Source organism: Papio anubis, chromosome 3 (assembly GCF_008728515.1).
Source record: "Papio anubis isolate 15944 chromosome 3, Panubis1.0, whole genome shotgun sequence".
NCBI classification, from domain to species: Eukaryota; Metazoa; Chordata; class Mammalia; order Primates; family Cercopithecidae; genus Papio; species Papio anubis.
The window spans coordinates 181,035,023-181,295,707 of NC_044978.1; the positions used below are offsets into that span (position 1 = coordinate 181,035,023).

Sequence of the window (260,685 nt, forward strand, 5' to 3'; positions counted from 1 at the left end):
TGGCTGCAGCCCTGACCCCAGCTGACCAGGGCCTGTCAGGTGAGGAAAGTGAAGGCATGTCCCCACCTGCTAACCCTTGTCCCTGGTGTGGATGCCGGGGAGGGGGCTTTGCTGGGCGGCTGGACCTTTAGGAGCCATGTGCCTCATGGATCCTTTACCAGCTATGCCAGTGCACCAGTCCCAGGCCCCGGAGCCAGCTGCCACTTAGCCCTGAGACTTAGGACAAGCCCCTTTGCCCAGAGGCTGGTGTAATGGAGACAGTACTCACAGTGGCCCAAATCATCGCTGGCACCCAGCAGGTGCTGCTTCCTGTGGGTCATCTGCTTGAAGATGCCCATTTCAACACCCCCGGGGATCTGGGGCGTCTGGTGCTCAACGCTGCCCTGTCTGCCTGGACTTGGCTGGGTCCTTCCGGAAGCACCTCTGACTGCCCTGGCCGGCCCATGGGGCTGCCCTGCAGGACAAGCTTCTAGGAGAGAAGCCAGTTCGTGTCGTCAAAAGAGCACGGACTCACTGTTCACAGGATCTTGAGCCGGTGGCCTGGCCTCCTCCAGGCTGGGAGCTCTCCACTGAGAAACAGCACCGCGCTCACCCTGGGGCTCATAAGGATGGGGTGGGGGCAGCATGGCAGCCGGGAGGAGTCCCTCAGTGGTTGGAAGCCAGCTCCGCAGCTGGACATGATGCGTGCGAGCCGGCATCCTCAGCACTTGCTGCGCAGCAGGTGCTGGCGATAAAAGTGGGTCTGACGCCTCTCCTACCCACCCCACGGCTGGACCCTTGAGAGGGGTGCTGGGGCTGTGAGAGCCTGGAGAGGGAGGGTTGTGTCAGCCTCAGTCAGGTGGAAGGACTTGGCTAAGCAGAGGAGAAGGAAGTACTAAGAGAAGGCCCAGAAAGGATGCAGGCTCCCCAGGGAGGGGCCAGTAGACTAGAGCACCCAGCACTTTAGCCCAAGACCGTGTGGATAGGAGTGAGGAGCAGTGGGGACAGAGAACAGAAAGGGCCAGCAATGCCAGGCTTAGGAGCAGAGACCACAGGCTCTGGCAGGAGCACAACCTGCTCTTGGCTACATTTCCAGGAGCTCGCTCTGCTTGGTGGAGGGTGGGTGAGAGGAGGGGCTGCTTCGCCAGGGACTAGGAAGGGTTCTGGAGGCTTGGCCGTGGATGGGTGTCCAGGTGAGGCAGGAGGAGGGTGAGGGTCAGCAAGCGCAGAGGGGATGGAGAGAGGGCTCCTGGCTCAGAACCCCTTCTGGCCCAGGTTTGCACCCTGTGTGAGCAGGAGGGAGGCTGGGGTGAACGAGATCATGGTCTCAAAAGGACAAGAAGGCAAGCTGAGTGAGAGGACTGTCACTCTGGGCTCCCATAGGGCCTCCCTCTGCCTCACCCGTCATGGAATGCTGCAGCCCTCTGACAGATGGAATCAATAAAAAACTCCTGGTCCCCCAAATAAAATAAATGAGCAGTTATGTCTTTCAAGGTGCCTGCCAGCCTCACAGCCTCCATGGCTCTCTGCTTCCCGCCCACCCATGGGAAAGCCTCCCAAGCTTGTAGCTCCACCATCAAAACAACAGGAGAAGCCTCCCTCACTCGACCGCACACAGGGCGCAGGGCCTAGCCTGGAGGTCTTGGAAGCCCAGCAAGGGATTGCATGCAAGCCCAGGCATCTAGAAAGCTCTGCTCTCCTGGTAATTGAACGGTGGCTAATGCGAGGCAGAATTCCCCCCTTTCCATGGAAATGAGACACCCTCTGAATAAGATGTTTATTGATTCACAGCATTCGTGAGACCCAGCATCATTTTGCAACACATTTAAGTGCACATGAAAAGTATCTTTCAAATTACAAAAAAAAAAAAAAAAAAGGCCCCACGCCTAAAGCAAGGGACAGCCCAGCATGGGAGCCACATGGGCTGACGGAGAAGGGCGGAGGGAATGCCTTAAGATGCCTGTTCCAGAACATCCCATGGAGCTTCCGAGGAAGGCGAAACATGACAGCAAGCAGTCCCCGTCTCTAATAAACAGCGTGCCTCCCTCTAACCGTGGTGCCTTCCAGCAGGGCAGGGTGCACGCGTTTCCTTGAGTGGCGCTAAAGCAGTGACAAAGCATTTTAGCCTGGCGGAGATGCAATAACACGGAGGGTAGGCCCCGCTGGCTGCCAGGCTCCTTGCACCTGGGGAGCTCCCAGGGACAGGAGAGGGGTCAGCCAAGGAGCTCACAGCCTGGGCTCTGGAGCTTTAGACAGCGGGGACCAACCTGCTTCTGTTGTGCGAGTGCCCTCCCTTGTAAGCACAGGGGCACCGGGGTGCAGCAGGGTCTCGAGTTCACGTGCCCTCTGCGAACCAGGGCCTGACGCCCACCTGCCCCACCTCCTGCCTGGAACCCCTGGGTTCGATTGAACTGGCCAGGTCTGTGTTTTAATGTTTTTAACTGTTTAATGGTTAGTTGCTATTATTCCAAACAATAATTTGTTTTATTTGAATTACACTTCATGATTTACAAACATTTTTAAATTTATCCTTTTGAGGAAGGCATTGGCAAGTCAGCAAATAACACCTGGTTTTGGCTGGGCGCGGTGGCTCATGCCTGTAAGCCCAGCACTTTGGGAGGCTGAGGTGGGCGGATCACTTAAGCTCAGGAATTCAAGACCAGCCTGGGCAACAAAGTGAGACCTCCATCTCTACAAAAAAAAAAAATACAAAAATTATCCAGGAATAGTGGCCCATGCCTGTGGTCCCAGCTACTCAGGAGGCTGAGGTGGGAGGATGGCTTGAGCATGGGAGGCGGAGGTTGCAGTGAGCTGAGACTGCACCACTGCACTCTAGCCTAGGCAACAGAGTCAGACCCTGTCTCAAAAAGTTGTTTTAAAGTACAATAATAACACCTGTTTTTTGGAAAAGACTCTGTGAAGCCGCCTCAGCTGGGTTCTCCACTGTTAATGCCAAAAGCAAGTGACAGCTGCATGTGTCTTGGAAGAATTCAGCCTCTGGAAGGAAATAATTTGATGTCCACGCTCTCCCTGCATTGCTGGCCTTGGGTGTAGGGTGTCACAATACAGGCTCCACGCCTGCAAGAGCCCACAGGTGAAGCCCATCAGAGACTCCCATGAGGCAGGGGCCTGAGGTCTTGCAGTCCACCCTACCTCTGCAGGGGATGGCTCTGGGCCTTGAAGAGAACAGCAGTGACAGAAGCTGAAGACAGATCGTGTCCATTCATTCACTCGCTCACTCATTTATACACACATCTCTCCACTGGGGGCCCATGTGCACTGTGTACCATTCTTTCCCTGAGCTGTGAAATAGGACAGATGTGCACAAAAGTTCTCAACACTGTCCCATGGGGACATTCAATGTCATTGATGGTGGGCGCCCCCACCGAGGAATGGCACCCTGTGATTACTAAACTGGGGGTGATGCACACGGCTACTCAGGGACACTCCACCTTCTCTTGGCTCCCCCAGCACTGCTGCTGGGGAACAAGGGCCCTACCCATCCTAAGCCACCCTCTCTGGACACCTGGGCCCTAGCTACTACTTCAATCTCTTGACCATCTCAAGTCTAGGATCCAGAGGCCCAGAGGTGGCCTTCAGGGGCAGGAAGCAGAGGTCATGTGCTCTGATGATATCATCACCAGAAAAGGCTCTGAGCACACAGACTCCACATCCTCCCCAGTCAAGATGCCAAAGCCCTGGCAAACCACAGAAAAGGAGGCAGGAGACAGGCTCCACTGCTTGCCCACACAGGCAGTCACAGAGGACAGGCCTGGAGCTGGGGACCTCTAGGCTTCCAGAGATGGGCACGTCCCAGGGACCGCCTGTGCCTGCCGGGCCCTGACCACAGACTATCAGATGTGAGCTCTGGGAGCCCCCAACCAGACTCTGTCCCAGCATTTATCTCCCAAACCTGGGCAATGCTGAGAGCAAATCAGAACAATGCTAATAACCAGGTGGGAGTAACAGGTGTCCACCGGGGCTGCAGAAGAGACTCTGAGCAAGCGTGACCACCTCACCCACATGAACAGCAGTCACTCATAGGACGCCCACGGGTACCACGTGCCACACAAGACGCTTCCCTACCCACCGTCTGCAAGCATCGCCACGATCCCAGAACAAGGGCGAGGAAGCTGCGGCTCAGAAAGTAAGAACCGCTGTCCCTGGCTGCCGAGCAGCCAGGTGGCCGAGCCTGGAGCTCTCCTCCTCTGCTCTGCTGTCCACACCCACATCTGGCCCTCTTCTCTTCCTCCTGTACTTCAGCCTCAGCTCAAAGTCAAGCCGCCGGTGTCTGGGGGTTCCCCAGTGGCGTTTCTGTGGCAGGGCCAGTGCCCTTTCCACAGGGTTTCTTAGAAGGTGGGGCGGATGAGCCCTGCCAGGCCCTCAGTGTGTCTGCTGCAGGCAGGAATCATTCTCTGCGTCCAGGGAGCTGTTGTGGGTGGACGCCGGTTGCGGGGTTCTCTTCAGCACCTGCTGCACCATGCTCGCCAGGTCCAGGGAGCTGTTGTGGGTGGACGCCGGGCGCGGGGTTCTCTTCAGCAGCCGGCGTGCCATGCGGGCCAGGACTTGGCGGAACGACCGGCGGAGCAGAGAGTACGTGAACGGGTCGACCGCCGCCTTGCTGTAGGTCAGGCACTTGCTGAGGATGCCCCAGTGGGCGTTCACGGTGACGAAAGGCACGAGCTCCGCCAGCCTGTTGGGGAAGTGGAGCAGCTGACTCAGCCACAGTGACAGCACCTGCCACACACTCATGCTCCGGGACAAGGCTTCTGACCAGCGGCAGCACAGCCTGAGGTGGGGGCCACAGAGTCAGGACAAGTACACACCGCAGCCCTGACACTCACTAGCCAGGAGGCTCTGCGCCAGCACCCTGAGCCTCGGTCTCCTCTTCCTAAAACGGGGTTACAAGGCTGGGTCCTGGGACTGCGGAGCAAGCCGACATCAGCCTGCATACAGCAGGTACTCAGTTGGCAGCACCGCCACCGTCACCCAGGCCTTCTCCCACCATCCTCACTCTCAGCTCAGTCTACCCACCTGCGTGCACACCTGCCGCGGACGCCTGCACACAGAACCAGCTACCGAGGGAGCCATTACCACTACCATGCTGCAGACTGAGACACCCCAAATGTGAGCACTGGGAGCCCCCAACCAGACTCCCCTCTGGCATTCATCTCCCAAACCTGGGCAATGTTGAGAACAAATCGGAACAACACTAATAACCAGGCTGGAGTAACAGGTGTCAACCTGGGCTGCAGAACAGACCCTGAGCAAGCGTGACCACCTCACCCACATGAATCGCAGTCACTCACGGGATGTCCTCGGGCACCATGCACCACACAGGGTGCTTCCCTACCCACCCTCTCGAAGCATCACTCAGAGAGGCTTGATGGCGTCTCTAGGACCATCAGGCATACAACTCCCAGAGGAAAGGCTCAGTCCCACATTCTGAGTCTGAGCCCAGTGCTTTTCTGAAATCAGACTAGAATTCAGAGTGGAAAGGACTGGGCTCTGCGTGGGGGAAAGCAGCAGGGGGCTGGGCCTCTGGGGACTTGGATGGACCCCTTCGCTCTCAGTACAGCCTGGGCTAGGGGCCACGGGGTCAGGACAAGGCTTCTGACCAGCGGCAGCACAGCCTGAGGCGGGGGCCACAGAGTCAGGACGAGGCTTCTGACAGCTGTCACAAGTGCATGTGCTGACCAGTGGCAGCCGTTCCGCTTCCCAGGTCCTGGCTTTGAACTAGGGCCCCCAAAAGCCAGGGCTTTCCCCATCAGCCTGATGACCCCCCAGGTGGTGAATTTCTGTCCCAGAATGTCCCACCCCCCACTCAGAAGGACTGCAGCCCTGTGATTTACAAGTTTGGTTGGGTCACTCATTAGTTTGGAGACCACCTGCTAACCACCCACAAACACAGCAGCTGCTGGGGTGCAGCAAGGATCAGACTGACTCCCTCCCTCCAGGGTACCCAGTCCAACGGGGTGGGGATGAGGAGGCGGGCAAGCAGGCAGGCAGCCACCTCAAGCTGAGAAGCAGGGCCACAATGTGAGGACAGGGAGAGCTGAGGGGTGTGGCCAGAGGAGAGGCATCCAGAATCCAAAAATCAGAGCAGGGACACAGATCCAAGGCAGTCATGGCCCTAATCACCTACCCCAGGCTGAGGTGAGAATCCAGTTACAGTAAGCGACAGTCCGCAAAGGACTTTGCCACTGGCCAGCATATGCACATCAGGTACACTGTCACCCCCACGTCCACGAAGCCCACCATCAGGCATGGACTGGAGACTGGTTACAGCCAACCATCAGGCAAGTGGGAAGGAGGGACCTATCGAAGGATCTGAGAAGCATGGCATTTCTTTCAGTCACTAGGGGACTGAGCTGCAGGTGAGTAAGAAAGCCACACATGGCAGAGTGTCTATCCCCTAGTTAAGCCACGGTGCAGGTGGAAGTCATGGAAACACCCAGCTGAGGCTGTATCTGGAGTCACACTGGGACCAGAAGTCGTGTGTCAACCACCAGCATTCCAACCAGCCACGACCCTGGGGAGAAGGGGGCTCGCTCACGTGTCCACTGATGCTCAGCACCTGGTGACCGTATCCATCTGCCCTCCCCGCACCCCCACAGTAGACCACAGACTCCACAAGGGAGGCTCTGTATCCCCAGCCTCCTGGTCTCACTGCTGCACACCCCAGGGACTTCATCTGCACCATGGATTAAGTCAGTAAAACTCAAGAGTGACAACCAAGAAACAAAAGAAAAATCCTATATTCTGCATCTCCTTTACCTACTTTATCCACATGAACTGGCTCAAGGTGACTTTGAGTTATTTCTAAGCAGATTAAATTCACCTTCAAGATGTCCACAGAAGAGTCTAACAATGCATCCCAGTTCTGAAAACAATTCCCAGGAGAAGAGCTCTGAAATATTTTTAGCAATTGCAGAACAATTGGAACGAGTGCACTACCTTCTAAGGGGCAGCAGGGACAACATGCTCCTGGATCTCTCACTTCCTGTGGGTTAAGCCAACTGCATTAGAACCTCGTCCACACACTGGGTGGAAGCTCCGGCTGGAGCCTCAGGGCAATAACGGAGTGAGGTTCTGATTCGGTTCATTCCTATGATGTGAGAGGCGCCTGTCAGGCAAACCCTCCAAACTCTGATCCAGCTGTGCTGCTCCCAGGCTCCATCCCCCAAGGCCCCTCCCCCACTGAAACACCTGCCTGGTCTTGCTGACCTGCATCTTCCGCCATCAGAACCAAGAGGAGCCTGTGTTCCATTTGATTTTGTAACTGCAGGACCAGGCACAAAGCCCAGCGCAGAGTAGGTGCTCATTAAATGTTTAGCGAGTGCGTGAAGAAATATGTATCCTCATTAATGCTATATTGTACCCACGTTTTTCACGGAGAAGAAAGCCTGAGCTGCCCAGATCCCAGAGTTGGTAACAGCATTGTGGAAACAATGCTGCAAAGGCAGGCTTCATGACTTTGTTTGGGATTCTTCCTTTTAACACTTGAGTGCACGCTCATCACTATGCATGCTTACACACACGGTCAGGGCCTTGTACACATGTGGGAAAATAATGGTTACACCCATTAATCAACATAATATCATGGCTGAGTGAGCCAGTCTCACTCATCATTCATTTAAAATTTCAAAACGAAATGCTGGAGCTCCGGAAATGTTAGCACTCACCTTCTACATGTATGTGCATACATGTGCATGTATGAATACACACATGAAACCTCCCAACATACACCTGCATGCATGAGCAGGCACATGGGCACACATACACACAAGCACAATAATCAGATAAATAGCTAGTTCCCAAGAGAAGGACGCCACAGTTTCTCCATCCACACTTGTGTCCATGAAGTTTCCTAAGAACCAGAGGCCTTTGCCAGGTTTTATGTGAGCAAGAAGGGTGCCTGTGATCCACAAGAAACCTGGCTCTCTGTCCCTAAGCCAGATGGGATCGATGGCCAAGAGCTCCTGTCCCAAGTGCTGATTCCAAAGAGCTCAGAGGGAGCCTAGTAGGCAGAACAGAGCTGGTGCCACTCATCATGGGCACTCTGGGACCTCCCAGGTTCCTGGGACACAATTGTTGCCCCCCCCACACACAACATACCTAAGCACCCCAGTGACCTGGAAAGACAGGCGGGCATCCTGGACAGACCGGCAGACCTTGTGAGGCATTAGATAGCAACCCCGGGAGGACCCTACACAAACAGAGCCAGAATCCTGGTACCATACTCTCTGCTGGCTCCCTCCCCTGGGGTGGGGACCTGGGCCCCTTGAGGATGAGGGCCACGGACCCCTCCCGGGAGCTTCTTCCTTCAGGGTAGCCTCCTGCGGTGGCTCAACACATAGGGTGGAGACCTCCCAGCCAGCCTGAGTGCTGCAGAGGCCTGGCCAAAAATTTCATGGAGCTTCCAAGAAAGGCAAAACATGATAGCAAGCAGTCACCCTCTCTAATGAACAACTTGCCTCCCTCTAACCGTGTTGCCTTCCAGCAAGGCAGGGTGCACACATTTCCTTGAGTGGAGCTAAGGTAGTGACCAAGTGGCCAAGTGGGTGACCCAGGAACCCCGGAGGTAGAGACTGCAGACTCCCCTGCCCCTCAGCACAGCACTGGGACAATGGTACCAGCAGAACCTTTACCCACAATCTTTCCCAAATTACCTGTGACTCCAGGTAATTCTGACCTGACAAGCACTCAGGCCAAGGTCTCCAGGAAAGAGAGGAGCAAAGAGAACACTCACCTGGCAGCGTTATCGCCCTGAGGCTCCAGCGGGAGCTTCCACCCAGATTCCCAACTCCACACCCAGGAGATTCGGAGTCTAAGGTCTGGGTTAGTCCCAGGTCGCCTGATTTTGAAAGCTTCCTCGGTTTAAAGAGCCAGGTGCTGATTCACAGACCCCATATCTGCCTGTGCCTGGACAAGGCGAGTCTCCTCATTTATAGGACAGGATGGGGGCCAGTGCCAGCTCTCTCCAAGGGTCTTTCCCAGGAGCTGCCAGCACAGCCCCCAGCCCGTCAGGTGTGGAGGAGGGTCCTGTGGTGATGGCCACCTTCCCAATACCCAGCTGGGAGACCTCAGAGTCCTACTCAACTGAGGCCAAGCCCTCCCAGCTGTTCCCATGACAGGAGCCGGACTCGGGACCCACCTGGTCACGACATACGGGGCAAAGCAGATGAGGAAGCTCGCAATAGAGATGCCAATCTTCCTGGTGGCCCGGTGGCGGCGCCGCTTCTGCTGGATGAGGCAGCGCTGCCGCACACTGTGGGGACAAAGGACAGTGGTCAGGATGATGGCAGGGTGGGGACAGAGCCCAGGCCCAGAGCCCAGGGGCCGAAGTGAGGGCAGACAGGAGGGTTTCAGGATGTTTAGCCTGGAACCTCAAGAGGACAGAGGGATGGGGGAGAGAGAAAGAACAATGAAAAGAGGCAGGCTTGCTTTTTTGTAGGTGAAATAAAGGAAGACTGGAAAGAAGGGCCAGCTCCTCCTCTTTTCCCTCCGGCTCATCCTTCTCCACACAGAGGGAACTGAGGCAGGCCTGCTGATGGAGGGGCAAGGCTGGGGCCCTCAGGGAGGGAGAAGTCACCTGGTCTGCCCACCCTGGGAGCAGGAGAGCCTCTTGGGGGTTCTGTGGGGGGCCGAGGGCAAAAGGGGAACACCCTACGGGAGGTAATTTGGAACAATGGCAACACTAGCTAGAGATTCAGGAGACAAATCCTGCCAACTAGTGAGCAGAAAGCATGGGGGATGGACCGTGCTCAAGACGTGAAGCCCAGGGCCATGCAAGGGTACTGGGTCAGCAGCAGGCAGAAACAAGCAGATGCCTCAGACCCACAGCTACCCCATAGAAGGGGTGTGTCTGGCCGTCCACAGCAGAGCCCGCGGAACCCCTCCCGGAGACGCACACCCCACCGCTCTGCGCAAAGTTCCCTGTGCGCTGTGAGCACATATCCCAGGAGGCAGAGGCCCCCACTGTGTCTGCACCAATGAACCAACTGGAAACCCCCGCGAGCAGCATGCAGGGGCAGTGCTATGGCTGGTGAACTCTGGGCGGAGTAAAGGTGATGATGCCCACAGGCTACTCGAGCCAACTGCCCAGGGAGCACCTGAGTCCCTGGCCTGAGCCGGTCGGCATGCACTGGGCCAATACCTGGGGTGCAGGTCAGCAAGCAGCATGAGCGCCTTCATGGTAACGATGTCCATGCGCTGGCAGTGGCTGCGCGCCACCCGGTGCACCCGGAGCGAGGTGAGGCAGAGCACCGCCAGCGGCAGCGCGAAGCCCATGGCATGGAGTGTGGCGGTGAAGGCTGCGAAGCGCGGGCGCTCAGGCTCGGGTGGCAGGCGCAGCGAGCAGGACGCGAAGGCGCTGCTGTAGCCGAGCCACGAGCAACAAAGAGCAGCGACCGAGAAGACCAGCGACTGTCCCCAGGCACAGCCCAGCAGCAGGCCGGCATCGCGCGGTCGCAGGCGTCCAGCGTAGCGCAGCGGGAAGCCAACAGCCAGCCACTGGTCTGCGCTCAGCGCCGCCACGCTCAGCGCCGCGTTGGACGCCAGGAAGGTGTCCAGGAAGCCGATGGCTTGGCACGCGCCGGGCGCCGACGGTGGCCGCCCGCGCATCACACCAAGCAGCGTGAAGGGCATGTCCAGCGCGGCCAGCAGCAGGTGGCCCAGCGACAGATTCACCAGGAGGACGCCCGAGGCGCGAGTGCGGAGCTTAGAGCTGTAGGCGCAACAAAGCAGCACCAGTGCGTTGGATAGCAGCGCCACAGCCAGCACCATCACCAGCAGCCCCGCCAGCAGGGTCTCGCCGAGGCCCATGGCGCTAGCGTCTCTGCAGGCACCCTGAGGTTCTCATGGCTCTTCTTCGGGCGCGGGCCTGAGAAAGTGCGGCGATGGAGTGGCTGAGCGGCACGCCCACAGCTTCTGGGAGGTGCAGACCCGGCCGGCAAGGCCCACAGCGGCGCGAGGAAAGCTGCGGCAAGTGCGCTGTCCGGGATACCCGGGCGGAGGGCGTTGCTCTTCCGAGCGGGAGCAGCCCGGGGCCGCCCTGGAGGCAGCGCAACAGCGGTGCTGTCCAGGGTGCTGAATGCGCTCACCGTCCCGGCAGGACTGTCCTGAGGCTGAAGCGAGGCATGGGGGCGCGGGGCGTAGGGGCGAGGGAGGTCTCTTTGCTGACACTGTATCTTTCCTTCTTCCCTCCTTGTAGCGTGGCAGGATGGGACTCTGGGCTCTTCTGCTCTGGGCCAGGTCTGTCCCTGCCCTGGTCACACCTCCAGCCGAGCCTTCCAGCGCTGGTTCATGCGCAGTTGAGACGCCAGCGAGAGCCACTAGGTGGATCCTAGGCTGCACAGCCCTCACCACGCCTCTGCCCCCAGGCTCTGGCACCAAACTGGAGCGACCTGGTGGCTTATAGGGGCGGTAGGGGCGGTGGGGGCAGGAATGAAGTGGTGAGAAGCTGTGCAGGCGGGGCAGAGGGAGTGACGGGGCGGGGGCGGGAGTTGCCCTCAGGACTTCCCTCCCATCCCCCAGCCTCAGCCCAGGAATTGTGACTGCATTGACGTTTGCTGAAGCAAGAAGGGCGACAAGAAGTGGAAACAAGGTTGAGTGGAAACATGGGGGAAGGAGAGAGAGGAAGAAGAAAAAGCAAAGAGGAGAAGAGGAAGTGGGAGGAAGAGGGAAGAGCAGAGAAAAGCAACAGAGGGAGAGACAAAGAAGGGGGCCCCTTGAGAGGACCCACCCAGAACGGGGTGCCGTACAGAAATGCCTGTCCTTCGTCTGGCTCCTGGAGCCCCGCGGTGCGAGGTGCGTACCTCTCCCACCTCTGCCATCCCCTGTGATGGCTTCTGAGCCTTCTCACCCGGTGGGAGTCTTCCAGTCCATTCGTGGCCAGTTGGCAGGACAAGGATATGGTGAAGGCTCCTGGAAGCTGCTTCTTCCAGGAAGCTTTTTGACATTTTCTCCCCAGTGGCAGCCACGACATGACAGAAATGAAGGGCAGACCATTGCCCACCCCTCCCCACACCCACCCTCACCTGCAGGCTGCCAGCCCTTTCTGAGGGACAAAGGGTGGCTGTGGGGTGGGGATTCACCCGTGGGCCTCTCTTGTACCAGTGCTGCAAAGTGGCCAGGGGAAAAGCCACAAGTGTACAACTGGCCTCCTGCAGCACCCCCGGCTGTGTGCCTTGGGCACATTACTCAAACCCCTTGGGCCTCACTGTCAGATTCTCATCTGTCAGGTGGGGATATTAATAGCTAGCAATAGCATCTGCCTGTGGTGGTTGCTGTTAGGGTTAAATTGGCCAACATGCACAAAATGCTAAGAACATCCCAACAGGCAGTGAAGGATCAGAACAAAGTCAGCCTTTATTAAGGGGCCCATCTTATAGCTGTGCAAAAGAAGTTTCATTCAAGTGTCTGTGCCAAGTCCCCATAACTGCAAACCAGGAGTGCCGAGATTCATACCTCAGTCCTTCTGGCTCTAACTCCAATGTCCTTGTCATCCAGAGAGGCCATCACACCAGCTCCAAGCCATTGCCGTCCATCAAATGCAGTGGCTTTCTCTCTCCCCATTTCTCCCTGGCACCCCCACCAAACTGCTTTCAATTTTCACCAAATTAGACCTTGCCTGAAGCCAGAGCAGCCATGTCAAAGTTTTCCTGACATGGCCAGGAAGAGTGGGCCACTCTGAAGCTTCTGCAGGTCAGGCAAGGTTGCAGGGCAATAGCTTGGACAAAGTGACTGTGATGGTGGCGGCTTGACAGCAGGGGCCTCCCCCAACCCCTCCAAGGCTTCTGAGTGACTGTGTGCAGCTCTGGGGAGCAGTGGAGGTGCCAGGTGACTTCACGGGGAGACTGGTCTAGCCACTCACCGAAGCCTCTGTTATCTCTCAGCTACTCCAAAGGGAGACAATTCCACTTGCAGGGGAGCAGAGAGCATCTCTTCTGAGACATAAGTGTGGGGAAGCGCCACCAGCCTATATTATGAAAGGCAGGCCATTCGCTCATCTGCAAGGATGTACTGGGCACCGGCATGAATGAGAAAATGTGTGCGGTGAGATCTCTGGACTCTGGTGGGAGCACCTTGATAGGTCTAGGTCTGTTCTGTTTGCTGCCCTCCCCAAAGCCCCAGCACTCCTGGCCTCAGATCTTGCCAGCCTGGCTGCCCCACTTCCCTGGGTGGTAGGAGGTGGTTTTGAACCCTGTGGTCTTCTCAGTATACTATCATTTAATCTTCTTACACTCAAATCTCATTCCTGATGAAAAATTTAAATCCTCTGTAGGGTGAAATGCTGGACCTAATCCATTTATCTTCCAAAAAGAAAAAGTATATTAAAATATTAAATATTTTCACCACTTCTTTAAAACATAAGGCAGTACTCCTGACTATGCCATCCTGCCCATTCTTGCTGAGATACGCATTGCAACAATGAAGTTCAGGATTGGTTCCCAAAGGCTCCTCCCCTGCCTAGTGATAGTTAATGGTTCCCCATTGCCTATGAAATTCCTTAGTGGCCCCTCCAAGTCTACCTAAATCTGGTCTCCGCCACTCATGCTGGGCCCTTTGCTGTTGCTGTCACTCACACACACAAAGACACACACATACACACAGGCAGGCACACGCATGCGCGCACACACACGCACACAGCATTTAGCCACATCTCCATTACTCATCACCCATGCACTTAACCCACATGACCTGACTTTGTCTGTGTCGCTGACTTGGCCTGAACGCCCTCTCTGCACTTTCCTTCTCATCTACTCCTCCTCTAAGACAAAGCTCTGCTAAGCCTTCCCCTGTCAGCCAGGGAGAGCCACACCTCCTCAAAACACCTGCCGAGATTTTCATCTCAGCCCCAGTAGAAGTGCTGGGCTGAGATGAAGTGCAGAGGCTGAGATGCCTCTGCTGCTTAATGCAAATGGCTTAATTGTTACCTCATCTGAAAAACAGGGGCAGGAAGACCCATCTTCGAGGGGTGCAGTAAGAATTAAATAAGGTTACATTCAATAAAAGAAATAAGCTTAGTACTAAAATAAGTTTAAATAAAATCAAATGAGCTCAGTTAGCCATTATTCTTTTCCCTCCTTTCTCATTTTTCCTCCCCAGTTGCATGTAACAAGCTGTCGGTGTATATCTGTGGAAATGAAGTTGTCGTTAGTGACAGCACTTCAACATGATGTAATTGATACAATTCACTTGTCTCACAAAACAAGCTTGTTATTTCTCTTGGGGGGCCAGGGTGGTTGTGTTGATCAGATCTGACTTTGTCCACATCTTATCTCTGCTCAACAAAGTGAAGGAATCAAGCCTTGTGTGATCCCTACAGTCTGCTGTGTCCAGCACGTTCTCTTGTACATGCTGGGTACCCAGTACATCCTTGCAGATGAGTGAATGGCCTGCCTTTCCATAATACAGGCTGGCAAAGCTTCCCTGCGCTCATGTCTCAGAAGAGATGCTCTCTGCTCCCCTGCAAGTGGAATCGTCTCCCCGTGGAGTCATTGAGAGGTGACGGGGCTGCTGTGAGTGGCTACACTAAAGTCTCCTTCTGAAGCCACCTGACACCTCCACCACTCCCCAGACCTGCATACACATGGTCACTTAGAAGCCTTGGAGGGGCTGGGGGAGCCCACTGCTATCAAGCCCCGACCGCAGGAAAGCATCTGGAAGGAACAATCTGGCATATTAACAAAAATGATTGCTCATAGACAGGCAGAAAAGGGAAAGGAGAAAGAAAGAGAAAGAAAGAGAGAAAAGCAGATGTCCCAAGGACAAATCCCAATGTGGACTGTTTAGTGGAAACCACTGAGAACTCTGGGACCTTGACTCTGAACAAGGCGCGGAAGCACCGGAAGCTGATGCCAGGCTGCCAGTCACAGTCGACAACGGCTGATGGAGCTAGGAGTGGTTGGTTGTTTCTCTGTGTCTTTACACTTTCCTGTCACTTTTACAATTTCTGTGAGAGCATTTCGAAAAGCAGAAAATCACTCAGGAAGAAGAGCCTAGATCAAGCGCTCCATTTGGAGGCCTCTACTCATCAGTTACTCAGGATTCTGAGATTTTTGTTTTCGCTTGAACCTTGGAGGCGGATCTTGCAGTTTGCTGTAAATTATCCCAGTAGAAATTATCTTCCCAGGAGAAGGGAGGAACAGTGGAGGGGGGAAGAGCGAGAGAGAGAGAAAAGGGGGGAGGGAGGGAGGGAAGGGAGAGAGAGAGAGAGAGAGAAAGAGGGAGAGAGAGAGAGAGGGATCACGAGCATGGAATTCCTTAGAATAGCAGAGGTAGGAAAGTGTTACAGCTGGCAATATTATCCACACACTTAGAAATCACACACGCCCTCAGCAGCAACACATTCCCGCTCAATGAAACACGGAAGAGTCCCTCAGTGCCTTGGAGCCGGGACCTGTGACTCCAGGGCAAGGCAGATCTGTCCCTGTCTTCTGGGAGTTCATGGGCCGGGGGCCGAGGGCAGGTCAGAAACTGGGCATGACTCCCCCAGGTATGACTGAGGCTGGAGCAGGGGGAGGCTCCGGACTCTGGGGGACCCTCGGGTGGCACCTGACCCAGCCTAAGCAAGAGAATTTTGAAGGACAGCAGAGTTTGACAAGAAGGGATGAGTAAGAGACAATCAGATGGTAAGGAGGAGGAAGGGGTCGGTGGGAAGCAAAGTTCAAGGTTATGGACTATGGCCAGGGCAACTCCTAAAAAACCTGGAATGTCAGGCGAAGTGAGTTGGGATTCGTTCCAGAGGTTGTGGGATGTCAGCAAAGGCTTCTGGCAGGGGCTGTATCCCAATCTTTCAGTCTGGCAGCCCTGGAGGCCTTTGGGGTCTTGGTTAGTACAGCCTGAACTCCTGCTGCTAAGAAGCTCTTAGCTGGGAAGGACCAGCTCTGCACTGGCCCCGCCCTGTGCGAAGAACCTCCAGAGGAGGAAGGGGTTGGCGGGGGATGGTCCTAGAGTCTCAACTGAAGATCACCAAACAGCCTGGAGCCCTGCCTGCCTGACCACCTGCATGGGGTCCCTTTATCCTCAGAGACAACCCCGCAGCCCGGGCATCATGCTGGGCCACTCACCTGGCCTCCTCTCCTCCTGAAGCACCTGCAACTCTGGAAACTTGTTCCCGGAGGCAGCCCCAGTACAGGGAGCCAGCCAGGCCCCTCGGGCTGCTCTGACCCAGGGGTGGCCCACCCTGGCAAGCCTCCTGCAACAGGAGGCTGAGGAGGGAGGCCCCAGCCTCAGTCAGATGGAAGACATCGGGATGGAAAGAATCCGCAGCCAAGGTGAGAGCGTCTCCCGATACTTGGAAGAAAACTCTGGCACTAGGAAGGAAAAGGGTTCCGGCTGAGGAGACATTCGGGCCTGGGTTCAGATTCTACACCTTCTCTTCTGAGCAGTATGGCCTCATCCTCCCTGAGCCTCAGTTTCCTCATCTACAGCATGGGAACTCAGGAGCTTCCCCACAGGGTTGGTATGAGGATTAAAAGGGGCATGAGTTGCTAGGCACAGTGGCTCACGCCTGCAATCCCAGCACTTTGGGACGCTGAGGCGGGCGGATCACTTGAGCCCAGCAATTTGAGACCAGCCTGGGCAACATGATGAAACTCCATCTCCAGAAAAAAATATAAAACTTAGCCAGGTATGGTGGTGCACAGCTGTGGTCCCAGCTACTCAGGGGAGTAAGGTGGGAGGATCACTTGAGCCCAGGAGGTAGAGGCCGCAGTGAGCCGAGATCACACCACTGCACTCCAGCCTGTGCGACTGAGCTAGACCGTCTCTTTCATCCAGGCTGGAGTGCAGTGGCACGATCTTGGCTCACTACAACCTCCGCCTCCCGGGTTCAAGCAATTCTTCTGCCTCAGCCTCCTGAGTAGCTAGCATTACAGACATGCACCACCACGCCTGGCTAATTTTTGTATTTTTAGTAGAGACGGGGTTTTGCCATGTTGGTCAGTCTGGTCTTGAACTCCTGATCTCAGGTGATTCACCCGCCTTGGCCTCCCAAAGTGCTGGGATTACAGGCGTAAGCCACTGCACCTGGCCCCCAAAAAACATTTTTTAATAAATAAAAGAGGCATGAGTGTCACAACCGCCCCCACGGTGGTCACCCGGAAACGCCGATGCTCAGACGGTGCCACCTGTGGTGCCCTCACAGAGGGGCTGCAGCCAGGACAAAGGAGACCCGTGGGCATCACTTCACCCACTTATTCCGCCAGTGCTTTCTCCTCTTATGTGCCAGGGCTGAGCCAGGAACTGGGAGGTTGGTGGCTGCCTCTACACCCAGGGTGGAGCAGGGGCCTGGAGAGAGGGGTGCAGGTAAGGTGGAGCAGGCCACAGAGGAGAGGCCTTCAGCTCACTGGGCGGTCAGAACAGCCTAAGAGATAGGCTCTCCCCCAGGTTCAAATCCCTCCCCTCTTCCCCTCCTCCGCTGCCTCCTGGATGTGAGTGGCCTTGGGCAGGGAAGGTGACCATCTTTCTGCCATCTTCTTATCTTTAGTGTGGGAAGAACCTTCTCCTGTCTCTTATGGACCCCTAGGCACAGTAGGTGTGACATTTACCATGAGAACAGTTAGGATTCTCACTCGGTGGAAGGTAAGGGAACCCACGGTGTGTCTTTAAGTAGGAATCAAGAGACAGAGGGGCCCTCCATGGCCACAAGGGCCGACTGCTTGCTTGGGGCTGAGGCTGTGGGTCCCCGCAAGGTGTGCCTCCTCCACCCAGGACATGGCAGGCCCTGTCAGAGCAGAAACCGCCTGCATTGTGGTTCCAGGGAAGAAGCTGAACAGTGGACCTAGGTGGCACACACCTGTGGTCCCAGCTACTCTGGAAGGCGGGAGGATCACTTGAGCCCAAGAGTTCAAGGTTGCAGTGAGCTATGATTGCACCTCTGCACTCCAGCCTGGGAGACAGAGCGAGACTGTGGCTCAAAAATGAAGAAAAAAAGAAAGAAAAGAAAAGAAAATCGGTTGAAACTGTGAAGAAAGAGGTTGGGGAGAGGATGTGTGAAGCTTCCCAGAAAAACTTCAACCTGAGTTTAGTCTTCACGGGAATAAAATTTTAAATAAACAGTCCAGTTGTTCATTTGTTCATTCAGGAAATGTTGGTTGTAGGTCTGAAGACAAGACAGATAAAACCAGGGCTTGTCCTACAAGGTAGGGTCCAAATGGGCCTTGTGATATAAACCTGTGAAATGCACCTCTGAGGAGTCTGGAAGGAGGCCATCACACACCTGGTCTGGACAGGACACACAACCCGGGCACAGGCAGTGCCACCTTTGGCAACATTGTTTCCAGACATCGCAGGTAATGGTAACACAGTTATGACCTCCACCAGGAATCATTCTCATGATATTGGGAGCAGCCAACACTTATGGGGAGGTCTTCCCAGGCATCACCTCCTCCATCTTCCCAGCAACCCTGTGAGGTGTGGACTCCACCTGCCCAGTTCCTGTGAGCCGCATCTACTCACCACAGCTTACATGCAATGACCAGATGAAGATGCAAGGCAAACATTCTAAACAGCTCTTAGAGAGCACTGGACATTTCACCTGATTAACCCCATCTGATAAGCACCCAAACAATGAGGCAGGTATTTTCCCTCTCAACTGGAGAAACTTGCCCACAGAGAGACCAGGGGGCTGGTCTGGGGTCACAGAGCTGAAAGGAGCCTGAACCACCCCCACTGTTGGACTCCAAGCCCTGGACCCTGCCCTCTGGCGCCAGCTGGAATCCGGGCAGTCATTAGGTGGGCCCTGCCCACCCTCCATGCTGGTGGCCAAACTGGGAATTCCAGTTGCTGAATTGCAGTTAAGTTTCCTGGAGAGAACTCAAGGTCTCCCTGTCACTCTGCACAGCACTCATTATTTCTGCTTCAGCCACTGTTGGGCATGTCCCCCACATTTTTTCAATTCTTTGCCAGACAGATACAAGGAGACACCCCAGCCAGAAGGCCTGTCCCATGGCCTCCATAACTGGCCCAAAGAGGACACCAGGATGAGGTGGTGGATAATTAAAACCCGTATAATGACTGCATGAGTCAGGCCTAATTACACTCTGCACTGTGGCTGGTGACTCAGGGGTGCCTATGGGAGGCAGAGCACCATCTTCTCTAGCCAGCATCTGGCAAAGTGGTCCCAATCCTGGCTCAGACACTGGGTCACTGCATGACCTTGGACAAGTCACTTCATCTCTCTGCATCTCAGTTTCCTCTTCTTCAAGACAACAGGAGCCATCTGCTTAGATTGTCGGGGGTGGCAGGAGGAGATAAAACAAGTTGGAAGCAGCCCAGGCTAAGCATACAGCAAGTGCTTACTAAGTGTCCCATGCTATGGAGCTGCAGCTAAGCATACAGCAGGTGCTTACTAAGTGCCCTATGGTATGGAGCTGCAGCTAAGCATACAGGAGGTACTTACTAAGTGTCCCATGTTATGGAGCTGCAGCTAAGCATACAGCAGGTGCTTACTAAGAGTCCCATGGTTATGGAGCTGCAGCTGGGCTGCCTCAGTCACTGAAGGCCAAAGTCACCAGTGGAATTTGGAGATGTGTCACACTGTTGAGTTGGTTCACTGGATGCATAAAGCAACATACTCAGCCCCTTGGTTACTGTTATCTGTAACAGCCAAACTGGAAGTCAAATGAAATGTTGGGCCTGGGGTGGGGAGCCTTGAGGCTGGACCAAACTCAGACGTGGTCTGTCTGGACTCAGATCACCAGCCTCAAAGCTATCCACAAAAGGAAAAATTAGGCCAGGGCAGCAGAAAGTACCTCTGAGACCTGTGGGCACCAAGAAGACAGTCCATGCGGAGAAAGGGAAAAACCAACTAACTCTGAAACCCAGAGGGTGTGGTGTCAAGGAACTGTTCCATTTTACAGATTGGTGTCATCAGCTTCCTGCACAACTTTTACTAAAATGGTTGTGAGAGTAACTACTTCATGGACAGTATCTTTAATTTTAAATGCTACAGAATGAAAGGGCACGTTTGGGTTGATGCAGGACACACAGCTCACTCCTGAGCACTCCCTGATCAGTATATGTGATCCAGCTGCACAGGAGGTTATGCCTGAGGGAACGGCAGGCCTGGAAGACTGGATGAAAACCACCATAGAGTCTGTTTACCCTGAGAAGGGGACTGCCCAACTGTTGCTATAAATGCCAACTGGAGCACCCCAGATGAAGCAACTGATATGCTTCGTATGCAAGCTGCAAGCCATTTAGGACTAGCTTTATGATGACCAGGATATGCACCCATAGAATATGCCTATTACCCAGGTCATGGTAAATGCTGTGGTTAAGGGGGTCCCTCCTATGTGGGCACCCCAGGTGACATTACTCCTACAGAATCAAACAACAATTTAAGAAGTTCTCTCAAATTTGTTGTTGTAGGGCTGGGCATGGTGGATCACACCTGTTATCCCAGCACTTTGGGAGGCCAACGCAGTTGGATCATTTGAGGTCAAGAGTTCAAGACCAGCCTGGACAACATGGTGAAACCCTGTCTCCACAAAAGATAATTTTTTTAATTTGTTGCAGCTTTCTTTCATATCCTAAGAAAGCATGAGGATAATTACGTTTAAAAAAAAATGGGAAAGCCAAAAACATGCCAGGTTTTCTAGTACTCCAGCTGGTTACATATGATGGTCTGTTCTTGTGCAGATTTTAAACTGATAGGCAAATTTCATCAAGAAAAATTCAGAGCTCAAAGTTGGACCTGCAACTATAGGGTACCTAAGTTCTCTGCCTATTTCTCTATTTTATTTTCTACCTGCTTTAAGTCTGCCATTAACTTTCTACTGGTGTTGTGATAAAAACCAGTTGGCATTTGGTTTTTTTGTTGTTTTTTTTTTCGCATACTCGTGAGTTTGTATTGATATCTCACGGCTAGAGTTCTGAAGTAAAAGCTACAGGATCTTTGTATATATGTATGTGTATGCTTAAATGTGTTTACATGTGTGTACGTGTGCTATGGTCACAAGTTACCAAATTGGCTTAAAAATAAAAGTACTCATAAATTAAGTAATAAGCCCTAATGCTTTTCAAGTTAATGTGACTTAAGTAAATCTTTTATAAATAAGCTGGCTTTAAAATTATTAGTAAAATAGGCCGGGCGCGGTGGCTCAAGCCTGTAATCCCAGCACTTTGGGAGGCCGAGACGGGTGGATCACGAGGTCAGGAGATCGAGACCATCCTGGCTAACACGGTGAAACCCCGTCTCTACTAAAAAATACAAAAAATTAGCCAGGCGAGGTAGCGGGCGCCTGAAGTCCCAGCTACTCCAGAGGCTGAGGCAGGAGAATGGCGTAAACCCGGGAGGCAGAGCTTGCAGTGAGCTGAGATCTGGCCACTGCACTCCAGCCTGGGTGACAGAGCGAGACTCCGTCTCAAAAAAAAAAAAAAAAAAAAAAAAAAAATTATTAGTAAAATAAAATTAGAGATGTCTTCATAATTATCAGCATATTTTAATGTTTAAATTTATTGATCAAACAGTTTTATATTTATCTCTGCTAGATATTATAAGGTGTCAAGGTTTAGCATGAAGGCTATAAAACTATAAATCCAGCCTGAAGTCAAATGACCCTTGAATACTTGTTGATAAGTAGAGTATTTAATATTGTTTATTAAATGAAAACAGCTAAATCCTGAGTTATTGGCAAAAATCCCATTTATTTAACCTTAAGGTTCTCACTTAAGTAAACGCCTGATATTCACAGGCTATAAAAATGGTTAAAACAGGAAAATAACTTTAAATAACGACTATCCCAGTTTTCATAAGTAATCTAAGTAAACTCTTAAAAATAAAAATACGGTGGCTCACGCCTGTAATCCCAGCACTTTGGGAGGCTGAGGCAGGCATATCACGAGGTCAGGAGATCAAGACCATCCTGGTTAACATGGTGAAACTCCGTCTCTACTGAAAAACTACAAAAAAATTAGCCAGGCGTGGTGGCGGGTGCCTGCAGTCCCAGCTACTCGGGAGACTGAGGCAGAAGAATGGCGTGAACCCAGGAGGCGGAGCTTGCAGTGAGCTGAGATAATGCTACTGTACTCCAGCCTGGGTGACAGAGCGAAACTCCATCTCAAAAAAAATTTAAATATAAAAAATAATAAAATTAAAATATAAAATATAAATAAAAATAACTAATTAGGTAAATGTAATAGAATAAATACCTATAAGTAAGCTGGGTGCAGTGGCTCACGCCTATAATCCCAGCACTTTGGGAGGCCAAGGTGGGTGGATCACCTGAGAGCAGGAGTTCAAGACCAGCCTGACCAACATGGTGAAACCCCATGTCTACTAAAAATGCAAAAAATTAGACATGGTGGTGCATGCCTATAATCCAGCTACTTGGGAGACTGAGGCAGGAGAATCACTTGAACCAGGGAGGAAGAGGTTGCAGTGAGCCAAGAATGTGCCACTGCACTCCAGCCTGGGCAACAGGGTGAGACTGGGTCTCAAAAACTTTATAAATAAATCTCATTATACTATGAATCTAAAGTTATATTACATATTCATTAGTTTAAAAAATATATTACAAAAAACATTTTTCTTTTTTTTTTTTGAGACGGAGTCTTGGTTTGCCGCTTCCCAGGCTGGAGTGCAATGGCCGGATCTCAGGCCTCACGGGCTCCATTCCCGGTTCACGCTTCTATCTCCTCCTGCCTCAGCCTCCCCAAGTAGCTGGGACTACAGGCACCTGGCCACTCACGCCTCGCTAGTTTTTTGTATTTTTAGTAGAGACTGGTTTCACTGTGCTAGCCAGGATGGTCCTTGACCTCCTGATCTCTGCGTGATCCACCTGCCTCGGCCTCCCAAAGTGCTGGGATTACAGGTTTTGAGCCACTGCTACTGCCAAAACATTTTTCAAAAAAATGTGTTATTAAAAAGGCCACCTCTTGTCTAATCTTAAAGGTTATTTATGAAATGAAGTAAAAAGAACCAGTAAATAAGAGAGATGTAAAGAAGGTTATACATACAAGGAGGCATTTTTGGCAAGAAAAAGAAAAATAATTTTATATGAGAAAAAAATCTTGTATGATACATTTTTGTCCTGAACTAAAATGATTGTTTTTTAAGAAAAAGAATGTTTAGGACAAAGCAGGAAGTTCAAGCATATCATAAATGGTTTGTGCGAGTCCTAATAAGGTTTATAAAAAGAGAATTTATATATATGTGTGTGTGTGTGTGTGTGTGTATGTGTACATATATACATAAACTTTATGTGATTAAATTGCCTATAATTAAAAGGAGATTATGTATAATAATCTTTCTACAGATTGGGCCTTGATATTAAAAATGCACTAATGCAGCCTGGCCAATGTGGTGAAACCCCATCTCTACTAAAAATACAAAAATTAGCCAAGTGTGGTGGCAGGCGCCTGTAATCCCAGCTACTCAGGAGGCTGAGGCAGAAGAACTGCTTGAACCTGGGAGGCGGAGGTTACAGTGAGCTGAGATCGCACCACCGCACTCCAGCCTGGATGCCAAGAGCAAAACCCTGTCTCAAAAAGTAAAAGAATGCACTAATACACTAAAGAACTGGTTAGAACAAATTTTTCTTAAAGTATTTACTTATTATTAATAAAATTGCAAGAGATTTTAATTTTTAACCCAAAAGTTCAGCTTTTACTGCATGTTGCTCATAAACCAAAAATAAAATTCTAAGCCTCCAGCTGATGGACCCCCGACCCCTAGTCAGTGAAGGGCATTCCAGCGAAACCTGAAAAACTAGCACAGGCCATGATGAAAAGCGTGTTGGACATGCCTCAGTATACTCTCCTCCCTTTGGAATTCAAGCACTGCTAACCAGCATTAACAGTAAAACAGAGACTTAAGAAGGACAGAACGGACTCTTTGTAGCAATAAGACACTAAATTCCAACCTGACGCCAGCCTAGCATCACATGAGAAATAGCAGGCCCTGGAAGAAACTGGAGTATTTTGCCACAAAATACATTCCTTTGACATATTTTGAAATGGCCCTACAAAGCTGTCTCTGGTGGAGAAAATCTGCAACCTGCAGAGAATCCTCTCCCTTCCCAGATCTTTTCCCTGATCCAGGAGAGAATTAGCTAAGAGTCTGGCACCTTTTTATGTCTGATCAGAGCTCTGAAGCCTGCTACCTGGAGGCTTCATCTGCACCATAAAAATACCTTGGTCTCCAAAATCCCTTAGCTTAACCCAGACATTCCTTTCTATTGATTCTAGGTCTTTAAATCATAATCCCAACTGTTTAAACCAATTGCCAATCAGAAAATCTCTGAATCCACCTAGGATCTGGAAGCCCTCACTTGCAGAGCTCCTGCCTTTCCAGACTGAGCCAATGTATACCTTCCATGTATTGACTGACATCTGCCTGTAACTTCAGTTCCCCCTGTGAAAGGAAATTAAATTTTGGGATCCCCAAGCTCATTTAGCCAAAGGGAAGAGTCAAGCTGGGAACTGGGTCATGCAAACCTGCCTCCATCATTTGGTTTCTGATAAGATGGCTACAAGATGAAAAGCTACCTGCCTCCCCTATATTTGGCCCAGAAGTAAATTCCTAGTGAGCTGTTAAAACTTCATCATGGCAATGCAAATTGATAGCTTATCTTTACAGGTATAGTCATCCTGCCCACCCCCCTGCCACTGCCAGACCAAATGCATATCTGATTGCTCCCCTACTGCTTTTGTTGGTGTTCTCTTATGTAAAATGCACATTCCCCGTGTTTTCCCTCTGACCCTTTTTTTAATGTGAAAACTGTGTGCTTCTCAATATCCCACCCTTTCTCCTTTAAATTTGGAGCCCTCAAAATCATCTTCAGAGAAAGGCATAGACGTGTCTCCCAGGCACATCCTTAAGGTCGGCAAATAAATCTCCTAAAATGATTGAGACTTGTCTCGTCATTTTCTTCGACTGACACCCTAAAATGCATAAAATCAGACTGTAAGCCAGCCACTTCAGGCAGGTGTTCTCAGTGCCTCCTGGGGCTGTGTCAAGGGTCATGATCCTCACATCTGGCTCACAATACACCTCTTTAAATATTTTACGGACTTTGACTCCTCATCGACATGCTATTTTCAGCTTTCTCTCCCATTTGAGAAGGTCTGAGATAATCTCTCCCCTTCAACTTTTTTCTCAACTCCTCTCACTTTTTTCCTCAGATTCTAACTATTGTTGTGATCTGATGCTAAAGATTTTTATCTTAAACGTCTAAAGGTAATTTTCTTTCTTTTTTTTTTTTTTTGAGACAAAGTCTCACTCTGTTGCCAGGCTGGAGTACAGTGGGGCGATCTTGGCTCACTGCAACCTCCGACTCCCTGGTTCAAGCGATTCTCCTGCCTTAGCCTCCCAAGTAGCTGTTTTGACTTGCAAGGTCATCTAACTGGATTTCCCGTAGGGGAAAAAAATCACACTGCAGAAGGTGGGGTTTTTGTTTTGGTTTTGGTTTCTGGTAACCAGCATAACAAACATATTTTATGTTTTGGGGTTTGTTTCTCTGTTACCTAGGCTGGAGTACAGTGCTGCAATCATGACTCACTGCAACCTCCACCTCCTTGGTTCAAATGATCCTCCCACCTCAGCCTCCCAAGTAGATGGCATGACAGGCACATGCCACAATACCCAGCTAATTTTTGTACTCTTTGTAGATACGGGGTTTTGACATGTTGGCCAGGCTGGCCTCAAACTCCTGGGCTCAAGTGGTCTGCCAGCCTTGACTTCCCAAAGTGCTGGGATTATAGGCATGAGCCACTGCTCCTGGCCATATTTTATGTTTTGTTGAAATAATTCCTATGTCATCATTATTAAGTTTTTTATTTGCTTACTAAAACTGAGATTTTAAAAAATGATTATATCCATGTAACTTTCTGTATTGCTTATTTATTTATTTTGAGACAGAGTTTTGCTCTTGTTGCCCAGGCTGGAGTGCAATGGCACAATCTCAGCTCACTGCAACTTCCACCTTCCCGGTTCAAGCAATTCTGCTGCCTCAGCCTCGCAAGTAACTGGGATTACAGGCGTGTGCCACCACGCCTGGCTAATTTTGTATTTTTAGTAGAGATGGGGTTTCACTATGCTGATCAGGCTGGTCTCGAACTGCTGACCTCAGGTGATCCACCCAAATGCTGGGATTATAGCGTGAGCTTCCCAAAATGCTGGGATTACAGGCGTGAGCCACCGCGCCCGGCCTTATATTGCTTCTAAAGTCCTTGTGCTGTTAAGTTATAAGGATTTGATGGCTGGGTCCAAAAGGACACCAAGACCTGCTAAATCTTAAACACTGACAGCAGTTAAAGTCTCGTCTTCAGACCCAAGAGAAGATGATAATCAAAATAAGCTGCATTTTTGAGACACAGGGCCAGAAATTAAAACCGTTCAACCTCTCAAGGCCAAGGGACTATCATGGAAGAGGTGGGTGCATGAGATTGTAAAGACAAATTTTGAAAGACAAAATTTAGTTCAGTTTCTCTACAAATATAAACATGAACATCAAAAGCACACTGATATAAGACCAGTATCTGGGCCTCCGTGTCAGATTAACAAGGTTTCTGGGAGCATTAGCCCACTCGTCAATAATAATAATAATTGTATAAATACTGGGGATTCATTTTTTTAATAAATTGTAAAAGTAAAAAAAAAATTATAAAAGATTATAAAAAGGCTTATAGAAAGTATATCTTAATGGTCAAGATAAATAAAAGATTTGTTTATTTGATTAAATTTGGCAGGATAAATGACATATTCATGTAGAGGTAAAATTTGTTTTTCTGTCTTTTGAACCAGATTTGTGTGTAACTGTCCTTTGAGAAAACAGCAGCACCAAAAAAAAAGAAAAAAGAAAAAAAAAAAAGGAGGGGGGTCCAGGAGAGAAAGAGAGAGACAAATTTAATTGACCTCATGCTGTCTTCATTAGGTCTTATTGTTTGGGAAAGTAAGCCTCCTCTCAAAGAGTAAAAGTTTTTGCCTTTAAAAAAAAAATATTCGAGGGCCGGGCGCAGTGGCTCAAGCCTGTAATCCCAGCACTTTGGGGGGCCGAGACAGGTGGATCACGAGGTCAGGAGATCGAGACCATCCTGGCTAACACGGTGAAACCCTGTCTCTACTGAAAAATACAAAAAAAAACTAGCCAGGCGAGGTGGTGGGCATCTGTAGTCCCAGCTACTCGGGAGGCTGAGGCAGGAGAATGGCGTGAACCTGGGAGGCGGAGCTTGTAGTGAGCTGAGATCCAGCCACTGCACTCCAGCCTGGGCGACAGAGCGAGACTCCGTCTCAAAAAATAAAAAAAATAAAAAATAAAATAAAATAAAATAAAATAAAATAAAATAAATACTTGAGTCAGCACTTTGTCTAAATAAATGAATGATACAATGACCTGTGACCCTGTTTTGTGATATCAAGAGTTTTAAACCTTTCCTGTTTGACAAGCTTTCCAGAATTAAATTATTAATTCAGTCTTTTTGACCTCATTCATTATTTTGATATTAGGTCCCTGAAGTTCAAACGAGACATATTCAACTTATTTGGTATGTTAAAATCATACAGGAAGCATTGTTGAATATGAAATGGTTTTAACTTTCTTTGGATTATATATCTATATAAATGTATTATTAGTATGTGTTCCAAAATTGTACCAGATTCCTGTGATTCTGGTATATCTTTTTTTTTTTTTTTTTTGAGACGGAGTCTCACTCAGTCACCCAGGCTGGAGTGCAGTGGTGCGATCTCGGCTCACTGCAAGCTCAGCCTCCTGGGTTCATGCCATTCTCCTGCCTCAGCCTCCCGAGTAGCTGGGACTACAGGTGCCCGTCACCATGCCCGGTTAATTTTTTGTATTTTTAGTAGAGACGGGGTTTCCTCGTGTTAACCAGGATGGTCTCAATCTCCTGACCTCGTGATCCACCCGTCTCAGCCTCCCAAAGTGCTGGGATTACAGGTATGAGCCACTGCGCCCGGCCTCTGGTATATCTTAATATATGTTATCAGTAGCAATTATGATTATGTTAAATTGTTGTATGCCATAGAAATAACCAAATTTCCTTGTCAATCGTGTCTTTAACTATGGCCGTTCTAACACTTCTGACATCCACAATTATTTTACTTTAATCCTTTCATAGCGTGGTTTATAATCGGCTATAGAATTCCGAGAAGTACTCTGATAACTTTAAAGATTGTGCCATTGGAATAGAGATAAAAACTTCCGGCCGGGCGCGGTGGCTCAAGCCTGTAATCCCTGCACTTTGGGAGGCCGAGACGGGCGGATCACAAGGTCAGGAGATCGAGACCATCCTGGCTAACCCGGTGAAACCCCGTCTCTACTAAAAAAATACAAAAAACTAGCCGGGCGAGGTGGCGGGCGCCTGTAGTCCCAGCTACTCTGGAGGCTGAGGCAGGAGAATGGCGGGAACCCGGGAGGCGGAGCTTGCAGTGAGCTGAGATCCGGCCACTGCACTCCAGCCTGGGTGACAGAGCGAGACTCCGTCTAAAAAAAAAAAAAAAAAAACAAAAACAAAAACAAAACTTCCAGGGTTCTCATGGACAGCTGATGTATTCATAAAGTTTGCTGACCCAGTATCGAGCAGAACAGGAGTTAATTCCATGGACTGAACTAACAGCAGATTGAAATAATCTTTTTTTCTTTTTTGAGATGGAGTCTCACTCTGTTGCCCAGGCTGGAGTGCAGTGGTGCAGTCTTGCCTCACTGCAAGCTCCACCTCCCAGGTTCAAGTAGTTCTCCTGCCTCAGCCTCCCAAGTAGCTGGGATTACAGGCGTGTGCCACCACACCCATCTAATTTTTGTATTTTTAGTAGAGGCAGGGTTTCACTATGTTGGCCAGGCTGGTCTTTTTTTTTTTTGAGACGGAGTCTCGCTCTGTCGCCCAGGCTGGAGTGCAGTGGCCGGATCTCAGCTCACTGCAAGCTCCGCCTCCCAGGTTCACGCCATTCTCCTGCCTCAGCCTCCCGAGTAGCTGGGACTACAGGCGCCCACCACCTCACCTGGCTAGTTTTTTGCATTTTTTAGTAGAGACAGGGTTTCACCGTGTTAGCCAGGATGGTCTCGATCTCCTGACCTCGTGATCCACCCGTCTCGGCCTCCCAAAGTGCTGGGATTACAGGCTTGAGCCACCGCACCCGGCCGCCAGGCTGGTCTTGAACTCCTGACCTCATGATCTGCCCGCCTCAGCCTCCCAAAGTGCTGGAATTACAGGCATGAGCCACCATGCCTGGCCTGAAATAATCTTTTATTTACTTACTTTTTACACAGAGTCTCGCTCTGTCACCCAGGCGGGAGTTCAGTGGCACAATAGCTCACTGCAACCTCCTGCGTTCAAGTGATTCTTCTGCCTCAGTCTCCCAAGTAGCTGGGATTAAAGCACCCACCACCACACCCAGCTTTTTTTGTTGTTGTTGTTGTATTCTTTGTAGAGATGGGGTTTCACCATGTTGGTCAGGCTATTCTGGAACTCTCAACCTCAGGTGATCCGCCTGCTTCAGCCTCTCAAAGTGCTTGGATTACAGATGTGAGCCACTGTGCCTGGCCTGATATAATCTTTTACAACTCTTTGTTTAAAACATTCGTTGATTATTTTTATTTTGTTTTTCTTCTTTTAAGCTATTGACACCTTTCAACAATTGAGTAAGGTAAACTTTTATGAGCAAAATTTAAAACATAATTCCTTTCTCTCTACTTAATTTCTCCGAAATTTGAAAACTATCTGTCAGCATTCTTAATCTATGGCAATATAGTTATTTGCATAGGGTTCAATCAGAATTTGTTTTATCTTATCGCAGGACATAATTGGAGACACTGGTTATTTTACCAAGGCTTTGCTTAGAATGACATCTTCAGATTGCCTTGAGAAAATGAAGCGGACCTGTAGAACCAATAAAAGCCTGTTGGAAAAACTGGCCTCATAACATCCTTTACAGGGTCCTGACCTGTGCTGAGTAAGAATGTCACTTTCTGACAGGCCCAGGATCCCCAAGTTTTCTTGGGACCTTGAAAAGAGAAGTCACCCAATTCATACAGCTATCTGCAGGCACAGATAAACCCCTGGCTGGGCTCGAGCCTTTTGGAAAGGTCTAATCTTAGATTCCTTATGAAAAAGCTTCCAGCCAAGCAAACATTTTTTAAAGCCTATACGGCAGATAATTCTTGCTGCACTTTATGCAAATAATCAAGCGAACTATCATAAAACTAAAATGTAATTTTACAAATAAATTGGTCCTACTATGATTTTGTCTTTAACAACATTGGAGAATTGGAAAGAGAAAAATTATGTTTCAAGAAAAACTATAGTAGACTTGTTATTGGATTGTAGCCTTGTCCAGGATTTTTCAATTTTTATTATTTTTCTACAATTTGGTCTGAATCCTAAAATTTTTCCTGACTACAAGTCTCCAAAATAATATTTTCAATTTTTTTATTTCTTTTCATTGTTTTCCTTTCCATTTTCTCCTGATTTAGAATCACAAAAAATTAAAGCTGTGCCTTTCTTTAAGCCCTGCGAACTGAAGCTAGACAAACTTTGGAAGAAAATAACAGCGATTTATATATCAATACATAAGCTACTTTCATCCCTGCACACTGACTGATGTATGGACTTCAGAGGGATAGGGCCTATGTCAGTTTTCCAGAATTGTTTTCCTTTTTTTCTTTGGTTATTCCTCCCTTTTTTTTTTTTTTTTTTTTTTTTTTTTGAGGCCGAGTCTCGCTCTGTCACCCAGGCTGGAGTGCAGTGGCCGGATCTCAGCTCACTGCAAGCTCCGCCTCCCGGGTTCCCACCATTCTCCTGCCTCAGCCTCCCGAGTAGCTGGGACTACAGGCGCCCGCCACCTCGCACGGCTAGTTTTTTGTATTTTTTAGTAGAGACAGGGTTTCATTGTGTTAGCCAGGATGGTCTCGATCTCCTGACCTCGTGATCCGCCCGTCTCGGCCTCCCAAAGTGCCGGGATTACAGGCTTGAGCCACCGCGCCCGGCCCTCCCATTTTTTTTTTTCTCTTTTCCTCCCCTATTTTTCTTTGTGAGACTCAAGACTATACAACCTACTAAAAGTGAGCTTCCTTAACCACCTGGGACCTAAGCCATCTCAGAATAAACCATTCTAGCCACGAGAGAGATCAGACAAAACCCAAGACCAGAGACTCACTTTTCTTCTAAGATGCTTTCTTTGAAAGGTTTGTTTTCAATGGGGGTGGGAGGAGAAAAGTGAAAGGAAAGTAAAATCTTGGGAGCATAATTCACTATGTCAACAGGAAGAACATTAGGCTGAAAGCCATGCAAGAAGCTGCCTTTCCTCTTGTTCCTAAGCAGACAGAGCTACAGATAAAAAGTTATTTACACAGACAGCAACTCTATGAGCACAAGACGAATACCTAATTGGCTATTTCCATACCTGCTGCTTTTCTCTTGCAACACAAGGATTCACTAATGCAACCACACCCTCCCCTTTTCCCCTCCAGCCTGCTGAAGCCCTTAAATACTGAAGCCCTCAAAATCATTTTTGGAGAATGGCGCAGGCCACAGACTGTTTTTGTGAATCTGTGTTCTTTTCTTCTGAGCATGTCCTTAACCCTGGCAAAATAAACTTCTAAATTGATCGAGACTTGCCTCAGATACTTCTTGGTTTACAAGGACGATAGCAACGATGATGCAGGTGGCAGTGCTGACATGGTGGTGGTGGTGGTAGTGCTGATGGTGGTCATGACGGTGCTGCTGGTGCTGCTGGTGATGATGATATGCAATAATAACGAGGGTGATATGCACATTTAATCGTCCTCACCGTGTCCCAGCCCCATGCTAGGTGTTTTTTTGTTTTGTTGTTTTGTTTTGTTTTGTTTTCAGACGGAGTCTCGCTCTGTTGCCCAGGCTGGAGTGCAGTGGTGCAATCTCAGCTCACTGCAAGCTCCGCCTCCCGGGTTCAAGAAATTCTCCTGCCTCGGCCTCCCAAGTAGCTAGGATTACAGGTGCCTGCCCCCATGCCTGGCTAATTTTTCTATTTTTAGGAGAGACAGGGTTTTGTCATGTTGGTCAGGCTGGTCTCGAACTCCTGACCTTATGATCCGCCCGCTTCGGCCTCCCAAAGTGTTGGGATTACAGGCGTGAGCCACCGCATCCAGCCTAGGCGCTTTCATATGTTACCCCATGAAGTCATCTCACCAAGCCTATGCGGCAGATATTGTTACTGCCTCTATTTTTAAAAAGAGGAGACTAATGGCGAGGGAGGATGAACACCTAACCCAAGGCCCTGCCTGTGGTCAGTGGTGGAACTGAGACACACGGCTGTTTACCTCCACGGGCTGTTGCAAGAACGCCTGAGGTTAGGTGGGCAAGAGGCTGTGTGAAATGCCAAGCCCAGAGGCCTTCCCTGAGGACATTCCCAGAGAAGGGGAGGAGGGTGAGAGCAGGAGGCCCCAGGAGGTGTTCAGATGCTTCCAGCAAACAGAGCAGAAAAGCTGGTTCTTTGACACCAAACAGACTGACTCAGAGGTCAGAGCAAGATGTGAGTCAATGTCTTCACATCCATCATGCATCACTCAACAAACATTTGCTAAGAGTTCTGCACAGAGTGGTGACTCTTAGGGAAATCTTCCCGGCTGTGCCAGCGAGCCAGGCTGGCTGCACGGTCCTGGGCTCAGTGGGCCCCTCTTTGCCCCAGACAGCTCCTCCCGCGGCAGCTCAGCCCCTTCCCAGGGGGAGCTCACTCACCTCCAGCCTCAAGCCTGAGAGAAGCCCGGCCTGGTGGAGAAGCTATTGACTTACCTCTCTCCAGCTCCACACGCAGTACCCCGCGTTGGTAACTGGATATGGGCTGCGGTGGAAGTATTCACATTGTGGAAGTGACAAACATTTTAAACCAAGGCTTCTGTCCTGCAGGGCTGGTTGTTCCACATTTACCAGCACAACACTGTCCAGGCCCCAACCCTCCCCCCAGCTGTGGCCTCTGCAAGGCCAAGTCTGGGGACCCTGAGGCATGGAGGAGGGGTATACAAATGGCCTGTCTTGAGCTGCTGACGGTGTTGAGGCCCCACACGGCCCTACAGCCAGTAGGCCAGTAGGAAAGACAAGACCCTAAATCAGATCCGTTTCCAGAGGTAATCCTTTGCCGTTTATTGTCCTCCATCTGATGCCACAAAGTCAAACCCAGGCCAGGATGGACGCTTGTCCATGGGAGTGAGGGAGGGAGGCTGCCTCTCAGCCCCTAGCACAGACAGAAACTAAGCATCTACAAGCACGGCTCAGGTGCCATCTATTCAGATGGTGGGGAGGGGTGCTGAGGCTCAGAGACAGTGAAAGGGTGAAAGGGTTTGCGGAGGGCCTGCCTGAATAACTCCAGCCTGTCTGACACCTGTGCCCTCAGAGAGCCTCCCTAGATAAGGCTAGAGACGACCTCACCTCTTCAAATACAGTGCAATGGCACCTGATCCACCCTTGACCTCTGGGATTGTTTGATCATGAGCCTCCCCGTTTGGAGGCAAGGATAAAGATTTGAACTGTATGGTCTCTGCTAGACTCTGAGCCCTTCCAGAGACTGCACATAGTAGGTGCTCAACAAATAATCGTGGAATGAAAGAATCGTTGAAGAAGCCTAGTTCTCCCGGCTGGATTAAGACAATAGTATCAGTCAGGGTTCAACCAGAGGAGCAGAGCCAGTAGGAGGTTTATCATAGGGGATTTATCGCAGGGAATTGGCTTAGCGGATCATGGAGCCAGTTAGGTGAGTCCAAAGTCTGTGGGGGCCTGTCATCAGCAGGGCTGGCTGGAAATTCAGATGGGCTGCAGCTGCTACCCCCAGGATTGATTCCACTCTTAGGCCTTTCAGCTGGCTGGATCAGGCCCACCCGGGTGATCTAGGACAATTTCCTTTAAAGGCAGCTGATTATGGACTTTAATCACATCCACAAATACCTTCAGAGCAACACCTGGATTCATGTTCGACTGGCTACCTGGGCTCGTCACCTAACCAAGCTGACAGCTAAGACCGACCCTCTCAATGCCCATTAGAGTCAGCTGAAGGCACAGCTCGTCAGGATCACCACTGCCCCTCACTGGGTGCCTGTTTGCCTGCCTGTCTCCCCTTGCGCTTCTTGAGGCCGGGGTCTGTGCCTCGGTCTTCCCTCGATCCCAGGAAGTGAGCAGGTGCCTGGGAATGCTGCTGCCCCGAAACATGCAGGATGGTGACCGCCTCACCCAGGGCCCTGCTGCGGGAACCTACAGCTGGGGAGAGACAGAGCAGTGCGGGTCTCTAATTTGGGTGATCCCGTGGTTGGTTGGCACCCCTTCCTGCTGAGGCTGAACCGGCATTTCTGGGGGCCCTGCCATCCACGGCACCAGAGATATCCCTGAACTACATCAGTTTCTCCTTCCTCTCTTTCCACCCAAACTCACCTGTCCGGGAGCTCATCCCTGAGGCTTGGTTCTCTGCGGGTCGACGAGGGGTGCAATGTACACCTTCATGGAGAGCTTCAAGGCCTGTCCCACGGCATGAAGGTGTGCAGTGTGCTCCCGACTTGGAGCCAGAAGACCCAGCTTTGGGCAGGGTCTGCAACCCGGGTGAGTCCTCACCCTCACTGAGCCTCAGCATCCCTGTCTGCAAAATGGGGGAAGCAGCACAACCCCCCGGCACAGCCCGACTCTGGAACCAACAAACCTATGCCAAGATGCCAAGGATTCTCACCCGCCCTGTGGCTCGGTGCTGGCCAGGGAAATGGGGGCCGAGCTGTGGCCAGTGAGGGCTGGGCCTGGCTCCACACTCAGGATGATTGAATTCTGCATGGTGGCTCTGGTCGGACGTCCCAGACAGGCCTGGGTGAGTCAGGGACAAGGTAGGCCTGGGTGGGGCTGGGGGAGGAAGGGCAAGAGTGTACGGCAGCTGCCACTATGGCCATTCTAACAGTGCATCCCCAGCATGGCGCCCCTGCCTCTCTACTGCACCCAGATCCCAACTCCCACCCTGGAAACGTGGAACACTGGGAAACTTCACCCCCTTCCTGGGAGCACAGCTGAGGCTGAGGCAGAGAAGGTGACCCGTGGCTCTGTGGAAGGCCAGGAAGCAGAGGGCCCAGCTGACCCTCACTGCCCTTCCATGAGCCCCAGCACTGTCCCCGGGCCATTCTTCATCACTGCCGCCTCTCGGTGGGAAAGCCAGCCAAATTCTGTGCCAAGCCAGGAAGCCAGTCCCGGCGACAGGGTGGGTGAGCTGATGGCCAGGTGGCACTGTCCATAACCTGCTTAATCAGTGACCCCCAATCACACCTGAGCCAGCTCGCAGGGTCTCGGGCAGGTGGTGGGTCACAGCAGTGATCAAGGAGGGGTGGCCTCCAGGGTGCACAGAGAGACAGACCCGGGCACAGGGAGGTGAGGGTTCGGGAGGGGCAGATGGGAGGCCCCCAGCCCAGCCTGGAGCATCAGGGTGAGCTCTCAGTGGGAGGGGCCTGTACCAAGAGCTCTGGGCTGGGGTGGGAGCTGGGAGCAGGCTGGAGGAGTGACCCTGGCAGAGGGAGCGGCATGGGTGCCAAACACTGCCGTGGTGGGCTGGGGGCGGCTCGAAGCCTCTTGTTGGAGCTGGATTCCCAAAGCAGCGGGCCGGCGGGGGCAGATGCTTTAAAGGGTCCTCTGCTGAGCAGAAGGTGGGTGGGAGGGGCACAGGGGGCCCAGAGCTGAGGAAGGGCTGCCCCACTTGTCCCGAGGAGAGGATGCCAAGGACCCGAGCCCGAATGTGGCAGGGAAGCAGGCTCACAGCACCCACTTCACAGATGAGAAAATTGAGGCTGCCAATGGCCCCTGCCCATTTTGGCTGCCTTGTGATGGTGTTGGCTTTCGGGTAAGTAACCTCTCTTTCCACATGCCATGAAGGGTTGGCAATCAGAGAACCTTCTTCCTTTCACTAAAAATTCCCTCCCAGAACCCACTTTCCACTTCTTCACAGGACCTGCTGGCCAGGCCTCCCACCACAGTGAGGAACCCGAGGACGCCCTCATTGGATGCTCAGGTCACACTGCCCTCGGACTTTCTGCACAAAACGCTCACGCCCCTCCCCCGCTCCAGGCCTCGGGACCAGTCACACAAGAAGAACTCTCCAGGTTTGTTTGTTTGTTTGTTTTTATAAGAGGAAAAAAATACCCAACAGAAAACTGACAAAGTAAATGAACAGGAAATTCACCAGCAACAACAAAACAAAAACACGTAAATACTGTACACAGATGGGCCACAGCGAAACTGTGTGAAAGGTGGTCCCGGACAGGTGCAGTGGCTCACATCTGTCATCCCAGCACTTTGGGAGGCCGAGGCGGGCGGATCACCTGAGGTCAGGAGTTTGAGACCAGCCTGACCACCGTGGTGAAACCCCATCTCTACTAAAAACACAGAATTAGCCAGGCGTGGTGGTGGGTGCCTGTAATCCCAGCTCCTCAGGAGGCTGAGGCAGGAGAATAGCCTGAACCCAGGAGGCAGAGGTTGCAGTGAGATGAGATCATGCCACTGCACTCCAGCCTGGGCAACAAAAGTAAAACTGTCTCAAAAAAAAACAAAAAGTGGGGGGGTCCCCATGTCCTAGTCCTCAAAGATAGGGAAAGAAGAGACAGAGCCCTTCACCATGAGGTCGGTAAAATTGTCTCCCAACGGTGATGGGAAAAATGGACACAGGATTTTCACTCGCCTTGCTGGCAGGGAGGGGCCGTCTGGGCATCGATGTTAAAAACAGGCTTATCCTTAGGCACAGACAATTCTAAATCCATTCCGCAATCATTTATTGAGTGCCTATAAAGTCTGACAGCTGTTCGTCCAGACATTTAACGCCGAGGAGCCTAGCATAGGAGTCCAATGCTTTGCATGCGCAGAGGTTGGCAGTGTTTATGTAACACACACCTGGAGAGTGGATTCCCTGCACAAGGAAACACCAGGAGCTGTGAGATCCACGAGCCACCTCCACATTCATGGGCACAAGAATCTGCCTAGGCTTATGGAGGTGATTTAAAAAATAACACAGGAGATTATACATGACATATCATATGATCTCACTATGCGTCCACATCTGGGCACAGGAGGGTTTGTAGTGTGGAGGTGTGTGTGTGTGTGGAGGGGGGTGACCTCCATGTGCCCAGAGAAGACCCTGAAATGATCATCAAAAGATCAGCGTCCATCTCTCTGGTCATGGGCCCCCATTGATCTTTTTTTTTCCTCTAACTTTCTGTATATTTATTTTTACTTCTTTGATATCCCTTCTTTATGACATCCCTATGCCATGTTTTAAAAATGCTGTTTTCAAAACAATTTTCTGTTTAGTTACCCCCGGAGAACTCGTGGAAAAATACATATCAGCCCTCTTAGGTATTTTCAGTCTTAAAAACAGCTTGAAATGATTTCCTCTGCAGGCTGGTGGCAGGGCTGGAGCGCCCAAGGCAGGCCCTGCCAGTCCCCCCTTGCCAAGAGACACTGGAGAGGAGGGAGACAGTCCCAGGTGGCCAGTCCCAGCAGCCTCCCTCCTGGGTGCAGGCCTGCCCCAGGGGAACCCAGGGCCTCCAAGCACCAGAGCAATCCTTAGGAATTATAGTTGGCCCTTGAATAATGTGGGGTTAGGAGCACCAACCTCCTGGGCAGCCAAAAATCTGTGTATGACTTTTGACTCCCTCAAAACTTTGTGTGTGTATGTGTGTTTTTGTTTTGTTTTTGTTTTTGTTTTTGAGACAGAGTCTCACTCTGTTGCCCAGGTTGGAGTGCAGTGGCCCGATCTCGGCTCACTGCAACCTCAGCCTCCCGGGTTCAAGTGATTCTCCTGCCTCAGCCTCCCAAGTAGCTGGGAGTACAGGTGCGCACAACCACGCCCAGCGAATTTTTGGATTTTTTAGTAGAGACAGGATTTTGCCATGTTGGTCAGGCTGGTCTTGAACTCCTGACCTTAAGTGATCCATCCGCCTTGGCCTCCCAAAGTGATGGGATTACAGGTGTGAGCCACCGTGCCCGGCTGACACCCCCAAAACTTAACTAAGAGCCTACTGTAGGCCAGAAGCCTTACTGATAACATCAACAGTCACTGAACACAAATATATACTGTGTTCTAACAATGAAGGAAGAATCTGACAATCTACCTTTAGCGAAAACATTAAGAAAATCGTAAGGAAGAAGAGATGTATTCACTGTGGACGCCGGCCACCATGAAGGTCTTCATCCTCATCGTCTTCACCGTGAGCAGGCTGAGGAGGAAGAGGAAGACGGCTGATCTTGCTGGCTCAGGGGTGGCGGAGGTGGGTGAAAATCCATGTATAAGTGGACCCACACTGTTCAAATCCATGTTGTTCAAGGGGCAATTGTAGTTTAAAATCCATTCATTCAACACACACTGTGGAGGAGGAGGACCCTTCAAGGCAGAACCCGTGCTGGAGTCAGGCTGGCCCAGGAATCGGCAGTGCCCTGGGGGTCGCTGGGGTCAGGGAAGGCTCCTCCAGGCCTGGTTGAACACAGCCTGGCAGGATGCATGGGGCTTTATGGGTGGGCACCAGGAGCAGGAGAAGGCCGCGCACAAGAGCAGATAGCACCAGAGAGAAGGGACGGGGCACCACCGAGGACGTGGAAGGCCAGAGGAAGGAGTCAGAGGCCACCCCTTTTCCTTAGGTGTTAGTTTCCCATGCTGTGTAAGGAATGATCCGCTTCACCCCACATCCATGTATTCATTTCTGCAGGGCAAAAGTCCGGGCAGGGCTCAGCTAGGTCCTCAGCAACTCACAAGGCTGCAGTGATGGTGTCCGCTGGGTTGTGATCTTATCTGAAACGCGGGGGCTTCCTCCAAGCTCTCAGGTTCGGTGGAATTTGGTCTCCCAGGGCTGCTGGCAGGGCTTGCTCTCGGCAGCTAGAATTCCCGCCCAGGTCCCTGCCAGGTGGAGCCCCATCTTCAGAGCAGCAAGAACAGTCCCTCCTGTAAAGCCCCTCCCTCCTGGAGGAGCCCGGTCGGTTTGAAGGCTCCGAAGATTAGCCAGGCCCACCCAGGATAATCCCCCTTTCTTAAAGTCCACAGTACCAGGAGATAACCTAGTCACAGCCGCAAAATCCCTGCAGATTCACGGTGGGCCCACATCCCCTGGATTATACTGGATGGTACACTAGGGCGCAGGATCTTGGGGCCACCTCGGAATTCCTCCTGCCATAGTCATGGCTCACTCTTGCGGCCCTCGCTCCCTGCCAGGTGGTGTCCTGAGCATTGCCATCCTAATGGTACTTTGAGCACTTGCCCAAGCTTTTAGTCCTCTAGTCATTATTTGTAGAACTAGTCAGAACTGCCAGCCGGGCCCAGTGGTTCATACTTGTAATCGCAGTACTTATGGAGGCTGAGGCAGGTGGATCACCTGAGATCAGGAGTTTGAGACCAGCCTGGCAAACGTGGGGAAACCCATCTCTGCTAAAAATAGAAAAATTAGCCAGGCATGGTGGTGGGCACCTATAATCTTGGCTACTCAGGAAGCTGAGGCAGGGTAATCGCTTGAACCCGGGAGGCAAAGGTTAGTGAGCTGAGATGGCACCACTACAGTCCAGCCTGGGCAACAGAGTGAGATTCCATCAAAAAAAAAAAAAAAAAAAACTCTCAGTATTTCTCTCCGGCTGCCCCTCCCCTTCACAGCCACATCAGGAACAGGAAAAGCTGCTGCTGATGCCGTTGGCCTAGCCAGCCTGCCAGAGCTCCAGGGCCAGGAGCCAGGATCAGAGGGGATGCAGTTCCAGGGAACCTGGCCCCTGGGATCTGCTGATGAAGACGCTATCCTGCACCCTCCCTTCCAGGCACCTGCAGCCCCAAGACCACGCTGGCTGCCTGGCAAGGTCCCCAGAGCTCTCTTCCCACCTTTCAAGAGCTGGAGACCTCCCAGGCAGGGTGGCTGATGCAGGAAACAGCTGGTCTGTGCTGGGCACCAATGCTGAGGTGGCAGCTCTGGCTGCAGGGGCAGCCTAGCCTGGGGCTCTGGCCTTTGGGGCTTATCCTTGGCCCTGCAGCTCCAGAATCTAGGTCAGGCTCAGCCCTACAATTCTTGATGCTATAGCTCATGTGCACTTGGAGATGGCAGATGCCGTCGCTCATTTTACCAATGGGGAAACTGAGGCCCCCCAGACTATTTTCTCATTTAGGACTCACAACCACCCTGGGAGATGGCACATGCCCCTTTTACATGTGGGAAGCAGAGTCCATGCTGGAAGAGAACTATGGAGGCCACAGATGAGTTATTAGGACAAGGACCGGGGTCACCCTTGCATTCACTCAACAGATGTGTACTCAGCATCAGCTCTGGGCTGGCACCTGCTGGGCCTGGGGACATAGAAGCAGATGCAGTGCAGTCGCCAGCCTCAGGTTACCCACAGCAGTGATGCTGGCATGTGTGAGGCAATAGAGGCTGGGCAAGCTCCTCAACCAGTAGCCTAGAAGCACCTGCCAAAACTCCAACTATCATCTGGGGTCCCTGCATACCTGGCACCAGGCAGGAGGGTGAGAAGTCCCCTCCTTGGGTCATTTAAAGGCACCATGCCCAGACAGACCTTATTGCCCACAGGCCTGAGGCTGTCAGGACCCAGGGGGAGCACGTGCCCCAGATTGAGGAAGGGTCTGCAATGGTTCCCTAGAGGTGAGGCCTGGTGGAGAGTCAGAGGCAGTGGAGAGCAGAGGCTGGGGTGGAGTTGGGAGAGCGCTCCAGCTGAGGGAACGGAATGCGCAAAGACCTGAGGTTAAGAGGAAGAAATTTAAGGCTATTAGAATGAAGGAATGAATTACTTTACCAGTAAGTGAGTTTCCCATTCCTGGAGGTATCTAAGCAAAGGCTGATGTCCAAGAAGAGGGACAGGACCTGCAGCTGGACTGAGAAGCAAGAGGACGGAGCAAGAGAAGCGACAGATGCCTCTGAGGGTTTGAGTTGGATAGTCGGGAGGATGGGGATGTCCTTGGCAGGGAGAAAACTCCAGGAGAGTTGTGGGCATGAGAGGGACTTAAGTCATGGGCGGCTGAGATAAAGCAGTGAAGACGCGGGGGGCAGGCTGGGAAGCATCTGGAAAGAAGTGCAGCCGATTAAAGCCATACCCCCAGGAAATGGGCCCTGCGGTCCAGCCAGCTGAGGGTGTGAGTAGGAGTAAACCCACAGCCTTCACTGTCCCTTCTCCTACTGCATTGCAATCACCCACTCATGTGGGCCACCACACTGAACTCGGGACCAGGGGCTGTCTTAGCACCACCATGCCCCATTCCAGGCCTGAGCTGCTTCCTTGGAAACCCCAACATTAATTCACAATAATTAACGTGAGCCCAGAAGCCACACCAAAAGTCTCATTCTTCATTCCCAATCAGGAGATAGCTTCCCAGGATGCACACTCCCACTCCCTTCCAAGGGCAACTGGCATTCTTAAGTCAGGTCCTAGGCCATGGTTGGCCACCCATGGTGCAATCCTTCCAACAAACAGACTGAATAGACATTTCTTTCCCCCATCTTATGCAGGGGGTACTTGCATGTCAGTCCTGTAAGGTAACAGCTAAAATCAACACACCAATCAGGATTTGGCTCTGCTGCATATGAAGAGAAAACCCAAATAAGATAGAGGTTTTGTCTCTTGCATGTGGGAGTCCAGAGGGAAGAAATCCAGGACCAGTTGGCAGCTCCATGGTCATCAGAGACTCAGGCTCCATCCTTCTCTTCCACTGTCCTTAAAGAATAGCTTACATCTTCAAGATCACCTCCTGCCACAATACGGCTGCTGGAGCTCCAGCCATCACATTCCAAGTTCCAGGCAGAAAGCAGAAGGAAAGGGAAGGCAGAGGGAAAGGATACATACAAATAGCCTGTCAATGGCTGGGCACAGTGGCTCATAATTCCAGTGGCTTCTAATCCCAGCCCTTTGGGAGGCCAAGGCAGGCAGACCAACTGAGGCCAGGAGTTTGGGACCAGCCTAGCCAACATAGCCAAACCCCATCTCTACTAAAAATACAAAAATTAACTGGGCGTGGTGGTGCATGCCTGTAATCCCAGCTACTTGGGAGGCAGAGGCACGAGAATCACTTGAACCCAGGAGGTGGAGGTTGCAGTGAGCCAAGATCATGCCACTGCACTCCAGCCTGGGCAACAGAGTGAGACTCAGTCTCAAACAAACAAACAGAAACAAACAGCCTGTGATCCTTTGAAGATTTCCCAGTAGCCATATTCAGTGACTCCCATTACATCTCTTTGACCATCCTGGGTGACAAGGGAAGATGAGGACACTGTCTCTTAAGCGAGCGCATCACCACTGGGCTGGTCACTCGCTGCTTTGCTCTCAGCCTCATTCCTGCCATAAATGATCAGAATCTGCACTCCTCAGCCTCCCAGGCCAGCTGCCTCCAGTTAGGGTCCTGCAGTAGGAGATGTGGACGGGGAAGGAGGAGACAGGGGAACCCTCCTGCTGTTTCAAGTTCTTCACGATGTCTCTAGATGCCTACAATGGCAGCAGCAATGTCCCTGATAGTGGCTGCAGCTGGCCAAGGCAGCAGCTTTTCAGTGACCCCTGAACTGGGCTTGACATCATCTCCACCAGCAACCCCAGACTCGGGGTCAGCCCCGCTGCCTCAGCAGCCTCTGATGTTGGAGCATTCCTTGTGTTTCCTCTCGCTCCTGCAGCCCTTCCAAATGCTCTGACCACTGCGCTGGACTAAATCCCACCTGCTTGAAATCCCTGAATGGGTTTCTGCTTTCCAGGCTGACAGTGGGGCAGCATAAAATCAGGATTCTGTCAGAAAGAAAGAAGGGGGGCCAGGCAACGAAGGAGCAGCTCCCAGTCTCTGCCAGTCCAGCTCAAAATACAACTCACTCTATGAAAATGGAAGATCCAGGCCCACAGCCCACAGTTCTCACCGACTCCCTTGCTTATTAGGAATGACAGGCCGTACCTTGAAAGGAGGTTAACCCAATTTACGGACAAAACTTAAGGCATGAAATTTCCCTACTGTAGAAATCTCTGGAACGTGCCTTCACAGAATGTCAGGGTTCTTCCCCTTGCCATGAAAAACAGGAATAGAAAAAGAAATGTTTTTCCCATGCCAGTCAACAGGGAAGGTGACATTAGACTTGGGAACATGTCATTCCTCCAAATAAATCGGGCAATAATGGGGAAGTAAATTTCTTCAAACAGGCTTGCTGTCTTCATCCACTTTCTGCAGCTATAGCAGAATAAATACTGCAGCCTGAATGACTTATAAAGAGCAGAAGTTTATTTGGTTCCAGAGGTTGCGAAGTCTAAGAGCATGGCACTGGCGTCTGGTGAATGGTCATCCCATGGCAGAAGGCAGAAGGTGGAAGGGAATGCAAGAGACAGAGCAGGAAATGGGGCCAAACTCATGCTACCTCCCAGAAAGCTCAGGCCAAAAGGCTGAAACCGCCAACCAGGGTCCCCAGTGAAGACAGCTGGCAGGGAAAGAAATGTGCAGTGGGATGGGAGGGGGTGTCCAGCCAGGCTCAGCCCCAGGAACAGGGCAGACAGAGCCCACTCCTAGACCCTGGGCCTCAACTTCTGGCCTCAGCCTCCCTGCAGGTTGTCCCAACTTGGCAGCCTTTGTCACTGTCACAGCAAAGTGTTGGCAGCAGGTGGGGCAGGGACAAGCGAGGCCAAGGAGGAGGCCACAGCAGGGAGGCTGCAGAGCCCCTGGCTCACTGCTCACGGAAGCTAAGGTCACTGTCAGGTTCCGGGGCAGCCACTGACAAGGGCTGGGCTGTGATCTGAAAACTCCATGCACCCCCCTGACCCCAGCCTCCCACCCCCACACACAGAGGTGGCCGAGGGCTTCCTGCCTCACAAGGCAAAGCATCCCAGAGCAAGACCGCTGCTGCCGACGGGCCCAGAATCCTGCCACCTTCTGGGTGGTGCCGATTCCGGAACCAGGAGCTCTTCAGTGAGAGGCCGTGTCCTCCAGGTTCCAGGAAACAGTGTCTGGGGACACTTCCTGGAAGGCAGCAGGCCCAGAAGCAAAGAAGCTTAGGCAGGGAGGGCCTGCAAGGTGCTTTCATTCAGCCCTGCGTGTTTTCCCACTCAACAAACACTGTGTTTGGGCTCTGGGGGCAGGACAGAGAGCCAGTAGGTCATGGGTTCTGCCTTCTCTGTCCAGCCCTGATGCCTGCCAGCTGTGGGGTTCAGGCAGCCACCCTTTGGCATGGTCCTGGGAAAAAGGAGGTACAAGCTGCTCATGAATTAGCAGAAGCTGCCAAGCCCCCCAACACACCGGAGACTCGGGAGATGCGACCACTCCCTGGGCCCGCCAGTCAGCAGTGCGCAAGATGCATCCGCTGGATGGCACACATCAGAAAAGAGCAGGTGTAATGCGGGGTTCTGAGAGGGGAAGCCTGGGGCCCTATGTGAAAAGAGCAGTTTCTCTTGGGAGGAAAAGAAGGTGCTGGGCACAGGTGAGTCACCTGCATTTCCTCCTGTGCAGGAGGGGCTGGTAAGGAAAGGAACTGTGAAAGGCCCTGCTATAACTCCTGCCAATTTTCATGGTGTAAACACTCTCATCTTGGTCGACTCCAAGCTTCCAACCAGGACACAGCTGCCTCCCCAGAGGTCTGAGTCAGGGTTCTCCAGAGAAACGGAACCAATACGACAGAGAGAGAGGGGAAAGGGGAGAGAGGATGGAGAGAGATTTTTACGGGAATTGGTTCCCACAGTTACAGAGACCAAGAAGCCCTGCAATCTGCCGTCTGCACCCTGGAGACCCAGGAAAGCGGGTTGTATGACTCAATCAATCCCGCAACCTGAGAACTGGGAGCACCAGGTGCCAAGGACCACGGGCAGGAGGTGTGCACGTCTCAGCTCCGGGAGGCAGAGAACCAGTGCCTCCCTCCTCCGCTGCCTTGCTCCATCTGGACCCACAGTAGATGGGATGATGCCGCCCTCACTGGGGAGGGCCGTCTTCTTTCCTCAGTTTCCTCATTCTAAGGCTAATCCCTTCCAGAAACACCTCTCAGGCACCCAGAAATAATGTCGCACCAGCAGCTCCCTGGACCCCCCCGAGCCCCAGTGAGTTGGCGCATAGCATCACCCCGCACAAGACGTTCCCGAGTGTGGAACAATCTGCTCTGGAGGAGGCAGCGGCCGACCCCAGCAACCACTGCCTGTGGGAGACAGAGGATAAACACCGAGCCTTGCTGGGCCCACCCCAGACAGCCCCAGGGTATGTGTCCAGATGCGCCCTCCACCCTCATTTCCATGTGTGGGGCTTACCCTGTCTGCAGCACCCGGCATGCAGCTGCCTCCAGGGAGCCTGTCTAAACCATGGCATGTCCAGACACCTCCCGGGGCCGTGCAGCCAGAGGACAAGGAAGCTCACACGGCAGGTCCCGCTGCCTCCAGAGGCAGTCCCTGCTTTTCCTTGTCCTCCTCCTGATCTCGTGGGAATGAGACTTTCCTGCTCTGAGAGCCTGCAGGCTCTGCTAGGCCCTGAGCCAGACACTGGCCTCAATGCCACCTCATTGGCCGTCTCAGCCCAAGAAAAGGCACAAGCCCATTTCACAGGCGAGGAAGGTAGAGGCTTTCAGTGTAACCGCCCAAGGGGTTCACCTTGCCTACTGCCTAGACAGAGCTGATTCATCAAGTCAGGGGAATTACAAGAGAAAGCGTATTTCATGTAGGGCCGGCTGTGCGGGAGACCGGAGTTGTATTACTCAGATCAGTCTCCCTGAGCATTCAGGGAGCAGTTTTTAAGGATAACTTGGTGAGGGGGAAGCCAGTGAACCAGGAGCGCTGACTGCTCAGGGGTGAAATCATCGGGAGCGGAAGCTGTCTTGTTGTGCTGAGTCAGTTCCTGGGTGGGGACCACAAGATCAGAGGAGCCAGTTTATTGATCTGGGTGGTGCCGGCTGATCCATCAAGTGCAGGGTCTGCAAAATCTCTCAAGCGCTGATCTCAGGAGCAGTTCAGGGAGGGTACAATGAGGCACATTCGACCCCCACTTCCTGTCATGGCCTAAAGCAGTCTTTCAGGTTAAACTTTAGATCCCCTGGCCGAGGAGGAAGTCCATTCAGATTGTTGGGGGAACCTTTGAATTTTAGTTTGGTTTACAGCAGGCTACCAAATCCTCAAAACAGCCAGAGAGGGCGCCATTCACCCATTTTACAGGTAAGGAACGTGCGATGCGGTGAACCTGAGGTCAAAGGACCTGTCTATGGAGTCGCAACCTCCATGTTGTCGTGGAAGCTCTGAGGTCCCCTCTCTGGGCCCTTTCCGGGCTCTTCGCCTGGCCTCGTCTTCCACACCCTGGGTTCCCAAGCAGCTCACCCCAAGAGGGGGTGTGAGAGATAGTTAAAAACACCATCCTCTCACAGCTCAGGAAGCCAGGAGTCAGAAATCAAGGTATGGCAGGGCTGGCTCCTTCCCGCCTCTCCCGGCTCCTGGTAGTCCCAGACGTCTCTTGGCTGTGGCCATGCAGCTCCACTCCCTGCATCCGTCTCCGTGTGTGGCCTCCTCCTCCCCCTGTGTTGGTGCCTTCTCTTCTGTCTCTCATGAGAACACTTGCCATAGGATTTAGGGTTCACCAGATCATCCCAAAAATCTGAGGCAGGTCTCAGTTACTTTAGAAAGTTTACTTTGCCAAGGTTAAGGATGCACACCCATGACACAGCTTCAGGAGGTCCTGACGATATGTGCCCAAGGTGGTCAGAGCGCAGTTTGGTTTTATATATTTTAGGGAAACACAAGACATCAATGAACATCTGCAAGATGAACATTGGTTCAGTCTGGAAAGGCGGGAAGACTCCAAATGGGGAGGAGGCTTCCAGGTTGTAGGTGGCTAGGAGACAAATGACTGCATTCTTTTGAGTTTCTGATCAGCCTCTCCAAAGGAGGAATCAGATCTGCATTTATCTCAGTCAGCAGAGAGGTGACTTTGAACAGAATGGGAGGCAGGTTGGCCCCAAGCAGTTCCCAGCTGGACTTCTCCCTTTAACTTAGTAATGTTGGGGCCCGAAATCACAGTCTCATCTCAAGATACACAATCACATCTGCAAAGGTCCTTTTCCAAATGAGGTCACGGCCACAGGTCCTGGGATGTGGACGTATCTTGAGGAGGCCGCCGTTCAGCCTATCGATTGCAAGCATATCTTCCCCCGTACAGAAGAAGGACAAGGTCAGAAGTCACCTCCCTGCCTGTCCCCAGCCAGATGCACGGCTGACTGTCCCCTCTCCCCCTTCTCTTTACTCGTTCACCTTATCTTACATCAAATGTACATTTACTCAGTCTCACAAGAGTGTCAGCATCTGCCTCACTGTCTACCCCTCCCGCCTTCCCTCTCCTTAAGTGCTCCCTTCCCCTTAAATACTGAGTTCCCAAACCTTTGGAAAGTGCAGGTCACAGATGCCCCTGGGACATGTGTGTGTGTTTTCCCTGGGCATGTCCTCACACTTTGGCTTGTGAGCCTCTGCTGATTGAGACACCTGCCCCCACCACTTTTTGGCTAAAGAAGACTCCGCTTCAACACATGGGGAGGGGAGGAAAGTGGCTTTCCTGGTGCCTTGGCAGGGCAGGGGCAGGGAAGTGCGTGGTTTGGATGTGGAGGGGGTGGGAGGAGTCCACGCAGGTGTATTATCCCATTAGCCACAGAGTCCTGCTCTTACCCCACCCCTGGAAGGGAAGATTAGGCTGGAAAAGTAAATATTCCTGGAAGGAAAGGCATGAGGGGCAGGCCAAAAGGAAGGTGGGAACACAAGGGGAGGACGGAATACGTTCCAGAAGGGGTGGCTGTGTGTGTGTCAGGAATGCCCAGCAAGTCCTGGCAGCCTGGGGACAAGGTGGAGTTCCCGTGGGGAGGGTGGGGCAGCTGCCGTCCTCAAGGAAGCAGGTAGAGTGAGTAGGGGGGTGTTCTAAAAGGGAGGTCTGGGACGGCTTTGCTGAGAAGGTGACGTTGAACAGAGAATAGAGAGACAGCACGGGGGTGTCCGGGGAGAAGAAGGACCCTCGATGGGGACACCCTGGGGTGGTCGTGTGCCCGGCTAGGGTGAGGAACAGCAAGTGGCCATGGCGGGCAGGCCAAGGAGGGGGTGCCCCAGGAAGCGAGGTCATGGAGTTTAAGTTCTTCCTCCAGAGATGCGAAGCCTCGAGGGGCTTTAACAGAGCAGGGGAGGCTCAGAGGACCTCAGGAGGCTGTTGCCTTAGTCCTGGGAGACGCAGGAGACGTGGGTGCAGTCAAGGCCCTGGTGGAGTCCGGATGTGGCCAATCCTGCAAGCAGCTGGGAAAAGTCCTAAGGGAGCCGCGATCACAGGAAACCGCTGGGCCACGGTTTGCTCTCTAGACGTTCGAGGAATCTCCAGCAGCCCTTCGGGAAGCTGTTATTGCTCTTTGCTGCCGACCTGGGGTTGCAAGGACCAATTCCAGCCCCGCGTCCTGCAGACCCTGGTGCCCCCACTGCCGGGGACACGCTCAGCTCCACCCCCAAGTAAATAGGACAGGAAGTGCAAGCCAACTGCCCTGGGGAAAACAACACTGGGGACAGTCATGCAGAGCAGCGTCATCACCAGGCAGCCAGGCCAAGGCGGTGCTGACCAGGATCTGGGAGCGAGGAGTCCCCCGGCCCCCACCATGACTGCGCACCTCCACCCGCCTAGGCACCCAGAGTCCAACCTGGAGAATAGCCCTGAACGCTCCCTCCCCAGTGCCTCCAAGCAGCACCAGGCCTTTCCTTTGTTAAATGCCTCAGGTCCCATTTCCCCCCACGCCTCCCAGGAATTTCTTTGGATATGCACCCGGCCCCACTCCTTCTACTCCTAAATCCCATCAAGGATTCTCTGTGACTTCTATAAGCTCGAAACCCCACCACAGGGCTTATGAGGCTCCATCTGACCAGGCCCTGTTCTCCTCTCTGCCTCCACCCCCATTCCTAGAATCTGCCACAGCCCCCCCAACCACAGGACCTTTGCACTTGCTGTCCCCATCATGAGCCTACTAACTGCTCCCTGCCTGGCTATGCTGGGTCTCCTTCCAGGCCTCAGGTGACACCTCACTTCCTGACCCTCCAGGTCTGTTGGAGCCCCAGCACAGGCTCTCCAGAGACATTCTCCTTCCCCCACTCCAGCACATGGCCTGTGTGGTGTGGGCTGTCGGCAGGACAATTCACAACGGCGGGACAATTCACAACGGCGGGTTAACTCGCCTCTTCACTGCCAGACTCCAGGAGGGCAGGGACCACACCTGCTCTCCCAGGTCAGGAATGGAGCCTGAGATATGTTAAGGCAGAGACTGTCTATTTTAAACTGTGCAAGCAGCAGCTGCTTCTGTGCAGAAAGGGACAGAAAGTCACCTTGAAGCTTTGCCCTCTCAAGTCACCTGAGCAGGCTTCCTGGGTCATGCAGAGGTGGGTGGCATTTAGCTCCTGCCCTATGGGAAGGGTACAACAGAACATTTTAGGTCCCCGTATTAGTACGTTTTCATGCTGCTATAAAGAACTGTCCGAGACTGCGTAATTTATAAAGAAAGAGGTTTAATTGACTCACAGTTCACCATGGGTTGGGAGGGCCTCAGGAAACTTACAGTAATGGCGGAAGGTGAAGGAGAATAAAGGCAACTTCTTCATAAGGCAGCAGGAGGAGGTGCTGAGCAAAGGGGGGAAGAGCCCCTTATAAAACCATCAGATCTCACGAGAACTCACTCAATATCACGAGAACAGCATGGGGGGAACCACCCCCATGATCCAACCTCTTCCACCTGGTCTCTCCCGTGACATGTGGGGATTATACAAATTATGGGGATTACAATTCAAGATGAGATTTGGGTGGGAACAAAAAGCCTAACCCTATCAGTCCCCCAAGGTGGACCCCGATACTATCCCTTGCCAGGCTGGGGGCTTGCGAAAGGGGAGCAATGTGCATAAGAAACCCAAAGCCTTCCAGAGAAAGGGGCTGCACCCTAGGGTGTGAACAGGGTCATCGAGGGGAAGAACCGGAATGACAGGTGGACATCCATGTTAACAGGAGCCGGGTGCTAGACAGGAATGCCAGTGCTTCTGCCCTGGGCTTCTCCGCAGGCCGGGGTCAGGGCAGTAGGGACAGCCATGAGGTCGCAGAAGCCTGTTGCCTCATGCTTTAATCAGTGACACTTCCCCAAGGGACCCACAGCCCAGGGGGGGAGGAAAGTGGCTCTCCTGGTGCCTTGGCAGGGCAGGGGCAGGGAAGTGGGTGGTTTGGATGTGGAGGCACTTCCCCACGCCTCCTGTGGTTCATGGCCTATGTGCCCTGCCCGTACCAGCTCTAGGGGCCTGGGGGTGAACCCCAGTGTAGTGTCCATCACAGACTCACTCTTCTGGGCTGGGACTCACCACACTGGCCACTCCATGTCTAGGGCTGTCAACCCATGCAGGCAGGGTCCATGTTTTGTCCCTTTGTCCCCACAGCCTTGCACACCATCAACTTGACTCAGTGCTAAATGCATGAAGGAACTCATGACCTCAGAGCCCAAGGAAGTGCCTGGGTTAGACCTCCTGGTGCTCTGAGAAGCTCAGCTATACAGACACCACTCTAAACGCCAGGGGACTTTGAATCAATGGGGGTCCAAATGTCACCACCTTTGGAAAAAGCTCTTAGCACAATTAATTTAAGGATCTTGAGATGAGATCGTGCTGAATTGTCCAAGTGAGCCCTAAATCCAGTGGCCAGTGTCCCTGAGTCCAGGGCCCACCTGGGGAAGATGCTCAGAGAAGAGGAGCAGGCCCGCACGGGGGAGGCCCAGGGAACCCACAGGTGGAGTGCAGGGATGTGGCCACAAGCTGGGCAACGCCTGGGGCCGCCAGAGGCTGGGAGAGGCATGAAATGGATTTTCTCGAAGGCCTCCGCAATGAACCAACCCACCTGGCAGCTGGATCCCAGACTTCCGGCCCCCAGAACATACGTCTGTTTGAAGCTACTCTGGTGGTGTTTTGTTCGGCAGCCTAGAAACATGGCACAGGTGCTATCAAGTGTGAACTTCTGGGCTTCTGTACCTTAGAAAGGGACAGACGGGCCACATGGGGAGGTGACACACATGGTGCCCACAGGCCCAGGCCCCGCCCCTGCGCCACCGGAACCTCTCTGTGCCTCAGTTTCCTCCCCTGTAAGGCGGGGATAATAGCCACCATCTCTCCCAGGGCTGCTGAGGGGATTGCACGAGAAGGCGCGGGACTCTGAGAACTTCCGGCACTCTGTAACCGGCCGTGACTGTGGTGTTTTTCTTGTCTAGGGGCAGAGGGATGGATGTGCTGACTCTGAAACCAAATAAAAACACAGAGGCAGAGGCCTTCACCGCAGGCGAGGAGTGTGAGGGCATGTTCAGGATCCAACGTTGAGTTAAAGGGAAGCAAGAAGCGAGACAGCCGCCCAGGCCACCCCGGCTTCCTGGGCCTGTGTGTGCACGAGCTGAGCTCGTGGGAGCCTATGTATCTGTATGCGTCTGCACACCCAGAGACAGGGCAGGAAATTTCTTTCTCTTTGAAAGACAATTCGTACTCTCCTCATGGTGTGTTTCTGTAGTTTCCAAATATCTAACAGTAAACGGGCATTTTTTTGAAAACAGGAAAAGCCCCCTCAATCAAACATTGTCAGTGAGCCTGTTCTTGTAAGAGCAGAGGGAATTTTCCGTGTGGCAGCAAATCTCACTGGGAAATCCCCAGCATCTCAAGGCGGATGTGGTAAGCCCTGGACACTCTTGAGACTGGCAGAGTGATGTGCACTGGGCTAGTGAGTCTGCTCTGCAGAACCCTCAAGGGCAGGTGATGCCCCGAGAACCCAGACTCATGGGACCCCAAAGCCTTCTCCTTACTCCCTTTTCCTCTTGTGAGAGAAAGACCGAGGTGCCGAGCAGGTGTTGGCTCCTGTGCAATCCTATGCCCACTCCTTTGGTGCAAACAGGACTGGGGGCAGCTGGAAACCCCAGGCACTAGGGAATCCCACATCAGGCTTAAGGCAGCTCAGTCACTCCCCTCTGTGTGCACAGAGGAGGTTGGCACTGGAGCTTGCCAGGGCTCTTCTGCAGTGGGACATTCACTGCATCATCTTCATCCGTCATCCAGCTGGCATTGGTGATGCTGGGTCCCTTGCTGGGTGCTGGTGGCACAAAGTGACCACAGGTGATCTCTGAGCTCGAGGGGCTCCCATTGAGTAGGAGGGACAGATGGGAGGCCCCTCAAGATAGCAAGGACACCATGGTGCTGACGTGATGCTGGGGATGGCAGATGAGTGTGTGTCAGGCCATAGACACTGTGTGGCACAGCTACTGGTGGTCTGGGAGCCAGGACAGGTTGGAGCCGAATTTCAGCGAAGCTGCCAGGAATTGAATTCAGTGCTCATGACTTCACTCTGGAGCTACTTCCAGTTCCTCTGGCTTCCTGTGGCGGGGACCCAAAAGGAACTCACACCTATCGGGCCTGACTGCATGCCAGGCACGACATACGTCATCCTTTCTGATGCTCACGATGGCCGTTTACAGTTACCATGCCCCTCAGGGTTGTTAGAGAGAGGATCAAAGAGGTTCTGCAACCTGTGTGAAGTCCCACACCACCAGAGCAAGTGGCCATGCTGGGGTTGGAACCCGTCTACACCACTGCAGAGCCCACGGTCATGCCCCGGAGCCATTCTTCCTTCTGTCCGGTCCCACCTGCTCTCAGTACCTTACACATCCCCAAAAGTTTTGTTTTCATCAAACTGTCCTCAACTCATCCCACAACCCACTGGCAGAGGAAGACAGAGGCCTGAGTCACTAGTGAGCTGGCCACTTGGCACCGTTTGGCCACTGACTCACCTGTGTCCTTGAGCAAACCACTTCCCTTTCTGGGGTGAGGATGAGGACTGGAGTGAGCACTCCCCATTCTGCCTGCCCCACATCCTAACCACATTTGCTGGGACCACAGACATCTCCTTGGGGACTCATCCCTTATGATCACCCACAGTCTTGATGAAATATCAGTGAGCCTTCCCTGGCCTGGCTGGGAGGGGCACACAAAACTCCCCTTGGTCCCTGGGTGCTCCCTCCCCGGAGCACAATCTGGAGGCAGAGAACACAGAACGCAGCAGTCACACTCCGGCCCTCATGCCTCCCGGGGGCCCTGCTCTCGCTCTGCTCTCTTCAGACCCTGGTCCTGCAGCATCTCCCTCACCCCTGCAAGGGCTCCAAGTGCTCTCAGTACCTTCTTTGTTGGCTCGAGTCAGCCAGGGTCAACTTCCGTTACTTTTTTTTTTTTTTTTTGAGGCGGGGGCCCCCTTTGTCGCCCCGGGTGGAGTGCAGGGGCACCATCTTGGCTCACTACCAGCTCCGCCTCCCGGGTTCACGCCATTCTCCTGCCTCAGCCTCCCGAGTAGCTGGGACTACAGGCGCCCGCCACTTCACCCGTCTAGATTTTTATATTTTTTGGTAGAGACGGGGTTTCATCGTGTTAGTCAGGATGGTCTCGATCTCCTGACCTCGTGATCCACCCGTCTCGGCCTCCCAAAGTGCTGGGATTACAGGCTTGAGCCACCGCGCCTGACCTTAACTTCCGTTACTTGTAAGTGAAGAACTCTGATGGGCCCAAGGGGACTAAGGTCGTTTCTGGATCTCAAGTTCCAGGTAACTTCCTCGCTCAAAAACTTCAGGTGGCTTCCCACTGCCCTTGGATCAGACCCAACCTGTCCTGTCCTCAGATTCCCCACCTCTGTCTCCACTGCTGCTCAAGCTGCATCGTCACCCCACGCCTGACTGCAGACCTGCCCTGCATGCTCCCCGGACGCCGCCCTCTGTGCTCACCACCATGTCTTCTCTTCTCTCCCTGGGCCTCCCAAATCTAGTCCATCCCAGGAGGCCAGGGCTGTAAACCCAGGGTTTTGTCTTCCCCATTTCCATCCCACAAGGCCTTGGGGAAAGGTTTGCCCTGAGGTTTGCCAGATTAAAGGCAATAAAGAGCCAGTCTCAGCAAGACGAGGCCTTTTGTGGGGATCTCTGGAACGTTCCTCCTGGTATCCAGAAACACGTGGCTAATGGTACAGACAACCAGGCAGGGCGTGGCCCTGGGCAATTGGGCCGGGGTCTGCTCCTCGATGACCTCCAGCTTAGGGCACATGTCACCTGAGAATTTGCCCTTCCTACAAGCCAAGACCCCACCTCACCCCATCTGCCCAGGTTCCTCCCAGCTCCCCTGACTGCCTCCTTTTATCAGGAAAAGACAGGTCTTCAGGCCCTAGGAGGGTCTCAGCTCCCAGCCCCCCTGGCCGCCTTCTCCTATCAGGAAAAGACAGGTCTTCAGGCCTAGGAGGGTCTCAGCTCCCAGCCCCTGGCCGCCTTCTCCTATCAGGAAAGACAGGTCTTCCAGGCCCTAGGAGACCTCAGCTCAGCCCCTGGCGCCTTCTCCTATCAGGAAAAGACAGGTCTTCAGGAGCTAGGAGGGTCTCAGCTCCCAGATCCCATGCCAGACTGACAGCAGTAGCGACGGATCATGCGGAGTGACTAAAGGCCTGCGGATGGACAGACAGAATGAATGGAGAGTGTGGAAGCAGGCGGCCTGGTTCCTGGTCCAGGAGTCTCCATGGTATCTTTGCCAAGGATCTCCCCGCTCTGCCACTTTCACTTTTCGGTTGAGTCATTCCGTAGTTTGAACGTGTGCCAGACTTCAGCAGTCACGGGAAGCATGACAGCTCTTCTTGGCCCCAGATCTCCCTTTGTCCTCTGCAACCAATTACATTGCACCCGGCTCGGCTAAACCCACTGAGCAAGCTTGGGAAGGGCGGGTGGATGGTCAATGTTCTGGAAGGATCTCCCAAGAGTCAGCAGAGCTGAGCTAAGGCCCCAGCTCCACCAGCACAAGCAGATCTCCCGAGAAGCTGCGCTGCCTCTGTGTCCCAGGAACACCCGTGCTTTCCTGCCTCTCTGCCTTTGCTGAGGCCGGCCTTCCGCCAGACTGCCCTTCCCGTCTCCATCACTGGACCTTTCCTAGCTATGAAAGGGGTCCTGGCCAGAGGTGACGGCCCCTCCTCCCCTCTGTCCCCCAGTACTTGTGTGTGCCAGAAAGACCTGGATGGAGGAGGGGACTTGATCTTATAACATGGGGCCAGACAACTGATACCCTTTCCTTGATCCGACAGCAAATCTGGGGCAAAAATTCTATTACCCTCATTAATTAGAAAAGTGAGGCTCAGAGCATTTGCCCCCTGTGGCTCAGCAGGTGCCTGGCTGAGGCAGGAAAGGATGGTCGCTGAGCCTGTCTGTCCCCCGCCCCGTCTGCTTTCCCCCAGTCAGTACCAGCCCTCAGTTTAGCTCCTGCTACTTCTTTATCCCACACACGTTCAGTGGGAGCTGGTTCCTGGGGACCGTGCTGGATGTGGGGCACCCAGAGTGAGATGAGGCTGGCCTTGCTCCTGTGCCTCCTGTGGGATGGTGTTGGAGGTGGGGAGGCCCACATGTGAACAGGCACAGGTGCGCTGCCAATGCAAGGACAAACCCCAGCCACAGTGGACACTTTTGTTAGTTTCTAAAATCACCCCCTTCTCCCATGGTGGCGGTGGTGACCTTGTCCTTGGCCCTGGTGCCATTTATCTTGGCTCTGATTAGCTACTCTTTCCATGTCTCCACGCAGCCATTCCAGGCACAACTACCGCATGTGCTGGGTTTGCAGGGGACACAGAAATGGCTCCTTTCCTCTGTAGACTTTACTCCCTCACAGGAAACCGGAGGATTTGGGGGGCTACTTTCAGCTTGATGCCTACCATCCCCATAAGCACAGGGCCTATTTCCCTGGCTTACAGCTCTACCCTCAACAAGCCAAGCACAGGGCTTGCCCCAAAGAAGCTGCTTAACACACACTTGCAGAACAAATGACTAAGAGTTGTGGTCTTTGGTCTCCAAGAGTGCACAGTCTTGAGGGATGACAAAATACAGACACATCACCAGGAGAAGGAGCCGAGCTGGCTGGCATCACCTGCCAGAGCCTGCCAGGGCTGCTGCTGAATTGCTGGGACCTTGGTTCTGGCCAGGTGTGTCCCTCTGACTGGGGTCTGCAGTGGGGAGCTCAGTCAAGGGAGGAGAGAAAACCCAGGGGGCTTCCTGTAGGCAGCTCTTCCGGGGGCCTCCCTGTAGGCCCAGGATCCTGGGCAAAATGAAAACGCACAGCTGTTCAACAAGCAGGAGGAAACCTTTATCCTCCCTTCAGAGCTCTCTCTCTGTCTCTCTCTAAAGTCGTCATGGTGTTTTAATTTGCTATTTGATATCACTCTCCCTTGGACGTGGATGCTTACAGGGTGAGGGCAGACACAGGCAGGAACTCAGGACCCTGCTGTGCAATTCAACATGCCAGGCGCCTGATCACAACTCTGACTTCCCTGCCCCTGAACCTAGGCCCCAGGGCAGAGGGCAGCAGTGATTGTCAGGTGAGGGCAGGAGGCATGGGACAAGTATCAACCTATATCAGAGGCTTGGCAATAAAAAAGAGTCAAACTCTGTAAACTACGTGAAAGGATTTATTCTGAACCAACTATGAGTGACCATGGCCAAAGGCACAGTCGCAGGAGGTCCTGAGAACAGGTGCCCACGACGGTTGGGTTACAACTTGATTTTACATATTTTAGAGGGAGAGAAATCACAGGCAGAGACAAAAATCAATATATGTAAGGTGTACATTGGTTCAGCCTAGAAAGGTGGGACATCTTGAAGTAGGTGCTTCTAGCTTGATATGGTTTGGCTCTGTGTCCCACTCAAATCTCATCTTGAATTGTAATCCTCATAATTAATCCCCATATGTCTAAGGAGGGACCAGGTGGGAGGTGATTGGATCATGGGGATGGTTTTCCCCATGCTGTTCTCATGATAGTGAGGGAGTTCTCATAAGATCTGATGGTTTTATAAGTGTTTGACAGTTCCTCCTTCACACACCCTTCTCTCTCCTGCCACCATGTGAAGAAGGCCCTTGCTTCCCCTTTGCCTTCCACCATGATAGTAAGTTTCCTGAGGCTTCCCCAGTCACGTGGAGCTGTGCGTCAATTAAACCTCCTTCCTTTATAAATTACCCAGTCTTGGATATTTCTTTATAGCTGTGTGAAAACAGACAAATACACAGGTCATAGGTGGATTTAGAGATTTCCTGATGGCAAGTGGCTGACAGGGTTAAGCTCTGCCTGAAGAGCTGAAGTCAACAGAAGGAAATGTTTGTTAAGAGAAGTGGGGATGTGGAAGCCAAGGTTCCTGTTATGTAGATGAAGCCCCCAGGTGGCAGGTTTCAGAGAAGAGATGGTCAGTCAGTGTCTCTTATCAGGCCCTGAAAGGTGTCAGACTCTTCTTAGTTAACTCTCTCCTGGATCAGGAAAAGAGTTGGAAAGGGACAAGGATTCTCTACAGAGTGTAGGTTTTCCCAGTAAGAGACAAATTTGCAGGGCCATTTCAAAATATGTATTTTGGGGGGGGGGTAAAATGCTTCGATCTCTTTCAGGACCTGCTATCTGTCACGTGATGCTACACTAGAGTCAGGTTGGAATTTGGTATCTTACTGCTGCAAGGAGTCTGTTTTATCAGCCTGAGGATCTCTGTTTCCATGTTAATGCTGGTCGGTTATGTCTAAACTCCAAAGGGAGGGGATATAATGAGGTATGTCCAACCCACTTCTATCTTAGCCTGAACTAGTTTTTCAGGTTTACATTGGAATTCCCCTAGCCAAGAGGAGGGTCCATTCAGTCAGTTTGGGGGCTTAGAATTTTAATTTTGGTTTACAGGCTCCAAGCCCCCAGCACATGCTCCACTCTCCCTTAGACTTTACACACAAGACACAGATTCAAAGATAAAGTACCAACTCCAGGGCACTAAACCCCAAGCCTAGGGGCCTGTTTGTCTATGGCCGAGCCAGCCCTGCCCCCTTCCACCCCTGCCTGAGGCCACTAGCTGGCTAGGGACCACGCAAACCCATCCTGCTGTGGTCATGGGCTTTGGCCTCCCAGAGGACACTTGGACTCCATGGCCCTGGGTCCCGGTGTGGCTCCAGTGACTGTACATAAAAGGAGCTGTTGCCTTCATGAAGAGGGTGCGAGCTTTTTCTTTTTTTGGTGTAGAAGCAATCTATTTCACCTTTAGTTCAGGTCTTCCACCCCTGCTGCTGTTGGTGTTCCTTTCTTATTTCCCTTTACCCTGGATCTTTCATTTAATTCTTTGAAAATATGCTATTGGCGGGGCATGGTGGTGTACACCTGTAATTCCAGCACTTTGGGAAGCCGAGGCAAGTGGATCACTTGAACCCAGGAGTTTGAGACCAGCCTGGGAAACATAGTGAAATCCTGTCCCTACAAAACATACAAAAATTAGCCAAGCATAGTGGTGCGCACGTGTAGTCCCAGCTACTCAGGAGGACAACGCAGGAGGATCACTTGAGCCCAGGATGTCAAGGCTGCAGTGAGCCAAGATTGCACCACTGCACTCCAGCCTGGGTGACAGAGCAAAATCCTGTCTCAAAAAAAAAAAAAAAAAAAAAGAAAAGAAAAGAAAAAAAAAAAAGAGAGAAGAGAAGAAAATCTGTTATTGGTGGTTTTTCTGTTGTTCAGACACTGGTTTATGCTCAATGCTTCCAGGAATGACCCGCCTGCCCATCTCGCCTACATGTCTGCACCTGCCCTCCACTTATTTAAGGTTCTGCCTCTGGATTTTCACTTTTTATTCTTGTTCTTGCTCTCTCATGCTTTTTACATTCATGGAATCATTGATTTTCACCCAAAATTTTGTGTGGTTATCTCCTTTTTTCAGTTTCTCACTTTGATATGTGAATTTCAAATTTATTTCAGCACATTGAGCTGATTTAACATTAACACAACATTTCCCTTACTTTATCCTAACAGCTTTTTTTTTTTTTTTTTTTTTTTTTTTTTAAGTTTATTCATTTCTCCGACTGGAGCACAGTGGTGTGACTTTGGCTCACTGCAACCTCCACCTCCCAGGTTCAAGCAGTTCTCCTGCCTCAGCCTCCTAAACAGCTGGGATGATAGGCATGTGCCACCACGCCCAGCTAATTTTTGTGTTTTTAGTAGAGACAGGGTTTTGCCATGTTCCCCAGGCTGGTCTCGAACTCCTGACCTCAGGTGATCCACCCTCCTCAGCCCCCAAAGTGCTGGGATTTCAGATGTGCGCCCCTGCGCCGGGCCACTAAAATCTTTGTTTCAATGTCTATTCCTAACAGATATAACAAAAAAAAAAAAAAAAAAAAATGCCCCAAACTTCAGCAGCTTCATGTGATGAACATTTATCTCTCTCCTCCCCTTGCCCCCACCCCAATACTGATGTTCCTGGTGGTGGGGACAGGGTGCTCTGCTCCACTCAGTCATTTAGGGATTCAGGATGTGGGGACTCTGCCGTCTTGTTGTGCAGCCCTAAGTCACACTGGATGATGTAAACTAAAAATTAAATTTTAAGCCCCTCAACCAACTGAATGGGCCTCTCCTCTCAGCCAAGAGAGGACAGGGCATTCCAAATTAACCTGAAAAACCAGTTCAGGCCATGATGGGAAGTGGGGGTCAGACACGCCTCATTTTACCCTCCCCCCTTTGGAATTCAGGCTCAGCTGACCAGCATTAACATTAAAACAGAGGAGACCTTCAGACGTTTTGTAGCAGCAAGGCATCAAATTCCAGCCTGACTCCAGTACAGCATCACATGACAGGTAGCAGGCCCTGAAAGAAAGTGAAGCGTTTTACCCCAAAATATATTTATTTGAAGTATTTTGAAATAGGCCGGCAAAGCTGTCTCTTGTGGGGGAAAATCTACATTCTGTAGAGAATCCTTTCCCTTTCCAGGTCTTTTCCTGACCCAGGAGAGATTTAACTAAGTCGGGCACCTTTTTTTTTTTTTTTTTGAGATGGAATCTCACTCTGTCGCCCAGGCTGGAGCGCAGTGGTGCAATCTCGGCTCACTGCAACCTCTGCCTTCTGGGTTCAAGCAATTCTCCTGCCTCAGCCTCCCAAGTAGCTGGGATTACAGGTGCCCACCACAACTCTCAGCTAATTTTTTTTTTTTTTTTTTTTTAGTAGAGATGAGTTTTCACCATGTCGGCTGGGCTGGTCTCGAACACCTGACCTCAAGTGATCCACTGGCCTTGGCCTCCCAAAGTGCTGGGATTACAGCTGTGAGCCACCATATCCAGCTACCCTTTTAAGTCTGATAAAAAACATTTACCGTCTATTCTCTCTGAAGCCAGCTACCCGGAGGTTTCATCTGCCTAACAAGAACCTTGGTCTCCCCAACCCCTTATGTTAACCCAAACACTTCCTTCTATGGATTCCCAGTTTTTAGATAAACTCTTTTAACCTATCGGAAAATCTTTGAATCCACCCACCGCCTGGAACCCCAACCCCCCCATTTTCTTCTAATTGGCTGACTTTCTAGACCAAACCAGTGTACATCTCACAGGTATTGACTGATGTCTTACGTCTTCCTAAAACATACGAAATCGAGCTGTAGCCCAGCCACCTTGGGCGCGTGTTCTCAGAACCTCATGGATCTGTGTCATGCCATGTCCTTAACCCTGGCGAAATAAACTTCTAAACTGACTGAGACCTGTCTCAGATGCTTTTTGGTTTACAATGTCAGCATTCAGGTGGTGGAATGGGAGGGAAGGGCTAAAACACAGCCCTTCCCACCTGCCCAGGCCCCGAGGTGAACCATCGTTCCGGCTCCCAAGGGGGAGAACTCATCATGTGGCCCTACCCTCGTGGCAAGCTGAGTGGTTCAGGGGTCTAGTTAGTGTGGGTGTTGCTGCTGTTTATTTATCAGAGACTCTCAGGGCCCAGAGCAGAGCACACCCTCAAGATTCTGTGAGCCCGGACCTCACAACCCCACAGAGACACAAGGCCGTGCAGGAAGGGGGCTGGGGTAGGGCTATGCGGTGACTGAGAGCAGGAACCACCACGACCGGCAAGGCCTAATTACCTTGATGAGGCGCCTCTGCTAGCAGTAAGCTTTCATTTTCCTGTCTCACTTTTCCCTGAGGGAGGAATTAATGTGCATTCTTGGAAGGCAGAACAATTACTAACCCTCTCCTCCTCCTCAGCTGAGGGAATTAAAATAATAACTTCAGTTGAGGAAAATTGGATTAAACTCCGCCCCCGTGGGATTCTTCTGTGGGTAATCTTCTTCCTGATCCAGGAGAGAATTAACTAAGAGTCTGGCACCTTTGTTGTTTTTTTTGTTTGTTTGTTTTGTTTTGTTTTGTTTTGTTTTGTTTTTGAGACAAAGTCTGGCTCTATCACCCAGGATGGAGTGCAGTGGTGCCATCTCGGCTCATTGCAACCTCCGCCTTCTGGGCTCAAGTCATCCCACCACCTTTGGCCTCCTGAGCAGCTGAGACTACAGGCATGCGCCAACACACCTGGTTAATTTTTGTTCTTTTTGTTGTTGTTGTTGTTGTTTAGAGATGGCGTTTCACCATGTTGTCCAGACTGGTCTCCAACTCGTGAGCTCAAGCAATCTGCCCACCACGGCCTCCCAAAGTGCTGGGATTACCAACATAAGCCACCACGCCCAGCCGAGAGTCTGGCCCATTTTAAAGTCTGGTAAGAAACATTTACAATCTATTCTCTCTGAAGTCATGTACGTGGAAGCTTCATCTGCGTAATAAGAACCTTGGTCTCCACAACCTCCTACCTCAACCCAGATGCTCCTTTCTATGTGTTCCAGGTTTTTAGATAACCTCCTTCAACCAATTGCCAATCAGAAAATCTTTGAATCTTCTGGGTGTGGTGACTCATGCCTGGAATCCCAGTACTTTGGGAGGTCAAGGCCGGTGGATCTCTTGAGGTCAGGAGTTCGAGACCAGCCAGACCAACATGATGAAACCCCATCTCTACTAAAAATACAAAAATTAGCCGGGTGTGGTGTCGGGTGCCTGTAATCCCAGCTGCTTGGGAGACTGAGGCAGAAGAATTTCTTGAACCTGGGAGGGGGAGGTTGCAGTGAGCCAAGAGTGTGCCACTGCACTCCAGCCTGGGCAACAAATCGAGACACTGTCTCAAAAAAAAAAAAAGTATTTGAATCCACCTACAACCTAGAAGCCCCTCCTACTTCCTTCGAGTTGGCCCACCTTTTGGTCCAGAAAGAACCAAACCAATGTGCAACAAAGCCCAACAGCCAAACAGTCTTTAAAAAAGAACAACATTGGGGCCACATGTAGTGGCTCACGCCTCTAATCCCAGCACTTTGGGAGGCCAAGGCAGGTGGATTGCTTGAGCTCAGGAGTTTCAGACCAGCCTGGGCAACATGGTGAAACCCTGTCTCTACAAAAAATATAAAAATTAGCCAACATGGTGACGCACCACTGTATTCCCAGCTACTCGGGAGGCTGAGGCAGGAGAATCGCTTGAACACGGGAGGTAGAGGTTGTGAGCTGAGATCACGCCACTTCACTCTAGCCTGGGTGACAGAGCAAGACTGTCTCAAAACAAAACAAAACAAAACAAAATAGCTGGGTGTGGTGGTGCACACCTGTAGTTCCAGCTCCTCAGGAGGCTGAGGTGAGACTGCTTGTGCCTGGGAGGTTGAGCCACTGCACTCCAGACTGGGCAACAAAATTGACAGTCCAGAAAGAAACCCATACAGCTATGGCCAAGTAATTTTGACAAGGGTAACACAATCATTTCATAAGAAAAAAATATTTTTTTAACAAGTGGTGATGGAACGAGAGAATATTCTCATGCAAAGAAGAATGAATGGGGACCCCTACCTCATATCACATACAAAGATGAACTCAAAACTCTCAAGTCCTAAATGTAACAGCTAAAACTATAAAACTCTTAGAAAGAAATATAGGAGTAAATATTTGCGACCTTAGATTGGGCAAGTTTCTCGGATATTAAACCAAAAGCAACAAAAGAAAAATTTAAATTGAACTTTATCAAAATGTAAAACTTTTGCTGCAAAAGACATTCTCAAGTAAGTGAAACAAGAACACACAGAATGGGATAAAATGTTTATAAATCATATATCTTATAAGGGTCTAGTGTCCAGAATATATAAAGAGCTTTCACAAGTAAATAAAAAAGGACAAATAATCCAATTAAAACATAAGGAAAGGATCTGAGTAGATATTTCCCTAAAGAAGATCTGCAAATGGCCAGTCAGCACACACTACAGCCTGAATGTTGAGGTCCCTGCCAAATTCAAATGTGGGAACTTAACCTCCAAGATGGTGGTCTTAAGAGATGGGCTCTTTGGAGGCCCTCTGTTCTCATGGATGGGATTAATTTCCTTATAAAAAGGGTTTGAGTGGTAGGTTTGTTCCATCCACCTCTTCTGCCATGTGAGGACACAGCAAGAAGTTACCATCTTCGATGCAGACAGTGGGCCCTCACCAGACACCAACTCTCCCGGTGCTCTGATCTTATATTCCTCATTTTCCAGAACTGTGAGAAACACATTTCTATTTTTTGTAAATTACCCAGTCTTAGGTATTCTGTTGTAGCCATAGGAACAGAATAAGACAGCACAGGAAAGATGCTCGTGATCATGAGTCATCAGGGAAACACAAATCAAGAGCACAGTAAGATACCACTTCACATCTATTAGGACAGCCATAACCAAAACCAGAAAACAAGTGTTGTCAAGGATATGGAGAGGTTGGAACTCTCATTTGCTGGTGGGAATTTAAAATAACGCACCTAGTATGGAAAACAGACTGGTAGTTCCTCAAAAACTTAAACATACAGTCGTGTGATGTCCTAGCAATTCTACTCCTAGGTATATGACTCAGTTCAAGAGAATCAAAAACATGTTTACATAAAAGCTTGTGTACAAATGTTCGTAGTCAAAATAGCCAAACAAACGGAAACAAATATCCACCAACTAATGAACAGATAAAGAAGTGTTGTATGTGGCTGGGCGTGGTGGCCCATGCCTGTAATCCCAGCACTTTGGAAGGCTGAGGTGAGCACATTGCTTGAGGTCAGGAGCTCGAGACCAGCCTGGGCAACAAGGTAAGAACCTGTCTCCACAAAAATACAAAAATTAGCCAGGTGTGGTGGTGCATGCCTACGGTCCCAGCGCTTTGGGAGGCTGAGGTGGGCAGATCACTTGAGTCCAGGTGTTCAAGACCAGCCTGACCAACATGGCAAACTTCATCTCTACTAAAAATACAAAAAGTAGCTGGGTGTGGTGGTATGTGCCTGTAGTCCCAGCTACTCGAGAGGCTGAGGTAGGAAGATCCTGGGAGCCCAGGAAGCGGAGGCTGCATGAGCTATGATCATGTCACTGCACTCCAGCCTAGGTGACAAAGCAAGACCCTGTCTCAATAAAGTAAAATAAAAATAAAAATTATGACATGTTCATATTCACACAATGGAACATTATTCAGCCATAAAAAGAAAGAAGTACTGATACATTTCACAGCACGGATGAATATGTGTGAAAGCTTGTTAAGTGACAGAAGCCGGACACAAAAGACCACATCTATGATTCCATTTCTATGAAATGTCCAGAATAAGCAAATCCACAGAGATGGAAATAGTTGAGTGGTTGCTGGGGGTGGGGTGGGGGAGGAAGGCCTGGGGAGGGACCGACGATTGGCACAGCCTTTCCCTTCGGGGTGGTGGAGCTGCCCCGGAATGGCGGAGTGATGATGGCTGCACAACACTGAGAATTTACCAAAACCCACGGACACTTTAAAATGGACAAAAGAGTAACTTTGATGTTAGGAGAACTACATCTCAATTAAAAATACAATTAAAAAATAAACAAAGACCTATGGGGTCACAATAAAACATCTAAAGTTTGTGCTCATCAGATTCTCAGAAGCTGAAGAGGAAGTGGGTGTGCAGAAAAAAAGATATTGAAAGAAATAATGGCTGAAAATGTCCCATATGTGGCAAAAGACATAAACGGGAAACAAACCAAACAGGTGGGTAAACAAAGTAGGCAACACCTACAGCCCACAGAGACACTGCTCAGCTCTGAAAAGGAAGGGCCCTTGGCATGGGCAGCAATGCCAAGGGCACAGCCCGGCTACCTGGAGCACTCGTATAAAGCTGCTCTAAAGTCTCTGTCAGAGGATTTCCATGTATGCAGCATTCTCTTGTTCTTTTTTGTTTTCACTGAGACAGGGTCTCACTATGTTGCCCAGGCTGATCTCAAACTCCTGGGCCTAAGGGATCCACCTGCTTCGGCCTCCCAAGGTGCTGGGACTACAGGTGTGAGCCTCCCCGCCCAGCCACATGGCATTCTCAACAAGGCAAAGCTGAAGTGACAGACAGCAGGTCATTGGTTGCTGGATGATGAGGGGTGGCATGGGGAGTTTCTTTGGGATGACTCAGTGGTTCTGCGTCCTCACTGCGCTGGGGGGTCACACAAATCCATACACCTGTTAAAATTCATAACACTGTGCACCGAAAAAGATACGTTGACGGCATAATAATCTAAAAGGTAAAATATACAAATTAAAAAAAAAATTTTTCAACCTAGGCTCAAGAAAAGACATCCCGGGGACCCCAGATTGAGAGAAGGTGGAAGATCATCACGGCTGGGATCCTGTGTTCACACACTCCACACTCGGAAGACTTTGCCTCTCACAAAGCCCAGTTCCACCATTTCCCAGCGCGTCCTTCACATCCGCTGGGTGAATAGGTGGGCAGAACTCTGCTCCCTGGTGAGGGCAGAGGGACCCCTGGAAGCGCGAAGAGGAGAGTGCCCAACACGTGACCACTTGTGGCCATCCGTGGCAGGGCAGGTTCTCTGCCTCCCACACTCGGCTTTTCCTGCACACACTTCATCTGCCTGGACAACCTCACTTTACCCATGAGGCCTGGGCTGCAGGAGGGCCTTGCCTGAGCTAAATAAGGAGGTCGGAGGGAGCACAGGTTCCTTTCCCGAGGGCACCACCAGAGAGCTGGGTTCCCAAGGGAGACCTAGTTTCTCCAAACACCACCCTGGATCCATGATGTGTGGGCACCACGCTGGGGCCCAGGAAGGAGCTCAAACCCAAGCATTTCCTCCTCAAGCTGGGTGACCTACAGCAGCCATAGGCTCTCTCCGTGCCTCAGTTTCCTTAGCTATAAAAGTAGAAACAAGACATGAAGATACAGAAATAAGGAGACGTAAAGATCCCAGCTCATCGACTGACTCTCCCACTTCCCGTCTCTGAGATGGGCTGCACCCGGCACCCTCACACTTGAGCCTGTCGTCGGCCGGCAGGTCCCATGCACTGTTGGCAACACAGGAGGAATGGTTCGTTGCCGTTTACAATGTCCTCAGATTGTGAGCTGGTGCCAGAAGGAAAAGCGCCACACATGCTTTACTTGGCAGCAGTTTTTCCTCTTAGTGATGTGGAGAGGGTGCCGCCACGTCTTGCAATGGGTAGTGTCCAGGAGTGAAGGGCATGTGGTATGTATTTATTCTTGCAGCCTCCTACAAGCCACCCACTGTGCCGGCCTGCGGTGTAAAGAAGAAAGGCCACCCCCAGCCAGCTAGGAGATCGCAGCCCAGCAGGGTGGCCACACACGGATGATGCAATTCTGCCCAAGCAGCGGGGAGGGGGAGCGAGGCCCGTGGAGCCTGTCCCAAATGCTTCCCATCTTGAGGCTCAGCTCGAGCTTCCACACCACTGGGGGCCTGGTTCTGCCGCAGCCCCCTTCATCCCCCGACACCGGCCCACGTGCTCCCCAGAAGCGCCCAGGCTCACCACCTCACTGCAGAGCTGCCCCTCTGGAGCCGGCAGTTTCGCCCCTAAAACAAGAGCCTGGGCAAGTTGATCTCCACAGGCCTCCTCGGCCCTCGTGGCCCAGGAACATAAATGTTCATTTCTTGTAAACTTGGAATATTTGGAATTCCACAAGTTGCCCCATTGAACTTTTCCAGAAATATTTCCCAAGCAGCAAATTCTTGGGCCTCCTTTGAAATGCGTCCTGCTTCAATCCTGCTTCTCTACGCCCTTGGCCTCCCCTGAGGCCCAGAAACTCCTGAGCTTCACTAGGAGGTCTTTTGAGTGGGTCTCCCTGAGGGGTCTCCATGAGAAGCTGTGAGCTTTCAACCCCCATGCCAGGGCGACCAGGGGGATGGGGCTCCATGGAGGTGGAATCTGAAGCTCATGGCACCCTGGAAACACCTCCTCCAGGAAGGCCTCCTGGCCACCACCGCTTTTCCCAGCAGGGTTACTTGGGCCAGCACATGTCCAGCCGTCTGTGGGAAGAACTAACCTACCCTAGGCCATCTGCAGCCCTTCTGAGTGTGACTAGCATGTGGCTCTAAGCCCATGAGACTCAGCGTGTGAACAGGTGTGTGCACACGCTCCAGCCAGGTGAGCCATCTCCCAAGGATGCGCCTGGGTGATACCGCAAGGCCAGGCCACAAGAAAGTCTCCAAACGCTCCGAGTTTTGTACTCGTTGTGGGCCTGGAACGCACATTTTGCAGACAGATCCCAGTCTGTCAACTGTGCTGTGTCACCCTGTAGGGGCCCCTTAGCTCTGTGGCCAAAGGGCCCACTCCAGCAAGGTCACCACATCCCATTCAACCCCCCATGCCCGGCACCCCAGGACAGGGTGTCCTGGTAAGGAAACGGCAGGAGGAATCAATGCCTGAGAGCGTGAGCCAGGAATAAGTACACGGAGGGGCGAACAGTGGGATGGAGCCGTCTTTTCCTCGCTGATCTCTGCAAGTGGGGTGTGGGTTTGGATGCCAGTCCTCCGGTTCCTGTGTGGTGTGTGGGAAGCATTCTCCCTTCTGTGGTTTGTCTTTGCACCTTCCTTGTGGCACGATTCTGCAGGCAGAGCATATACAATCCTTTATGGCTTGAAGTCTTCATGTCCCAGTTGAGAAATCATTCTCTTCTCTTCTTTTTTTGTGGAGATTGAGTCTCGCTCTGTGCTCTGTCACCATCCACAGCACAGGCTGGAGTGCAGTGGCACAATCTTGGCTCACTGCAGCCTCCACCTGCCGGGTTCAAGCGATTCTCCTATCTCAGCCTCCCGAGTAGCTGGGACTACAGGTGTGTGCCACCACACCTGGCTAACTTTGTATTTTTAGTAGAGACAGGGTTTCACCATGTTGGACAGGCTGGTCTCGAACTCCTGGGCTCAAGTGACCTGTCTTGGCCTCCCAAATGTTAGGATCACAGGCGTGAGCCACCGCACCCAACCCTTCTTAACATTTTTTAGTTTTGCTTTTCACATTTAGATCCCTGATCCCCCTCAAGTTTGTTTTTGTGCATGGCGTAAAATAGAGCTGAAACGTTTTCATTGTCCATACAGACAGGCAGTGACTCCAGCCCCTTTCCACACCAAATGACGTGGAAAAGCCACGGCCACTGTCTGGCGAGGAACCTGGCATGCTCTCCCCCACCTCCTCCGCTGGCCAACTCCTGTTCGTTCCTCAGTACCCAGTGGTGTGCTTAGGCCTCCAGGAATGCCCGAGTTTGGTGCCTCCTGTGGGCTGCCACTAGCTCTCTGTTCCCATCGGTCAACAGCAGAAAATAAGTGGACAAGCAGTCCAAGCCCCTGGGATCAGCCGTCAGAGGCTGGAGCTGCTTCTCTTATAGCTGTGTGACTTTGGACACATTCCTTGACGCCTCCAAGCTCGGTTTCCTTGTCTACAAAGACAAAACAAAGATTTTAATGTGTGTCACAAAGTTCGTGGCAAATATTAAGTAAGATCATCTTTATAAACTTTCTGGCCTATCAGGAGGTCTTCAGAAATTATTGCTATTATGGCTCCAGTGCCACTTGCAGATGTGAGCGCCACCTCTTTCCTTGGCTGCTTCCCCACAAGACCGAGCACTACCTGGGCATAGGAGCTGGGGCTGCCCCCAGGCCTGCCCGTGGGGACTTTGGTTTGCTGAACTGGGTGTACACAGCCCTGGACAAAGGCGGGAAGAAGGGAGGGTGCCATTACGGCCATCAATGGGGAGAGGAACATCGAGAAGACAGAGCAGCCTCGGGCTTGGCAGGAAAAGGGAGTTCCAGTCCACGTGGCCACCTCGTCCCTTCCAGGCATTCCTTTCACAGTGGAAAATCAGCCCTGGCACCCTCCTGACTGGAGGCACAAGGCCCTGGCAAGTTCGGTGAGGACTTCTCCAGATGGCCCAGGAAGGCCTTGGTGGCATTCTGGCTAAACGCTCTCCAGCCACCCTCAGCAGCCCTGAACCGGGCACAGAGTGGGGAGCGGCTCGGCGCAGTTGCTGAGTCCTCCCCTTGGCACCACCCTGACCTCCCCCTAATCCCCACCTCCCTGTTGTCCCACCAGGGACACAGCCGAGCAGGCTCAGCATTGACATCTCAGCCTTCAATGTCCTCTCTCCAACTAAAAGTCAAAACAGGAAGCTTGAAGTGTTTAAAACCCATCCGTTTTCTCAACAAGGCTTCCCTGGGCCATCTCAGTGTCCAGCCCTGTGATAAAAGCAGGAGGTGAGAGAGGATGGAGACCCCACGTTGCCCTCCCCTCGGGGCCAGTGACCCAAGTCCTGGTTCCTCCTCTCTTTCTCCTTCAACATATTTGGTATGTGGTGCCCGTTTTCAAAGTGACAATCTGGCTGCCAGAGCTCCAACACCATCCCTAATCCCTCCCTTTGCCCCTTGTAGAACCCCACAGCCAAAGAAGCCCGGGCACCTTCCCTAACTAAGCCCCAGAGGATGGTTTTCATTCCTCTGTTCTATAGATGGGGAAACTGAGGCCCTGAGAAATGGTGTTTGGCCCAAGGTCACTCACAAATTTGGTGACCAAGCAGGGCAACCATGCCAGCCACTCTTCCCAACCAGAACTCCTGCCGTTGCATTATTTTTGGTTCTTTGAAGATGATGTTCAGGGAGATTGACCAGGTGGACCCGGACCACCCAGTAGGTGGCTGAATGAGTCATCTCAGGGTAAGGGTGCCAGGTGCCACTGAACCCCCTAGAACATGGCTGGGCGTGGTCTTACTTATCATGAGTGATCTCTCATTCGCCCCACAGGTTTGCTCCACCCTGACCCAGACCAGAGCAGAGTTGCAGGTGGGGCACCCCGAGAAGGTTCCTTTTGTCTTCCTAGAGCACGGCTTCAGTACCTGACACTGCCGACTCACGCTCCCATCTCCCAGAGTGAGGGCTCTCACACACGCACGCACGTGCACGCACAAACACAGACACGCGTGCACACTCTGGAAGAAGCAGGGCTGTGGGATTTTGCGTGGAGGCATCTTGCACCTGGGAACGAAAGACGCTAATTCCACAGGTGCTCACTGAGTGCCTCCTGGGCTCAGACCCCTGGGCCCTTGGGAGCATGAGTGTTGGGCACAGGGCTGCCCCAATGGCACCGCTGACCAGGAGGGGGTTGACAGCCCCTGGGATGGCAGCCAGCTTGCCCTTCTCAACTGAGATAATGCTGGGACAGAAAAGATTTCGAGGCAAATGACACCCCATGCATGGCACATCCCACCCCACCTTCAGATGATCAGAGTCGGAGAGAATGGGAGAAAATATTAGATGAAGCTGCATGCAGCTGTCTCCCTGTCTCCCTGCACCCCTGCCCATTTGACAGGGGCAGCCCAGGAGTCCCAGTCACACCTCTGCTAGGCTGGTGCAGCTGGAAGAGGAGAGGCAGCTCCCAGAGAGACTGTGAGCAGAGAAGGGCCTGCACCGAAGGCCATTCTTTCTTTTTCTTTCTTTTTTCTTTTTTTTAAGATGCAGTCTCACTCTGTTGCCCAGGCTGGAGTGCATTGGCTTGATCTTGGCTCACTGCAAGCTCCGCCTCCTGAGTTCACGCTATTCTCCTGCCTCAGCCTCCCGAGCTGCTGGGATTACAGGCGCCCGCCACCATGCTCAGCTAATTTTTTGTATTTTTAGTAGAGATGGAGTTTCACCTTGTCAGCCAGGATGGTCTTGATCTCCTGACCTCGTGATCCACCCACCTCAGCCTTCCAAAGTGCTGGGATTACAGGTGTGAGCCACCATGCCCGGCCCAAAGGCCATTCTTTACCCAAGATGTGGGGACACCCTCTGACATTTCCCAGCCACCCTGCACGGCGAGGGCTCCTTTCTCATTTTGCAGAGCGTGGCTTAAGTTAAATTGCCTGAAATTAGCTGGGGGCACATGAGACCTGGTACCCAATTGTCCAGGCCAGAGCCCACACTCCCCAAATCCCAGCATCTTCCCTGGGCTTCTCTCTGCGGCAAGGAGAAGCTCAGCAGCTTTCCACCCTCCCTTCTGCCCTAATGCCCAGCTGCAGCCTGGATGGACAGAATCGCTTTCTTCTAGGAGTGCCGGCGCAGAGAAAGGTCACTTTCAAAATAGACAGATTCTAGAATGAGCCTCCGTTCTTGGGAGTCACAGTTTCCTTCTCAGCCAAAAGAGCAAAAGCAGTTCCCCAGGCACCCGCCCTCTCTTGTCCATGCCAGAAGCTTGTGCCTCGTGCAAACTCGAGAGAAATGGACGCCTCCCAGCCATGGCCCACTGCTGACGTGGCCTCAAATCTGAGCCACCACAGGGAGAACTGGGACCTTCCAGAGAACTCTGGACCTTCCAGAGCTTGTGCAAGAAGAAGCTGGTCATGCCAAAGTGTCAGGCCCTGCCCTGGCCAGAGGGACTAGGCTCCAGCAGGCGTGCCTTTGGGGGCTCTCTGAGTGAGGGGCTGGAGGTGGAGCAGGAGAGGCCCTTGGCTGGGGCTGGCCCTCTCATGCTGTCACTCAGCTCCAGGGGTACACAGACCCCACAGGGCCCCACCCAAAGCTATCCCACTGGCCCCGCCCCACCCTCACTCCCTGAAAGCCAGGGGGTGCCATCCCAGCACCCACGCTGTGCAGGCAGGGACAGGAAGGGCCTAGCGCAGGGTACTCAGGTGCACGGGCAAGGCCAGGTACCAAGCCAGGTGTGTCTGACCCCAGAGCTGCTGCCTTCTCTCCTGCATGCCCTACCGTCCCCCAACCACAGCCTCATAGGGCCAAAGACAGACTCCTTGAAAGGGCATAACACCCAGCCAGTTATCAAGGTCAGAGGACTCAGGACAACTAAGCTGGAAGGACCCTAGAGCCACGTGGCCTGTGTGCAGGTCTCAGATGAGGACCAGAGGCCCAGAGAGGACAGGACTCCCCCAGCCTCACATGGCAGGTTGAGGAACTGAGTCTGGACATGCCTGCTGACCGCTTCTGAACCCTGCAGACCTCGCGCTCCCTATCAGACGGCTGCTGTTTCCTCTGCCCCGCCTCCCTCTTTGACTTCCTTGCCTGAAGGCGGGACAGGAACCTCAGCAGGGCCCTGTCTTGACATGCCATGATCACCACTAGATACAAATGAATTTTTCAAATAAATTTCTGGGTGAATCATTGTACCAGGAAACCTCGAAAACTGCCTGTGTCTCCTGGAGGCTTCTGTCCTCTATCTGGTCCAACAGCTGCCTGCAGTCTCCTTTCTTAAAAACTTGTAAATAATTCATTTGGCTGACGGGGCTGTCGACGACTATGCCAGTGCCTGCTGCAGCCCCAGCAGCTGGAACCCCAAGCCCAGCGAAGGCCTCTGGCTGTTAAAATCAGCGCTGAGTCCTTAGCTCCTCCTTCAAGTCCATTCTCTCCCCAGACACTCATGAACTGGGCAATAGAGCATGGCCCTCATGAGGCTCCATCTGCACACCAATCCTTCATTCGGGGTTTCAAATCAGCCAGAAGAGATGCAAGAAGCTTGTTCAGGTTAAGCTGTTACAAGGTAACACTGTTACAACCGTACATCATTGCCAAGGCTACGATGCTCATGAGAAGATGGGAGGGACTCTAACAACCCTCTCTGATGAGTTCTGGGCTGCTGGTGGTGTTGTTTTTGTTGTTTTGTTTTTTGTTTTTTGAGACAGGGTCTTGCTCTGTTAACAGCCCAGGTTGGAGTGCAATGGTGTGATTTTGGCTCACTGCAGCCTCAATCTCTTGGACTCAGGCTCTTCTGCCTCAGCCTCCTGAATAGCTGGGACCACAAACACCCACCAGCATGCCCAGATAATTTTCTTTATTCTTGGTAGAAATGGGTTCTCACTATGTTGCCCAGGCTGGTCTTGAACTCCTGGCCTCAAGCCATCCTCCCACCTTGACCTCCCAAAGTGCTGAGATGACAGGCATGAGCTACTGCACCTGCCCTGGGCTGGGGTGAGGTTTTTAAGGGAAGGGTGAAGTGTGAGGGGCTGGGGAATTGGGCTTGTTGATTGGTCAGGTCAGGGAAGGGAGATGAAGTCATTAGTATCTGGGACTGCGTTCTTGGGTGAGTCAGCTCCTCCGGGGTCCTCAGGCCAGCTGGCGTCAGGAGTGTCCTTGGCACACAGGGTCTGAAGGGTGGCTCAGGGGAAAACACGTTCCCAGTGCTCAGGCTGTCGTCTGCAGAGCAGTCGAGGGGACGATGGTCTTGTGGCCGGGCCTGCGTGACTCTGGGGCCATAGCAGCAGATGGGCACGAGGTGGTGGGTGGGAGCGTGGCCACCCAGGGACGAGCACAGAGGGCGCCGCGCTGAGTTCATGTCTGTTTCCCCCCGCATTCTTCCCTGGTTAATTTTATGAAGTGTATAGGGATGGTTTCAGACCCCCAGCATACAGCTGGGCAGAACTTCCATCTTGTCCTGGGGGAGCCACCACGGACAGCCATCTCACACCCAGGAATGCGGGCACTCAAAGGACGGTGTCACAGAGAGGCACGGAGAGCCTGGCGAGCTCGTCCAATATTCTCAGGCACTTCCCACTTCTTACTGGACTATAACAGACATGAAGAAGTACAGGTGTCATCAGAGGGCAGCTTGATGGACTTTCACCAAGTGGGCAGAGATCTGAACCAGCCCCCTGTCACCCGCCACTGGGGAGGGGACGTTTGAGCGGAGGCTGAGGGCATTGGGAGTGAGCCATGTTAGTGTCTGGGGAAAGAATATTTGGGCAGAGGGACCAGCCTGCTCCTCGGCCAGGAGCACCCCAACCCCTGGCCCAGCCCCCGCTCCCTGCCCCGCCTCCTGCATGGCCCTCAGCCCATCCCGGGGGTCACATCCCCCTGAAAGCCTTTCCTGACTCACCTGATTCAGGTTGGATAAGGCACTCCTCTGGGCTCCCACAGCCCTGGTCCTGCCCCTGGTGGCACTTGCTGTCCCCCTGTCTCTGTTAAGCTGGGAGCAGCTTGGGAGTAGGGACAGTGTCTGCTCAGGTAATGCTGTGGATGCCAACTGCTCTCATCATTCTGTGGGCCTGCTGCAGGGGAGAAGCCAGGACAGGCCTTCACCGCTGCCCTTTGCTGGACCGTGAGTTCCCAGTGGTCAGCCTGAATCTTCCATGACCATTTCCTCCAAGCCTAGAACAGGACCCAGAACAAACTGGGTGGTAAATAAATAAGTGAAGCAAGGGGCATTGGCTCACATCTGTAATCCCAGCACTTCAGGAGGCCAAGGCGGGAGGATTGCTTGAGCTCAGGAGTTCGAGACCAGCCTGGGCAGCATGGTGAATTCTTGTCTCTACAAAAAAATACAAAAATTAGCTGGATGTGGTGGCAGACGCCTGTAGTCCCAGATCCTTGGAAGGCTGAGTTGGTAGGATCACTTGAGCCCGGGAGGTGGAGGTTACAGTAAGCTGAGATCATGCCACTGCACACCAGTCTGGGTGACAGAGTGAGACTTTGTCTCAAGATAATAATAATAATAAGTAAATGAATTGAATGGTGCCCCGCCAAGTGTCCAGTGCATGTGGGACAGGCATCACGCTGCGGCTTCACACCCTGTCTCCTCCCAACATACCTGCCATGCAGTGCTCCCCCCATGACCAGGTCCCAGATCAGAAACTGTAGAACATGACCCCACTCTGAGGTCCCCTGCTATCGCCTCAAAGGATGAGGGTAGCCACCGTTTCACCCTCCATCCCCACAGATGCTCCCGCCTGGCTGGAGGGTTGAGTAAAAGGTAGTGCCTGCAGTGGCTCACGTCTGTCATCCCAGAACATTGGGAGGCCAAGGCGGGTGGATCGCCTGAGGTCAGAAATCCAAGACCAGCCTGACCAACGTGGTGAAACCCCATCTCTACTAAAAAAAAATACAAAAATTAGCCGGGTATGTTGGCGGGCACCTGTAATCCCAGCTACTCAGGAGGCTGAGGTTGCAGTGAGCCAAGATAGCACCACTGCACTCCAGCCTGAGCAAAAGAATGAGACTTTGTCTCAAAAAAAAAAAAAAAAAAAGTTAGAGCCCAGGCCTGGTCCCATGGGTGCAGCATCTACTTGGCTTCTTGGCAGTGATATGTGCCAGGTGCCCTGTGTGAAGCTGGCTCATCCTTGCTCACCTAAGCCTCTGTTATATGTGTGGACCACATGTAGTGCCTCCACTCCATGTGGATGGGTGCATGGTGGCTTCCAGTGGGCTGGACCTGTGCTTCAGTGCACATATGTGTGTGTTTCAGTTGGGGGTTTCACCAGGAGTGGGAATGTGCAGGCACAGCATGGCTGATGCTGCTAGATGGTTTGGGTTCAAACCAAGTGGTTCAAAGCATTGAATCAATCCTTTCCCACCAGCCCTACCCAAGAGTTCTGGCAGCTCCACACAGCACTTGCAGGCATCTGCCTGGAGGGTTTCAGGCACCCTGGTGGGTGTGTAGTGACCTGGCATGGTCGGTTCAATCCTCATTTCCCTGATGGCTGATCAAGATGAGACACCTTTCCATGTTTATTAATGATCTGAATATGCTCTTTTGTGATGTGTCTTTTTAAAAGCCCTTTATCCATTTTTATGTTTGATCTGCCGTTTTCTTATTGATTTGTAGTGATTCTTGATATATTCTAGGTTCCAATTCTTTGTCAGGTCTATGTACTGTTAAGATCCTCTCCTGCTCTTTGACATCTGTTCCTTCTCCATGGTGGCTTTTGATGAGCTGACATTTTTCATTCTATTATGGTCTGACTTATCCATTTTCACCTTTATGATTAGACTTTATGTTTCCTGGTTGATATGGTTTGGCTGTGTCCCCACCCAAATCTCATCTGGATTTGTAACTCCCGCATTTCCCATGTGTCGTGGGAGGAGCCCAGTGGGAGGTGATTGAATTATGGGGGCCAGTCTTTCCTGTGCTGTTCTTGTGATAGTGAATGAGTTCATGAGACCTGATGGTTCTAAAAAATGGGAGTTTCCCCGCACAAGCTCTCTTTTTGCCTGCTGCCATCCATGTAAGATGTGACTCGCTCCTCCTTGCCTTCCGCCATGATTGTGAGGTCTCCATAGCCATGTGGAACTGTAAGTCCAATAAACCTCTTTCTTTTGCAAATTGCCCAGTCTCAGGTATTTCTTTATCCTGAGGTCAGGAGTTCGAGACCAGCCTGACCAACATGCTAAAATCCTGTCTCTAAAATGCAAAAATTAGCTAGGCGTGGTGGTGGGCACCTGTAATCCCAGCTACTGAGATTACAGTCTGAGACAGAAGAATTGGTTGAACCCAGGAGACGGAGGTTGCAGTGAGCCGAGATTGTGGCACTGCATTCCAGCCTGGGCGACAGAGTCACACTCTGTCTCAAATAAAATACATTTATTTACATTTTTAGAGGAGATTTATTCGAGAAACATAAAAACGAAATGGAACACCTCACTGGCTACTTTACACAATAAAATAGGCAGTACTAACAGACATATTTTTGCAAGCACAGATACTCGGTGATGAGCAGACAAACCGTATTCATGAAGAAATTCCTGAGATAACAGCAGTCATTTGAAAACTCATGATGGACACCCCACGTCTTGTGATGAGATCAATCAGAAACTGATGGGTCAGCGCTGCACACGCAGCTGCCCAAAGGGCCAAGATCTCGAGAAATTTACCTTTCATAAATGCAGGCATACAAAAAGGACATCTCTTCATTTATTGAGGAAGTTTCAACCATTTTATGTACACACACAATGCTTACACATAAATGTGATAATGCATTTTCGTGGAGTCAAATTTGTAAAAAATGCATACAAAAAATTAGAACTCTCAAAGTCTTTACACAATTTATGCCCCCCATAGTGGAAATTATGCAAAGATGAAATACATAGCATAGCAAATTGTAAAACATAATGTTGACAATTAAAAACAATGGGACCAGGCGCGGTGGCTCACGCCTGTAATCCCAACACTTTGGGAGGCCGAGGTGGGCGGATCACTTGAGGTCAGGAGTTCAAGACCAGTGTGGTCAATATGGTGAAACCCTGTCTCTACTAAAAATACAAAAATTAGCTAGGCATAATAGCGGGTGCCTGTAGCCCCAGCTACTCGGGAGGCTGAGGCAGGAGAAGCGCTTGAACCTGGGAGGCAGAGGGTGCAGTGAACCGAGATCTGCACTCCATCCTGGGTGACAGAGTGATACTCTGTCTCCAAAATAATAATAATAATAATAATAGGAAAACAACAACAACAACATGAAAACTAAAAACTAAAAAGAGAATTCAACATATGACCAAGTGTATTAAAGGGATCCATTGCAGGGATAGATTAGGGCAACTGCACAGAGATGGTCCAGAAGAGCTGGCCAACTTTCATGATCACTGATTATTTTTGAAGTCTCTCATCTCAATGAATAGTTGCTTCTCATCCTTTAGGACAGGACTCCGCTAGAATTTCATCAGTTGGAAGAAATGCTAGTGCAGGCAAATGATGCAGTTTTAAACCAAAGTTTTTGTCACTACCGTATGCCTGGCCAATCCACTCATCTGGATTTTTTTTTTTGCCAAATGCATTGGGCTGAATGGAAAAAAACAAACGTTATTGCTAACACCTTGAAATGCGCTTTTAGAAGCCTTGATTGAACCTAATTCCAAATGTGTCATTATGGTTTAGGGATTCAATCAGATGTTAGGGATTTTAGACTTTAGGGATTTTGATCTTTCAGGATTTTGGCATTCCGGAACCTGGCTTTTGGGATTGTGTTTTCGGGGATAATGACCAGCACCAAGCCAGGATAACCTCCCCATCTCAAGATCCAAAATCACTTCTGCAAAGTCGCCGTTCCATGTAAGGTCATAGGTACCGGTTTTAGAGACTAAAAGGTGGGCATTTTGCGGAGGGTGGGGGGCGGGCGGCATCATCCTGACTCCCAGTCAGTGAAATTGCAAGTGCAGACCACCACAGAGAAGGGAGGCATCCCCAAAACCAACCCCCAGGATTGAAGTGCTCTTAACGTTTTCAGGCCTGTCCCTCTGGAAGTTTTTCAGACTGCGTGTGTTTTCAGAATGGGCCCGCACACTTCTGTAAGTCGCTGTTATTAAAGCTCAGGGCACTCTGGACGTCTGCCACATCGCTAAGCATAGACCCTCCCCCCATGCTGCCACAAGGCTGCCTGGGGTTCTGCTGGACCCGATTGGAGTAACCGGTTTCCCACGGGGCCGCCAAGCCGTTCCTGACCTTCTGTGCCACACACAATAGCAGGGAGCATGCTCCTGGCCCATCTCCACGCTTGCCCTTCACCAGTGGGACCCCGGTGCCAGCTCATTCCCCAGGACGTCTCAGGACAGCCTCAGCTTCTCTCCATCCTCATTGGATGATGATGGTCACTGCTGGTCACTGCTGTGGATGTTCAGGCACGGGAGGAGGGGTGTGGAGCAGTGATGGCCTTGAGGCAGACCCAGGACCTTGGGGAGCCCTGTGCCCCCTCCACTCTACGACTCCCTCCTTGGCCTCCAAGTGCTAGAGCCTCAGGGCAGCCCCTCAGCTTCCCCCACCAGCTCCACCCTGCTGTCCCATGGGCACCTCACACCCAACACATCTAAACCAAATGCTTTCTCCTTCCCGGGCCCTCTTCCCCTAACACCCCCTGAGGTCCACGCTTCTCTCTCCGACCACATCCTGGTGGTCTCTTCCCCTCCCACCACTCCAGTTGCCATCGGGGTCAGCAGAATAATTCCCCTCACCCAAGATATCCCAGTACAAACCTCCAGGACCTGTGACTATGTCAGGTTGCGTGGACGAGGGTTGGAGACACCATGCAGGCATGAAGGCAGTTCATCGGCTGACCTTGGAGGGAGGCCACCTGGATTGGCGGGTGAGCCATGTGATCACGGGGGCCTTCAGTGTGGAGGGAGGGCCGGAAGCAGAACCCCATCGAAGGGGAACATGGCTGTGGAAGGTCAGAGGACACACCGTGGCCCGCTCTGAGAGGGAGGAAGGGCCCCTAGCCCAGGAACGCGAGAGGCTTCTGGGAGCTGGAAAAGGCAGGGAACGGATTCTCCTCTGGAGCCTCCAGGAGGACCCAGCCCTGCCGACACCTTGACTTCAGCCCACAGGATCCGGATAACCAAGTCCAGTGAGAACCGGTCACGCGTCTGGGCACTCCCACCGCTGAGTTCCTGGTGATTTGTTACAGCTGCAAACAGAAGCAGGCCACCTCCACCGCGTGGCTCCCCGTGTCTATGTCCAGCCCGGATCTCACTCTGGAGCTGCAGACACAGGTACCCACTCTCCCTAACATCTCCACGGGGATGCCAAATCACTCAAACTCACACTCCACCCCACCTGGCCACCCCCTTGGGTGCCACACCCAGGGACTCAAAACCCTGAGGCCTGGCTCAGAGCCCCGTGTGGGGCGGAAGCCAGTGAGCGTCTCTGATATCCAGACGGCAACACCACTGCTCTCGCTTCCCTGTGAGGCCTCGCTCGTGGCTCACACCCGGCTGTGTTCTCCTGCCTGCAGCATGGAGATGGGGTCGCTGGACGCAGCAAACGAGGGCCTCCTCCTGGTGAGAACGGCGACGTGGTGCAGGACTCCAGCACCACCCCTTCTGGGTATGGTGTGGGGCCTGGGCAAGGTCCTGGGTCTCTCCAAGCCTCAGTTTCTTCATCTGTGAAATGGGAACAAACATCACCGCAGAGAAAACTGCTGGTCCTGACCAGGCCCCTTCAGGGCCACTGCCCCTCCCCGGCAGCTGGCAGTGCCCCCTGCAGGGGAAAGTTGCCCCCAGTCAGTGCTGCCCTGGCTCGGAGTTGGGGCAGAGAGCAACTTCTTAGGCAGCACCCCCAATCACATGATCAGGAATCCCCATCTCAGCTCTGCTTCTAGGGAACCTGGCCCAAGGCTGCCTGCTTTGCACATGGCTGCCTGTGTGGCCCTGCCCGGGCACCTTCCACGGCTGCTCACTTGCCACTGCCACTCTGGGGCAGCCGCCATCTTACACATGAGGCCCCAGGGAGGCCCAGGGGGATCAGTGCCACTTTCTGCAGTGGCCTCCTTCCCTCCCTCCTCCCTTCCCCCTCTCTCCCTCCTCCCTCCCACTTCCCTCCCTCCGTCTTCAGGGCTGCGAAGGAAGGGAACTCTGTAAAGCCTCAGCGTTGCATTTGCAATGAATGTCCTGGTGTTTTTTGGTTACCAGAGAAGAGGTGCATCTACAAAATCTCAGATGCATCTGTGTTCTATTTTCCAGTTTCCATAGTAACTCCCAGTGTTATCTGTCATCTGCTCAAGAGAGGGGTGACGGCTGGGCCCTCTCCGGGTCCTGCTAGCTGCTGGCCCTCCAGGGCAGCTGCCAGCATGGTACTTGAGGCTGGGCTGGTCGGTGGCATGGCTAAGAAGAGCAAGGGGCCCCAAAGTAGGTGGCGGGAGGAGGAGGAGGAAGGCAGCCAAGGACACAGAAGAGACACTTGCTCGGACAGGGGCATTCTCTCACTTCACAGGTGAGCATCTGTAAAGGAAGGGAAGGGTCTCACCCCAAACCCGACAGACCAAAGCCTTGGGATCTATCAGCGAACATGGGGTTGTGTTTGTGGGCTCAGGGGAGGTGCAGGCAGTACCTCACACTCGCGGGGGCCTGCAGCCACAGTCTGTCGGCCAGACCCTGGCCATGAAGGCTGAGGCTGGGGCCCCTTCCATCCAGTCCCATGGACACTTCCGAATGTCTGCACCACTCAGAGGTGACTCCGAGAAGACATCAGGTTCAAGTCTGCAGCCCAGCAGCAGGGGCAAGGTGGCCAGGCCTGGCTGGGGGTCACTGGGGAAGGAGCTTGGAGACTCCTGTTGCTCCCCAGGCCCAAGCACTAACCCACACAACAGACACAACCCATGGCACCCAGACCCACCTGCAGGGCCCCAGCAGATCAAGCTCCAGCTGCAGCCCCTGCTAATAACAAGGTCAGTCCTTAAAGTCCCTCCTTAACCCTGCACAAGAAATTGCCCAGGGGCTGCCTCGGGACCCCACACAGACACCTGAGCTGCAAAACCTGTCAGATGTGAGGCCGGGTATGGTGTCTCATGCACTCTGGGAGGCCGAGATGGGCAGATTACCTGAGGTCAGGTGTTCAAGACCAGTATGGGCAACGTGGTGAAACCCCACCTCTACTACAAATACAAAAATTAGCCGGGCATGGTGGTGGACACCTGTAATCCCAGCTACTCAGGAGGCTGAGGCAGGAGAATCACTTGAACCCAGGAGCCGGAGGTTGCAGTGAGCCGAGATTGCACCATTGCACTCCAGCCTGGGCAACAAGAGTGAAACTCCATCTCAAAAAAAAAAAAACTGCCAGATATGAGGCCACACCTAAACTTCCCAGGGGGCCTGGGCTTTCTGGGCTCCAGGCTCTGCCTGCCACCGGATCCGTCACTGGGGGACAGGGCAGGGGTGAAGGAGCCGGGGCCGGAACACACTGTGGCTCCTCAGGCTTTTCCTGGACTCCTGTCTGTACATGGAGCGACAGCCCTGCCTCCAGGTGACCAGGGGCAGGACCCAGGATCCCAGCAAGCTTGCTTGTTTGAACCCTTTTTGGATGCAAGTAATAGAAATGAATTCTGACTTCAGCCAGGAAAGAAGAAAACAGAAGGAGAAAGAGGAGAAAGGAAAGGAGGGGAAAGAAAGAGGAGGGAGATGGCAGGATGTTCCCAGAACCCACAGACAAGGATGCACGCTGAGCTCGGGAACGCCCAGAGCAGGCGCTGGGGGAGGATGGGAGTGCTTCCGGCACGCAGCCTCCCCTCCCGGGGTTTTCAGCAACGTCCCTCCTGGTACAGTGTTACTCCGCAGAATAATTCACTGCCAAGCGATTCAGGGCTTCTAAACTATCAGCCAGCCCCTCAAACAGACTTATCCTTCTTCATTCATTTCCCCAGTGGGGACATGGCCTGGCCCCGCCTGGTAAGGGGCCCCCATGGTGTGAGCACGTCCTCTGCTGGGCCCACGTAGGCCAGGCCTGAGGTGGACGGAAAGAGCCCCCAGTGCCTGCTCGGTGCTGGCCACGCTTCTGCAGGGAACACAGCTCCATCCAGCTGTGGGGACTCAGAGCTGGGAAGCCCCGAGAGGTGCTTGCTGGCCTCCAGGCCCAGGCCAGGTGGGAACCTGCTGTGGTCACAGGCCTCCTCGTCCCACCAGGTGGCAGCTGACTCCCTGTGCGCAGCCAGCTTCATTCCAGTGGGGAAGCTCCATCCCAGGCGGGTCTGATGACAATTCCACCCGCGCTGCCTCCAGGAAGCTCTGCTGATGAGGTTCCCGTGGCCCTGCCTGTTGCTGACTGAGGGCCGGCGGCCTGGCCAGCCCAGCTCACCAAGCAGCATTTCTTACTTGGAGCACGGGAGAGCTGGAGTTGTGTTTTATATTTGTGCCAAGAAATGGCTCCAAGCACTGCAGACGTGGGCTCTGGCGGAGGCTCCAACAGGGCAGGCCACGCGGGGCCAGCAGCCTCCTTCCGCCCAGGGGCTGGCCCAGGAGGTGAGAATTCCACAGAGGAAGTGTACACGTAGCGCTTGGCCCACTCTCCCTGGGGCAGAGCCATGCCTCCTGGCCCGAGAGGACCCCAGGCTGAGGGGGAAAGGGTCTGCCCAGGTCACACACGGACCCTGGGATGCAGCAAAGCCCAGCACCAAAGGTTAAGTCAGGCCAAATCAGCACTGAGCGTGGAGTGGTGCCCGGGCTGGAAGGACAGTCACTACCTCCCACCCCAGCAGTCGGCTGAGGGCTTCTTTGTTTTTGGTGGAGTCAGGATCTGGCTAAACAGACTGTTAAAGAAATGCGGAATTTCAGTCCATGCCGTTTTCTCGGTACTGGAGGGTTTAGGAGAAATCCCTTCTGCTCCACTTCTGTTGAAAATATTTCTGCACTCCAAGCACCCTCAGCAGTGTTAGCAGGGCACAGCCCCTCAGGAGCTTGTGACGCCCATGTGCCCTGGTCTCAAGGAGGTCCCCGGACGTTGCACTGAGCACCAGGTCTCCTTGTGAACGTCCCTGTGAGAGCAGGGAGAGCCCCTTCTCTAGCTGGTGTCCCGTGTCCTCATCAGGAGCACATACTCAGGACCACACAGCCCTCGTCCCCAACTATGGTGCTGCGATTTGCTGTATTTGTCCATTTTCACATTGCTATAAAGAAATGCCCAAGGCTGGATAATTTATAAAGGAAAGAGGTTTAATTGACTCACAGTTCTGCATGGGTGGGGAGGCCTCAGGAAACTTACAATCAATGGTGAAAGGGGAAGCAGGCACATCTCACATGATGGCAGGAGAGAGAAGTGCGAGAAGGAGGAAGAGCACCTTCCAAACCCATCAAACCTCATGAGAACTCCCTCACTCTCACCAGAACAGCATGGGGGAAACCGCCCCTGTGATCCAATCACCTCCCACCAGGTCCTTCCCTCAACACCTGCAGATTACAATTCAAGATGAGATTTGGGTGGAGACACAGAGCCCAACCATATCAGTGGCCTTGGGCAAGTGTCTCAACCTCTCTGTCTCTGCTTCCTCATCTGAATGAGAGGGTGACAGTGAGGACTCCCATCTCCTAGGGCTGTGTGGGCATGAAACAGTGCAGCTAGTGCCGCTGAGGGCAGGCACATTTGCTGCTCCTCTCTCCCCACAGGGTGTGAATCGTGTCCCCACACTGGCTGCCTGTCCAGGTCCACAGAGGAACTCTGGGGATCTCCATCCACCCCACCACATCTTGCAGACGAAGATGCCCAGGCTGCAGAAGTGCTGGGAGGTCAAGGTGGCAGAGCGGGGCTGAGTGCTGGCCTCCCAGGGCAGGAGGCTCCTCCTATGCCCTTGAGCCTGAAGCACCCTCCCTGCATCTGGCCTCAGTGCATCTGACTTCCCATGGGCAGAGATGCCACCGCCTCAAGGGCTGCAGGCTCCTGTTGACAGATGGAAGATGCGGCTCTGAGGGGTGAGGAGTCACAGCCAGAGCAGCACCCGGTCAGAAGCCTGCTCCAGCCACAGTTTCTGCCATCTCTGTCCTATCTCTCCTTCAAAAGGGGACAGGGACCTAGAGAGGTTGCCAGGGCCCTCAGTGTAGCCCTGCCTCTGCCTGAGAGGTCACGCGGCCAGGAGGAAGGACAGATCAGTTATGGTTGGTGGAGGGAGTGAGACATGGAGGGGGCGTTCCTCTGCAGCTGGGGGCAGCACACAGGGGAGGGCGGGTTGAGCAGAAAGTGAGTAATGACCAGAATCAGCAGGACCCAGACCAGGAGGCTGGGGGAAGCGGTGGATGCAGGAACAGGTACCCTGCGGGGGCCTATTTAGAATCCAGAGAAGTGGCGTCCAGCCCCAGGGAGCTCGAGGACTGGGGTGGTGAGGCAGAGGGGGCTGGCACCAGCAGGGCAGGGCTGCCACCTCAGAGTGCAGTTTGCAGGTGCGGCCAGGGTGCCTGGAGTGTGACAGGGGTGAGAGCAAGGGTTTGGAGCAGACCCTTGAGACCCCAGGAAGAGCTCTGCCAAGCATCAGTGCCCTCTTCCCCACAGGGAGGACGATGGGACCTTCCTCCCGGGTGGAAGAGATGAGCTACTGCAGGTGGATACAGACCCGGCACAGGTCCACACCCAAGGACTGGCAGGAGCTCTGTACACACTGTGGGTCAGCATGGAGCCCAGGTCTGGGCACGACGAGCAGGGCGGGGCAGGAGCTGCTGGCTGAAAGGCTGGAGCTGGCACAGCTCCAGGGAAGGAGGGCAGCAGCCCAGGCCCAGGAGGAAGAGGGAAGGCAGTAAAGCTGGCACAAGGACCTGGTGGGAAAAGGAGCAGGCACAGGCAGAATGGACTCACTGCCTCAGTGAAGGTGGCCATTGCTCAGTCCTGCGGGAGCTGCAGGAGACTCAGGTGGGCCATGGGGAAAGCCTAGGAGGTGGGGGCATGAGCAGCATGGAAAGGGCGCTGAATGTCAGGCTGAGGGGCTTACACCACGCCATGTCCATTTCATGCAGTGCAGACCCTGCCCCACCCTGAGACCCGCCCAGCAGCCACCACCAAGATGCCCACCAACCTTAGAGGCTCAGTGGCTCAGAGGCTGGAGGGGGAGCAAGAGAGAGCAGGTGTGGACGGGTGCAGGGACTGCAGAGGGCACCGCGGGCTTGGGAGCCTCTGGGGAGATGCCCTGTCCCGTAGCTTGGGAGCAAAGCCAGGACAGGCTGAGGTTTGTAAGCCTTGGCACAGAGGTGCATGTGAGGGCTTGCTGGAGATGAAGCTAGTCAGGAGGATAAGAAAAAGAGGGGCTCAGAGCCTCCCGGAACTCCAACATTTAGGAGGGTGGAGGAGAAGCAACCAGGGCACTGAAGAACAGCCAGAAACGCGGGGACACAGGAGGCAACTGGGAGCCGGGGCCCAGGCCAAAGAGAGAGGAGAGGAAGCTTCTGGAAGCCTCAGGAGGCCCGAGGGGCCCCTAGCAAGCACTGCGGAAGTTGACAAAGGTGAGGCCTGGGAAGCGGCCCTTGAATTTAAAACAGGGAGGAGGCCCCTGGGTTTGGATCTTGGGCTTGGGAATTACATGGGCAGAGAACTCCTGGGAACCAGGGGCAGCTGGGCTGGCAGGCCCCACAGAACTGGGCGCTCCCGGCCTGCACATTGCTCAACCCCGTAGTGATATGGCCAGACGGAAGACAGGGGCCTTGCCCCGTGTCCAACTTGATCGATCGCCAGAGCCTCTGTGCCGGGTCTAGCCACTGTCTAGCAGTGCTGGAGCAACTGGGACCCCAGCGGGCCAAAGCATCCCAGGCTATAACAACCGTCTTCATAAGAGGCCGCCGCTTTGACAGTTCCCCTTCTGCCACACCGGCGCCACAGACAGCAGTAGCGGGTTCTGCCTCTTATGAACAACCATCCTCACCATCATCTCTCCTGTCGTAGGCATGCAAATACAGAAATCCACCTCTAACTGGGGACGTATTCAGCTCCTAATCATGAAACGAGTTTGCTGTTACAAAGTACCACAAATGAAACAGGCTCAAGCCACAGAAATGTACTGTCCCAGTCCTGGAGGCCAGAAGTCCAAAGCCCAGCTGCCAGGGGGTCCCACTGCTGAGGAAGGTCCTGGGGAGCGTCCTCCTGCCTCTTCCAGCGCCCAGGAACTGCTGGCCAGCCTTGGCGTTTCTCAGCTTGTGACCACAGCCCAATCTCTGCCTCCATCTTCACCGCCTCTTCCTGTGTGTGGGTGTGTCCACTCCTCATAATGCCACTGTCATTTGATTTAGGGCCACCCTAACCCAACATAACATCATCTTACCTTGATTGCATCTACAGAGACCCTGTTCCAAATCTGGTCACATTTTGAAGTTCTGGTGAACACAGATTTGAGGGGACAAAGTTCAGCCCATGACAGGCGTGAAGCAGATTCTTCCTGGGGAGGAATTCTGTTCCCAAGGGAACCCTGTGTCCACCTGACCCCCGTTGGTGGCAGGACCCTTGTGTGGGCATCGGGGTGGAAAGTTCCCTGCGTCTTACTGGGCGCCGGCTCTGTGCTGTGTCCTCTGAGGTGTGTGGCCCAGGAGCTCCACCCAACCCTCCATCTGGGAGGCCACCTGAGATCATTCTGCAGGCCGGGGCCGTGACAGAGGCCGCCTCTGGGACCGAGTGCTGTGTCCCTTGCTGGTGGGTGCATGGCCCTGTGCACACTGTCAGCCCAGTGTCCTCCACACCTGGGTCAGGATTCCCATGTGGGTGATTCTCTTGCTTTAGGCTGCTTCCCAGGGGCAGATGCTCAAGCCAGTCTGACTGCTGCAGCCACAGCTTAGGGTCTGCTGGGATAGAGCACCGCCCTTCCTGGGGCTGTAGGGGGCAGGTTGCCTTGCAAGGTGAATGGAGTGGACCCTCAAGTGTGTGTGTGCCGAGGGATCGTGTGGGAGAACACCCCTAAATGCGGTGCCTGCAGCCTGGGGAAGGGGACGGGCTTCTTTGGCTGAGAATTGTCCAGGAACCCCTGCCAAGTCCGAGTCCCCCCTCTACAGATAAGGAAGCAGAGATCCAGTGGGAGGGCAGCCCAGGGTCACAGCTAGAAAACAAACCTTGGCCTCTGCCTCTCATGTGGAAGGTGAGGGGTGAAGAATGCCCCCTCATTCCATGACATTACCTCATCCTGATGGTATTCAAGCCTGTGCTGTGTCTGTGTGTGCCTGTGTGTGTTGTGTGTTCAAGGGTGAAAAAGAAGTGGTCTTGGGCCAATGCACAGAGTGGCAGACAGACCCTGTGGTGGCCCATGTTCCCCGCCTCCTGGTGCTGACACCTTTGATTAATCTCTGCTGAGTGCAAGCGGGACCTGGGACCTGCGTCTCACCAACAGCATCCACCAAGGCAATGGCACTGCTTCCTTGACAACCTTGCATAAGATGGTAACCGGTTGTGCTGCCGTGTGTGAGCTGACCCTGGGAGCGGGCACTGTGGCCAGGAAAAATCAACCCCACTTTGCCAAGGAGGAAACTGAGGCACAAGAAGTCTCTGGCCAATAGCCAGCAAGGAATCAAATACTGCAAACATCCTGGTGAGTGTGGATGCAGAGCCTGCCCCAGCTGAGCCTCGGCTGAGACCACCGCCCTGGCTGGCACCGTGACTGCAGCCTGATGTGACCCTGAGCGGCGAACCCTGCTAAACTGCCCTCATACTTCAGACCCACCACACTGTGAGATAAATATGTGTCCTTGAAATCACTAAGTTCATTGTAGATTTTTAAGCAGCTGAAGATTAGAAATATTCAGAAGCTTCCTCTCCCTCCACCTTACCCCCTGCTCCATCAGAGGCTTGCAGATGTGGTCAACAAACACCAACAGGAAGCAGGCAGGGCAGGATGTCTATTTCACGGCAGCTGCCTGTCCCGAGGACCATCCCCATGGATGCACTCAGGGCAGTTTCTGGAGCCAGTCCCAGAAAAGTGTTCTGAAAACATACCCATTAACCTTCAGGAGCCCTCGTTTTATGGGTCAGAACCGTTTTGGAGAATGTCATGTTACGACTCACAAAACCAAATTTGTTCTCCCTCTTTGAACAAAACAATCAATAGCCCTTCTGTAAAATTCAGCTGCTGCTCAGAGGACCAATCATTGTCTCCTCCTGGGAGAGGGGTGACTTCCCCAGGGACCCAGGGAGAGGCGGGAAGCCAGCTGTCCCCAGAGTGGAACCAGTCTCCTCAACAGATAGACGTGGGCAGGGGTCCGGGCCAAGAGCAACTTCTGGAACCTTCCAGGCAGCCTTCTGGTTTTTGGATGAAGAGGCTGGGGCCCAGAAAGGGCAGGGGCTGCTGAGCTCACAGCTGATGGCAGCAGAGCCTGAGACTCTAGGTGCTGAGGGCCCCAACTAAGCACCTCCCAGCTAGCTTCCCATAAGAAGGAAAAAGGGAAGAAGAGGAAAGGAAAAGGGAAAGGGGCAAGGAGGGAGAGGAAGAGTCCAAAAACATCTTAAATAGCAAAGGAATGTCCCAACTTCCGGAGCCTGGTGTGAAGGCCCTTGTGTGAAATCGCTAACCCTCACAGAGTTCTCACAGTGGCCAAGCGCCCGCTAAAGCTGTTAGATTACAAATGTACTCAACCTTTTCAACAATCCTTTACCAAGATTATCCTCATCCCTGCTTTTCCCAGGAGGAAACTGAGGCACAGGAAGTTGAGTGACTTCCCCAAAGTTGCAGGTTCTTAAGAGGCAGAGCAGGAATTTGAACCCAGGACATCCGGTCCCAGAGCTCACACTGCTATTAATAGCAGCACCCTACACATCATCTCTCAGACTTCTAACTGCAGGGGCCAGTTGGGGGGGCGGGGTCTCTCCTGCCCCACACCCCTGGATGGACCAGGTGTCCCCCCAGGCCCCCTGTCAGCCCCACCACAGGCCACCTCCCGCCCTGTGCATGCACAAGCCATCACCTCTGCTGTCACTCTATCCCCAACACATGGAATTGCTGGCCACGTAGTAGGCAGTCAATCAGATCCACTGAGTGGTGGCACGGCTGCCTGCCCCTCAGCTAGGGGCCTGGCAGGGCTGCATCCAGGTTTCTGGCCCAGGGCAGTGCCTCCTCATACAGCGCTTCCCAAGCCGTTCTCACCCCCACACCGGAGAAGTCGTTCAATCTATGGGTGCTACGGCACAGGGAGGGGGTCCCAGCATCACAGGAAATACACCTGTCTTCCCAGCACTTTGGGAGGCTGAGGTGGGCAGATCCCTTGAGCCCAGGAGTTCAAAAACAGCTTGGTCAACATGGTGAAAACCCCATCTCTACTAAAAATACAAAATAATTTAGCTGGGATTGTTGGTGCATGCCTGTAATCCCAGCTACTCGGGAGGCTGAGGCACAAGAATTGCTTGAACCCAGGAGGCGGAGGTTGTAGTGAGTCAAGGTCAACGCCACTGCACTCCAGGCTGGGCAACAGAGTGAGACTCTGCCTCAAAAAAAAAAAAAAAAAAGAAAAAGAAAAAAAAAGTAAAACAGTGCCTGCCAGACACTTGTGAAAAGTGGCAAGACTGGCTTCATTCAGACCCCTGGACTGGGGAAGAGATTCCAGGACAGACTGAGCTCAGCCCCAACTAAGACTAAGGAGACTAGGGCTTTTATTTTATTTTATTTTATTTTTATTTTTTTCAAGAGGCAGTCTCACTCTGTTGCCCAGGCTGGAGTGCAGTGGCATTATATTGGCTCACTGCAACCTCTGCCTCCCAGGTTGAACCGATTCTGTCTTGTGCCTCGGCCTCCCGAGTAGCTGGGATTACAGGTGCATGGCACTAAGCCCAGCTAATTTTTGCATTTTTAGTAGAGACAGGGTTTCACAATGTTGGCCAGGCTTGTCTTGAACTCCTGACCTCAGGTGATCCACCTGCCTCGGCCTCCTAAAGTGCTGGGATTACAGGCATGAGCCACCGCACCTGGCCGTTTTTAATTTTTTAGACACAGAATCTCAGTTGCCCAGGCTGGAACTCCTGGGCTCAAGCAATCTTCCCTGCCTCAGCCTCCGGAGTAGCTAGGACTACAGGCACATGCCACCACTCCCAGCTAATTTTTAATTTTTTCATAGAAACAGGGTCTTGCTATGTTGCCCGGGCTGGATTTGAACTTCTGGACTCAAGCAATCCTCCTGCCTTGGCCTCCTGAAGTGATGGGATTACAGGCATGAGCCACTGTGCCCATTGGCTGAGAGCTCTCTCTATTTTAGCTTTTATTTCTTGCTCAAGTGTACATGTGCAGGTTTGTTATATAGTAAACTCCTGACTCAGGGATTCAGGCTGCAGATTGTTTCATCACCTGGGTACTCAGCCTAGTACCCAACAGTTTTGTGTTTTCTTCTGAACCTGTCCCTCCTCCCAATCTCCTCCCTCAAGCAGGTCGCCATGTCTATGGTCCTCCTCTTTCTGCCCACGTGTTCTCATTATTTAGTTCCCACTTACAGATGAGAACACGCGGTATTTACTTTATTGTTGGTTTCATCTTTGGTGGTGCTGGTGAAAGAGGCATCACCCTCAACTGACCCTCAGGACACTCCCCTCCCTCCCCACCCCACAATCTCCCACACACACACCCTCACCCCTGCCCCAGCCTACTCAATTCTAAAGGGAGAATAGAGAGGAAACCAAAATTGGAGGGTTGAAGAAGAGGGAAGGCAAAGGCCTGGGGCTCCGTGGATGGAGAATGTATGGAAGGTACAGGAGGAGAATTCCTGGAAAGGGTTTGGCCGGGCAGGCTGCTGTTTGGCAGCATTGCATTTTCTTGTGCAACACCTCAGCTCAGGGGCTGGGGTCACCTTGACAGACACAGCCCAGGGCAGGCGGCCCAGGCAGAAGATGGGGCAAGTCTCTCAGCACAGTGTTGGGGCAAGTCCCCTGTGCCGGATGGCAGTTCACAGCTCACCCCAGAGCCCCAGGCCCCTGGAACCCGGAGCCACATCTCAGGAGGCCACCTCTAACCCAGGCCTCCTCGACGGCCACACTCTGAAGCTTCTGGGGAACTGAATCTCCAGCCCCTCCTCCTGGGCTGAAGGCCACTGCTGCAGCTGCCCCTGCTGCACCTGGAGCCACAGAACCACAGAGAGGGGAAAAGACAAACTCACCTCCCACGAGGGACCCCCTTATCTCTCAAGCTCCAGCTCAAGGGTGCCTCCTCTAGGCAACTGGACCACACAGGGTCCACCATCCCCCGACAGATATAGAGGGCCCCATGGCTCTCACTGTAAAGGTGGGGTTCACTCCCATGCCCCCTGCCCCTGCATCTGCTGACTCCCCACCCAGAACACGTGGCCCCTGGCATCTCCGCACAAGGCACGGGGGCATCATTTCTACTCACAGACCATCAGCCAGACCCGTAGCCCAGGCTAACGCAGGCAGCTGGGAATGAGGGAAGGCGTGGATGTTGGGCGGGTCTCAACATGGGACCCTCCTTCAGCACCCTGGCAGGGGTAGACACTGCATTTTATCAAACCTAAGTAAACAGCAGGAGGCATCATCCTTTCCATAACATTGAGAAAGAAAATCGCGGCCTCTTCTGTCTTCCTCCTGCACTGGCCATATGGAAACATGCCTGCTTCCCCTTTGCCTTCTGCCATGACTGTAAGTCTCCTGAGGCCTCCCCAGAAGCTGAGCAGATGCCAGCATCATGCTCCCTAGGCAGCCTGCAGAACCATGAGCCAATTCAACCTCTTTTCTTTGTAAATAGCACAGTCTTGGCTATTTTTTTATAGCAATTTGAGAACAGATGAATACAGGAGTCCACCCCTACAAGAAGGGAGGTGCATGAGGTAGAATCTACATTTACCCGGCTTTCTGGAAGAAACTGCCAGACCACGCAGTGCACAGGCTACCAGTCAAGAAAAGTGTCATCATCTTCACTCCCTGAGGAATCAGGGGATGGAGTTCACAGCTGCCCAAACTACTGCAAATTGAGGAGAAAACCCCAGAGAAGGGGGACCCACAAAGGGAGGATCTCCAAAACCTGCATGTCCACTCTCCTGATGTCTTCCACTGAGTTCTGATTTGCACTGGAGTGGGTGGGAGTCCATAGAGCCTGGGGAGGGACCGTGAGAAGCACAGCTGAGCAACGCCGTGCTCTCAGCCCAGCAGAGGGCACAGCTCCTGCTCCCTGCCCCTGGGATTTTCCCAGCCCTGCCATGACAGCCCCAGTGGCACAGCTCCCATCCACCATGCTATGAAGGTAGCTCAGGTGGGCAAAGGGAAGAACCCTGAGGGGAAAATCCTCACTGCCTCTCACCTGAGTGGCATCTAAAATGTTGTGGGAAATAGAGGACTAGAGAGATGACTGACATGGAGAACAGGAGGATTGTTTATTTTAAGGTACACACCGGCTCAGTGGACTCACATCTAAAAAGCTGAGCCCTGAACAAAGACAGAGCCAGGATTTTATAAGCCGGCTTACAAAAGCAAAACAAAAGCAGTTAATCATATAGTGCTTAGCTTGTGGACCCTGCATAGCCAGTGGCCTTGTAGCTGCATCGAAAGAAAAACAAGAACTGGCTAAATACAGACATTTGTAAAACATAATCATGCTTAAGAGACTAAGGAAAGGAATAACAGTAAAGGAATTTGTCTTTTTTTTTTTTTTTTTTCCGTCAACCTTGCTGTGGAGAAGGAAAAAGTGTCTAAAGCCCATTCCTTTAGCCTTGGCTTTTCAGACAGTGTTATCTTATAACTCCTTGAAGTGAGCTGCTAAATAGAACTTGTTCTTTTCTTTTCAGTCCTTGCCTTGCCACATTCTAGGCCTTAGCTTTTACTTTTCTTAGACTGAATAAACACAGTATTTATTTTTCTTTAATTTCTGCTTCAGAATAAGTGAGAGGGAAGCCCAGGGCACCATCATAAAGACCTCTGATGGTCTCCTTTCATTAAAAATCACTAAACTCCTTTTAAAAATTAATTTAAACAAATTTTAACCCCATTTGGTGCTTAAAAAAAAAAAAAAGAAAAAAAAATCACGGAATTCCTAATTACCATAGAGGTGAAAATTTACTGGCCGCCCCTGAGACTCAGTCCTCTCTCCCTGAGGGAGTCACAGTGACCGCCTGCATCTGCAGGATAGATTAATTTGTGTTTCTAATTAATGACACAGCTCTGTGACGCTGAGCAATTCACTTTCCTTCTTGGGGACCTCTGCATCTCATTTAGAGGAGCTGCCTCTGGTTCACTGCCCAGAGGTCTTTCTACTGTCGAGTGCCCTGCAGCAACCGACAGTCCCAACTACATGGCTGAGCTCCTGCGTGGGGTGGGCCTGAGACGTAAACACCCACTCCTGCCTTCCATTTCAACTGCAGCCTGGCCAGCAGGTGTCCCACCACCGTCTAAGAGATGAGGAGACCAAGGTGCTGCTGCAGCCCAGGCCGGGATGAGAGCAAGGAAGTCAGAGACTACTGTTACTGAGTGAGGGCAGTTGTCCAGGTTCTTGGTGTTTTGAACAAAGAATTGGACACAATGCACAAAGGAAGGAAGTAAAAGCAGAGATTTATTTTAAACAAAAGTACACTCCACAGAGGGAGTGGAGTTGAGCAAGTGGCTCAAGAGCATCTGTCACAGAATTTTCTGGGGTATAAATATCCTCTAGAGGTTTCCCACTGCTTCACTCTATGCAAATGAAGTCTTCCCATTGGTTCACTCTATGCAAATGAAGGTTTCCCATTGGTTCACTATATGGAAATGAAGGTTTTCCACTGCTTCACTCTATACAAATGAAGGTTTCTCATTGGTTCACTCTATGCAAATGAAGTAGTGGCTTGTGACCAGTCTGATTGGCTGCAGGGGCGGAACAATCAGAATGAAGAATAGGCCTTGGCCCACAACCAGTCTGATTGTCTGTGGGAGGGAACCAATCAGAGGTACTTTCATGTTTCAACTGCCACCAAAAAACGGAGGGGTCGAAAAGGAAGTTGCCTTCAGTGTCCAGTCAGCACGAACTGGCCTTAGGTTCCCTGCCTCGAGACCCGATTCTCCTGCCTCACTGTCAGGCGCAAGACAGTGACAGGGTGTGCGCTGAGATGCGGGTGCTGCCTGCTCCTGATTCTGGAAGGAGACATGAGGCAGTGGTTTCCAAGCTTGCATAATTTGAGGGTTGCCTTTGTGATATCGTCCCTCTCCATGCACCAAAAAAACTGTCACCTAGTTAATATTTTTTATTTAGTTGACCCACTTTTTTTACTGAAATGGATTCATTTTGAAAGCTCCACTTCACCACCAATGAGAAACCACCATCCACCATGACTGGAGGGTAAAAAACAAATGCATGCCCACCCCCAGATTAAACCCCGAGTGTCCCTCTGGTCAAGGGCCTCACAGGGAAGAGCCCTGCCAGGAGGCTGCAGCCCAGCGTGGAAATCCTGACTCTGGCAATTGCTGTGTGACTCTGGGCAAGTCACTTAACCTCTCTGAGCCTCAGTTTTCTCCTCTGTAGCACCAGGTCACTGACACCCCATGGGGGTTTACCTATGACAATGGATGCAGACTGCCAAGTGCAGCAGGGTTGTGAGGAACAGACAGGGGCATAGCTGCCTCCTGTTCCAGGTGTGAACAGTCTCCCTACCCTAACCTAGGGTCTCCAAATGTTGTCTTCTCCTGAATGAGGACTCTCATGGTGGACAAGTCAGGTTGTTCCAAACAGCCATGGCAGCCATTTCCTGGATGAAAGCCAGTGTTGGGAAAGAGCAGCTGGGAGCTGATGAAAGCCCACTGTTCACCCGTGTTTAATGCTTACACATGCGCTGCATCGCGATGTTTCAGTCCACCACAGAACACACCGACGATGGTGCTCCCAGAAGACAATCACCAAGCCACGGGGAAGAGTCAAGCTGGGAACTGCATCAGGCAACCTGCCTCCCATTTTATCCCTAAATAAGACAGCTGCAAAGACTGAAAAAAAAAAAAAAAAAAGCTTCATACCTCCCTTAGGTATTTGAACCCAAAATATCTGAGACAGGTCTCAACCAATTTAGAAAGTTTACTTTGCCAAGGTTAAGGAGATGCCCATAACACAGCCTCAGGAGGTCCTGATGACATGCGCCCAAGGTAGCCAGAGCACAGTTTGGTTTTATACATTTTAGGGAGACATGAGACATCAATCAACATATGTAAGATGAACACTGGTTTGGTTTGGAAAGGTGGGACCACTGGAAGCAGGGGCTTCCAGGTCACAGGTAGACAAGAGACAAACAGTTGTGTTCTTTTGAGTCTTCGATCAGTCTTTCACTGAATACACAATTTAGTCTGGCTCGGTGAACCTGCATTTCTACTAGGATAGAACAAACGTAGGACACAGGAAGCCATCAGGTATGCATTTGTCTCAGGTGAGCAGAGGGCTGACTTTGAGCTCTGTCCTTTGTCCTGCACCTGTGAAGATGAGTTATCCATTTACATTGTGAGGGTGAAAGTTAACACAACTGTTTTAGGGTAAAGATCTTGGGGCCCACAAGGAATTTCCCAGGGGACAAACTGTGAGGGAGGTATGTAGCTTTTTAAAATCTATGTAGCCATCTTATTTAGGAATAGAATGGGAGGCTTGCCTAGCATAGTTCCCGGCTTGACTCTTCTCTTCGGCTGAGTGATTTGGGAGTCCCGAGATTGATTTTCCTTTCACACTTTGTGCGTTCCATCACCCCACAGCTGCCTCACACACCTGGTGTTTTCTGCATCTCTCAATTGCACACTTTTCTCTTGTGCCTGATCTCGTGTGGTTTGTTCATCATGGTCCCTAAGCATACGAGATCCACAGCTACTGTTGCTGGTAAGAGACCAGTAAGAGTCATTATTGCCAGTGACTGACCTGCAAATGGAATGACAAGCGACTAAGGACCATGAAGGTGGAAAATCAGAGGTGGTTATGCTTGCCAGGCAGGCAGGTCCCGTTCCACCAGAGCTACGGCCCTGATGAGCAAGGACAAAGTGACAGCTGCTCAAAGAGCCCACCTCCGTGAAAGCAAGGCGACCACTGTAAAGTGGATGCCGAAAGGATCCGCTTCGCTGAAAGCAAGGCGACTAACAGAAAGTCGAGAGGTGCCTGGATCCGACATGGACTGAAGACCAGACACGGCAGCGAATCCCTCTCCGCACCATAACCGCCCAGTGGGTTCTCCCTGCCCACTGCCTAGACAGAGCCGATGTATCAAGACAGGCAAATTGCAATCAAGAGCTTCATTCACGCAGAGTTGGCCGTGTGGGAGACGGGAGTTTTATTATTATTCAAATCAGTCTCTCGAAAACTCGGGGATTGAGGTTTTTAAGGATAACCTGGTGAGTAGAGGGCCAGTGGCTTGGGAGTGCTGATTGGTCGGGTCCAAGATAAAATCTTAGGGAGCTGAAGTTGTCCTCATGAGCTGAGTCCATTCCTGGGTGGGGGGCCACAAGACCAGATGTGCCAATTTATCTATTTGGGTGGTGCCAGCGGATCCACTGCATACAGGGTCTGCAAACTATGTTATGCACTGATCTTAGGTTATCACAGGAGCAGTTTAAGGAGGTTCAGAATCCCACCACCTGCAACTGCATTACTCCTAAACCATAATTTCTAATCTCATGGCAAATTTGTTAGTCCTACAAAGGTAGTCTGATCCTTAGGCAGGAAGGGACTTTGTTTGGGAAAAGAGTTGTTATTGTCTTTGTTTCAAAGTTAAAGCATTGTGAACCCCAAATATCTGAGACAGGTCTCAGTCAATTTTAGGAAGTTTATTTTGCCAAAGTTAAGGATGTGTGCCCGTGACACAGCCTCAGGAGGTCCTGAAGACATGTGCCCAAGGTGGTCGGGCACAGCTTGGTTTTATACATTTTAGGGAGATATGAGACATCGATCAATATATGTAAGGTGTACATTGGTTCCATCCAGAAAAGTGGGACAACTCGAAGCAGGGAGGAGACTTCCGGGTCACAGGTCGATAAGAGACAAACAGTGGCATTCTTCTGAGTTTCTGATTGGCCTTTCCAAAAGAGGCAGTCAGAGATGCATCTATCTCAGTGACCAGAGGGGTGGCTTCGGGTTCTGTCATTTGTCCACAAGGAATGTCCTTGTGAGGGAGGTATGTAGCTTTTTAATCTTAGTAGTTATCTTTTTTTAGGAATAGAACGGGAGGCAGGTTTGCCCTAAGCAGTTCCCAGCTTGTCTTTCCCCTTTGGCTTAGTGATTTTGGGGCCCCAAGATTTATTTTCCTTTCACACCACAAACTAAGTTCCTCCCAAAGTCGGTTGAGCCTACGCCTGGGAATGAACAAGGTTAGAAGCAAGATGGAGTCGGTTAGGTTAGTTGTCTCTTTCACTGTTATAATTTTGTTATAATTTTTGCAGAGGCGGTTTCAGCACCATGGCGATCATGGCCAGAGCAAAAAGTAAGTTTTCAATGTTGAAAGGAAAGGCTGGACCCAACTTTGGTGTCGGATTTACTGCTAGTTCTGGGTGGTTTACATGGTTCGAGGATCGTTACGCATTACATAATGTTCATGTGAGTGCTGGGTCTGTGGGTGCTGACGTGAAGGCAGCTGAAGAGTTTTGCAAGTTCGATTATGGAGGAAATTTACCTGCCACAGCAAATCTTCAATATGGAGGAAACCTCCCTATTCTGGAAACAGATGCCTGAAAGGACTTTTGTATCCGCCCAAGGGATTTTTCCTGTCCACTGCACAAAAACAGACACAAGGCTGGCCACGCCATGTGGGAGACTGAGTCACTACTCAAATCATTTTCATCCAAAGCTTGTAGGTTAGGGGTTTTTCAAAGGCAGTTTCAGGGAAGGCGTGGGGGTGGCCAGGTAAAAAGTTCCTGCTGCTGATTGGTTGGGGCAGAGATGAAATCAGAGGATCAAAGCTGTCCTCCTGCGGGAGCAGAGGTTGATGGGTCCAAGTGGAGCCATGGGTGTCAGACATGCAGAAAACCGGAAAAGATACCTCAAAAGGCCAATCTTGGGTTCTACAATAGTGATGCTATTTGCAGGAGTAATTGGGGAAGCTGCATGTCTTATACTCTCCGATATAATGGCTGGCAATCACTCATGTCTGTGCCTTAGCAGGACTCCTCTCCTCCCCCAGTCTGATGCCTTCCATTAGCTTTACAAAAGCAGTTGAGTTTGGGGCAAGGCCTACTGTAATTTAAACTACAGCCTAGGCTGGGTGCGGTGGCTCACGCCTGTAATTCCAGCACTTTGGAGGGCCGAGGCAGGCTGATCACCTGAGGTCAGGAGTTTGACACCAGCCTGGCCAATATGGTGAAATCCCATCTCTACTAAAAATACAAAAATTAGCCGGGCATGGTGGCGGGCACCTGTAATCCCAGCTACTCGGGAGGCTGAGGCAGGAGAATCACTTGAACCCAGGAGGCAGAGGTTGCAGTGAGCCAAGATTGCGCCACTGAGCTCCAGCCTGGGCGACAGAGTGAGACTCTGTCTCAAAAACAGGAACAACAACAAAAAAACTACAGCCTGTCTTCCAAAGTTAGCCCAGCACTATTAATTCAGGGAAAGGTAAGATGTGGGGTGGGTTAGCTCAGATCTTTCACCGTCATTATTTTCTCACTGATAGAATTTTTGCATAGGTGTTTCACTTTCATCCATAAGGAGGCCAAGTCAATGCCAGGCTTCCAGGCTTCCAGGCTTTTAAGGTGGCCTTGCCTGGTGGCCATGTTGCAGGCTATGAATGTGATCCCGCACAATGAGAGCCCCAGGCCCTTCAAGACAGTGAACACACAGGGCCAGGGCAGCGCGGGAACAAGGGAGTTAGGAATGGCCCACTCCTCTTCCAACAGGCCCTCCTGAGTTGCCGGATGACAGTTCCTTTCAAGGTCTTGCTTGTTGGTGGTGCTGCACCCGCACTTCCTCCTCTTACTGCTGATTTTCACCCCTATGTCACAGTGGCTCCCCCTCCAAACACCACTCTTTTGATCCGATGGACCCAGCACTCACAGCAGCTTTTAAGGCCTCCTGGCTGAGGAGGTCCTTTGCCCGGGCTATAGCTTCAGCTGAAGAGTCTGCCGAGAAGGCCCTGATGCAACTGTGGAAGGATGGCAACTAGGGCTGCGCCAGGAACCTTGTTTGAGCTTGAGGTGATGACCCAGGCGTGCTTGCCAAGGTGTGCGTGAGTGGCATCCAGAGGAGGACACGCAAGAGTTCACCCAGGACTTCAAGGGTTTTGCCCAGGATGAGGAGGCTGCAAAACTCAACACGGCCGTGGCTGGGATGGCAAACAACTCCAGCCTGGACTGGAGGAGGACGGCGGTGGGAGCGCCTCCAGGTGGTTCCTGAAGAACTGACCAATGAGGAGCTGTTGGAACTGGAAGACGGACGCAGAGCTGAAGAAGGGGCAAGAGAAAAGGCAAATGGCAAAAAACAAGATGAGCCCCAAGAAAATTTACAAAGAAGGGTTTAGCAAAAGCTTTGCAGACCTCAACAGACACCTTAAGTCTGAAGCATAGACCTCAACACGGAAGGCTTTCTTTCGTAAAGAGGAACGTTCATAGTGCCTTATCTGCTTCCAAGCAAATCTATGATGAAAAAAGGAAACAAAGCACATCACCATGATCATGTTTCTTTAAAGAGTGACGCTTCCTCAAGAAGAACCTCAGGCAGGCCTTTCAGGACGGATTCAGAAGGCAGCCGTTATCATAGGCGGTGACAGCCCTAGGTGTGCTAGTCCCCTAAAGACCTGATGGGACAAGATGAGGAGGCGGGAGACAGTGATATTGACGATCCTGACCCTGTGTAGGCCTAGCCTAGGCTAATGTGTTTCTGCTTTCATTTTTAACAAAAAAGTTTAAAAGTACAAATAAAAAGAAAAACTGATATAATATAAAGAATATTGGCCTGTAACCCCAGCACTTTGGGAGGCTGAGGCGGGAGTAACACAGTAGGCTGGTAGGCGGGCAGCAGCGGGACAGGAAAGGGCTACCCCAACCCACCAGGAATGTCAGGTGAGTGAGTATCAGGTTGACAACGAAGAGAGTAAAACTCTATAAAGTATTTGTTTTCTGTAAAATATTTGAAGAGATTTATTCTGAGCCAAATATGACTGACCATGGCCGGTGACACAGTCCTCAGGAGGTCCTGGGAACATATGACCAAGGTGGTTGGGGTACAGCCTGGTTTTATACATTTTAGAGAGGCATGAGACATCAATCAAATACATTTAAGAAATACATTGGTTTGGCCGGGCGCGGTGGCTCACGCCTATAATCCCAGCACTTTAAGAGGTCGAGGCAGGCAGATCATGAGGTCAGGAGATAGAGACCATCCTAACACGGTGAAACCCCGTCTCTTCTAAAATACAAAAAATTAGCCACGTGTGGTGGCAGGCGCCTGTAGTCCCAGCTACTTGGTAGGCTGAGGCAGGAGAATGGCGTGAACCCAGGAGGCAGAGCTTGCAGTGAGCCGAGATTGCGCCACTGCACTCCAGCCTGGGTGACAGAGCGAGACTCCATCTCAGAAAAAAAAAAAAAGAAAGAAATACGCTGGTTTCATCCCGAAAGGCAGGACAACTCAAACGTTGGAGCAGGGGAGGGAAGCTTCCAGGCTATTGGTGAATTTAAACATTTTCTGGTTGACAAATGGTTGAGTTTGTCTGAAGACCTGATTGATAGAAAGGGAGTGTTCAGGTTAAGACAAAGATTGTGGAGACCAAAGTTCTTTGAAGTCTTATAGTCGCTGCCCTTAGAGACAATAGATGACAAATGTTTCCTATTCAGCCCTTTCAAAGGGTGCTAGACTTTTAATCTCTTTAGGATTGGGAGGGCCTGGAAGAAAAAGATCTAGCTATGTTAACAGAGATTCTTTACAGATGCAAATTCCGCCCCCCAACACACACACAGAACAGCTTTGTAGGGCCATTTCAAAATATGGCAAAGAAACACATTTTGAGGTAAACTACTTTGATTTTTCTTCCTTGACTTGTAATGTTATGCCAGAGTCAGGTTGGAAAGTAGGTCATAATATACAGGGTTAAATAAAACCCATCTGATGAGAATCTATGATTTGCAGGGCAGGACTCCCCAGATCCCTTAGACAGGAATTTGGGCGAGATAAACAATCAGTTTAGTCCTCAAGGTGATGGTCCTGCAGTTGTCAGTCTGCCTCTCTAAAAATGATCATTGGTCGCACGCACCAGAGAGAGGCAATTTCCCAACAGATAAAGTTACTTGAAATTGGTCACCAGCGGCTTCCAGTAAAGTCTCAGGAATTGGGCGAGTGGGCTAGAGCATGCGCATTACGAGACAAAATGGCAAGAGCATGACCTTCTGGGGGCATCCTACCGGAAAAGGGAAGCAGCCTCAGGTGAACATACATACAACTTTTCAAACACACTGCGAATGCTCACGTCCCAAGTGCAAGGAGGGCACCGTGCATGCAGGTAGCCCACCCTAAGGTAAGCATCACAGGAAAACGGACACAAGACCCCAGAAGTATGCCAACATATAAAACCTCAAGTCAAAAGGTCAAATGCTGCACTTGACCTCCAAAGTGCATGCTTGGGTCTCTTCCAAGTGTACTTTCTTTTCTTTCCTGCTCTGAAGCTTTTTAATACACTTCCACTTCCACTCGGAAACTTGCCTCAGTCTCCTTTTTCTGCCTTATGCCCTTCAGATGAATTCTTTCTTCCAAGGAGGCAAGAGCTGAGGCAGCTGCAGACTCATTAAATTCGCCACTGATAGCTGGGATATTCGCCACCCCTAACAGGAGGATCGCTTAAGTCTGGAAGTTCAAGACCAGTCTGGGCAACATGGTGGTGCGTGCCTGTGGTCCCAGCTACTTGGGCTGAGGCAGGAGATCAGTTAAGCCCAGGAGGCTGAGGCTTACTGTAGTGAGCTGAGATGGCGCCACTACACTCTAACCTGGGCAACACAACAAGACCCCGTCTCAAAAAAAAGAAAAAGGAAAAACATTTTTATACAGCTGTACAATGTGTGTTTTAAGCTAAGTGTTATTACAAAAGAGTAAAAAATGTTTTTAAAGTTCATAAAATTAAAAAGTTAGAAATAGGCTCAGGTGAATGTGTTATTGAAGGGATTTTTTAGTATAAACTGAGTGTGGCCTAAGCGTGCTGTTCATCCAGCCTGCAGCAGGGCCTCAGAGGCACCCCCCTCCCTCACGGACACCCACAGCCTTGTCCACAGGCCCCAATCAGGGTGAGTGTCCTCCACAGCTGAAGCATGTTTTCTCTTTTACATCATATTTTCACTGTACCTTTTCTACGTTTAGCTGCACAGACACTTATCATCGCGTTACAACTGTACAGCATTCGGCACAGTCAATGAGCCATGTAGGCGTGTGTTCCGAGAGCGAGAGGCCGTCCCCCATAGCCTGGGTGTGGGGCAGCCTGTCTCATCTGGGAGCGTGGGGCACACTCTCATGTGGCAGGATGATGAAATCACCTAACAACGCATTTCTCAGAATGCATCTGCACTGGTAAGTGACACATGACTGTGCTTTCTCATGAACCACCTTTTCCCAGAACGATGAGGTCCACCATACAGTTTTCTGAGCAAAACCAGCAACAAGGAAGGGTCAGGCAGAAATGAGCTGGGGCAAGTCGGCAGAGGGCTCGGCCTCTTCCCTGGGACTCTCACCCACACAAGGCTCTTCTGCACGAGGCCCGGGTTCCTCGTTCTATGAACAGTTGTGGCCCTGGAGAGTAGCCCCAGCGGACGGCAGGATGAGATGGAAAATACGCGCCTTAGCCCCTCCTCCAGGAAGCTTGCCCTGCCAACCCCAAGCTCTGGGACAGACCCCAGAGCTTGGCCATGCCATGAGCCAAGGCCTGTGCGACCTGGTGTCTGAATCCCCAGCACCAGTCCAAGGGGCTGCGGTCACCATGGTAACTCCACTAGGACGCCTGCAGGCCCCAAGACCACAATGCTCACCACAGGTGGGTCTCCTCTGCAGCAGATGGGGCAAGTTCGGGCGCCGGGGGACAGAGGCTGCCTCTCAGCCAGTGAGACCTAGGGCCTGCCTGGCACTAGTCTGGAAAGCAGTGTAGACGCACTGTACTCCTGGCAAGATTCCCCCTCCTGCCCACCTTTGTGGCATTCCCTCAATCCCACCTGTCCAGGGGAGACCCACTCAGGCTCTGAGAAGTCACTGGGAAGCCCTTGGGGCTGGCCACAGCCAGGCTGCCATGATCAGTGCCCCACACCATCCCCCGCCAAACCTCTATCTGCCCACCTTCATCCACAGATGCATCGTTCATTGCCGCAAGGTAACCATGCCGGACCCCCGGTCACATGACGTGTGGACAGGGGCACAGTGGTGCTGGGGGGTAGTAACAAACGGTACCTAGAACCTGGAGGTCAGGTCAGGTGATGTGGTCACCAAGGGCCGTTTCTACCAGCTGATTATGCCAGGTGACACAGAGGGGCCTATGGCCATGGTGGGCCCTAGTTAGCACAGCTCTTGGCCTGGCAGGACCCCATCTGGGAGAGCCAGGGCCACCCCACATGCCCCCAGCCCCATCTGATGCTCCTTTGAGACGGTGTCCTTGCAGCTCATGACTGGAAACTGCTGTGCCAAGTGTTGGGGGAGCTCGTCTTCCCCAGGGCCACCACCCTTGCCAGGACTGCAGCGCTGGAGCCAGGTTTGGAGTCCAGCCGCACCGAGCGCAGAACCAGGCTCTGTGGCCACTCTCCTGTCTCCCCACACTGGAAAATTAAAGCAGGGGCTCTGGGCTTGGGAAAGACCTGGGAAGGGGAGAGAAGACAGGGGCCCAGCAACCTTGGAGCTATCCTGGACCTGGCAGAGGCGGTGCACTCTGGCCTGGGGCACACCTTGGGAGGCCCCGAGGCTTGGGTGGCGTCCTGGGCTTAGCTCAGGAGGTGTGCCCCTTCCAGGAGGCGGTGGCAGGGCTGCTCCTCTGGGCCGGGCTCCCTGCCCTCCCCGCTCTGCCATCCCTTGATGTCGCCCTAAGCCCCTCTGTGGTTGGGCTCAGCCCTTCCTGCTGCAGGGAGAGCTCCAGCGAGACTGCAGGGCTGGGAGGCCGAGGGGCATCAGGTCACTTGTCCTGAAGTACGTGACCCTGGATATGCTGAGCAACAAAACCCGCAAACCCTGGTGCAGCTTGGCAGGAAGATGCCTCAGGGCCTAACAGCGGCTGAGGGAGGGCGCGGCTCTGTGGCTCATCTTTGGGAAGAGAGTTCTTTCCATCCTCCTGCTCCACCACCATCGGTGCTAGGCTCCTGGTTGCTACCTCGGGGCTTCTACATTAGGTGTCCCCTGCAGGGAGAACTTCCCAGTGTGGAGACCCCAGAGGCCCCAGCAGAGCTCTCTTGTGCCTCACTAGCCAGAGCTTCAGGGGCTCGACCAACTGGGGCCTGCCCCAAGGGGCCACGGAGCACCAGTCTCCCAGTAAGATGAAGGGTGGACGCTTCCAGGGCCAGGTACCTGCTGGCACATCCTCAGCCTGGGCTCTGGGCTCTGGGACTGACTCGGAACTCAGAGGGCAGGGTCTGGGTCCGTGGCAGCACCGCCCTGGGGTGCTGCAGAGCTGAGGTGCCTTCAGAGTGGATGCCCATTTATTCTCACTGCTCAGGAGTGACGAGTGCGGCGCTGCCATGGAATGCCCCACGGCGGCCGCGAATAACCAGGTGGATACACCCAGTGGAGAGGCACCAGGGTACGCTGCAGAAAGTCAACGGCAGAACAGTGTGGACTGCATGTGACCTTTTGTATAAAACCACAGAAATAACTTTAAATAGAAACATCGGGGCCAGATGCCATGGCTCGTGGCTGTCATGCCAGCACTTTGGGAGGCTGAGGTGGGAGGACTGCTTGAGCCCAGGAGTTCAAGGCCAGCCTGGACAACATAGCAAGACCCCCGCCTCTAACATTTTAAAAGTTGGCCAGGCATGGTGGCGTGCATCTACAGTCCCAGCCACTTGACAGGCTGAGGCAGAAGGATGGCTGGAGCCCGGGAGTTCAAAGCTGCAGTGGGCTATGATCATGCCACTGCACTCCAGCCTGGGCGAGAGATCAAGACCCCATCTCTCAATAAAATAAAAGAGAAACAAATCAGGATTTTTTTTTCTAGAAAGACTAAAAAGAACTGCTGCAGTATTTCTGGGGAGAGGGTCTCGTGGAGGAGGGAGGAAGGTGTAGGTCTTACCTTTCTGTCGTCTGAGATATTTACAGTTTTAAAGCCCTGTCAACAATTCACCTATGATTTTTTTTTTCATGCCACTTGAGTGGCCCATGTGAGGAAATTATGGGTGTTTTGTTTTATTCTCTGTAACTGTAAAAACAACCTCAACAGAGCAAGCCTTGTACCTTTTTTAAAAATACCAGTCTGGTGGATCCCTGCTCCAGAGCGGCTGCTCTCCAGTGTGGTGAGAAACGCTGGCAGATACGGTCTTGCTTCCTGGGGAGCCCCATCCTCTTCACAGAGCTGGACATCGTGGGGCAGGCGTCGGACAGCGCCCTGGGAGGGGCCTGTGCAAGGCATCTCCGGCTGCTCTCCCCCAGGAGACACTGTAAGGATCCATGCACGATCTTTGTGATACGAAGATGCTGTGCACGTTTCAAGTGGCTGCATCTGAAACAAGCCAGGCACCCAGCTGGGGGCTTCTGAGTAACTGTGGCTTCTCTGGCGGGTGATGTTTATGAAACATGGTTCATCGGCGTGAGGATCCAGAGAAAGCTGGGAGGAGGTGGGCTGAAACACAGCCGGAGCAGAGACCGCAGCACTGAGGATTGCTGGGGAAGCTCTCCTTGGTTTGGCCCCCACTGACCAGGACTTGGCTGGCAAGGACACAGCTCATGGAATCTTCTTCCTCGGGGTGGTCCGGGGTGGCCGCAGCTCCGCAGGCCCATGGGCAAATGGGCAGCAGTCCGCGGACAGAGCACAGCCGTCAGGGTGATGCGTGAAGAACCAGCAGAGGCGGGTTTTGCAGGCTTCGGAGAGCACTCTCTGTTTCGCTTCCGGTTGCTTTGTTTCCCACAGCGTCTCCTCTCTCCAGTCGCGGATGTGAACTCTCCCATTCACAACTGTGGTTTGGAACAGAGAAAAGACACACTGAGAAGTAAACCTGAAAGTTCCTTAATTCACCAGCCTCTGCTTAGCTCCCACGCCATGGGAGGTGCCAATCCAGGGTCAGGGATACAACCGTGACACAGCCCAGAGTTCCTGCTGGTCACAGAGAGCCTGCCTCCAGTGGGAGTGACCGAGGTACGGGATGGGTCTTCAGGCAAGGATGGGGAAGGTGAGCCCTGTGGGAGGCGAGCGGCAGCCCCACGCAGGCCCAGGAAGAGCATTTTAGGCAGAGAAGCAGCAAACCCAAGTGTCCCAGGACAGACTGCACCAGGACAGGCCGCGTTTCAGGGACAGCCAGAGGGGAGGGCAGAGGACAGAGCTGGGTCCCAAGTGGCCTCATCGTTGAGGCCCCGACCTTCCCTCTGGCTGAGTGGCAGGTCCTGCAGAGCCACCATTTCAGAAGGATCACTTGAGTGGAGGAAGGATGGAACACAGTGTGAGAGCCAGAATGCGAGAAAACATCTGTACTGCAGCCCTAACCTCTGAGGACTGTCTCAGCATCACAGGCAGAAAGAGGGGCAAGGCGCAGGTCCCTCCACATAGTCTAAGGACAGGGCTGCTGCAGGGTGGCCTCTGCTCCTTGGTGCCATCCTGGTGCACTGGGTTTACATACACCTCCCAATCGGAGCCCCTCCAGGTGCAAGTGTGGAGTAAGGGAGGCCAAGGGGCTCTGGAAAGGAACAGGAAGGGGTACCCGCCTCTGCACAGTGGTTTAGATACCCACTCTGGAAGTGCCACTGGGACTCAATGGCCAGGGCTGACCTCCAAACTGGGGAGCTGAAGGGACATCAGAGTGGGGTGGGGCCAGGAGAGGGCTGCTGTGGGCCCGCTCATCACCTGGGTGCCAGGCCTCGCGGGCCTCCTCCAGGCTGCCTCCTGACCCTGCCCCCAAATTGGGCCAAGATACCCCCTACACTCCCATTTGGCCGTTTCCTTGCGGGAAGCCAACAACTCCCTGCGACATGTGGCCAAAGCAGCCACCGCCTCCCTGGCTCTCCCTGGAAGCTGGGCAAGCGCTCGCGGCAGAAGGCTGGGGGAATAAAGGAGCCTCAGTGAGGAAGTCTGGCGCACCGACTTCCAAGGAGAACTTGAAAGTGTAGGAATTAAAGCTTGAATTCTGCCTTCAAATCACCTTGTGTGTGGCAATAACAAGCCTGTGTGCTTTTGACAGACTGATACTTTAAAAATAGTTTCCCCCTGAAACCAGAGAAATGAGCCCAGAGAGCGGCGCCTCGCTGCGTCCAGGGACACAGTTGGGGGCTCACTCTCACAGCCTGGCTGGAAGCATCGCCAAGGCCAGGCCTGACCCCATTTGCCCTCCCACGGCCGCCTCTCTGTCTCGCCTTCCAACATGGGAGCTGAGGTTGCTTAACCTGAAGGCTACGGTTAAGGCAGTCTCACGATGCTCTGCCGACGTCCTCACAGCAGCACCTCCTGGCGCAGCACAGAAGGGCACATCCCGGCCACTGAGGGATCTGGAACCCTCTGAAGGGTGCTCAGGAGGAGCCCCAGGGGCCAGAGCTTCCCCCCCACTCCCCATGGGGCACATGACCCCAAACACTGAGGGGCCTCTGGCCTGACGCCCTGACCTGTCAAGAGAAGGGGGTGAGGATCACTGAGGCCAAAGGCTGAGCGCAGATTCCCACCCTCAGAGCCAGCCTAGGCACCCCCCTGCTGCAACGTGACAGGCCAGCTGGCAGCAGGCCCTCCCAGGTGGCTCTGGAGTTAAGGGCACACCCAGCCATGTTTTGGAAGCAGGACCTGCAGGGTGTCTAAGGACTGAGGAGCGGGCGCTCATGATAGAGATGAGGCTCCCAGGATGGCACAGGCAGGCTCCAGGCTGGCCCAGCCTCGCTGACCCACTCCCCGTGTCTACAACCCTGGACATGGCAGGTAGCTCCCAGCGCCCCCACAACACCTGAGCCCCTATGTGGCCAGGTGCCAGAAGGGGCGGCCTTCCAGGGGCACTCGCTCCAGCCAGCTAGAAAGACAACCAACAGCTAGAAAGACTCTCCTCCTCTGGAAATGCGCTCCTCATTTTGAAATGGAACCACAGGGCCACAGTCTGCTCGACCCAAGTTCCTGCCACCTCCTCCCTCTCTACTGTGCGCGTCCCCTGGGACTCTCACTCCGCACAGGAACTGCCACCTCCGCCACTGCTTCTGACAGCAGACACTCCCTCTCACCAAGCTGCTCTGAGGAACGGGCTGAGGATTAGATGCCCTGGATGATGCCGCAGGCTCAGGGGTGCCAGTGCTGGGTCAGACCTGGCCTGGACTGTGGCACGGCCTCTCCACTCGCTGGGAGACTTCGGGCTGGCGCGCGGACCTCTCTGAGCCGTGTCTGCGGGGGTTCAAGGAGGAAAGGCCTGCTCTGCCCCGAGTGCAGGATACGATGAGGCCCCGCGTGTACCCAGCAGCACGGTGCCAGGTTCCATACCAGCCAGCATGGAGCCACCCCTCGGTGGCCTCAGGAAGGGGCGGGGACAGAGGCAGGGCTGGCCCTCGTGGCCCTCACAGGTCATGCTCAGGCTGGCTGACCTGAAGCCATCTGGAAACATTTCCAATTCCTCACTCTCGTAAACATTTTCCGAGACTAGCCACGTTAGCTTAAAACCAAACCTAAACCTCATACAGAGATAAGACCCAGCTTCAGAGCATAGTTTTCTCATGACTGGGGAAGAATGTTTATTTGGAACCCAACCCCCAGGCCTCCTACTCAGAAGTGTTTCCAAAAACAAGTCTGTCCCCCAGGGTGACCTGCACAGAAAAACACTGACACACAGGCAGACTCACCCACGTGGGTGAAAGGACAGTCTTTCAGGAAATCAACAAAAACAAGCGTTGGGAAAGACAGAAAGAGGCCCCGTGGAGGCGGGAAATATTCTAACTGCCGGAAGCTCTGTGCAAGGAAGAACAGACTCCAGCAGCAGGCCCAGCCCAGTCACCACTGCAGGCCCAGTGTCTACTCTGGAGGCAGCCTCAGGGACATGCTTCTGCACCTGTCCCGGGAAACAGAGGCTCCAACCATGCTCACGGGCCCCCCACCCAATAGCAACTGTCACCTAAAGAAGCCAGTTCAGCTGAAAGCCAAGTTCAGCTCTCCAAGAGCAGGCGGGCACCCAAAGGCAGTGTGTGTGTGCACAAACCCACACGCTTGCACTGTGTACACAATAGGCATGGCGCGTGCACCTGTGCTCTCTCACACATGCACAGAGCCAGATACTGCACTGCACCTGACCCCCATGGCAGCCTCATGGGCAGGGGACCCAGAAGCTAGGGTGTGAGCCGGGCCACTCCTTCCCATTGTGACTTCGGTGTCATCCCTACCCATCCGTCAGAGGCCCAGTCCTTCTCTTGGTCATGGCAGCTATAGCCCCACCAGCTCCCACTCTTGTTCCTCCCAACCCTGGCTCTTCGCAAATGCTGTTCGCTCTGCCTAAAAGCTGTTCTCTGTTCCTGACTCCTCTTTTCCTTCCAGGCCCAGCTCAAGTGTCATTTCCTAAGTAAAGCCCTCCTGAGCCCACTCTGGGCCAGGTCAGTTCTCCCTGCACATCGCGACTCACAGAAATGTGTGCTTAGGGCATGGTGGTGACACAAGACACCTAGTATTTTTAAAGATGCATGTGGAAGTACTTAGGGGTGAAATAGGGTGCTAGCTGGTATTCACTTTAAAATACTTACAGAAAGAGGGGAAAAAAAGCTCCACGAAGCAAGTTATGGCAAACGCCCCAGCCGCCGGCGCTGGTAAACTGTGGCTCCCCCCGTCCCTGCCCCCTCTGTGCACACCTGGAAGCTGCAGATGATGGAACTGTGTACACCGCCGGCCCCTGGGGGAACACCTGCTACATCTCCCTCTCCCTCACTGCACCGCCAGCTGCAGCAGGCCAGGGATGTGTCTGCCCTGCTTTGTGGGCTGAGTGAATGGACAAGCGGGTGGCGGGCCCTCCTGCCTCCCCCTGCCCTGGCAGTCCTGGAGTCACAGGGCATTGCCCAGCAGTGGAGCTGGGTACCAGGACCTCCCCATGCCCTGGCAGTCCTGGAGTCACAGGGCATTGCCCAGCAGTGGAGCTGGGACCTCCCCATGCCCTGGCAGTCTCTGGAGTCACAGGGGCGCTTGCCCAGCAGTGGGAGCTGGGTACTTGAGGACTCTCCCCATGCCCTGGCAGTCCTGAGTCACAGGGCGCTGCCCAGCAGGTGAGTTGGGTACCAGGACCTCCCTGCCCAGCCCGCTGTGGTTGCAGCCACAGGAGTCCAGGCCTCCCAGAGGGTTCACTTTCCCACTCCCCAGCCTGGCTCTGTGGCTCTGGATGCTTCCAGTTTGCAGTAGCTAAAGACGAAGCCAAACAAGGACCCCCAGCCAAGAGGGGCCCGGCCAGCGGCTGCCCGACTTGCTCTGTCCTGTGTGGAGCAAGTGGAGCTGAGGTGTCAGCAAGTACAGCATAGGGGGAGGGAGACCGGCCTGGGGACATCGCATGGGACAAGGTTCAGAGGAGCCAGGAGGAAATGGGGTGACCCACGTCCCACCCCGAGGTCAAATGCTACCCACGTCAGAGCTGGGTGGAGCACCGTAGAACTTGGTGCTTCTGCCAGATTCTTCTGTGAGAGTCTAAACCACTCTAAAATAAAACGTTATTTAACAGAAAAAAGCGGGAAAGGGAAGGAAAGAGAAAAGCGGTGAAGGGGCAGACCCCATACCTCGGAACACCTGGTGGCTGTTCCGGAGCAGCGTTTGCAGGCCCCCACACTCCCGCTTCAGCCTCCGCAGGGTCTCCGTGTCCAGCTCACTGGCTACTTCTGCCAGAGATAGGCTCTCTGTGGAAAAATGGTTTGTTTTTTTTTTCCCTAAAACCACAACAAAATATTACAAACCTGTCACACAGGCAGAAACGGTCCATTTCAGTTCCGTACACTCACGCCTTGTGCACTCCAGCACGAAGGACCACGATTCCATCTCAACTAACCCACACCACACCGCGGCCAAACCGTGAGGGCCGCGGTGTCCCCACCCAGCTGAGGTGGCGCAGCCTGACGAGGCGCAGCCCCACACATGCCTCCTGCCTGCACAGGGCCAGGCGTCAGGTGATGCTGCCTGCTCTGGGTGGTCACCTCAAGCTCTTCTCGCTGGTGACCCATGAAGGGGGTGGCTGTTTGGAGCCAGGGTTTCTCAGACTAAAGAAGGAAGGCCAAGCTGGCAGGCCTGGGGCCTGAGCCTCCCCAGTGGCTGCTCCAACCATGCGGCAGCAGGCCTGGCGCTACTGGCTCCAGGGTGGCCAGCAAGGCCACACTATGTGTTTAAAAAAAAGCAACAGCATAGACACCACAGTGATGGTTTCTTTCTCATTCGAATTTCTGCTTTGAGAGCCTGCATGTATTTCAAAATGCTCTAATCAGAAAACCTGGTGACAATAAAGTCATTTATTATCAAAACATCAAATTGGATATGAATGAAAGCTGGTTTTCCTATGTGTATTTGCCAGGAACTTCCTATCTGCCAGGTGCTGCACTTCACGTCTTATCTGCACCCTCCAAGCTGCAGGAGAGTGGAGGAGACGGTGCCTGCCTGCGTGCAGCTGAGCCTGTGGGACCCCCACAGATCAGGGCACCACAATGCTGACCCAGGACCCCGGTGCAGGCAGCCGCTGTTGCAGCTGCTGCGAGAGTCCTTCCTATCCCAGCCCGGCCAGTCTTCTGAGTCAACCTCTCGTCTGTCTCAAATCCATTCTGAGAGGAGTGGGAGTGTTTTAAAAAAGATGACATATCGTCCCAGTCAGCCTTCCCTGTGCCCCTGCCTCTGGCCCGGCACGGACTCCATAACGCGGAATCTCACACTTGCAGCCGTGGGTGCCTCTGGGCCTGGCACATCCAGCCTCTTGGTTACTCATCCTTTGACGTGTGCGGCCTTGACTCCTAGCAACGTAGGACTTGGAGCCTCTTGAGGGTAGGGCCCCTTCCCACCCTGTTTCTCAGCAATGTCCCACAGGGGCAGACGCAGAGCTAGGATGGGTGAGGTCCTGGAGCCAGAGCCACACATGGCCCACAGGCACAGAAACACAGAGGGGCCTGTCTGAGGACACGCTGGGTGGGGGTGAGACCAAAGGCCCTGAAGGCTGCCTGTGGGCAGGAGGGAGGCGGAAGGCTGAGAGGCCAAGGGCACAGCTCCTTCCTTCTCACAAGCCCCAGACCCACGGACACCAATCTGGAGGGGATGGGGGTACGGGGCTTGTTAGGCGCCCTGGTTCCCAGGTTCCAAGGGGCAGGCAGGACTGAGCCCACCACTCAGCCACCCCCGCTCTCCATCTCCAGGTCTGTTCCTCCTTCCTCCTCACCCACCAAAAGCTGTCCATCCCAGGCACAGCTGACATCTGTGCACCCGTCATCTCCTGGGAATTTAAAGGTCAAATTGCACTCAAGAACTGTCACTGCTTACTGCACATGGGAACTTTCAGACCACACTGATGTCCCTGGGGCTCTGGGGCCCAGCTGCCTGTGCTGGGATCATGCTCTGCCAGCCTCAGCCTTCCTCCTCTGTGCTCCGGCCCCACCACAGCAGGGTGCCTTTAGTCAGAGGCGCCAACCCAGAGACCCCACGGTGCCTGGTGATTTGCAAGCAGCTAGTCGGCCCCATCAGCCACTGAGCCAGGGCCACTCTCGCCAGATGGCTAGAGGCTCTGCTGACCAGCTACCATCAGGTTCGAATGATTTCTGGAGGGGCCGTCTGTGCTCAATGGCCCGGCCCCATTCCATGTACACATGGTGCGAGAGGACAAAGGATGAAGAAGGAAACAGGCATGATTTTGTCCCAACATTCACAGGTGAGGAAAGCAAGGCCTGGAGAGGAAGGATTTCCCTCAAACAGGCAGCCAGGCAGGAGTCACTGACGGAGGGGCCAGGAGGGGATGGGGCTCCATGCTCTTCTCCAGTTCCCAAAACCGAGAAGCCAGGCTCTGGCTGCAGCTCCACACCACCCTCTGGCGGCCAAGCAGCATTCCTGCCTGGAAGGAGGCGAGGTCCTTACAGCCCCGGCTGGCTCTCTGAATGCCATTAATTTCAACGCACCACTCACCCCATGAGAACAATCGATGTCATTTTCTCCTTTTGCCATGGCTGATTTTTGTGTTTTGGGGATTTCAAAGAGAATTAAATTATCGAATCACAACAGCTCCAAATCTTACTGCATACTCAAGGGGACAGTGCCTTTTTCTGGCCTCAGTAACCTGTTTTCTCTTTGGATAATTTCTGGATGGAAAATGAGTAGTTCTAGCCCCTAAACCTGTTTTGTAAAAGTTAATTAAGGGTCCAAACTCTGTCACTTCCTGGCCTGGCCTCGGCCTTCCTCTCTGGAAATACCAAAGTCCTTTATGTTTATAGGAACTATTGGGAAAATTTTAAAGAATTTGCTTGAAGAGAGCCTGTTCACCCACCATCAATGGCTTTTTCAGTGTGTGTAGTCACAGGGCCACACCATTGTATGCTGGTTATGAACACGTGAATTCCTGCCCTCAAGCCTGGGAGCGCGCTAGCCCGAGGTGGTGGACAGCTTACCTCCCCGATTCCAGGTCTTCAAACTCCCACTTCGAGAACTTCCTGTGTTTAATCGCTTTCCGCCTAACAGTAAATTCGCCACTTGCAAAACCACTTGGTCGACAAAGCCTCGCGGCAGGGCGGCACAGTTCCTCACGCGCTCAGCCTTTTCTCTGGGATGAAATCCAGGTAGCCAGGCTCCTTCGGCCTGGGGCCCTGCTCCACGCTCAGCGGCCCGGGCCCCGGCTACACACCTGACCCTGGCGCCCAGAGCCTGGTGACCGTCACAGTGGCCAGCACTGCCAGCAGCAACCCGGAGTGGAGAAGGGCAAAGCTCCCGTCCAGGTGGGCTTACAGGGCAGCCCCGCCTGCTCTTAATGTACTGAGTCCTCTTTTCATCCACGGAAGCTTCTCTGGAGGGAGGGTATGTTCTGGATTTCCCAATGAGACAGACCTGCGTTTGAAAAGAGCAAAGCAAGTATTTTAGCTGGCTTGTCTATTTCAACATTCTCCATAGAATTCTCTCATCCTGGAGTACAAATCACAAGTTTTAAACGTCTATCATGAAAAAATCCTGATTTTAAAAACTGACACCAGTCGGGTACGGTGGCTCACACCGGTAATCCCAGCACTTTGGGAGCCCAAGGTGGGCAGATCACCTGAAGTCAGGAGTTTGAGACCAGCCTGGCCAACATGGCGAAATCCTGTCTCTACTACAAATACAAAAATTAGCTGGGCGTGGTGGCGCACACCTGTATTCCCAGCTACTCAGGAGGCTGAGGCAGGAGAATCACTTGAACCCGGGAGGCAGAGGCAGTGAGCCAAGATTGTGCCAATGCGCTCCAGCCCGGGTGACAAGAGCAAAAACTCCATCTCAAAATAAATGAATATAAATAAAAAATAAAAATTGACACCAAATATAAGTTACTTAAAAATTAAAAACAAACAAACAAACAAAAAACAGTAAGAGCCCATGGCTCCCTCTCATCACTTGGAGCTTCACAAGACCTAACAAAGGCGCCTAAACTCAGAATCCACACTCCTGGGCCTGGCAGCCGCACCGTCCTAAAGCTTTCCTGCTGCCGCCCCTCAGTCCACCCCTTGGCCACCTGGGCGGGGGCACATGCTGATGGTAACACTGCAGAGTGCCCCAGGGGCTGGGAAGGGAGGCAGCTTTGTCCCCATCTTGCCAGAGCCAGCAAGTGCACACGGGGGCTGAGCAGAGGGCCTGGAGCCACAGAGGCGCTCCACGCATGCTCGCCTTCCTTCCGGCACACCCCGATGGAGGATGCCCTTCAGAGTCCCCTCCGGACAAGCAGGCCCAGCCAACCATGGCACGGGCACCTTATTTCTGGGCTTCCTCTCCAGGCATCAACTACAAGGCCAGGCGCAGGTGATAAGGAAGCCGACCTCCTCACTACGTGACAGCCACACCTCTGCTCCCCAGCTCTTCCAGGAGGATTTTAAATTCTCAGTGCCTGTCACACACCCAGGCCCCACCAGACATGTGCTGTGTGTGAACTGCTTTAAAAATGACAAAGCACGTTCACATCCACTCTCACAATCCATCCCCAAACCTGCCAGTGATAAGAAAACTGAAGCTCAGAGAGATGAAGCGACAGTCCATGGTCTCTACCAATTAGTAATGGGACAGCAAGTGCAAAAATCAAAGCCACAGGCTCCTCGGACCTGCCTAGAGGACCTAAACCTTAGCAGTTTCCCCAAATCAGTTCTGACTTCAGAAGACCAAGACCTGCCAAAATGGAGGACACTGAGAGGATGACAGGACGGTTCAGCAGCAAGTCCTAAGGTAACTTCCCATGGTAGCAGGGCAGTGACAGTGCCAGCAGCCCTGAGGCCTGTGCCACCAGCCAACGCTGCTCCTGGCGCATGGCTATGACTGCAGCCGGCCAGCGAGTGCCCACGACATGCCCTCCCCGCCGTGGCTCTGAAGACATCATCCTGTTAAGCCTCCACAAAGCACCAGGCAGCCTCCTGGTCTCACAGAAGCGGACAGGCTTGTGGAGCTCTGCGATCAGTCGGAGTGAACCACGAGCAGCAGAGCTGAGGCTTCGCTCAGATCAGCCGGGCCCTTTCTTGCTAAGGCAGCCGTCAAACTCTGTGGCCTGGACACGACGGGGTTATTTTTTAAAAGCACACTGTCTGCCAGCCACAGACTGTTGTCAAAGTCACCAGAGACTGAGGTGAGCGGCTGTAAACACTTCCATGGTTCTTTAGAAAGGTCAAGCCCTTGGCGCGGCAAGAGGGCCTAAGTCTGCCCTGTCCATACAAGGTTCAGAGGCACGGTCACGCTGCTCACAGAAAGTCCCCGGGCCACCTTCTGCCCAAATGACATTTCTGGTGAATCTGAATGAACCAGGCCTTTAATGAGAAAATGGGAAATCACTGTGAACTTCTGAAACACACTTCAATCGCAGCCAATTATTTGCGACTTGAAGGAGCAGGAACTTTCCCCGGGGAGTTCAGCCACAGGCCACACCGAGGCCTCCTCTGGGCAGGTCCCCTGGGGCCGCTCAGAGCTTCTGGAGAGGCAAGGAGGGCTTGGCGAGGACTTCTGCAGGCCTGGAGGAGGGAGCACCGGGGTGCCTTTAAGGAGGGTACCATGAGACAGAACAAGCCTCTGGGCCTTGTCAGTGACAGAGGCACAGAAATCAGCACCAGCATGTTCTGGAACATTTTGAACGTTACAGCATGGTTCACGGCTCTGTGACAGAGTCCTGAGCTCTCCATCCGAACACCGACACACCGCCAAGAACAACAATGAGAATCAAGACGTACTCTTTTGGTTGAAGGAATCCTGAGGCAGTCTTCGGCCACGTGAAACCCACAGGTGAAGCCCACTTCTTTAATGAAGTCAAGGTATTCCCGGTACTGAGTCTTCTTACTCTGCCTCCGGGAGTATTTTCCAATGAAGTCAAAGAAGCAGCAGGGGAGGACAAAGAAGCGGCAATTGTAGGAAGACCTTCAAAAAGAACCGACAACCAGAGCATCAAGCATCCAGAGCAGACGCAGTCAAGGAAATTTGGCACAAAGCCACATGGCAATCACGTAGCAGGGCAAAATAGGGAAGTGATGTTCCTGGCCAATACTGTTTCCTTTTATATACATATAATGTCCACTTTTATTTCAGCTTCAGGGGGTATGTGTGCAGGTTTTGTGGCATGAGTGTACTGCAAGATGCTGAGGTTTGGGCTAAGGCAGATCCCATGACCCAAGTAGTGAGCATAGTAACCACCAGGTGGTTTTCAACCTTTGCCCTCTCCCTCACTCCCCACCCCAGTAGCCCCAGCGTCTGTTGCTGCCATCTTGATGTCCCTGTGTACTCAATGTTTAGCCCCACTTACAAGTGAGAACATGCGGCATTTGGTTTTTGGTTTCTGCAATAGTTTGCTGAGGATAATGGCCTCCAGCTGCACCCATGTTGCTGCAAAGGACATGATTTCCTTTTCTTTATGGCTGTGTCATATTGTTTTTCATATTAAAAGATGAATTAGGCCGGGCACGGTGGCTCACGCCTGTAATCCCAGCACTTTGGGAGGCCGAGGCGGGCAGATGACAAGGTCAGGAAATCAAGACCATCCTGGCTAACACTGTGAAACCCCGTCTCTACTAAAAGTACAAAAAATTAGCCGGGCGTGGTGGCAGGTGCCTGTAGTCCCAGCTACTCGGGAGGCTGAGGCAGGAGAATGGTGTGAACCTGGGAGGCAGAGCTTGCAGTGAGCCGAGATTGCGCCACTGCACTCCAGCCTGGGCGACAGAGCGAGACTCCGTCTCAAAAAAAAAAAAAGATGAATTACAGCCTTCCCTAACTTAATTTCTAGAAATAAGGCAACACAATATATCTTTTCAATAAAATATGAATCTAATTACTTTTTAAAAAAATGACTTTTCAGTTACTGTTATCAAGTGTCATCTAAAACTTCCTGAAGTACTTTAAGATGTCAGCTTGAATAGGAACTGTTACAGGGAAGCACAACCAAGCCCGAGTGAAGACCTAGCTTTAACCTAGTTACTCCTTGAGAATGAAAACAGCTCAGAAGAACCTGAGATAAGGAGACTCCGCAACGCAACGCCAACGAGCAGCAGCACAACCTGCTTTGTGACCAAGTCTCTCGGACGCAGGACCAGCTGCCTCTGACACACGCAGCTCCCCGTGCAGCGGCAACTGTGGCTGCAGAGGCTCCACCGATGGGTAGACTTCCCCTTTCAAGACAAACCCTCATGTTTTCAGAAGACAACTTCCAAAAAGGACACCTCTTTTGGCACCGGATATAAATACTGTAGAATGGCCGGGCGCGGTGGCTCAAGCCTGTAATCCCAGCACTTTGGGAGGCCGAGACGGGCGGATCACGAGGTCAGGAGATCGAGACCATCCTGGCTGACACGGTGAAACCCCGTCTCTACTTTAAAAATACAAAAAACTAGCTGGGCGAGGTGGCGGGCGCCTGTAGTCCCAGCTACTCGGGAGGCTGAGGCAGGAGAATGGCGTGAACCCGGGAGGCGGAGCTTGCAGTGAGCTGAGATCCGGCCACTGCACTCCAGCCTGGGCGACAGAGCGAGACTCCGTCTCAAAAAAAAAAAAAAAAAAAAAAAAACTGTAGAATAATCACAGTGCCAATCAGTGCTGGCCAGTAGAGATATAATGTGAATAATCTCAGAAATTTTGTATTTTCCAGTAGTCATATTTTAAAAGGTAAAATAAAACAGGTGGAATTTATTTTAAATTTAACCCAATATAGGTGATATGCAAACATTTCAAAAATTGGAAACACCCACATTTCAAGTGCTTGACAACTGCATGCAGCTAGTGGCTACCCTTTTGGACATCACTATTTAGAAGACGAAGCATTCCCCAGTCATTCACCTGGTAACTCCTCTACTTCTCACCTGGCTGCAATGACAGGTATCCATGGTGTGAGTTCATCAGAATGGTTACCGATTAACCAATCAACATCAGGGAAAAGGGTCTTATCGTTGGGTGTGATTGCTTCTTCCTAAAGGAGTAACAAAACAAGACAAAATGTTTTGTGAATCAATGTAGAGCTACTGCGTGGGCAGGACACGGGGGGAGGGTACAGGCTCTGGGGTCACACAGCGCAGAGCTGTAGTTCACCTGCTACACGACCAGGAATGGGGAAGTCAATGTATCTGCCCTAGGTCTGCCTAGAGGGCAAGAAATGCTGGCAACTTTTAGGGAAATCACTGGAGAAACTAACACTCTTTTCTGAGTGCTAATCGCCTTTTGATCATTTAAAAGCTGATTTTTCCATAGGCATAAGAAGGAGCTCTAGGAGAGACGGCCACTGAATGGTTTCACCTCTGGCAGAGTATGGGGACAGACAATGGCTTCAGAGGAGGTGAATGGAAGGCAGAGAAGTCTGAGGGTGATTTAAGTGCACAATACAACACAGGGGTCTCACCTCACAGGCCTTTCAATCTAGGAAACCAAGTCTAAGAAGAGACAGAGGGAGAACTTACACATGTCAATACATGTAATTCTTTACCATTAGGCTATTTTTGTAAACTATCATGAAGTGATTAAGATCCCCCTGAAGAGGCACTCTAACCATTCTGACAAATTCTGCAGTTAAGCTGAGGACAGCTTGCTTTTACGATTTCAGAACTTTGAATAGGCACCCTACCCTTTCTGATCTTAGCAGGCCATCATTAACTACTGAAATCAACAGTCTCAATAGCAATTCTGTCAGTAAAAACCGGAAAGAGAGGGGGGGAAGAGAGACTACACAACCACTGAAAATCTTCTCAATTTTCCAGGGGTAGGGTGAGTCCCCAAGATAAGCAAACAGAAGTTATTCCCTGATCGGAACGGGGAAGCCATTCTGAGACACTCCCTCTTCAAGGCTATTCTTTCTAACAGCAAAACCGCAACACAAGAATGTTTTGCAGACACGATATGTAAAAAACTAAAACTGAAATTCTGTATCTCTCTGGTTCTTCAATAAGCACATGTGCTTCTATTTACATAGATGTTAAAATACTGAAAATAGTATTGTTCAAGGTATACGTATAATCTACAGAGAGGTCAAACCTTTGGGACTATTTATTCTTGATTCCCACTCATTCTAGGTTTGTTTGCCCATCTGTCTCTTTAAATGGCGTGAATAAATTAAAGCATAACTGACATTTAGCAAAGACCATAATCATATTTTATATTGCCAACAGCACTAGATATCAAAGCCCCACCTGTTTTATGAAGTTTGTTTTTGTGGTTTTTGTTTGTTTTCTTTGAGATGGAGTTTAGCTCTTGTTGCCCAGGCTGGGGTGCAGTGGCGTGATCTCGGCTCACTGCAACCTCTGCCTCCCTGGCTCAAGAGATTCTCCTGCCTCAGCCTCCCGAGTAGCTAGGATTACAGGCATGCGCCACCTCACCCGGCTAATTTTGTATTTTTAGTAGAGCCAGGATTTCTCCATGTTGGTCAGACTGGTCTTGAACTCCCAACCTCAGGTGATCCGCCCACCTAGGCCTCCTAAAGTGCTGGGATTACAGGTTGTGAGCCACCATGCCTGGCCTTTATGAAGTTTTGATTGGCATTTTGAACACAGCAGATTCCAATATTCCTGTTTCATATATAGGTTCACACAATTAAGACAATTTGTGATCACCACCATGCTGTTGTTATAAACAGGTGTTTTTAGTTTTTTAACACTCTCTTGCTTGCAATCAAATGACGTTTTTGAAAGAAAGAAAAAAAGTTGTATTGTACGCTTGGCCTTTGACTTTCTAGATTGTACCTGTTCATGGAAACCACTCAACTGCAGCTGGGAGGAAATCACTCACTAGAAAATCCACAAACACCACGCACATGTCAACAGAACCACCCTCATTCTGGCCATGCTCCTCCAGGGCAGAAAGCATGACAGAACTCCTGGCATTTACTTAACACTAGAATAAACACGGCTATTTTAGTACCAAGACTGAAGATTGGGAGGTAACGAGGAAAAAACCTACACACTTGGTTATAATACAGCACTCTCACCAGCAGGCCTTCCTTAACTAAGTGCTCGGGGTAGGGTCTCCCCAGGTCAGATAACCCCACAGAAAAGTCTGATGCAGGCTGCTGGGCAACCTCAGGTAAAGAACTAGAGCTTCTGCCCGTTCTCCAAGGGGCACCCCCAGCAGTTCTTCCCTAGGGTCTGGGCTTACACAGATGGCCTACTCACTGTTGCTTGAATTTCCTATCCATAGGTGCTTTTTCACCTGGGGACACATGGAATTTTGTAATCAACCACATTTCTAAATTTCATAAAGCAACATCTGCCATCTGGCAGATGAGGCTCTGTGACCTAGTCACATCCAAGCGTTTACGTGGATGAGGTCGTGAGGCAATCTGAGCAGCTAGGAAGCAGCAGCTGTTTGGCGGGAAGGACAACCACGCCCACAGAGCTACACAGAGGGAGAGGCCACGCTCTCTCCACCACCCACAGGGAGAGGCCACGCCCACACAGACTCCCAGAGGCGGCGAGGCCACACCCACACCACCCAGAGGGAGGGTCCACGCCCTGACCACCCAGAGGGAGAGGCCACGCCCACACCACCACCCAGAGGAGGCGAGGCGACGCCCAAACCACCACCCAAAGAAAGTGAGGCCGTGCCCACAGGCCCACCCAGAGGGAAAGGCCACTCCCACACCACCCTGGGAAAGTGAGGCCACGCCCACAGAGCCACTATAACCTGTCCTAGGACTGCTCCTGAGGCTACTCATGACTTTTTTCCCATTAGGGAGTCATTTCTCTGTCCTCAGTACCAGGCTACTCTTGACCAAGGTCTGACACCTGAGTGCACTTTAAGCTCATGGTCACATGACTCTAGTGCCCAGGACTGGCTGACAGCGAGGAATAGATGGGCTGTCAGGTCCAGAACCCCAGGCATCTGGATGTCTGTAACCCACCCCGGCCCAGCCTCTGTTCCATTATCTTCTCCAGCGGTGGGCACTACGCAACACCCCCGGCCGCCTCCTCAGCACCTGCCACCAGCCTCGAACCTGCTGCACGCACTGGCTGTGTGTCTGCAGGTTGTCTGCCTCCCACCCCCTTCCCATGACCATAAAGGCAGGGGTCTTGTCACTGTTGTATCATCAGCACCTAAGAGTGCCTGGCAGGTAGTGGGCACTCAAATATGTGATCAATCTGTACAACTGTTTTTTTCTCCTATTGGATGCAACTCTTGTAGTGCTCAGAATTCTTTCTGAAATGAAGTGTATCTGATGTAGGACCTTTTTGAAAAGCAGTATGGCAATATGTATTGAAAATCTTTAAAGTCCAGGTATGAAAAATATTTTTTAAGTGGACTACGATTTACACACAAAGATTTATGTAGTGTAATTTGTAATCTGAAAACAGATGGCCAAGAACAGAAGAGCTGAGTAAATAATTCTGCCTTCACCGCTTGCTGTACACATGGCTGACCTAACCTCCCCAAGTGTACCTCGGTTTCCTCACCTGTAAAATGGGGATAATAAGAGAATCAACCTCCCAGTGCTGTTGTGAGGATTACAGTAAGTTACTGTACATAAAGTACATTTACCTTTAGAAAGACATCCACACACAGCACTGGATGACTGTCAGTTTTTATTACTATCCAGCTGGCCCTTGAACAATGTGGGGATAGGGGGTACTGAACCCCTACACATGCAGTTAAGAATCTGTGTATAACTTTTGGAGACAGAGTCTCACCTGCAGCGCCCAGGCTAGTGTGCAGTGGCACAATCGAGGCTCACCACAGCCTCAACCTCCCAAGCTCAGGTGACCCCCCAACCTCAGCCTCCAGCATACCTGGGACTACAGGTGCATGCCACCACGTCTAGCTAATTTTTTTTTTTTTTTTAAAGTAGAGACAGGGTTTTGCCATGTTGCCCTGGCTGGTCTCACACTCCTGGACTCAAGTGATCCTCACACCTTGGTCTCCCAAAGAGCTAGGATTGCAGGTGTGAGTCACTATACCTGACCCATGTATAACTTCTGACTCCCCCAAAACTGACTACTCATAGCCTATTGGTGACCAGAAGACTTATCAATAATATAAACATAAAAGTCCATTAAAACACGTTTTGTGTATTATATACTATATCCTTAAAATAAAGCTAGAGAAAATATTATTAAGAAAATCGTGGCTGGGTGCGGTGGTTCAAACCCGTAATCCCAGCACTTTGGGAGGCCGAGGTGGGTGGATCACTTGAGGTCAGGAGTTTGAGACCAACCTAGCCAACATGGTGAAACCCCATCTCTACCAAAAACACAAAAAAATAGCTGGGCATGGTGGTGGGTGCCTGTAAACCCAGCTACTCGAGAGGCTGAACTGCTTGAACCTGGAAGGCAGAGGTTGCAGTGAACCTAGATCACACCACTGCACTCCAGCCTGGACGACAGAGTGAGACTCTGTCTCAAACAAACAAAAAAAAAGAAGAGAAAAATAAAAGAAAATCATAAGAAAGAGAAAATGTACTGTTCATTGAGTGGAAGTGGACCGACCATCAAAAAGATCTTCATCCCCATCCTCTTCACACCGAGCAGGCTGAGGAGGAGGAGGAGGAAGAGAAGGGATGGGTCTTGCTGTCTCAGGTGTGGAAGATGTGGAGGAGGTGGAAGGGGAGGCGGGAGAGGCAGGCACATTCAGTGTAACTTCATGGAAGTACATCATAATTTCTGTCTGCTTTACTTTTTAGTTTCTATGAGTGCCAATCTTTCCACCATTTCCTTTAGTTTCGGTGCGTATCACAGAAGTGAGTATGTCACAAAAGAAGTCAAATGCAGTCTTGACTAATCAGGACCCTTCTGCCACACTGTCTGATGTCAATTTGCTTTCTGGCACTGTCTCTTTTACATCTTCTTCCTCATCATCTGGCGCTGGGTTGGAAGCACTCATCTCCATCAGGTTGTCTGTAGTTCATTCCTCTGGAGTGGTGTCTATTAGCTCTGGAATTTCTCAAGAGCCGTATCTTGCACCCTTCATCTCCCACCTTTGTTTGCCATATCCACAGTCTCTTTCATGATTTCCTTGACTGGCTCTGTTGTAAATCCTGTGAAGTCAGGCCAACATCTGGACACCGTTTTCTTTGGTGGGAATTTGTTTCAGGCTCAGTGGCTTTCATGGCCTTTTCAGTAGCAATGATGGTGTCTTCAGTGGTAAAATCCTTGCAGGATTTTCATGCTGGTCTCTCTCTTTCGTAGTTCTCTTCCGCAGCATCCAATCCTTTCCATTGAATACTGTACATAATGAGGCTTCAAGGTCCTTGTAACTCTCTGAAAAGAGATGCTGTGTTTGGGGTCAAGCAGACCACATCAACACCACTGGTGTTAACTCAAGAGGTTCTGGGTGGCCAGGAGCATTGTCCAATATCAACAAAACTTTGAAAGGTAGTCCCTTACTAACAAGGTACTTCCTGACTTCAGAGACAAAGCCTTGATGAAATCACAAGAGTTCTTGCTGCCCGGGCCTTCTTGTACAATCGAGCGACTGGCAGCTGGTGTGTCTCCTTTCTCTTTAAAACTGAGGCTTAGCAGCTTTACAGATAAGGGCAGTCCTGATCATAAACCTGACTGCATTTGCACAGAACAGCAGACTAGCCTGTCCCTTCCTGCCTTAAATTCTGGGGCTTGCTTCTCTTCTTTTCGGCATTTTTTTTCCAGAATAGGGCATTTTCATCTGCATTAAAAACCTGTTCAGGCAGACATCCTTTCTCCTTGATGATTTTCTTTTTGTAATGTTTTGTTTATTTTTTGTAGAGATAGGTTGTGGGGCGGGGGCGGTGTCTTGCTATGTTACCCAGGCTGGACTTGAACTCCTGGCCTCAAGCGATCCTCCAGCCTTAGGCTCCCAAAGTGCTAAGATTACAGGCGTGAGCCACCACACCTGGCCTCTCTGGTGATTTTCTTAATGGCGTCTGGGAACTCATCTGCTGCCTCTTGGTCAGCTGAAGCTACTCCTCCTGTTATCTAGATATTTTTAAAACCCAAATCACTTTCTAAAACTATCAAATCATCTTTTGTTGGCATTAAATTCTCCAGCTTTAGAACTTTCACCTTCTTTCTGCTTTGTCATATAATGACTTTGCTTTTTCTTCAATCATATTAGAGTCTATATGTATGCTTTGCTTGTAGCAATCTGGCAACCACATCAAAGCTGCATTCTAAATATGAGATGAAAAGGTATTTTGCAAAAAGTGAAGGTTTTCCCGCCTGCTGGTGTAGCTGCAGTGAGAGTTTCACAAATTTCTTTCCCTCTCTTGCTTTTTTTTTTTTAAATGGTCCTTACACTGGATTCATTTATCTTGAAATGAAATTCATTTATCTGCAACTGCAGCTGCAGACCGAAATCTGTAAGACCCATCAGGGAACGCAGCCTTTTCTTCTAATGCCATGACTTTTCTCTGCTTCTTGGGAGACTTCCGGCATCACCAGTGGCACTGTGCATGGGTTTACAGGACTGCACCAAACACGCTGCAAAATACCGGAGATCACGTTTCACTGGGCTATGCACCTGACTGGAGGAATGAGCGGGTGCCACGGAGGTGATCGGTGTCACTCAGCATTTTAAATGGGCACTGACAACACTGGGGCTCACTGCAGTAGCAACGAGCGGTGACCCGGACATTTTACAGTAGCATAGTATGGACTACAGTTAATTCCATGCAATCAGGATTCAGTACTGCATCTTTACGTTCACATTTCTCTTGACAGAGAATGACACCACATACAGTCTGGGTTTGTGTAAGTTTTGGTCGATTTTAACTTTGTATGTATTTCATGGTAGTAAATGGTATATATCTGTATATATATGTAATGGTATAGATTTGTATATATTTCAATAAATGGTAAAACAGACTAGTATGTATGTGTGTTTAATGCATTCAGGACATATCTAACTTTTTCTGAATTTTTTTCAATATTTCTAGGTTATGCATTTCATCTGTAAGTTTTTTCAAATTGTTGCAAATTTCCAAAAAAATTTTCCAACGTATTTATTGAAAAGACTTTGCATACAAGTGGGCCCACAAAGTTCAATCCCGTGTTGTTCAAGGGTCAGCTGTACTTGTTTGTGTTGCTGTTACCTTCAATTCCATGGAACATTATTCAGCCATTAACAACGTGCTTGCAAATAATTGTCAAAGACTTCAGAAAATGCCTAGGATGGGATGTTAAACGAACAGAAGCAGCCAGGGTCAAAGTTCTGCTATTTTTTAAAACTCTAAATGTGCACATATTGATTTCCCTAAATAAAAGAGAGTGATTATCTCTGGGTAGGGGCATTAAGAAAAGTGAGACTGTCCCTTTCAAGTTCTAAAAAAGGGAAATGTGAAGGGTAAAGAGGACTGGCCCAAAGATATGAGAGAACTTACGTGGGGCCGCCCAGTCTGCCCTGCACATCATCTGTGTGCCTGGAGGTGATCCCACCGGGGCATCTCACTCCCATGCCGGGCACCTGGCTGCCTCCATTTGCTCATGGGGGTGCTCCAAGAAGCCTTCTCAGAGGCCCCGAGTGGGGTCACGGTTTAGAGGGCTCTGAGTCCCCACAGCCCTGTAAACCGATCCAGCCCTGGCACAGCCACCACCCTAGGTGGCTCAGCTGCAGGTGTCCCCATCCTGGTGGAGTCCTGCCAGGCATGGTAGTCACTGCTTGCTGACTGCAAAGAGCAGCCTTTGGGAGGCCTTGGAGAAGACTTCACAAAGGGCACGGGGCACGGCCCCCACCTCAAGGCGGCACGGGAGCAGCCCACACAAGATACAAATGGCACCGACAGACTCAGGGAGAGACAGCACTTTCGCCTGGAGGTCAGCGCCCTAAGTCAGTTTAACCAGAAAGCTCTGCAAGGTCTAGTTTTGTCTTTCTTTCTCTCTTCTCTAATTTCAGAGCACTTAGATGGATGTGAAGGTTTGCTATCAGCATGTCTGCTTGACCTACACAAAGAGACACATTCATTCCAGCAGTTCCCACTGGGGGCTAAGCCATGCTGAGCTCAAGGGCATGCATAACAAAGACGGTACCTCTAACTGAGTCTGTGGTCCATACATGTCCCAGATTTTCCTTCTCCGGACATCAATCCCTCTGCCTGGATGCTGAAAACATTAATTTTAGAAATCAAAGGTTAAGCTTAGTACTTCATAATAAGTTAGCAAGAACACATTAAAGCTCTGCAGGCACTGCCAGCAGGACGAAGGGCAAGAGAAGAGTTTCCTGCCAGCAACTCTTACCCCTCCTGATGCGTCCAGCGCACCAGGTGCCATTACCCCATGATACGATGGCGAGCTTAGCCACTTCCTGCTAGGGGCAACAGCTGGAACCTGCAGCCCAGTCTGGTGGTCCCAAGCTGATTTTCTTCCTGCTGTACTGTACAGTGCTGTACTGATGGGCTGCAGATATTTGCCTACACCTCCAAGAGCTTGAAATGGTTGTTACAATGCCCTTTTCCAAGTGTGTCATTAGCATTTGCGGATGGCACAAGCACGATTTCTCAGCTGTCTGAAACAGACACCCCCACCCCTGCGAGGCAGGTAAGAAGGTGTACTCCGCTAATGGTCATTATGAGTCTTCAAACGGGCCATGGAGTTGAGTGACCACAGTGGCCTTTAGTGTGGGAACATTTCCAGGGCAGTGCCCCAGGGAGCACACCTGAGAACGTGAGCCAATTCTCTGCTCTTAGTCAAGGTCAGCTGCCTGCTCTTCTTGCACCTTGGCCACCCTCACTGGCTCTCACAGGGCAAACTTATTTATTCCAAGCCTGCAGAAGAGGAGGGGTGCATAAGACACCTCCCAACTGTCCCCAGGTACCAGCTTCCAAGCTGCCACCTGATACACTACCATCCCCACAACCAGCTTACAGGTATTATGATTAGAAACTCATTCTTCAATAACACACTTGAAAAGGGCATTGTAACAACCATTTCCGGCTCTTGGAGGTGTAGGCAAATATGTGCAGCCCATCAGTACAGCACTGTACAGTACAGCAGGAAGAAAATCAGCTTGGGACCACCAGACTGGGCTGCAGGTTCCAGCTGTTGCTCCCTAGCAGGAAGTGGCTAAGCTCGCCATCATATCATGGGGTAATGGCACCTGGTACGCTGGACGCACCAGGAGGGGTACGAGTTGCTGGCAGGAAGCTCCAGGTACAAGCCACCGAGAGCTGACCCACCCCTACTGACAGTGCTTCCTGGGCAGGTGCCGCTCTCAGCCCAAGACTGGTTTCACTCCATCAGGTGAACATCCAGAAAACAGGGGCAAAACCCAGCACCACACTGTTCCATACTGTCGTCTGTGTATATACGACTGGCCGTCCGAGCCAGAACTGAAGCTTCTCTTATTTCTTTTTATTTTTTTGCAGAGACGGGGTTTCACCATGTTGCCCAGGCTGGTCTCAAACTCCTGGGCTCAAGTGATCCTCCCGCCTCAGCCAAGTGCTGGGATTGCAGGCGTGAGCCCCGTGCCTGGCCTGAAGCTTCTAAAGTGCAGAACCTGCCTTGCTTTTTATCTCCCTCCAGCCCCTTGAGATGGTGGGTTTCAAAAGAAATTTCTGACAGCAAAAAAACATCCACGCTACTCAAAGCCTGTCATTTTATAGGTCCACGCCGGGGCCTAGGGACTTCCACTTAGGTCCAATTCGATTATCACGTTTCCTTTGTTTTATGAGCTGTTTATCAAATTAACAGAAATTTATAAGTCCCTACCTACTCTGATAGCCGGCTAACTCCAAATCCAGGCTGTACCAGCAGAAAAAGATGTCAGTGAACCCTGTGCCTGACCTGAGGAAACTCTGGACAAGTTACCAGAAAAGGTGATGGAGCCGGGCTTACCCCCTCACTGTTCAGGATGTGGACCAGGAGGCCATTTCCACATCCCAGGTCCACAAAGGACTGCCTGGCAGTTAGTCCCCTCTCGGCCCTTTCTTCTTCCCACAGAATCTAAGTGAAGAGAAACACGTAACAAAGTCAGGTAGTAATTCACTCTACACAAGAATAATTCAGACACAAACTGGTCAAAGAAAACTCTGAGTGAGAGGAAACTGGAAATTATCTACATTAAACATTCTTTCTTTTTTTTTTTTGAGATGGAGTCTTGCTCTTGCCACCCAGGCTAGAGTGTAATGACGTGATCTTGGCTCACTGCAACCTCCGCCTCCTGGGTTCAAGCAATTCTCCTGCCTCAGCCTCCCCAGTAGCTGGAACTATGGGCACACGCCACCAAGCCCAACTGATTTTTGTATTTTTAGTAGAGACGGGGTTTCACCATGTTGGCCAGGCTGGTCTCAGACTCCTGACCTCAAGTGATCTGCCCGCCTCAGCCTAGCTTACTCTAAACATTCTTATAGATAAGTAAACCAAGATGATTAAATCAGAGGGCATGTCCAAATGTAGCCAGCTAGCGAGCCAGCTGAGGAAAGGGCTAGAAGGTTCTAGGCCAGGGCTGGAAGACACGTGCTCCTCAGTGCTTCCCTGTGCCAGACGGTGCCTCCACGATGACTGCTGAGTGTGGACATACAGTTCCGCCTGCAGGTCAAGTTTGAACCCAAGGTCAAGTTTCAACCCAAACTTGTTCTAGACACATCAAAAGGACCATATGAAGTCAAACTGTTACATGGGTAACCAACCTTGGCCAGCAGAACTGTGAGCACCGGCTGTTACGGATTCGGAAAATGTCCTTCACTACTGGGAACATCTGCCTGTAGCAACCTCCACCCGCTCCAGAGAAGCTACGGTTGTGCACACCCTTACCAGCAGGTATGCCGCGATAGCCACATCTTCATACACGAACTTCTCAGGATCAGTGACTTCAGGCCACACCTAAAACAGTTTCAAGAGCAAATGTAAATTATTCGGTTTTTCCACCACCATTTCCCAATACTTAAGTATCCCTATAAAGCATAAATCAAACTGGACTAATCGTGCATTAAAATAGAAAATACAAGCTCAAAGGCAGGAATTCACAACTGGTTTCTTACAATAAAAGATTTCCATAAAGAAACAAGGCATGCCAAGAACACTACAATCCACAGCAAGATTTCACAATCAACAGAGTGCACCTAAGGCGCTGAGCTGAGACAGTGGACACAGGAAACGCGCAGCTACACGGTGCTCACCGGCCATGCAGATGAGGGCAATGAACAAGGAAACAAGGGGCAGGAGTGAAACTAGGGCAGGGAAGGCCGCGAGCCACGGACTAGGAGACCAGTGCTCCAGCCCCTGGTCCATCAGTGGCTGCTGTCGCCCTACCTGTCAAACAGGAATAAAGCCCATGCCTCAACTAACACACAGGATAATCAAGGTGCTCTGAAAACTGTAAAGCACTAGCTGTGCAAAACTGAGCTCTCATTATTAAAAGTAGTCATGTTCAGAAGGGGCATTAGGCAAAAGAGGAAAAACCAATGGCCAATGTTAAAAGTTGAAATTTGTATTTCCAGTCATAGTGCCTTAGACAATCCAGATGAACCGTCTCACTAGAAACAATTTCAAAAGCTGGAAAAACAAAAAGTACCTTCTGGATGGTACTAAATAGCTAACAAGATGGCAAAGGGCCACAAGGCCAGGATGCGGGAGGGAGCCCAGCCTCAGTCAGCCAACCCCTGCGACCCACAGGTGCTTCAGCAATAATGAAAGGTCACAGCTTTAAGCCTGCGACTTTTGGGGTGCTTTTGTTACAGAGCAAGAGGTGACTGATTAAAAAAACACATGGAAGCCGGGCACAGTTGCTCATGTCTGTAATCCCAGCACTTTGGGAAGCCAAAGCAGGCGGATCACTTGAGCCCAGGAGTTTGAGACCAGCCTGGGAAACATAGCAAAACTTTGTGTCTACAAAAACTACAAAAAATTAGCCAGGCATGGTAGCATGCTCCTGTGGTCCCAGTGACCAGGGAAGTTGAGCTGGGAGAATCGCTTGAGCCCGGGAGGTTGAGTCTGTGGTGGGTGCACCCCTGCACTCCAGCCTAGGCGACAGAGTGAGATCCTGTCTCAAAAACAAAACACAAACAGAAAACCATGGAAATGACAAATTGTGGTTACTCCTCGGAGGGGGAGGAAGATGGGAACTTGGAAGAATATTAAGTAACTTTGACTCTACCAGCAACGCTTTCTTTCTGCCTTAAGCTGGGCATAAATACACAGATGTTTCTTATTACGCTGTTTTTACGTCTCAGAAAGTTTAATCACATGTTATCATGAAATGTATCTCCTTTTGGGAACTGCTCTATTGTACTTGAACTTTTCATATATTTTCTTAAAATATCTTTAGGTTTATACAAAGAATTATGGTAATTTAGTCATTTTTTTTCAAGGTTCCATTACTTTTCAATTAAATATTTCCCTTTAGGTCTCTTGAAAATAAATAATATACAAGATCAATCCTTTTCCATTATGTATCTATGTTTTTGTTGTGTGCACCCCTAAGTATGTCAAAGTACAGCCTGTAACAGAAAAAAACAATTTTACCTGGCAGAGTTTATTTTATCTCATTTAAATTAAGGGAGAGCGGGGCACAGTGGCTCACGCCTGTAATATTAGCACTTTGGGAGGCCGAAACGGGCGAAATGCCCGAGCTCAGGAGTTCGAGACCAGTCTGGGCAACATGGTGAAGCCTCATCTCTAATAAAAATACAAAAAATTAGCCAGGCGTGGTGGCATGTGCCTCTAGTCCCAGCTACTCGAGAGGCTGAGGCAGGAGGATCTCTTGAACCCGAGAGGCGGAGGCTGCAGTGAGCCAAGATGATGCAACTTCACTCTGGCCCTTTTTTTTGGGCAACAGAGCAAGACTCTGTCACCAAAAAAAAACCCAAAAAACAAAAAACCAAAACCATGAAGGGGGAAAAATCACAGATACTCTCCACCAGAATTACCTTAACCATTTCCTTATACTTCTCTTTAAGTTCCTGGTAAGCCTTGCTATACTTCATAATGGAGACGAGGGAAAGGGTGCTTTTAAAGTCACTCTTCTTGTTCTCTACAGACCACTTGGCCAACTTGGCCAGCAACTCTTCTCCAAGCCACGTGGGTTTGGGATACACAATTCCATCTGAATGCCATCTTTCTGGACAGAAAATTAAAACAGATATGAACCTTTAAAAATAAGAGAAATATGAATAAGCACAGATATGTTTAATTCTTATTTTAAAATCATCTATTTACCTAATGAAGAGAACAGAAGCTGAGACATCTATAATTATATTACCAAAAACATAAAAGGAACTAGAACTAGTTATAGAACTTTCATCTAACAGAGAAAAACATGTACAAAGCACAGAGAATCCCCTTTTCTTGCGAACTTTGTTAAGAACATACTTACACACCCGTGAAGCCCCTGAGGCAGCCGAACAAATAAAGGACTCTCGCCTGCTGCTTCATGCACAAGGAGCCAGAGTCTAAGCGTCCGAGGATTTTCCTAACATTTCTTTACGCATTTTCACACGTGCAACTCAAATGAGTACACTGGCTCACTGAATAGCTACTTGCCAGAAAGCGAAGTGCTCAGCCACAGGCCGCTGTGCATTTTGCTGGCTTATTTTGCCTTTCACATGTCTTCTGCCATCAGAAGGTCACGAGGGCAGGGCTTCTGTCTGTCTAGCTCACTGCTCCGCCCCCCGGTCCCAGCAGTGCTGACACACGGCAGGCACTGTTCATGGATGCATTCAATACATGAGTAAAAGCTCACAATCCTTGGGAGGACTGGCGGGACAGACACGAACCCAGATAACAATACACTGCCCAAGGGCTGCATTTGGGGCAGCATAAGGAAGGGGAGGGCATTAAGTTTGCCGGGCAGATGAGAGAAAGCTACCATAAAAGCGCCATTCAATGGACATTCCTGAGAACAAGCAGACCCAGCCACTGGGTGAGTGGGGAGGAGCCGGAGGGCCTGACAGGAGCGCTGAGGGCGCAGCAGCAGCACGGCCCTGGTGCAGGGACAACGGCCAGTGGTCCGTCTGGTGAGCGCTGTGGTGTCCAGGTTTTCTGCCGCCACGGTGCCTCAGAGGGACACAAGTCACTTCCAGAACATTCTCCAGAGAGTGACCCCAGAGTGGGTCTGAACCTTTCCCCTGGCCCAATTCCTTCCTCAGGACTGTGAGGTCTGTCCCGCTCAGTCAGAAGCGTTCCTGCTGGGCCCGGCACTAACTTCTGTGGCCCCTGCACGCTGCAGACAGATTCTGCCCAAGGGGCACTCCTCGCTCTTCCCTGGGCCTCGTGCTCTTCCCCAGGGTCCCCCAGAGGTCCACATGGCCTCCTCCTTCATCCGCCTCTCTTCCATGTCCCTTCTCAGAGGCCTTCCCACATACCTTGGCCACACACTGCCACTTCTAATGAGCGGACACAGTCCTGCTCGGTTGTTTTCCTCCCTGCACCACGTGGTATGGGAGCAGATATTCTCCACTGCCCCAGGAGACTCGCTTCCCGCTGGGTGCCCAGCCCCAGCACATGCTGGGCATGTAACAAAAGTCGCTGAAAACGCATCGAGCTGCGAGGAAGCACGCACATCGGCAGTGGAGCCTCTCATTTGTGTTCAACTCAGAAGGCAACACAGCTGGCCCCTCGAGTGTGGCCTGTGCCCAGAGACTGCGAGGAACAGTTGCCTGGTGAGGCTACGACTAGAAATGCCACCCTGGGAAGGCAGGGGCAGCAGCCATGTCCTCGGTAGCTCATCAAAGAGCAGTGAAGGTCACTCCAATGCAGCAGGCACATGCCGAGCACCTCCTGCAACCCCGCCCTGCGCCGGGTGCCCACTGCACCCAAGACAGGCACCACCTTCGGGCTCACAGGCACACAGCTCAGCATCGCCGAGCACAAAGGTGCCTGGCACAGGGAAGCCTGGCTTCTCCTAGTGTCTACTGTCCCTCCCCACTCTCCAACAAGGGCATGCTGGCAGGAAGGGACCTCAGGGCAGGATCCCCTGACAACTAGGGGCAACCTCTGGATGGTTCTCAAAGGGCTTCATGCTACAGGACCTGAGTGCCCTTTTCAAGCACGAAGGCTGCAACAGGTCCATGTGAGGCCCAGCCCTGCCACCTCCTCAGAGGCTTAGGAATGATTAAACCCATTTCAAGGTGAGCAGACAGACGGCCAGGAGGTAGAGCACATACCCAAGACCACACTGCTAGTGGGAAGCCCACACTCTTCTCGCCACACCCCTCTGCCTTCTAGGAAGCCCCGGGCAAACTCATTCCAGTTACTCAGACGTTATCCCCAAGACTGTTTCAGAAAGTACAGGTTGGATGTCGCACTCAGGAAAATATCAATTGACGAGTAATGAATGAATTCACCCCTCCTCTGACTTTTTTGTTTTAAAAATACCAAACAATCAAGGCCAGGCGCGGTGGCTCACGCCTGTAATCCCAGCACTTTGGGAAGCCGAGGCGGCTGGATCATGAGGTCAGGAGATCGAGACCATTTCCTGGCTAACACGGTGAAACCCCATCTCTACTAAAAATATAAAAAATTAGCTGGGCATGGTGGCAGGCGCTTGTAGTCTCAGCTACTCGGTGGGCTGAGGCAGGACAATGGCGTGAACCCGGGAGGCGGAGGTTGCAGTGAGCCGAGATCGCACCACTGCACTCTAGCCTGAGCGACACAGCTAGACTCCATCTCAAAACAAAATAAAAAGCAGTATGAATTAAATTTCATAATTTCTGTACAGGTCCAAATACCACATGGAATTAAGGGTGCTTATTAAACTGTTGCTTTATAGTAAGTATCACTGAATACTTACTACAGAAGGAAGCATCAACTATTCCCCATTACTAAGTCATAAAAAATAACAAAATAGGCTGGGCATGGTGGCTCATGCCTATAATCCCAGCACTTTGGGAGGTCAAAGCAGGTGGATCACCTGACGTCAGGAGTTTGAAACCAGCCTGGCCAACATGGCGAAACCTCCTCTCTACTGAAAATACAAAAATTAGCTGGGTGTGGGGGTGGGTGCCTGTAGTCCCAGCTACTCGGGAGACTGAGGCACAAGAATCACTTGAATGCAGGAGGTAGAGGTTGCAGTGAAACGAGATGGCACCAGTGCACTCCAGCCTGGGCAACAGTGTAAGACCGTCTCAATAATAATAATAATAATAACAATAACAATAAAGGAATTTGAGTGTATTTGACTTCAGAGCTAACACTGAGGGTTGCTGAACATCACAGCCATAGGGAAGGTAGAGATCAGAGACCCCAGCCAGGCTGTGACCACCTAGACTCGAGGCACCAACAGGAAGAGCAACATGGCATGGGCACACGAGCTAGCAACTGCATTCCTACCAAACCATAACCACCTCAGAGACAGGACCTTAAGCTCTCTGGCAACCCAGAATCCTTTGGCTACCTAAAGAAATCCTCAATGGAAACCACAAAACTAGGAGTCCACTATCCAGCTCTTACCATTCTTCTTTGCTATGACTGAGCTGAATTTGATATACATTGCTCATCTTAACCTTTAACTTCCCCTCATCATCTTCTTCCAAAGGCAAAAACGTTACAGTTCCATTGAGGACATCTGGAAAGAAAAAGAGAAGAAGGACAAATTACAACTGCCTAGCTACCATCTCATGAGAAGCAGTATAAAAATAGGGATGAGTCAGGCACGATGCTCTCAATGCCCAGCACTCTACCCACAGTGGCACTCCAGGAGACGAGCTGTTGCCTTTCATTCACTGCTACAGCCCAGAGCCTAGAATGTGCCAGGCACATGGCAGCCCTTCTCAGCAGGTATCTGTTGAAGGACACATGAGCCAGGACCCGAGGGAAGAGCCAGCCAACGTGGACTCTGTTGGAATTGAGAGCTACAATCAGAGAAAACAGGGGACCTCTGCCCTAGATGAACGTCTGCCACAGCCCGACCACGATCTTCGAGTGTGAGCAAGGCACAGAACACTGCTCAGCCATCAGAGGCCAGTTCAGGAAAGTGGACATCAGTCCAGGCCCTCCTAACAACGGCTTTATGTTGTGTGGAGCCCTCGCTGCATGGAGGGACTCTGCAGTCACCTTCCCATTAAAATATAAGCAGAGTGGCATATTCCTTAGCTAAATGTACAGCATTCTGTCAGTTTGTGTGGATACTTAAGGTTTGGTTGTATAAAGTTCTATCTCTAAAATCAATCGTGTTTACCTTTGATATTTAAAAAAAAATGGCAAACTCTCAGTTAAAGAGGAATATACACTTCACAGGCCAAGTATGCACAACTGCAGTTCACCTTCCACAGCAAATGAAAGAACAAGACCTGCCAAAGGGAAGCAGAGGCTGAAGGGGCTGAGTGGATTCAGATGGAAAGCAAGCAGTGTGGGGCTGAGAAAACTCCGACAACCAGAGTCTACTGCTATGGAATACAGGGTGGCCAGGGAAGTCCTCCCTAATAAGGTGACATTTAAGCAGAGAGCCGAAGGAGGTCAGGGAGTGTGCCATGGGGCACCTAGAGGAAGAGTGTTCCAGACACAGGAGCAGGAGGAGCAACTGCAGAGGCCCTGGGGCACGCGTGTGCTCAGGTGCATGGGGAATGGAGGTAAGCGGTGTGGACAAGGTGACAAGTGGTGGCAGGTGAAATCAAAGGGTAACAGGGCCCACCCAGGTCACACAGGGCCTTGCGGTTCACAGAACTACAGTTTTTACTGTGAATGAGACCAGAGAGAAGAGGACTGACACGATGCATCATTCTTTCCATGAATTATCTCATTTAAAAACTGCAAGAGGACTAGGTATGATGGCCCATGCCTGTTGTCCCAGCACTTTGGAAGGCCAAGGTGGGAGGCTCACTTGAAACCAGGAGTTAGAGACCAGACTAAGAAACATACTAAGACCCTATTTATACAAAAAATAAAGTAAAATAAAACTCACATCTTTATCATCCAGTATTATTTTCCCCATCCTCTGGATCAGGGTTTCTCAGCCTCAGCGTCACTGGCATTTGTGGCTGGATAACTCCTTCTTGTTGGGAGTTGTGCTGTGCACTGTAGGATGTTTACCAGAAGCCCTGGCCCTACCCACTAGATGTCAGCAGCATCCCCTCCCTCCCTACCCAGTGTGGCAACCCCAAATCTGCTGTCACTGTTGTCACTACACAATGACAAATTTCGATTTTTTAAATGTTTAAATTTTTCACTTTTGTGGGTACATAGCAGATACATATATTCATGGGGTACATGAGATGTTTTGATCCAGGCCTGCAATGTGAACTAATCACATCATGGAGAATAGGGCCTCCATCCCCTCAAACATTTATCCTTTGTGTTACAAACAATCCAATTACACTCTTTTCGTTATTTAAAAATGTACAATCATGGCCCGGCGCAGTGGTTCACGCCTGTAACCCCACTTTGGGAGGCCAAGACGGGCGGATCATGTGAGGTGAGGAGTTCAAGACCAGCCTGGCCACAGATTCCTTCCCAGAACCTCCAAATAAGAGCCCAGCCAGCAGGCTGTTTGATTTTGGCCTTGTGAGAGAGACCCGGAGCGGAGAAAGCAGCAGAGCCAACAGGGATTCCTGACCTACAGAACTGAAACAATCAATTTTTTGTACTGACCAACAAATTTGCAGTAATTTGTTACAGTGGCAATAGGAAACACGCACTGCTGAATAAAGTTTGAGGTAAGAGTGGCTGAGGCTAACTGTCAAGGTCACGGGCAGTAAAAACAAATGCCAGAGATTTAACAAACGCTGAGGACTAGTAGGTTTCCACCCATCCAGTAATTATGCTCTTTCTCAGTTTCTTGTCTCACCATAAATAGCTCCCTTTATGTTGGGGAAAAGGCTTTTGGGGTGCCTGTATAATTGGCCATAAAAATATGAGACAATAAGTTGTGGAAAGCCACAAGAGGCCTCTGAGGAGGAAAGCCTTCTGATTGCCACGATGTTCCCATGCTCTGAGCGAGACCTACTGTCTTATCTACAAACGCTGTGTTCAAGGAGAAAGACACTCCTTTGAAGCACTGAAATGCGGCCAGACATGCAGGCTCCTAGTTAACCCCGCTCCCACTAGTTACTCTCCGATAAGTTAAAGATATGCTGTATGAGCACAAAGAAGATTCATTTAAATCGCCACTACTATGACGCACTGCCTCCCTTTCACGGTTTCGCCCTGAACGTCCGCTTCTTAGATCTAAGTGATTGTACTCAATAAATAGTGTGGAGACCAGAACTTTGGGTCTTTTGCAGCCTCCATTTTGCAATTGGCCCCCTGGCCCCCACTCTTTATGCACTCTTAACCTGTCTCGTCTCATTCCTTCGTCGCCACCGGACTTTGGGTACCCTGCAGATGGTGTTGAGGCTGGTCCCCAACACTTTTACACCTACAGCTTTACCTGCTAAACTCCTAGTTATCACGCAATATCCAGTTAGTCCTTCACTGTCTCTTTAAAGCCTTCCAGACACCAACCCAACCAATTATCCCATCTTCTGAACTAAGGACACACATTTCTATGCGCGCACTCAAAAAACTATCAAACACCTAACAAACTCCCTAGGACATCGCAGAACAACTGGCATAACAAGTACCCTTAGGACCTTTCCATTGACCTGAAGTTCTGTGAATGTTTTTTTTATCTAATCTTTCCGTCTACTATCAAAACACTCTTACCTTGCACGACTATTTCCCTCCTGGGAGCTGTAAGGGGGCAATGTGGGCTAGTTTTCGGGATGACGGTTCTGAGAACCACGTCGAGCTCACGCTGCGCCTCTGGCTGCGATCCCGCCCCGGAGCAGGTGAGGAAGGCCAGCATCTCCGAATTGCCACGGGCGAGACTTCGGGCGAAATCGTCCCAGAGCGAATCCAGCTCTGCGGCGGGGAAGTCGCCCTCGTCTCCTTCAGCATGGCCCGGGTGCCCGGAGTCCTTCAGGAGCGCCGAGGCGGCTTCCCTCTGTGCCTCCTCTTGCTGGCACTGGCCCTGGGCCTCTTCAAGTTCGCAACATGCCATGCCCTGCTTGGGTTCTGATCGCAGCCTGGGACCCGTGCCCCCTCCGGGCGAACCCTGGCTGGGAACCGGACCCCGCTCCTTCTGCTCCGAGACTGCGCTCGTCCCTGGGCCGCGGGCCTCGGCGCAGGGCAGGGCAGCGCTCCAGCGGGCCTCTAGGCGGGCACCGCAAAGCCGTTTGTTGGCCACCTGCGGCCTCTCCAGCCACACCTCCACCGCAGCCCAGAAGCCCCGTGGGAGCACCGCGCCAGGGTCGCTGATGCCTGCTCGGCCCACCTCCGCCATGGCAGCCGGTAGGTATACAGCCCTGGAAGCGGCGCGCCGAGATGACGCAGCCCGGTGGCGCGGCCCGTTGACGTCATGGAGGCGGGGTGCTGGGACCTGAAATGAGAATGGCACGGCTGGAGCTCCTTTCCTGTGGACTGTGGAATGTGTGGATGAGGAATTTGACCTTTGTTTTATTCGCTGGGGATCCATCCAAGGGACATTGCTGCCTGATAGTAACATAATCTGAGCTGAGTTTTGAGAGAATTCTGGAAGTGGTATAGTTACAGAATCAAACATCAGCCAGTCAGCGGGTCTGGAACGCCTTGTTCTCAGTACTGATTATCGATAAAAGTCAGGGAGCCTAAGTTTGTGAGCGTTGAAGATGAGTCCTCTTATGAAAGCTCACTTTTCTCCACTTGGGTTCTGGTTTGCTCTTAGTGCCAGCGTTACAGTCAGTGCCTTCCTAAATCTGAGCGCAGCCATGGCTGTTTCATAAGAATGATGTAACGTTGTCCTATGAGGGATGAAGGTCATCTGTCACCTACTGTAGCAGGAGAAGCGCAGACAAAACTCCTCAGACACCAGATTAAAGAAGGAAGAGGTTTATTCCGGGAGCGTCGGCGGACTTGCGACTTAAGAGCCAAGCTCCCCCAAAAAGAAATTCTTGGCCTTTTTAAAGGCTTACAACTTTAAGGGGTCCACGTGAAAGGGTCGTGATAAATCAAGCAGGCGTAGGAAACATGACTGGGGGCTACATGCATCAGCTAACAACAGAAAGTTTTGCAGTGCTTTTTCATACAGTGTCTGGAATTTACAGGTAACACAAGTAGTTTAGGTCAGGAGTTGATGTTACTATTATTATTATTTTTAACTCCTAGGGCCAGGTGGTGGTGCCAAAGTTGTCTGGCTATTTATCTTACTTTTTTTGCTTCTTTCTAACTTTTTGCTTTCTTTCCTCCTGTCTTGTGAACTAGGCAAGGTGCGGGGGGAGAGGGCAGCAGGAGTAGTAGTGGTGTCCTTTCTTATCCCCCCTCTTTGAGAATTTCACTAATTAGTGGGAGTTCTCACTTTTATTTTTACTTTCTGAGTCTCTTTGGGAGACAGAGTGATAATGTTTTATGTAATACACTTACAATGAGGGTTTTAAATTCTCTTATAGCTGGAAACTATTTTCTAAATAAAGACCTAGGATCAAACCTGTGTTAAACCTGTACAGGCACATGTGCCAACTTTGTCATTTCCTAAGCAGGTTACTTCTTTTACTGGGTCTTAAAAGCTTTTTCCCTAGCGAGCAACACAGTATTTCTTAATAATAGAAGTTTTTAAGAGCCAGATGCTTGAACTTGGCGTCTGCTTAGGGAAAGAGTTAAAGTTATCTTGAGGCATTAACTCTTTTGCTTCTCAAGGCCATTGGTCTCTCATGGTAGCCTTTTTATGAACATAACATGAAGAAACGTCTAGGCTGCCGGCAATGTTTTCAGCCAGCTGAGCAAATAGGTTTTATTTATTTATTTTTTATTATTATTATTTTTTTTGCTAAAGGAGGAGGCTCTGGTAACTTCTGGTTTATATGTTTAAAGACTAATTTAAAGACTTGGAATTGTTGCTGGGCTGGACGGGTCTGGGTTTCCTGACTAGTATGTGTACAGTGGGGACACCTTATATAGGTGTTTCTTGTAGCATGGTTATGGGGGGTAACAACAACAAAATGATGTACAGCATATTTATATCCAGCAAGGACAAAAGAGGTCCTTACCTGGGAAAAAGGTTGAATACAGTGACAGAACAATAGGAAAACAGTATTACAGGAAAACTATTAGTCTTAAGATTTTTAACTACAGTTACTTGCTCGATGAGTCCTCAAGCTTCGGCTGAGCACAGACTAGTCAGCTGCTGGTGTGTGACTAGAGCTAGGCTTGTTGTTTCCTCAACCTTCAGCCGTGTGTAGACTGGTCAGCCTCCGGAGTGATCAGAGCAGGGCTGTCGTCCCAGCAGCAGCTTGGTCTCGTCTCAGGATCAGCCAGGTTGGATGATCTGCATCCTGCTGGCTGGTCTACTTGTCCTAAACTGCCAGTGTTAACTGACTGTGATGGATCTAAGACACAACACCTGCAACTTTAACAGCAGTGGGAGTGGACAAGATTACAGTATAGGGCCCATCCTATATGGGTCCTAGAAAAATTAGATTTTACTCTCTAACTTAAACAGAGTCACTAGATTTAAAGGGGTGTCAGGCTTATAGGCATTTTTATGTATTTAATTATAAACACTTTGAATGGCTATTTCTAAAGTCTGCATTTGCTTTCTTTTTTTTTTTTTTTTTAAGACGGAGTCTCGCTGTGTTGCCCAGGCTGGAATGCAGTGGCTGGATCTCAGCTCACTGCAAGCTCCGCCTCCCGGGTTTATGCCATTCTCCTGCCTCAGCCTCCCGAGTAGCTGGGACTACAGGCGCCCGCCACCTCGCCCGGCTAGTTTTTTGTATTTTTTAGTAGAGACGGGGTTTCACCGGGTCAGCCAGGATGGTCTCGATCTCCTGACCTTGTGATCCACCCGTCTCGGCCTCCCAAAGTGCTGGGATTACAGGCTTGAGCCACCGCGCCTGGCCTGCATTTGCTTTCTTAAGTTTAATTCCTTTAGTTCTTGGAGGTCACCTTTAATTTGACCTATGATTTGGGGGTGGCCGACCGAAAAAAATCTTATAGGGCAAATACCTAGTTTGTTTGGTGGGGGTGCATCTGACTTGGAGGAGGATCATAGGCAAAATCCTGATTTTATCTTAAATGAATTTCCTGGCAATATTTTTTCAGTAGCTGCTCGAGCGTCTAGTTCGTGTGTTCCACATTTTCGTGAACTTTGCTTCCAATAGGCTGTATGTAACTTCCATTTTATTTTTAACAGTCTTGTTAAATCTTGCAGTATTTCTGGTACAAAGGCTGGCCTATTGTCTGACTTTAAAGTTAGAGGCAGTCTAAACGTGGGGATAATGTCTTTTAATAGTACTTTAGTCACTTCTTGTACTTTTTCTGTCCTGGTGGGGAAAACTTTAACTTACCCTGATGTAGCAATAGCACGGGGCAGTTCTGTGAAGTCTGTAAGCAAGTTTTCACAAGGAATGGCTCTTTCTCCTGTTTAAGTTTCTTAGAGGAGGGGTTCTTTTTCTTCCCTCCCTTTGTAACTCTATCTAGTGGCTTAGCCATCAGTGAGAAATTGGAATCCAGATGTGGCAGAATCCTGCTGCTTTTAACTTCTAATGTGACCAGGGCCTCCTGGGAGCCTAATGAGAAGGTGCCTAGTCTGCCCTAGTCTTTACATTCTTTAGCTCCTGCCAGCCTGATCAGATCAGTATTTGGTTCCTCCAAGGTGCAGCAGTCCTTGGCTGATGGCCTCTTTGTCTTGCAGCCTTGGCTGTTTCCTTTATTGCCTTCTGAACACTCACCCTTCTAGTGTCCCTTCTTTTTGCATCTCACACATTATTCTCTCTCTAGGCTTGTCTGGCTCTTGAATCCTTGCCTAACTTGACTTCTTCCACGTCTACATCTGCGTCCACATCCTCTCACATTGCTAATCTCTCTTTTTATAAGAGCTGTTGCTAACAGATTGACTTTTTTTCTGAAGTCTTTAATTTATTTTTCTTTTTCCTTCCTAAGTTCTCCTGTTCCTATGGCCAACAGGCAGGGCCGCGCAATGGCATGGGCACTGCTGTCTGTCTCTCCTGTTTTCTTCTGATTCTCTTTTTTACACTTACTTTTAGCTTTCTTTTTGTTTTGCTCTTCTCTTGACACCGGTCTCTAGCCTCCTCTTTTTTTCTAGATAGCGCTGGGCTGGGGAGAGGGATTTAACCTTTGGCGTTCCTACCTGCCACGCTTGTTGCTTTTGCTCTTTCCTGTTTTGTTTCTTGGTCACAGTTAATATACACCTTGGTGGCCAGTTTTATAGACTGGGTGATATTCATGCCTGCAGCTTCTGCTTGATGTTACCCTGGGCTTTCTTTGCAAATGAAGTATTCACTATATGCTGATTTTATTTTATTTTATTTTATTTTGAGACAGAGTCTCGCTCTGTTGCCCAGGCTGGAGTGCAGTGGCACAATCTCGGCTCACTGCAAGCTCCACCTCCCAGGTTCATGCCATTCTCCTGCCTCAGCCTCCCGAGTAGCTAGAACTACAGGCACCTGCCACCACGCCCGGCTAATTTTTGTGTGTTTTGTTAGTGGAGACGGGGTTTCACCGTGTTAGCCAGGATGGTCTCAATCTCCTGACCTTGTGATCTGCCTGCCTCGGCCTCCCAAAATGCTGGGATTATAGCCGTGAGCCACCAGCCTCGGGGTTAAATGGGTTATAAAGCCAGAATGCTTTACAGAGTCTCTTAGAAAACTGACTTAGGTTCTTGTCAGCTCCTTGAAGCACTTCTGAAATCTTTTTTATATTAATTGCTTTTTTCTACCAACTCTTAGCCTCTGCAGAAGTGCCTCTTGGTACCGCTGCAAACACCGAGTCTGAGTTGCATTCTCTGGGTCTTTTTTCCCCTTTTTCCTGAGTTTAACAGGCCCTTTATATATACATATAATTCTCCAAGCACTTGGAGGGTTAAACAGGCATACCGACAGTCAGTGTAAATATTTAGTCTTACCTTCACTGAGTTCTAAGGCCCAAATTAAAGCAATGAGCTCAGCTTAACAGCAGTGTCCAGGGTTATCACCACATATCCTGCACGTCTCTGTCCTTGTGGGTTGATGAAGCTGCTCCTGTCCGCATATAGCTCCCAGTCTACCGATGCCCAAGGCTGGTCCCGGAGGTCAGGTCTGCTTGAGTCCAACACCTGTATACAGTCATGCTTGACAGGGCTCTAGCTGCCGGGAGCAAGGTGGTGGGTTCAGTGTGTTTCCAGTTTAGTAGATCAATGGTTGAAAAGGGCTAAGAGATGAAAGTCTGCCACCCCACCCCCCGATGTGGGCTTGGTCATTATAATAGACGGGTCCTCGCGTCTCCCTGAGAGGCATTTGCATAGCTCGAGCAAGACCACATCTGAGAGGGTCCTCTTGTCCACTTGACTATCTTGACTTCCTTACTTGGCCTCTCGAGACTCCAATCCTCCCCTTCGAGGTGAAACCTGGGGCGTATTAGCTCCTGAATCTCATTTCTTGGGGGGCTGTTGGCCTTGGTAAAGGAGGGTAGGCTGGGACATATGGAGAAAGAATTTCTGTTATCTCTAGCGGCTCCTGCAAAACTGGCTTCTCTTGCTGTTTCTAGGACTCCCTTGTTTAACTCTGTGTCTGCTGGTGAAGCTGCTCTTACTTTCACTTTTAGCTTTTTTGCAATAAGCTGTTAAACAGGGCTAAATTTATGCCGATTTTTGTCTATATTATATTTAACCACAAATCAATATAAAGGAATTGATCTAGGTACACTGGCTGTCCTCCAACCCCTGGCACCACCTTAAATACATGGCCAGTTGTTCCCTGTCTATAGTTCCTTCGGTGGACCATCCAACACCAAAAGAGGGCAATTCTAATTCACACAGAGTTCTTAACCTCTGGGAGGTTAACTTAACTCTGTAATCCTCTGCAAAACCTTTCTTAAGGTTCTGTAACATGCATTTTAATAGAGTAAGTTTTGATGATTTGATGACTTTCCTTTTATTTTTCTTCTCGAAAATTTTTTTTAACTCAGTTTCTAGTGGAGTGGGCTTACTTTGTGTTGGACCTATTTTTCTCTCGAGACAAAACAATGTTCACACTACAAGAAGGAAAGGGTAAAAGGTTACTCACTCGTCTAATTCACACTAAATCAAAATCAAAACTAAAACCAAAGTGTCATTAAAGGCATTCGTCAAGCAATTTAAACCAAGTCAAAACCAGAACCAAAACCAAAGTGCCAATAAAGGCACGCCTGTTTATCAAGCAATTCAAGTCAAGTCAAAAACAAAAACCGAAGTGCCAGTACAGGAATGCCGTGGGTGATCAGGCCATGCTTCCACTCAAATGGAGTGGGCAAGTTCCAGAGACCAGTCTTACCAAGTTTCAGATGTCCAGACTTAGGAAAGTGCCAGTTTCTTCCCGGTGTTCAGCCAGTGTGTTGATCCTCTGCGGGGGCCTGCCATGCACTGCTGTGACGAGGCGTTCCACTGGGGCAAATGCCTACCCAACAGCACTCTCAGGATCTGCATCGCTCAAACTGGCCGGAGTCCCCCACAGGGATGCTCTACAGGGCAGGCATAAGCTGCTTAAGGGGCTGCCTTGAACGTCCGTTAATCACCTTGCTTCCCAGTCAGGGAACCAAGAATTGTAGCAGGACGAGCAGCAGACAAAACTCCTCAGACACTGGATTAAAGAAGGAAGAGGTTTATTTGGCCGGGAGCATTGGCAGACTTGTGGCTTAAGAGCCAAGCTCCCTGAAAAAGAAATTGTTGGCCTTTTTAAAGGCAACTTTAAGGGGTTCACGTGAAAGGGTTGTGATAAATCAAGCAAGCATGGGAAACGTGACTGGGGGCTACATGCATCAGCTAACAGAACAGAGAGTTTTGCAATGCTTTTTCATACAGTGTCTGGAATTTACAGATAACACAAATAGTTTAGGTCAGGGTTTGATGTTATTATTTTTTTAACTCCTAGGGCCGGGTGGTGGTGCCAAGGTTGTCTGGCTATTTATCTTACTTTTGTTTCTTTCTAACTTACTGCTTTCTCTCTTTCCTCCTGTCTTGTGAACTAGGCAAGGTGTGAGGGGAGGAGGGCAGCAAGAGTAGTAGAGGTCTCCTTCCTTACTACGTGTCCCCAGGAGGAACAAAGAAGGTTGGATACTGCCAATTTAGTCCAACATCATCAGCAGCTGGTCTGCAGAATCTCTAGCGAAATCCAAAAACCTCTAATATTCTTAATTATTTTTGTACATTAATCCCTCCATTGGGATTTTGCCATTCCCTAAAGGATCTCTGTCGGAGTCAGATAAGTGAAAAAATAATTCAAATCATGTGTTTTATTAGAGAGAAAAGCACAGACCAAATGTCGGTAGAATTAAGTAAAAGGCAAATGAGATATATCCTTGCAGACACACCTGCTCACCCTAGCCCATTCAGTGTTTGATCACATACAGTAATGGATTTTTATGCTGTCTTAGTTTTCCAGGGCAGTTTGGTGGCTTAAAACAACACTCATTTATTCTCTCATAGTTCTAAAGGCTCTGAGAATCCATTCATCTCTCCTAGTTTGCGGTGGTTGCCAGCAATCATTGGCATTCCTTGACCTATGCCTCCAGCACTTCAATCTCTGCCTCCGTGGTTACATGGTGTTCTTGTTTCTCCGAATCTCTTTTCTTCTTCTAATAAGGGCAACGTTCATATTGGATTAGGGCCAACCCTAATCCAGTAGGACCTCATAGTGAATGATTGCTGAATGAAACAGTGACGGAGATGAGGGAGTGTGTCAGGAGAATGGTGCAGATGGCAGAACTATCTCAACTGTTTCCCTGTGGGGAAGCAGGCCCTAGCCAGAGGCTGCTGGGTATAGGGAGCAGGGAGAAAGCTGGAGATACCCAGGCTTAGGCCAAGGACCCACTGCCTGGTGCTGGAAATGGTGTCTACATAGCACTGTCCTATAGGACTTTCTGTGATAATGGCAATGTTCTATGTCTGCACTGTCCAATAAAGTAGTTACTTTTGGCTACTGACCCGCACTTGAGTGCAGCTAGTGCAACTAGGCAACTGATTAAATTAGATTTATGGGAAATTGAATTTATTTAACTGATAGCCACATGAGGCTAGGGGCTACTGTTGAACAATAGAGCACTAGAGACATTCACATGGGACCGCTAAAGCCTCTCCATTCTGAGTCGTCAGCGTGTAAGTGCTGGAAGCTGACTGGAACTCGAGAAGCAGCAGTGAAGGCTCTAGCTGGAAGGCCCTGGCTGCTCTGAGCACCCTAAGTGGCAGCTCTGGTGTGCTGATCAGAATGACAGCTCCAGTCGCTTCACAGCAGCCCCCATTACCTTCCAGGGCCTCAGCCAGAAACTCACCTGATGCCAAGACCTTAACAGCATAGAAACCCTTTAAATTGAATATGTTGGGTTTGTAATTTAAAAAAATTCAGGCCAGGCAGGGTGGCTCACACCTGTAATCCCAGCACTTTGGGAGGCCGAGGTGGGTGGATCACGAGGTCAGGAGATCAAGACTATCCTGGCTAACATGGTGAAACGCCGTCTGTACTAAAAATAAAAAAAATTAGCCAGGCGTGGTGGTGGATGCCTGTCATCTCAGCTACTGGAGAGGTTGAGGCAGGAGAATGGCGTGAACCCAGGAGGCGGAACTTGCAGTGAGCCAAGATGGCACCACTGCACTCCAGTCTGGGCAACAGAGCAAGACTCCATCTCGAAAAACAAAAAATTTCATTGGCTTATGCTGGTAACATTTGCCGTAGGGACAGCCATTTGTATGTGCATCTTTTACAAAACCGCATTTATGTTCCACAACTCTTTCCCCACACCATTCTCAGCTGCCTACCACTTAATGTGGTGTGACTAGGGGAAGTGAGGTGGCTGCTGGGTGGTGGTGACCGTGGCCGAGCTGTGATGGGTCATTCTTGGTGTCGAATCATCACAACCCATTCCCTTCCCAAGGACCTGGTGACTTCTTCCAGCCACTCTTTTGGGAATGTGGAACCAGCCAGGGAGGTGGTGGTGGGAAAGACAGAAGGGATAAAGGCAGACAAATGACCAGAGGGTGGGAGGCAACTTTAGTTTTAACCATGCGTGCAAATAACCACAATGGCCAATGACAGTCAAGAGCACCAAGGTCTAAAACTGAGCAGGGAATGGGTGTGCCGAAGGGAGCAGAGTGGGACAGAAGTCAAGATAAATAAGAGAGGGGGTGGGTGGGGCCCTATGGCAGTTCTCCCATGGGTCGTTGTCCACTGAGTTACTGATGACACTCATCCTACCCCTGCTGTTCACACTAGGGGTCCATGTGCAGCTCCTGGCCGTTTCACCCAGAAATAGCTAACAAACATGTATAAAGAAAGGCAAATTCCCCTATTTTTTTCCCCAAAGTTGCTCCCTTGGTGCCAGTCCCAGTGGCTTCTCCATCCACCCAGGTCCCAGCAATACAACCGAGCATAGCATGACCCCTTCCTCTCTTCCTACCTCCCCACCACCCTGACTCACAGAGAGGCCCGTGTTCCCTGTCAGATGCAGGTCAGCAGTGTCCTCAGGCCCAGGAGAGGAGCACAGGAGTGCTACAGGGTGAGCAGGCAAACACCAGAAGGTGGCCCCAAGGTGAAGCCATGCTCGAAGCTGAGAACTACAGTCTTACCTGCAGACGCCAATCTGGGAAACTAAATGGAGAGAGTGAAGAGTGCCACAGGCCAGCCATGACAAGCCAGAGGGTAGAGGCAGACAAGTGTGAGAAGAGGAGGGTGAAAAGGGAGAAGCAGAGAAGGGAGGGGAGCCTGAGGACCTGACCAAGGCTGGAAACCTGTGCTTTGTTTTCTCCATGTCATTTTGTGATGATGCCCTAACTTAAATAAAACCAATAACAAAAAGTCACTCAGCTCCCTCTCCAGCCTCCGACTCCACCAATATGGCCTTATCTCAGGCCCTTGTCTCTTAACCTGTACTGGCCACCAGATGCCCTGAGCTCTTGCCCTTTAGCCTGCCTTCCAGTGTCTACCTAGAAATGGCTTCCCTCTCCCTCTCACTCCTGCAGTGGACCCAAATCGTTTCCCAGTGGGAAGATATTTTTATTTTTTATTTTTTTTATTTTTATTTATTTTTTTTTTTTTGAGACGGAGTCTCGCTGTGTCGCCCAGGCTGGAGTGCGGTGGCGCGATCTCGGCTCACTGCAAGCTCCGCCTCCTGGGTCCACGCCATTCTCCCGCCTCAGCCTCCGAGTAGCTGGGACTACAGGCGCCCGCCACCTCGCCCGGCTAGTTTTTTTTGTATTTTTAGTAGAGACGGGGTTTCACCGTGTTAGCCAGGATGGTCTCGATCTCCTGACCTCGTGATCCGCCCGCCTCGGCCTCCCAAAGTGCTGGGATTACAGGCTTGAGCCACCGCGCCCGGCCCGATATTTTTATTTTTTGAGATGGAGTTTCACTCTTGTCTCCCAGGCTGGAGTGCAATGGTGCTATCTTGGCTCACTGCAACCTCCACCTCCTGGGTTCAAGCGATTCTGCTGCCTCAGCCTCCCAAGTAGCTGGGATTACAGGCGCCCGCCACCATGCCCAGCTAATTTTTGTATTTTTAGTAGAGATAGGGTTTCACCATGTTGGCCAGGCTGGTCTTGAACTCCTGACCTCAAGTGATCTGCCCACCTTGGCCTCCCAAAGTGCTAGGATTACAGGTGTGCGCCACCACGCCCAGCCGGAAGATGTTTTTCTAATGTCAGTATCACACGTGAACCCAATTTATTAGTAGTTGTAATTTTGGCAGAAATTGTGACCTACAGGAGGTGTGAGTTCTGCAATAAATGGTTATTTTATTACTCTCAACAGTATCTCCAAACATTTGAAAAACAGTGGCGTGTATTTTTATTAGACCATGATGGCTTTGTCTTCAGGCAATCCTGGTTGCTCCTGAGGATTCAGGGACCTTTGCAACAACACAACAGAGCCCTGGCTGGGAAGGCTGGTCTGGATTAAGGATCACTTCTGACTGCTTAGCAGGGTACCTGCCAGGCCTGAAATGATCGTTCAGTCCCTTCCTCCTGCTTTTGCAATCGGATGCTCCCACTGATACGCATAATTATAATTATAGGTCTGTTTTAAATAAGAGTAATAACTGTGAAGAAAAATGTTGCCATGGAATCAAGGTGAAGGTATTTCAGAGTAGAACAGAAGTAGACAATTTCCAAACATGAGCTGAGTATCCCCACCCAGATGTCCTGCCAACATCTTAAACTTGACACACATTTAAAATTGTACTTATCTTTCTCCTCCCCATAACTGAGCTGCGCTGCCCATCTTTTAGTTCCCTGTAAATGCAAACCTTTGGATTTATTTTTCCTTGTTGTGCTTTTTTCACTTTTTTTTGTGTGTTTTGTTTTGTTTTGTTTTAAACACAGAGTTTCACTATGTTGCCCAGGCTAGACTCAAACTCCTGGGCTCAAGTGATTCTCCCGCCTCAGCCTCACAAGTAGTTGGGACTGCAGATGAGAGAGCCATGGCGCACAACGCCTGGCTCTTCCTTGTTCTTAAATGGCGAGTTATTAAGTCTAGTTGATTCTGTCTCTGTAAATTTCATAAGAGGTGTGTGTGTGTGTGTCTTAGTTTGGATCTCCCCAAACAGACGTTGAGACAAGGATTTCGCTGCAGGTAATTGAATATGGAGCTGATCTCAGAGTGCATGTGTGAGGAAGTGGAAAGTGTGAGACAAAGAAAAACAAGCAAAGGGTGGGTGATTGAGCTGGTTACTGCTCTGGTCAACGAGGGCCCACTTCCACTAGTGGCTCTCTGAGGAACTCTGTAGAACCACGGTTCTCAAACTTCAGCAAGCCCTTGGGCATGCCGGATCTTGCTATGTTGCCCAGGCTGGTCTCAAACTCCTGGCCTCAAGCGATCCTCCCGCTTCGGCCTCCAAAAGCGCTGGGATTACAGGTGTGAGCCATCACGTAGTGCCTGTTGATTAATTTGAAAATGCCGTGCCCCAGACTGGGGGTCCTGATCCAGTAGCCTTGGAGTGGGCCCCAGGAAGGGCCGGGGTGTGAACTGCATCTCAGAACTACGGCGCTCCGAGAGGGCAGCGACTCGCCAGAGTCGGTCAGCCAGGGCTTGCCTAAAGGCGGAGAAGCCAAGAGTGCCCGGAGCGCCTGGGCGAAGCTTCCTGGTTCCCGGCCCTGCCCGGGTGGCAGCGGCGTCCACGTTTCCCGGGCGACGAAGGTGGCGCGGCACGATGACGTCAGGGCGCCCGCGTCCCCGGTCCCGCCCATGGGACGGACGGAGGCCGAGAGGCACTGCGGGACCGCAGTGGAGCCAGGCTGGAGACAGCAGCGCTGCGCGGGCAGCTAGTCCTCATCTTGCCGGGTTGGTCGCAGCCCGACAGGCATCCCCTGAGCGCCTGCTGCGTGAGTTGGACCGTGCAAAGCAGCGGGGACTGGCGAGCCCGAAGGTGGAGGCTGCGTTAGCCCCCGGGGCGCGGTCGCGGCGGGTCGGGAGAGGGGGCACCGCACATGCCAGGCCCTGGGGCGTGGGAGCTGTGCGGATTGGCGGGTGGCGGGGCCAGGGTTACACAGAGCAGGGGCCGGGAGTGCAGGTGGCCCACGTGCTGGGCGTTCGGAGGGCTTTGCACATTGAACTGGGCAGCTGTTCAGGAAAGGGAGAGTGATCCGCACCGCAGGGAGAAGAGTGGTGGAGGCTGTTGCCAGAATAGTGATCTTGAAGCCCCCACTTCCATGCCAGAAGCTGCTCAGAGCCTCTCATATGAATGACAGCAGCCTAGATGGTAGACCCTGGGCACTAGGCAGGCGTCACTGTATTTGGAATGCAGCAGCCCAGACAGTAGACCCTGGGCACTAGCCAGACCTCACCGTATTTGGAATGTAGCAGCCCACACAGTAGACCCTGTCTAGACGCTGGGCACTATCCAGGCATTGTTATTGGTGGATCTTTGCTCCCAGAGCTCCCAAGGTGGTGGCGGGCAGCTCCCAAGGTGGCGGCAAGCCTCTTGCTCTCTGACTTGGGGCTCTTGGCCTCAGGGATTCCAAGCAATGGAACCTTGGGCCATGCAGTGAGTGTTATAACTTTATGAGAAGCTGTGCGTCACGAAAGAGAACCATGGAACCCAGTGACTAGTGTTCAGCTGGATTAGGAGGAACCCAGGCACTTAGCCACGCAGGAACAGTGGCGAGCCTCTAGCCTGGGAGCGGTAATGGGTGCCTCGCTGGATCAGAGCGCAGCGGACACACTGCTGGATCCCGAGGGGTGGAAGTCAGCGGCGGGTCTGCAACAACCGCCATCAGCAGTGGTGGGTGGCAAGCGAAAGCTCAGTTCAAGCCGGAACAAACACAGACCAGAAGACTGTGCAGTTGCAAGATTTAATAGAGTGAAAACAGAGCTCCCTGTACAATGGGAGAGGACTCAAAGGGGGTTGCCTAATTCGTCCGGAATGCCTGGGTTTATATCCTGATCGTTGTCCCTCCCCCTGTGCTCTCAGATGATAGATGATCAGATTATTTCTTTACCTCCTGTTGTTAGCGTCACTGGTATTTTAGTGAGCTCTCTTTACTACCTGATTGACTGGGTGTGAGCTGAGTTACAAGCCCCATGTTTAAAGGTGAGTGTGGTCACCTTCCCCAGCTAGGCTTAGGAATTGTTAGTTGGCCTAGGAAATCCAGCTAGTCTTGTCTCTTAGTGCCCCTCTCAACAGGAAAACCCAAGTGCTGTTAGGGAGGTTGGGTGACGACCACTCTAACTGCTTCCTGTTTAATTGAGGCGTAGTAGGGGTTGTGCCGTTGAGATATCCTCAGGAGGGGTGCCTTCGATGTCATCAACATCGGAGCGTGGGCTAGCAGGCCGGTCCGTGGGTCCGTTGTAGATCTTAGGCATGGACTGCATTTGGGGCTCCATTTGAAGAACCATTTGTAGTTTTACAGCTTTGATTTCTGAAAGAGACGAATTTAACAAGGAGGTTAAAGATACAGGGATTGAAATGTATGGCCTGAAGTGCAGGGGCATATAGGTGTGGGCGGTGAAAGTGGGGTTTCCTTTAGAAAAACTCCTGTATGATGGGGCATCAGTATTTCTGGGAAGCCACATTCTCCACAGAAACTCTTGGTAAGGGGAGCTGGTAGTACAGTGGCATGGCCCTGAATGGTCAAGCCTACCTGGCGCTCTGTGAGGGTGATGGCATGGGCTAGCGATTGCCCCGGGTACCCTCAGTCCTGCTGCTGGATCATCTGGTTAGTGGCTTCTGACTGAGAGGACCTTCGTCCCCTGGGGCAATGGGTCTTCCAGTGATTTCCTTGAAATAAGGGGCATGGATGAGGGGGCGGCTTATTTCTATTCAGACAGTCTTTCTTAAAGTGTCCTTGTAGACCGCACTGCAAGCAAGCCCTATTAGGCATTCAATTTGCCCAGCCTTTCCCCTTTCCAGAGCCTCCAAAGTCTCCTCCCCTAATTTCTACCCAGCTTACCTCCCCCACTGCGATACAATCTCCAAGCCTTGGTTCCTTGGTCAGGGCCTCAACTGATGACCCAGTACTTTAACAACAGGAACTATGTCTACGACAACACAATAGATCAGGATGAAAGCAGTTGAGTAAATTAAAGCGAGGTGCATATTCCTATAGTAGCAAATGGGGGCGAACGTCCGCTAGCCTGAGGGCCCATTTGTCCCGTTCCGCCTACTCCTCCTGATCTCTTGTGAAAAAAAACCCGAGGTTGCCAAGTTCAATAGGGTTTGCCTGCTCCTCATGATCTCTATTTAAAAAAAAAACTGAGGTTGCCAAGTTCAATAGGGTTTGTAAGTTTTACTCTGGGCCTAAGATGGAGTTTTGAAGTTTTTTTCCTGATGTCTGCATTACACTGTTTAACTGACAACAAGGTGGTATTGGAGTGTTACAGGGTCACGGAGAAGACCTTCAATGATCAATTATAGGTTTTAAATTTACCCTGGCTTTTAAAGGAATGGGGTGCACTGTTTTTTCTTAACTACTTGTATATCTCTCTTTTCCTTTCTCTCTTTTACTTTTCGTCTCTCTCTCTCTCTCTGACTTTCTGCCCTTCTCTCTTCCCCCTCTGTCTCTTTCTCTCTCTTCTCTCTCTCTATTTCTCTTTCCCTCTCTTTTTCTCTCTTGGTAGATGGATTTTGGGAACACAGCGGAAGTACATTCGCTTGTTGCCCCATTTGCCACTGTAGGAACATGTGCCTCCCTTTTTTTTTTTGTTTTTAAATTTAAGTTCTAGGGTACGTGTGCAGAACGTGCAGGTTTGTTACATAGGTATACATGTGCCATGTTGGTGTGCTGCACCCATTAACTTGTCATTTACATTAGGTATATCTCCTAATGCTATCCCTCCCCCCTCCCCGTGCCTCCCTTTAATTTACTCAATTCGCTTTCATCCTGATCTATTGTGTTGTTGTAGACCTAGTTCCAGTTGTTAAAGTACTGGGTCATCAGTTCTAAGGCCCTGGCCAAGGAGCTAAGGCTTAGAGATTGTATTGCAGTGGGGGAGGTAAGCTGGGTAGAAACTGGGGGAGGAGAGCATCTTACACAAGGGGAGAGCAATCCTCCTAGCCATTTACAAACTTGGGGCCCTGGCAACAGTGGTAGGTCCCACATAACTGCCCATGTCGAGAGCTGTATACCTAAATTGGGAGGGACGCCAGGGACAAGACTGTCTGGGTTCATACCCTAGGTGCCTAAGGACACAGCGTAGAGCTTCCTTAGATCCCTTTGGAGATACAACTTGCTTTAATACTTGGGAGAGGAAGTGAAAGTCTGAAGCATTAGTACCTAGGAGAGATCAGAGGAAGTAGATTCAGAGGTAAGGAGAATTTTGGGGGCTACACTTTCAAGAAAGTCGTGGTTGGGACGCAGGAGGTATGGGTCAGAGGAGAGAGAGGGCGCGCGCATGGGCCACTGTTGAGTAGAGGCTTCTGGACCTGCCAGTGCCGGGAGTTTGGGGTGACAGCCTCTAGTCAGCCCATGGCTTCCCCAAGAAAACTGTGGAAGTGGAAGCTGGTTCCAGCAGACCAGTGCTCAACCCAGAAGGGTTGGGGGTTGTTAGAAAGCCTTTTCCCAGAAAGCCTCATACCTGAGTCTTAAGTCCGGCGGCCACGCTAATCGTTTTTAACCGGCCGGCCAGTGCCCTGTACTTTCCTCCAATTCTAAGGAAGGATAGGACAGAATAGCAAGCCAGACTCAGGCTGCAGCACCACAGGCTGTTTCAGCTCAAAGGACTCAAAAGTTCCTCTTTCCTCTAGGCCTTAAAGAGTGAAGGTGGGGGGCCCACGCCCAGGACTCAGCCAGACCTGGGTTCACTAGCCATTCCCTTCAATACCTTCATCAGCCAAGCCACTTGGAAAAGGACCCAGTCTATCCAGAAAATTCCAGAATGGTTATTTGGTCAAGAGAGCTGAGTTTGGGAGGCCTGCTGTGTTAGCGGGAAGCCAGGTGTCTATATGTCGAGGGAATATCAGTGCAGAAGCCTGTGCCAGAGGTCCTGTGTCCAGGTGGACCGGCGCCGGTGGGTGGGGACGTGAGGTACCATCGTGTGTGGCCAGAGTGGACTAGCTGGCACTGGCTGGATTCCAGAGGGAATGCTTCCTGACCCTGGGTTTAGTGAGCCTTGGGGATGGGTCTGGATGTCCAAGGTGCTCCCAAGAGGGCACAGTGCTCTCAGGCAAGGCTGTGCAACAGAAAGCAAGGCCTCCGACGAACCCTCTGCACTGTGTGCCTGGTGATCCCCCGGCTGTGCCTGGCTCTCTTCTGTGTCCTTGGCATCTGTCTTCAGGAGTGGACGAGGGAATTCTTCTCGCCTTTTCTTTTGGGAAAATGATGCTAGCCATTCACAGGACGACTCTCTTTTGCTATCCTTTTGGATTTCGAGTTTGCTTTTCTCTGATTTGTAAGGTGTTGCCAGCTCTCCTGTTGGTGGGGGTGATTTGAACCCACAGATGGGAGCGCATGGATTCAGGCTGCATGTTTTGTGCAGGCTCTCGTCACACGATGGCACCCACTGTGGAAGGAGGCGACGCAGCTCTGCTCCCAGAATTCCCCAGGGGACCCCTGGACGCCTACCGGGCAAGAGCGTCGTTCAGCTGGAAGGAGCTGGCGCTGTTCACGGAAGGGGAGGACATGCTCCGCTTTAAGGTGAGGTGTGCGGTGGGGTCTTAATTCATTAGCACAATGGAATTTCTGGCTCTTACAGCTCCCCCTCTGCCGGGTGAGGCTCATCCCAGGCAGCGCAGCCGCTCTCCTTTCTGCACCCCAGTATAGGCCTCAGGGAACTGATGAGGAGTCTGGAAATGAACATGGATTGTTGATGTTTCTTAAGCCTGCAGCCCTCTAGTCTGTTGGGAATGATAGTCATATCTCTGTCTGGGTGTCTCTTAAGTCAGACAGCATCCCATGAAGCCTGTGACCTGGAGGTAATATATAAGGGCACATGGAAAGTTCATCTTTTACTCCAAATAAACCTTCCCCATCTCCTGCATTTCCAGAAAACCATCTTCTCAGCTCTCGAGAATGACCCTCTTTTCGCCCGTTCCCCTGGAGCCGATCTGTCCTTGGACAGGTATCGTGAGCTGAACTTCCTTCGATGCAAGCGGATCTTCGAGTATGACTTCCTCAGTGTTGAAGACATGTTCAAGAGCCCTCTGAAGGTCCCCGCCTTGATTCAGTGCCTGGGGATGTATGACTCTTCTCTGGCTGCCAAGTACCTCCTCCATACCTTGGTGAGCGTGCAGCCTAGGGGAGAAGGACACGGCTTTCGCCTGCTATGCTGAGCCTTGAGGGATGCCTGTCCCAGGGCCAACCGGGAGGCAGAGAAGCTCCAGTGTTTCCAGCTATATTTGCAAATTTTTTAAATTATCTTTTTTAATATTTTTTTTAAAATTTCAGTCCCCCTTTTCATTCTTTTATTTTCAAGCCCATCCACCATCACGTATTTGCAAATTTACACACATAAGTCCTTGAATAAAATACAATGTGGTGAAGCTTCAAGTCCCATCAGAAGAGGAGCTGGTGGGGCTTTTTTCTTTTTTTTTTTTTTTGCCTCATACAAAAAAAGAGACAAATGATAAAAAAAAAAAAAAAGTAGGCCAAAGTAAGAAACCTGTGTTTTCCTTCCTTTGTAACATACCAGCAGAGCTGAGCTTGGGCAAAATGGCTTTGCCCGTAGCCTTGCCTGCAATGTTTGATGGGCCAGTGGCCTCTGCGCTCCACACGCCCTCCTGTTCTGTCTCCCTGCTGTCCTCAGACCCCCAGGACTCCTTGCAGGCATCTTAAGTCCCAAGTGATTCTGTGTGCCTTACACAAGCTGCTCGGCTCAGGGACACAGGTCTTACCACTCACATGAACTCAGGGACCCGGGCCGCTGTGTGTCGGGAGACCCTGGCCTGGGGCATCCGGGCTGCTGGCTAACCTCTCGTTGCTTCGTTCTCCACCTCAGGGAAAGTGCATTGTGGCGGGGAACCAGGGTGGGCGTGGTGTTAGCGTGCCGTCGTCTGTTGTGATGTTCCGGAAGAGCCGTACTCTTCTTACCTGCCCTTGTTGATAGGACAATGTTATACTTTCAGGTTTTTGGATCAGCAGTTTACAGTTCTGGTTCTGAAAGACATCTCACCTATATTCAAAAGATCTTCAGTATGGAGGTAAGTTCTGGTTCCCGGTGAATTGTGAGCCTAGTTCTCTTGCTTGATCTCCGTAGAGATTTGTGAAAAGGGATGATTGTAGTAGTGGGTGCCTAGGGGGCTCATGCTCTTCTTGTTTCCTAGTGTTCTCAGGCTTCTCACCAATTAGCTAGCACTGTTCTTTAGCAAACACAGGCACATTGACTTCCTCAGCACCAGGCGAATTGTCACTGGGGCCTTCCACTGTCTTCTCCTGACAAGCAGTTCCTGCCACCTTGCTGAGTTGGAGCAGCTGCGGTCAGCTTGGTTTAGGCTGCTGTGGTTGCCAGCCAAGCGTGGCAGCACGACTCAGTCAAGTCACTAGTTGGGTAGATGGAAATTTGGGGCTTTGATATGTGGTTTCATCTTTAAAGGAAAGTTGGCAGCACATGCCTTCTGGGCATGTGCACAAAGAACTTTTCTTGCTTTCCATCGTTTTGTGCTTTGACTTTTAGATTTTTGGATGTTTTGCTCTGACTGAGTTAAGCCACGGCAGTAATACCAAGGCCATTCGTACGACTGCCCACTACGATCCTGCCACTAAGGTAGGTGTTACCTTCCGCCGGCTCCCTGGGTTTGGAGCGTATGAGATGTCACGAGTGCGAATGTGGTTGCCAGGAATAAGAAAAAAAATTAAAGCAAGAGGCCTGTCCACATACATGTATGTAGAAATACACACTGAGATTCATCACACTGAAAAGTGGGGCTCGGGAGACCAGGCGTTGGAAGACAAAGCCTGTGCCCACCACGAGCTTTATGGGGAATTGATCGTGGTTTGGATTTGTGTGTAATTTGAGTGCAGCGAAGAAGCCCTCATTCTGTAAAATTTATTGCCTTGTTTACCTGGCTGCCTATTATAGTGGATTCATAAACTGTTCACATGGCCCGTGGTTTCTACGCTGGGCCCCATGGATACAACGTGCTCCCTGCCCTCTGCCCTTTGTGGCTCTCCCTCTGCGAACAGCCTGCCTTGTCCATTTCTGCCACCGCAGTCTGATTCCTCGGGCCCTTGCCATCCTCTTGACCTCTCTGGTACCTGCATCGAGTCCACCGCCTGGGAGCTTCCAGTGTGGTGGAGGGAGACGGGCCACAGATGGTTGCCCTGGGGCTGTCAGTGCTGAGGAGGGGCGCAGGAGTGGAGGGAGATGGGCCACAGATGGATGCTCTGGGGCTGTCAGTGCTGAGGAGGGGTGCAGGGGTGGAGGGAGATGGGCTACAAATGGATGCCCTGGGGCTGTCAGTGTTGTGGAGGGGTGCAAGCCTGGGACGGAGGATGGGGAGGGTCCCCATCCACCCCGCTCTGTTCCCCTGGCCCTGCCTCCCTTCCATCCATCCATTCATTCTTCCATCCGTCCATTCATTCTTCCATCCGTCCATTCATTCTTCCATCCATGTCCATTCATTCTTCCATCCATCCATCATTCTTCCATCCATCTCATTCTTCGCAGTCCGTCCATTCATTACTGTTCAGTCGCATCCATTCATTCTCTCCACCTGCGGATCTGCATCATTCTTCCATCCATCCATCATTCTTCCATCCATTCATTCTTCCATCCATCCATTCATTCTTCCATCCATCCATTCATTCTTCCATCCATCCATTCATTCTTCCATCCATCCATTCATTCTTCCATCATCCATTCTCTCATCCATCCATTCATTCTCTCATCCATCCATTCATTCTTCCATCCGTCCATTCATTCTTCCATCCGTCCATTCATTCTTCCATCCATCCATTCGTTATTTTATTTTTCTATCTATCTATTATTTTCATCTATCTATTTGGTTTTTCCATCTATCTATTATTATTTCTTTTTCTCTCTATCTATATTTATTATTTTTCATTCATTTATCTATTTCCTTTTCTATCCGTCGCATTATTTTTCTATCTATCTATTTTTGTTTTTCTCTATCTATCTATTTATTTTTCTATCTATCTATTATATTTCCTTTTCTATCTATCTATTTCCATTTTTCTATCTGTCAGACATTATTTTTCCATCTGCCTATTTGGTTTTTCTATCTATCTATTTTATTTTTCATCTATCTATTTTTCTTTCATTCTTATCTATTTGTATTTTTCATTGCCTTATTTATTTTTCTATCTATCTATTTTATTTTTATATCTGTTCATTGTTTTTCATTCGCCTATTTTATTTTTCTTTTATCTGGTTTTATTTCATTCTTCCATCCATCCATCATTCTTTCATCCATCCGTTCATTCCACAGCATGGCCAGTGGGAGACTCAAGGCTCAGGGGTACTGCAAGGAAGAGCCTGCACACGGTCCCGCGGGACCTCCCCCAGCAGGGATGGTGAGGTGGTCCTCTCACAGGGTGCCCCTGATGTGGGGCCTTGGGAGTGGGGCTAAGGCTCCTGCTCAGAGTGGGACTGGGAGTAAAGTAGGGCATGAGGCTCTCTTGGGAACTTTCTTTTAAGCCACAAGATATCTTTATCTGAACGCAGGTCTTTCTCGCCCCATGGCTGCTTCTCCTCCTGCTGCCCTCTTTGCCTGTGGCCTGCAGTGCCAGGAAGTGGGGCCCTTTCTGACAGTCAGATGGACGACAGCACCCAGGTAGCCTTGGGGTGGGGTATCAGAGGACCAGTTCCCATTTCCACCTCCTTCTTGGCATTTGATCCCTAAGCGGAGGTCAGAGTGTGGCCTCAGATCCATAGAGTTGGGGTGCTTGGGATCCAGGCTGGGCTGCTGGCTGAGCATTCATTTGGACAACAGGCATTGCTGGCTACCTGCTGTGTGGGAGGCACAGCTTTCTGAGACTGGGCAGGAAGCGGTGAGCACAGCAGACAGGTCTCTGCTATCCTGAAGCTGTGGGCCGGGGGGAGACACAGACACCAGCAGGGAGAAGTGAGGTGTGCCAGGTGCCATGGAGGCCCTCCGGAGAGCAAAGCTAGTATGCCGGGGCACAGGAGGCAGCCAGACAGCTGAGACGGTGGGAAAGATCTGTGTGGAGGAGGGCAGACCCCGAGGAGCCGGCTTGGGCTGGTGTTGCAGTGCACACCTGCACTGCGGAGAATGAGTGACAGGTGGAGGTATCAGAACTGCCACGTGCTGAAGAGTGAATGGGGAGAGACTGGCTGAGACTGGGAGCCCTCCTCACTCTGGCAGGCAAAGAGCTGGTGGTCCCCTGAGAGAAGAGAACAGAAGGCATGGCTGGCAGCCACCCCACCTCCTACTTCTCAGTGAAACTTCAGAACCTGTAGGATGATTGTTCACTACTCTCGGTTTACAGAGTCCCACTGGCTGGACAGGAGGAAGCCCTCCCGGGCACCTCCCACCCTGCAGGGGCTGGAACCAGAACCAAAACTTACCGCTGACAGCCCCTGGCAGTGACTGGCAAGCCCCATGTGGAGGATCGGTGTCTCCCAAGGCGGCCCAGGGCGGCTCTGTGGTCCACCTGTAGGCTGTCTGCCTGAAGGCGCTCATCTTTGTTCCTTTGCAGATCCCGGCCACGTTACACAGTGCTGCTGGTCCACATCCTCCCTCCCAGCCTTACTCACGGGGCTCCCAGCAGACACCCCTGGGGCAGGCCCAGCCCCAGCAGTCCAGCTCCTGCCTGTTCCCACCTGCTCTTCGCTCCCGACCCATGCAGCACCCTCAGTGTTCCTGGGGGATCCGTCCACACCCCTTCTAGCCAAACCCCGAACGCTGCGATGCCACAGCCCTTCTGCTAGTTCACGCATGCGTTCATTCCTTCCTTCCTTCTGATGTGCTGAGCGGCTGCCTTGTGCTGGGGCGTTTGGGATGTAACTGTCAATCATGGAGCTGTGGATGGGAGAGACAGCCAGAGGGCAGCGGTGTGTTGTGAATTAGATGTCCTGAAGGACTGAGTGGACTGCAGGGCAGGGTTTCCACCTGAGGGGTGTGGTCAGGGACGAAGACTGTGCATGATAATGGAAACTCCCCAGAAGCATTTGCCTGCCTGTGGAGTATTTTGCATCTGAAGGTTCTTTAAGCCATAAGGCCCAGGAATAGGCTCTGTTTAAAAAAGAGGCCTGCCCGTGCCATACAAGAGCTGAAATGTGCGATCAGTTTTGACTCTTGCCTCAGAGATTTTGAACGTAGAAAATGGAGCCTGTCTAAAAGGAAAACACCAATTCTGCATGTGCTTCACTTGCTAATTATAACCAACCTTTTTCCCTTGTGCAGGAATTCATCATACATTCCCCTGATTTCGAAGCTGCCAAATTTTGGGTTGGCAACATGGGCAAGACAGCCACTCACGCAGTGGTGTTTGCTAAGCTGCACGTGCCGGGGGACCAGTGCCATGGGCTGCATCCCTTTATCGTGCAGGTAGGACACTGGGGTGGCCCTCAGTGGGGGCAGTGTTTACCCCCAGGAGGCATTGGGAATGTCCGGAGTCATTTTTGTCATAACTAGGTGGGGGGTGCTTCTGACATCTGGTGAGTGGACCAGGGACGCTGCTGAGCACCCCACAATGCATCCCATAGCCCCGCCCACAGTGCAGGCAGCCCCGCCCACAGTGCAGATAGCCCTGCCCACAGTGCACAGACAGCCCGGCTCACAGTGTATCCCACAGCCCCACCTGCAGTGCAGAGACAGCCCTGCCCACAGTGCACAGACAGTCCTGTCCACAGTGCACAGACAGCCCACCCACAGTACAGATAGCCCTGCCCACGGTGCACAGACAGCCCGGCTCACAGTGTATCCCACAGCCCCGCCCACAGTGTATCCTACAGCCCCACCCGCAGTGCAGAGACAGCCCTGCCCACAGTGCACAGACAGCCCTGCCCACAGTGCACAGACAGCCCCACCCACAGTCCACAGTGCACAGACAGCCCCACCCACAGTACAGATAGCCCTGCCCACGGTGCACAGACAGGCCTGCTCAAAGTGTATCCTACCGCCCCACCCGCAGTGCACAGACAGCTCCACCCACGGTGCAGACAGCCCTGCCCACAGTGCAGACAGCCCTGCCCACAGTGCAGACAGCCCCGCCTATGGTATATCCCACAGCCCCTCCCACGGTGCACAGGCAGCCCCACCTACAGTGTATCCTGCAGCTCCGCTCATGGTGCAGACAGCCCTGCCCTTGCCTTAGAAAGAACCAACCAGCCCAATATCCCCCAGTGACACAGCTGAGAGGGCCTGGCCAAGGCTTCTGGCTGAGACCATCCAGTTGATTTGATGCACAAAATTTTTCAATTTCAATGAAGTCCAGTTTTATGTTTGTTTTTTTCTTTTGTTGCTCATGTTAAGTTTCAGTTGACCTGACGTTTGAGCTAATGCAGACCAGAGAGATTTTTTTCATTTTAAGGATACAGGACAAAACCAAAATGGTTTTCCTACTGTCATGCAGCCAACACAACGCTCTGACATTAGATGTGTGTGGGTTTCTCCCCACCAGCACGCAGCTCTGCAGCAGAAAGCAGCTAGGCGTCCTCTAATTTAACTCCATACTGATGCTGTTCACCTGGGGTGAGCCTCAGACCCCCCACGGTGAGGGCTCAGTCCCACAGAAGCTCCCCAACCCTTTGGATGCCGATGGCAAGTCCAGGTTGTGGCCTGTGCCTCTGACCAACCCCCTAATTGCACCTTGGTCTTCATCCTGAAGCTAGCTAGGGGTCTGCAGCCATCTCATGAGCACGCACAAGACTCCCACCACTGCAGAGAGTCAAGGGTTTTAGGAGTTGTGTGCTGGGAAGCAGGGACAAGGCCAAATATGTCTTTATGACAGCATCATAGTTACCTGAGGCCCGTTTACCTTGTTTCTGTGATTATAGATTTCTACCTGGAGTGGAGTTGCCTGGACTAGAATTCAGCAGCTTTCGGCGTGTCTGATTTTTGGGCCATAGAACCGCAGTGTTTTAGACTCATTCATGTTGTGCTAAAAACACTCCGCAGGATTGTGGCGCTCCTTTCGCCATCGGAGCGCCACTGCACCAAGTGCTCAGGACACCTGAGTCCCCTCCCAGAGCCACGGCCTCCTGCCTGATAAGGAGGGATGGAAACGGTGGTCTTGGGGTTATTTGGACAGGATTGTGCTCCGTGTCCCAGACCTGAGCTGATGGGTGGAGGAGCGGGCATCTTTTGCAGGTTTTTTCTTCTTTGTGTGTGTGTGTGTGTGTGTGTGTGTGTGTGTGAGAGACAGTGTCTGAATCTTTACTGGGTCTTGCTGAAAACTTTTAGAAAAGGAGAGGATGTTTACATTTGGGTTTAGCCCTTTTGGAGTGTTTCTTTATTTTAGAGTTCAGTGAAGTTAGATGGTGAATTCACAGACATAAACAGAAGCTAGCTAGCAGGTCATGCACATAGCTACATTCCCAGCAGCACCGCTTCCATGTTTCTCTAAAGCAGCTTTTCCACTTTGGCACTGTGGACAGTTTGGGCTGGGTAGCGCTCACTGGGGTGCCCTGTATGCCCTGGGCTGGACTGAGCACTTCTGACTTCTGCCCACTCTGTGTCAAAGCTCCCTCCAGTTAAGACAACCAGAATCTCTCCAGACACCACCCGTGTCCCCTGGTGGGGAAGGGGAAGGCGGCGCGTCCCATGGTTGGGAATCCCTGTGGTAACAGTGCCCAAGGCTGGAGCTCCACGTCCTTTCCCTTGGGTTCCCACAGTGTGCAGCCATCAGCTGGCTGGCCCTGTATCTTGGGGCATGGTGATTGACCAGAATAATCATAGCCGTTTCTCCCACCGCACCTATTTGCGCAGCCATTTTATCACTTTACTAAGATCTAGCGGGAAGTCCTGAGTCTAAAACATGAGTATGAAATTCCCGACGTCCTCCCAGCAGCACCGGCCCCCGTGTTAGTCTCTCGCTGCTGCCACAGCAAAGCATCACAAACCAGGGCTCTCGGAACAGTGTAATATACTCTCCCAACTCTGGAGGCCAGCGGTCTGAAATGGAGGAGTCTTTAGGGCGGCATTCCCTCTGAAGGCTCCAGGGCAGGATCCTTCCTATCTCTTCCAGCTCCTGGCGGCCCCAGGCCTGTGGCCCCAGCGCTGCACTCTGCCTCCGTCTCCACGTGGCCCCCTCTTCCCCACGCCCACTCCTCTTCTGACTCGCACAGGACACTTGCCGTGGGATTTACGGCCCGCCTGGGTGATTCGGGTTGACCTCATCTTGATGCTCTTAAATTCATTATATCTGTAGGACTCTATTTCCAAATAAGCTCCCATTCCCAGGTCCTGGGTTAGGACTTGGATGTATCATTTCTGGAGGATGGTTTAACCCACAGCTGCCCAGCGTTGAGCCTGTGGCCCACCCTGTGGGTTTCTGAACACATTTGTTTTGATTTTTGTGTGATTGTAACAGTTGCTGTTTGCTGCTTTCTGTGGCTTTGTATAGATCCGGGACCCGAAGACCCTTCTCCCCATGCCCGGAGTGATGGTCGGCGACATGGGGAAGAAACTCGGGCAGAACGGTCTGGATAACGGGTGAGTGATGGAGGCTGTTGAGCCCTGAGCTTCCTGCCGAGGCCCAGGTTGTGTGTCGCTCATGTCTGAGATCTCACCGGCCCCATGAGTGCCGTGCCCTGCCCTCTTAGACTGAAACGCTGTGGGGACCTACGCCTAGCCCCTGTGCGTGCAGTAGCCATGTCCTGCTTGAACTCCACTTTGGGAGGCCAACTTGATCAGAGACCTCAGCAAACCAGCTTCACCTTGGCAGGCGGCTCCCCTCTCTCAGATCAGACCCAGGCCTCTGCATGCAGCTGGTGGGGCCCTTGCCTGGAGGGCCGCCTCCTCTGTGTGAGGTCCTCGCCAGCATCCTGAGCCTCCCCCGGCTCGGCCTCCACACACATCCATGCTGATCTCGAGGGACCCATATCTGCAGTTTCTGCCTCCGGAGTGGCTTGCTCCTTTCCGGGTAATCTCAGTGTCACAGTGGTTAGAAAGAGAATTCCGCCAGTTTATTTGTTTCATCAGCCCACAGATATCCATTTAGCAGCACAGATGTGACACCGGGTTGGTGTGGCCAAGGCCTGGCTGAAGGGTTGGATGGGCGTGCACACCCTGGCTTGGGGAGGGGCCTGGAAAGACTAATGAATGCTTGATGGCCTCATGGAGGCCTGGGTGGCCGGGGAGAAGCGGCCAGTGATTTTGGAATGTGCAGCGTTTCAGGTGGAGGGAGCAGTGGGAAGTGTCAGGCCCAGGTGGGTGCTGGGATGGGGGCAGGGTGGGGAGGCCAGGCCTCAAGGGCCTTGAGGGTCTTTGAGGGATTGGATTTTGGGGCTCCGGGTCGTTAGCAGCATGACCTTTGGATTGAGATAGGTGTGCAGCCAGCCCTTTGTGTCACCTTGACCAGCTTTCTTGGTATTTCCTCATCTGTAAAGTAGGTGACAACAGAGGTCCCTGTGCCAGGGCCCTGCCAGGTCCTGCCTGAGCAGGCCGGGCTTGAACTTCCTGGCCACTGGCCCGGTTGGTGCCTCCCTCACTGGGAATGCTGGACTCCACACGCCATCTCCCTGAAAGCCTGACACAGCAGGGTGCAGACCCCTCTGTGCCCACGAGATGATTTATAGCTTGGGGGGAGTGGGACAACGTGTGACCATGCCTGAGCCTGATGGCCTGCAAGATGTCTCAAGAGTGTTTCTAGATATGCGGCTTCATAGCAAGGCTGGTGGAGGGGAGAGGAGGCTGCCTTGAGGAGCTGCTGGAAATAACTGGTGGTTGTGACCAGGATGTCTCCAGAGGGAGAAGATGGGCCCGTGGGCATCTGCCCAGCCGTGGAGAAACCGCCTTCTGCCTGTCTCTTCTAAGAAGTCAGGGTGACAGGCAGGGAGTGTTTTAAATCTCTGCTAGTCCTTTAAAACCGGCAGGACGCCAGACTGTACTAAAGAGGAAAATCTTGATTGATTTGTATACAGTGTCAACTTGAGAAGACAGTAAAAGGACATTGTTAAAAAGCAAATTCTTGTGATTTCAGGCAAAAAAAAAAAAAGCGAAACAAGACACATTTGCACAGCCCTCCTAACTCCAGCTGTCCTGCAGAATTCTGGGTTCTCACTGGCCTATACCAACATTAACACATAACCTACTCGTTAATGTTGGAGTGGGCAGGGAGGAGAGCATTACCCCTGACCTGCAGCTGCCAATTCTCTTGCATGACTACTTTCTCAGGGTGCCTGGGAGGCGCTTGGCAGGGACGGTGCCTGTGTGGCGGGTATGGAGGGTCGCTATTCAGGCCCTTCACCCTCAGGGCAGCGGGAAGCCCCCAGCCATCGGGAGAACGTGATGCGGTTTGGTCTGTTTGAGAAGGATGGCTCTGGCCTCGGGATGAGAAGCTCTGAAGCGCCGTGCAGGAAATGGGGTGTGGGAGGCACTGCGTTGTTCTGGAGAACCTGCATCCTTTCATTAGACCTGGCTGATCCCGTTCTGGTCTCTGCAGCCACAGGCACCGTTACCCCATCTACTGAAGTGTCCTATGTGTACACGTGAGGCCCGGCAGGCGTCTCCTCCCGGGCGTATGGCGGTGGTGAATTGTCACATCCAGTGGGTGGCCCGGGGTGTGAGCAAGGCTCTTCACTGCTCTTTCAGTTTCATGAATGAGAGGCTTTGACATTATTTTGGGACATTGTAGAGAAACCCTGCACTTGGTTCCCCCCTAATAAATGTATTTCTAGAGATTGAATCCACACCTCTTACTGGGATAATAGTCAAAGGAGCATTAGATCAAACCATTAATGATTAATACATCACACTGATACGGTAAAGGCTCTTGTAAGACTCAGAAATACGGTCTGCTATAGGATCACCGTGGACACAATGACGACAACCCTTTGATACTGCTTGGGAGCTGCTCCACCAAGCCAGGTCCCCATGCCTCCAGAGCCTTTCCACCGTGGCTTTCTGCAGGGTGACAGGGATGCAGTGGGATGCGCCCGTCTTTGATCCCTGAGCCTTTGAAGGCCGAGGTCGGGCTGGGATGGGAGCCAGCAGGGGTGATGCTGGAGACCTGCTCTCTGCCCCTTTCCAGAAATGCACCTTCCCGTCCAGGGCTGGCGGGTCTGGGCAGTGCGCCCAGCAGGGGGCGCAGTGATACCGGTGTTCCCTCCAGGTTTCCCCGCTGAATTCTGCCTGGATGTCCATCTTTTCCAAGATCAGCGTTATCATTTAGTGATTTTTGTTACCAATGTTGAAATCATTTATCTTGAAAAAAGTGGTTACAATTTATAGGTTAGATTTTGTCACTTTACAAGAACTCCTGGGTATGTGGGATGACTGCCTACAAATCCGAGGTAAATGTAAATTGTGTGGATTAATTTTAGCCAAATAGCTCTAAAAGCAAAACCATAAAGATGTTTTCAAGTGATAGTTTCAGCCAGACTCTTAAGGTGGGCTGCACTTAAGGGTCTTTCTCCTTGCGTTTGCCCTGAACCGAGGCGGTGGCTGGGAGGAGGCCCGCCAAACTCAACGGTCTGCTCTGGCAGACTGGGCTGGGCTGGGGGTTCCTTCGAGGCCCCAAGGGAGGAAGGAAGCTGCTGTGATATGAAGCGGGAGGCCCAGGGTGCGGGGTGAGTGCTGAGGCCTGGGCGCTCCTGGGATTGGGGTGTGTGAGGGTTTCTGCGCCACACTCAGGCCTCTTGTGCCATATGCATGTCCGGTGACACACACACACCCCTCCTGTGCTGTGCGCACACACACCTGTGACATACGCACACATCGCCCGCCGGGGATCTGGCTTGCGTTTGAGTTGACCACATCTGACCGCCACTGGAAGAGCTTCTGTGGAACAGAAGGGATCCCATGAGACTTCGTGGAAGTTTGCTTTCCTTGAAACTCACGGGAATGTTTTTGCAAGTATACATATATTCCGTGTGGTGAGAATGGGCGAAGAATTTCCACTGCTTGAAAAGCGCGCTGACTGTGACCAGCTCATACTGGAAAAGGCATTCCGTGGCTTTCAAGTAACAGGCTGGAGCACGCTGGGGCTGTTGGCACCAAGGCAAGGTTTTTCGCACGCGGTGGGGTGTTCTGAGTGTGCGGCTGTGGCATGGGGGAAGCTGCCACCCAGCTGGGCAGTCGGGCCTAGGGCTTTGGAGGAGCTGGCCCACCCCCACTGCCCTTTGCTTCCTGCAGGTGGGCAGGTGCCCGGCAAAGCGGCTGAGAGCCCTTCCCTCACCAGGTCGCCCAGGTTTCCCTAAGGAGCTCCAGCCCCATCCCCACCCGGCCCCAGGGCCTGGCTCCTTCTGGGAGCATGGAAACTGCTGTGTCTCTCCCTCAGGCTGTCCCAGGAGTGGGGATCCTGGCCTGGCCCTTATGCCTCAGAGGATGTCATCTGACCCCACCTGGCTTGTTCATACCATGCCACTTATGTGCCCGTCCCTTAAGTCTGGGAGGCCCCATGCACGGTGGCCCCCTCATAGAAGGGGGTGAGCCCCGGGAGACTGCTGAGAGGCAGCTAGCTCACCCAGGAACCAGGAAAGGTGATGGTCGAGGGACCCCACCCTGGGGTCCGCCTCATACCCTTCCCAGGGTGGGGCACAGAATTCCCAGGTAGGCCAAGGGCTGCCTGGTGTCAACAGTGACTGCAGGGAGGGCACGAGGCCAGAAGAGAGCCTGGTGGATGGGGCACCACAGGCAGGTGGGACCACCTCACGGCAAGGCGTCATTGCTGTTAGAGGGGCAGACGGAGGTCGGCTTTGGGCGGACTCTCCACATTGGCCACTGCCATTCCGAAGGCCTTTGGGAAAGGGCCGTGCTCCCACAGGGAGGACGGGCTGAAGAGGTGGAGTTAGGGAAGAGCCAATATGGTTGTTGCAGGAAATCCGCTCAGGGGAGCTGAGTAGGGATGGAGGGGCTGGGTCCTAGGTGGGGATGGAGGGGAGGAAGTGAATCGGGCCAGGCCGGCAGAGCTGACAGCCTGGGACCAGGTGGCAACGGGGGTATGGGGGCATCCAGAGCAGGACTAAAGGAAGAGCCCATGCAGGAAACGGGGGTGCCTCCGTTTCCCTCCCAGCATGTGCGATTGTTCTTTGTAGACGGTGTTTTCCGTGGGTTATTGTGTAAGGCAGGGGTCCCCAAGCCCGCAGTACTGGTCTGTGGCCTGGTAGGAACTAGGTCACCCAGCAGGAGGTGAGCATCCAGTGAGCCAGCAAAGCTTCCTCTGTGTTTAGAGCCACTCCCCATTGCTCGCACAAGCATCTGAGCTGCTCCTCCTGTCAGAGCGGTGGCGGCATTAGATTCTTATAGGAGCGTGAATCCTACTGTGAACTGCGCATGTGAGGAATCTAGGGCGAGTGCTGCTCTTTATGAGAATCTAATGCCTGATGATCTGTCACTGTCTCCCATCACCCCCAGATGGGACCATCTAGTTGCAGAAAAACAAGCTCAGGCTCCCACTGATTCTGCATTATGGCAAATCGTATAATTATTTCATTATGTGTTACAATGTGATAGTAATAGAAATAAAGTGCACAATAAATATAATGTGCTTGAATCATCCCGAAACCACCCCCACCTCCCCCTCATTCGTGGAAAAATTGTCTTCCATAAAGCCAGTCCCTGGTGCCAAAAAGGTTGAGGACTGCTGCCCTAAGGCATTGCATGTGATCTTAGGAATCAGATAAGTTGCTATAGGAACTATTGATATTTTGAAGTTTGTTTTGGGGGGTTTTTGCACAGTTTATGTAATATTCATAACCTAGCATAGTCTTATTCCCTAGACTGTTGTGGAATAGGTTTTCCTGACCAGACGACCATAACAGATATCTTTGGTTATTAACACATCATGAGCCATAACAATGTGTGTGTAATCCTATGCTCATCTGTTCAAAAGAAGTGAGTTTGCTTGCCGAGGGAGCACCACTGCCATCACACCACTTATTTTGTTTGACTTAAGAGTTTTAAACCTCAGTTTGCCAATATTATCACATTGTGGATTCTGGTTTGAGATTGAAGTATGAGAATCAGAGATTCCAATCTTTAGAAACACAGTTCCTGTCTTTTCTGTTGAATATCTGGAGTTCTGTACCTGGAGTACAACTTACCATATACACAATGCTTTTATTATTATTATTATTATTATTATTACTACTATTATTTTTGAGATGGAGTCTTGCTCTGTCACCAAGGCTAGAGTGCAGTGGCGAGATCTTGGCTTACTGCAACCTCCGCCACCCGGGTTCAAACAATTCTCCTGTCTCAGCCTCCTAAGTAGCTGGGACTACAGGCACAAGCCACCACTCCCGGCTGATTTTTTTAGTAGAGACGGGGTTTCATCATATTGGTCAGGCTGGTTTCAAACTCCTGACCTGAGGTTATCCTCCTGCCTCGGCCTCCCAAAGTGCCTGGGATAGTGCCGGGATTACAGGCCCTTCTCCTGGTCTTTTTTTTTTTTTTTTTTTAGAAACAGGGTCTCACTGTGTTGCCCAGGCTGGTCTCGAACTCCTAGGCTCAAGCAATCCTCCTGTCTCGGTCTTCCAAAGAGTTGGGATTCTGGGCATGAGCCACTGTTCCTGCCTAGACTACTTTTTTGAATAGAAAGTTGTCTATGTTGAATGTTCCTGTCTACTGGCGTGCCCTCTGTCATTTTCTTTGTCTTCGGGGATTGCATCACCTTTTCGGCTGCCCTTGGGGGAGAAGAGAAGAGCCTCAGGGCAGGACCCCCTTTTAACAGAAGCCCTGCTGCTTCCCCACACAGTTTCGCCATGTTCCACAAGGTCAGAGTTCCTCGCCAGAGCCTCCTGAACCGGATGGGAGACGTCACCCCCGAGGGCACCTACGTCAGCCCCTTTAAGGTACAGGCATGGGGTCCGTTTGTGTGCCGCGCTTCCCAGTGCCTTCCTCTGCAGGGCCTGGCTCTGTGCTCCTCCCTGCGCCTGGAAAGGAGACCCCTCTGCACGGGCCAGGCGTCGCTGGGGCATACTTCTCCTGGTTTGGGTTCTGGTGCTCCCCCTAGAAGGGGACTCGGGACAGCCACAGCACCAGGTGCTGGTGTACAGGGGGTGAGTCTGGGTCTGACAATGCCCACTCCCCTTCGAGGGCTGCAGTTAGAGGACTGCCCACTTCCAGTGATGCTTTCCTGAAGATTCAAAGGAAACGGGTCTCCTGGCGAACTGTCCACAAAGGGGGACGACAGAGTCCCCTGGTGTCCAGAACTTACGCCTGGTTTAAGTTCATGGAGAGCAGAAGAGAGATCATGGTCTCGGGGGGCGATGGCCCAGGTCGTAGCTGATGGCCCTCAGGAATCATGAGCTCACAGCAGATGGGCCCCCCCCAAGCACACACGCTTGGAATACCAGTTCCCAGCAGCATGCAGCATCTGACATGCAGGAAGCACGATGGAGAAGGAGCGTGATGGGGATGCCCAGAGACACACAGGGTACCCAGAATGGGAACAGCAACACGAGACCAGGAGCCGCTCACAAACGGAGATCCAACATCAATTAAAAATAAAGTGATTGGGCCGGGCGCGGTGGCTCAAGCCTGTAATCCCAGCACTTTGGGAGGCCGAGGCGGGTGGATCACGAGGTCAGGAGATCGAGACTATCCTGGCTAACACGGTGAAACCCCGTCTCTACTAAAAATACAAAAAATTAGCCGGGCGTGGTAGCGGGCGCCTGTAGTCCCAGCTACTTGGGAGGCTGAGGCGGGAGAATGGCGTGAACCCAGGGGGCGGAGCTTGCAGTGAGCCGAGATCGCGCCACTGCACTCCAGCCTGGGAGACACAGCGAGACTCCGTCTCAAAAAAAAAAAAAAAAAGTGATTGGAAGAACAAGCACAGCAGATGGGATCACTATCTCAGGAGGATGAATTAGGGATTGGAAACTTGTCCTCTAGAAGGCAGAAGGAGAGGATTAAAGAAAATGAAGGCTGGGTACAGTGGCTCATGCCCGTAACCCTAGGACTTTGGAAGGCCAAGGTGGGCAGATCGCTTGAGCCCAGGAGTTCCAGACCAGCCTGGGCAATGTGGCAAAACCCCATCTCTACTAAAAATGCAAAAATTAGCTGGGTGTGGTAGCACATGCCTGTAGTCTGCTACTTGAGAGGCTGAGGTGGTAGGATAACTTGAGCCCAGGAAGTCAGGCAGCAGTGAGCCATGATTGCACCACTGCACCCCAGCCTGGGCAACACAGCGAGACCCTATCTCAAAAAAGAAAGAAAGAAATGAAGTATAGAGAAATAAAGGAGAGAAATGTCTCTAAATGAGAGAGGAGAAGAAGGCCTTTGGTTGAAGGGACTCATGGAGGACCAAAGAGGAAAAGTAAGAAAGTACCTATGCACGTACCCAGGCACACGGTAGAGAAATTGAGGAATTCCTAAGAGAAAATTCTAGAATCTTCCAGATCTGACTCCAGTGGAATAAAAAACACTTGAACTTCAGATTTCTCAAACATGACAGTGAATGCATGAAGACAGTGAAATCGTATTTTATACCCTTAAAGGGAAATCACTTTAAATATATATGTATATATATTTCTTCAGATGGAGTCTTGCTCTGTCACACAGGCTGGAGTGCAGCAGCACAATCTCAGCTCACTGCAGCCTCTCCTCTGCCTCCCAGGTTCAAGTGATTCTCCTGCGTCAGCCTCCCGAGTAGCTGGGACTACAGGCACCCGCCTCCATGCCTGGCTAATTTATGTATTTTCAGTAGAGACGGGGTTTCACCATGTTGGCCAGGCTGGTCTTGAACTCCTGACCTCAGGTGATCCGCCCACCTCAACCTCCCAAAGTGTTGGGATTACAGGCATGAGCCGCTGCGCCCGGCTTAATATGTTTTTAAGCACAATGAGACTGTGATTCCTGTGTTAGAGTGTGATCAATACACTCAGACACACAATTACCGTGCTGCCTTGGAAGAAGGACCTAGATGGTCAGAGGAGCAGGCCTGATGGGGTAGCAAGGGGCAGGGCAGGAAGGACGGTCAGATCACGTGGCAAGGGCTGTAGATTGGATGTGCCCACAACAGCCTGGACAGGCCTTAGCAACAGCCGCTGCTGACGCCAGTGATGCGTGTGAGGAGGTAGTGGATGGAAGATTCCAGCTAGACGCACGTAAAGGAACTGCCTGTTCACAGGCACACAGGGAAGGAGAGGTGTCCGTGAAACCCCCTGGCATGGCTGCCTTTAATGGACTCCGCCCCTGCCCTCTGGCAGTACAGGCCACATCTGATTCTTGCCAAGGTTAAAGGTGGGCCTTGGAATCTCCAGGCAGATGGTTTGCAAGTCCCGCAAGTCCCCAAAGTGGGAGCACTGTTACCCAGTGCTGTCATACCGTTCCCTCTGCGAGGACTGTCCCTTCTCCAGGCAGCTGGGTGTCCCCTCCCCGGTGCCCCCATTCCATCCACAGTTCATCAGTGACACCTGTACCCACTGCCGCACCGTCCTGTGCCTGGGGCACCCTGGGGATGAGGCATGGGCAGGTGGGCACCAGTCTACTCTGAATGAACAAACGAGGGCACCTTCGCCTCTAGGCCGCTCTGTCCAAGGTGGCCGCGCGGCCGGGCTTGCGCTCATCACCTGCACTCCTTCCGCAGGACGTCAGGCAGCGCTTCGGAGTGTCCCTGGGGGGCCTGTCCTCGGGCCGGGTCTCCATCCTGAGCCTGGCCGTTGTTAACCTAAAGCTGGCCATAGCCATCGCTCTTCGCTTCTCAGCCACTCGGCGTCAGTTTGGACCCACCCAGGAGGAGGAAATAGCCGTGCTTGAGTATCCAATGCAGGTACAGGGTTTTCAAGCATCCTTTCTTTGTCTTTCTATTTTATGTGCAAATTCACTTCTTTTACATAGTTGCAGTTTGGTTACTGGGAGTTGATCAAAGCTCTTAAGGCAATTAACAGGATGATTAGTTAGCGGGAGTGCGGCACCTCAGGCCACAAGGCTTCCAGTAAATGGTTTTTAATTTAAAAAGAGTATATGTGAAGTAGCCAAAATAAGGACGATGGAAAGAAGCAAGTCTTTTTTTTTTTTTTCAGATGGAGTCTTGCTCTGTCACCAAGGCTGGAGTGCGGTGGGCATGATCTTGGCTCACTGCAACCTCCGCCTCCCAGGTTCAAGTGATTCTCGTGTCTCAGCCTCCCGAGTAGCTGAAATTACAGCATGCACCACCATGCCCGGCTAATTTTTGTATTTTTAGTAGAGACAGGGTTCCGCCATTTTGGCCAGGCTGGTCTCAAACTCCTGACCTCAGGTGATGCACCTGCTTCGGCCTCCCAAAGTGCTGGGATTCCGGGTGTGACTCACCGCACCCGGCCAGAAGGAAGCAAGTATGGGGCAGCTCTGGGAGGTGGATGTGTGCACAGCCGCACGTTCAGGTGAGGCCGCCACAGCTTGGCAGGCAGTGGCCTTGCATGCCCTGTACATGCTCTTTGACATTTTCATCCCATCCCTAAGAAATGATGCCTGGCATGTGATCTGGAAGAAGCAGCAGCTGAGCGTACAGCCCTGTTCACTGCGATGGCATTTAGAACAGTGGCGTGGGCACAGAGCGTGGGCCCTACACGTCCTCAGAGACGGGGCAGCTGTGGACGTGCACACACGCAGCCCAGTCAGCAGCGTGGAAAAGCACAGATGTGGTTTCACGGAAGGGGGATGAATTTTCGCAGTGAACGTTCCTGTGGTGCTTGCAGGGCATGAGCCCTGTGCCATGGGTTTGGTCTTCACAGCTAAGAGGGTTGGGATTACTCCCATTTTACCGGTGCGGGAACTGAGGATCAAATAGGAAATCCCGTTAAAGTGCATAGGCTAACTCAGGCCCAGGTCCCGGACCAAGCTGTGCATGAACAAAGGTAGATTTGGGTGAAACTTCGAGGAAATTGTAACAGAATTGCAGTTGTTTTTTTCCACATCCTTTGACCAGAGCTATGAGCCTGTTTAGTAAGTGTTCTTGTTCATGCCTGTGTGGCACCCATCCCCTCCCGTGTATGGTCACAGCACTCTGGGTGCCAAGGGCAGCTCGGCAGTCAAGAGAGCGCACTGGGGCCACCATGCTTGACCTCACCACCAAGGCCCACCCCCAACTGGCTTTGTGCCCTCAGGCAAGGTCTTCAGCTTTGCTATGCTCTCATTTTATCATTTGTAAATTAGAACTGATGGTAAAACTTCTTCCTAGGATCAGTGTGAGGATTAAAAAAGTTAGGGCGTGGAGGCAGCTGGTGCCATGGCAGCTCAGCACTCTTGACACGTTAGACCATGGTGGTGATGGCGGTTTCCTCAGGATCCTCTCAGGCTTGTCCTGCCATGTACCCAGCCACCCACCCACCCACCCATCCATGCATCCACCCACCCATCCATGCATCCACCCACCTGTCCACACATCCACCCACCCATCCATCTACCCATCCACGGATTCATCCATCCACCCACCCATGCATCTACCTACCCACCACCCACCATACATGCATCCATCCATCCACCCAGCCACCCACCCATCCAACAATAGGTGGACCCTATGCTGTTTCAGACAAAGTGAAAAAGACGTGCACTCTGCCTTTCGAGGGGCTGCCAGCTCTGTGTGGGCCTCAGCTTTCCCATCTGTCCCAGGGTGACAGCCTCGTCCTCACAGGCTCATGAGGCACGTGCTGTCAGCCAGTCAGTCCGTGTGCCGGGGAGTTGGCCCCTAGCAGCGCGGCCTTCTGAGTTCACAGATGGACTGGCACTTTGTTCTGTAGTGACTTTGATGGGACAGCTGTGAATAGTGGCCGTTTAGGGAATTGCGTTTGGGGTTGTCCGTCAGGGGCCATGGGTGAAAGCCGAACTGGCTGAGTTGAAAGCGTGTCAGGATGAAGGTTTTCTGATGTGCCGGGAAGACACGTGGAGACCTTCAGCACTAGTGGGTGCACGGCCCTGATGGCCTCTCCCTGCACTGGCTTTCACGGTCCCTAGGATGGGCTGCCCTTCATGGGAACTGTGGTGTGTTCACACAGGTGTCTTGTCTGTTCTAGCAATGCCGCTTGCTTCCGTATCTGGCAGCTGCCTACGCCTTAGACCACTTCTCCAAGTCGCTCTTCCTGGACCTGGTGGAGCTCCAGCGAGGACGTGCCTCGGGAGACTGCAGCGCCAGACAGGTGAGGTGGTGTCTGCTTCCTCAGCAGCATCGTTTGAATCTCACACGGTTGGAGCAGCACAGATTCGGCCTTCATTTCAAAGCAAAATCAGTCGTTTGACTTGCAAGGACAGAGCCTGGGACGCATTCCTCCAGTTGTTCCCACCCACTCGGAGCTCTTGGCCTCTGCTGCAATTGAACGGGCTGGGCACGCGTCCACACTCCTGCCTCTCAAGGATGTGCTGACACGACTCTTGGTTCCAGTCTGTGAGTTCAGCTGTTGGTCTTCTTTTGAGAACATGACGGTTTTGCAAAATCCACATTACCCGCCCCTCAGTGGCTTTCATGGTTCTGAGCCTTTTGTAAACAGCTGCACAAAGGTCTGAATCCCACTGACTGGATTTGAGTTGACAGTCAGAGGATTTGTGCCAGAAACAAGCGTGCAAATCCCGAGATCAGCCTCGGCATAAAGAGACGTCGAGAACGGATTTCTTTGTAGATGGTTATGAACTGATTTTCCGTTGTCCCTCCTGCTGCCTCCTGAGCAAGAGTGAAATGTGAATCGAAAGAAATAACCATGTTTGGAAGCAGAGGAGAAATACTGCAGATTGCAGTTACGTACAACATCAGAAAAAGCCTGCATCTAATTAGCATATCTTGAAATACTACTGGTGTCCGCATTCACGGCAGGTGATGGCGAAGGGATGACCTGCAGGATTGGTGGCAGAGCAAATCCCAGGCTCGGGAGGCCTGAGGAGGGAGTGCTTCTGACCACTGAAGGGGTTAAGCCTGTGTTTTCCTGGGAGCGTGAGTCAGTGGAGCTTTTGCCAGCTCTGACACTCTCCTGTGAATAATGTTGTAAAGGGTGACCGGGCTCATTGTTTCTGAAACTCAGCGGTTTAACCCAGGCAGAGGAGGGCCTCGACTCAGCCCCTTATGTGAAGTTGAAAACACTCATAAAATGGGTCATTGGACTTAACGTTTGTGTGTGTGTGTGTGTGTGTGTGTGTTTGTGTGTGTCTTCCTCTTGTTTTTCTTTTTTAATTTATTTCTTTTTTAAAAGTAAAAATTCTTCTTTTAGCTTGAATCAGTCTCTAAAGTTTTTTGTTTGTTTTTTTGTTTGTTTTTGAGACGGAGTCTCACTCTGTTGCCCAGGCTGGAGTGCAGTGGTGCGATCTTGGCTCACTGCAATTTCCGCCTCCTGGGTTCGAGCGATTCTCTTGCCTCAGCCTTCCAGAGTAGCTGGGACTACAGGTGCCCGCCAGCACACCTGGTTAATTTTTTGTATTTTTCAGTAGAAACAGGGTGTCGCCAATGTTGCCCAGGCTGTTCTCAAACTCCTGGGCTCAAGTGATCTGCCTACCTCGGCCTCCCAAAGTGCTGGGATTACAGGCGTGAGCCACTGTGCCTGGCCCCGTCTCTTAAGTTTTCATCATTAGATATCAAGCAGAAGCAAAGGAGTCTTCTTCTTCTTCTTCTTTTTTTTCCCTTAAAAGAAAAGCCTGCGTTACCTGCTGGTCCCAGGCAGTCTCCCATCCAAGTACTAACCAGGCCCAACCCTGCTTAGCTTCCAAGATCAGGCTCATTCAGGGTAGTGTGGCCATGGACAGCAAAGGAGTCTCAGTGAAACATGTTAGGCCCGAGGGAGGCACAGTGAGCACCCACGCAGAGCAGACCGTCAGTTACCGAGGCGCTTGCAGCCCTTCTGGAATGGACTGGTCCCGGCCCTTCCCTGTCCTGGGAGGGAGCACTGTCTGCGGTGCTGGGTCTGATTCTCTGGCCTTTCTTCATGGTTTCACTGCAAACAATTGCAACCTTCCATGGCGTGTCATTCACTCTGACATTTGTGAACTTTATATAAACTGGGCCATGACATTCTTCTGCAGTTTGCTTCTGGGAGCCATGTCAGGGCCCCGAAAGCTATTTGCTGTGTGGAGCGGTGTTTTCATTGTTGTGAAATGGTATGAGCATACCACAGTGTACCCATACTTGGATAAAGACCCTTTTTTATTTCTAATTACAATTAGGTTTCCTCTTCTGTCATTTTCAGGATGTCTTGTATTAGACTAGAGGTGATATGGTGGTTTGATGTTATTGCTGACATCTGACTTTTTGGTGTCAAAAGTCTCTTTTCACCTGTTCTTGTTGGATTCCCTCACCCAAAGGCAGAGCTTGGACGTGAGATCCACGCTCTGGCATCAGCCGGCAAGCCCCTGGCCTCGTGGACCGCCCAGCAAGGAATTCAGGAATGCCGGGAGGCGTGTGGAGGACACGGCTATCTAGCCAGTAGGTTTTGGAGAAGCGCATGGTGGTTTCCTGTCCTTAACCCTGCTGTTTGACTCTAGACCAGGGGTCGGCAGACTGTGGCCTGAAGACCAAATCCAGCCTGCCACCTGTTTTTGCAAATAAAGTTTTATTGGAACACAGCCAGCCACCCCCGTTCATTTGCACATTTCCTGCAGCTGTTTTCGCACTTCAAGGGCAGAGTTGAGTAATCCCAGCTGTGACAGAGACCATGTGGCTTGCAGAGCTGAAAATATTTACTCTCTGGTCCATTGCAGAACAAGTTTGCCAACCCCTGCCCTAGATAGATCCCACTGCTTTCAGATGCCTGATGCTTTGGCCAAAATACAGGCAGAGAGCAGCTGATCTGCTCATTTGAATTTTAACTGTTTGGTTAACAGCTTGGTAGTAAACTAGCACCATGTTTTATTTGGATAGAAAATTCTTACACTTAGAAAAAGAGTCAGTTATATCAGCATTGACAATAACCGAAGCAGCTGTTGTGTGGTTAAGAACAGGGGCCACCAGCTTGCCTGGGATTGAGTCCTGGCTCCGTCTTAACAGCCTGGTAACTGTGGGCAGGTTGCTTAACCTCACTGTGCTCAGTTTTCTTATTTTTACAGTGGGGGGTGATAATAGTGTACCCACAACATAGGTTCTTTCCAGAATTAAGTGAATTAACATGTATGAAGTGTAAGCTTGGTATCTGGCTTGTAGTGCGTGCCCACTGACTTTTTTATTTGCTAATGCTGTTACTATTAGAATTATCATCAGCATTATTTACAGCTTACCTGCAAAACTTCCTGTGTGCTAATCTTAAATAATTAACTGGCAAAAACTGATTGCTCAAAGAAGGCCATGTACACACTCAAAACAGCCACAGCATCCGCAAAACTTTCTTGCCCTCCAGGAGCGCTTTAGGCCCTTGCCAAGTTTGTGAGAGTTTTGGCGATGCTTTGTCTAGAACTACACACACGCTTTCAGCAATCATCCGCCCACCACTGCAGTTCTAACTCGCACCTGTTCCAGCATGGGCCAGCAGCAGCGTGGCCTCTCACTCCCACCACACTCTGCCTTTGTTGCTTACTGCCATGTGGGTAGCCATGGCTGTACATAAGTCACTCATTTGCATGCTTTGTCCTCTGCGCAATGCCCTTAGTAGTTTTTATTTGTCGTTGTAACTCATCGGGATTCTATAAATAGTTGAATAACGAAATTGAATCTTGCAGTACTACAGACAACAAAGACAATGGAATCAAGATTCATCATATACATATACATATACATATGCTGGGATTGAGACCAACACAACCGAAGCTCCATCTAGGTTTAGAAAATCAATTGCAAATGTTTCGCTGGGGCCTCTCCCGGCTCTTGTTCAGTGGCCAACCTGTTACATGACAGGAGGCACGTGGCAAGATTTGACAGCAAGTCAGGAGAAAACGATCAGGTGTTCCAGGTGGTCACAAGCCTAATCACAAGCCTGCTGGCAGCGTGGCTGCAGTAGGAGTCCGTTCATGCTCTCAGGACCCATCAGTCATAGTATGTGAGTGTGAGAAGTCAGCTCCGCTCCCTTCCTGCTGGGCCCATCCCAGCCTCACGTTCAGAGAACACTTTCCATCAGAGCAAGCAGGCTTGAGTGCGTGAGGGTCTGGAAAGCAAGCCTTATAACCTATGTGAAGGCATCCAGCTAATTGATAGGAAAGACAAAAGAAAAGTTGTCTTGATATTTCCTGTATTAAAAGAAGAGTTCGTTCAGTTACAGAAGGAAGAAGGGCAGCCCTGGGGGCGTCAGCTTGCTGAGATGGTTCCCTCCTGTCAGTGACCCCATGCCGGGGGAGGCTCTGCGGGATGACCGTGCAGGGCTTGCTGACAGCAGTGAGGAGGAGCTGGGGTTGGGACTTGAAGCAGGGGTGACAGTTTTTTGTGTCTGGTCAAGCTGGGTTTAGGGCTTTTTTTTTTTGGACAGTCTTGCCCTGTCCCCCAGGCTGGAGTACAGTGGCATGACCATGGCTCACTTCAGCCTCAAATGCCTGGGCTCTTAGGCAATCCTCCCACCTCAGCCTCCAGGGTAGCTGGGACTACAGGTGCTTGCCACCATTCTCAGCTAATTTTTTTTTTCATTTTTTGTAGAGATAGGGTCTTACTATGTTGCCCAGGCTTGTCTCAAACTCGTGGTTTTTTTTTTTTTTTTTTTTTTTTCTGAGACAGAGTCTTGCTCTGTTGCCCATGCTGGAGTGCAGTTGCACAATCTCAGCTCACTGCAACCTCCGCCTCCCAGGCTCAAGCAATTCTCCTGCCTCGGCCTCCTGACTAGCTGGGACTACAGGCACACACCCACCACACCCGGCTATTTTTTTGTATTTTCAGTAGAGGTGGGTTTCACCTTGTTGGCCAGGCTGGTCTTGAATACCTGGCTTCAAGTGATCTACCCGCCTTGGCCCCCCAAAGTGCTGCCATTACAGGTGTGAGCCACTGCGCCCAGCCTCTTAGGGTGTTTTAAATTCTCACATAGTGACTGGCTGTTTCACAAATATGCATCTTAAATGATGGTACTATTGTGGCTTTGTTGCAGTGAACCGGTTGGGTGTCCTTAGAGATGACAACGATCCCAACTGCACATACGAAGGTGACAACAACGTCCTGCTGCAGCAGACAAGCAACTATTTGCTGGGCCTCCTGGCACACCGGGTCCAGGGTGAGGCTCCGCTGCACACTGGTGGGGGCCCTGGAACACAACCTGGCGGGGGTGGGTTCTCCTGGCCCCACTGATTCAGCTGTTCTGTGAACGCACCCTAGATGTGCAGAAGGAAAGAAATGTTACCAGATAGTGCCGACCGACTCCCCAAGGCATGGGCAAAGGTTGGGATGGGGAGAGTCCTTGAGACCCAGACCCTGGCTCATGGGTCCGTGGCTGTCGGGTCCTCTGGACATTCTCCATGCTTTGGGGTGCCCCCGGCTTGGGGTCCCCAGTGGCTTGGGTTCCCGTCTTCCACCAAAGTCACTGGAATGTGTGTCCTAGATGGAGCTTGCTTCCGCAGTCCGCTGAAGTCGGTGGACTTTCTGGACGCCTATCCCAGCATCCTTGACCAGAAGTTTGAGGTCTCCAGTGTTGCCGACTGCTTGGACTCCGCAGGTAAACATGCAGGTGGAGGGCTCCCCTGATCTCTTGATTTCCCGTCATTCCCACCAGGAAACACACCGTACCTCGGTGAGGGGGCCCTTGGCAGTTCCAGCCAGGGCAGCAGTGGTGGTGGGAGGCCCTGCATGCAGCTTGTCCTGGGCTGGCTCATGGAATAATCTCTTTGCACCTGATGCCAAGTTAGACACTGACTCCACAGATGAACTGAAGGACGCCCACTCACCACCCTATGCCTTGCCTCTTGCCTTCCCCTCCCGTAGGATAAAGGGCGTGAGGGGCCACCTGGCCTAGTCTCTGTCCACTGAGCGGCCTCTGCCCCCTCCCCTGGTGCCTGGGCTGCTGCTGTCCCTGGGCCCTCCCAGCCACCTCACCTGTTGGTCTTCCCCACCCCCAGCCCCTCCTGGCTCCCCAAACAGCAGATGCCCCTTCCCGCCCTGGCGCATCTCACACACTTCCTTCCCTCGGCCCCTGTAGCACAGGCTCATCTCCCGTGGGTGTGGTGGTCGGGGTGGGGCCTCCTCCCAGGGGCCCACACAGAGCTGGCCATGGGCAGCCTCCTGCAGGTGTGTCATGGGAGCTGCTGCAGGCTCTGCTCAGACCCACGCAGGGTCTGCTCAGAAAGGTGGAAACGAGAGCTGGGAATGGGGCGTCCGGCCGTGCTGGCAGCATGGAAAGCAAAGCAGCTTCCCTGTAGACTGCACTGCATCCTGACAGGGGATCCATCTCTGGAGAGCAGCTGCTCTCGCGTTCCCTGGTTAATTCTGCACGTGCTTGTTATGCGCCCACTCTGCATTTCGGGGCCAGCGGCCGGCATGACCGAGACCCCGTGCCTGCCCTCATGGGACTTTGCAGTCTAGACCAGCAGACACAAAAACATCCCAAGGCCTCAGTCTTAGGGCAGCGGGAATTCTGCAAAGCAGTGATCCTGGCTGGTGAGGTGGAGCATGACTGGTGACCACCTTGCAAGGGTCTTGGCCTTTGAATTGAGGTCTCAGTGAAAGGCAGGGGCAGCCATGGGTATGTCGGATGGACGGGTGTCTCAGGAGGAGGAGGAGGCAACAGGGCCCAGCCCGTGCGGAGCTCATCTCGATGCGAGCGTGCATCTTGTTCCCCTGCTGTGAATGACGGGAGGTGAGCGCCAGAGGCCTGGTGGAATGGGGTGTGCTACTTGTTTTGATGATTCATATTTTTAAAAATGTTGAAAAAGGCCACTCTGGTTGCTCTGTGGAAATGGAGGTGAGAGGCAGTTGGGACAGGTGAGAGGGGCTGCCCTGCACCCCCACATAGAAGCACCTGGCGGAGCTCTGCGTGTCCTACAGGGTACTCCTAAAGAGCACTTGGCTCTGGCTGCCTGGGTGCAGGCAGGGACAGAGCAAGGATTCAAACCCAAGCCTGTGGGACTGCAAAGCTCTGAATCTCTTGTTACTCCTCCTGGATGCTTCTTGCCCATTGGTCTGGGTGAGATTTGACAGAAAGAGCTGGGCTGGAGCTGCCCCCACCTCCATGCCACCTGTGTCCCTGTGAAATGCCTTCCTCCCACCACTGCCCCCATCTGTCAAGCCGCATATCACAGAGAACAGCTCGAACCCGCAGCGACGCCTCCATCTCCCCATCACCTCACTCAGCGGTTTTTAGTGAACGTCTTTGCTTTGCCACCAAAGCACCTATTTGTGCAGAAGAGAAGGGCCGAGAGGGGTCCCAATGCACTGTCCCGGTGGGCCAGGTAGAAACTAACCCCTCCGTAACACCCGAGACTGGAAGAGCAGGCCCACCCTCCGGAGCGAGACATCCGCTCCCGCCAGGCTGCCAGAGGTTGATCCCGGTCCCTCCTCCTGCCGGCCGTGGAACCTACAGCAAGTTCCTCAGCTTTCCTGCCTCGGTTTCCTCATCTGCAGCACAGGGATGGTAATGGTATCCCCTTCATAACGTTTTCGTACGGTGGACTGAGTTCAGCGCCTAAAGCACTTAGTGCAGCACTTGGCGCCAAATCAGTGCTCAGCTCAGCAGCCACAGAGTTTGGGCAGGAACCACTATCAAGGTGCGGCACACTCAGCTGGGCGGATAGAGCAGGGATTTGGAGATGGAGGACGCTCTTGGCTTGGCATTCAGGAGACCAGAATGTGAGGGTCCCCACGGGTTCTGGGAGGCCCCTGGATCCTCGGGAGGAGGGAGCGCAGGCCTCCGCCACGCAGGGGACAGGCGCACGTGGAAGACGCATTCCGGCCTTCAGGACCGATGCCGTGGATGTGATAGCAGCCCCCGAGCGTGTGCCCTTGTCCGTCTCCAGCCCTGCGGGCTACTTGTTCACACGGCAAAGAACACACAGCCATGGCCGAAGCCCGTGTGGAGCCTGGGCCGGGCCAGTTTCCCGGTGCCTTCCGCTGCCTGCACTGTCAGCATCGTATCAGGAAGCGCCCGCGTCACTGCTTGGTTTCCCGTGGGCCCTGCCCTGGGTTATAGCTTCTGACGGTAACTAACCGTGCACACCTCAGCCTGTCTATTTGGGTGCCAGTAGGAAATGGGGACACGTTTTGATGACCTATTTCTGATGTTTGCAAGTCACCTTTTTTTTTTTTTTTTTGGACGGAGTCTCTCTCTGTCGCCCAGGCTGGAGTGCAGTGGCGCGATCTCGGCTCACTGCAAGCTCCGCCTCCCGGGTTCGCGCCATTCTGCTGCCTCAGCCTCCCGAGTAGCTGGGACTACAGGCGCCCGCCACCACGCCTGGTTAATTTTTTGTACTTTTTAGTAGAGATGGGGTTTCACCCTGTTAGGCAGGATGGTCTCGATCTCCTGACCTCGTGATCCGCCTGCCTCGGCCTCCCAAAGTGCTGGGATTACGGGGGTGAGCCACCGCACCCGGCCCCAAGTCTGTTTCTAAGCTTCCCAAATGTTGCCACAGGAAGAACTAGAAAATGACCTAATCATTGTAGTAACTTCAACCCAACCAAAACCTTTTTCCTAAAACCATCACTCCCTATATTAATAAAATCAAAACATAGACGGCGCAGCCAGCTTCTCCATGTGCCCATCACCCTCTCCTCTTCCCTCCCCTTCCCCTGAGACTGTGAAAGCAAAAGCAATTTTACAGTCTCTCCATCATCGGGAGAGACACCAAAGTCATCTGCTTTTCCTGCAACTGCCCTAATGTTTACAAGATGCAACAAAGTGAAAACGTTTTCCAGAGTAACAAAGGCAAATGACTTTCTCTTGTGGAAAGTGGTGTGGGAGATCACCATTATCCCTCACGCCGCAGGGAAGCTCGTGGGTTCTGCCAGCCCCGTCGTCTCAAGGGCATTTGGTCATAGATACCAGGGCTCAGGGCTGACTGCAGCCTGCGTCATGTGGATCTTTGGTAAAAGCTGTGTAAGTGATGTGGGGCCCTCAGGCTCTGCAGGATTGAAGAGACACAGGCCTCTTCCAGGGTTGCGCTCGCCTGTGAGGAAGGGTGGAGGATTTGCCAAGCCCATGGCTGATCCTTCAGGGGTTCCAATTCTGACTTGGGTAGGGAAGGCCGGGTTTTCTGTTGAGTTCCTCTGATTTTTGCACAGGCCTGTGTGCTGAGCTGAGTGTCACAGCCTTGTGCCTTGGGGCCTGTGCTGTTGCTCCCTGCCACGGGCCCTGTTCTCCTTTAGCTGGCTGGTGTGCATTCGTAGTAAGCAGTTGCAGTGTTCACTACCCGGACACGTGTGTATGTGTGGACTGCAAGGTCACAGAATGTAGGCCAGAGGTGACGTGGGGCCATGTGTGAGTGGTGGAGTCACGTGGGTGAGTGGTGAGGTCACGTGGAGTGCATGGTGAGGTCATGTGAGGTGAGCAGTGGGGTCATGGGTGAACAGTGTAGTCACATGGGGGGAGCAGGGAGGTCACGTGGAGTGCATGGTGAGGTCATGTGAGGTGAGCAGTGGGGTCACAGGTGAACGGTGGAGTCACGTGGGGGTGAGTGGTGAGGTCACATGGAGTGCAGGGTGAGGTCATGTGAGGTGAGCAGTGGGGTTCATGGTGCAGACGGTGTTCCTAGAGGATGGGAGCACAGGCTCTTGGGTCAGCACTGCCCCCCGCTGTGACCTTGAGCTAGGCTTTAATCTCTCTGAGCCTGTTTTCCTCCTGCAAGACAGTGGAGAGGGAATGCGGTCACCTCGTGCTGCCTGGCAGGTGCCAGGCCATGGTGCCCTCGGTGGGGGGTTGCTGTGTGTAGGGGGCCACTGTCCTGAACACTTCATTGGAAACAACAGACACAGGTGCAGGTGAGGTCTGCCTTGGTGGGTCAAGAAATGTTTCCCAAAAAGCCGGCACCTGAGGGTGTCTTGGAGGGTCTGTGCGTTGTGCTTTTGGGGAGCACTGGTCGTTCAGGAGCACCAGAGCAGTGGGCATGGTCAGACCCGGGCCCGTGATCTGGCTGAGGAGTTGGGGCCGCCGTCCAGGCCTTGCTTTCCAGGGCTTGCCTGGGTCAGAATCCGAGTTAGGAGTGCTCCGATGCTGATGCAGCAGGGACTGGGCTCAGAGACAGGAGAGGAAACCGACACCCGAAAGGCAGGCAGTGCATGCGAAGAGCTCTCCATGGGGTCAAGGACGGAGTCCCAGCTGCGGAGGGGGGCAGGTCGAGGGGCAGTCATTGGGTGCACAGGACAGCTGGGGGCACCTTCGAGAGTCCGTCTGGTGTGTGGCACATGGAAAGGCTGTGGTGACCCAGGATTCTGGGAGAGTCTTGAGGACAGAAGTTGCTGACGCTGGGTGTGTCCTCGGGCCTCCAGCAACCGTATTCCAAGCAAGAGAATGCGCTGCCCGTTAGTGCCCGTCTTCCACGTACTTTGTTTCAGCGATACTGTTTCACTTCCAGATTAACTCTGGAAATGGCACGCATGGCACCCACCTTTCGTTTGCTGTCATCTGCTTTTTGGGGGATCTTCTCCCCTGCGTATGAACACATCAGACTGACATGCTTTATTTTTTAATGAAAAACCAAGAACCAAAAGCAGAGTGTAAGGAAGAACACGGTGCAAACATACCTCATTTCTCAAGCGTTCGTCTCACTTGCAGCCCACAGCACGGTCTAACTGGCTGTCGACGGGAAGCCTCATGGGTTAATTCTGGTTGCAGAGATAGATTGGAAAACTCGGGTAACTGCCGTGAAGTGTCCACCACAGAGGGACACCTCCCGGGGCAGTGTTTGGGAACGGCCAGGACAGGCTGGGAGGGAAGCCCAGCTACGGCTGATGCGTGGTGGGACACGGGGGCCTCTGGTGTGGTCAGAAGGAATTTGCACAAGCGGTTTCTGGCCAGACCGTTTCCTTGGTTTTGTTGCTATGTAAATAAGTCATGGAAAGCACAACTGCACAGCGTCCACCTTTCCTTGCTGTTCGTGACCATCTGCCCTGCTGGGGAGAGCTTGGGATGTGGCAGAGCCTTTAGGAACAGGCGGTGGTCATGAGGGCCTCCCCTCAGCATTGGTTGCAAAATGGACCTGAATTTTCCTATAATGTCCTGAAGGGTAGCATGTGTGGCTCAAGGATGAGCCCTGGGCAGCCTGCCAGCAGCAGAGGGCCACGGCCTGGGCACCAAAGATAGCAGACAGTGACTCTTCTGGTGCAGAGGCGGAAACCCCAAGGCAGGATGGGGCAGGGCTGCCCCGCTCCCTCTGCCGGGGGAGTCCTCCTGCCCAGGCTCCTGGCAGCTCCAGGAGTCCTTGGCTGCGGCTGCATCATGCTGGCCTTTGCCTCCTCTGTGACTTTGCCGTCTCTGCATCTTGTAAGGACACGTGTCATTGGACTTAGAGTCCACCCTAGTCCAGGAGTCCCTGATGACCTCCCTCAGTACCTCAACGTCATGACATCTGCAAAGACCCTCTTCCCAACAAAGGTCATATTCACAGCTGTGGGAGTCAGTTGGGGCCACCATTCAACGCCTCATGCCTGGCAGGACTTGGCAAGGGGAGCCTTGGCTCCCTGAAGATGCCTGTATGGAGGAAACCTCCGCCCAGCCCTGCCTGCACCCTGCGGGGTCAGCGGCACCTGCCTTTCCTTCCCACTGGGGAGCTGAGACCTCCGGCCGCCGCCTGATGTCTGAGCCTGGGGAACGGCCTGCTCTGCTTTATGACTCAGTTCCTCTCAGTTATGCTGTGAGGGTGAATGGATGTAACAGCCGAAAGCAGTCGGGTGTGCTGTGGCAGGAACTGCAGCATTGGGTGTTTTCTTCCCAGTGACCTGGGCTGTGTGACATAGAAGGAAATCCCAAGGGCCCCTGAGTTCAGCCTTTGGGCTCAGACTCGGCATGGCTGACCCCATTCTCCTGCCTGGGATCTCTGAGCAAGACTGGCTGCCAGGCAGAAGGCCCCCTGCAGCCTGGAGGCGCCTCGTGTCCGGGCACCAGGCCCTCTGTGCCTGGGCAGGGAGTGGATGTGAGCGTGGCCTCCATGTGCGGCTGGTCTGCAGCTCTCCCCTACATGCTCACCATGTGCCTGGGCCCATGTCCTCATCAGCGGGGTGGTAGCAGTACAGCCTGGTGGGGTCTCAGGACCATGCCTGGTCCATAGGGAGTACTGTGGGAGGCCAGCTCTGGCCATGCTGTAGGGGGCCCTGCAGATGTGGGCACCACTGCCAGGGGAAGGGGAGGATGAAGAGGGGGCTCCAGCTGTCCTGCCTGACACCCCACCTTGGGGCCTCCTTGTCTGCTGCATCTGCTCCCTCCTGCCCTTTTGAATCTTGTGGGGGGGCCCCCCAGGGTACGAGGCCTCAGGTACCCCCTCCCCCACCGTGTCAGTCCCCAGTTCCACAGCTCCAGCAGGCAGTGAGGTCCAAGGGCCAAGCAGGGGGAGGTGAACGGAAGCACCCCTTCCTCTCGCCACTGGGCACCACCGCCGGGCAGTTGTCCTGCTGCCCATGCAGTCCTGGCTGATGCTGCAGGGACAGCACCATGCTTCACACAGACCGAGCCTGGTGCGTGCGAGAACGTGCAGCTGTCGCACTCGGGGGTCCGCTCTAGTGGCGGCACCGTGCCCCTGTGGCCTCCAGGCTGCTGGAACAGTGTAGAACTCAGGACAGCCCCAGCCTGAGCCAGGAAGTGCCTCCAGCCAGAGGGGCCCTGGGCAGATGCCGTCCCTGTGCCTCAGTTTCCCTACCTATAAAATCAGACCCACCCCATACGCCTGCTCGTCACGAAGATGACACCGTACCTGCAGGATGCTGGCAGTGCCTTGTCCCTGGGGGTGAGTCGTGACAAATGCTAGTTTCTCTATTGTTACTTTTTCTCCTTCTGTTTCTCGTTCCAAAGTCGCCCTGGCAGCATACAAGTGGCTGGTTTGCTACCTGCTCCGAGAGACTTATCAAAAATTAAACCAAGAGAAAAGATCAGGAAGCAGTGACTTTGAAGCAAGGAATAACTGCCAGGTAGGTATTTGTTTTCAAAATTCCCTTTTGTATTATTTGCTCTTAATTCCCCAGTCGTTGTGTCCCTGGCAGTTCAGGCCCCAGACCCTGAGCTCCCGTGACCCTGGGCAGATGACTTGATGACTTTGCTGCTTGCTCAGCTCCTCTGTAACACAGGGATGGCAGCACCTGTCTTGCTGGGCTGGGGAGGTCATGGATGTTACATTTACCGTGCCTGACGGTTCCCAGCCCGTAAACCAGAGCAGTGAAGCGCTGGGTTGTGAGAGCCTTGGATGCACAGATGGGCAGGGACACCACTGCGGACACTCAGAGTGCTCCCTCCTGACTCATGGGAGTGACGCCAGCGCCCTGCTTGGTTTTCCACAAGTTGCTCTTGCCTTCCCGAGGGGCTGGGGTGGCAATGGTGAGTGGGTCGTCATTGGCCTTGGAAAGTGCTTTGGTTCTCACACCTGGACAGGGCTGTCTTTTGTGTTCTGGGAAGCCACAGGGGAAAAACAGCCTGTTATAAAACGTCTGTCTTGTCATGCCAGGAACCTGGTTCCGTGTGATTCCAGCCCTGTCCCGGCTGTCTGCCCTAGAGCAGAGCCCAGCCCCTCCCCTGTCTAGGGGGCAGCTGTTGGGGGCAGTGGGGCTCCCGGATGTGTCTGTGGGTGCCGTGAGCACTCTTGGTGGAGTGCGCCAGCCCTAACCATAGCTATGGGGAGACTCAGGCCATGAGTGTTGTGCAGGGAGGCCATGGATACGGAGAGAGCCGCTGTCGCCTCTTCTCCCTAGTGTCAGTTCATGAAGTTATGGGTCAGCTTCAATAATGAAGCCGCTGTGGGGACCCAGGTCCACATCTGCCTGTCTCTGGGAAGGCCTGGCACCGCACAGCCTGCTGCTGGGGGGCAGCCGCGCCCCTCAGGCCAGCACCTCTAGAACCTGCTGCACACACCTGCCCTGGGATGAGGAGAGAAGGCGGGAAGGATGGGCTCCTGCCGAGCTCAAAGAGACCCGGATTGGACCGGGCGCAGTGGCTCATGCCTATAATCCCAGCATTTTTGGAGGCCAAGACAGGTGGATCACAAGGTCAGGAGATCAAGACCATCCTGGCTAATACAGTGAAACCCGGTGTCTACTAAGAATACAAAAAATTCGCCAGGCATGATGGCAGGCACCTGTAGTCCCAGCTACTTGGGAGGCTAAGGCAGGAAGAACTGCTTGAACATGGGAGGCAGAGGTTGCAGTGAGCCGAGATCACACCACTGCACTCTAGCCTGGGTGACAGAGCAAGATTCCATCTCAAAAAAAAAGAAAAAAAGAAAACCAGATTGAATTTATAGCTGAAAAGAAATGAAGTCAGCAGGTGGCCAGGGGTCAGTAAAACTTGTAGTTTAGGGCCATGGTGACCGAAAATAGGAGACTTGAAGTGACCCTTCCAGAACAGGCTGCCTTCTGTACCCACCCTGGCTGATAACACGGCAGGTTGGGTCATTCAGAAACCAATGGATGCCTGTCAGCTTCCACCACTCCCTCCTCTGCAGGCCACATCCTCGTGTTAAGGTGGAATAGGCTGCTGCACTGGCTTATGTCTGTAATGCCAGCGCATTAGGCAGGCTGAGGCAGGAAGATCGCTTGAGCCCAGGAGGTTGAGGCTGCAGTGGGCCGCGATCACATCACTGCACTCCAGCGTGGGCAACAGAGCAAGACCCTGTCTCAGAAAAGAAAAAAAGAATTTTTTTAATGGAATGGAGATTCTCCAATGAGTTATGAAACAAGACCCCCAGAAACGGAGGGCACAAAAGGACCCCATTCCTAACAACACCTGTGTCTCTTAGAACTGCCTGGTAGGTCCTTAGCACCCCCTTCCAGCCCCGGCCTATGCTGGGGCCGCGGCATGTGTGACCCCACAACACCCCGAGTGCGTGGCTCAGCTGCTGAGAAACCACTCACCTTCAGCTTTTCCTTCGAGAACTTGGTAACAGAATTTCAGGGAGTCCTGCGGCAGAGGCCAGGAGGGGTCCTGGGTTCCGAGTCCGGCTGAGACGGTGACCCTGGGCCGAGCTGACAGACACCCACAGACACCAGCCACAAGGCCTTGGAGGGAAAGCAGTTGCCAGGGTGGGGCTTCGTGCTCCAGACCTGCTCTGGGTCGCAGAGCTTTCAAGAGCAGGGGACGTTTGTGACAGCTGAGAGCCCTTGGGGCCCTGGGCTGGATGCTAAGGGGCCCATAGGAGATGCAGCCCCTTCCCCTGCAATACGGCATGAGAAGAAAGCCTCAGCCTAGACTAGCCTTTTCAGGAAGATGGGAGCCGGAAGCTGTTAAAAAATAAAACCATCGGATTTGGCTGCATAAAGGTTCAGCATTTCTGCATTGCAAAAGATGCTCTGAACAAAATCAGAAGCCACACAGCAGACTGGGGAAGCCCACGTGGCATGTCGCTGACAGAGAACACCCCCAGGAAGGAAGGAACTCCTTCGGATAGATGCCCGCCTGGTCGGAAACCAGCCCTAGCAGCCGCTGACCTGGAGGCAGGGCCAGGAGCTGCAGGTCAAAGCCATCCTTCGCAGGCATCAGGCTGGGCTCGGGCAGCAGCACCGTTCGTGGAGAGGGTGACGGCTGTGTCCTTTGAGAAGGTTACTGGCCATTTTTGTTAGAAGTGTGCTTACTCTTTGACCTGGTGGGGAAAATTGATTAACTTTTAAACATTTTCTGGCTCTTGCCAATAACCGCTATCTACCATTTACCCACCGTAAGCCAGGCATGCGCAGAAAGGTCTTTAACAATGCATTTCTCTCATTTTTCGGCTGAGTGACACCTTCACGTGTTCAACAGCCAGTAGATATAAAAGGTGGGTGGTGGCGTCCCCGCACCCTGCCTCCAGCCTGGGACTAAAAAGGTGGGTGGTGGCGTCCCCACAGCCTGCCTCCAGCCTGGGACTAAAAAGGTGGGTGGTGGCGTCCCCGCAGCCTGCCTCCACCCTGGGATCGACCCCTGTCACAAGGGCTCCAGGTTCCCTTCAGGAATTTGCACATCAGAAGGCAGACAAGGACGAGGACACTTGTTCTCCCTGAGCCACATGCTGGATTCTGTATCTGGGTTGTTTCATGTTGTCTACTTTGGGAGTGAAGGAAGTTGAGGCCAAGAGAAATGCCCAAGGTCCCCCAGCTTGCCTGTGCCGGGGCCAGGATTGCACCTGAGCCAGCTGTCACAGAGCCCAGCCCTTTCCCCAGGCTGCGTGGCTGCTGTCTGAATTTGGACAATTTGGGGTTTAGTTTTTTGCCTGAACTATATCCATTGCCTCTTAAAATGTACTTCAGAAATCAGAGTGTACCAGACTGGGACCCTCCCCTCTCTCTGTGCTGAAGATTTCCTGGGTGTCCAGGTTTACTGCTGTAAAGGGACAGCTGACCATAGCTGCATGGAGCCTGAGAAGTGCCTGTCCCAGTCCTAGCTGGGGACAGTTTGGCAGCTCTGGAGGGGCAGCTGAGGTGGTCCAGAAGATCCCCGTAGAGCACAGTCCAGCCCCTGCCCTGTCTGGGGGCAGCTGGTGGGGGCAGTGGGACTCCCAGATGTGTCTGTGGGTGCCGTGAGCACTCTTGGCTGGAGTGCGCCAGCCCTAACCGTAGCTATGGGGACACTTTGGCCATGGGGAGGGACTGCACCTGAGACATTACTGTCCTCCCGGGTCTCCGGAGTTCATACCACGTGGGATGCTTCCTGGGCCCCAGCCCGCGTTGGTTAATGTTGTGGTCAGCTCTGCTGGTTGCCATGGCAGACACTGTTTAGGGAGCCCATCCTCGGAGCCTGTGTCCCCCCGGTGACTGCTGGCCTTATGTGGACCTTTCCTGGAACAACAGCGCAGTGTCATGCAGGCAAATCCTGGGGACTGAGATGCCGTCGAGCACAATAGAGCTGCCATCGCAGGCGCTTCCTGTGAGAGGGCTGCCCTGACCCCAGCAGCACCACACGGGAGACAACACTGAGGCTTGTATGATGCCTTTTGCTCTCTTGCACAGCTGCAGAGCCGAGTGACTCTGTGTTTCAAAACTCACTGGCACTCGGGATGCATTATTTGACAGCAGCAAGGTTCCAGAGGGGGCTGTCTTTCTGGCCCCCGTGGCCTGTCTGGCCTGTGCCGTCGCTGTATCACACTCTGTCACTTTCATGGCAAAACACACTGAAGCGGCGTGGTGACTGCAGGTGAGGGGGAGGGTGGTGCGGGGCACAGGGCTCAGACTCAGATTCGGTTCTGAGGACCGCCTCTCTGTGCCCGGGCCCTGCTGGGATTGGCTGGGATTGGGGTTCGCAGAGGACCCATGGCGAGAGGAGAGGCCCTTGTGGTGTGGGAGCACGTTTTGGGGTGTGGGCGGATTCAATGGAATTGCCATGTTCTCGTGGACGCAGGAGTAGCTTGCGGGGATGCAGGTGCCGTCGCCCGCTTGTTTCATGGAAGGTGAAAGGAGGAGGGTCTGAGGCCTGGAGCTGCAGCACCACGCCTGGCAGCTCCCCCACAGGCCTGTATTATCAGCCTCCTGCCAGAGGCCTCGGGTGGGAGCCTGAGGGCTGCCCCACCTCACTTGGCAGGGCTCTGGGAATTCTGGGTGCTAATCCTAGCTGGGGTCTGTCGTGCAGTCCCCACGGCCCCAGTGCAAGTCCAGATCCCGCCAAAACCAAGGCCCAGAGCTATGGCACGTGTGAGATCAGGAGAGGGCAGGAAGCCCCAAGGCCCCGGGCTGGCACACTTCATGCTCAGACAGCAGGGAGCAGGACAGGCCTTCCTGGCACCAATGGGACGGCCCACCCATGAGTGTGCAGGACCCAGCGGGGGTCTTGGGACAGGACCAGTCAGGCTGGCACGAAGCAGAGCGGGAAAGCAGCTTCTCCCGGTTTCTGTTTTCCCGAGGCTCCTGATCCCAACAGGGCCCTGGAGGACACTGGCTATGTCACTGGAGACCCTGCTGCCGTGTGCTTCGCCCTGCTGTGTTCTGGGAAGATTTGGGGCAGCAGCATAGGCCAGGCATGCAGCCGGGTCCTCCTGCAGCAGTCGGTCCCCCATACCCTGTATTTCATCACTTGGCTGGATTTTTTTTTTTTTAATTTTAAAAATGGCACCTGCTCATCCTAACAAGTCAAGCAATGCGTGTGTTGTTTTCCTAATTTAAAATATCTGGTGAGATGATAAATGGGAGACAGGGAAAGAAAGGCTAATAAGTGAAGTTGATGATTATCAGCAAATGTTTTTGATATTATAGCAGATGCTGGCAAGGCTGTGGAGAAAAGTGACATGGATACACGGTTGGTGGGAACACAGATTAGTTCAGCCACTGTGGAGGGCAGCTTGGCGATTTCTCAGAGCTAAGAGTTGCTCTTCCCCTCGACGCAGCGATCCCATTACTGGGTACATACCCCAAAGAAAAGCAATCATCCTGCCAACCGGACACATGTACCTGTACGTCCATCGCAGCACTATTCACAATAGCAAAACTGTAGAATCAACCCAGGTGCCCCACAGCGGTGGACTGGATAAAGAAAATGGGGTACATAGACACCACGGGATACCGTGCAGCCATCACTACCAACAGTCATGGCTTTTGCAGCAACATGGATGCAGCTACAAGCCGTTATCCTCAGCAAACTAACGCAGCAACGGAAAACCAAATGCTGCATGTTCGCACGTATAAGTGGGAGCTAAACATTGGGCACTCATGGACATAAAGATGGGAGCAGCAGAGCCTGCGGGGGACGTACGGCATGGAGAGAAAGGAGAGAAGCATGCTCTGGAGGCTTTGGAGGAGGGGGTGGCAGTTCCTTTGGAGAAGCGAAGTCAATTCTGAGCTCAGGGAGGAGCTTGACAAGCCCCTTCTCCAGCTCCTCTGTCTTCCTGTGTGGAAGAAGCCAGGTCCTGGGCCCTCGGGGGCCTCCTGGTGGGCGCCCACACTGTAGCCGTAGAGCATCCCGAAGCCTGCCCCAGGCCCAGTGTGCAATGACCGTGCCTCTCCCAGTCCCAGATGGGAGCTGAGCTGAGATTGAGGCCTTGGAGGGCGTCGGTGGAGCCAGAGCACTCCCAGCTCCATCTTCACATAGGCCTTTTCCATTGTGTTCTAGAAACGTCTTATGCTGCACGGCGTCTGTGTGCTGCCTCACCTCATGTTACTGTCCTAGGACTTGCACGGGAATGCAGACCCGCGTTCGTGTTTCCTGAGAACTTCCTCCACCAGGAATCTGGGCGGGGCTGGGACTTTCATGGTCCTTAGGATGCTGTCCTGTGTTCCAGGTGTCCCACGGCCGTCCCTTGGCGCTGGCCTTCCTGGAGCTCACTGTGGTGCAGAGGTTCCATGAGCACGTGCACCAGCCCTGCGTGCCGCCCTCGCTGCGGGCCGTGCTGGGGCGGCTCAGTGCTCTGTACGCCCTGTGGTCCCTGAGCCGCCACGCGGCCCTGCTCTACCGAGGTGAGGCTTCTGACTGCGGGCTTGCGTCCTCCCCAGAGTCAGGGCCCCGCTGTTGTATCTAGGAAGCTGCTTCCTGCACCATTGTCCTCCTTCCACAGGACTTACTGAGCATGGCGGAGGGCGCTGTGGGCAGATGAGGAGCCCACTTCCATAATGAGAGGCATATGGGGCAGAACAGTGTCAGGGTGGTGCCAAGAGACCCAATTTTCCTTTCACTTGGGGTTCGGTTCAGAGAGCACTTCCAGAAGGCCCCCTCGTGCCAGGCAGCCTGCCGGGCTCTGCAGAGAGCAGAAGCCCACCCACTAGGTCCCGTAAGGCACAGGGAGACACGAGCCAGGAGTGTCTAGACTTGGGAACCCTGGAAGACTTCCTGGAGGACGGGGTGCTGGGGCTGATTCCTGGAGGATTGGTGGGAATGGGGTAAACCAAAGTTTGTCAACCTTTTGTTGGTTGTTGCCCCCAGCAAGTCTTTTTAGGTGGTTCTTCCCAATGGCTGGCACCCATGCATCTTTGGTACTAGGATATACCACGTATCCATTCATGTCCTGCATCTCTGGGCTTGTGAAGAATAAGATCCTCCCCACCCCAAGAGCCAGCGTTTACCCCCTGGAAGGTGGTGCTGACCCCGTGGAGGCCTTGACCATGCCCAGGTGCACCAAGGAAGGGACACGAGTGTCTGCCAGAGAGGGCGGGCACAGGGCAGGAGCCCCACTGCTACCTGAGAAAAACCCTAAGTGATAAGACACAGTTCTCGCCAGCAAAAATCATAGCAAATGCAGATCCTGCCACAGATGCGCTCCCGAACGCACAAGGCCACGGCCTTGGACCTCTTAGGGCCCCACCAGAAACCACAGCGGCTGGAGGCGACACCAAGAGCCAAGTCCCCCTGCAGCCTCTGAGTCCCTGCAGGCGACACCAAGGACCAAGTCCCCCTGCAGCCTCTGAGTCCCTGCAGAGGCTCCCCCTCTGCTCCCCTGGGTGGTCCCAGGTACCCCCTCGCCCCTGCGCCCCCTGCCATGCACCCCTGCTTCGCTCTGCCCAGGAGCCCCTTCCTTGCTTCCTCCCGAGGGAGGAACCCACCCAGCCTCCCTGAGCCCCAGCAGGTGTGAGCCCAGTGGCCACCCGTCACCTCTGAGCCTGGGACCTTGCCTCCTTCGTTGCCCCAGGCCAGAGACCATCAATGCCTGAGTGGGAAAAGGGTATCAGAACTCGGCCCCTGAGCCAGCACGTTCCTCGGGTCACAGCTGGGCTGGGGACAGCAATGACACTGATGTGTTCACCCAAAACAGGCCTCCTATGTGGCCAATTTGGAAAGTGCACTCAGGGCATGTTGGTATTGGGGTTGGTTTTGGACTGAGGACCCAGCCCCCACATGACCGAGGCTATGCTTGCAGGTGGATACTTCTCTGGTGAGCAGGCAGGAGAAGTGTTGGAGAGCGCCGTCCTGGCCCTGTGTTCCCAGGTGAGCCGTGGGTGCTGCCGTGTTCTCTACATCCATGTTACACAACCACCCAGAGCCGACACGCACCCCCTTAGCGTCACCCAGAGCCGACACACACTGCTTTAGTGTCACCCAGAGCCGACACGCACCCCCTTAGCATCACCCAGACCGACACGTACCACCTTAGTGTCACCCAGAGGAGCCGACGTGCACCGCCTTAGCATCACCCAGAGCTGACACGCACTGCCTTATCGTCACCCAGAGCTGACACACACCCCCTTAGCGTCACCCAGACCAACACGCACCACCTTAGTGTCACCCAGAGGAGCTGACGCGCACCACCTTAGCATCACCCAGAGCCAACACGCACCGCCTTAGTGTCACCCAGACCAACACGCACCACCTTAGCATCACCCAGACCGACACGCACCGCCTTAGCGTCACCCAGACCGACACGCACCGCCTTGGCGTCACGCAGACTGACATGCACTGCCTTAGCGTCACGCAGAGCCGACACACACCGCCTTAGCATCACCCAGAGCTGACACCCACCCCCTTAGCATCACCCAGAGCTGACACGCACCCCCTTAGCATCACCCAGAGCCGACACGCACCCTCTTAGCATCACCCAGAGCTGACATGCACCACCTTAGCGTCACCCAGACTGACACGCACCGCCTTAGTGTCACCCAGACCAACACGCACCGCCTTAGCATCACCCACAGCTGACAAGCACCCCCTTAGCGTCACCCAGAGCCGACACGCACCCTCTTAGTGTCACCCAGAGCTGACACGCACCCTCTTAGCGTCACCCAGAGCCGACACCCACTGCCTTAGCATCACCCAGAGCTGACACTCACTCCCTTAGTGTCACCCAGAGCCGACATGCACCTTAGCATCACCCAGAGCCGACACACACTGCCTTAGTGTCACCCAGAGCCAACACGCACCACCTTAGTGTCACCCAGAGCCGACACGCACCCCCTTAGTGTCACCCAGAGCCGACAAGCACCCCCTTAGCGTCACCCAGAGCCAACACGCACCACCTTAGCATCACCCAGACTGACACACACCGCCTTAGTGTCACCCAGAGCCGACACACACCCCCTTAGCGTCACCCAGAGCCGACATGCACCACCTTAGCGTCACCCAGACTGACACGCACTGCCTTAGTGTCACCCAGAGCCAACACGCACCCCCTTAGCGTCACCCAGAGCCGACATCCACCGCCTTAGCATCACCCAGAGCTGACACGCACTTCCTTAGTGTCACCCAGAGCCGACACACACTGCCTTAGCATCACCCAGAGCTGACACGCACCACCTTAGCGTCACCCAGACTGACATACACTGCCTTAGCGTCACCCAGAGCTGACACGCACCACCTTAGCGTCACCCAGACTGACACACACTGCCTTAGCGTCACCCAGAGCTGACACGCACTGCCGTAGTGTCACCCAGAGCTGACACGCACCCCCTTAGCGTCACCCAGATCGACATGCACCCCCTTAGCGTCACCCAGAGCTAACACGCACCCCCTTAGCGTCACCCAGACCGAAACGCACCCCCTTAGCGTCACCCAGAGCCGGCATGCACTGCCTTTGCAACCCAAACATTCATGTTTGTTCAGGGTTTAGTAAAAACTGGAGGATTACAAGAAAATATGCCCACATCAGAAATTTCTGCAAAAGTAATCTGTCGGGGTGTCTCCAGATCTGCACACACCCAGGCCCTCTCACACACCGTTTGCAGCTACTTTGAGAATTCTCTGAGCGTTTAGGAGACTCAGCCTCCAATTTGTTTCCTGGCGGTGTCCTTGTTTACTATATTCTATTACCTATGTCACCCAGGAAATCAGAGGGCCCCAACCCCACGTTCTGATCTGGCAGCTGTCTTCCATCCAGGGACAGAAGCCCCCTTGCTGTGCTGGTTAGCGCGGTAGACGCTGGGTTGGGGGGAGGCGGCTGTGTGAGTGAGGGTCTCAGATTTCCTTTCATCGCACTGAATTTGAGGAGCCACTTGTGCTGGTGCTGGTGCTGCCGTGGCGGGCAGGGCCACTGTGTCCACGGAGATGTCACTCCACTTTTGCTGGTAGGAACCGGACCGCGTACTGCTGCATTTTAGCGCAGCATCTCTGGTGACTGGAGACGTGGCCTTTCATCTCCCCTGTCGCTGCTTTCACACTTGATCTGGGACCAGTGGAATGTCCCTGTGACTGGCTGTGAGCCTCTCTCGGGATTCACTGTATAAACCTCTTCCCTGAGCCTGCCGTTCTGGAGACGGGTGTGTCTAATTGTGGTACACGTTTGTGGCCACATTTACTCCTCTTAACATCGAACCGGCCACAGGGAGGGGTTTCCCTTGGCTCCTCCAAGAGCCAAATTTTACCCGCTTGGGGCCGTGTTGACCCTGTGGAGGCCTTCGGAGTATGCAGGTGAGCCAAGGAAAGCACAGGGGTAACCTTGCAGAGCGGGGCGTAGCGGGAGGTGTTGTTTATAAAAAGTGCCTGGGTGCGGTGACTCACGCCTACAATCCCAGCACTTTGGGAGGCCAAGGCAGGAGGATCACTTGAGGCCAGGAGTTCGAGACCAGCCTGAGCAACGTAGTGACACCTCATCTCTACAAAAAATAATTTTTTTTTCTTTTTTTTTTTTTGAGACAGAGTCTCACTCTGTCACCCAGGCTGGAGTGCAGTGGCGCAATCTCGACTCACTGCAAGCTCCACCTGCCGAGTTCACGCCATTTTCCTGCCTCAGCCTCCCCAACAGCTGGGACTACAGGCGCCGCCACCACGCCCAGCTAATTTTTTTTTGTATTTTTAGTAGAGACGGGGTTTCACCGTGTTAGCCAGGATGGTCTCGATCTCCTGACCTCGTGATCCGCCCACCTCGGCCTCCTAAAGTGCTGGGATTACAAGCTTGAGCCACTGCGCCTGGTCTTTTTTTTGCATTTTAAGAAAGTTCTTGAGAATCCACTCATATAAATTTCGTGTGTCATGCTGAAGAATAATTTGTTCAGTGGAATAGGAGAGTAATAAAACCACTGTCAACCGAGGAGGCTTCATATGCTTATGGCTTTTCCAAGTGCTCATAAATGCCTTCTCTATTACATGTTTTCTGGACATATTTTCCTTTACTGGAACAGCAGTTGCCCACATAAGCCAAGGCTTAGAAATGAGCCTCTGGAGGCAGCTGCTAATTCACGAGCTGCAGGGTCGTCACTTTTAAGGGCCTTTTCTACCTTGTTGGGAAGAAACAAGGCCTGGAAGTCCTGAGTGAAAAGCAGGATGGTGCAAACATTCCAGCGCACAGCAAGGGACTCGAATCCAGGCCAGTGAAGAGATCACCCATTGGCAGCAGAGCCGCACGTGCCACTCAGGTTACCCGTTGCTAGTGGGTCCTAGCAAACACGGACAGGGCTGTTACCCTTTGGTCACCATGGAAATTCCCGGGAGGTGCCAAGTGTCTGGGCTTTGTTTTCCAACAGCTGAAAGACGACGCAGTTGCCCTGGTAGACGTGATCGCTCCTCCTGACTTTGTTCTGGACTCACCGATTGGCAGAGCCGACGGCGAGGTAAAGGGAGGACAGGGCCTCGCAGGGGCGCCCCAAGGGCCGATGGGCATTTCTGCGGAGCTGAGATGCTCCTGTGGGTCAGGGGTCTGGTGGCTTCTGGAAAGTGGTCACACTTGGGGGAGCTTCTGTGGGGAGGGCCCAGGACAAGTCGGGACAGCCTCATTCTGGTGTTTCGCCATGCTGGCTCTGTGGTTGCAGGGGATTTGCCCATCCCCTGCCTGCCTTTTCCTCTCGAGATGGGGTGGTGGCACTGCCCGCCTGCACAGGCAGAGGTTGGAGGTCCACACACTGTGGCCTCTGCCCTCTTCCCACTCCCCACTGGCCTCCCCCATCCCAGGTCTTACCCCCATCTGACCATGCAGGCTCCTGGCCCTGCAGGCCTCTCCCCCATCCCTGTCCTGGAATCCCCAGGCCCCTCTGTCCCCTCTGACCATCCATGGCTGTCACTGGGGTTACTTTCCCCTGTCCCACTTTCCCCCAGCTGCCTCCCTGTGGCTCCCCAGCCCCCCATGTTCCATAATGATTTCTTCAAAGCAGATGGAGTCAGGCTGCTCCCCGAGGGAGCCTCCACCAGCCTCCTTGACCCTGCCATGCCCCAGCCCCAGGCAGCCACTGCATCCCTCCAGGGCCCTTCACCCCACGCTCCCCTCCTGCCCACCAGATCCAGCCTTACTGGCCTCTCCATCTGTCGTGCCAGGCCTGTGCCCACCCCAGGGCCTTGTGCCTGCTGCTCCGGCTGCCTGGAGTGCCTTGCATTCTTTCAGTATAAGCTGACTGTCGCTGCCTTGGAGAGGCCTTCCCTGGCGTCCAGCTGAGGCAGTGCCCCAGGCACTGTGGCCCTTGCTGGCCTCATCACTGACCCTGTGTCTCCCTCCCACCTGATGATGCCCTCGAGGGACGACGCTCACAGGTCCACTGGGTGCCCTGCAGCACCCCACTGCTTATAGGGCTGTGTCCATCTTCTGCTAGAGGGACTCGGCATGTCAGTGCTCATGTCCCGTGCCCTGAGGTCTCCTGGCTGTGAGCCACAGAGGGGTCAACCCCATTCCTGCCCCCTGTCCCCACGACTGAGTTCTTTCTGCTGAGGCATCTGCCAGCACCTGGGTCTCTGCTCAAATGGAGATTGAGCCTTAGTGGGCAGGACCCCACCCTCAGTCCTCAGGGAATGCTGAAGTCTGTGCATGAGTCCTTACTGGCTTAGCCAGGGAGGGCCCAGTGCCTGGCCTCAGCATGGCCCAGGCCACACCTGGGTTGGGCTAGGTGTGCCAAGAGGCAGGTAGTGCCAGGGGCCGGGTGAGCAGAGCAGGAGGTGAGAGTTCCCAGCAGTAGGAGAGGCAGGGATGGTCATCTCTGCGGAGGGCCTGCTGTCCCGCATCGCGGGGCTGACCACCGACCATCCCCTGAGCCCGTACAGCCCAGATGATCACTGCTGCTGAGAACTGAGATCCAGAGAAGCCCAGTGGTTTCCCGGCCAGGGAGTGGCTGAGCCAGGATTTGAAGAAACTGTGCCCTGCTGTAGGGAGAGAAGACTTGGGGGCAGCCTTGGATCCTGGGGGAGCACGTAGGAGGGGGACTTGCCCTACCCACCTCCCTGGGAAAGGCAGTCTCACCAGGAGGTAGGGGGCTCACCAGGTAGACAGGCATTCGAAGAGACAGTGGAGCCAGACCCGCCATGGAGGACCCCCGAGCACACAGGACTGTCTGCCCCGTACAGAAGCAGCGTTGAGTGTCCATTCGCTGCGCCTGGCTCTGCAGAGGCAGGGAACAACCGAGGAGAGGAGAGACCGTGCCCATGATGGAGGGGCCCCTCTGGCTTAGTTCCACAGATAAAACCAGAGCCGACTGGAGGTGTTGCTGGCAGGATGGTTTATAAAACGTGCATTCCTGGTTGAGCGTGGTGGTGCACACCTGTAATCCTAGCTCTTTGGAAGGCTGAGGCGGGCGGATCCCTTGAGCGCAGGAGTTTGAGACCAGCCTAGGCAACATAGCAAAACCCCGTCCATAAAAATTACAAAAACTGAGGTGAGAGGATCCCCTGAGCCTGGGGAGGTTGAGGCTGTGGTGAGCAGTGATCGTGCCACTGCACTCCAGCCTGGGCAACAGAGACCTCATCTCAGAGAAAAAGAAAGAAAGTACATTCCTCCCAGTTGCAAGGAACTGGTGTATTCACCAGGAGCTGCCGGGTAAGAGATTCACTGTAAACGAACAAACAGAGCCATAGGGGAGTTGAGACCATCCTTAAACCAAGCCTGCTGCTCCAAACTGTGAAACGTAAGCTGGGACCTAGGCCCTGTGGAGCAGCAGCCTGGATCTGCGTCTGTGGAGCCCAGAGTAGCAGAGTGGGGAGGAGGGGTTGCTAAGTGTATTTAGCGGGGACAGGCAGAGGGGTTTTTTCTGAATAAAAGGGTCAACGTAAGCTGGATGCAAAATAGACCACCTCCCCAGGCTCTGGAGATGGGCTGGGCTGCCCCTTCCCACCTGCACGGGTGAAGTGTCTGCTTAGCCGCCCTTCGCCCTTTGTTTGTGCAGCCTTCCTCCAAGACAGGAGCGTCTCTCCCCATCTTCCCAGTGAGGCTGCTTAGCCTGAGAGCAGTGAAGTCTGCACATCCCGTAGGGGAGTGCTGGCCTGGGGCAGGACAAGAGGAGCAGGGTGTGGTGGCCCAGGTCCCGGAGTCAGCCAGTAAGGGCCACTAGGCGAGGGCGTCCTGCTGTTGGTGGCCCTGTGCCACCTGTGCGGCCTGTAGCGGCTTGGGGTGTGAGAGCAGATTTCAGAGCGGCCGTCGATGCAGCCTTGCAGAATCCTGTGGTGGCTGCAATTACTAAGAAACAGGGTGTCCACTGCCCACAATCATTTCCTTTTCTTTTTTTTTAAGATAGGATCTCACCCTGTCACCCAGGCTGGGGTGCAGTGGCATGATCTCGGCCCACTGTAGCCTCAACCTCCTAGGCTCAAGCAATCCTCCCACCTCAGCCTCCCAAGTAGCTGGGACTACAGGTGAACTCCTCCATGTCCAGTTAATTTTTTGCATTTTTTTTTTTTTTTAAAGATGGGGTTTCTCTATGTTGCCCAGGCTGGTCTCTAGCTCATGAGCTCAAGTGATCTGCCTTCCTCAGCCTCCCAGAGTGCTGGGATTACAGGCACGAGCCACCTCACCTAGCCAATAATTTCCAAAGAAGAGGGCGAGGGGGTGATTTTCATTATAAATGTGTTTTATGGTACTTTATAATTGAATTTTCCTAATTGTTTTCTACTAAAAAAAAATTCATATAAATTTAAGTCATTTTAAAATTTCTCTAAAAAGTGAGAGAATTTCCGTTTTGTTGTTGTTGTTGTTTGTTTGTTTTGAGATGGAGTTTCACTCTTGTTGCCCAAGCTGGAGTGCAATGGTGCAATCTTTGCTCATCGAAACCTCCGCCTCCCAGGTTCAAGTGATTCTCCTGCCTCAGCCTCCTGAGTAGCTGGGATTACACGCATGTGCCACCACGCCTGGCTAATTTTGAATTTTTTTTTAGTAGAGATGGGGTGTTTCTGTATTGGTCAGGCTGGTCTCAAACTCCTGACCTCAGGTGATCTGCCTACCTCGGCCTCCCAAAATGCTGGGATTACGGGCATGAGCTACCACGCCCGGCCAAATTTCCTGTGTTTTTAACAAAAACTTTGAGGAGCTGCATTTGCACACTCACCTGTCTAGGAATCTTTTCCTCCTTATTTCTTTGTCTTCACTTGCTGTGTACGTGTTGTTTGCAGCTCTACAAAAACCTCTGGGGCGCTGTCCTGCAGGAAAGCAAGGTGTTGGAGCGGGCGTCCTGGTGGCCAGAGTTTTCTGTGAACAAACCTGTCATAGGAAGTCTGAAATCAAAGCTGTAGTGGCACCGGCACACATTCAGCCAAGTCTAATGAAACGAAGGGAACTAATCAGACGTAGACCTCAACTTCTGATTCCAGAACACGCTGGAGATTGCTGCTGCCTTCTGAGCCCGCACCTCTGCGCTTAAACTGCTGATTGACCTCACCGCCCAGGTGGACGGGAGGGAGGCGCCCGGCCGGCTGGGCTAATCTGGGATTGTGGTGATTTGCAGGGTGGAAAAGAAATGCACGTGATCATGTCTGCCTGACGCACCGTGGGTTTTTTGATCATTAGAATTTCGCACATTCAGTTTTCAGGGTTCAGCTCCTGACTCTAAAGTAGTAGACAGCTCATAGTCAGGGGTTTTCTGGTCAGACAACCTGTGATTTGTCTAGATTTTTTACAGAGCTCCACTTCATTAAGAAGTCAGTGGTGCCAGTCTGGTTCTTTGTCAGCTCTCCCTCGGCTTTGTCACCTAATCAAATTATGTTATAACCTTATTAATTTGCACATAGATCATCTGAATGTCATGGTTTAAGACTTAAGGAAGAACATCTATTTGATTACTTTCTTTTGTGAAGCTGGAAATGTCCGTCGAGGAAATTTTTTTTAAAAAGTAATGATTTGAGTGGGCAATTCAGTCTCCAACCCCCACCCCCCTGCCAGTTATATACAAATCGCTTTATTCGTAACATGTTTGATCTGTTTGTTCCTGCAGAACCTGCCCATCAGGTCCTTGCACACATGTGGCCTGTCCCCATGGCACTGGCCACAGCCTGATTGCAGCAGGCCGGGGCCATCGGTGCACGCCTCCCCCGGTCACTCCTGCTCCCCGCAGGGCTGTGGGCTTGGCTGCCCTTCCCAGTGTTAGGTTCCCAGAGCAGTGCTGTCTTGGCGTCTGGGTCCTGCTTCTTAACCTCTCATCTGCTCAGGGCACGGAAAGGGCTTTGTCATCAGTAGCAGGGAGTTGGGTCACTCTGGTGCCCCCGACCCCTGTGGCCACGCTCTTGTCACCACAGTTCATCAAACAGATGTGACCCAGTGTGTCTCAGGATGGTGCTGACCCAACCAGGACCAGTTCTTATTTTTCCAAGTAGCCCAGAGAACTTCTGAGCGTCTGAAGGGCATGGTCCAGAATGGTTTTAAAGACTGAATTTCCAGCACCAGAAACCACTTCTCAAGCTCATTTTCATGTTTCGAAAAGGGACAGGACACCCCACCACCACATCCCACCCCTTTGGGGCTCCAGGGGCCTCTGAGGGGTAATTAGTGGCTTCTTTGATGAGCACCTACTGCCTGCCAGCGCCTTGCTGAGCACTCAGGATTTATCATCTTATGGGACCCTCAGCCAACTGTGTGGGGTGAGTTGTGCCGTTAGCTGTGTCTGCAGAGGAGGAGACCGGCCCCAACAGGCTGGACACTGCCGCAGGCAGACAGCAGGAGGTGGCCGAGTGGGATGAGAAGCCATGGGACCTCCCTGGTGCCCGAGGGCCCCAGCACAGGGCTCAGACGCAATAGGTAGGCTGAGACGCTGGTGTCCATCATCAGTTGAACCCAGGAGAACCCCCACCTGAATTCATCTTGCTCTGGTTTAGAAGCTTCCTTGGGTTTAAACAAACTCTTCATGGTTTAAGTGTGTTTTGTCTATGATACTCTTCTGCTTTCAGAGAGAATGGGAATGAGAGAGAGTGCTCAGGCCCTTGGCGATTTCGATGGGGCGGTTCCTAGTACAAACCCAGAGAACACGTCAGTGGTGCCTGCCAGTGTCGGAGGGCCTTATTCCCCACTGAGGCTGCCAGCCACAGGCCTCGCGGGCCCAGGGGTCCCCAGCGCCACTGCCTGGGGGTCCCAGCCCAAGAGAGCAGTTGGGCCTGGGTGGGCTGTCAGCCAGGGTCATGCAGATTTCCACCAGGGGTCCCCCTCACAGGACACCTCAGACTGTGTGTGTGTGTGTGGACGGCTCCTTTGCCTAGACCTGTAGCTTTTCTAAGCGAGAAGGAACAGGCTCCGAAGTCCTCTGATGTGCCCGCAGCTAGATTCTTGGTGGTGGCCAGCCTGAGTTGGAGTCACGGTCACTCCTGCCTCACCGCCCTCTGGAGCAGGCCCCAGCTGTCCTTGTCTCCCAAGTAACTGAGCTTCGGGCATCTCTGGAGGGGTTTTCATGTTTTGTCTTTTTTATCACTTGGGACCTTGGTTTGTGGTCTAGTCCAGCCTTTGGTCTGAAACTGCCTGTTTTTCCACCAGCAGGTCATAGAAGTTGTTCAAGGTCAAGGGTATGTTCAAGGTTTACAGAAATAAACACATTTGACTTTGGTGTCAGACACGACAGGTCTCATGCAGGAGCGCTTTGTGATGCTTGTAGCCACAAAGTCACCATGTCAGACACAACGGGTCCTCATGCTGGAGAGCTTTGCGATGCCTGGCCACTATGTCACCATGTCAGACACAAACGAGTTCTTGTGCAGAAGAGCTTTGCGACGCCTGGCCACTGTGTCACCATGTCAGACATGACGGGTTCTCGTGCCAGAGAGCTTTGTGATGCCTGTGGCCACAATGTCACCATGTCAGACACGACGGGTTCTCATACCAGAGAGCTTTGCGATGCCACAGTGTCACCATGTGAGACACGACGGGTTCTCGTGCTGGAGAGCTTTGCAATGCCACTATGTCACCATGTCAGATACGACGAGTTCTCATGCAGAAGAGCTTTGCGACGCCTGTGGCCATGATGTCACCATGTGAGACATGATGGGTTCTCGTGCTGGAGAGCTTTGCAATGCCACTATGTCACCATGTCAGATACGACGAGTTCTCTTGCAGGAGAGCTTTGCGACGCCTGTGGCCATGATGTCACCATGTGGTTTGCATTTTCATATCCACCTGTTGGAAAGGTCCTCGTTCCCCAAATTTGGGAGCTGGCACACTTTACTGGCAGTGTTGACAAAAAGCCAAGCTCTATGAAATATTTGAAGAGGTTTATTCTGAGCCAAATGTGAAGACTATGACCTGTGACACAGCCCTGGGAGGTCCTGAGAATAGCTGCCTAAGATTGCTGAGTTACAGCCTGATTTTATACATTTTAGGGGGACAGAAGTTAGAGGCAGAGACGTGAGTCAGTGCATGGAAGGTGCACATTGGTTCAGCCCAGAAAGGTCTGAAAACGAGCTTCTAAGTATAGGTGTGTTACAGGAAAGCGGTCACCATCCAGACCCCAAGAGAGGGTTCTTGGATCTCATGCAAGAAAGAATTCAGGGCGAATCCATAGCGTAAAGTGAAAGCAAGTTTATTTAGGAAGTAAAGGAATAAAAGAATCACTACTCCATACAGCAGCCTCAAGGGCTGCTGGTTGCCCATTTTTATGGTTATTTCTTGGTGATATAATAATCAAAGGGTGGATTCATGCCTCCCCTTTTAAGACCATATAGGGTAACTTCCTGACATTGCCGTGGCATTTGTAAACTGTCATGGCGCTGGTGGGAGTGTAGTAGTGAGGACAACCAGAGGTCACTCTCGTGGCCATCTTGGGTTTGGTGGGTTTTAGCTGACTTCCTTACTGCAACCCATTTTATCAGCAAGGTCTTTATGACCTGTATCCTGTGCTGACCTCATCTTATCCTGTGAGTTAATGCCTTAAGTATCTGGGAATGCAGGCCAGTAGGTCTCAGCCTCATTTTACCCAGCTCCTATTCAAGATGGAGTTGCTCTGGTTCACACACCTCTGACATTTCCCCCATCCCTTTTATAAGAGAACCTTTAATCCTAAGGGTTGCGGAGGGATGAAGGTCCATCTTCTGTAACTTCTTCAGGCTGAATAGGGTCAATGATACCCTTGCCTATTAAGGTCTCTTCTGTTCAGGGTAGAGAAGAGCTCAGCCAGAAAGCCTTGGAATGGTGAAAGCCATTCATAACTTGAGTTCTGACAAAAGGTGATATCTGAAAGATTATTGTTTAAGAAAACATTCAGTAAGCTTATCCTGCATTCCTACACAAAGGGTAGAACAGCAATATAACAGAATAAGCAAAACTATCACAAGTAAACCGAATTAGAAGGTTTTCCATGAACTGAGCAATTGGTGGAACCAGGCTGACATGGGGTTGTTAGCTGATTCTAATGTGCCCAGAATTAGAATACTGATCCAGATTTTTACATTACGCATCCCTCTTGTTTCTTCTGAGCAGCAGGCAGAGATCACTGGTTGGTTCACAGGAATAAGGAGGGTTAACCTAAATTGCAGAAACAAACTTAAAAACAACTGATGAAATTAGAATTTAAGAAGTGTGCCATAGTTCTTGAAACTAATTTCTGTAGTTTCTCATTTTCCATTTTTACTAAAGACAAATCGTGGTAAGACTGATTTGCTTCATTATACTTGGCCTGATTATTTGTATAAAGTACAGCAAGAATAATTGTTTTTCACATAAGCTCTTTTTAAATTGGCTTTGATGGAACTCTGTTCCATAGAAGGAATCTCAGATAAGAATTCTTTAGAGCCAGGCCCTGCCACGGGTTTGTACCTTCAAATATCTATGAGTTGAATAAATTCCTCTCCTCTTGAGGCCTCAAGATAGCTTGGGACTCCTGGACCTGTTAGAAAGTGACATTCTTTACTTACCACAGGTCAGGAACCCCATACAGGGACTGTGAAGACAAAATATGAGGCGTTTCCCCAAGGGGCTTTTATTGGCTTTACAAGTCAAGTGTGATTCCTTAATGCAAAGCATCCCATTCCAGTTAAAGCCTTGGTAAAATAACCAGTTTTTCCAATTGTGTCCTGTTACAAAAGAAATCAGATTTTTATTGTGCTTATGCAAATAACTATATTGCCATAAATTAAGAATACTCACAAACAGTTTCCAAATTCTGAAGAAATCAGAGAAATATGCTCCAAATTTTGTTCACAGGAGTATAGTTTACTCAGGAGTATATTTTACTCAATTGCTAAAAGCTGTAAATAGCTCAAAAGAAAAGTTTCCTTGACTCTGAAAAACAAAACAAAGGATCAGCAACATTTTAAGTAAAGTTAAAAACATTACTTCAGTTTTTTATTGGTTCGGTTAATTTAGTTAACGCCTATTTTGCTTGATATTCATTAACATTTCAGCTTTCTATGAGAGTTTTGAAAGTTTTTTCTCTCTTCTAATATCACAATTTCCAAAGTTATTAAAAACCTGCATTTAAGAATACCTGTTAGAGCTCTATAGTTGGTTATAAACCACCTTCTAAAAAGGATTACAACAAGACAATTGTCTGTGGATAACAAAATGTTTTAGGGCAGCCACAATCAAAAACATGAAATTTGGTTGCCTTCTTGGCATACAATGATTTTATGTAACAATTATAATTATTAATAACATACACTAAGTCACATTAGAATTATAGGATTTTCCCATATTTTTGAAACATATACCAATAACACATTTATATAAATATAGCCCAAAGAAAACCAAACACCATTTCACATTTGATAATGCTTCCTGAGTGGTTTTTGTACCAAATAAGCCAAATGTCACTGTTGCATTAGTGCACCATTGATGTCAAACCCAATTAATTCTTAATGAAATCTTACAGACAAATATCTTCAATCTTAATCAGTTTGGCCATAAGGTAAGATTCTCATAAGCCTTTGATAACTTACCTTTACACATTTTTATTAAAGAGCAGATCACAGGGAGGTTTTTGCTCTAAGAAAAAACCTGTTGTGCTTTTATTCCAATGTTCAGTTTACAGAAAAACTGAATAATACTGCTTTAACTTTAGCCAATTTGTTCAGACACAGAATTTTTTTACAAGATTAACTTTTCACAAGCCTTCCACAACTTGCTTAAAGCTTCAGCTTGATTCTAATTTAAAATAATCCTTTTGTTTTTTTTTTTTTTTTGAGATAGAGTCTTGCTCTGTCACCCAGGCTGGAGTGCAGTGGCGTGATCTTGGCTCACTGCAAGCTCCACCTCCTGGGTTCACGCCTTTCTTCTGCCTCAGCCTCACAAGTAGCTGGGACTACAGGCTCCCGCCACCACGTCCGACTAATTTTTTTTGTATTTTTAGTAGAGACGGGGTTTCACCATGTTAGCCAGGATGGTCTTGATCTCCTGACCTCGTGATCCACCCACCTCAGCCTCCCAAAGTGCTGGGATTACAGGCGTTAGCCACCATGCCCGGCCTAAAACAATCTTTTAACCCTTTCATCTAGGTAAGAAAAATTCACATTCTCATGTCTTCTTATAATCTTTTACCAAAAGACACATTTCACTTCTCTTACACATCTTGCACTTAAAACTTTTTTTAGCAGTCTTAATTACATGTTACAATGTTAATTCTTAGTGACTTACTTTTGGTGAAAACCTTGGTAAGTTGGGGATTCTAATTGTGTACCAGGTGTGGAAGTTAGCCTAGGACATGCCAGGCAGAAGTGCAGATAAAGGCAGACTCCAGCATAGCTAGGGGCATGGCTAACTCCACATGTCCCTGGCCTTATCTGTAATCTAATGCTCCAGAGTAGGAAACTGAATAAATTTTAAAAGTCAAAGAAGCAGTTTATGACCTTAAAGCATTTAGCAAACTTAATATCTGACCTGCATAATTTAGACCACATGTTTACATGTTTGAAGATATTTTCATTTTACCAATAATCTTAAAAATCCTTATTTCCCAAAGATTACTTAAGTCATATGAACTAAAAGGTATTACACTTTTTACTTTTCTGACAAAATATTTAAGCACTTATTTTTAAACCAATTAAAGCTCTTTCATATATAAACATCACACACATAATACATATAAATACATAGGAGATAACTTATTTTCCAAGCCAGGAATTGAACCCTGAACCTGGGCCACCATTGTGAAAAGAGAAAGCATGGCCGTGTGGTTACAAGGTCAAGCTCCCAAGAACATAGAAGACAAGAAGGAAACCTCATCCAGTTTTTTCAGGGACCTGCAGCAATGTTTGTAACTGACCGGTTTGCTGAGCTGTCTTGAAAAGCAGGCTTACAGGTATCCTAAGTCCATGCTCTATCTCAAGGCACTCCTCTTTATGACAGAACAATACAGAAAGATGCGCAAATCACACCAGACCTGATTGGCTACAGCTGAAGACTAGCCTCACAAATCCTTTATTCCATTTATCAAAACTTTACAGGAGATAAACAATTATTTTTACAATTTATTCAACCAGTTTGCACAGAGAGAGAAAAGCATTGCCTGAGGCAGCATGGGGAACGTGAGGCGCTCAGGGAGGTCAGAGAAAGACCTACCCATTGCAGCCACACTGAAAAGTTCCGGTGGCTGCTTGTCGGTCATGAAGGGATCTTTTCCACAGTCCCATCAGCTCTCAAGTTTCCCCGTTTAGGGAGGAAAAAACTCCCCAAGTCCCACAATCCTGTACATGCCTAATTTCTGTCACTCACAGCCATCAGCAAAGAGTGCAAGGCAGATTAATCCAAAGAGAATAGCAGTTAACATCCCGTAGTGCCAAACCTGTTCTTAGCCAGAAGAGACTTTACCTAGCGGGACCTTACTGAGAGGGGCCTCTAACCCAGGGTTGGTCAGGCGTCCTTACCTTTTCTTAAGAGGCCCCTCTAACCCACTGTGTTTTAGGAGAGACTCTAAGTCCCCCAAGTTGGGCCTCTACCCCAATCCCATCCTTTACCCAGGTACCCCACCACTTATTCAAAGTCCGCCAATCAGTGGTGCAGTCTACTTCTTTTGGATCGAGAGGTCTCCTCAGTATCATCCCTTCCATGATTCACCAGAAAGATGTTACCAGACCCCACTTACCCTTTGGGTCAAGGGTTTCCACACTATGGTTCCTTCCATGGTCACCAGAAAGATGTTACAGGAAAGGGGTCCCAATCCGGACCCCAAGAGAGGGTTCTTGGATCTCACGCAAGAAAGAATGCAGTGCCAGTTCATAAAGTGAGAGTAAGTTTCTTAAGAAAGTAAAGGAACAAAAGATTGGTTACCCCTAGACGAAGCAGCCCTGAGGGCTGCTGATTGCCCATTTTTGTGGTTAGTTCTTGATGATATGCTAATCAGGGTGTAATTATTCATGCCGCCCCTTTTTAGACCATATAGGGTGGCATCCTGATGCTGCCATGGCATCTGTCAACTGTCATGGCACTGGTGGGAGTGTAGCAGTGAGGAGGGCCAGAGGTCACTCTTGTTGCCATTTTGGTTTGGGTGGGATTTAGCCAGCTTCCTTATTGCAGCCTGTTTCATCAGCAAGGTCTTTCTGACCTGTATCTTGTGCTGGCCTCCTATCTCATCCCGTGACTTAGACTACCTAACCATCTGGGAATGCAGCCCAGTAGGTCTCAGCCTTGTTTTACCCAGCTCATATTCAAGATGGAGTTTCTCTGGTTCACACGTCTCTGACAGGTAGATTCAAAAATTTCCCGATTGGCAATGGGTTGAAAGAGGTAAGCTTTGTCTAAAGAGTTGAACTCAGCTTGAGTTAAGGTGCGGGGAGGATGATTGTGGAAGCCAAGGTTTTTGTCATGTTGATGAAGCCTCCAGATAGCAGGCTTCAGAGAGAATAGATGTGTTTGTCTCTTACAGGACCTTAAAAGGTATCAGACTCTCCAGAAAAAGCCTAATAAGGGAAGCAGATTCTCTGCAGAATGCAAATTTCCCCCACGAGAGACAGCTTTGCAAGGGCCATTTCAAAATATGTCAAGGAAATATATTTCAGGGTAAAATACTTTGATTTCCTTCAGGGCTATTATCTGTCATGTGATGCCACACTGGAGTCCGGTTGAACTGGGTATCTTATTGCTACAAAGACTCTGTTTTGTCAGTCTAGGATCTCTGTTGTCATTTTAATGTTGGTCATTTGTGTCTAAATTCCAAAGGGGGGGTGGGTATAATGAGGCTTCCCCAACCCTCCTTCCTATTCATGGCCTGAACTTGGTTTTCAGGTATCTTTGGGTCCCCTTGGCTGAAAGGGGATCCACTCAGTCGGCTGGGGGACTTAGAGCTTTAGTTTTGGTTTACAGCAGGATTTGATGGGCATGCATACTAATTAATGTGAAAGTGTCGCCTGTGGGCAGCGGAGGGCTTGGGCCGTGTCCAGGCCACACACTGCAAGGGTGCAGCCCCCACACATGGTCCCTGCTCCCAAAGCTGTTGCCCCCACTGCAAGAGTGGGTTAGGTTAAGGTGTAGCCATGACATTCTAGAAACTACATTTTTTTGTGATGGTCATTTTGAAAATAAAGCATTTGAAAACATTGCACAGGAAAAACTTGAATAATTGGAATAAAAATGTTCAGTTTAATGTCATCGCTTTCTGCCACTCGCTTTCTGATTGTAAAACTAACGTGATTGTTAGGTGCTATTTTGGTAATGTAGAAAAGTTTAAAGATGAAAATAGATATCACTTATAACTCCACATGGAGAAATGGTTGCCCCTCCGATTTAATTGATTTACTTTTGGGCCCAGAATTTGATTCATTGTACCCCTTGGTTCATGCCCGTGATGCTCTACTCAGCACTGAAGCCGGAAGCCGGACATTGACAGTGACTTGCCCCTGCCCCAAAGTCCTTCCTGCACCCCCTCAAGGGCCCCGTCTCCTGGCCCTGGTGTCTGCTTTCCTCTCAGCTGCCGGGAACGTGTTAGTGTGCACTGTTCTCCTTTCCCTCACCTGCTGGTATCATGTTAGCGTGCACCGTTCTGCACACTTCCTTCCACCCACAGGCCGGGATCGTGTTAGCGTGCGCCGTTCTGCACACTTCCTTCCACCCACAGGCCGGGATCGTGTTAGCGTGCGCCATTCTGCTCACTTTCTTCCACCCACAGGCCGGGATCGTGTTAGTGTGCACCGTTCTGCTCACTTCCTTCCACCCACGGGCCGGGATCGTGTTAGCGTGCGCCGTTCTGCACACTTCTTCCTCTCACCTGCTGGGATCATGTTAGCGTGCACCGTTCTGCTCACTGCCTTCCACTTTCCTGTCCGGATCGTGTGTAGCGTGTGTCGTGGTGCTCACTTCCTATCAGAAGTGGGTCATGCTCTGTGGACATCTTTTTCCACTTCAAGTCATGTCACAGCCATTTTCCCAGTCCAGTAACATGAATGTACAAGATTAGCAAACTTCCTCCTAGAGATGGAGAGTTCAAGGCTTCTGCTCCGTGGCGGCCATCGGCGCACATGCATCACAGTACGTGGGTTGGTCCCAGTGGCTTTGCTGAGACACGCTCTGCACAGGGGAGGTTTCTGAAACCACCAGGGTGGGAGGCAGTGAGGCGGGTGGAGCAACAAGTGGGAACGAAGGAGCAGAGTCTAGGGCAAGCTCCTGGGTGGACAGCAGCTGCACTATCTGTTGGATGTGGGACTTCCCTCATTGATGAAATGAATAAGAGAATCTTCCCCATCCTGCTGTTGTTGGTGTTAAAACGGGTTAATGCATAAAAGCAACAGAGCCCGGCCTGCAGACAGTGCTTGGTAAGTCTCCTCTTCCCAGCATATTCAGCAGGAAGCCCTCATTCCCTCTAGAATGTAGAAGTCTTGCCAGCAGTGGCGTGTTTGTTCTCTGCCTGTTACCGACCTGACGGGAACATAAAATTGGTGTCTTCTGTATAGATTTCCTTCTTATTGCCCCTCCTGTGGCTGAACATGCCTTCCCCTATGCTTGAAGTCTGTTCATATTTGTTCTGCTGTGGTAACTGCCCATTCTTATTCTCTATCTAATAAAGCATTTCGTTTTGAAAATATTTTGTTGGCTTGTAAAATATTTGTACCTATTAAGCACAGCAAACCTGTAACATATTCACTGTAAATCATTATTCCTCAGGCATCATTTGCCATTTAACTGTATTTTTTTTCTTTTTGATGTAACCTGCTAAAGTTTACATTTTTAAATCAGAAATACTTGCACATTTTAAAACGAAGACTCTTATGCTCTAGCCTTTGAGATCATGCTTGGAAAGTCCTTTCCCACACCAAGATTATTTACATTTTCATCTCTTTTTCTCTGAGTATGTTTCAGTGTTTAATTGACTGGGAATGTATTTCGAGATGTGATGTGAGACAAGGATCTGAAATGCTTCGCCCACTGAATCATGCACTGACCGAAACGCCACCTGTATGAGTGCTAAAATCATTGTCGCTGGACCTCTGTCTGCACTGTTTAAATTTACTGTTGTTTCTCACATCAGCTTCTGTTGTTTTCATGGTTGTAGTTCTCATACTTTTAATATCTGTTGGAGCAAATAAAGCCTCATTTCTCATCTTTTCCAAAAATGTCTTATGTATGTGAACTTTGGTGTTATTTGTCAAGTCTGAGCATTCTCCCACCCCCATATTAAAGAATGTTCTCTGGAGTTTGTCTGGAGGTTTTGTTTAACTTTTAGATTCACATCAGGAGAGTCTGTATCTTCATGGTAAGTGGTCTTCCCATCTAAGACTATTTCTTCAAGCTGTTTTTAATAAAAAGCTGTGTGTTTTTTGTCTGTTTATTTTGGTCACCTTATTGAAACCTTATTTTTATTATTACGGTTTTTCATTGATTCTCTTTGATTTTCCTTCTCTATCATTGGCAAATAGCGATGGTTTACCCTTACCCTTCTGATATGGCTTGGCCGTGTCCCCACCCAAATCTCCTCTTGAACTGGAGTTCCCATAGTCCCCACGAGTCATGGAAGGCACCTGGTGGGAGGTAATTGAATCATGGGGTAGTTACCTCCGTGCTGTTCTTGTGATAGTGAATGAGTTCTCATGAGATCTGATGTTTTTATAAGGGACATTCCTCCCTTTAATCGGCACTTCTCCTTCCTGCCATCATGTGGAAAAGGACGTGTCTGCTTCCCCTTCCGCCATGATTGTGAGTTTCCTGAGGCCTCCCCAGCCATGCTGAACTGTGAGTCAATTAAACCTCTTTCCTTTATAAACTACCCGGTCTTGGGCAGTTCTTTATACCAGCGTGAGTGAGAACGGACTAATACACCTTCCAAAACTTTTACCCGTCATTTAACTTTCCCATCTAATGACATCTGCTGGCCCTGCCGGAACAATCTTCCACACCGTGCTGGGGCACCGTTGCCTGGTGTCTGCCATTATGGGAATGCCTTCAGCCTTCACATGAGTTTGATGCTGTGTGGAGGGTGGACTGCAAAGACAGTCTTGCTTGGCAGTGGACACAAGTGTGTGTCCGTGACTGTGCCCGCGGCCAGAAATCTCTGTGACTCACCAAGGGAGATGCCTGCAGAAAGAGAGAAGTTTCTCCCCCTGAGCATAAACACAGAGTGAGCTTCCTGAGGTTACACGGAACCAGCTGGGATCCATGCATGCAGAGACATCTCAAAACCACAGGCGGATGAAGCAGATAAAAATCAGCCAGACCCCATCATCTGTGAAAGCCCAGAAATATCTTGGGGTTGAGGTCTTTGCAGCTGTCGTCGCTAAGGATCTTGATGGTGGCAGAGGCGTGGGAACGCTTTCATTTTAGGATGTGTAGTTGACATGGAGCAGCCACTTGGAAGCTTGGTTTGGATACACTTCTGACGGCTCAGCCCAAGCGTGAATCACGTTCCCCCATCATTGTGTATCCACCCCACCCTCCAGGTTTCAGGTGGTTCCAGTCCCTGGGCTGCCGGCCAGCAGGGAGTGTCCATCTGACCAGTGTTTAGCGAGCACCTAGCTACACATAGCACTGTGTGGGGACAGCATGTGCCATAGGAGCACCTCGTCACAAGAAGCTGCCTTCCTGCTTGATGTTGTTCATGTGGGCCTTTTACTAAGACACTTCCCAGGCTTTTCATGGGTCCTATAGGGCCGTGGCCCCATCTGAAGCATGTCCCAGCCACAGATCCCCTGGAAGTCAGGGGGTCTTGGCTTCCCTCCTTATGTGGTGGACCCTTTGGGCTTCCTGTCCAACTTCCAACCCTTCCTTCTCACTAACAGAACCCCAGTTCTGTCCAGATTTCTCCCTGGATGTGGACAGCCCCAAGCCTTGGGAAGCTGCCCTGCCCCAGCACTGGCTCACCTTGGCTGAAGTGCCCCAGCACCTTCCATCCCCTTGGCCCCAGGGACTGGCTCAGTGATGAGGCCGAGCCCAAGGGTCCTGTTGGGTTCAGTCTTAAAGACTGGCTGGGGACGTTGGGACAGAAGTGGCTTCTTGCTTCTGGGGGACATTGCCATGGCCACTGAGGAGCTTCAGGTGGCCTTAGCCATGTTGCCACCATGATAAGGCCGAAGCCACCCTACGGAGTGGGGCATGCCATGGGAATCACGGACCACAGTGGAAGCACAACTACAGGCCATGGCTGCAGGAGGACAGGGCCCTGGATGGATGACGGCTCTTCCCTCTCTGGCTTGCAGTTCTCTTGCAGAATTGACCGAATGCAACACCCTGGAAAAAGAAGGAAATGACCCGAACAGCCCAGAGTGTGGCCTTGGTCCTCCCAGATGGGATACTCTGCAATGCGTCTGCTCGGTGAGCCCAGTGGTACCCAGGCTATAAAAACCAGGGCAGAGCACTTTTGGGTCCCTCTGCGGTGCAAGGTGGGCATGCACAGATGTGACTCTGTCCACCCTGGGTGGCTCTCCTGAGCCCTGGGGCCATGGCTGGAGTGGAGCCCAGGCTTCTATTTGGAGCTGCTGCCTGCCTGTGAGCATCCTGTCTCTCTGGACCAGACCGAGGAACCTTGGGGTTGTCCTTCCTGGTGTGGGAGCCACCTCCTAATTGCTCGAGGCAGCTGGGCTGGGTACGACAGGCTCCCTGCACGGAGCCCCAGCATTGGCCACAGTGGGGACTGCTTGGCCCCACAGGCACCTGCGGAGGAGCCCAGCTGGGTGGCTCCCCTGTGGCCCTGCCGGAGCCTCTACTCTCCATGTGAGGAGGGGAAGACGCGCTCGGTCTCTGGCCTGAGCGGGCCTGTGCCGCGTGTGCTGTGCCGTGGTTCCCGGCACTCTCGCCTTTGCATTCCCCTCTGGGGCCACTTGCTGTCATGCAGCTTACATTAGAGGGTTTTCCTTGGCCTGTGGGCTTTGATCCTAAATCCAGGAGGTCAGGGCCGCTCTGCCTGAGAACCCAGAACCCGGTGTTCCTGTGGCTTCCAGGAAGGCTCCACCCACCTGCACCCATTGAAGTGCAAGGACTGACCTCAGCGCATTTCCATCCCGCCAGCCTGTCCAGCAGCCACCCAGGAAGGGACTTGGTTTGCTTTGCGATGCTTGGAGGAGGATGTCCCCAGCTCCACAGTGGTCAGTGGGAGCCCCGTGTTGTGTCGTGAAGGGAAAATGTGCAGTGACTTGTGAAAGGACCTTCCTCCCTTCACCTCCTCCATTTATACCCAGGCCTAGGAGACAGACAAGGAGGTTTGCTCGGTCCCTGGGGGCTCTGTGCCCAGCCACTGCACTGAGTTGGGAGCAAGTTTTGCCTAACCTTTTATGTGGTTCACAAGCTCCATCTGAAACCTTTCAAGCAAGGAGGCCCACATTGTGCTAAACTGTTTGCTTTGCAAGAGAAAACACACATCTAGTCTTACAGGGCCGAGCACTCGGGGAATGAAAACAACCCAAGAACAGCTGCCCACGCGTCCTCTCTGGGTGTTTGTTCTTAGATGCGTTATTTGTTTGCCAAAAATTCTTGACATCTCTTGAATTGTTTTTTTCTTTGCTGCAGAGCAAGGCTTCTAAAAACAAAATAATTGTTTAGGAACATTTGCCTACGTCGTCATCCTTAAAGACCCTGGTGGATGTCTTTTCTGCCAGCCTTTGGGACGTGACACAGGAGCGTAGAAAGCAGACTTGGGAGTTAGGCCCAGGTTCAAATCCTAACTTTGTCATTTGCTGTGAAATGGCACGTTGGGAACGTTTCTCAACCTTTCCAAATTGGTTTCCTCCTTTGTAAAGGTTGTAGAACTACCTGCCTTCCAGAGTCCTAAGCATAGGTGGAGATAATATATGTGAACGTCTCTAACAGTACTGAGCACACAAAGGGGCTGTGGCCAGACTGGACCCTAGGAGCTGGGCCCAGGAATCTGCGCTTCTTCCTGTACTCTTAGACCGTTCTGATGGCCACGGTCTCAGGACCTCTGCCTATTCACTGGGCCTGAATTTTGAGGAGGAAAGGGGGGCGGTCAGTGTCCCTGGGGGCAGGGGAGGGGCCATCCGTGCACTGGGGAAGCTGCCGAGGTGAGGACAACAGTCCCGCCCTGTGTTCTCTGTGCCCTTGCCCGTGTGTGCCCAGGCCGGCTTTGCTCTCCGCTTCCGGTTCTCCCTCCTCAGCGTGGGGCTCTCAGGATCTAGGGTGGCCGCAGTGTGAGCTCTGGGTGGGCCCTTGTCTGTGAATCCTGGTCCTGCACAGAAGGCCTGGCCTCTGTGGAGCCTGGACTTTGTATCTGTGTGAGCACCACCCCCACACCCGGCCATCTAGGCCTTCCCAACCCAGGATGGCTGGGGGGGCGCGTCCCATCTTTGCCGTCCCCGCTCTTCCCCACATCCCTGACCAGCAGCCTCTGCGTGGATGTGAATGTCATATAGGCAGCAAGACTTGAGTTCCCCCTGGCGTCAGGGTCACAGGAGCCCGTCACCCCCCTGCCCAGCTGTGGCCTGTTCTCCAGAAGGAATCACTTGATGTGCCTCTGTCACCATTGGCTGCAGCAGCCCCAGCCCTCAGGACAGCACTGACTGGCGCCTGGCCACTCCTCTCAGTGGCCTGGAAGCTTGCGGAGCCCAGGGCCCAGGTCTGGAGGGTCCCTGTGTCCAGCTCCCAGCACAGGGCCACACACAGACACCGGGAAAGCGCTCAGCAAGCCCTGGAGTGGGATGGCGGAATGATGAACAAGTGAAGTGAGTGAATGAAGAAGTGAGTTAATGAATTAAAGGAATGAATTGGGCAGGTCTAGATGGTGCAGTGAGAAGGGGCCCATGCTGGCCACTGCGCCAGTGCTGCACTTCCAGGCGTGACCTCGCCACTCCAACCAGTGGGTCGCTGCCCTCCCCACAGGAGATGTGGGCTCTGCTGTCCCCCAACTATGGGCTGTGCATGAGGGGCCGGCTCCCCTCTGTCCCCCTGACCAGGGACGGATGTCTCCTTGCCATGCCCCTCGCAGGACCCACCTGTGAGGTGCTCAGCCGAGGTCAGTGGTGAGCGGAGGAGCTTGGATGAAGCCAGCTCTACACCAGGCAGGACATGTGGGCAGCCACAGAAATCCTGCTGCAGGCTGCCATGGCTAGATGGAGTCTGCCAACCCCGGAAAAGTCCATTCTTCCTCTTGCAATATCATTGCAGTTTAAATGCTTTAAAAACCATCACCAGGAAAAAAAATAAAAAAAAGCAAGAAGCTGCGGCTGCCTTCCAGTCCTATTAAATGAACAAATGCTCTTTCCAGAGATCCTCACTTGCCAGTTACAGTAACCGAGGCATTTTTTAAGGTATGCATTTCTATTCCTATGTAGGAATCCTGCATAAAATAACAGAGCACCAAAGAAAGACTCTGAAACTGCCAAGGGAAGCCAGCCCGCTGCCCTCAGCCTCTGGCACTCTGCATGGGATCCTGGCCTCTGAGTGAAATGTGCTAGAGCTGGGCTTCAGAAACGCAGGCAGGTTCCTCCTGGCCCCTGCAGAAGTGAGGTCAGCATGCAAGAAGCCACGCCAGGGAGGAGATGACCCTCTGCCTCTCCTGAGGGACAGGAGTTTGGCAACAAAGACCTTGAAGGTCCCGGGTCTTCCTTTGCAAACACAACGCTGTGGGAGTCCTGGCTCCTTACGTCCTTCCCTGGAGTGATGACCACACAAGGTGTTACAGGCTGAATTGCATCCCCCTACAATTTGTATGTTGACGCCCTAACCTCCAGGACCTCAGAATGGGACTGTGTTTGGAGACAGGGTGTTTTTTTTTTTTTCCTTTGAGACAGTCTCGCTCTGTCGCCCAGGCTGAAGTGCAATGGCGCGATCTTGGCTCACTGCAACCTCTCCCTCCTAGGTTCAAGCGATTCTCCTGCCTCAGCCTCCCAAGTAGCTGGGACTATAGGCACATGCCACCACACCCCGCTAATTTTTTTTTGTATTTTTAGTAGGGATTGGGGTTTCACCTTGTTAGCCAGCATGGTCTCGATCTCCTGACCTCGTGATCCACCCGCCTCTGCCTCCCAAAGTGCTGGGATTATAGGCGTGAGCCACCACTCCTGGCCAAGACCGGGCTTTTTAAGAGGTGATTAGGCTGGGCGCGGTGGCTCATGCCAGTCATCCCAGCACTTTGGGAGGCCGAGGTGGGTGGATCACCTGAGGTCGGGAGTTTGTGACCAGCCTGACCAACATGGAGAAACCCCGTCTCTACTAAAAATACAAAATTAGCCGGGAGTGGTGACACATGCCTGTAATCCCAGCTACTCGGGAGGCTGAGGCAGGAGGATCACTTGAACCTGGGACGCAGAGGTTGCAGTGAGCTGAGATTGTGCCATTGCACTCCAGCCTGGGCAACAAGAGCGAAACTCCGTGTCAAAATAATAAAAAAAAGTGATTAAGATAAAGTGAGGTCATCAGAGTGGGCTCTAATCCAGTCTGACTGGTATCCTTATAACAGATGAGGACACGGACACACACAGAGGGATGACCAGGTGAGGACACGGACAGAAGGCAGCATCTGCAAGCCAGGGAGAGAGGCCTCAGGAGAAACCAACCCTGCTGACGCCTTGATCTCAGACTGTCAGGCCCCCAGAGGTGTGAGAAAATAAGTGTCTGTTGTTCCAGCCCCCCGTCTGTAGAACCCCACTATGGCAGCCCCGGCAGACTGATAATCATTCATTCTCTGTGGGATTTTTGTGAGCCCAGCCAGGGACCAGATGATTATTTTATTTTATTTTACTTTATTTTATTTTATTTTTTTATTTTTGAGACAGGGTCTCACTCTGTCACCCAGGCTGGAGTGCAGTGGCGTGAGCTCAGCTCACCACAACCTCTGCCTCCCAGGCTCAAGTGATTTCTCCTGCCTCAGCCTCCCGAGTGACTGGGAATACAGGTGCCCGCCACCATACCCAGCCAATTTTTGTATTTTTTAGTAGAGATGGGGTTTCACCATGTTGGCCAGGCTGGTCTTGAACTCCTGACCTCAAACAATCCACCCACCTCGCCCTCCCAAAATGCTGGGATTACAGGCATCAGCCACCACACCCAGCTGATTCCACCCATTTTAGATGATAAGGAAACTGAGGCAGAGAGAGGCTCAGTGGCTCATCTGAGGTCCCTCTGACAGTGGGGCACACCACACCCTGGGGCCAGGCTTCAACTTCTGGTCTAGGCTGTCACCTCCCAGAGGAAAAAAATCACACGGTTCAGGGCTGCTGGATGATACAGGATGTTCAAGGGAAGCTGTGAGGAGGCACGTGCAAGGCTGGGAGGACCAGGGTACAGTTGGGGCCTGACGCAGAAGCCAGTGAGCTGCCATCTCACTTCCTCTTCCACCAGCCCTCCAGCCTCCAGAGCCCATCCTCCAGGGAGGACGTGGGCCACAGGAGGTCAGGAGCTGGGATGCAAACTCAAGTTCACTGGGCTCCAAAATGCACTTGGCGGTCACTGGAGAGACACTGCAAGCAATTTATGACTTACAGGGTCATTCGTGCACATTATCTGATGCCATCACCTCACGCCCGTCACAAGGTCCAGATGAGCCATGTTTTCCAGATGAGGAGACTGATTTCCAGAGAGCTCAAGTGACCAGCCTGTAGCCCCTGAGTGAGGGAGAAGAGGAGCCCTTGCTGACTCTGCCCTGGTCTCTGCCCCAAATGAGGAGCTCCCACGGGACTGGGCACTGGGCACTGGGTGTGGGGTAGGGGCCCTTCCAGTGCTGAAACTGTATGCATCAGGAGGAGGTGCTGCACCCCCCACCCACCCCCCGCCATGTGCTACAGAGAACCAGAGGCATGGGGCATGGAGATGACTCAGTGCTGTGGGCTCTGGATGTTCTGCAGCAAACTCCTCCTTCTAGAAGTTTCCTTCCTTCTGCCCTCGCTTCTGACATGGGGCTGAGTCCATGCAGGTGCACAGGGAATTGACACCCAGTGTTAGAACACAGTTGGGTGATTCTTTCTGATTCCGAGTAGTTGGGGCAGGCAGGGTTTTAAAGCCTCAATTTAAGGAGCATGTCAAGGAACAGACTCAAGGTGGGCTTGGGGCAGTCCACCCTCACCAGGACCCGTGGAGAAACAGGTAGCAGCTGGCGGCTCAGACCTCCCTCAGCTCCCTCACTGGGGTGTGCTCTCTGGCTCTGCAGTGAGGTGAGCCTACCCTCACCCTAACCCTAACCCTAACCCTAACCCTAACCCTAACCCTAACCCTAACCCTAACCCTAACCCTAACCCTAACCCTAACCCTAACCCTAACCCTCACCCTAACCCTAACCCTAACCCTAACCCTAACCCTAACCCTAACCCTAACCCTAACCCTAACCCTAACCCTCACCCTAACCCTAACCCTAACCCTAACCCTAACACTAACCGTAACCCTAACCTTAACACTAACCCTAACCCTAACCTTAACACTAACCCTAAACCTAACCTTAACCCTCACCCTAACCCTAACCTTAACACTAACCCTAACCCTAACCATCACAGAAAGTGCACAAGGAGGAAAGGCAGAGGCTTGCGGTTCTGGTGGCATCTCTGTAGGGCCTTTGGTTTTAGGCCCTGCCTCAGTTCCCCTGTCTGCAGCCACAATGACGAGGAGGATAATAGCTCTGGGGATGCTGCTTCTGACCCCCAGTGCGGGCCTCCCACCCCAGGACTGCCTGGCCCATCTAGGAGTTCAGGGAGCCGAGATGACACTACTCAGGAAGCTGTGACACCATCCCAGCCTAGGGAACAGGAGCCCTTTGTGGGGACAGCACGAGGCCAGCGCGGCTCCCTGCCCCGTAGCTGGCCTCAGCCCTGTCTGGTCTGTGTTTGCTCACCGTCTTCCTGAAGGCAGGCTGGAGAAGCGTCCCCGGGCCGGCCGCCGGGCAGTGATTTCGTTTCCTTGATGTGTTCCAAGACCAGGCTGGTTTCCACAAACTCCAGCCCCCACCTGGGCTCCGCACTTGCCTGACCTGACCTTGAAACTCTAGGATAATGAGCTTCAGAGGCATGAGAAGCTGTGATGGCTGCTGTCCAGCAGGGCCAGCCTTCCAGTCCCTCCCTGCCTCCCTCACCCTTCCAGACCCCGCCCCAACTTCTCCCAGCCCCTTCCCCCATTTAACCCAGTGTTCACCCCTCATCCCTCCTGACCGTCCCCCAGATCTACTCAGTCCCCCTCCCATCCATACAGCCCTTCCCACCATCTCCATCTAGTGCTCCCATCCCTTCTGGTTCCACCCCGACATATACCCAGAGCATCCCCACATACACCCCAGCTCCTCGCCTGGACACACCCAGTGGCTTTCCCGCCTCCATCCAGCCCCTTTCACAATAAGCCATTTATCCAGCAAATACCTACTAAGTGCTATGTGTTGGGCTCTGAACAAGTAATTGGGGGTGGTACATGGTATACTGTGTTTGAACTCGCCAGCAGAGGGCCAGCCTCCGGAGGCACAGGTTACGGAGGCTCCTCACCTCCCGCTGCCTGGCTCTCAGGAGGCAGGGGAACCCAAGGCAGTATGCCAAGAGAGGTGGCACCTAAGAGGGCCTTTGGAAATCTTCCAGCTCTCCCATGGTTTTGTATGTGGGGAAACTGAGGCCCAGAAAGAGCCAGGAATGTGCCTCCCCTCATACAGCAAGGACCTGGGCCCCGGCCCTGCATCCACTGCCCCCTGCCAACGAGAGGGTTCTGATGACAAGTGTACTCGGCCACACACCAGAGCAAACTCCAGGGCCAGCAGGCGAGGCAGCACGCGTGTCACAGCGGAACGTGTCAGGACTGTCCTCTAAACAATGATCCCAAACACGCCAGCTAGCCCGAGCGGCGCCGGCCATGGGCGCGTGGGAGCAGGGCTGTGCCGGAGCAGAGCTGTGCAGCTGTGCTCTGGGTTTGCCGCCCTGTCCTGGGTGTGCAGGGTGGACGCAGAGGCCGAAGGTGGTTAAAGGGGCATAGGAAGAAGCCGGCTCCCTTCAGGGAGGGACGGGGAAGCTCAGCGAGGCAGGGGCGCTTCAGAAGGGAAAAGACGCACAAAAAGGGCCCTGTGACCTTCAGCCAGGGGTATACGCCCTGCTGAGCGGAGGCCTCAGGGAGCTTCTTGCACCCAACAAGACATCTGCAGGGCGTCCACCTGCCCAGGACACCTGTGAATGTTGAGTAGATCTTGCCAGTCTTCCAAAGCACTCATTCCAGTTCCCACTCCCAGCAGCTGCATCCACCCCAGCTCCTCTGCCCTAGGATCTCACCGCCACCTGGTATGTTCCAGCCGCTTCACTTCGTCCTTTCTGGTGGGCGCGCAGGAGGATCTCGAGGGGTTTTAATTTGCATGCCCTGATGGCTGACAGAGCCGAGCATCTTCCCAGGTTGACTGGCTGTGGGACACTTGCCTTTGTGAGATGCCTGCCCAACTCCTTTGCCCGCTTTTCTGTTTGAAATCAAGGTGATTTGGTTCCACGGCCCATGCCTCTTTCCTGCCCAGGCTAATGCCACCTCTGCAAAGAGGGACTCAGCCCATTTGTGTTCTGTCCACCTAAGGATTGTAAGATGGAGCCTTGAACCCCTGAAGCCCCTGGGGCAGGGCGTGGAGGAGTGATTCCAACTCAAGGCAAATCATGTTTGGGCACTCATCCCTCCACGGCCAGGCTGCCTTGGGAGGCCTTTCCTAGTTCCCGCCTGACTCCACCTCCATCCCTGCCTGGCCAGGCCCCGGGGGATGAGGCTGTGTCCTCCCTGGGACCCCCAGCTGCTGGCCCAGCCCGTGTGGTGGGAACAGCACCACCATGCATTAAGGGGCCTGAGTCCTCCTCTCTGCTGTGGAGCCTTGGGTGACCATCTCCCTCTGTGCCTCATTTTCTCCATCTGCTTAGGGCATTGGAACGCAAAGGCCTTTGGTTTTTTCCTTCTAGCTGAGGTCGTTTCTCTCCGTGAAGGTTTCTTTATAAAATCATAAACAAAATAAATACTTCATGTAAAATGTTAAAATCAAGGAAAGAATCTCCTGGAGTCCCGCCTGCTCACCCCCAGACAACACACGCCGTCATTCTGAGGCGTTTCTTTCCAGACTTGCTCCTGGAGGGATTTTCTGAATATAATTATGCTCCTGTCACTCATGTGCCTTTTCCTCTCACTTCCTCCGTTGACCTCGGCTATGTTTCCCATGGCACTGTCTTGTCCTCATTCGCCTCTTTTTAGATGGTGACCTAATATCCCATGAAACCAGTGATCACCAGCACTCAGCCACTCCCCACTACTGGACATGAAGCTGCTTTCCGAGTCTCACAATGACAAACGGCACAGCAAGGGTGGACAGACAGCCCCAATATGTGCGGTGTGCTCTGGGTTTGCCGCCCTGCCGTGGGTGTGCAGGGTGGACGCAGAGGCCGAGGGCGGTTAAAGGGGCATGGGAAGAAGCCAGACCCCTTCAGAGAGGGATGGGGAAACTCAGCGAGCTTCCCTGGGCTCTGTCCTCAGCATCCCTGAGCTCTCAGCACTGATGCAGGAATCTAGCCTGAATCCTGTTCTGGGTTTGCCAGGCCTGTACCTTTCTCCTAAACCCACCGGCTCTTGTCCCTTTCCTGGGCCTGACCTGGATATCCAGGAGGGAAAGATCTCGTGTATTGGTGTCAGAGTTCCTGGCCGTGACTCCAGAACCCTGGCAAGTGGCACAGACTTTCGGAGCCTCAGTTTTCTCATCTGTAAACTGGGTACAGCATCATCTACATGGCAGGGCTCCTGTGAGGACTCAATGGGATGCCAGCCCCAGCTCATATTGGGGTTCAGAAGAACGTGATGGCCGCTGCCATGCGGCCAACAGAGTGAGGCAGGAGGGTCCTGCCTGGGGGACCCCAGGGCACACAGGACCAGCCCCACTCCCGGAGAGACCTCAGGGAATAGAAATCCTTGAATGGGATGCTATGGCTATGTCCGGGGACCCTGCCTGCCCAGGGGCTGGGCTCCCAGCAGTGCGTGGGACACCCACAGAGTGTGCTGGGTCTGAGGCCCCTGAGAGGGCTGTGAGCTCGTCAGAGAGGAAGAAGGAAGGAGGAATTTGTGCTGGCCTAAGTCTGAGGCCTAAGGAGGCAGGCCTGTCACTGTGGTGGCCGGGTTCTACTTCTGACCCTGGACCAGGCAGCTCAGCCCCGTGGTATGTGGGTTCACCGTGGCCAGCCCTCAGTTTATGAGCATCAGAACTTTCTCCAAACATCCATTTTCTCTCATCCTTGCAGCTGTTTCTTCTTAAACACACACACACCCCCAAACCAAAACACAACAGCGGAGTCGGATTTGGACACTTCCAGTCCTCCACTCATCCCCAGCAGCCCCTTGGCAGGTCGCAGCAGGACCCACGGACAGCACCGACAGCTACTCTGGGGCAGGTCAGCTCGCAAGCACCCGGCCCTCCCTGGCTGGAATTCTCTGTGTGGGTCCAGCCAGGCCTTCCAGAACCCCCTGAGACTGCTCCAGGAAAGTGGGACAGCGGGCCTCCTGCTCAGAGACTCTGCACAAGCGGTTCCCTCCACTCCAGAATTATTTCCGCTGTCCTCCCAGCTTCTCCTCATCCAGGAGCTGTTCCCAGACCAACCCGCACTGGTGCCTTCAACTCCCCCACGCCCTGCCCCCGACCCATCTCTGCCGCCCCAGGAGCCTGCCTCTGTACCAGGGACCAGCTCTCAATGGGTATGAGGGGTGGGCTATGGCTCTGCGGTTCTCCTCCGGGTCTTCAGAACCACATATGTGACAAGCGTCCAATGAATACTTGTTGGACAAAGGCCACCGTGGATTGGGTGCCTGTCGTTCCTGGGGTACAACAGCGAATCAGCAGACCTCTGCCCTCTGCAGAGCCCAGTTCGAAGGGCAGTCAGACATCCTCAGGGTCTCTGAACGTGACAGCGACCACTGGCTCACCTCCTCCAGGGGGCCCTCCTGAGCCCGCCAGGCCAGCAGCTCCTGCTCCACGCTTCCCTCCATCAGAGCCACCTTCAGGCTAATCCTGTTCCAGTGCAGGCTCCTTAGAATAAAGATCAGGTTGCGTGTCCTTCCTGTGCCCTTCATCCCCACCAGGCAGTCACTCAGCGCGTGCACACCGCACACCTGCCCACTCTGGGCGCCGCTCCGGGCTGGGTGCACACAGAGGGCAGAATGAACAGCCCTGCTCTTCGGAAGCTTACATTCTAGTGGGAAGAGCAGGATTTAAAACACAAACATCACAAAGCGGTTTCACAGATAACTTCTTCCTAGTTTTTAGCGCGGGATATTCGGTTTTTCACTACAGGTCTCAATGGGCTCTGAAATGTCCCTTCACGGATTCTGCAAAAAGAATGTTTCCAACCTGCTGAATCAAAAGAAAGGTTTAACTCTGTGAGATGAATCCACACATCGCAAAGCGGTTTCACAGAGAGCTATAACGTGGGAAGGCTCATCACCTGGCTCAGAGTCACTGCTGTTTGTAAAAGGTGTAACTGTCCTGCTGATGCGTGCGTATGACTTGCGCCCAAAGAGAGAGAGTGAAGGTTTTGATCCTGTAAGGGAGAGCCAGCCTTGCAGGCCAGGGAATGCAACTGCAGGCGTGGGAGCTACGGGAGCCTCAGAGACGGAGTGGGCAGCCGAGACAGAGACAGACAGTGTAAGAGAGCCACTGAATAAAACCATATTTCAGGCTGGGCACCATAGCTCAGGCCTATAATCCCAGTACTGCGGGTTACAAAATGCCCAGCACAGAACCAAGCACATGTTAAGTCCCCTCCACATCCCCCTCACCACCCAGGAGCACAGTCACTGCCCTGGCACACAGGGGTTAGGGCAGATGTAGGGATTTGAAAACTGGACCTGGTATATCTGGCCGTAGGGCTCCTAGGGAGAAAATAAAATGTTTGCAGGCTGGCGCGGTGGCTCACACCTGTAATCCCAGCACTTTGGGGGGCCGAGGCAGGTGGATCACCAGTCAGGAATTTGAGACCAGCCTGGCCAACATGGTGAAACCCCATCTCTACTAAACATGTAAAAATTAGCCAGGCATACTGGCAGGCGCCTGTAATCCCAGCTACTTGGGAGGCTGAGGCAAAAGAATCGCTTGAACCCAAGAGGCGGAGATTGCAGTGAGCCGAGATGTCACCATTGCACTCCAGCCTGGGAGACAGAGGGAGACTCCGTCTCAAAAATTAAAAAAAAAAAAAAAATTAAAAACAACAACAACAAAAAAACTAAGTGTTTGCAGCTGTCGTGGGAACTGGAGAATTTGCCAGTAATGTGGAGGAAATTAGCCCAAAGCCCGAAGACAGATGGGGCCTGGGATCATGGTTCTGGCCACTCCCCCATATTGAGAAGTTGTTTGTTCCCACACAGGGTGTAGAGAGACCAGAACATCTTCTTTTTCTCAGAATACAAGTGAGCCTTGGCCTTCCCTCTGTTTGTGGCCTTCAAATAGAAAAATACAATCACTGGCTTTACATCTGGTGGAGGAAGCAGGACAAAGTCCCCCACAGAAACAAGAGCTGGCCAAGTCAGCCAGCCACGCAGGCCTGAGCACCAGCAGCTGGTCCAGGCCTGTGTCCAAGACTGAGGAAAACATGGCCCCGCCCTCAAGGGCGTCCATTAAGATCTAACAGGGGAGGTGAGGCCGAGATTCTGGAAGCTGTCAGCGGCCACAGCCCCACATCCCAAGCCCCTGCGTCCTCTACTATGACTTCTCCACGCATCTGGGACACTTGGGCCCGTGTTTTCCTCCTCCTGATGTGTAGGTGGGAAGAAAGGGTCTTCATCTGCTGCCTGTGGCAAACTTCCCTTAGGCCACCATTTGAGCTGTCCCTTAAAAAAGTTGATGGCTCATCATAAAGCCTTTTCTTTAAGTTTGTTTTTAATCAAAGTTGAATGTGCATTCAGCTAAGATCATACCAAATAGGAAAAGTTGAAAGGATGCCCACTTTCAGCACTTTTATTCAACATAGTACTGGAACTCCTAGCCAGAGCAATGAGGCAAGAGAAAGAAAGGATTAGACAAACTAGAAAGTAAAATTGTCCCTGTTTGCAGATGACATGATTATATTTAGAAAAACCCAAAGATAACCGGGCGCACTGGTAATCCTAGCACTTTGGGAGGCTGAGGTGGGTGGATCACCTGAGGTCAGAAGTTGGAGATAAGCCTGACCAACATGGTGAAACCCCATCTCTACTAAAAATACAAAAATTAGCTGAGCATGGTGGTGGGTGCCTGTAATCCCAGCTATTTGGGAGGCTGAGGCAGGAGAATTGCTTGAACCCAGGAGGCAGAGGTGGCAATGAGCCGAGATCGTGCCATTGCACACCAGCCTGGGCAACAAGAGCAAGACTCCATCTCAAAAACAAGAAAAAAAAAAAATAGAAAAACCCAAAGATGCCTCAAAAAACTGATAGAACTGATCAATTTAGTAAAGTTGCAGGATACAAAATCCATGTACAAAAATCAGTAACATTTCTATAAGCCAATAGTGAGCAATATTAAAAAATCAAGAAAGCAATCCTATCTACAAAAGCTACAAAAAATAAAATGCCTAGGAGTAAATTTAAGCAAAGAGGTAAAAGATTTCTATAACAAAAACTGTAAAGCACTGATGAAAGAAATTGAAGAGGACACACAAAAAATTGCAAGAGATTCCATGTTCATGGAATTAATTTTGTTAGAATTTGAAAGAATTAATGTTGTTAAAATATTCATACTACCAAAAGTGATCTACAGATTCAATGTAATGTCTATCAAACTACCAATAACATTCTTCACAGAAATAGAAAAAAAATCCTAAAGTTCATCTAAAACTGTAAGGAGCTTGAACAGCCAAAGCAATCCCTAGCAAAAGGAACAAAGCTGGAGGTATCATACTACCTGACTGCAAATATACTGTTGTAACCAAAGCTATGGTAACCAAAACAACATGGTACTGACGTAAAAACAGACACATCACTCAGTGGAATAGAACAGAGCACCTAGAATTAAATCCATGCAGTTTCAGTCAACTGATTTTTTGATGAAAGTGGTAAGAATATACATTGGGGCAAGAGTAGTTTCTCCATAAATGGTGCTGGGAAAACTGGATGTTGATACGCAGAAGAATGAAACTAGACCCCTATCTTTTACCATATACAAAAAGCAATTAAGAAGGATTAAAAACGTAAATGTAACACCTGAAACTATGAAACTGCTAGAAGAAAACAGAGGAAATGCTTCAGGACGTTGGTCTGGACGAAGATTTTTTGGGTAGGACCTCAAAAGCTCAGGCAACAAAAGTAGAAATAGCCAAATAGCATTATATCAAACTAAAACACTTTTTCACAGCAAAGAAAACAATCAACGGAGAGCAGAGACAACCTACAGAATGGGAAAACATATTTGTTAAATATTCATCCACCAAGGAATTAATATCCAGAATATATAAGGAATTAAAATAACTTGGTAAAAATCAGATAATCCGATTAAAATGAGCAAATGTTGGTCTTGGCTGTGATATGAAAAGAAAAACAAGAAAAAAATAGAAAGTACTGAAAATGACAAGTAATAATTTTTAAATTAAAAAGGGAAAGAAAAAAAGAAAAAAATGGGCAAATGGTTTGAATTGACATTTCTTTTTTTTTTTTTTTTTTGAATTGACATTTCTTAAAAGAAGAAATACAAATGGGCAACATGTGAAATAATGTTGCTCATCACTAATCATCAGAAAAATGCAAATCAAAACCTCAGTGAGATGTCATGTTGCCCCAGTTAACGTGACTATTCAAAAAGACCAAAAAATGTTGTCAAGGCTGGGGAGAAAGGGCAACTCTTATATATTGTTGGTGGGAATGTAAATTAGTATAGCCATTATGGGCAACAGCGTGGAAGTTCTGTAAAAAACTAAAAATAGAAGTGCCATGTGATCCAGCAACCCCACTACTGAGATTGTATCCAAAGGCCATGAAATTAGTATGTTGAAGAGATAGCAGCACTCCTATGTTTACTGTGGCACTATTCCCAATAGCCAAGAGATGGAATCAACATCAACCCAAGTGTCCATCAACAGATGAATGGATAAGGAAACGTGTTATATATAATGGAATACAATCTGTTCATGTAAAATAATGAAATCATGTCATCTGTAGATAACGTGGATTTTGTAGGTCATTATGTGAAATGAAATAAGCCAGGCACAGGAAGACAAATACTGCATGATCTCACTCATATGTGGGAGCTAAAAAAGTTGACCTCATAGAAAGTAGAATAGTAATTTTCAGAGGCTGGTAAGGGTAGGGGAGAGGGGGTTAGGAAGAAGTTGGTGAATGAATGGAAAATTACTAGGGTGACTACAGTTAACAATAATTTATTAAATATTTTTAAAAAGCTAGAAGAGAAGATTTTGAATGATTTCAACACAAAAAAATGACATATGTTTTAGGTGATGGCTATCCCAATTACCCTGATTTGATCATTACACATTGTATACATGTACCGAAATGTCACATGTACCAAATAAACAGATATAATTATTACATATCAATTTAAACACTTAAAAGATCATAGAAAAAAGTTGCATGTGCATGTAATCTAAGAAGTTAAATAATCCCCAAGGCTTGCTACAAAAACCAGCAGTGCCCTGCCCCTTTACCTCACCCACTCAAATTATTCTTCCCCAGAGGCAACCACTTCCTTCCTTTTTTTTTTTTTTTTAAAGCCAATTCTGTTTGTGTAAGAATAGCTCAGAAATATTGCAAGTTTGGTTCCAGACCATTGCAATAAAGTGAATATCACAATAAAGCAAGTCACACAACTTTTTTGGTTTCCCAGTGCATATGAAATTTGCATGTACACTATGCTGTAGTCTACTAAGCATATAATATTAGCATTCTGTCTAAAAATGTATATACCTTAATTTCAAAATATTTTAATGCTTAAAAATGCTGACACGGACACAAAGCGAGCCCAAGCTGTTGGAAAAATGGTGCCTGTAGACTTGCTTCATGCAAGGTTGCCACAGACCTTCAATTTGTAAAAAAATGTAGTACCTGTGAAGTGCAATAAAACAAGGTATGCCTGTATTTACATCTGTTTTCCTAAATAACATTCTTATATTGCTGCTTTTCAATTTTCCAGCTTAGTCAATACCTATTGACTTCCCCTCATGGAAGAGGAGGTGTTAGCTTTCCCTCATTTCCTGCCCCTAACCTCACACCCTCCTTCCCATCACTCCACCCCCAAGCACAAAGGGAGTGTGATTCGTGTCAGATTATTTTAGTTTAAGATCTTTGAGATGGAAAGCAGCCTTTCAATGATTAGGAGAAACACAAAATGGAAATAAAGGTTTTATTACTTACAGGTCCTGGGGGCACATGGCAAGCCCAGAGGCCACACACACAGAGGTCAGGGAGCATGTGAGGGAGAGAGACAGAAGGACGCTTGCCTTTATTGGCATCTAGGGCATTATTTAAACAGATTACCTGCAGGGAGTTTTAATCGGTGGGTTTGAAGCAAGCAGGCACAAGTTCCAGGAGTCATGCTGTGACTGAGAGGTGGCTACTGTGGCGTGTCTGCACAGTCCATGCGGGGTGGGTCAGTAGGGCGAGTCAAGAAGGTTGTATCTGGATGTTCCACAGGGAGGCGTTCACCAGGAGGAAGTTGGATATGCCAGATATCTGGATCGACACATCAAGGAACTGGGAGGAAGTGGAGAACTGGAAACCATGTTGATAGTGATTGAGTCCTGTTTCTGTGTGAGAAAGTCCAATTTACATTCAAAATCAATGTTGAGGCAACGTAAAATTATAAGAACTCACCACATAGTTATGCATGATTATGTAAATGTAACTCAGAGCAGAGCTGTGTAATATACTATGATTACTTTTCCCTTCTTAACTTTTCCCTGTAAACATATTGTTTTATCTGTGTGTGTGTGTGTGTGTGTGTGCGTGTGCATGCCTAATACTAATTTAACCCCAAACTCTCTGCCTGTTGTCTAAATCTCCTCTCTAGACCTTGGGCCATATCAACTATTCCATATCTCCCTTGTTTTTGTGCAAATCATGCTCTATTGGCTTTCTAATGAGGGTTATGGGGAAGTAAAAATCATTGCAATCCTAAATGCCTGAAAATAACATTATCAGATCTGCAGGCTTGATTGATAGTTTGGCTGGGTATAGAATTCTAGTTTGGAGATTCCTTTCCTACAGAAAAAGGCAGGCAGAGGCCAGTTTTGCAGGAATTGCCTCATCATCTTCTCGTTGTCAGTACAGCTATCATCAAGTCCAAAGCTGTTCTGATTCCTAATTCTTTATATGTGACCTTTCCCTCTTCTGTTACCTATACAAAATTTAAATGAACAAATAAATGATTGATTTTTAGAAAAGTCTTATTTGGCCCTCATTCCTGTGTTCTTTGGATAGTAAAAAAGTTAAGTCTTGGTTTTACATATGGTCATGGAGACTAGACTAAAAAACCCCAGAATAATTCAAGGCTGAAATAGTGGCTTTGTTTTTTCCCTCAAATTCATCAAATGTGGAGGCACTGGGGCATTACGATGTCAGGGAATGAAAAGTACAATATGTATTATTGTCACAATTATCTCACCTGTCGGCTGTGAGCATTGGCTGAGGTGGTGTCTGGCACACTGAACACAGTGCCTGTTGTGAAGCAGGCCCACAGCAGGTGGTGCTTCCGGAACTATCTTCTCCTGCACCGCAGCACTGCTCTCTCCCCATCCACCCACCTGGAGCAGGGGGCTTTCCTGACACACCTAAAACATACCTGGCCCTGGCCCTCTCCTACAGCAGCCGCCTCTCGGGTCTCCATGGCCCTTAGTCAATGGTGTCCTGGTGCTGGCTTCACCCTGCTCAGCTAGCAGAGCCAACTGCGTGCATCTCCTCCCAACTCGGCACCAGCAACCTTGTGTTGGCAATGTAAGGGGAGTATTCACACTGTGGAAACTGGCGAATGCTGCACGTCACACTGCCCCAACCAAGAGCTGGTTGTTAAACGTTTATCAGCACAGCACCACTTGGGACAACAGCTGAGTGCCTCAACCCAGCATGTCTGTGTCCACATCCCCAAGGCTCGCATTGCCCGTGGCATGGAGTAGCACTCACGAAGCGAGTATTGGCTGTATGTGTGGTGTGTTCAGTGGACGCCGAGCACAGCACCAGGACGATCACTGTAGGGGAGGAGTGGGGAGGGTGGTGGGATCCAGAAAGAACCCCGACTGGGAAAGACCCAATCGTATAGTGCCACAACCCCAGGGGCAGGTGAGCCCTGGCCACTCGCCCAAGGCTCCAGAGAAGCCAGGAGGGACCCTGGGAGGAATACGCCTTGCATTGCAAAGCTCTGAGTATTTCCAGGAACTTGGAGAAGGATCTTTCCTCTTCGGAGGCTGCAGCTACTACCCCAGGAAACCTTTTTCTTATGGGGTCAGACGACCAAGGCTGAGTTCCAGCCGCACCAGCATCCAGGACCTAGCACACAGTGTCTGTAGAGTCAATGAACAGAGGTCCCACAACACCCAGGACCTAGCACACAGTGTCTGTAGAGTCAATGAACAGAGGTCCCACTGGGAGGCAGGCACATTGCTCTGTGCTCTGAGCTTCCCTTTCTCATCTATAAATGGGAGTGAAAACCTGACTTCCCAGGTGAAGTCAAGAGGAAAAACAACGTAAGCACCTGAAACCCGGCCCCAGAGGGTTAAGAGAATTTGCTCACTAGCAACATTTTCTGAGCTTGTCTTGCAGGACAGCAAGAAAGAAAAGTTTGTTACAGTGACTTTCATCTGCAACAAAATTAGCCCATAAGCTGAGGCTGGCGGGAACCAGCATGGCTGACTGGAGTCTGTGCGGAATAGACTTGTGCACCCCATGAGTGCCTTTTTGACGTCAGAGGGCCAGAAACTCCACCTCCAGATTAGATGTTGCCATTTTCATAACACACAACGCATGAAGAAGAATGCTAGGGCAACAGCCCAAGCCCCAGGGACTCCCCAAACTCCCTTCCTTCCAGCCAGTCACTGTCCAGCCCCGAAACTCCAACCTCAGAATCTCTCCCTTAAATCCACGGTGGCAAAGCCAGTACAGGGGGAGACAGATGTGAGCTCAACTCCTGTCTCCTTGTTCAGCTGCCTGGCAATAAGCCTTTGTGACTGCAAAGACCTGGTGCCTCTGTGTTGTGTTGTGAAAGTGCAAGCTTTCCCTTGCACATAGGCAAACAAACCCAGTTTGCTTCGGTGACAAACCTTGTCAACTGCAATGCAAATGCCAGATTTCACCTTTCAGCCCAGAGGTCTGCACTCATTGTGACCTCCAGTGGCGCTGGAGGGTTCAGCCATAAACAGAGCCCCCCCTCCCTGCCCATTGGCTTTCTTTTGGCTGGAGGGGGAGGGGAGTCAAGGGGCAGCAGAGAGGATGTGACCCTGACCCAGCTGAACACTGAGGATGCATTTGCCAAATGCATCCCAGTGTCTCCTGTGCCTTTCTCTGAGAACGGACCCGGAGTGAGGTTGTAAGATACTGGAGGGCACCCGAGGCTCCAGAGCCTCCCGCTGCAGCAGGTAACTCTTGGAGAGGGAACACGCTCTGTCCCCTCCTGTCTACTTTGAATTGGAAGTGGCAGTGTCTTGGTTAAGAGCACAGGTTGTAAGGTTAAAATCACAGTGCTGCCTTTACAGCTATGTAAACTAAGGTTAGGAGATCTGGAACCCTGGGCCTCAGTTTCCTCTTCTGCAAAACTGGGAGAAGAGAGATATTTTGAGAACCAAAACAATAATGGGACGTGGTTTGGCGAGCACTTAGCAGCACCCATATCTGCTATTATTATTCCTACTGCCACCTGTTGGGTGGCCTGCAAAAGAGCCAGGGGGATTTGGTTTCCCTGGGCACTCCTGATGGACACTTCCTGAGGCTCTGCTTGGAGCAGACCTCTGGTGCATCCTCAAGAAGCCAAGGCCTGATGCAGACTGTGGCCCCCTGGTCCCCACCCCAGAGCTGCAGCATTCTGGGATGCAGGAGCCTCCCTCAAAGCAGAGCTGGGCCTGCCGGCTCCCTGTGGTTCTCGTGAGGACTTGGCACCTCCCCTGCCCCTGCCCTCCCTGTCAGGCAGCCTCACTCACTGTCCTCCTGGGACCATCACAGCCAAGTCCAGTGTGCTCATCAGGATCAAACCAGGGAACCCAAACCTTCCAGAAAGGGGGTGCAGAAAGCCAGCTTGTGAACGCTGACCAGAGCCAGGCCCTGGGCGGGACTGGGCCTTGGATGCTGTCCGGCAACCTGAACCAGGTAGCCTGGGGCCTTCCAGACGCAGTGAGGATTGCTCCAGACGTCTCTCTCTTGCCAGCAGTTGAACACGGCTTGGGAAGGTGGCCGTGAGACAGAGACGGGCAGGGCAAGAATGTGGAGGGTCTGGAATGCTGGGATAAGGGCTGTGGAGGGTGTGGATTTCCTGGAGGTGTGGGGTGAGGGAGCCGGGTGTCCAAAGTAATTTCTGGGTGGCTGAGATCGGGCTGATGGGTGGAGATGGTGAGGAGGTCACTGAGCACCTGGCCAGGTGCTCTGCAGGGTGCTCCCCCCACGTCCCCAGGGGCCATCTGGGCTACTAGCATCACCTTCTTCTGATCACACCTCTCAGGTCTCCATCCTTGTGGACTGTCCTTCCTGTGTGGTCCAGTGGTCTCACTCTGTCAGGCCCTCCTGTGCCAGTGCCTGTGGGCATTTTAGCAGGTGTCCAGCAACCCCCTGTCCCTTTCATGGGCTCCTGAGCAGTGTGCCCAGTGGACAGTTTGCCTCTGCAGCAGGGTTGCCCTAGTTCGAGGTATGCTGCAGGATGGGTATGTGTCTTAGTCCATCCTGGCTGTTAGAACTAAGTACCCTATATTGGGCGGCTTACAAACAACATTTCTTTTTCACAGTGCTGGAGGCCTGAGGTCAGGGTGCCAGCATGGTGGGGTATTGGTGAGGGCCTCTTTCTGGCTGGCAGGCAGTTGCCTTCTCCCTGTATCCTCATGTGGTAGAAAGAGCATGAGTATCTCCCGAGCCTCTCTTATAAGGTCACAAATCCCCTGTGTGAGGGCCCCACCCTCATGACCTTATCACCTCCCAAAGGCCCCATCCCCTAATGCAATCCCATTGTGGGTTAGGGTGTCAACATGTGAACTCTGCGGGACATAGACATTCTGTCCATAGAATAAAACATCTGAGTCTCTGAGGGACCAACCCATTCGGATCCCGGCTAGGTCAGGGCTGACTCCCCATCCAGCAGAGAAAACACACATGGAAATGTTTCAATTTCTTTCAAAGTCAGAAGAAAAAGTGAATATAATAATGATGCATGTATAATAATGAATTCAGCCTGGATAGTGTTCATCTTTGTACCAACACAGCTATAAAATGTAGTTTTAACTTTTGTTTTAATGGAGGAAGACGTCCATTGAAGCAAACGCTCCTGCGATCCATGGGAGTCATCACGTGGCCTGGGTCAGATGGGCAGAGGGGGCACAAGGACTCAGCAAGGTGCGAGCACCTGAGGCTGACTCACTGGCACCCACTTCCTCCCTGGCATCCTCGGACCAAATCTTCAGATCATTACTTTCAGATACAGAAAACCCTCACCGATGACTGGGTTTGTTTGGACTCTCTTGATCATAACATGCAGAAACACAATTCAGATCACCTTCAGCCAAAGGGACCATTGATTGACTCAGCAATGGATAAGGCTAACAGGATATCATGCCTAATCCAGGCACGGCCGGATCCGGGGCTGTGTTGGCAGGGCCCTGGCCACACCTGCGCCTCAGAGACAAGCCTCCTCCACTCTCAGCAGCCTTGTGGTAAAGGCCGCCCCTCGGTGGTCCCAGAGCTCCTGGCTGGTAGTGAGAATTTTGTTCCCCGATGCCCTCAAGTGACCAACACTGGGCCAGGCACATGAATGGTGCTTAAGCAGTGCTTTCGGGAGAGATTCACTGTGAGTACCTGGGGGCCTGTCAGCCCCCTTCCTTCCTTCCTCTGGCCTTCTGCCCACCACAGTGAGCCCTGGGAGTCTTCTGAAGCAGCCTTCTTTGTTCTAACAAGCTTTCCAGGGGAAGGTGGCTTTGCACGTCCAGAGCCATGAGGACAGGTCCTGACCTTCTGCTGACGTGGCCATGATATTCTTGCTCCTTCCTCTGGACACTGGTGCTCAGAGATGGTATGTGTGGGACACGGCTGGAGAAGGCTCCCTGGAGAGTGGAGGGGAAGCCATCTGGTTAGCTGCCCATATGTCTCCAGGGCCCGGCCTTTGCAGTGGGGTGAGGCGTGTGAGTGTGAGTTCAATGGGTGTGGACATGTGAGTCCAGGGTGTGTGTGGACGCGCATGTCATAGACACTGACCAGTGGCCTCCTGCCTGCCCCGCAGCTCCCCAGACCCTCTCTCTGTGCCCAGGCCACAGGCCACAGCCTGGATGCCTCTCATGCCCAGGTCACAAGCTTCAGTGGCGCCTTCTTGAAAACTTGAAGGATGAAGCCATTGTGTCTGCTCCTCTCCTGGCGCCCATGGGGGAGATGGAGGCTTCCGTGAGCCTGGCTCTGCCCCTGCCTCAGCCTCACCTCCCCCAAAGGCCTCTGGGGTCTTCTTGCCTGTGGGTCTGGGGCAGCTCACTGTGACAGCTCCATCCAGGGTTCCCCGCTGTGTCCTGTTCCCGCATGGCCTGGCCCCATTCCTGGGAGCATAGAGCACGAACCGCACAGAGCTGGAGGGAGACCATGAGCCTCAAGCCCACAGCCAGAGCTGGCTCCTCAGAGGGGACCAGGTGTCACTCTTGTTGCCGCCAGAGCCTTCTGCAGACACACCGGCTGATGACCAGGCCTCCCCACTCCGGCTGTTCCCACTCAGGCCTGAATACCCAGGCCCCGGGGCCTCTGAAGCTGCCTGATCTGCCCAGGGCCCAGGACGCCTCCAGGTCTGTGTGCCTTTGTCTATGGGACTATGTGTGACTCTCTGCAGCGTCTCTGGCTGCAGGTGTTTTGCTGTAACCAAGTGAGGCTCTCTGTTGCTGTGACCTCAAATGGTCTGGCTGGCAGGGCCCCAGGAGTGCTGCTGGGCCTGAGGACCTCCCACTTGCATCCCTCTCAGTCCCGTGGGCAGGAGGTCGGCTTGGGGCTTTCTCTCCCATTGCACAGGTCAAGGGTCCCAAGTGGGAAAGTGGCTCAGGGGGACTGGCTTGCTTCATAGAGCCTCCCTGGAGGCTGCCCCGTGCACGATCTGGCCCTGCTTTTGTGCCCTCACCATGCAGGCACCAGACCCAGGCCCGGCACCAGACACTACCTCACCCCGCCCAGGTCTGCCAGTCTGTGGGACCTCAGCCATGGCCAGCTGGCCAGTCTAGAAGCAGGGACAGCTATTCCTAAGTCTTCCTTGAACAGACTTGTGTGTGCTGAGGGGTTGGGAGGTGGCCTTCTTTGTTATTCATGCCTCAGACTCACGCGCTAGAGAAGGAAGGAGAGAGTGAACAGAGCGAATGCCCTCCCAGCCTCAGCTGTGCATGGCACTTGCCCACAGGGAATCTGAGACTCCTCATGATGAGCCTGTGAGGTGGGGACTCCTGTACCCATTCGACAGACGAGAAAGCTGAGGCCTAAGAGATGCACTGACTCATTCAGGGTCTCACAGCTGGAGGAGGGGGAGCCAGGACGCGAGGCCACACCCATTTGCCCCATCCTGGTTGGTGCCCGGGCTAACTATCCCATCACACACTCCCTGACATCTGTGCCAGTTCTCTGCAGGGTGTCATCGGCATCTTTGTGCTGGGGCTGGAGCTCCGCAGACAAGTGGGAAGGGGCCCTGCCCTGGAGGCCTTACCTTCTAAGCGGGTCCTTGTTTCCCAAGTCATTCCTGACTACCCCACCCTCCTACTCCCTAACTGGAAAACTAGGTGGTTTGTGCAGAGCTAGGACTAGGGTGGGGCCCAGGGCCCCAGTTTAAGGAGCTGCCCTCTCTCAGGGCCGTGGAAGTGCAGGACAGCATCTTGCGGGACCTGACGCCACCCCAGCAGTTCTGCACCCCAGGGACGGTGGGGCCCAGGCCCAGAGAAGGGCAGAACCACCTAGCCTGGGCTGTCCCCAAGGTCACTTCCTCTGCACAGCCACCAGCCTGCCATGAGTATGAGGGGATATCGCTGAGGGGGGACCAGTGACCCTGTGTGCCTATTGGGCTTGTTTCTGGCACTGCCTTCCCCAGACCCGGCACATCCCTCCCTCTCCCAGGCCAGAGTCCAGTCTCCTGCCTTCCTGGGAAGTCGAAGCAGGCAGAGCTCTAGGGCTATGACCAGCCTCCTGGTCCCCCTGGTCCCTTGAGTTTTGCCAGCCTCCTCCTGGCCTCCTCCAGGGATTATCCTCCTCCTGCCTCTCTAGCCATAGACATCCCTGTCATGCAGCTCATCTGTTTCCAGGTCATTCACAGTACTGGGGAGTCCTGGGGCTGGCTGGTGCCTCTTGGGCCTATCTCTGGGTCCCCTGCATGGGAGAAACACTAGGGATGCTCACCCATCACTCCTCCCCAGGGCTTCTCAACTTTGAGAGAAAGCTTTTCATGTTTCCCGAGAGCCCCTGGCCCTATGGGGATCACACCACAGTGAGCTGCCTTGGTCCCTGGGGGAGCATTGTTCTGACTTGGCAGGCTTTGAGGCAGGGGTAGCATCATTTATTCATCCCCCCATTCATTCATTCATGACCTTGGAATGTCTGTTCTAGGTCAGGCACCATTCTGCACCTGGGCTGGAGTGAGGAGTGGGAGCCATCGGGAAGCTCTGGCCCTAAATCAGACAGGATTTGATGAGAGTCTGGGCTCAGTTGGGAAGAAGATAGGAAGTAACCGACGGGAATCAGAAGTCGACTCTGTAAGACAAAACCTACCCAGGCACAGTTGTTGGATTAAATGAAAACCAGCCTGCCTAGCACAACTAGTCTAACTAGTGTAACTAGTCTGTGCAGTTAAACATTAGGGTAGATTTGAACAGGGTTTCCTAACCTCAGCACTTTGGACATTTGGGGCCAGACGATTCTTTCTGTGGGTCTGTCCCATGCACTGTGGGATACTGAGCAGCATCCTCAGCCTCTATCCACTGGATGCGAGCAGCATTCTTCTCAATTAAGACAATAAAAAATGTCTGCAGACATTGCCAAATGCCCCTGCAGGCAACATTGCCCCTGATTGAGAATCACAGGACTAGAGTTTATTTGGGAATCCCTGGGGGGCTGGTAGTGTTCTCTTTCTGATCAGGTGCTAGTTACATGGAGTATTCCCTCTGTGAAAATTCATCAAGCAGCACATTTACAATTGGAGCCCTTTTCTGCATGTAGGTTACAGCCAGTAAGAAGTTCATTAAAAAAAAAATCACAGGAAAACAGGATGAAGGAATTGTTCTAAAGTTTTAGGGTTTTCAGCAACAGTGAGTTCTGAAGGTGTCAACAGTGGAATAGTCTCATAAAAGTCCCCAAAGAAATCAATCTGAGGCTGTTTTTGAAAAATCATAGATCTTGCCTCAAGGAAGTGGTCAACCTCATACACTTAGCCTGGTTGATCATTGGCAGATGGACCCTTGCCCTGATCCCATACTTTTAGGAGCTTCCTGTGCTCTGATTCTCCCAGGGCCTGACATACAGTAGGTTTCAGCAATGACACTGAGTGGGCGCAGATTGCACAGTAATATAGATGGCTGGTTGAGTGTGCATGAGCTGTTTTCTAAGCTTTTTGCTGAACTGCTTTGAAATTTTAATGAACAAAAGTCAAGCATGCTTTTATTATTGTTTTTATAGTTAGTGACAAACCTGAAAACAACCTAGAGGTACAATAATGGTGGATGGTTAAGCACATTTTTGTGTCTCCACGTACTGAAAAATGAAGCAGTAATTAACATCTCTGCTTACAGAGAGGCTTAATATGACATAACATTAAGGGAGAAAGCAGGACTGAAACCTACTTAGAGAGTGTTTTCAATCAACAAAATTCAGACATAGATAAAAGACTGGAAAATCAAATAAGTAAATAAATGGAGAGATATCCCATGTTCATGGATAGGAAGATTCAATATTGTCAAGATGTCAGTCTTTATAGACCTGATGCCATTCCAATCAAGACCCTAGTAAGTTATTCTGTGGATATCAAAAAAGACTGCTTGCTTGCTCTGTCCAGAACTTAAAAAAAAAAAAAAAAAAAAGACTGTATGGACACACACTCAAACATTAGTAGATGTCTCTGCATGTTGACATTATGAGTGATTTTAATTTTTTTCTTTGTGCTTTTCTGGATTTTCTGCAATGAATATGTGTTACTTTTAACATTAGAAAAGAGCAATAAACTTTTTTAAAAGGAAGAAATGCAGAAAGAAAGAAGACAGGCCAGACAGGCTGAGGCAGATGAGTTTAGCAGCAGAGCCTTTTCATAACTGACTGGATGGGGCCCAGGAGTGTCACCAAGGCTGGCTGTCACACATCTCCTCCCTGGGATCTGGCAGACCCTCCTGTCCAGGGCTTCTGGTGGGGAGATCATCCTGCGGAGAAGCTCAGTTCAGGCTGGCCTGGGATCTGGACCCCTCTGTGTTTTATATCTGCAGAAATGGAACACCTGGGAAGCATCCAGTTTTCCATGGCTTAGATCCCATCCAAGAGGGCATTATTCCTCCAGCTGGGGTCTTTTACTTTAAAAGGCCTTTATAATAAATGATGGAGTAGATATTGTCAAGAAATTCAACTGCAGTTCACAGTCAAGTCTCTCTGTTTACAGAACCCAGAGTGGAGAGGTCTCAGGGAGGCCTAACGGCACTTAGGGACTTGCCCCTCACACTCTGCTAAGCCTTCAAGGCTAGAATCCAGTGCTACTTCCTCCAGGAAGCCTCCTCTGATTTCCTGGGCCCACAGAGCTTGCTCCCTTGCTTAAAGCACTTGACTAGCTCCATCATGGGTCACTGAGCTTTTCCTCCCTTGCAATGGAACCTGGTAGAGGGGATCAGGCTGGGGAAGGGGCCATGTCCCCTCTCTGCCACTTCCTAACTGCATTAATAAGCACAGTTTGGCTTCCCCAAAAGCTGACCAGGGAGCAAGATTTTGGGAGTAAGTAGCTGTTGATCCCGGGAAACCTTGGTAGGGGTGCGGGCAAGTGAGCCAGGGAAAGGAGGATGCATCAACACACAGGTCACAGCTGTGGGCAACTGGGGCTCACTCCTAGTGGGGCTTTCTGGGAGACTGTGGAGCACACCCCACCAAGGCACGAGAAAACTAATTTCACCCATAAGCTGCTGCCCCTCCTGGCAGAGGGCAACTGCAGACATTGCCTCTCCAGCATGTCTAGCCTGCACTGCGGACAGGCTGGCGCACTCCCAGGCTGGTCCTGTGGCCTGAGGTTGCCACAGGCAGACAGGCAGAAGTGGCCCTAAGCTGGAAGAATGGAAGACATTTGCAGGTGAGCTTGCCAAGGGTGTGGGAACAGAGCATCATCGGAGCCTGCTTCTGTGTCCTCCGACAACCTCAGGACCTCTGAGACTGCACCCATGTCCTGCACGGCAGTGGCATTTGATGATTAGCCTGTGCCGAGGGCCCAGGGGAGTTGAACAGTGAGACTACCTGCCTCTTCTCTGAATCCCTGTCTCCTCTAGCCCAAAGCAGGTACTCAGGGAGGTCTGATGAAGAAAACAGAGGGTAAGGAGTGTGTGTGCCAGCTCTAACCCAATCTTGGAGAAGCCACAAAGCATTCATTCATTCAACAAATATTTATTGGCAGCCTGTATCTGCCAGTCCCTGAACTTAAGCCTGTCCCAAAGGCTGGTTGTGGCTCAGAGATCCTGACTCAAAGGTGGGACCCTTAGTCATTTGAAAAACAAGTGAAGGCAGAGGCTGGGGGTGCGGGGTGTCTACAGGCAGTGTGCGTGGTACACACAGCTTGGGTTTTGCAATTAGATAAGCCCAGTCTCACAGTTCAGTTCTGCCAACTTCCAGCTGTGCATCCTGGGCACGTCCCTTCACCTCTCTGAGCATATCTCCTCATCTGCAAAAGTGGACCACAAATGAGGTTACAGGGTCACTTGAGGATTCGATGACATCATGGACATCAAGTGCTCCGCATAATGCCTTCCACATGGTGAGTGGTCAACATGGCATCACTATGGTCATGGGCATGTTAGATGAGACTCTCTCTGCCCAGAATTTGTGCCTGAGATCAAAGATGATGGGTGCCCATGCCTTCTAAAGAGGGAGCCAGAACCTCTCTGAAGGAGGGATCAAGGGGAGACTAAGGGGTGCTGGGTGTATCAACCTTGGCCCATCATCAGTTTGCTAAACCTGGTTTAGAGACTGGAGTGAGGGTGTTTTGGAGAGGACTGGGCGTTTCCACCCACAGGTTGGTAAAGAGGAGCATGCAGCCTGAAAGTCAGGTGAGGGGTGTAGAGAGACTGGTCACCTGCCCGGAAGGAAGGGAGGCCCCTGTAGAGCACAGTGGGGCAAAGTGCCCGGCATTCCAGAGTGGAGCCATGGTGGGGCCTACCCAAGGGTCTTCCTGCCAGGGCAAGTGGCTGCAGGCAGAGCACATAGGTGGGGTGACTCATAGAGGCAGGAGCTGGGGAAGCGACAATTTGTTTTCCTAAGGCCACTCAAGGTCACCCTCCCCCACAATAGAATCTGAGCTTGGCCAAGTGAGGGCTTGTTAGTAGCTGAACGGATGGATATTCCCATGAGCAAGTGCTTCTTGGCACACACATGTGTGTGATTCTCTGGAATGAGCTTCTAGGAGCAGAATTGCTGGGTCAAAGGGGATGAGCATTTAACTCTTGAATAGGTGAACAGAGCCAAACCATACTGCAGTGTCAGCAGGAGGGTGTGGCCACCAGCAAAGTGTGAGTGTCCTGTGTGCCCATGCCTAAGCATCCCTTAGATGAAAGTAATTTGGGGGTTTTGACTCTCCAGTAAGAAAAATTGAGGCAGAGAAAGCCCAGTTTGGGGAGTGTTTTATTTTCCAAACTCAGAAAGTCAGAGCCCATATCCCTCATCTCACAGGTGGGGAAACTGAGGCTTGGGAAAGGGAATGTGGTAGCTAGTCCCTCATCCCTGGAGCCTGCTGGCAGTGTTCTACTCCTCAGGGTGTCTGGGAAGAGGCATTTTGGACTCCTGTGTTTCTGGAGGTGCATCTGAACAAGGCTGGGCAGTTTGGGAGGCTGCTACAGGCTTAGTAGTTGGCTCTGAAAAAAACAAAAGAACAAAAGCTTTTGTTCTTGTGTCTGTCAATTTCCATGGTGTAAATGCTCTCACTATAGCCAATTTCAAGCTACCAATGTGATGACAATGAACTTGGAGAGGGGAGGTGATACGCACCATTGTGTCTGGTGGGAACCACTCGAGTGCCCTCATCGGCTGAGCCACCCTAGGTCCCCAGCTGCTCCTAATTCAAAGAGAACCAGAGAAGAAGCTGGGCAGGACAGCCACCTTCATCCAAACATGTGTTCCTCTGGAGGCACAGCAACCGTCTTCCCAAAAGAGAGGAGGATTTGACTGGGTTGGGTGTCCTTTTCCATGTGTGTGGCGCCCTATGGGGCAGGGTTTGCCTCAGGCCACTTCCAGGCCTGCCGCACTGCACTGGGTAGCCAAGACCCACTGCCCCCTGGACTGCATGGCTGTGACTATCCTGGGACCTTTATTGAAAAACCCTGTTAGGACCCCTTTCCTCAGAGGACCTTCCTGCACACATTCTTCAGCCTGCCTGTCAGGCCCTATTGATTTCCATAGGGATGGCACCAGATTCAAGAGGTCGAAGAAGAGACCCAGAGCCAGCATCGAGACCTAGGGCTTCATTAGAGGGAAACTTACAAACAGGGATGGACCGGTGGTTGTTGGATGGACAGGAGAACCTCAACTGCTTGCAAAAAGCATTGTGGTTTATGTAGCATTTTCCCCTAGCACCTCCCCGTAACAACCTCCCTCCACCTGACAACCTTCACATACCCGAAACACAGGGTCTCAATCCCCCATTTGGCCCGCATTCTGTAGGATGGGGCCAGGGGCTCAGATGCTCCTCAGATAAGGAATGAATCTCTGGGTTGACCACTCCCAGGTTCCTTAGCTTAGAGCCCTGAACATGTATTCTTCTCAGACCGTGGGGTCATTCTCAGGGTGTGCTTCAGTTACGCTGTTGCTCTCAGGTGCGTCTACCACCCATTGCCGCATAACCTTCCAAAACCTCAGGGGTAGCTGTTATCATCCTTCTTTTACAGGTGAGGAAACTGAGGCTTAGAAGGAGATCACTCCCCCAAGGCCACACAGCTAGTTCCAGATCTCATGTTAGTTTCACTGAACTAGTGGCACTGATGACAAAACAGTTGACACTTGGGCAATTCCCTGGCAGGTGCTGTGCCAAGCATCTTCTTCCTGAAACCACCAAGAGTAAGTTCTCCAACATCTCTAAGCTACAGTTTCTCCTGGAAAGACTGGATAAGATGCAGTGCACCAGGGCTTAGTACAAGACTGGATAAACATTCTATGGAACACCATGGAACAAACATTATAGAAGAGACCGACTGTTTTGGGTTTCCTTGGGAGAAGACATCTAGATCTGCTTGAGTCAGAAGATGCCTTCATGGCCAGAGTGTCTGCTGAGCCTGGTGCCATGCAGGGAGAGAAAACAACTCTGCAAAACAGTTCAAGGGACTCAGTGTTACTCAGGAAGAACTGGGAGGGGAAGAGAGGAGAGTGAAAGAGCAGGTGGGGACAGGTTGGAGGGGAAAATAGCCCTCCAGTGATGACTAGGGTTCCAAAGGGGGCAAACACTACTGTGGGGACTTAGAAAAATCTTCATGTTATTTGCTGAGAGGCTGAGATGTGCCTTCCTTCCCTTGCACCCCAGAGAATTTTCAGTAAAGTTATTATTTCTCTCTTATATAGTTATGCAAGTGGATTCTTCTTGGGAAACACTGATGTTGATGGTGGTGATGATGATGATGGTGATGGTGAAGACAGTGGTGATGGTGGTGGTAGTAATGGTGATGATAATGAAGATAAGGGTGATTGTGATGATGATGGTGGTGGTGATGGTGATAATGATGGTGATGGTGATGATGATGGTGTTGATGGTGATAATGATGAGGATGAGGGTAATGTTGATCATGATGGTGATGATGATGATGTAATGATGACATGACAATTATGCTGATGTTGATGGTGATGGTGATGATGATGGTAATGGTGACGATGATGGTGTTGATGGTGCTAATGAGGATGAGGGTGATGGTGATGATGATGGTGATGGTGGAGATGGTGATGATGATGATGATGGTGATGACGAAGGTGATGATGATGGTGATGGTGACGATGATGGTGTTGATGGTGGTAATGATAAGGATGAGGGTTATGGTGATAGTGATGATGATGGTGATAATGATGATGCCTGATATGGTTTGGCTCTGTGTCCTCATCCAGATCTCACCTTGAATTAGAATCCCCATAATCCCTATGTGTCAAGGGTGGGACCAGGTGGAGGTAATTGAATCATGGGGATGGTTCCCCCCATGCTGTTCTCGTGATAATGAGGGAGTCTCACGAGATCTCATGGTTTTATAAGCATCTGGCATTTCCTCTGCTGGCTCTCATTCTCTCTCCTGCCACCCTGTGAAGAGGTGCCTTCTGCCATGATTGTAAGTTTCTCGAGGCCTCCCCAGCCATGTGGAACTGTGAGTCAATTAAACCTCTTTTCTTTATAAATTGCCCAGTCTCTGGTATTTCTTCATAGCAGTGTGAGAACGAACTAATACAATGCCAATGGTTGCTAATACTGGGGAGGGGAGCTTTAGTTTTAGTTTAACTTTACTGAAATTATCCCATTTCATCCTAACAGAACCCCTTTGAGGTGTGCACCACTATTGTTGAGTCTCATGTACAGGTTGCACCAGGTGAAAGAGCTGCTCATGTGAGCACAGGAGTCCAGGGGCAGCAAGGAAGGGGATGTCTGGAAATTCTGAGGCTCACTACCACCCCCATGAGGAGGGACGGCTGTTCTGCTTCCTATGCATGGAAGCCAAAGTCCAGAAAGGGAGAGAAGCTAGCCTGAGTTCACAGAGCTGGGAGTAGCAGAGAAAAGGTGGGAACCCAGGCAGGTTCGAGCTTTCACTAAGCACCTAGGTAAGTGCTAGGAATGCAGAGATGAATCAGACAGACCCAGTCCCTGTCCTCAGGAGCTCCTGGTCTGTTGATGGAGACAGGCACATAAACTGATGGCAGGAGAGGAACAAGGAGGCATACCCTGCGGAGGGGCAGGGAAAGCTTCCCAGAGGAGGTGGCACCTGGTCCTGGGGAGAAGGGGAACCACATTCAGATAGTGGGCCCATGGAGGCCAGCAGGCAGGGTCATGCATGAGCAGCCCTCATAGTCTCAGCCATGATCCCCTCCTGAGTCTCAAACCTTCAGTTGGCCAAGCAGGATGGCAGCCTCAGCAGTCACCGCTTCCAGACCTACTTTTAGAGGCAATTGAGCATTGAAACCAAACACATTGTCAAGATAGTGGCCAACTTGGATCCCTTCCATGAACAGGCCCTCTTTGCTACACCAGAATAGAAGAAAATTGCTCTCTTTGTGGATGACGTGGACTTCTGGCAGAGGCTTTGACTTCCAGTGGACGGAGGCCAGATCACGACCCAGCCCTTGGATGACCTGGGCGCATCAGTGCTTCCTACCAAATACAGCATAAAAATGCATGCAGAAAGGCATTGCAGTTCGTCTCATAAAAAGACAGCTTCCTCCTGGGGCAGGCCATGGTGCCAGGCATGTGCGAGCAGGCTGACCTCAGAGAGGAAGCAGAGATCCCACTTGCTGCAGTGAGTATGCTCAAGATAGTTTGCTATTGTGTTTATGACTAAGTTGAAAGTCACTGGATCTAAGGCCTGGGAAGACTTTTTGGACCATCTTAGCAATATGCAAATTATCATAGCCCCAGGTTACTTATCATGAGCTCACCATGTGCAGATACTGCACTGAAGGCCTACATTTTAGGCATTATCCCCACATAACCACCCATGAGATGGATAAGTTATTATTCCATTTCATGGATGACAATATTGAGGCTCAAAAGGGGTAAGTAATTTGTCCTACTAGTTGGTAACTAGGTGGTTTGGAATTTGAATTCAAATCTGTTGAACCCCAAGACTACGAACTTAATTTCTCCATAACATTGTTCCTCCGTCTTACAGTTCATCCTCCTCTTATTCATTCCCAAAGCCCAGCTCAAATGTCACCTCCTCCAGGAAGTACACCCTGTCTGCTAGATTGGATTGGATGCTTCCTCTCTCAGAGCAGTTATCACACTAAGATGCTTTCTCTGCCAGACAGAGATCCCCTTGAGGCCAGGGACTGTGTGTAGCCATCTCTGTTAGCCTTCAAGCCCAGACCAGGCAACTCCCTCTGGAAAGGTCTGTGATGCCAACTTGGAAGGATCAATGAAGCTTTTCGTTCTATAGGAAAGGAAACTGAGGTCTAAGGGGAGGGGCTGTGAGTTGCGTGGTGTGGTGATCAGAGTCTTAGATTCCATGGTCAGAGTGACGTGGATTGCAATTCACACACTGCCACGTTTTACTTTACTTTATTTTGAGACAGGGTCTGGCTCTGTTGCCCAGGCTGGAGAGCAGTGGCGCGATCTTGGCTCACTGCAGCCTCGACCTCCTGGGCTCAAGCAATCCTCCCATCTCAGCTTCCCAAGTAGCTAGACCACAGGCATGTGCTACCATGCTAGCTAGTTTTTTTGATTTTTTATAGAGACAGGGTTTCCCTATTTTTCTCAGACTGGTCTTGAACTCCTGTACTCAAGCAATCCTCCTGCTTTGGCCTCCCAAATTGCTGGGATTACAGACATGAGCCACCGCACCGGGCCTCTGCCATGTTTTAGACACTCTGGTATGGACAAGCTACCTGAGCTGTCTGAGCCTTCATTTTCTAATGCACGTTGTTAGGATGCAGACACTGCTCTTATCCCAGGGTTACTGTGAATGTGGAACCAAAAATCAAGCCTTTCAAGCCCTTAGCATGGTATATGGTGAACACTCAGGGTTCCACACGTGATCATTTCTATTGACATGAAAAAGCAAAACCAAACCAGACTTCATTGCCACACAGACTAGGGACAAAACAGACTTACTTCCTTGTTTTGTCTACAAAAGGCCCGTACCACTGTGACCCAGGAGTAATTTTTTTCACTTTTAAAGTTTGTGGCAAGATATATGTATATATGCATCACACACATATATATATCTGATATATATCATATATGTATCTTTTATATATCTTGTATATTATATATATCTTATATATGATATATACGTGTCCGTACATCCTTCCTTTTCATGGCCGAGTATGATATATCTTATATATATCATATATATAACATATATCACATAAAATTTACCATTTAACCATTTGAAAATATATTTTATTGTGGTAAAATACACATAACATAACATTCAGCATCAGAATCCATTTTCAGTGTAGAAGTCAGTGGTGTGAAGTGCATTCACTTTCTTGTGCAGCCATCGCCACCATCCACTCCAGAGCCCTCTCACCTCCCCTAAATGGGAGCTCTGTCCTCGTTGAACACTCACTCTCCGTCCCCTGACCCCCAGTCCCTGGCGCCCACCATTCTACCTTCTGCGTCTGCATCTGTGGACTCTGGCGTTCATGTGAGTGGAATCATGCAGTACTTGTCCTTTTCTGAGTGGCTTATCTCACTGAGCACAGTGTTTCGAGGGTCAGCTGCGCGGTGGCACATGTCCGTACATCCTTCCTTTTCATGGCCGAGTACCATTTCACTATATGCATAGGCCGTGCCTTGTTTATTCACCCATCTGTCAATGGACACCTGTGTTGTTTCCAGGACATGACTTTGTGAATCTGCAGGGACTGATCAGCTGACTATGGAGATCATATTATCACATGATCATATATGCTCAGCTGACTTTAGTGAATCAGTGAATCCCACTGAACCACCTGCGCTGTGCCTTCGCACAGGTGTATTCGATCTGCACTGTGCATACGGAGATACGGCACAGGCACACGGTGCACAATCCATCGATGTGCATGTCCCAGTTGTGCACATGTATTCGTGAACATGCACATGTATGTGTGTGCAGTGGACACAGGTGTCTGCGTGAGTGGACATGGGGCTGGAGGCAAGGTGGGCTAGACAGCTGCCGGGGGCACCAACACCACTGGAAATGAAGCAACAAGACCACTGGATTGGTTGGCACTCTTTTTTATTATTATTTTTATTATACTTTAAGTTCTGGGGTACAACATGCAACTTTGTTACATATGTACACATGTGCCATGTTGGTGTGCTGCACCCATTAACTTGTCATTTACATTAGGTATATCTCCTAATGCTATCCCTCCCCCCTCCCCCCTCCCCACCCCATGACAGGCCCCAGTGTGTGATGTTCCCCACCCTGTGTCCAAGTGTTCTCATTGTTCAATTCCCACCTATGAGTGAGAACATGCAGTGTTTGGTTTTCTGTCCTTGCGACAGTTTGCCCAGAATGATGGTTTCCAGTTTCATCCGTGTCCCTACAAAGGACATGAACTCATCCTGTTTTATGGCTGCATAGTATTCCATGGTGTATATGTGCCACATTTTCTTAATCCAGTCTATCATTGATGGACATTTGGGTGGGTTCCAAGTCTTTGCTATTGTGAATAGTGCTGCAATAAACATACGTGTGCGTGTGTCTTTATAGCAGCATGATTTATAATCCTTTGGGTATATACCCAGTAATGGCATGGCTGGGTCAAATGGTATTTCTAGTTCTAGATCCTTGAGGAATCGCCACACTGTCTTCCATAATGGTTGAACTAGTTTACAGTCCCACTAACAATGTAAAAGTGTTCCTATTTCTCCACATCCTCTCCAGCACCTGTTGTTTCCTGACTTTTTAATGATTGCCATTCTAACTGGTGTGAGATGGTATCTCATTGTGGTTTTGATTTGCATTTCTCTGATGGCCAGTGACGATGAGCATTTTTTCATGCGTCTGTTGGCTCCATAAATGTCTTCTTTTGAGAAGTGTCTGTTCATATCCTTTGCCTACTTTTTGATGGTGTTGTTTGATTTTTTCTTGTAAATTTGTTTAAGTTCTTTGTAGATTCTGGATATTAGCCCTTTGTCAGATGGGTAGATTGTAAAAATTTTCTCCCATTCTGTAGGTTGCCTGTTCACTCTGATGGTAGTTTCTTTTGCTGTGCAGAAGCTCTTTAGTTTAATTAGATCCCATTTGTCAATTTTGGTTTTTGTGGCCATTGCTTTTGGTGTTTTAGTCATGAAGTCCTTGCCCATGCCTATGGCCTGAATGGTATTGCCTAAGTTTTCTTCTAGGGTTTTTACGGTTTTAGGTCTAACATTTAAGTCTTTAATCCATCGTGAATTCATTTTTGTATAAGGGGTAAGGAAGGGATCCAGTTTCAGCTTTCTACATATGGCTAGCCAGTTTTCCCAGCACCATTTATTACATATGGGATGCTTTCCCATTTCTTGTTTTTGTTAGGTTTGTCAAAGATCAGATGGTCGTAGATGTGTGGTGTTATTTCTGAGGACTCTGTTCTGTTTCGTCAGGCTATATCTCTGTTTTGATACCAGTAACATGCTGTTTTGGTTATGGTAGCCTTGTAGCATAGTTTGGAGTGAGGTAGTGTGATGCCTCCAGCTTTGTTCTTTTGGCTTAGGATTGTCTTGACAATGAGGGCTCTTTTTAGTTCCATATGAGCTTTAAAGTAGTTTTTTCCAAATCTGTGAAGAAAGTCATTGGTAGCTTAATGCGGATGGCATTGAATCTATAAATTACCTTGGGCAGTATGGCCATTTTCATGATATTTTTTCTTCCTATCCATGAGTGTGGAATGTTCTTCCATTTGTTTGTGTCCTCTTTTATTTCATTAAGCAGTGATTTATATTTCTCCTTGAAGAAGTCCTTCACATCCCTTGTAAGTTGGATTCCTAAGTATTTTATTCTCTTTGTAGCAATTGTGAATGGGAGTTCACTCATGATTTGGCTCTCCGTTTGTCTGTTATTGGTGTACAGGAATGCTTGTGATTTTTGCACATTGATTTTGTATCCTGAGACTTGGCTGAAGTTGCTTATCAGCATAAGGAGACTTTGGGCTGAGACAATGGGGTTTTCTAAATATGCAATCATGTCATCTGCAAGCAGGGACAATTTGGCTTCCTCTTTTCCTAATTGAATACCCTTTCTTTCTTTCTCCTGCCTGATTGCCCTGGCCAGAACTGCCAACACTATTTTGAAAAGGAGTGGTGAGAAAGGGCATCCCTATCTTGTGGTTGGCACTCTTTTTCGGAAGATGTGGAAGGATGCGTGGAAGGATGCTGGCAAGGTGTTTGATGAGGAGAGTCAGAGCCCTAGAGTGGCCCTTCTGCAAACAGCCGGGTAGAGTGTCAGACCGTGAAGTTTGTGTCCAGCCTCTGCCAATATTCTTCTCTTTCTTCTTCCCCTCCTCCTCCCCTTCTGCCTCTCCACCTTCTACCGCCACTTTCTCCTTCCCGTCCTCCTTCTCCTCCTTTTAACAACATTTTAAACATATAGAAACCAGTCTTATCTTCTGGGCCGTATAAAAACAGGCTGTGTGCTGGATGTGGTCTGCAGGCTGCAGTTTGCAGACATCTGCCCCGGATAAATGGCTGGCCTGGGAAATCCCTTCTGAGGAGGATGAGGTCTGTTATGTGTATGTAACATTGGAGTCTGTTACATGTATGTACTATGATGTATTTAACATGAGGATAAGTAATATTAAAAGGACAATAGCCAAACATTTTTCAGAACAAATGAAAGCCATAAATAATCACGTTGTGACAAAGCTGAAACACTGAAGACAGAGAATCTTTTTTTTTTTTTTTTTTTTGAGACAGGGTCTCACTCTGTTGCCCAGGCTAGAGTGCAGTGGTGCTATCACAGCTCACTGCAACCTCTACCTCCTGGGCTCAAGTGATCCTCCCACCTCAGCCTCCCAAGTAGCTGGGACTACAGGCTCGTGCCTAAGTTTTAAATCTTTTTGTAGAGACGAGATCTCCCTATATTATCCAGATTGGTCTCCAACTCCTAGGCTCAAGTGATCCTCCCGCCTCGACCTCCCAAAGTGCTAGGATTATAGGCATGAGCCATGGTGACAGCCTAACGAGAGAACTGTAAAAGCCGCTAGAGAGAAAAGACCATTTGCCTACAAGGCTGACAGTTATACTTTGGCATGCTTCTGCCCCTACCACAATAGAACCCGCTGGCAGAACCAATGGCAGGTGACAGAAATCACAACCGAGACTGTGGTGTATTTTAGATATTTCATTATCAGAATGCAACAGCGTGACAGGCCAGATGACAGATGCATAGGTTAACTACATTTTCTATTTGCTATGTGCTTGAAATATTTCATGATCTTAAAATGTTCCTATCTAAAACATAAACCAGGTGAAAAGAGGTTAAACCGTGGGTTCTGAGGGCTGCACAACGTCTAATGCATTGAAGCAAGTCAGGTGTGCTTTCCCACGGGGGTGTCCTGTGCTGCAGATGCTGCCTGTGGGGTTTCCACGCCCCCATCGCCCCACTCTGTTAACCGCGTCTTACTGCAAGTGCCGTAGCTCTTTGCCTGGGTCCTCCCCTCTGCGCTCACCCAGGGCCTGCTGGAGGGGTTGGGCCAGCCACGTCTTCTAGACCAGCTCTTGGCCAGGGACAACAGGAGTGGAGGAGGAACACCCAACTCCCTCTCCCCTCAGTGGGCGAGGCTGCCGTGTGTCCCACACACTACCGCAGAGGTCGCAGAAGGATAGTGCCTGGGCACCCACCAGGGCAGCCTGAAGAAGGCACATGGGCGCCTTTCCCTCGCTGTCTCGCTTCCCCGCTCTCCCACTAGGGCTCCCAGGGATCACCTCTCAATAAATCACTCACACCTGAATCCTTGATTCAGGCCCGGCTTGGGGCCCCTGCTCTAGACAGCGTGCGCACGAATGCTCACACGTGTGTGCCTGGCCCTCAGCTCCCGCCAGGTCTTCTTCCCCAAGATTCCACAACATGGCATTTATTCTGCACACCTGTCGACCCACAACAAGACTGTCGTCACTGTTGAGCATAAGGAGGAAGAGGGTCCTGGGTGGTGATATCCCCTGCAGGGAAAGCCGATGGCGGGCAGAAGGAGAGATGGGGAAGGGGCTGAGAACGCAGGGGGCCTGGTCACGGGTGGGGGTGGGAGGCCTCGTCCCAGGGGTGCCTGTTTGCAGGGCGGGGCATTGCCAGGGGCCTGGTTTCCGGGAGGGGGCTGTCACAGAGGGGCTGGTTGCAGCAGGGGTCGGGGGGCGTCACAGGGGGCCTGGTTGCAGGGAGGGGGCCATCGCAGGTGTCCTGGTTGCAGAGGTACTGGCCACAGCAGGGCATGGTCGCAGGGGGGCCTGGTGTTGGAATGACAGAAGGAAGCTGGGCATGTGGAGAAGGAGCTGGGCAGGTGCCTGGGCCAGATGAGACCTGGCTGGGAATGCATGAATCCTGGGAACTGACTGTGGCGGGGACCCTAAAATTAGCTGGCCCACGAAGCTGAGCCGAGGAAGAAATTTACCCCAAGTGTCTCAAGCCCCTCACGGTCTCTGGGACTCCTGTGGGCCTGAGGCAGGGTGAGGAAGGCTGCATCTGGAGGTGGGGGCGTAGGGGTACACACAGCAAGGAGCGTTCCTTGGTCTCTGAGTCAGCATCAGAGCAGGGCTGAACTGGAGGGAAGGCGGAGCCACAGCACAGACGCAAAGGGAAACATTTGGAAAGATGCCGTACTCCTCGGTAACCTTGCAATCACGTTTCAGGTCACGAATTCTCTAAAAGCAGGCTTTGCTTCATTTCAGTGAATGTGAAAATATACAAAGGGCCTTGCCGGCCACCCTTGGCTGGAGTTGCCCCCAGCTTCCTGAGCTTCTCACATTGCCAGGCGCTGGTACAGAGCCCAGCCTTGCAGGTGGTGAGGAGGCCCTGCAGGGGCACATTCTCTCTCCGTGTGTGTGACGGGAACCTGCTATGCCTACACTCTGCCATCCAGAGACTCAGGTGTGGCCAACCAAACATGAAGCGTGGTGTCACCTGCGCCCTTGCTTAAGGGCCAGGAGCCCCCGGAATGCCGTCAGCCACGGGAGAGTGGAGGAGCAGAACGGGTCTGTTTGGAAAGGGTTTCTCTCCTGAAGCAGGAGTGGGGACAGCAGCTCTGCAGTGCCTGCTGTGGCTGGGCCCTCAGACATGTCCACATCTGTCATATCCAGGAGGCCCTCCTTAGACCATGCCATTCACGTTCAAGGTCAGAGCATGCTGTACATCTGCCCCTGCAATTTCCTCGGCAATGGCAGGAAGGTGTCTTGGGTAACAGGAGGCTTTTTCTCGTTTCACCAAGACATGCATCAGGCCGGAGGCGAGGAGGATCAGGTAATTGTAACAACTCTGTAAGATGCATATTAAACACTCCGTTTTACAGATAGGGAAACTGAGGCTCAGAGAGATTGCTAAACTTGACAGAGCCAGGGTTTGGCTCTGAACGGGGGCTTACACCAACTGAAGATTCTGACAATTTCTGTAAGATGCATCTCAGTTGAGAGTGCAGGAGCCGCAGCTGAAGGACCGGCGAAAGGAGGCTGTAGAGGCACCAGGAGACCAGCACCACAGCAGGGCCTCCTGAGGTTTGCAGGTTTGGAGCACGGAGTGGGAAGAGGGAAAGAAAACCCACAGGTGGATTTGAGACTTCGTTTGCAGATGAGCTGAACTGGGTGGTGGCAAGAAGCTCTCCAGCTCTCCTGGAGATGCCAGATCTCAAGGCAGGGGTTGACATTTCGAAGGAAGGCGCTCCTCATCGGGGATTGGAAGGCAGCCTCCCTGCCCTCTCCCCTCGGGTGACCCCTCCAGTGAAACCTGCTGGTAGACACACCTGCCCGGCACCCACAGGTCAAGGCCAGCTTCTCTTTCAGGACAGAGACTAGAGATGTCCAAGAAAACCCACACAAGTGCTTAGCTGAATCTGCCAGGTCCTCCAGCCGTATGTTCAAACAGACACACAGGACCAGCAGACCCTAGAGTAAGACCAGTGGCCAGAAGGCAGTCTGGGGTGGACAAGAGCTGCGGAGAAAACAGAGCCAACGTGCTTTCTGACAGGTTATATTGAAAACATACTAATTACTATCCCCAGAGAGATTTCAGATTTTGCATCCATAAAACGAGAATAGGCTACTATAAAAATTTTTCAAAAGAAGCAATCTGAGGATAAGAAGGAGTTCATGAAAAAACTAAAATAGAAGGAAAAGTCAAGGTAATCTTTCTGAATTTATATAGCCAAAGGCAAAGAGGTAGAAAACTCAGAGTAATAAAATGGTAATATCTAAAGGCATATTTTGCGTGGGTATCATATACTGTTTAATCATTCACTCTCCAAGTGAGAATTATAATGATCTCCATTTAACAGATGAGAAAACTGAGGAAAGAGAAATTAACTAACTTGGCAATGGCCACATAGCTAGAAAGTTTCAGAGCTGAAATACAAATGCAGATTGTGTGGTTCCAGATTCTGTACTCTAAACATAATATTATATTGATTCTAGAACAACCTAGGAGGGCAACATTTGTCTAGTAGAAGTCCAGAAAAACCCAATGAGTGATACCGCTAAAGCTGTGCTTGGGGGTAATTTATACTTTTCAGCATATGTATTAAAGTTCTTCTTGAGAGGCAAATTAAACCCAAAGTAGAAAGTAGAAGACAAGAAATAATAAAGGTAAGAGCAGAAATTAATGAAATAGAAAGCAAATGTACAATGAAAAGGATCAACACATCCAAATTTGGTTCTTTAAAGAGCAATAAAATTTATAACCCCCTGATAAAACTTGAGAGAGAGAAAGAACAAATAGGAAAGTCAAAAATGAAAATGGAGACATAGTTGGAGAAACTGAAGACATTAAAGAAATAAAAAGAGGAAATTATACACAAGTTTATGTTGATACATGTGACATTTTAGATGAAATGAACACATTCCCAGATAAATACAACTTACCTAAACAGACACAAGAAGAAATGGAAAATCTAAATAGTCCTATAACTATTCAAAAAAATTAAATCCATAATTTAAACCATTCCACAAAGAAGACTCCAAGAACAGATGTCAGTTCTATTGCCATTTAAGAGAGAAAGAATGCCAACCTTATACAAACTCTCCCACAGAACAGAAAATAAATCTACCGTCTTAACAAAATTTTGAGTATACAGTACCATATAGCTGACTATAGAAACCATGTTAAACAATGTATAACTAGAACTTACTCATCTTGTGTAACGGTAATTTTATAACCATTGAACAGCAATTTCTCATATCTCTCTCTTCCCATCCCATGGTAACCACCATTGTGTTGTCTACTTCTACACTTTTAACTGTTTTAGATGCCTCATGTAAGAGGAATCATGCAGTATTTGTCCTTCTATGGCTGACTTGTTTCACTTAGCGTAATGTTTTCCAGATATATCCACAAGAGAAGAAATTTTAAATACATAAAACAAAGAGTTCATTTCTACAGTATATAAAACAACTCCTGCCACACAGTAAGAAAAAGGCAACTCAAGAGAATAATGGGCAAGACTCAAACAGGTACTGCTCCAGAGAGGACATCTAAATGACCAATAAATACAGTACTTGAGAAGTTGCCAGACCTCCCTCATTAAGAATCATGGAATTGCAAATTGAAATCCATGAGTTACCGCTGCATGCCCACAGAATGCCTCACATCGGGGAATGACAGCATCAAGTGTTGGTGAGGATGTGGAGCAACAGGAACTCACACACACTGCTGTTGGGAGTGCAAGTTAGTCAAACTACTTTGAAAAGTTTGCATTTCTACCCAAACTGAATATATGTATACTATATGGCCCAGCAGCTTCAGTCCTAGAAGTATGCCAAACGGAGATACTTGCACAAGTCACAAGACACACGTATGAGGATGTTACATAATGATGCGCCATAGCCCCAAGTTAGAAACACCCCAAGTGGCCATCAATGGGAGACCAGGTAAAGGAATTGCCATATGTTCCCAGAGCAGATACTATACAATGGTGGACATTGGTAGCCTTCAGCTGCACACATCAACATGGATGAATCTCACAAATGTAATGTTGAGCAGAAGCCAGATGCAAGTGAGTACATCTGTGTAATTTCATGTGAAAAATGCAGGCAGCATGCAACTGTGCTTAGCAATGCATGCTTAGGTGGCAAAACTATAAAGGGAAGGAGGCAATCACCTCAAGAGGCAGGATGTCAGTGACCTTTGTGGGAAGACGGCTGTTGATGGGATGAGCTGAAGGGAAGTTCCGGGGAGTCAGGACTTGGGTGCTGGTCATGTGGGGTTTGCTTTGTGATAGTGCATTGGACTGTTAGGTTTGTAGCACATTGTTATATGTGCCACACTTGACAGTAAAAATGATTTTGAAAAAATAAAACTGTTTCAAGCGTATCTGTCAGCTTTTAGAAAGTTCACCCCATGTGTGCTGTGCCCATGCACACATGCATGAACTCATGTGAGTTCTGAGTGTACATACTCACATGTGCTGTGGCATGCACACATGCATCTGTGTGTGCAAATTCATGTGAGGTG

General features: G+C 51.4%; 3 protein-coding genes across 12 annotated transcripts; 1 reads left to right on the top strand and 2 right to left on the bottom strand.

Moving 5' to 3' along the window:
- Nucleotides 1-2,804: 2,804 nt before the first annotated feature.
- GPR78 (G protein-coupled receptor 78) lies at nucleotides 2,805-11,094 on the bottom strand. Its single transcript, XM_003898428.3, has 3 exons — nucleotides 10,139-11,094; nucleotides 9,137-9,250; nucleotides 2,805-4,672 (listed from the first exon to the last, which is right to left on the bottom strand). Exons 1-3 carry the CDS (start codon nucleotides 10,804-10,806, stop codon nucleotides 4,363-4,365), a joined length of 1,092 nt encoding a protein of 363 aa, XP_003898477.2. The 5' UTR covers nucleotides 10,807-11,094; the 3' UTR covers nucleotides 2,805-4,362.
- A 66,412-nt stretch (nucleotides 11,095-77,506) lies between these two features.
- On the bottom strand, nucleotides 77,507-138,721 carry TRMT44 (tRNA methyltransferase 44 homolog). 6 transcript variants are annotated; one of them, XR_001902300.3, is made up of 13 exons: nucleotides 138,056-138,721; nucleotides 134,867-134,981; nucleotides 131,347-131,566; nucleotides 129,233-129,301; nucleotides 128,315-128,422; nucleotides 126,512-126,583; nucleotides 118,397-118,503; nucleotides 116,288-116,471; nucleotides 113,510-113,942; nucleotides 110,663-110,779; nucleotides 105,203-105,919; nucleotides 78,720-79,625; nucleotides 77,507-78,354 (listed from the first exon to the last, which is right to left on the bottom strand). XR_001902300.3 is itself a non-coding variant. In XM_003898429.5 (11 exons), exons 1-11 carry the CDS (start codon nucleotides 138,672-138,674, stop codon nucleotides 105,690-105,692), a joined length of 2,274 nt encoding a protein of 757 aa, XP_003898478.2. In that variant the 5' UTR covers nucleotides 138,675-138,721; the 3' UTR covers nucleotides 105,110-105,689. The 6 variants fall into 6 exon arrangements, 2 of the variants coding, with proteins under 2 accessions (XP_003898478.2, XP_021793980.2); XR_646692.4 differs by having other exon boundaries at nucleotides 77,507-79,625; XR_646691.4 differs by lacking the exons at nucleotides 77,507-78,354; nucleotides 78,720-79,625 and adding an exon at nucleotides 80,070-80,462.
- Nucleotides 138,722-138,810: 89 nt separating this feature from the next.
- ACOX3 (acyl-CoA oxidase 3, pristanoyl) lies at nucleotides 138,811-205,667 on the top strand. 5 transcript variants are annotated; one of them, XM_009206465.4, is made up of 18 exons: nucleotides 138,811-139,473; nucleotides 155,293-155,450; nucleotides 155,801-156,034; nucleotides 156,878-156,952; nucleotides 157,426-157,515; nucleotides 161,138-161,281; nucleotides 164,301-164,389; nucleotides 170,595-170,691; nucleotides 173,430-173,612; nucleotides 175,834-175,956; nucleotides 178,100-178,220; nucleotides 180,793-180,915; nucleotides 181,240-181,353; nucleotides 188,626-188,741; nucleotides 194,999-195,173; nucleotides 196,568-196,635; nucleotides 200,100-200,186; nucleotides 203,935-204,293. In XM_009206465.4, the coding sequence occupies exons 2-18, from the start codon at nucleotides 155,307-155,309 to the stop codon at nucleotides 204,052-204,054; spliced, it is 2,103 nt and encodes a 700-aa protein (XP_009204729.1). In that variant the 5' UTR covers nucleotides 138,811-139,473; nucleotides 155,293-155,306; the 3' UTR covers nucleotides 204,055-204,293. The 5 variants fall into 5 exon arrangements, with proteins under 5 accessions (XP_009204729.1, XP_003898479.1, XP_021793982.1 ...); XM_003898430.5 differs by lacking the exon at nucleotides 138,811-139,473 and adding an exon at nucleotides 150,567-150,701 and having other exon boundaries at nucleotides 203,935-205,667; XM_009206464.4 differs by lacking the exon at nucleotides 138,811-139,473 and adding an exon at nucleotides 150,585-150,745.
- Nucleotides 205,668-260,685: the final 55,018 nt, after the last annotated feature.

What these genes read in the sequence shown, in the direction of transcription:
- GPR78 (XM_003898428.3), bottom strand. Translation starts at nt 10,806, where the DNA reads ATGGGCCTCGGCGAGACCCTGCTGGCGGGGCTGCTGGTGATGGTGCTG. An exon ending in CTTGCTGACCTGCACCCCAG is followed by an intron (nt 9,251 to 10,138) that starts GTATTGGCCCAG and finishes TTGTCCCCACAG; the next exon opens with TGTGCGGCAGCGCTGCCTCA. An exon ending in GCCCCGTATGTCGTGACCAG is followed by an intron (nt 4,673 to 9,136) that starts GTGGGTCCCGAG and finishes CTTCCCCAACAG; the next exon opens with GCTGGCGGAGCTCGTGCCTT.
- TRMT44 (XM_003898429.5), bottom strand. Translation starts at nt 138,674, where the DNA reads ATGGCGGAGGTGGGCCGAGCAGGCATCAGCGACCCTGGCGCGGTGCTC. An exon ending in GAGGGAAATAGTCGTGCAAG is followed by an intron (nt 134,982 to 138,055) that starts GTAAGAGTGTTT and finishes TTTTCTTTCCAG; the next exon opens with ATGTCCTCAATGGAACTGTA. An exon ending in AGTATAAGGAAATGGTTAAG is followed by an intron (nt 129,302 to 131,346) that starts GTAATTCTGGTG and finishes AAACTGTTTTAG; the next exon opens with GTGTGGCCTGAAGTCACTGA.
- ACOX3 (XM_009206465.4), top strand. Translation starts at nt 155,307, where the DNA reads ATGGCACCCACTGTGGAAGGAGGCGACGCAGCTCTGCTCCCAGAATTC. An exon ending in AGGACACGGCTATCTAGCCA is followed by an intron (nt 178,221 to 180,792) that starts GTAGGTTTTGGA and finishes GCTTTGTTGCAG; the next exon opens with TGAACCGGTTGGGTGTCCTT. An exon ending in TTGGCAGAGCCGACGGCGAG is followed by an intron (nt 200,187 to 203,934) that starts GTAAAGGGAGGA and finishes TGTTGTTTGCAG; the next exon opens with CTCTACAAAAACCTCTGGGG.